At 40.9% G+C, this 271,675-nt stretch overlaps 1 protein-coding gene across 1 annotated transcript; it reads right to left on the bottom strand.

The window, feature by feature from the left end:
- Nucleotides 1–40,829: 40,829 nt before the first annotated feature.
- itga1 (integrin, alpha 1) lies at nt 40,830–260,144 on the bottom strand. The gene is given in 32 exon segments (XM_072252495.1): nt 40,830–41,227; nt 52,449–52,562; nt 58,154–58,258; nt 67,107–67,214; nt 68,214–68,324; nt 72,979–73,092; nt 78,742–78,844; nt 82,389–82,478; nt 85,440–85,516; nt 92,413–92,493; nt 97,290–97,425; nt 103,456–103,541; nt 111,383–111,493; nt 115,994–116,130; nt 119,959–120,122; nt 121,148–121,278; nt 124,734–124,937; nt 130,102–130,194; nt 130,947–131,090; nt 133,559–133,701; nt 134,848–134,992; nt 136,548–136,621; nt 140,524–140,689; nt 141,897–142,047; nt 177,398–177,546; nt 187,146–187,273; nt 211,002–211,116; nt 212,191–212,279; nt 215,106–215,218; nt 233,267–233,387; nt 259,701–259,940; nt 259,943–260,144. Coding segments are annotated over 32 exon segments (3,885 nt in total). The 5' UTR covers nt 260,046–260,144; the 3' UTR covers nt 40,830–41,188.
- Between the last annotated feature and the right edge of the window lie 11,531 nt (nt 260,145–271,675).

Genomic DNA, 271,675 nt, shown 5'->3' with positions numbered 1-271,675 from the left:
AGTAAAGAAGCTGGCCCTTCAGCCCATCTCATGTATGCCAACTAATTGCCTCTCTGAACTAGTCGACATTTGTTTTCATTTGCACACCTCTCTCTAAAGCTGTCCTATCCTCTCACCTTCTGACTAGTCCCCTTCCCCTCACCCCACCTTTTTATTCTGGTGTCTTCCTTCTTCACTTCCAGTCCTGAAGACAGGTCTTGGCCCGAAACATGGACTGCTTATTCATTTCCATTGATGCTGCCTGACCTACTGAGGTCCTCCAGCATTTTGTGTGTGTTGCTCTGGATTTCCAGCATCTACAGAACCTCTTGTATCTATGTACTTGTTCAAATGTCTTTTAACCATTTTAATTCTTCCTGCCACTACCAGTTCCTTTGGCATTTTCTTCCATATACCAATAACCTGTGTGAGAAACCTGCCCTTCAAGTTCCCTTTAAATTTTTCTCCTATCACCTTAAACCTGTGCCCTCCAGTTTTCGACTCCACTACCTGATGAGAAAGACTCAGACCATATGACACAGGAGCAGAATAAGGCCACTCAGCCCATCATGTCTGATCTGCCATTCCATCATGGCAGATTTATTATCCCTCTCAACCCCATTTGCCTGCCTTCTCCCCATAACTTTGAAACCCTTACTAATCAAGAAGCTACCAACCTCCGCTTTAAAAATACTCCATGATTTGCCCTTCACAGTCTTCTTTGGCAATGAATTCCACAGATACGCCACCTTCTGGCTAAAGAAATTCCTCCTTATCTCCGTTTCAAACAGATGTCCTCTATTCTGAGGTTGTACCCTCTGGTCCTAGACTCCCCCTCTACAGGAAATATCATTTCCACATCCACTCTATCTAGGTCTTTCAGTATTTGATAGGTTTCAATGAGACCCCTGCCCCCACCCCATTCTTCCAAACTTTAGTGAATACATGCACTGAATCATCAAACACACCTCATACATTAACCTTGTCTGTAGAATCTGCGGAATGCTCTGCCACAGTCTGCGGTGGAGGCCAAGTCCATGGGTTAATTTAAAGTGGAAGTTGATAGTTTTCTGATTGGTCAGGGCATCAAAGGATATGGTGAGAAGACAGGTGTATGGATTCGAGTGGGATCAGCCATGATGGAATGGTGGAGCAGACTTGATGGGCTGAATGGCCTAAGTCTGCTCCTATGTCTTGTGGCCTTACGGTCTTTAATTTTTGGAATTAATCTCGTGAACCTCTTCAGGGACCCTTCTCCAATGCCAGTACATCTTTTCTTAGATAAGGGGCCCATAACTGCTCACAATACTCCAAGTGCAGTCTGACCAAATCTTATAGATCTTCAGCGTTGCCTCCTTGCTTTTAAATTCTTGTTCTCTTTAAATGAATGCTGACATCACATTATCCTTCCTTCCCACCAACTAAACTTGCAAGTTAACCTTCAGGGAATCCTGCTTGATGACCCCCAAGTCCCTTTGCTCCTCTGACTTTTGAATTTTCTCTCCATTTAACTCTTGGCTCACACAATTGTATAAACCACTATAACTGTACCCTTCAGGGGCTCCTTAGTTTCAATTAGATTAAATCCAGCCTATTCAATCTATCCTTTTAAGTAAAACCCTCCATTCCAGGCAACATCTTGGTGAATCTTATCTGCACTCTTTTTTAACTACATCTGTCTTGTAGCATGGCAACCAGTACTGTACACAATACTCAAGTGTGGCCTGACCATTGTTTTATACAATTGCAATATGACATCCGAACTCTTCTGCTCAAAGAATTGGTCTATGAAGGCAAGCACACTGAGTACCTTCTTGACTCCTCTATGCATGTGTGCCATTATGAACACCATACACTTGAGACTCCTTATGTATGGTTGTTGCTTCCAAAGGTTTCCTCCACCGATACTTTCACTACTTACCCATCCTCATGTAAGATGGAGATTAATTATTTGTGAGCAGTTTAATATGAGGAGGGTATTTCACAGTCCCTCATAATTGCTGGAGTCTTGAGCTTAATTGAGTTTAAGAATGTAACAGCACTGATAGCCCTTCAGCCCATCAAATCTGGTCAGCTTGGACTTGATGTGCAAAGTGACCTGCTTCCATATAGTATGACTTAATAACCTCTATGATGAAGGAACTAATATTGCTCCTTTCATGGATAACTCAGGGTTCTGCTGTTCCCTATCCAGTAAGCAGATGATGAGCTTGACTCCATTTGAGCAGAACCTCCATAATCTCCTAAATGCAGCAGAAGAAAGCAAATTTCAACATGTTGGTTAAGTCTCTAACCTGCCTGGAAAGAGCCAGAGGCAAAATATTTCGGTGTAATTGGTGCTTTGATGATAATGGCTTCACTGTTGTAGGTGTGTTAGATATCTGTGAGAACCTGCTTGATTAGGTGGAATCTTGTGAAAAATATCTTCCGTCTTGTTTAATCGTGGCCTGACAAAAAGCTGAGAACATTTTGCACTCAAACAACAGGAATTCTGCAGATGCTGGAAATTCAAGCAACACACATAAAAGTTGCTGGTGAACGCAGCAGGCCAGGCAGCATCTCTAGGAAGAGGTGCAGTCGACATTTCAGGCCAAGACCCTTCGTCAGGACTAACTGAAGGAAGAGTGAGTAAGGGATTTGAAAGTTGGAGGGGGAGGGGGAGATCCAAAATGATAGGAGAAGACAGGAGGGGGAGGGATGGAGCCAAGAGCTGGACAGGTGATAGGCGAAAGGGGATACGAGAGGATCATGGGACAGGAGGTCCGGGAAGAAAGACAAGGAGGGGGGAGGGGACCCAGAGGATGGGCAAGATGTATATTCAGAGGGACAGAGGGAGAAAAAGGAGAGTGAGAGAAAGAATGTGTGCATAAAAATAAGTAACAGATGGGGTACGAGGGGGATAAAAATAAGTAACAGCCTCCAACTTTCATCCTGCCCTCAAGTTTACCTGGTCCATTTCTGACACCTCCCTCCCCTTTCTAGATCTTTCTGTCTCTTTCTCTGGAGACAGCTTATCCACTGATGTCTACTATAAGCCTACTGACTCTCACAGCTATCTGGACTATTCCTCTTCTCACCCTGTCTCTTGCAAAAACGCCATCCCCTTCTCGCAATTCCTCCATCTCCACCGCATCTGCTCTCAGGATGAGGCTTTTCATTCTAGGACAAGGGAGATGTCTTCCTTTTTTTAAAGAAAGGGGCTTCCCTTCCTCCACTATCAACTCTGCTCTTAAACGCATCTCCCCCATTTCACATACATCTGCTCTCACTCCATCCTCCCGCCACCCCACTAGGAATAGGATTCCCCTGGTCCTCACCTACCTCCCCACCAGCCTCCGGGTCCAACATATTATTCTCCGTAACTTCCGCCACCTCCAACGGGATCCCACCACTAAGCACATCTTTCCCTCCCCCCCCCCTGCATTCCGCAGGGATCGCTCCCTACGCAACTCCCTTGTCCATTCGTCCCCCCCATCCCTCCCCACTGATCTCCCTCCTGGCACTTAACCGTGTAAGCGGAACAAGTGCTACACATGCCCTTACACTTCCTCCCTTACCACCATTCAGGGCCCCAGACAGTCCTTCCAGGTGAGGCAACACTTCACCTGTGAGTTGGCTGGGGTGATATACTGCGTCCGGTGCTCCCGATGTGGCCTTTTATATATTGGCGAGACCCGACGCAGACTGGGAGACCACTTTGCTGAACACCTACGCTCTGTCCGCCAGAGAAAGCAGGATCTCCCAGTGGCCACACATTTTAATTCCACATCCCATTCCCATTCTGACATGTCTATCCACGGCCTCCTCTACTGTAAAGATAAAGCCACACTCAGGTTGGAGGAACAACACCTTATATTCTATCTGGGTAGCCTCCAACCTGATAGCATGAACATCGACTTCTCTAACTTCCGCTAATGCCCCACCTCCCCCTCGTACCCCATCTGTTACTTATTTTTATACACACATTCTTTCTCTCACTCTCCTTTTTCTCCCTCTGAATATACCCCTTGCCCATCCTCTAGGTCCTTCCCCCCCCCCCCTGTCTTTCTTCCCAGACCTCCTGTCCCATGATCCTCTCGTATCCCTTTTGCCAATCACCTGTCCAGCTCTTGGCTCCATCCCTCCCCCTCCTGTCTTCTCCTATCATTTTGGATCTCCCCCTCCCCCTCCAACTTTCAAATCCCTTACTCACTCTTCCTTCAGTTAGTCCTGACGAAGGGTCTCGGCCTGAAACGTTGACTACACCTCTTCCTAGAGATGCTGCCTGGCCTGCTGTGGTCACCAGCAACTTTGATGTGTGTTGCAACATTTTGCACTGGTCCTTTCTCACCTTTCCCACCTTTCCAAGCGTGGTATCCAGATGTTATAGCTGGGACTTGCTGCCTCAAAAAAAAACTTGTGGAAATAGAACAGAATCAATCATGACTTTAAAAAGGAAGTGGATCTGTAGTTGAGGTAACAGAGTCATATACCACAGAAACAGACCCTTCAGCCCAGCTCATCTCTGCTGACCCAGATGCCTATATAAACTAATCCCTTTTTGTTGCTACAAAGGAAGAGACATGGCTACAAGGAAGGAGTGTGGGAAGTGGAATGGGGCTGATTAGATTGATACATAAGGAGTTCTCATAGACTTGATCTAAATGGCCTCCTTAACCTTTTTATGATCATCTGCTATTCTTCTTTCTGTCTTTCTTGCCCTTGAATGGCCCAAGGCACATTCACCAAAATCACAATAACAAGCCTGGTATAGCTAATGTAGGCTCATGTGGAATTCTACTGTAAGTCATGGCACTCTCTCACATTTTCAAAGTTTTCTATGATAAACAAATTTACAAAAAATATCATTCCAATCAATCACAAATAAACCTGCATGATATTGACTAAACAGTGCTGGTCAATAGATAGGTGTAAGATAGATTTTTTTCCTTTCTTTAATTGAGAGATACTCATCCATAGGCATAGTCATACTTTATTGATCCATGCTGACTAGATTGACCCCAAATATATCCAATACCAAGAAAGACTCTCATACCCTCCCATATGAAGGAATCTTATATTGCTTGTAGTCTAAAAGGTATTTATACTGCCTGTTTCTCTGATTTCATGAACATCCAATTTTTATATCAGGGATTATAGGGCCCTTGATTAAAGGAGTAACATAGAATGGACAAGACCTTCTCACCCAACTCATGTATCCTGACTATGGGGCCCACCAAGTTAATCCCATTTATCTATGGCCCATATCCCTCTAGGTCCCTCCTATCAAAATTTTAAAAAATGTTATTGACATACTTGCCTCTACCACTTCTTCCAGCAACTCATTCCACATAGAAAGGTTATATGGCAAGTAGTGAAGGTCTTGTTTCTGATAAGGCTTCAAGGTAAATCTGTACTCCTAGAATTGGATGTTTTAATCACCTTTCATGAACAATGAAGCCTGACTGGGAGGATAAAGAGAAGATTTTTTGTGCACCTTTATTCTGGCAAGAAATCAATCAGCAACAATGGATTCTGGGTGTGACCTTATTAATTAACAAACAACATTCATTGAAAGCACTATACTGTACATAGGGTAATCATGCATCATTATCCCATTCTCTAAGTTTATTGAGTTTTCATTTCAGTTTATTTTAGCTCAGATACCCTGTACATATACATTCAGTGGCCAGTTTATTAGGTACACCTGCTCATTAAAGCAAATATCTAATCAGCCAATCGTGTGGCAGCAACTCAATGCATACAGACATGGTCAAGAGGTTCAGTCGTTGTTCAGAACAAACATTAGAAGGGGGAAGAAATGTGATCTAGGTGATTTGACTGTGGAATGATTGTATTGTTGGTGCCTGACAGGTGGTTTGAGTTTCTCAGAAACAACTGATCTTCTGGGATTTTCATGCACAATAGTCTCTAGAGTTTACAGCCAATGGTGCAATAAATAAATCCAATGAGTGGCAGTTCTATGGGCAAAAACACCTGGTCAGCGGAGAATGGCTATACTGGTTCAGGCTGATAGGTAGGCAACAGTAACTCCAATAACCATGCATTATAACAGTGGTGTGCAGAAGAGCATCCCTGAACACACAACATGTCCAACCTTGAAGTGGATTGGCCACAGCAGGAGAAGATCACAAACATACACTCAGTGGCCACTTTATTAGGTACTGTCTTCTTAAAAATTCCACTGAAGTGCCAAATAATTTACAAGAAAGTATCAGAAAGACTTATTAAGGATATCTTTGGTCTTAAAGCTTCTTGATTTATGGTGTTTCTATGTCTATCCCTGCTCCCTCGACTTCTGCAATTTCCTTCATTTCTTTCTCATAACCAAATGGATTGCTCAGTACTAACACTGACAAGTAAAAGTAGATATAATGGTCTGGTTTCCATGAATTTAGAATTTCCACAGCAAGCTCTTAGACCTTTGTCTTTTCTATTAATGTGATCTTCAAAATTTTCTTTATGATGAGGATTGACCTAACATTTTGTCTGTCTTTGCCTCAGTTTTAATTATCCCTCTTTATGGGGCCATTCATCTGCTCTGATTTATGGAATCAGGATTGGAATTGAAACTACAACTGATTTATTATTATCATGTATACTGAGATACAGTGAAAAGCTTGTCTTGCATAATGTTCGTACAGATCAAATCATTGCACAGTGCATTGAGGTGTATTGTAAAGGAATAACAATATGGAATAAAGTGTTTGGCTCAGAGAAAATGCAGTGCAGGTAAACAATTTGGTACAAGAACATGACATAGAAACATAGAAAACCTACAGCACCACACAGGCCCTTTGGCCCTCAAAGTTGTGCTGAACATGTCTCTACCTTAGAAATTACTAGGCTTACCCATAGCCCTCTATTTTTCTAAGCTTCATATACCTATCCAAAAGTCTCTTAAAAGACCGCCTCCACCACTGTTACCAGCAGCCCATTCCACGCCCTCACCACTGTCTGAGTAAAAGTCTTACCCCTGACATCTCCTCTGTACCTACTCCCCAGCTCCTTAAACCTGTGTCCTCTTATGGCAACCATTTCAGCCCTGGGAAAAAGCCTCTGACTATCCACACGATCAATTCCTCTCATCATATTATACACCTCTATCAGGTCACTTCTCATCCTCTGTCACTCCAAGGAGAAAAGGCTGAGTTCACTCAACCTGTTTTCATAAGGCATGCTCCCCAATCCAGGCAACATCCTTGTACATCTCCTCTGCACTCTTTCTATGGTTTCCACATCCTTCCTGTAGTGAGACAACCAGAACTGAGCACAGTACTCCAAGTGGGGTCTGACCAGTGTCCTATATAGCTGCAACATTAACTCTCGGCTCCTAAATTCAATTCCATGATTAATGAAGGCCAATACACCATATGCCTTCTTAACCACAGAGTCAACCTGCACAGCTGCTTTGAGCGTCCTAGAACTTGGACCCCAAGATCCCTCTGATCCTCCACACTGCCAAGAGTCTTACCATTTATGCTATATTCTGCCATCATATTTGACCTACCAAAATGAACCACCTCACACTTATCTGGGTTGAACTCCATCTGCCACTTCTCAGCCCAGTTTTGCATCCTATCAATGTCCCGCTGTAAATTCTGACAGCCTTCCACACTATCCACAACACCTCCAACCTTTGTGTCATCAGCAAGCTTACTAACCCATCCCTCCACTTCCTCATCCAGGTCATTTATACAAATCACGAAGAGTAAGGGTCCCAGAACAGATCCCTGAGGCACACCACTGGTCACTGACCTCCATGCAGAATATGATCCGTCTGCAACCACTCTTTGCCTTCTGTGGGCAAGTCATTTCTGGATCCACAAAGCAATGTTCCCTTGGATCCCATGCCTCCTTACTTTCTCAATAAGCCTTGCATGGGGTACCTTATCAAATGCCTTGCTGAGATCCATATACACTACATCTACTGCTCTTCCTTCATCAATGTGTTTAGTCACATCCTCAAAAAATTCAATCAGGCTCGTAAGGCACAACCTGCCCTTGACAAAGCCATGCTGACTATTCCTAATCATATTATACCTCTCCAAATGTTCATAAATCCTGCCTCTCAGGATCTTCTCTATCAACTTACCTACCACTGAAGTAAGACTCACTGGTCTATAATTTCCTGGGCTATCTCTACTCCCTTTCTTGAATAAAGGAACAACATCTGCAACCCTCCAGTCCTCCGGAACCTCTCCCATCCCTATTGATGATTCAAAGATCATCGCCAGAGGCTCAGCAATCTCCTCTCTTGCTTCCCACAGTAGCTTGGGATACATTTCGTCCAGTCCCGGCGACTTATCCAACTTGATGCTTTCCAAAAAGCTCCAGTACATGCTCAAGCTTTTCAGTCTGCTGAAAGTCATCACTACAATCACAAAGATCCTTTTCCTAGTGAATACTGAAGTAAAGTATTTATTCTGCTATTTCCTCTAGTTCCATACACACTTTCCCACTGGCACACCTGATAGGTCCTATTCTTTCACGTCTTATCCTCATGCTCTTCACATGCTTGTAGAATGTCTTGGGGTTTTCCTTAATCCCGCCCACAAAGGCCTTCTCATGGACCCCTCTGGCTCTCCTAATTTCCTTTTTAAGCTCCTTCCTGTCAGCCTTATAATCTTCTAGATCTATAACATTACCTAGCTCTTTGAACCTTTTGTAAGCTTTTCCTTTTTTCTTGACTAGATTTATTATAGCCTTTGTACACCATGGTTCCTGTACTGTACCTTAATTTCCCTGTCTCATTGGAACATACCTATTCAGAACTCCACACAAATATCCCCTGAACATTTGCCACATTTCTTCCGTACTTTTCCCTAAGAACATCTGTTCCCAATTTAAGCTTCCAATTTCCTGCCTGATAGCCTCATCATTCCCTTTACTCCAATTAAACACTTTTCTAACTTGTCTGTTCCTATCTTCCTCTATGCTATTATAAAGGGGATAGAATTATGTTTACTATCTCCAAAATGCGCTCCCACTGAGAGATCTGACACCTGACCAGGTTCATTTCCCAATACCAAATCAAGTACAGCCTCTCCTCTTGTAGGCTTAACTGCATATTGTGTCAAGAAACCTTCCTGAACATACCTAACAAACTCCACCCCATCTAAACCCCTGGCTCTAGGAAGATACCGATTGATATTTGGGAAATTAAAAACTCCCTTCACAACAACTCTGTTACTGTTACACCTTTCCAGGATCTGTTTCCCTATCTGCTCCTTGATATCCCTGTTACTATTGGGTGGCCTATAAAAAACAACCAGTAAAGTCATTGACCCCTCCTTTTTCTAACCTCCACCCACAGAGACTCCGTAGACAATCCATCCATGACATCCACCTTTTCTGCAGCCGTGACACTATCTCTGATCAACAGTGACACGCCCCCACCTCTTTTGCCTCCCTCCCTATCCTTTCTGAAACATCTAAAACCCAGCACTTGAAGTAACCATTCCTGTCCCTGAGCCATCCAAGTCTGCTTCTACCTTAGGCCACAAACTTATCAATCACCTCTGGTGAGTTAATACCTGATGAGTTACTAACCTCAAACTTTCTGCATAATCACTCAACGAGTTGAACTGCATGTGCATGTAACGAGAGCTGTGTAACTCATCTCCTTCTACCCTAGGCCACGAACTTAACAATCACCCCTTGCGGACTCAAGCATGCACTCTTTCATCACACCTCCACAATTTGTGTCTCATCTGAGTATTTATGTAGTTCTCTTTTGAAAGCTATTACTAAAATTCATTTCCATTTCCCACTTCTGCTTAATACTGATTTGGAGAAAAGTTGCACGAAATCAGGTCTAGTTTGTGTTTTATTTTAATTGGTACAGAAAATGCTGGAGAGCAAAAGAAAATTAAGGTTTCAGGTCTGAGACTTTTTCTCAGACTAGGAAAAAAGTAAATCCATCTCTGGAGACAAACTGTCAACCAACATCTTTTATAAAGCTACTGACTCCCATGGTTACCTTGATCATAATTCTTCCCACCTGATCTCCTACTAATCCCTTTTCTCAGTTCCTTTGCCTCCGCTGCATGTGCTACCAGGATGTGGCTTTCTCCTTCTTTAAAGAACGAACTTTCCTTCCTTCTACTATTGACGTTGCTCTTAGCCGCAACTCCTCCATTTCCAATACATCCTCACTCACCCCATCTTCCTGCTGCCATAATAATGATAGAGTCCCTCTTCTCCTTTCCTGCCACCCATCAGCCTCTCCATTCAACAGATTATCCTCTGTAACTCCACCATCTCCAAAGGGATCCTACCACTCATCATATCTTTACATCTGCCACCCCCCCGCCCCCTCCCCCCCCCGGCTTTCAGCAGGGATCACTCCCTCTGGGATTCCCTTGCCAATTCATCTCTACCCACTAATCTCCCTCCAGGGCACTTAGTCGACATTTTGTGCTGAGACCCTTCTTCAGGACTGAAAAGGAAGGACGGAGTGCAAGGTGTTGCTCTTCCATCCTGAGCATGTCCTCATCGTGGCACAAGAGGAGGCCACGGATCAATACGTCCGAACAGGAATGAGAACTGGAATTAAGATTTTGGCCAAAGGGAAGTCCTGCTTGTGGCCTATGGTGTGGAAGTGCTCGATGAAGCAGTCCTCCAATTTACGACGGGTCTCACCAATGTAGAAGCAGCTGCATCAGGAGCACCAGCCACAATAGACGACCCCAGCAGATTCACAGGTGAAGTGTTGCCTCAACCAAAAGGACTGTTTGGGACACTGAATGGAGCTGAGGGAGGAGGTGTATGGACAGGTGTAGCACTTTGTTAGGGCGAGACCAAGAATAGATGTGGTTGTTATGACTTTTAGCATTGTATTGCTAATAGCAGGGCTATGGAAGCTAAACTCTCCCTGTAGAGAGATCAATTATAGATGGATGGCAGCCAAAGTCGACAGTTCTAATTAATATAGAAAAGCAAATTGGAGTATTTGCTATTAAGTCTCTATGTGGCCAGGCAAAATTCTTGTTTCCCAACTTCATCTTGGAGCTGTTGCATTAGCGAAATAAGACACTAGCAAATAGGTCAAAGTGGGACTGGGGTCAAGCAATAATGTGGCAAAACAATCAATCTATCTGAGTCTGGTTTCTGCAGTACAGAGGAGGTCACATTGTGAACATCAGTACACTAGATTAGAAAAACCACAGGTGAATCATTGTTTGAACTGGAAAGAATATTTAGGTCCTGGATGTTGGGTAGGGAAGCATATTGACATTATGAAGGAAGATGTGTTTAGTGGTCTTGAAGCACATAAAGGTGGATAAATCTCCAGGGTCTGTCTAGGAGTCTCCAAAGACGTTGTGGAAAGAAAGAAAGGAGATTGCTAGGGTGTTAGCGGAGATTTTTGTGTCTTTTTTAACCATGAATAAGTATCAGAAGACTGGAGAGTGGATAATTCTGTGCCTTTATTGACAAAGGGTATCAAGGACAAGCTGGGAAACTACTGTATATCAGTGAGCCATACATGAGTGGTGGGAAGGTTTCTGGAAGGGACTCTGAGCAATAGGATTTATTTGAATTTGAAAATCAAGGCTGAATAAAAGCAGTGAACATATCTTTGTGGGAGGTTGTGTCTCATGAATTTGATTGTGTTTTTTGAGGAGGCAACTGAGAAGATTGATGAGGGCATAGCAGTGGATGTTATAAACATGGACTTTAATAAGGCTTCTGATAAGGTCCCACATAGTAGAATGCTCTGGAAGGATAAAATATGTGGGATCCAGGATAAGATAGCAATTTGCATACCAGATTGGTCTTGTGGAAGGTGGCAGACATTGGTACTGAAGGTTTGTTTTTCAGATTGGTGACTTGTATCCTGTGGTGTGGCACAGGAGTTAATGGTGTGTCCTTTATTGTTCGTCATATACATTGATGATCTGGAAGAGAAAGAAAGGTGGCAGGTTTAGTAAGTTTGTTGATTTGATAGTTTAGAGCACAGTGAAGTAAATTTTCTAAGATTATAACAGGATCTAAATCAACTGGGCAGGGAATGCTGATGGAATTTAACACTGACATGCAGAAGCTAAATCAGGCCAGGACACACACAGCAAATGGTATGGCCTGGAGAGTGTTATTGAACAGCAAGACCTTGAGATTCCATGAACAGGCAGACAGAGTAATTCAAAAGAAGCATTGTCAACCCAAAATATTGAAGTAAATGACTTCATTTTAACTATTGAAATTATGTTGAATCACTTACTGTTACCTTTGATCATAAGGGTATAAAAATGTCTGTATATATGAGTTTGTGGGACTCTTATCAAGAGGGTCTCCAAGAGAATGTCTGTTTGTCTTGATGAATAAAGGCTTTCATATCCATAACTTCCTCAGTTCTTCTGGTGACTTACAGTCACAACAATATACAGTATGTCATCACATACTACCTTGAGATTAATTTTCTGGCAGGATTTTACGGGGAAAGAAAGGAATACAATAGAATTTTATGAAAAACTATATATGAACAGAGAAAGGCTGACAAACACCAATATGCAAAAGAGGTCACAATGTACAAATAAAAATAATACTGTGAACATGAGCTGTAAAGAGTCCTAGAGTGTGAGACTGGAGTTTGTAGAATCTGTTCAGAGTAGTGGTGAATGAGCTGGTTCAAGAGCCTGATGGTTGTTGGGTAATAATTGTTCCAGGACCTTGGGGTGTGGGACCTTAGGCTTCAGTACCTCCTGCTCGTTGGTAGTAGTGAGAAGAGGGCATGGTGAGTGTCTTTGATGATGGATTCTGCTTTCTTGTGGCAACACTCCATTTAAATGTACTCATTTGTGGGTAGGGTGTTGCCCGTGATGCACTGGGCTGTGTCCACCAATTTCTGTAGCCTTTATGCATTGCTGGACATTTGTGTTCCCATATCAGGCTGTGGTGCAACAAGTTGTGCAACTATTGAAGTTAATCAACTCTTTTGGTAACGTGCCAAACCTACACAAACTCCAAAGAAAGTAGAGGTGCTGTCATACCTTCCTTGTAGTGACACTTATGTGCTGGTCCCAGGAATGATCCTCTAATATGTTAACGTCAAGGAATTTAAAGCCCTGTCCCCTAATGAGGACTGAATCATGGACCTCTGGCTTCTTCCTCCTGTAGACTTTAATCAACACTTTGGTTTTGCTGATGTTGAGTGAGAGAATGTTGTGGTACCACTCATCCAGATTTTCAACCACCTTCCAATATGACAATTCATCACCATCTTTGATTTGACCAACAACAGTGGTATCATCAGCAAACTTAAATACAGCACTGAAGCTGTACTTAGCCACAGAATCATAAGTATAAGTGTGTAGAGCAGGGGGTAAGAACACAGCCCTGTGATGCACCTGTGTTGATGGTAAATGTGGAGGGAATGTTGTTACATACCCTTACTAACTGGGGTCTGTCAGTGAAGAGTTTTGTGATCCAAAGGGGAACTTTCTCTTGGCCACCTTTCTCAAGATTTTCCCTCAGTTTTTCCAGCATCCAATTGGTGTCAATACTATCATTATCTTATGCCTTATATTCTCAATGACTTTTTTTGACAATCTATCTCACTGCTCAGTTCCCTGGTGTATTTTCTCTAGCATATCATCATCATTCAGTTTTAACAGGACTTGTTTGACCTTTTGAGTAAAGATCCTCTGTCTGCTATCTAGATTTCCCAAATCAAGGGCATTGACAGTGAATATTCCAAGGCTATATACTGAGCATAAGTCATTAATTATAATTTTTCTCCTACAGGTCTTAGTGCTGAGTCTCCCTTTCACACTGTTCCTGACTGTTCAGCTAGTATTTGGGTCAATCAAACATACGTATTTTGAATCTTCATTGTACACCTTTCTATCAATATATACCAATAATGTCTGTCATGATGTGCACCATATTACCTCCACACAACTCATTTCCTGGCATCTGAACATACCCAACATGGTGAAGCTTGAAGTATCTTGAAACAGGCCCACTATATTCTTCAGATTATCTTGATCCATAGTTAGAACAGGGATTACAGCCTTCCACCACCCAGTAGGACCCAATTTGGGATTCTCTACACATAGCATTTTATCTTCATCAATGCAAATACCACAGAGTGCGTCCTATCTAGAATTGTCCCATCTTCGATGCACAACACCTCAGTTAGGTTGTGCATCAACCAACTTCTTGAAATGATCCGACTCCAATCAGTATCCTGTGTATAATAAACACACCAATAACTTCACTCTGTAGACAATCATTTATTTATAAAGCAGAAATAATTTCTGCTCTGATTTACAGTTCTACTGTATGTTATAGCAAATTAGGTGGTAGCCTGATATTGCTTAAGTTTCTTTTCTGCCTGCTTCTTGGAGGTAGGGTTTGTGATGGGGTCGCCTGGTCTCTTTCACTGGCTTGTTTTACTTGGGGTACTTTGATGGTGGTGGATGGACAGGATTTGAAGACAATCTCTCATGTGGCTGATGGCTTTCTGTTCGCTGAATAATTTTAATTGATTTACATGATACCATCCCACTTATCCAGACTCCAGCAACACTTCTACACTGAGGGGCGTGCTTTATCCGCTATTAAGTGCTGTTCAGGATATTTGGGGGACAAAAAGGCAACTAGCTGATAAACTCTGAAATTAACTTTCTGCCCTATTTCATATTCAACAGATTTCATGTTGCCATTGAAACCACTTTACTACACTTGTTAAACACAAGATTCTGCAGATGTTGAAAATCCAGAGAAACAGACAAATGCTGGATGAACTCAATAGATGAGGCAGAATCTATGGAGGGGAATAAACAGTCAAAATTTAGCCTAAAGCCCTTCATCTGGAGTCATGAAGGGTCTTGGCTCAAAATGTTGACTGTTTATTCCATATTCCATCGATGCTACCTGACCTGAGTTCCTCCAACGTTTTGTGTGTCACTACACTTCTTCTTCTGTTCTGTCTTTATCCACAGTCACCATGAGCTCCTGCAACATTTGAGTGTGCGTTGACAGGATATTGTTCTATTGCTGACTGATATATACAGTCCTCTCATGACCAAGAGCCACAAACTCAGATTCTGTGAAGTCAAGTTCCAGGAGGTAATAGACAATAGGTGCAGGAGTAGGCCATTCAGCCCTTCGAGCCAGCACTGCCATTCACTGTGATCATGGCTGATCATCCACAATCAGTACCCCGCTCCTGCCTTTTCCCCATATCCATTGACTCCACTATCTTTAAGAGCTCTATCTAACTCGCGCGCGTCCACTTCGGTGGTGATGTCTGTTATCTGTCAAGTAGGGGTCCGTGCACAATTCTGATTTGATGGAGACAGACGTGAGAGCACGGAGGAACATCTGGAAAACTTCTGAAATACCCGCTTCGCTGCCGCTGCTACTGTGTGGTAACCAGAATCTCCGGAGCTGAAGGCCCCGAAATCCTCGGCTTTGCGTGTTTCAGCGGCCGGGGAGAGGTCGAAGGCGCTCGGCAGAAGATGGCGCTCGGGAGGCTGTATCGGAGAGGCTGGTTGGAAGCTCGAAGCTTTCAGATGGATGGACTTAGTGTCGGCTGTGGTCAGCTGCTTCCAAGGTATCGCCAAGTTGACGGTGCCTGGAGGTTTATGGCAGGGAGCTTCTCTCTTTTGCCTCCTGCTATCGGGGACTTGGGAGTCGATGGACTCGGGACTTTGAGGCTTTTTTTTACTGTGCCCATAGTCTGTTCTTCATCAAATTATGGTATTGCTTTGCACTGCTGTAACTATATGTTATAATTATGTGGTTCTGTCAGTGTTAGTCTTTGGTTTATCCTGTTTTGGACTATAAGACCATAAGACAAAGGAGCAGAAGTTGGCCATTCGGCCCATCGAGTCTGCTCCGCCATTTTATCATGGGCTGATCCATTTTCTTCTATTTAGTCCCGCTCCCCTGCCTTCTCACCATAACCTTTGATGCCCTGGCTACTCAGATACCTATCAATCTCTGCCTTAAATGCACTCAATGACTTGGCCTCCACTGCTGCCCGTGGCAACAAATTCCATAGATTCACCACCCTCTGACTAAAAAAATTTCTTCACATTTCTGTTCTGAAAGGGCGCCCTTCAATCCTTAAGTCATGCCCTCTCATACTAGACTCCCCCATCATGGGAAACAACTTTGCCACATCCACTCTGTCCATGCCTTTTAACATTCGAAATGTTTCTATGAGGTCTCCCCTCATTCTTCTAAACTCCAAGGAATACAGTCCAAGAGCGGACAAATGTTCCTCATATGTTAACCCTCTCATTCCCGGAATCATTCTAGTGAATCTTCTCTATACCCTCTCCAATGTCAGCACATCCTTTCTTAAATAAGGAGACCAAAACTGCCCACAGTACTCCAAGTGAGGTCTCACCAGCGCCTTATAGAGCCTCAACATCACATCCCTGCTCCTATACTTTATTCCTCTAGAAATGAATGCCAACATTGCATTTGCCTTCTTCACTACTGACTCAACCTGGAGGTTAACTTTAAGGGTATCCTGTACGACGACTCCCAAGTAATTCTGTGATATCACTCCGGAGAAGCATTGTATCATTTCTTAATGCATGTATGCATTTCTAAATGACAATAAAAGAGGACTGAGTGTTCTCATAATCTAATCTAACTCTTTCTTGAAAGCATCCAGAGAATTGGCCTCCACGGCCTTCTGAGGCAGAGCATTCCACAGATCCACAACTCTCTGGGTGAAAAAGTTTTTCTTCAACTCCGTTCTAAATGACCTACCCCTTATTCTTAAACTGTGGCCTCTGGTTCTGGACTCCCTTCAATTCAGATCTTCAATTCAGCTCATTGGCTGTCCCATCATCAAAAATGAGTGGTGAATACAGTCAGACTTGATAGCATATTTCTTACCAGCATACAGACAAAAGGTATGATGGTATTCCACGTGGAACTTTTCTGTTGGATAGTTTCCCAAATCATGCTCTTCAGGGTTTCATTAATTCTTTCAACTGTGCCATTTGACTGCAGATAATACATCATGTGGAATTTTTGGTTTATTCTCAATAAATTCATTATATTCTGCATGACATTGGCAGTGAAATAGGCACCTTGTATTGGACCCAGTACTGTGTGGAAGCCCCATTGGTATCTACCTGTTATATATCTGACAAGAGGTGTGTGGTTATGGCCCAAGTGCTGAGGAAGAGAGACACACAGTAAGAACTGTCCAGAATAAAGGGAAAACAATGAACTCTAGGCCAACAGGGCTGTTAATTAGAACTTTTAAACTAAGCTAATGCCAATACAGCAGCTCAGTAGTAGTAGATTAATGCTAAATAACTATCATTAACAGCATCAATCTAAACAGTAGTCTTCTCTCCCAGAATTAGGACAACAGTAAGCACGAAGCATTGACTTTGCTGTGCTATTGCTCAAGTTTCCACAGGATTGTAACAAGAAGAAGGGAGTTAAATACCATCACAATGAAACACTAATTGGCTGGAATGTGCATACTCACGAACGTGATTGCCATCCCCGTTCCACACCCGCCTGCGAGTGCGTGCAGAGTCCAGGGTTGTGACAATATCAGCCATGATTTTAGCTGTGTCAGTCTTAGTAGGAGCTCATCATGACCAATTTACCAAAGATATATTTACTTGTATTTCCATTAGCATGGTGGCAGAAAGCCAATGTAATCTATTTGTAAATCTGCCCTAAGTCTGTTTATTAGGATGATGTGCCTACATTCTGCTTTATTAACAAAATAATCTGGATTGTTTTGAGCACACGCCAAACTATTATCCACATCATGTTTTTTCTCCTTACCCATACAGGAACACCAACACAAGCTTTTAATTCAATCAGTGGTTGCTTTAACCCGTCCGTATCACTGAACATCATGGCATTGATGTTTTATTGATTGTGATCTTAAGGGGATACCGTATCTCGCCTGTCCTTAACGACACATTCATCCTCCACTTGTTTGTTATTCTCCCATTTATCATTTGAGAGGGGGCATGTTTCATACTGGATTTGTTTTAACTTATTGTTCATAGTTTGGCCCTGCATCAGGTCCTCAATCTCCGTCTGATTGACAGGAACGACATCCACCTGATCCCCTCTTGGGGTTTGCCATGATTCCTCTTCCTGGACACTAAATGTTGCCAATACATCTGCTGGTATGTTCACTGCATGGGAAAATTAATCTAATGGTTTTATATTAATTATGTCATATTCATCCTTGGGTTTCTGAGTGATATATTTAAGAAGGGGTACAGTTTGATCATGTGGGGTTGAGTGATGATTGAATGGTGGAACAGATTCAATGGGCCAAATGGCCTAATTCTGCTCCTACATCTTAGGGTCTATGGTCTCATAGAAAGCACCCTATCTTGATGGGAACTGCTCACCCTGTGACCACAAGAAATGGGAAAGAGATGTGTATGGCCTGTTATGGAAACCAGCCTGCCCTGTGAGGGCTCCTTCTGCACCACTCTGCCTTTCAGAAGGCAGAACAAATAATCAAAGACTCCTTCGACCACAGCCATTCTCTCTCGTTCCTCCCTTTTCATCGAGCAGAAGATACAAAAGCTTGAAAACATGCATCACCAGGCCCAAGGACAGCTTTTATCCCACTGTTATAAGACTGTTAAACGGACCTCCTGTACAATAATAATAAACCCTTGACATGATCTACATTGTCATGCTTTTGCACCTTATTGTCTACCTGAGCTGTACTTTATCTGTAACTGAAACGGTTACACTCTTCTCTGCATTCTATTACTGCTTTTCCCTTGTATCACTTTAATTTGATTGTATCTTGAAATGATCTCTATGGATGGCACACAAAACGAAGTTTTTCACTGTAACTCGGTACATGTGACTATAATGAACCAATTAACTGGCTAAAAAACCAAATCCCAATAAAAGCTTACCCTTTGCTGATAAGAAACCCATTGATTCCCATAGGGGCAAGAGGTTGGTTAGGCTCTTCCATACGTACATGCTTTCTGAGTATATGTTACTCATGGGTGGGTGGGGGAGGAGAATAGGGGGACTTGTTCGGGTGACTCAGCACATATGGTCCTGTTGCTGAATCAGCATTCTGAGCACTCAGCTGGCTAGATAGTCCTGCTTGTGGATCTTGTGTAGAAAGTAGATGTGTTATGTGTGGGGCAAAATTAGAAGCTGTGGTGGGAAGATCGCTGAGGAACTGAGATCCATGGATGTGTGGGAGAAAATGGCCTAATCTGCAATGATAGGGTCATGATCCACTATGAAGTTTGACTATGTGTTTGAGAGCTGATGTTTGGCCTCCATGAGTACAGAGGTTTCTTCACCAGACACACCAGTGCCATTCTTGAAGGCACGCTTGAAGAGGACCAGAATTTGTTCTTAATGAGCAGAACATTACAAGTTGAGGAGCTGGAAAGTTAGAGTGAGAAAGTGGAGTGGAAAAATTAAGCCATCAAGTGCCCCATTGGTTGTTAACAATAAATAGGTCCAGAGGGGCTAAGAGGCCAAAGAGAGCAGTCCAGGCAAACTGGGAATCCTGGAGATGGAAGAAAAGGTGTGGAAAGAATAAATGGGGCAAAGAAATGAGCACAGAGGTGAGGGGGCAGGCAGGCAAAGTCCATCATGTTAAATGTTCATAATGTTGTTTCCTCTACATTAGAGAAACTAAAGACAGATTGGGTGATCACTTTGCAGTGACCCTGAGCTTTCAGTTGCTTACACCTTGAGTTCTCCATTAGTCTGTGACCATCTAACTGTTACACCAAGGCTCAATGCAAACTTGTGGAAGAACAACCTCATCTTTCATTTGGACACATTACTGCCTTCTCAACTCATTACTGAACTGTAGGTAACTTGTCTTTCTGAACTGACCATTTCTGCTTGTTATACGCCGTTATTTTGACTTAATTCTTATCTGAATCTGTATAATCAGGTCTGATGAACATCTCCCAAGGCCATGCCAAATGCAATATGACAAAAATGTATAACTTCCCTCCAAATGTTACATTAACTAAGTTGGATTCAACCTATCAAAGATGTTTCCATTGTTCTACCATCACTCCTCCACCTTTCTACCTCTGAAGATTGCTTTTTTCTCTCTCTTTCCAGTTCTGGCAAAGGGTCTTGGACCTGAAATGTTATCTCTGTTTCTCTTTCTACAGATGCTGCCTGACCTGTTGAATGCTTCCAGCATTTTCTGTCATAGGCCGAATCAAAGATGGTGATGAATCAGCATGTAAAAAGGAGATTGAAAATCTGGGTGACTGATGCCACAAAATAACCTCTTTCTCAATGTCAGCAAGACCAAGGAGATGATTATTGAAACCAGAGGTCCATAAGCCAGTCCTCATCAGATGATCAGAGTTGGATATGGTCAGCAAATTTAAATTCCTTGGTGTTATCATTTCAGGGAATCGGTCCAGGGCCCAGAATGTAAGTGCAATTATGAAGAAAGGTCAGCATTACCTCTACTTCCATAGGAATTGGCGAAGACTGGGCTTGCCATCTACAACTTTGACCAACTTCCATAGATGTGTAGTGGAGAGTATATTGACTGACTGCATCACAACCTGGAATGGAAACACCAATGTCCTTGAAAATCTTACAAAAAGGAGTTGATATGGTCCTGTACATCACGTCTGAACACATCTACACTGAGCATTGTCTCAGGAATGTAGCATCCATCATCAGGGATCCCGCCACCCAGCTCATGCTCTCTGCTTGCTGCTGCCATCAGGAAGAAGGTACAGGAGCCTCAGGACTCATACCGCAAGGTTCAGGAACATTTATTACCCTTCAACCATTGGGGTCTTAAACCACAGGGGTAACTTCACTCAATTTCACTTGTCCCATCACTGAAATGTTCCCACAACCTAAGGGCTCACTTTCAAGGACTCTTCATCTCATGTTCTCAGTTGGTGTTGTCTTTTATTGATTCTATTATGGCTATTGTGCAATTATTCTATTGTGGGCACGTGGCCAAGTGGTTAAGGCATTCGACTAGCGATCTGAAGGTCGTGAGTTTGAGCCCCAGCCGAGGCAGCATGTTGTGTCCTTGAGCAAGGTACTTAATCACACAGTGCTTTGCGACGACACTGGTGCCAAGCTGTATCGGCTCTTGCCCTTCCCTTGGATAACATCGATGTCGTGGAGTGGGAGACTTGCAGCATGGGCAACTGCTGGTCTTCCATACAACCTTGCCCAGGCCTGCGCCCTGGAGAGTGAAGACTTTCCAGGCGCAGATCCATGGTCTCGCAAGACTAACGGATGTCTTTATTTATTATGGCTATTATTCTTTAATGGATTTATTGAATCTGCCCACAAGAAAATGAATCTCAGTGTTGAAAATGGTGACATATATATATACTTTGATAATAAATTTATTTTACCATATTTTCTGTTTTTTTCAGATTCACATCATCTGCATCTTTTTAATGTTCACCTTCTTTTAATTCAGTGATCTACAAGGGGTGATTGATAAGTTTGTGGCCTAAGATAGAAGGAGATGAGGTATACAGCTCTCGTTACATGCACATGCAGGTCAACTCTTTGAGTGATTATGCAGAAAGTTTGAAGTTAATAACTCATCTCCTATGTTGAAAAATAAATGTGCTAGGTTTTCTAAAATTAACACCTTCTACCTTAGGCCACGAACTTATCAATCACCCCTCGTATTTTATCTCGAGGTTCCAATGGCTCCTTTCCCAGATTATGAGGAATTAAAACTAGAGTTAAGATTCAATGTTTGATCTTTGTTAATGATTATTTAAAACAAAGAGCACGTGAATGATTGGGGTGGCTGTATTTGGCATCTCAGAACCACACAAAATAAACTGCTTATTGATAATGAACGGTTAGAGCCACATCCGGTGTTAATTATAAGCAGCAGGTATACAGCTCCTGCTACAGCCAAATATGGCATAAGAATACACAGAGATGGCAAGCAGGTTTATGAGATTAGCTGTGAATTTAGAAAAAAAGACTGAAAGAGTGAAGAATAAAGTTCAAATTCTCTGGTTTATATTCCAGTATGATTACAGCTCTCAATTTAATTGACTAATTTCCTGAGAAGTAATTTGTAAACTTTCCCATGAATTAAATCATTAATATACCTGAAGGCTTTTTAAGGAGTCAAAAAGGTGGAGGCACTTTTAACTTTATTCTCTCATGGATTGCCACAATGGGATCATCCTTCTATGGCTGGATTCTCAAAATGCTTGAGTACACGTTTTTTTTTGTAATTTTATTGTTATGTTATAAATTTTTGAGGATAACAGATAGCTATTATTTTTGTTTAGAAGAATCTTAATGACATATCTATCAGTTTTGAATGGGAATAAGTACTGACAATAAACTGAGGTACTCTTACATTCCTAACAACAAACTACTCTGTCAAAGTTTTCTTTTCAATTTCCGATCAGCTTTGAAGATATAACTGGGGAATAGATTGCTATATGTCAATTGACTGAGTGACTATTTATGCACTGATTTTAATACTGGTACATTGCAACCATGGGCAGCATAATGAGCACCTCTGATATAATTGGGTACTGTTATCCTCATCTGAATGCCCAAACATACTTACAGCTAAATAATATGACTTTGATCCTTGTTTTAGAGTAAGAAGTCACATGTTACTTATTGTCCCAGTCCATCTAGTATTTGACTTTTACAATTTTGGATATTCAGTAGACAGGCAAACACAACACCCAATTCAGTTCAGGACCTACATTTTCTATTAGCCTTCATGAAATTCAGATGTTCTTTGTGCATTTCACAATTTGCCCAGAGATATTGCATAGCTGAACTTAATGATTTAATAAATGATCTGAATAATTTATTATTAGGCTAGCAGGAGTTACATGAATTGTTTTTCACACCTCAGAATCATTGCTCCTACTGCCAGTCTCTTTACCTCAACAGCTCCAATTCAACACTTAGAATAATTATTGCTTAATGGAGAACCTGTATTTTGTCTGCAGAGCGTAATCCTAAACTTCCCATTGCTGGTAAACAAGTAACTGAATTAATTAATAAATACTGTAAATATGTTTACCTTTTCGGTCTGTTATTTTTTTTGCTTATTATCTACCTATCTATTTATTGATACAGCATGGTAACAAACTCTCTACCTTACACACTATCATCTACTTCATAGAAACATAGAAACATAGAAAACCTACAGCACAATGCAGGCCCTTTGGCCCACAAAGCTGTGCTGAACATGTCCTTAACTTAGAAATTACCTAGGGTTACCCATAGGCCTCTATTTTTTGAAGCTCCATGTACCTATCCTGGAGTCTCTTTAAAGACCCTATCGTATCCGCCTCCACCTCTGTCGCCGGCAGCCCATTCCACGCACTCACCACTCTCTGCGTAAAAAAAACTTACCCCTGACATCTCCTCTGTACCTGCTTCCAAGCACCTTAAAACTGTGCCCTCTCGTGTTAGCCATCTCAGCCCTGGGAAAAAGATTCTGACTATCCACACGATCAATGCCTCTCATCATCTTATCCTCCTCTATCAGGGCACCTCTCATCCTCTGTCACTCCAAGGAGAAAAGGCCAAGTTCACTCAACCTGTTCTCATAAGGCATGCTCCCCAATCCAGGCAACATCCTTGTAAATCTCCTCTGCACCCTTTCTATGGTTTCCACATCTTTCCTATAGTGACGCGACCAGAACTGAGCACAGTACTCCAAGTGGGGTCCAACCAGGGTCCTATACAGCTGCAACATTATCTCTCGGCTCTTAAACTCAATCCTACGATTAATGAAGGCCAATGCACTGTATGCTTTCTTAATCACAGAGTCAACCTGTGCAGCAGCTTTGACTGTCCTATGGACTCAGACCCCAAGATCCCTCTGATCCTCCACACTGCTAGAGTCTTACCATTAATACTATATTCTGCCATCATATTTGACCTACCAAAATGAACCACCTCCCACTTATCTGGGTTGAACTTCATCTGCCACTCCTCAGCCCAGTTTTGCACCCTATCAATGTCCCACTGTAACTTCTGACAGCCCTCCACATTACCCACAACAGCCCCAACCTTTGTGTCATTAGCAAATTTACTGACCCATCCCTCCACTCTTCATCCAGGTCATTTATAAAAGTCACGAAGAACAGGGGTCCCAGAACAGATCCCTGAGGCACACCACTGGTCACTGACCTCCATGCAGAATATGACCCGTCTACAACTGCTCTTTGCTTTCTGTGGGCAAGCCATTTCTGGATCCACAAAGCAAGGTCCCCTTGGATCCCATGACTCCTTACTTTTTCAATAAGCCTTGCATGGGGTACCTTGTCAAATGCCTTGCTGGAATCCATATACACTACATCTGCTGCTCTACCTTCATCAATGTCACATCCTCAAAAAATTCAATCAGGCTCGTAAGGCACGACCTGCCCTTGACAAAGCCATGCTGACTATTCCTAATGATATTATACCTCTCCAAATGATCATAAATCCTGCCTCTCAGGATCTTCTCCATCAACTTACCAACCACTGAAGTAACACTCATTGGTCTATAATGTCTTGGGCTATCTCTACTCCCTTTCTTGAATAATGGAACAACATCCACATCCCTCTAATCCTCCGGAACTTCTCCCGTCCCCATTGATGATGCAAAGATCATTGCCAGAGGCTTAGCAATCTCCTCCTTCACTTCCCACAGTAGCCTGGGGTACAGCTTGTCAGGTCTTGGTGATTTATCTAACTTGATGCTTTTCAAAACCTCCAGCACATCCTCTTTCATTCAATGGATCACCCCCAAAATTTTCACCATCCAAGAAGAGATTTCACCATTGAACACCCTTTCAGCATATTTCAGTTTCCTTCGTAACTTCCTGATACATTTTTTTATTCCCACCAATGACTACCTTTCTGATGACATTTCTTCTTGTAATTGGATGGTATGAACAACTACACGTGATGCAGCATTTTTCCTTTCATCTCTTCCCTTCCCACCATCCAGAGACCCAAACAATCTCTCTGTGAGAAGCAGCAGTTCACTGGCACTTCTTCAAATTTCTTGCACTCCATTCTGTGTTCACAATGTAGTTGCCTCTGCATTGGAGAAAATAAATGCATATTGGATGATTGCTCTGTGCAGTTGTGACCCTGAGCATCCTATTCTCCATCCCACTCCCGCTCTAACCATTCGATCTGTGGCCCTCGGCACTGTTACATTAATAACCAATGCATGCTTGAAGAATAATATCTCATATTCCTTTTGGGCATATTGTTGTCTCCCTGATTTAATAATGAATTCTAGATTTTCAGGTAACTTAATTCTTCTGTATGTATCATTCACCCATCATTGATATTGGCTCATCTTGTTCATTTTTATTCCTTTGGGAATGAAGGACATGGGCATGTCTTCCTGCTCTTCATTTCACAAGTTCTACATTTTTCGTCCTTGACTCTCAAATTGTGCAATAGAAAATGCTAGAAGGAATGATAACTGCAGGGCCGATTGGCAGTATTGAGGTCTGAGGTGCCTTCACAATGACAGTCTTTTTCATGTTTTTGACATACTGGTATCTTCTGAAATGATAATGCCAAGGAATTTAAATTTATTGACCACTTCTGATCTGGTGAGGACTTGCTCAAGGACCTCTGGATCCTCCTCTTGTAGTCAGTAGTCAGCTCCTTGGTCTGGATGACATTATTGTTGAAGTACCACTCAGCCAGAGTTTCAATCTTTCTCCTATATGCTGATTCATCGCCATCTTTGATTTGGCCAATGACAGCGGTGTCGTCAGCAAACTTAAACATGGCATTGGAGCTGTGGTTAGCCTCACAGTCATAAGTGTAAATTAAATATAGCAGGGGGCTAAGCACACAGCCATGTGGTGTACCTATGCTGATGGAGATCACGGAGGACATGTTATTGCCAATCCAATCTGACTGGGGTCTGTAAGTGAGGAAATCAAAGATGCAATTACACAAGATGATTCTAAGGTCTGAGTCTTCGAGGGTGAAGCACACAGTCTTTTTCCTTGCAGTAGGAAACAAAAATAAAGAGGGTATAGGTTTAAGGTGGGACGGGAAAGATTTAAATGGGACCTGAGTGACAACTTTTCACACAGAGGGTGGTGCGAACGTGGAGTGAGCTGTCAGAGAAAGCAGTTGCGGCAGATGCAATAGTAACATTAAAAGGATATTTGGATTACATGAATAGGGACGGTTTATAGGGATATAGGCTAAATAAATAGGGCAGCATCGTGGGACAGCATGAGTGATCACGGATTGGGTCTTGATTTCCGTCACCACCTGTAGGCTGTTACTATGTTCTCCCAGAGACTGTGTGAGTTTCTGGATGTCTGGGTTCCTTCCACATGTGAAAGACATAGGGATTGGGTTAGTGTTAGTAAGTTGTGGGCATGCTACGTTGCTGCCAGAAGCACGGCAACACTTGCGGGCTATCGCCTGGTCAATCTTTGGACTATGTTTGTCATTAACATAAACAATACATTTCGCCCTCAGCATTGTGTACCTGTGACAAATAAAACTAATCTTTATCTTTATCTCATAAATGCGACTTACTTGGTTGGGCCAAAGGGCGTGATTTTGTATTGTATTGTGTTCTTTGACTCTGTGAACAGAAACAAAACATCCTACAACTGGTTTTGGAGCCAATTGTAGTTCTCCACCTTCTGCTTGTCTTGAGCTTGAATCTGAAGGTTAGCTGAGATCAAGTCATGCATTCTAACTATGTACATGTTCCAAATTGCCTTCTGCTGTGAAGTTCCTTACCCCAAAGCATGAAAAGTTCTATCCTGTAATCCTGATGAAATTTAATGTGTGCAGGTCAGGGAATGAGATGTCTTTGGATCTTTGTGTTTTAGGAGCAGGTGACAAACAAGACTATTGTGTAAAATGTCATATTCTGGTGTGGCCGTGAAAGATTGAGGGAAGGAAGCCTATTAACATTAATTGTTCCTGTGTGATAGAGATAAAATTATTTCTCTGATCTTGATCTGGATGCTTTTTATAAATGTTGCAGCCACATATCAATTTTTACTTGTGTTAAGTCTGTCAGCTATCTCAGTGAATATTTGACAGTTTTGGATTGAAGCCAACCCTGCCTTTGTACTATTTCCTGTGACAGGATCTGTTAGCTGCCATTATTGAACCAGGAGTCCTTCATTTCTCTTCCAGATTAAAGGCACGCTACACAAAAGATATTCACAAAAAAGCAACATCACAAACATCGTCACTACAAATTCTACAATGACTTAAGGAGAATGCTCATCAAAGAAAGAGGGGCAGATAATCACAGAGGTTACAGACACCCTCAAATCACCTGTTTACTGGATAAAACACCCACTAATTCAGAATTTTGAACCACTGAGCTGGCAATTAGGTAATCCACAAAATAAATTACATTGCCTTTTTTCTCAAGTCAGAGGCTGTTTTATAACTATTTATAAATCTTTCCAGCTGTCTTCTTTCAGGTGGGATGTAATCATTTCAGTACTCTTGATGAGTATGATAACTATTACTCTGCAATTTGATTGAAGAGACATTACTCTTTTTGGCTGACTAAGATAATAGTGTTTTGCCTTCTTAATACCAAACATTCTCTGGAAAAGTATTGCAGACATTTAGAATTAGATAGGTCTGGTATCTCAAAGGAATGCCACTTTTTGACATGTAGATTCTTGTCTTGTCTCTACTCACCTTAAAAATATTGCAAAATCGCTGCCAGAACACATACAAGGGTAAAGCTGAAATGACGGCGTCATTATGCACTCAAATCTTGTGGTCAAGGGTTAGATTGTAATGACTGCCCTCAGAGGGGGTTGGGCAATTTGAATTTGTGTGATGACATAGAACCAGTAATGATGAATTGAGAGCTTTCCACTGAAGAAAATAGAACTGAAAATACATGGCTGCAGTGAATTCAGTGCAATTGTGACCGAGCTTTTGACAAATTATTTCGAGGAATAGCTCTGCACGTGACTGCAAGAAACTACAGAGATTTGTGTAGATTTTGCAGATCTTTGTATGGAATGATGACCTCTTTATTCTTATTGTTTTCTAGACTCCCCAGTCAGGGGAAATGACATTCCTACAGCTTTCCTGTCAAGCCCTGTTAAAAAAAGACTGTACATTTCAATGATAACACCCTTAATCTTTCCTCCATGCTGAGTTGTGGAAACAGCTCGGCTCATCACGGAAACCAGCCTCCCTTCTGTGGATTCTTTCTCTAATTCTTGCTGCCTCAGTAAAGCAGCCAGCATAATCAATTCCCACCACGGAATTCTCTCATTTTCCTCTCCCACTGGGAAGAAGATAAAAAAAAACCTGAAAGCATGTGCCGCTAAGATCAAGGACAGCTTCAATCTCATTGTTATAAAACTAATAAATAGTCTCCTAGTATTAGAAATTGGACTCTTGATCTCTTTTACCTTGTTATGAGCTTGCACCTTACTGTTTACCTGCATACTGCACTTCTACTGTGGCTGTTTACGGTACAGTATTCTTTATTGTTAACGTTTTCCTTTGTTCTTCCTCAATGCACTGAGTAATGATCTGATCTGTATGAACAATATGCAAAACAAGCTTTTCACTGTATCTTAGTACATGTGACAACACTAAAACCAATTCCAATTTCCAAGAGTTTTCTCATAGTCTTTATATTGTCAAAGAACAAAGCAAATTTATTGAGGTGGATATAGGGGAGTTCAATTGGTCTGCTTCACTGGGAGGAGATCTTATTTGAATTTGGACTAACTGAATACTGTGAAAAGGAGCCATTGCTCATTTGTAGAAATAAGAGGGCTTTTATTTTGGCAAATGACACTGAATACTGACTTGACACAACTGGTTTCAAAACAATGATCACTCCATAGATTTTTAAAAACAATTCTGCTTATAACCTAGGCACTTGGTGAAAGCAAATACTTAGACAATGAAGCATGTCCTTAGTTATCCAGTTATTATGTTTTGTGGTTAAGTTGTCAGCCTGTACCAATTCAACTCATGCATGCTCCATTTCAATCTATCCCAAAATAAACTGAGATCATAGGTTGTATGCCTATTATGAGTCAGTTGTTCGTAGTTGAGGCATCACTGCAATGAAGCTCAATACCTATCAAATTGAAATGCTCTCTTTGATAAATGTTAGGGAATCTATTGCCATATGAATATTGAGTGTGGAAAGGTTTTTGTTTTTGGAGAAACAATAAAACCCTGTAGAACCCTATAGAAGCAACCCTGAAGTGATAAATGGAGTCCAAGTTTCAGGTGAATAACTCTGCCAGAACAGTTATTGTGAGAAAACGAAGTTGTAGAAAAGGGGAAGAACAGTGGGAGTGTTTGGAAGAGAAGAATCCACCCATTTTCCAAATTACTAGTTGCTCATAAAAGTTTAGTTTTCCCTTCAGTGATGGTTAACAGTCTTATTCAGCACGTTGAGAATGAATGCATTCTTATTCCTCAGTCCCAGTATTTCCCAGTTTGCTACTGCAGGTGGTGATTGGGCATAAAAGGTTCAAAGTAAAATTTATTGTCAGAGTACGTACATGTCACCAAATACCAACCTTGAGATTCTTTTTCCTGCAGGCATTCTCAGCAAATCTATAGAACAGGGTCAATAAAAGATCAAGTCAACAAACTGTGCAAATGCAAATATAACTGAACGGCAATAAATAACGAGGGCATGAAATGACAAGATAAAGAGTCCTTACAGTGAGATCATTGGTGTGGCAACATCTCGATGGATGAGTGTAGTTATCCTCTTTTATTCAAGAGCCTGATGGTTGAGAGGTAGTAACTGCTCTTGAACCTGGTGGTATGAGCCCTGAGGTGATGAGGACCTTTAATGATGGATGCTGCTTTTTTCACGGCAACGTTTCATGTAGATATGTTCAATGGCTGTGAGGGCTTTACCCGTGATGTACTGGGCCAAATCCATTACCTTTTGCAGGACTTTCTATTCAAAGACATTGGTGTTCCCATACCAGGCTGTAATGCAGCCAGACAAGTTAAAGCAAAAGCAGGAAATTTATTGTGCTCTGTACATTGTATTGGTCAAACAGCATAGAAGCCCAGAGATGTGTGCTTGGTTATTTGCACTGTGGTTAGAATTGTGAGTATACAGTGCTGTGTATCAGCTGTGAGGAAGTGACTGACTGATGGTTATCAGATAAGGGTACAGTAGTGCATAGAGACATAGGCATCCTGTGCACATCACTTCTGCTGCTAAAACATGATATTGGTCATGCCTTCCTCACCATTAACATTAACATGATAATGGCTGATCTTTTAAAGTAATATGTTCCTGCTCCAATCATACCTACCATAATTGTATTCATCTTAAACACTCAATTTATGTCTTGAATTTTTTGTGTACGTGATCATCCACTACCCTCTGTGATCTATGTTCTATTCCAAAGAACCTCGGCAACATTGTTAGCTTTATTTTGAGACCATGTCTTTCAGTTATGGAGGTTGGATAGGCTGAGGTGTTTTCCTTTGGAGTGGTGACCGGATAGAAGTTTATATATTTTTGAGAGGCATAGGTATTTAGCCGGTATCTTTTTCCCAAGCTTGAAATGTCTAATACTAGAAGGCATGTATGTAAGAAGAAAAAGAGATGCTCAGAGCAAGTTTATTTTTATGTACACAGAGAGTGGTGGATCCAGGGGTGAGTGAGGAGGCAGATACAATAGAGATTTTTAAAAGGTTCTTAAGTAGGCACATGAATGTGAAGAGAATGGAGGGATATGGACCTTGTGCATGCATAAGGGATTAGCTTAATTATGTGTCATTAGCTTGATTAGCTGAAGGACCTGTTCCTGTACTGTACTATGCTGTGCTCTACATGCAAGTGAGGTGGTATTAACTTTACATCTGGCTACTTAGGCCCCATCAGAATTTTGTTTGCTTCTGATTGAGATTAGTCACTGACCTCAAGTATGACCTCTTTCTATTGGCATTACATGAATGACGTACTATATATGCCCTGGTGGATCACCATACAGGTGACATATCTACTCCTCTCCACTCATTTTAGCAAAGCACCTGAAGTTACTTCAAAAAAAAAATCAGGATGCCTATTACAACACACAAAGTGCTGGAGAAACTCAGCAGATCAGGCAGTATCTATGGAAATGTTGCTGATGTTTCACGACAAGACCCTTCATCAGGACTGGAAGGGAAGAGAGGAGATGCCGGAATCAAAAGGTGGGGGAAGGGGAAGAATGACAAGCTAGAATGTACGAGAAGGCAGGTGCATGTGGAAGTGGGGGGGGAGTTGGATGAAGAAAGAGCTGGGGGGTGATAGGTGAAAATGGCGAAGGGTTGGAGAAGAAGGAATCTGATTGGAGAGGAGAGTGGACCGTGGGAGAAAGGGAGGGAAGGAAGAGGGGCACAGGGGGAGGTGATAGGCAGGGGAAGAGAAGAGGTAAGAGGCCAGAGTGGGGAATAGAAGAAGAGGGAAGGGGGAATTACCTCAAATTGGAGAAATTGATATTTATACCATCGGGGGGAGGCTACCTAGACGGAATATGAGGTGTTGCTCTCCAACCTGAGAGTGGCTTCATTGTGGCAGAAGAGGCGGCCATGGACTGACATGTGTGGGAATGGGGATAGGAATTAAAATGGTTAACAACCATGAAATTCTGCTTTTTGCATATGGAGCGCAGGTGGTCAACAAAGTGCTGTCTTGAACCCTTTGGACCAGCAAGGGGCGTTGGGTGGTGGCAGGTCTCAACACACCTGAAAGTCATTTTTTTTTGAGATTATTAGAGTTGTTTAATGATTACTTTTATTATTAATCTGTCACTGTGTTTTTTCATGACACTTGTTATGTTAATACGGTTTCCTTATGCTTTTTGTTTTTTAAGAGACTAGTTTTTGTTTTCGACCCGCATGGCTTTCCTGTGTTTTATGTTCTACTTAAGGTTGTTCTGGACCAGTGCTCATCGCTGAGTCCTGGATTCGAGTTCTGTGTGAACTACCGTTCTGTGAATTCAAGTCCTGAGTAAGTGAGCTCTTAGCTTGATTATTCCCTGTATTATTCTCCAAATAGACCTTCATTGCTAATTTCTACTGTCGAGTCCTGAGTTTACTCTGCACCTGGGCTTGCTTGTCTGAAGACTGCTACAAGGAGTCCCCCAATTTATGTTGGGTATGATTGATGTAGAGGAGGCCATATCGGGAGCTCTGGATACAATAGACGATCTCAAAGGACTTACATGAAGCATTTACTCACCTGGAAGGACTGTTTGGGGTCCTGAATGGAGGTTGAAGCAGGAGGTGAATGGGCAGGTGGCACATTTCTGGCACTTACAGGGATACGTGCCAGGAGGGAGATTAGTGGGGAAGGACGAATGGACAAGGGAAACACAGAGGGTGATCTCTGCAGATGGAGAATTGTGGGCTGGGGAGGAGGTAAATATGTGTTTGGTGGTAGGGTCCCATGGAAGATAACAGAAGTTATGGAGAATGATGTGTTGGATGTGGAGACTCATGGATGGTAGGTAAGGACAAGAGAAAGTCTATCTCTGTTTAGGATGTGGGAAGATGCGATCAGGAGCTCTATCCCTGTTAAGGCGGCCCATTTTCTGGCTTGTTTCATAAAGACTTCCAGCAAGCTTTTCAAGATGAGACCTGAAAATGCTGGAATCTGGAGCAAAAGAAAGGCAAGATGCTGGAGAAAATCAGTGGGCTCTTTTAATTCCCTTCCCCTTTCCCACAGCAATATGTCTTTCCCCACACCCACTGACTCCACCTGCCCACCACCACAAACTCCACCCATCAGCTCCTCTCCTCTGTTCTCAACTGCCCTCCCCATTGCTCCCACTTGATTCTATGTTCCACCTTCTTCTCCCACCAGCCCCTTTTCATCTCCTATTTGTACCACTATTTCAACTCTTGTCTCCTCCATCTGCCTATCACCCCTCCTCACCTAGATCCTCCTATTACTTGCCAGATCTTGCTGTATTCCTTCCCTTCGTTATATACTTGCGATCTCATCTTTTAGTCCAGATGGAGGGGCTGGACCTCAGCTGTTCACTGTTCATTTCCCTCCACAGGTGCTGCCTGACCAGCGAGTTACTCTGGCATCTTATTCTTTCTTTGTTTCAAATCTTTGACATCACTATGCACCACAGTTCACAGGAGTGAACTCTACCTCTTCAGCCTGAGCCTGCTTGGTTATTAGTGCAGGTGGATCACAAAAGTGGATCAATGTGCAGAACGCAATGAACAGTATAATTAGCACCAGCTGGGCACTATAGTTGTGTACTTATGTATGATTTGCATTGTGTTATTTCCAAATTATGATTCTATCACTGGGTTGCCAAACCTATCCATTTTCTCCAGCCTTAGGCACAGCTTTTAGCTTAAACGTGCACCAGACGAGAAGCTACCCGATCAACATTTAGTTACATCTAACAGGTTAATGTTGAACTGGCTGGGAGTTCTATGATTAGATTCATTTAATGAAAGGTGTTGCTTTCCAGATTCATTTTCCATTTGGGATTAAAATTATTTTTTGCTGTTGATAAAGTAGCGATAAACTTCAAGTGCTTATTTCAGGCATGCAAAATAAGAAAATGGTTAGTAACAGAATGAGATAATACTTCACCTTTTTCCATCTTCTCTGTTTTCACATGGGATCAGATTCCTAATTTAATTCAAGTTCAAGTAGGAGTTACTGATTGTTTTATCCCAGACCTCTCCCTTTATAAAGTGCAGGAACTGTCTTCAGTTTGCATGATGTTGACTTCCACTCAGTTCATATACAAAGCAGCATAACTGGAACTGATTGATCGCTGTCCTTCAAATTGGCCGATTGCTGCTCTCCATAATTTTAAATCAGCTTAATCTATAACATTATTTTAGTAGAAGTTTTTGAGCTCAATATTCTAAGTTAATTTATTCAGAATATAATTATTAAAGACCAAATTGATAACAATGATCTTATTGCTTCTTTTGGTACTGATATGTTTTAGATAAACTCATTTTTTAAACAAAGCAAAAAAATCATTCACATAATTGTTTTTGTTTTTATCAACAAATCTCACATCGTACATTATTTAGTATCATATTCAACTACTGCACAGAGTCTTGTCATCTTCAGAAGATTTCGGATGACTCTGCCATAGTTGGATACATCAGCAAGAGAGATGAGGCTGAGTACAGGGCTACAGTAGGAAACTTTGTCACATGGTGTGAGCAGAATTATCTGCAGCTTAATGTGAAAAAGACTAAGGAGCTGGTGGTAGACCTGAGGAGAGCTAAGGTACCGGTGACCCCTGTTTCCATCCAGGGGGTCAGTGTGGACATGGTGGAGGATTACAAATACCTGGGGATATGAATTGACAATAAACTGGACTGGTCAAAGAACACTGAGGCTGTCTACAAGAAGGGTCAGAGCCGTCTCTATTTCCTGAGGTGACTGAGGTCCTTTAACATCTGCCGGACGATGCTGAGGATGTTCTACGAGTCTGTGGTGGCCAGTGCTATCATGTTTGCTGTTGTGTGCTGGGGCAGCAGGCTGAGGGTGGCAGACACCAACAGAATCAACAAACTCATTCGTAAGGCCAGTGATGTTGTAGGGATGGAACTGGACTCTCTCACGGTGGTGTCTGAAAAGAGGATGCTGTCTAAGTTGCATGCCATCTTGGTCAATGTCTTCCATCCACTACATAATGTACTGGGTGGGCACAGGAGTACATTCAGCCAGAGACTCATTCCACTGAGATGCAACACAGAGCGTCATAGGAAGTCATTCCTGCCTGTGGCCATCAAACTTTACAACTCCTCCCTTGGAGGGTCAGACACCCTGAGCCAATAGGTTGGTCCTGGACTTATTTCATAATTTACTGGCATAATTTACATATTACTATTTGACTATTTATGGTTCTATTACTATTTATTATTTATGGTGCAACTGTAACGAAAACCAATTTCCCCCGGGATCAATAAAGTATGACTATGACTATTCTTAAACACAGGATAAATTTGGCCTTGTCTATTCACGACAAGCAGTTGAAATGTCATAAATACAGCTTCTAAGAGCAGAAAGATTTTCAGATGACTTTGAGGTTGAAACCAATAATTTTTGATCATCCTGTGACAATTCCTTGAACATGACTAAAGATAATCTTCACAAAGTGATTGTAAAAACTCAGCAATCTTCTGTATAATATTAATCATCCATACTACAAAAACATTTCTGATTTTTTGTGCAAATGTAGCAATTCATGAACAGATAAAAAACTAAAGAATATAAAAAGAAACAAAATAATTTATTTTGCATATTTAAGTGTAGATTATTGGATTCCCTAATACGTTAATCATCAAATAAACTACAAAACCATATATAAGAATACATAATTTATTTTGTATGCTTGCCATTTATTTCAATTTACAGCAAGTAACAACAATTTTTTATTCAGTGCTTCTCTCAGTAAATGAAGTGAAAAACTGTGAGTTAATCTGTTTATATTCTTTAACTTCTTTGCATGAAATTCAAAATAACACAGGTCTTACTTTTTACCAGAGCACAGAAATAAGGTATTAGATGTCTTATGTACAGTGTTTTATTTTTTCTCATTTCAGCCTTCTTTTCCCAATGTGAGATGGATTAAAAAAAAATTGTCACGCTGGATGATACAATATGCTATAGTCCTATATCCAATTTCCTAAGAGATATTCTAGGGAACAGTTGGAAAAGTTTGATGGCTAGACCATTACAATCTCAGGAAGGTGCATAAGGGCCTCAATGATTTGCAAAGGTGGAATTTCAATCGTTCCCTTTTTCAAAAGCTGGTTGGATAAGTGCAGAAGAATGTCCCACATTTTGGAATTTCTTCTCATGTCCCAGTGAACTGCATTTGTGCGTGCTTAGTGAGGTGAAGATTATCAGTGTCTATAAAGGCATTTGCGGAGACACCAAAAAAATCCAGGAGAATAAAAATGTAATCTTTGGAAAGTATACTCATAGATATTGGAAAACAGACTGGATTATTGATAGTTCTGGACTGTTCATCCTTTCAACTTCCAACAAGATTAATGGCACAAGGCCATCAATTGAAGAGCTATAGTTGAGGTGGAATCTACCTTGTGCTGATAGGTTTCTCACCTGAGGGGCCAAAGGTCAAAGCTGAAGCATTATCATGTTATCACAGCCAGTTTAGGATCAAATAGCTTCACAGCCAACGGACATCACACCAAACTGACAACATATTTATGCCAACATTCAGATGTTAGTGCAATTATGGTATTCCAGCAGGGATGATGATACTTCAAAACAAGTATGCCTAAACTATCCTGGGAAAATAATTCATGTTGATTATTTGATTAAAATGTTGGCATAACACAATTGAAATTATTCTGGCTAGTGTCACTGGAAGTATTGTTAAGCTGATTTTTTGGAAGCTATAGGAAGCATTTCACTCCTCTATAGAATCAACTGTATCATTCCCTTCTAAGTTCTCAAATCCAATAATGAACTTTGATCTCAGAGCTGGTCCCACTCCATCCCACTCTGCCAGAAATGCAAGGTTTGTTTATGCAAATTAACAGATGTTTCCATTACTCCTAAGGAGAAGTGGGAGTCATTCTGAAGAAATTCATAGCCTTAGTTTCAGAACCTAATGGTGCCTTTGGCAATCAAAGTGAAATGTTTCTTACAAACTTAAATTTTCATATTTGGTATAAATATATTCAAGAAGGTTACAACAGGACATTGATAGAATGCTGATCTGAGAAGTGGCAGATGGAGTGCAATTTTGTGAAGTGATTCATTTTTGTAAGTTAAAATTTGAAGGCAGAATACAGGGTTAATGGCAGACTCTTAGTAGTGTGGAGGAACAGAGCGATCCTGAGGTCACATCCATAGATCCCACAATGTTGCCACATCTGTTGCTAGGTATTTAAGATAATATATGATGAGTTGGCCTTCATTAATGTTGCAGCTGTATCAATCTCTGGTTAAACCACATTTGGAGTATTGTGCTCGATTCTGGTTGCCTCACTATAGGAAGGGTGCAGAAGCCTTCGAGAGGGTGCAGAGGAGATTTACTAGGATGCTGCTCTGATTAGAGAGCACGTCTTATGAGGAAAGGTTGAGTGAACAACGGCTTTTCTGTTTGGAGTGAAGGAGGATGAGTGGTGACTTGATAGAGTTGTATAAGATAAGAGGCATAGATAGATTGAACATCCATAGACTTTTCCCCCCAGAGTGACAATAACTCAAATGAGGGGCCATATTTTTAAGGTAATTAGAGGAAAGAATAGGTGGGTATATCAGAGGTAGTTTTATTTTAAATACTCACAAAGAGTGGTAAGTGCATGGAATGCACAGTTGGGGTTGGTGATAGAGGCTTATCCATGAGGGACATTTCAAATACTCTTAGACGGACATATAGAAGGAAAAAAAACTGGAGGGATGTGTGGGAATGAAGAATTAGATTGGTTGAAGTAGGTTAAAAGATCATCCCAACATAATAGCTGTAGGGCTGTACTGTACTGTACTTTGCTAAGATTGGTTTGATTTGATAGATGTGAGGGGCAGTGTAGGACTCTATAAGCTCTTCTGTAAAAGAGAACTATTTGACTTGCTGAGCCTTCGCTCTAAATAGAATACTGGTTTTAAAGATGCAAATGAAATTGATCATGTTTGACACACTGGGTATGCCACAGCATTAGTTAGACGTTTTATACACTTTGATGACGGTGTTCAAAGAGTTTGCTTCGCATAATCATAAAGCAGATTATACAAGAACATAGAAATAATTTTGTCACACTATAAGTTGATCACACTTTATATTAAAGCTGCAATGTGCATTAACTCAATGGTTCAGTTGTACAAACCGAACATCAGCGTGGGGAAGAAATGTAAGCTAATTGACTTTGACTGTGGAATGATTGTTGGTGCCTGACAGGGTGGTTTTATTATCTCAGAAACTGCTGATCTCCTGGGATTTTCATGCACAACAGTCTCTAGAGTTTATAGAGAATGATGCTAGAAACAAAAGAAAATTTCCAGTGAGTGGCAGTTTTGTGGACAAAAACGCCTTGTCAGAGGAGAATGGCCAAACTGGTTCAAGCTGATAAGAAAGCAACTGTAACTTAAGTAACCACGTGTTATAACAGTGGTGTGCAGAAGTTCATCTCTGAATGCACAACATGTTGAACCTCGAAGTGGATAGGCTACAACAGCAGAAGACCACAAACATAAATATGCCTAAAGTGTCCACTGTGTGTATCAGTGTTGTACATATGTATTACTGTACAATGAGGTGATGGGATATTCCATGAGTGCACTTTGTGAAAGAATATTGTCTCAAGCATGATTTTGTGGGCAGTGGTTACATTATTAGAATCAACGTTTCCTCAAGGATTTCGAAATAGGGTTGAAGTAGAAACATTATTCTTCCAATACCTCTAATAATCCAGCTACACAAAATGAAAGGAAAAGAAACAAATATGAGTAATTAGTCGATAAAGTGCTGCTTTGGTTCACTGATTACAATAAAAATAGGAAATCACAAGTGGCACTTTAGGAATGACTGAATACTGGTTGTTTTGCCACTGGTCTATAAATAATTTCCTTACTATTCTCTGTCACATCTGAGTGAACAGAAGTCAAAGCCAAAATAATTTCACAGATCATGCTGCAGAACCAATGACCCAGGGACACATCAGTTGTTTCTGAGTTCCATCTAAAGCACATACTTTTGAAAGCAGTGGACCTTCTTGTCTTGTGACTTGCCATTAGGGTTTAGTTCTGCAGCTGCTTCGCTAACATCATAGACTGGATCTTCTGTATGTAATGAAGACCACCTGTGAGCCAAGAGATTGGAAAATGAGGCCAGAGATTTGGAATGTCCCCCTTCACTTCCCAAAATGCTGCATCTGCACCATTCTCTCTGTCTATATGACAAATGAAAACATCCGCTTTTGCCACCTGTTAAAATATTTCTTTTATGACTTTGATGTCAATTTTTGTCTGATTGTGCTTCTGTCTGCCTGTCCCAGGGAGTTTTGGAAAACACTGAGGGGCCATTAACAGCAATTCAAAGCCCTCTCTCCTTTTGATCTTATTCATCCAAAGCCTCAAGCATTCCCCACTGGGAGGAACCAGACAACTTGGCTCTACCTTTGCAAAGGAGATGTGCTTGAAAGGAGGATAGCTCATGGAGCAATTGATTTGCATTATTAATTGCAATTTTGCAGAGAGAATAAAACCAAAACTGTGAGTCCACCATTATTAAAGAATAAATAATAGAGCAGCTTCTGGCATGCAGGTAACCATGGAGATGATGAAGTTGCTGCATGGGTTGGCTTACTCCTATGAGTCAAATGTACTATTCACATTTTTTGCAGAGAACTACATTGTTTTGACTGTCTATTAGGTACTACATACGTCAGTGCAACAGTCCAGGGAGAGTCTGTTGTAAGAGTAATAATTGGGAGGGGTGATTTGTTGATCACTGACTGTAAAATTTACCACTTCCCCCCAGGATCTCCCAGATCAGAATAATAATTTAAAAGGAAACTGCATTAGATCATTTATTTCTTTTTTCTTCTCTTGAAAATGGCCTTTATATTCCCCACTTCAAGTATCACACAGTTTTTAAAAGAATTATTAAATAAAAGGCTGCTGATTCTGCATCTGGCCTTAAAGTACACACTGATTCAACAGTGGAAGACATGAGTTGAAGGCATCTGTTTTATTCACCGTAAGACAAAGAAAAAATTGCCAGGGTAACTCACAGGTCAGACAGCATTTATGGCAAAAATAAAGAGCCAATCTTCCAGGCTGAGAAGGGTCTTAGCCCAAAACATCAACTCTCTATTTCATTCCATAGATGCTGCCTGACCTGTTGAGTTTCTCCAACATTTTGTGTGTTACTCTGGATTTCCAGCATCTGAAGAATCTCTTGTGTTTATGTTTTATTCACCTTACCTTCAGTAAAGATCTCTGGCTGCAAATTGTGTTCTAAAATAATTAAATTCCAATGTCCCCAGTGCATTTTTTCCATCATACACTTCCCCTCAACCCTTTTTCCCCTCATCTGGAGATCCCAGTCAATTTCTGCCCTAGTATATAGCACAGTTTTTGGTTCTGAAATCCATTCACTAGACTCACAGAATCTCCAGTCATAAATTACTTTTGGAGTGCTGGGAACACATCTGATTTTTTTTTAATCTTCCCACTTCCAATGCCCCAGAGATTTTCACCCCTCGACACCATTTCTCAATGAATAGGGTGGAAGTTCAGTGAAGGATAACTGAGCCAGAAGTGGGGTATGAAAGAAAAGTCAGATCATTTAAAATATTTAATTGTGGTCAAATCACAGTCATCCATACCAGACTGGATGATAAGTAGAACTTTTGATCTTCTTGTGGACAGTGCGGAAGGCCGAAACTAACTTGACCGACCTGATATCAAGTCACTTCAGTTTACTTTGATAGATTTGCAAAGGGGTGATTTGTGACTTACACAAAGGACCAAAGCTAAGTTTTCCTGGTAGATTACTGCTGAAAAATAACATGCCACATTTTTGTTGGATAAACTTCCCTCTTCATGTCTGCTTTTTCACACTCTCCTCTGAGATTCATCATTTTCACACAACTGATGCCTCAAGATTCCTTTCCTTTCCAATCAAATGTCTTTAAGGTTCAATGCACATTGCTTTTATTGCAAGTCCATTCCTTTAGGAACCTGCGTGCTTGATTACATAGAGCTTGAAAAATTCTAAATATGTACATGCCATATTCCACTGTTATAAATTCAAAAGAAATCTGTTTGAATGTTTCCTCACAACACTGCATGTAATGTGAAAATAATTTTAAATCTATAAATTCAAATGCATCTGCCAACATACGCAAGTACACTGTGACATCTATGAAATGAACAGGGACTTTAAAATTAACTACGTCAATAAATATACACGTTCACTGGGCAGCATATGCATACCATAGGGTCATTTTTCAGAAGATCAAAGAAAAGCTGGTAAATCTCTGGTACTGTATATAAAATCATTGATTTGAAAGCTGAATTTTGTGCAATAATGCATTTTTTCAGTAAATACAATAAAAAGATAAATATGTACATGGTATTAACAAATGAGACTCCAATTAACAATACATGAAAGGCATTGTAAATTATTTTCACTATGAACAGAATTTTACAACTGGAGTTGAAAGATAGCTATCTACAAACCCTTTACTTTCCATTGTACTGTTAATAGGTTCTTGCGACTTTTCACATTTTTTCTTTTAACGGCCTTCTGAAAAATCCAGCCTGTAATTAGAGGAATCATTAATCATAAAAAAATTGTTTCAGCAGCTTGAACCTACTATGAAAAATATTTCAAATGTAACATGCCAGCAGATTAGTTGCATAAGGCAGTATCAATGCTTGGATAAATGTCTCGCTTTTTAAAATTGGAAACCTTAGGTTTAAAAATAAAGTAATTCAAAAATTGAATGTTGTAATACAGGGCCTATTACTCCCTGGGTACTTCCCATTGCTTGTCCAAGATGTCCGTCCATCCTTCTGCGGCTGATGAGTAGCAGGTAATACTGGGATTAGTGGAAACAGTTATAAACAAGAAAATAGGGTAATTTTTGGGGCATTGTTACCCTAGCAATACCTAAATGTTTTGTTGCAGGGGCAGAGCGTGAAGGAGGAGATTTCATGGGATGAAATATTGCTGTGAATCTCGGACCAGATCTTTGAATGTGAGGATTACAGAATGGAGACGGGCCCTTTGGCTCAACTTGTCCATGCTGACCATGATGCTAGTGTCAAGATCAGAATCAGAATCAGGTTTAGTATCACCGGCGTGTGACATGAAATTTGTTAACTTAGCAGCAGCAGTTCAATGCAATACATAATCTAGCAGAGAGAGAGAAATAATAATAAATAAAATATATCGCTGGATTCTGGATTTCTTGACAGACAGACCACAGTCAGTCCGTGTTGGCAGGAACATCTCTGACTCCATCACACTGAGCACTGGATCCCCACAAGATTGTGTGCTTAGCCCATTGCTGTTTACACTGCTAACACATGACTGTGCAGCCAGATTCAAGGAGAACCTGATCATTAAATTTGCTGATGATACCATAGTGGTGGGGCTCATCAGCAAAAATGATGAAACTATGTCCAGGGAGGAGGTCAAACACCTAGAGAGCTGGTGCGGTGATAACAACTTGATGCTTAATGTCACCAAAACCAAGGAGATGATCGCCAATTTCAGACAGTCTCAGACTGAGCACACACCCCTCAGCATCAGCGGCTCCACAGTGGAGAGAGTGGAAAACATCAAGTTCCTTGGGGTGCAGATCTTGGACAATCTCACCTGGTCCAGGAGCACCACTGGGATTGTGAAATGGGCCCAGCAGAGATTGCACTTTCTGAGGAAGCTTAAACAAGCATCACTCCCCATTAACATCTTAACTACATCCAACAGAGGCGTGGTTGAGAGTGTGCTGACCTTTTGCATCACAACCTGGTACTCCAGCTGCAGTGCTGTCAACAAAAAAGCCTTGCAGAGGGTGGTTAGGGGAACAGAGAAGGTTATTGGGGTCTCCTTACCTTCTGTCCAAGACCTCTTTCAGAGTCGATGCCTCCAGAAGACATGGTACATCATTAAAGACCCCTCACACCCCCTCCATGAACTGTTTGTTCTTCTGCCAAACGTTACAGGAGCATCAAAACTAAAACCACAAGGCTACTAAACAGCTTCCTCCCACAGGCAGTTAGACCGCTAAATAGCTGCTCTACCTGACTCTGCTTTGGACACTTTTAACTTGCACTGGACACTTATAACTGATTTTAACTGACATGTGGCTGTTGTGTTTTACTATTTATTGTTATGTTTATTATTTAGTGTTGCGTTTATGTTGTGATTGCACTGCTTCTGGGAAATGCTGTCTCATTCTGCCCTGCAGAGCTGATGTACGGTTAGAATGACAATAAAGTTTTTTGAATCTTTGAATCTTGAAAACAATAATAATAAACAAACAAGTAAATCAATTACGTATATTGAATAGATTTTTTAAAAATGTGCAAAAACTGAAACACTGTATATTAAAAAAAATGTGAGGTAGTGCCTCATCTGCTCGCGTTGGACCCATATCCACATAAACCTTTCCTGTCCAGCTACCTGTCAAGATGTCTTATAAGCATTGTAATTGTAAATGTTGGTGGGGGGGGGGGGGGGGAGGATATTCAAATGAAACTTATTTTAAAAAATCACAATGTAAATACAATTGTGCAGCGTTTCTAGCATAATATACAGTATGTATAATAAACCAGGAGATAAATTGGCAATTATTGTCACATGCACTGAAGTACAGTGAAAAACTTTTGTTTAGAACATAGAATAGTACAGCACATTACAGGCCCTTCGGCCCACAATGTTGTGCTGACCCTCAAACACTGCATGCCATCCATTCAGATAATTTTATTATGACAATGCAGTTAAGCAAGACAGGGGAAAACAACACTACAATACAGAGTAGAGTGCTACAGTTACAGATGAAGAGCAGCGCAGGTAGAAATTAAAATACAAGACAAATTGAGGTAGATTGTATGTTCAACAGACTATTTTATCATAAAATTGGACCATTTAATGGTTCTTTAACAGCAGATTGAGCCTGGTAGCACGTGCTTTCAGACTTTTGTCCCTTAGTATTGTAATGGAATGTGGTTTAACAGATTAGACCATGTATCATTTATAGACCTCAGATGGTTATCTGTTTATAGAATGACATAAAATTTACAACACAGAAGGAGGCTGTTTGCTCAACACTGCCTGTACTAGTAAAAAAATAGCTTCCCAACCTACCTTTAACTTCCAGTCCCAGCTCGACCCTCTTACAGATCATGTACACACCTTATGACTGTTTAAGTATGATCAAAGGTTTCTACATCCATCACTTTTGACAAGGTCACGCATGGGAGGTTAGTTTGGAAACCTTTGACAAGGTCCTGCTTGGGAGGTTAGTTAGGAAAATTCAGTCGCTAGGTATACATGGAGAGGTGGTAAATTGGATTAGACATTGGCTCAATGGAAGAAGCCAAAGAGTGGTAGTAGGAGAATTGCTTCTCAGAGTGGAGGCCTGTGACTAGTGGTGTGCCACAGGGATCAGTGCTGGGTCCATTGTTATTTGTCACCTATATCACTGATCTGGATGATAATGTGGTAAATTGGATCAGCAAATTTGCTGATGATACAAAGTTTGGAGGTGTAGTGGACAGTGAGGAAGTTTTTCAGAGCCTGCAGAGGAACTTGGACCAGCTGGAAAAATGGGCTGAAAAATGGCAGATGGAGCTTAATACAGACAAGTGTGAGGTATTGCACTTTGGAAGAACAAACCAAGGTAGAACATATAGGTTAAATGGTAAGGCACAGAGGAGTGCAGTAGAACAGAGGGATCTGGGAATACAGATACAAAATTCCCTAAAAGTGGCGTCACAGGTAGATAGGGTCATAAAGAGAGCTTTTGGTACATTGGCCTTTATTAATCAAAGTATTGAGAATAAGAGCTGGAATGTTATGATGAGGTTGTATAAGGCATTGGTGAGGCTGAATCTGGCGTATTGTGTTCAGTTTTGGTCACCAAATTACAGGAAGGATATTAATAAGGTTGAAAGTGTGCAGAGAAGGTTTACAAGGATTTTGCTGGGACTTGAGAAACTCAGTTACAGAGAAAGGTTGAATAGGTTAGGACTTTATTCCCTGGAGCATAGAAGAATGAGGGGAGATTTGATAGAGGTATATAAAATTATGATGGGTATAGATAGAGTGAATGCAAGCAGGCTTTTTCCCACTGAGGCAAGGGGAGAAAAAAAACCAGAGGACATGAGTTAAGGGTGAGGGGGGAAAAGTTTAAAGGGAACATTAGTGGGGGCTTCTTCACACAAAGAGTGGTGGGAGTATGGAATGAGCTGCCAGACGAGGTGGTAAATGCGGGTTCTTTTTTAACATTTAAGAATAAATTGGACAGATACATGGATGGGAGGTGTATGGAGGGATATGGTCCGTGTGCAGGTCAGTGGGACTAGGCGGAAAATAGTTCAGCACAGCCAAGGAGGGCAAAAGGCCTGTTTCTGTGCTGTAGTTTTTCTGTGGTTTCTATAGTTTTTCAAATTCCAGAGGTCCAAATTCCTATCATTCTGGATTAACTATTTTTCCCACCTCCCCCTAACCCTTCTACTATCTACAGTGTACCATCTGATTTATAACATCTATACAAAGAGAAATAAGTTCTTCCTATTTTCTCTATCTAGTTTTATGTACGTTATTTTTAATTTTTTTTTACTCTGGGTTTTCTGGTGTAATGCATCATGTCATCGTTTATGCAACAATGTTATAAGTCATCCTTGAAATGGAGTGTTTCATATTTGTACTCATAGCATTAGTGCCAGACTAATGCTGGACTCCTCTTTAGGACAGGACAGAGGTGTGTAACATCATTTACACTGTCATAGCCAGATTACAAACCCAGCACCCGAGTGCTCTCATTACCATCTCGGGTGACTTCAACCAGGTTACCGTGGCTAGAACACTGCCCAACCAGAGCTGTACAACCAGAGGGGAGAGGACTCTGGATTTGATGTACACTAACGTTAGGGATGCATACAGCTCCTCTCCCCTCCCCCCACTGGGAAGGTCAGATCACAACCTGGTGCATCTAAAACCCTGCTACGTGCCTCTGGTGAAGAGTAAACCTGCAACTTCGAGGACAGTGAGGAAATGGTCGGAGGAGGCTTATGAGGTGCTCCAGGGTTGTTTTGAGGTGACAAACTGTCAGGCACTCTGTGAGCCACATGGAGAGGATATTGATGGGCTCACAGAATGCATCACTGATTACTAACTTCTGTGTGGACTGCAATGTTCCGACAAGAACTGTCCTTTGTTATTCAAATAACAAGCCATGGGTGACAATGGACATTAAGGACATCCTGAATGCTAAAAAGAGGATGTTTAGGGATGGAAATAGGGAGGAGCTGAGGGCAATACAGAGGGACCGATCAGGGAGGCTAAAGACAGGTACAGGAGGAAGCTTGAGTGGAAACTCTAGCAGAACAACATGAGGGAGGTCTGAAGGGGGATGAGGACCATCACTGGGTTTCGGCAAACTAGCAACAGAGGAGCTGAGGGCAGTGTGGGCAGGGCCAACGAACTTAACCTGTTCTTTAACAGATTTGACATTGTGACCCCTGCCCATCCCCCACATGAGCCATCTGTTGTTGGCCCCCAACCAACACATATTCCACTCTCCCCTCCTACCCCTCCTCACAGTCCCCCACCCTGCTCTCATGACTATACCCCTCCCCCACACGAAACCACCACGGTGGGCTTCACAGCTGAACAGGTGAGAAGACAGCTGAAACGTCTCAACCCAAGCAAGGCTGCAGGACCGGATGGTGTCAGTACCGGGGTGCTCAAAGCCTGTGCCCCTCAGCTATGTGGAGTACTTCGCCATGTATTCAACCTGAGCCTGAGGCTCCGGAGGGTTCCTGTATTGTGGAAGATGTCCTGCCTCGTCCCTGTGCTGAAGACGCCACGCCCCAGCGGCCTCAATGACTACAGACCGGTGGCATTGACCTTCCACATCATGAAGACCCTGGAGAGACTTGTTCTGAAGCTGCTCCGGCCTATTGTCAGGCCACACTTAGATCCCCTCCAGTTCGCCTACCAGCCACGACTAGCAGTTGAGGATGCCATCGTCTACCTGCTGAACCATGTCTACGCCCACCTGGACAAGCCAGCGAGCACTGTGAGGGTCATGTTTTTTGACTTCTCCAGTGCGTTCAACACCATCCGCCCTGCTCTGCTGGAGGAGAAGCTGACAGCGATGCAGGTGGATGCTTCCCTGGTATCATGGATTCTTGATTACCTGACTGGCAGACCACAGTACGTGTGCTTGCAACACTGTGTGTCTGACAGAGTGATCAGCAGCACTGGGGCTCCACAGGGGACTGTCTTGTCTCCCTTTCTCTTCACCATTTATACCTCGGACTTCAACTACTGCACAGAGTCTTGTCATCTTCAGAAGTTTTCGGATGACTCTGCCATAGTTGGATACATCAGCAAGGGAGATGAGGTTGAGTACAGGGCTGCGGTAGGAAACTTTGTCACATGGTGTGAGCAGAATTATCTGCAGCTTAATGTGAAAAAGACTAAGGAGCTGGTGGTAGACCTGAGGAGAGCTAAGGTACCGGTGACCCCTGTTTCCATCCAGGGGGTCAGTGTGGACATGGTGGAGGATTAAAATACCTGGGGATACGAATTGACAATAAACTGGACTGGTCTAAGAACACTGAGGCTGTCTATAAGAAGGGTCAGAGCCGTCTCTATTTCCTGAGGAGACTGAGGTCCTTTAACATCTGCCAGACGATGCTGAGGATGTTTAACAAGTCTGTGTTGGCCAGTGCTATCATATTTGCTGTTGTGTGCTGGGGCAGCAGGCTGAGGGTAGCAGACACCAACAGAATCAACAAACTCATTCGTAAGGCCAATGATGTTGTGGGGATGGAACTGGACTCTCTCATGGTGGTGTTTGAAAAGAGGATGCTGTCCAAGTTGCATGCCATCTTGGTCAATGTCTCCCATCCACTACATAATGTACTGGGTGGGCACAGGAGTACATTCAGCCAGAGACTCATTCCTCCAAGATGCAACACAGAGCGTAATAGGAAGTCATTCCTGCCTGTGGCCATCAATCTTTACAACTCCTCCCTTGGAGAGTCAGACACCCTGAGCCAATAGGCTGGTCCTGGATTTATTTCATAATTTACTGGCATAACTTACATATTACTATTTGACTATTTATTACTATTTTTCTATTACTATTTATTATTTCCATGACTATTACTATTTACTAATAGTAATATTACTATTACTATTTCTATTACTATTTATTATTTATGGTGCAACTGTAACGAAAACCAATTTCCCCCAGGATCAATAAAGTATGACTATGACTATGATTAGGAACTGGATAATCCTGACGTCGTTTGCATGAGATACAACTGCAGCTTCTCCAAATCCACGTGAAAGTAGTAAAAGGAACTGGAGCTGGAGCTGAATGCACTCAGGACCATCGGGGAGGCTGAAAACTCCAAAGGTGAGACTTTTACTGAGGTGGCCACACCCAGAGTGCAGGCTTTGGAAAGTAGGTGGACGACCAGCAGGAGAAGTAAGGAGAATAAGCAGTCAGTGAAGGGTTCTCCTCAGCAACAAGTATACCCTCTTTGGATACTGCTGGGGGGGTATGGTGGGTGTTGAATTATTAGGCGCAGCAGCAGCAGGCAGGGAAGTGGTAATGTGGCTAGCTCTGAGGCTCAGCAGGGAAGGGTAAAACAAGGCAGAGCGATAGTGACAGGAGACTCGGTGGTGAAGGGGATGGACAACAGATTCTGTGGCCACAAAAGAGAAACCAGGATGGCGTGTTGCCTCCCAGGTGCTAGCGTCCAGGATGTCTCAGAGTGACTGCAGAAGATTCTCAAGAGGGAGGGTGAGCAGCCAGCAGTTGTGGTGCACGTTGGCAGCAATGGCATCGGTACAAAGGGGGAAAGAGGTCATGGGCAGTCTGTATTGGGAGTTAGGGAAGAGGCTGAAGAGTGTGAATCCGAGACACTAAGATAAGTCAACTGGACCAGACTGACTACACCCCAGGGTTCTGAACGACGTAGCTGAAGAGACTGTGGAGACGTTAGTAATGACCTTTCAAGAATCAGTTGATTCTGGAAAATTGCCTTCGTTACCCTACTCCTTAAGATGGGTGGAAAGCAAAAGAAAGGACTGACTTCAGTGGTTTGGGAAGATTTTAGATTCTTATTAAGGATGATGTTTTGGGGTACTTTGAGGTGCATGATAACATAGGCCAAAGTCAGTATAGTTCCCTTAAGGGGAAATCTTGTCTGACAAATCTGTTGGAATCCTTTGAGGAAATAAAAGGCAGGACAGACAATCAGTAAATGTTGTTTGTTTGGACTTTCAGAAGGCCTTTAACAAGGTCCTGTACATGAGGCTGCTTAACAAAATAAGACCATAAGATAGAGGAGCAGAATTAGGCCATTTGGCCCATCAAGTCTGCTCTGCCATTTCATCATGGCTGATCATTTTCCCCTCTCAGCCCCAGTCTCCTGCCTTCCCCCCATATCCCTTCATGCCCTGACCAATCAAGAATCTGCCTTAAATATACATTAAGACTTGGCCTCCACAGCTGCAGTGGCAATGAATTCCACAGATTCACTGCTCTCTGGATAAAGAAATTCCTCCTCATCTCCTTTCTAAAAGGACGCCCCTCTATTCTGAGGCAGGGGGCCTCTGGTCTTAGAACAATAATAAATAGCTATGTTGGAATGAAGGGCTCGATAGGTCGAGTGGCCTAATCCGGCTCCTATATCTTATGATGCAAGACATGAAGTATATGCCTTGGTTGTCAGCCTTTACGTAGCAGCTGGCTTGGCTCCTCCTTGTCAGAGTAAGCATGCAATAGGGAGGCCTAAAAACAATTGAGGAATCTCTTATATGCAAAAGTACTACTCTTAATGATTTTAAGTTCCAACAATCATTTAAGATAAGTATTTTACAAACTGCACACCACTGCTATTTTAAAAATGTTTTAACAAGGGGGCAGTTTCAACTTGACATCTCAGTATTACAGCTGATATTTTTCCAACACTCATTTTGTGATATTATTAATGTGATCATCGCTGCCTTACTGACAGAAATTTAGGTTAAAAAAAAAGCAATGAATGAACTGTTTTATTTATCAGAAAACAAAAAGAAAACCATTCTACAAATTAGTAAGGAGATATAAATCAACAGTTTGCACATGGATGTTGATATGTAGATGTTTGCCTTCTTGAGGTTTTAATGTTTTGCATATTTCACACATCACTGCTATTTGTGATTTAGGATTCAATGTACCCGCTGACTACAGCTATGGCCGTACATTATGATGGCCCTTATCTCTCTCACACTTCTGTACTTTTCTTACCTCTGTAGCAGTGTTTTTTTTTCCAAAAATACTTTATTCAGAAATATTACAAAATAAAAATAATTACATACAAGAAAAGAAAACCATTCGTTGACTGTGAGTCCTTATTCAATACAGTTATTAACAATAAAATTTTGCGTTGACTCTCTGTTCATTTACAAATGAAAGATGTTTACAGTAAATCATGCGTTTACTCTCAACCCTTGGTCAAGAGTTAAGACTTATTAACAATCAAAATTTTCAACAATAAAGGCAGGCAATGGCTCTAATACTTTCCCAAATTAACAATTCCACCTACTCCTTGGGCACCATGTTGGTTATATGTCCACACCGCTGATGAGGGTAGGTCTCCTCCCCACCCAACCTCTCCCCCTCCTACGGGTGATGAACGTTAAACTGTGGTCCTTCCCCACCGGGCCTTCGCGGTGGCTGCACCAAGTTTGAGTGCATCCCTCAGAACGTACTCCTGCAGACGAGAGTGTGCCAGTCGGCAGCATTCAGTCACGGACATCTCCGTCAGCTGGCAGACCATCAAGTTTCGGGCCGTTTTTTGGCATTATACCATGGCTGTCATGCAGAGAGTTCTTTGAGGCAGGAACTTGCTTCCTATGACTCCTTGTGGCACATGTACAACCATTTCAGTTGCAGCAAGTGGCTATTACAGGATGTGTTTTAATGCAGTGATCAACTTGAAAACCACCTAAAGGTAAATTTTCTTAGTTTTGCATTTTTGGGTCCCATTGATCAATTTCTTGCACTAAATATAGCATCTATTAAGCACACCGTTTAAGGAAAGTCCACTTTCTAGCCAATGGAGTACTGTCCACTACAGGAACAGACTGAATAAACATATTCGAAATGCCATACTGACATCGCAGCAGAATCCCCATCTACTCCTCTGGCAATACAATGGATTGGCCACCAATTTTATAAAATCTGTTTTTATATTTGAAACTGTCACTTAGAGATCCATTGGCAGTGCTATAATCCCACTGTTGATTCCTTAAGGCTATAATAGCCACTGGGGGTTAGTGTGGATAAATTCCTACTACCTATTAAGTGCTTCTCTTGGCAAGCATCTCAAATAGCCTCTGACAACCAAGTCCATCTCCTGGCTCTTGTGTTTTGCTTAGTTACTAAGCCCAGCAGAACTATTTCTAATGACAGAAGAAGGGGCAAGGGTGGGTCACTGGCACCCTAAAATCAGTCGCTTTGGGCAGATGGGGTTCATCACCCGTGGTTGGCAGCACATCAAGGAGAAGGAAAACTCTGATTTCAAACCTCCGCTGCCTTGTGGCAATACCCACTCATGGAGAAAGCTTCAGGAGAAAACCTCAAGGAAAGTTCCAGAGCTGGTGTTCCTAAGGCAGCTCTACATTGAGCTCAACACTAACTGGTTACTCCTGTGATACCACTGGTGCCAAACTGTATCGGTTTCTGCTGTTCCTTTAGATTCATCTGCTGCCCGCTGCATGGAGAGGGGAAAACTGCTGCTTGCTCTCCATATCGTACTGCCCTGACCTGCACACTGGCTTATGTATCAACTTTGACAGCTAAGGTGTAACATCCATGGTCGACGCAGACCAATGGAGGGCCACAAATGCCACTGCTATGAATTTTTTATCACTTCTACCACTGAAGACTGGGGTGGCACCGTGACACAGCCAGTACAGCTGCTGCCTCACAGTTCTACTTCAATTCTGACTTCTCGCTGATACTGTCTGGGTTTCCTGGGTGCACTCTGGCTCCTCCCCCCCCAATCCAAAGTCGTGCAGGTTGTTCAGTTAATTGGCCACTGTAAGTTACCCCCTAGTGTGTGGGTGAGTGATAGAATCTCAGGGAAGTGAACAGAAATGGTGGCAGGGGAGGATTTAAAAAAATGACTCAAGTAGGATTTGTGTAATTATGGATTACACAAGTTAGACGGAGCAGACTCGATGGACTGAGGGCACGTTTCCATGTTTCATTTCTCAAAGAATGCAACTTTTATGTAGCCATCTTCAACAATATGATTCTCCTCTGACATTTTTTGCTGAGGATTAAATGCCTGGTAATTAGTGTCAATTCTGGACAGTGATTTTCTTTTAAACTGAACAACAGATTTTTGTCTAGCTACAGTTTTTTTTTTATCTTGTGAAGAACTCCCTGCCACTACATTGATATCTTCAGTCGCAATGTGGATGGCTTCTCACTTAACTCAGATCAGCCGGTATTATCACTAAGTCGACATGAAAAACCAAACCACTGGCTGGCACTCTTCTCAAAGTTCACTTGGTTGAAATCACCGGCTGAAATTTAAATTTTACTGCTAAGCATCCTATACCTGTCTAGCCTTGCTTATATTTTGCTGGCTAATATTTCATTTTGCATTTTGCCAAGCCATTAAAAAATTAAGTGTCTAAACAATTGCTAAAGAGAAGGAATTTGTTCTTGCTCAAGTTTGGAGATCTGAAAGAGGAGGAGGCAAGTAATTTGAATAGGAGAGCAGAGACACTAACCTTCCACAGTGCCAGTATCACAAGAGCTAGGAGCAGCAGGCCAGCAAGAATACTCAGGACAATCACCCAGATTGGAACTCCTCCATGGAATTCTTTCGATATGGCTACAGTAACCTGTGAGTTGAAATGAATTCATCATTATTTACATAATTCAGGATAAATGCTCCAAAAGTCATTATTATTTGGTTGTATTTATTTCGTTTTTAATTTAAATAACCATGAAAATGAAAAGGGCTATTTTTTAAATAGAAGAAATCAGGTGACAAGCTCCAAAATTATCATATTGCACTCTTTCTTATGCCCATTATCATGTACACTGGCTGGGGATGAAACCTTTAACTTTTTCCACTTTAGCAAAATCTGGTTATATATTTGAAGGGGAAGATTTTCTTATTCATTCAAGGGATGAGCGTTTTTAATGTTCACCTTAAAAGCTAGCATTTAAATACTTATCCCTAACTGCCCTTTAAGAAGGTGAGCTGCCTTCTTGAATCACAGCAGTCTTTGAGGCATGGGTACCCACATGTTGCTATTAGGGAGGCAGAGGTAAGGTTTTGACTCAGTGACCGTGAAGGAACAATGATGTACAATCAAGATGCTGGTGTTTTTATGCTTTTGCTGCCCTCCTCCTTATTGTGACAAGAAAGCAGCATCCATTGTCCAGGACCCCTACTATCCAGGCCATGCTGTCCTCTTGCTGATACTTTCAGGAAGGAGGTACAGGAGTCCCAGGTCCCATACCACCAGTTTCAGGTATAGCTGTTACTCTTCACCCATCAGACTCCTGAACCAGTGTGAGAATTTTCACTCACCACAACACTGAATCAGAATCAGCTTTATTATCACTGGCATGTGACGTGAAATTTGTTCACTTAGCAGCAGCATTTCAATGCAATACATAATATAGAAAAAAATGAAATAAAAATAATAATATCAATTACAGTATATGTATATTGAATAGATTAAAAACATGCAAAAACAGAAATACTGTATATTCAAAAAAAAGTGAGGTAGTGTCGAAGGGTTCAACGTCCATTTAGGAATTGGATGACAGAGGGGAAGAAGTTGTTCCTGAATCACTGAGTGTGTGCCTTCATGCTTCTGTACCTCCTACCTGATGGTAACAGTGAGAAAAGGGCATGCCCTGGGTGCTAGAGGTCTTTAATAATGGCGCTGCCTTTCTGAGACGCAGCTCCCTAAAGATGTCCTGGGTATGTTGTAGGCTAGTGCCCAAGATGGAGCCGACTAGATTTACAACCTCCTGCAGCTTCTTTCGGTCCTGTGCAGTAGCCCCTTCATACCAGACAGTGATGCAGCCTGTCAGAATGCTCTCCACAGTACAACTATAGAAGTTTTTGAGTGTATTTGATGACCTGCGAAATCGCTTCAAACTCCTAATAAAGTATAGCCGCTGTCTTGCCTTCTTTATGACTACATCAGTGTGTTGGGACCAGGTTAGATCCTCAGAGATCTTGACACCCAGGAACTTGAAGCTGCTCAATCTCTCCACTTCTGATCCCTCTCTGAGGATTGGTATGTGTTCCTTCGTCTTACCCTTCCTGAAGTCCACAATCAGCTCTTTCGCCTTACTGACGTTGAGTGCCAGGTTGTTGCTGCAGCACCATTCCACTAGTTGGCACATCTCACTCCTGTATACCCTCTTGTCACCACCTGAGATACTACCAACAATCGTTGTATCATCAGCAAATTTATAGATGGTATTTGAGCTATGCCTAGCCACACAATCATGTGTATATAAAAAGTAGAGCAGTGGGCTAAGCACATACCCCTGAGGTGCGCCAATGTTGATTGTCAGTGAGAAGGAGATGTTATCGCCAATCCGCGCAGATTGTGGTCTTCCAGTTGGGAAGTCAAGGATCCAATTGCAGAGGGAGGTACAGAGGCCCAGGTTCTGCAACTTCTCAATCAGGATTGTGGGAATGATGGTATTAAATTCTGAGCTATAATTGGTGAACAGCATCCTGACGTAGGTGTTTGTATTGTCCAGGTGGTCTAAAGCCATGTGGAGAGCCATTGAGATTGTGTCTGCCGTTGACCTATTGTGGCAATAGGCGTATTGCAATGGGTCCAGGTCCTTGCTGAGGCAGGAGTTCAGTCTAGTATTCAGGCCAACCTCTCAAAGTATTTCATCACTGTCGATGTGAATGCTACCAGGTGATAGTCATCAAGGCAGATCACATTATCCTTCTTAAGCACCGGAATAATTGTTGCCTTTATGAAGCAAGTGGGAACTTCTGCCTGTAGCAGTGAGAGGTTGAAAGTGTCCCTGAATATCCCACTAGTTGGTTGGCACAGGTTTTCAGAGCCTTGCCAGGTATTCCATTGGGACCTTCCGCCTTGCGAGGGTTCACTTTCTTTGTGAGATAGTGATCACAGGGTCACCGGGTGCAGCAGGGATCTTCACAGCTGTAGCTGTGTCCTCCCTTTCAAAGCGGGCATAGAAGGCGTTGATTTCATCTGGTAGTGAAACATCGCTGCCATTCATGCTATTGGGTTTCGTTTTGTAAGAAGTAATGTCTTGCAAAGCCTGCCAGAGTTGCCGTGCATCTGATGTCGCCTCCAACCTCATTCGAAATTGTCCCTTGAAGACAACCTTTGGACTCACTTTCAAGGGTTCTGCAACCCTTGTCCTCATTATTATTTGTTTGGTAATATATTTTAAGTATTACTACGCATTTTTGTTCTGCACAATTTGAGAGATTTTGTTTGTATGTCGTTTTTCATTGATTCTGTTGTATTTCTTTGTTCTACTGTGAATGCCTGTAAGAAAATGAATCTCACAGTAGTATTCGGTGACATATAAAATAATAAAATTTACCTTGAACTTTCTAGTTGGTAGAGACTGTGGGTCTGGAAAGAGTTGGCTAAGGAGTCTTGGTGAGTTGCAGCAATGTATCCGATAGTCTTACAACCTGTAGCTACTATGTGGTAGAGTGAGTGAATGGTTGTGGATGGGTTTCCTACCAGGCAGATTGCTATGTCTTGTAAGGTGTTGAATCTCTCATTGTTGAACCTGCACTCATCCAGGCAAGTATTAAGTATTCCATCACTCCCTTGACTTTAGCTTTGTACTTAAGGTCAGAATTTGAGGAGATATGAAATCAGATATGAAATTGTGTATGTGGTTACACCAGTTCATTTTCTAGTCAATGCAATCTCCAGGATAATGAGATTGGGGGATTTGGTGATGGTAATGGTTTTTCTCTTGTTTGTCACTGCCTGACACTTATAGCATGCAAGTTAATTGCCACCTCAATTGAGGCCTGGATATTGCCAGGTCTTGCTGAATTTTAATGTTGACTAATTCATGATCTCTGGAGTTATGAATGGCATTGAATGTTGTGCAACTATCAACAAACATCCCTACTTCTGACCTTATGATTGAAGAAGCAGTTGAAGATGGTCAGGCCTAGGAAGCTTCACCTCAGGAACTCCTGCAGAGATGTCCTGTGGCTATGATGATTGACCTCCAACCATGCAGTTATCTTCCTATCTGCTAGGTATGATTCCAACCAGTGGAGGGAGGGCTTTCCTTCTGATTCCCATTACCTCCAGTTTAACCAGGGCTCCTTGATGCCACACTCAAATGTTGCCTTAATGTTAAGGGCAGATACTCTCAGTTCATTGCAGGAGCTCTGTTTATTTGTCCATGTTTGGACTAACTGCAATGAGCTCAGAAGCTTACTGACTTTGTTGGAGCCCAGACGGAGCTTTTGTCAGGAGGTTGTTGCTAACCACATGCTGCTTGACTGCACGGTTGATTGCCTTTTCTTGTCCTTTCCATTATTATGTTGATAACTCAAAGTTGACTACATGAGGTGGTAATAGAGCTGGTAGAATTAGTCCTGTTTCTTGTGGCATGACATACCCAGTCAATTTTTTTGCATTGGTGGGTAGATGCCAGTGTTGTAGCTGTGCTGATACAGTTTAGCTAAAATGCAACAAGTTCTGGAGTACATCACAACAAAGGGCAAACACTTGACTTGGTTGTTTGCATAATTTAGGAGGATGCTTCTGGCTGTAATTGAAAGTCCAAAGTAAATTTATTATCCAAGTACGCACATGTTACTTCATACTAGAGATTCATTTTCTTGCAGGAACTTACAGGGAAACAGAAGAAATACAATAGAATTTATGAAAAACTATACATAAACAGAAAAATTCTGACAAACAACCGATGTGCAAAAGAAGGCAAAATGTACAAATCAAAAAAAAAAACCCAGCACTTCCTTGGAAGTGAATCTGTAGGTCATAAAATCAGTTTAGAGTATTGGTGATTGAAGTTATCCACACCGGTTCATTGGCCTGATGGTTGTGGCATAACTGTTCCTGAACCTGGTGGTGTGGGATCTAAGGCTTCTTGCTACTAACATTGGGTAGGGGGTACAGAAGTGGGCATGGTCTGTATGGTGAGGGTCTTTGATGATGGATGGTGCTTTCTTGTGGCAGCACTCCATGTAAACGCACTCAGCGGTGGAGACGGGTGGAAGACACAGAACATCAGCAATAGCAGTCAGAGTCAGCCTTGATTAACTCCATATAAGTAAAGATGCTGAGGTCAAATGTGGACATGTATCAAAGTGTTTGGATGGAGAAATACTGATTCAGAAACATGAGTGAATGTAACAGTGTAGGAGTGAGCTGGACCTGAATCTATGACCAAATATATTTCAGCAATTATCCATTATATGCTTTCATTAGATCAACTTTATAATGCCAGTAGGCGTACAGAAGAGCAGTGCCTCATATCCTGTCTCTGCTCATTGGCCGGCTGCCACATCCTGCCAATATTTAGACAGACCTTGTTGAGGCACTGTCTCTTGGGTGATATGTGGTCAAGGTCAAAACACTCTGCTGGTGGCCTTGACCCCATCTGCTTAGCTTTTATCCCAACCTATGAAGAAATGTATGTGACTGATATCTCCTTGAAGGACGTAAAAGAAATGTGCACTTATTCAACTACACTCTTGTCCTCAGAATGTACCAAAAACCAATAGACAATGAAGTGCTTTGAATTGTAATTTTTTTTTACAGTAATATGGGAAAGGTGCTAATTTGTGCTGCACAGGATCCTCCAAACAGAAATATGATATGGGGAGCTTTTCACAACATCATCCACTGTGATTTAAATGGAAGGAACCCAGGAAAATGAAGTTAAGAGTAACATACACAAAATGCGAGAGAAATTCATAAACACAAGAGATTCTGTAGATGCTGGAAATCCAGAGAAGCATACACAAAATGCTGGAAGAACTCAGCAGGTCAGGCAGCATCTATGGAAAGGAATGAACAGTCCACATTTTGGACTGAGACTCTTTAATCAGGACTGGAACGGAAGAAGCCAGAACAAGAAAGTGGGGGGAGGGGAAGAAGTACAAGCCAAGATGGTAGGATAAAGTGAGACGCTGGGCGGTGATAGATGGAAAATGACTGAAGGTAAAGGTTTGAAGACAGAGGAATCTGATAGGGAGAGGAGAGGGGGCCATGGGGAAAAGGAAGGACGAGGTGTTAGGCAGGTGAGCAAAAGAGAAGAAGTAAGAAGGAAGCCAGCGCGGGGAATGAAAGAAGAGAAAAGGCAGAGGTGGAAATATTACTGGAAGTTAGAGAAGTTTAGTCAGAACTGACCTGGGTCAACACTGAGGGCCATTGATAAAGGTTATTGTCGATAGAAAATAACTACTTACAGCCCTCAGATCGCTTTTTTCCTTTGCTTTGTTCAGCACCACAAATGGAGAATCTTCAATCGTTAGTGTAGCTGATACAATTAAACTTATTGACTTAAAATCTGCCTGTAACAACAAAAGACACTGGTCATATTTCAAAATAGCCAACTTATTCCAACTATAGATTAGCTGTTTCGTTTTTCTTTTCTTTTACATAAAATCCATTAGACAACTAATTTTGTTGCATGAAACAAACAATTTGTTAGATAGCTTACAGAGGTACAAATGGGTTTGGATTTTAGCATCATATCAATTTTTGTAACACAGATATAAAACAGGGCTTTGTAATTGGAATACAAGACATGCAGGGTTCAAGGGATTGTAGAATGCAGAAGAGGTTGGCATTGTAGAAATGGGGAGTTATTATTTGGTTGTGGAAGCAGAATGTAGACAGGAGTCATAGAGGGGACTTAAGATGAGAAAGAGTATTTTAAATTGGAGGTGTTGTGTAAGAGTGAGCTGCCCTTAGCATATTCATGGTTATGGAGAGCAAAATTTTGTATGAGTTAGTTTATGGAAAATTGAAGGTCAGCCAAGGGGGTCATTAGAATACAGGAATCCAGGATGTAAAAAGTCATTGAAGATATTTTGATAGCAAACAAGCTAAGGCAGGGACAATGATATAACATGAACTCAGACAGATTATTTTAATAGCAAGGAAATAGTAGAAGAAACTGAGTTTACCATGCAAGTTGAGGCATATCTGAATATTTTGCTGATTACCTTGATTTTTTGCAGTTCAGTTTACTTTGTGAAGGGATCTGATTACAAGAACAGCCAATAGAATTTAAGATTAAAAGTTAGCTTGGGAAAAAAGCTGGGGAACAGTAGTCTTGCCTCAAAGAAATAAACCTCTAATCAGTTAAATAGTAAGTCACAAAGATGCTGGAAGAACTCCGTGGGCTAGCACCTATGGAGGGAAATGGACAGTTGAAGTATCAGGTTTAGACCCTTTATCTGGGCAGAACCAATCCAAATGAAAGGACTCGTCCCATTTCTCAGGTACCACAGGAATCCGTGCTTGGGCCCCAGCAATTCTCAATCTACATCAATAATTTAGCTCGGGTGTCATGCTTCTTTGTTTGCTGTTGATACTAACCTTGGAGGACTGTGAATTTGAGACAATGCAAGGACCCTTTAAGGGATTATAGACCAGCCGAGTGAATGGATAAGAACATTACTGGTGGAATATGTCAAAATGGGAGGTCATCCACTATGGTAACATAACAGAAACACAGAATATTTGTGAAAGTCTGGGTACTGTTGATTTTTAAAGGAACTTCATTGTTTTTGCTGAGAAGTTATCAGAGAAATTAGCATGTTAGCATTTATTATGACAGGATTTTAATATATAAGTACTCCAATTGTAAAGAGAGCATTCTGAAGTATTGGGTAAAGTTTTGTTGTCTTCATTTCAGCAAGGATATACCTGCCAAAGTGAGAAGTGTGAAGATACACAAAACTGGCAGATTTACTGGAACTTATTTTAGAAGAATGCAAGATCTTATTAAGTCAAACAACATCTTTAAAGGGTGTGACAGATTTAATGTAAAAAAAACTTGTATTTCTTGGTTGAGTTAAGGACCATTCCAGGAATCACTGATGCAGATCTTTACACTCCAGTACTTATGCTTACTTCCTGCAGTGAGGTAACCAGAACTGAACCCAATATGTCAGTGATTTTTAAAGGATCAGCATTCCTTGCTCTAATACTTCATGTCTCCTCTGATAACACCTGGAATTACTTTCTCACTCTATCTGCTGCGGTGGAAATTGCAGCCAAGCAAGAGCCAAAATGGTAAAATGGTGTGCAGGGTGTAGGCTCTTTGTACAGCCTTTCTGGTGTGTTGAAGTTCACTAAAGCAGCAATCAAGACGATAAGCTGAGAGACACAGTGTGCAGACATAGTGCCAGGCTGAACATGGCCCTTGAAAGCTTAACTCTTGTAACAGCCTTTCTGTTCAAGCCTGCGAATCAAGGTCCCCAAGCATACCAAGAGAAGATAAAGAAGCAGCACTTACCATTCCTAAATACTTTATCAGCAATTCAAGTATTTAACTTATGTTCAATTATTATTGGCCTTTAACACATAGATGTAATTGCTTATTAACACATGAAATATGTTTTAAGGATACTTAAATATGCAAATGATGGGATTCAGAAGTGCACTGTTTCTGTTGGGTCAATATCTGTACAACTAGTCAATTTCTGTATAAAAATGACATTTTTTTGGCCAGACTTCAGAACATGACACCCCTAAAGCAACATACAGAAAATACTGGAGAAGCTCAGTTGCGTTCCTTGTGCACACGTAAATAAAGTGTGATTGAGGAATGAGTTTAAGCTGTCAGAGTCCAGTCAATCAGTGGCGACAGTTAGTGGAGGTTCCACTGAAATGGCTAACCCTTGAATTCATTATTTGGCAGAATGGAATTGTGTCCTGGCGGCTGATCAGTTCCAAATCCTAGATAGCACCCCCCCTCCGCCCCTTCCCTCTCCTTCCCCTTCGCCCTTTGCTACCAAGATTGGAACGTCCCGAAGAAGGGTCTCAGCCTGAAACATCTATTCATTTCCATAGATGCTGCCTGTCTTTCTCAGTTTCTCAAGCATTTTGTGTGTGTTGCTTTGGGGTGTAGTGGACAGCGAGGAAGACTATGAAAGCTTGCAGTGAGATCTGGATCACTTGGAAAGATGGGCTGAGGAATGGTAGAAGGAATTTAATGCAGACAAGGCCGAGGACCTCAAGAGGGCAAACTAGGGTAGGACTTATATTGTGAGCAATAGGGCACTGAGGAGTATGGTCGAAGAGGGAGCTGGGAACACAGATCCATAATTCCTTGAAAGTGGCATCACAAGTAGGTAGGGTCATAAAGCTTTTGGCACATTGGCCTTCATATATTTAAGTACTGAGTACAGGAGATGGGATGTTATGTTGAAGTTGTGTAAGATGTTGGTAAGGCTTAATTTGGTGCATTGTATGCAGCTTTGGTGACCTACAGGAAAGAAGTCAATAAGATTGAAAGAGTCAATAAGAGAGACAAAACTTAGAAGTATGTTGCCACAACTTGATGATCTGACTTGTAAGGAAAGGCTGAAAAAATTAGGACTTTATTCCCTAGAATGTAGAAGAGAGAGGGGAGATATGACAAAGGTATTTAAAAAGGAGCTTAGGAGGATTAATGGCACCTAATGGCGACTCCTTTGCCTGCATCTTTGGAAGCAGCCCTGGGGTTACTCGCTGACTATGGTTCATTGTGGGAATGGGACCTGCACTCATGGTTTCACAAATGGCCGTTGTTCGGCACGCCAAGGGCTCAACCTAAGAGCTTCACTCATCTTTGGAGGACCGAGATTTTGTGGCTCTGGAAATGGAGGGGGGGAGGTGGGGGGAGAAAATCAAAGGTCGGTGCCTCTGCAGAAGATCGGTGTGTCATTGGAGACGGAAGATCTCTGGCTGGGTGCCCAGCGACCCAAGATCTTTGGACACGGAGCTCGGAAAAAGTGACACAACTGACTTTTAACATCATAAACCAGCAAATTGTTTGTTATGTCTCCCCTCTCACTGTGAAACGGACACCTCTTTCTCCCTTATTAAGAAGAGAGAGCGCCTGTGGTATGTTGAATACTGGGTGAACAAGTAGTCTTTGGGGTACTGCTGTTGCTTGCTCACGCTTGAGTGCTCACTAACTTTGAGTAGCAAGTCCTGAGCCTTTCCCAGACACAGAATGATGATAACAGAATGCTTACTTGCTTAAGTACCAGAAATGCTTCGGGCAAAATGAGGTAATGATGTCTGATGTTGAAGCGTAATGAGATCTTACAAAAACACTTCCAAGCTGGTTCAGTATGTGGATAATTTGGTTCTATGTTTCCCCAAACCTCTGGACAAGACTCTGTAGTCCTTTTACATGCTCAGGCTGACAAAGGTCACAGGTGTTGAGGGAGAAACTGCAGCTTTGGTCAAAACACAGTACATTAATTCAGACACATCCTGTTTGGTCTTATTGTCTGCTGAACTTCTTGCCTTAAGAAGAACTTACGTCCTTGCAGCTGGTGTTGCTGTAAACATCTATACTGACTCATTATGCCTTTGGAGCAGCACATGATTATGGACAGTTAGGGAAACTACAGGACTTCCTCACCTCTTCAAGAAACTTGATTCTGCAATTACTATTATAAAATGTGTAGCTCACACTAATAGAAATGATGAATTAACTAAAGATAACAAATTGGCTGAATCCACTGCCAAGACAGCAACAGGAGACCCTAATGGCCTGATGATGCCTTAGTATATTCAGACTCTGACCTCTTTCACAAATTCTATTAATGAACTTATACAATTATATCAGTAATGCATCAGTGGCCAAAAAGATTTATTGGACTAAAGCCCACTATGTGCATAACCAAAAATGAATGGTATGCACCAGGATTCCCAACTACAGCAGGAAAGTGACAGCAAACTATCATTTGCCAGAGATATAATCCTAGGAAAACACTATCAGTATCTGCCACTGCTGGTCCCTCCCCTTGGAGGCCATTTGTACATCTCCAAATGGACATTATACAGTTACCTAAATGCTTTGGTTATAACTGTGTACTTGTTATTGTGTGCTAGTTTTCTAGATGGGTAGAAAGCCTGTGACAAGGTGCCACACATGAGGCTACTTAACAAGATAAGAGCCCATGGTATCATAGGAAAGATACTGGTATAAATAGAAGACTGGATGACTGGCAGAAGGCAAATAGTGGGAATAAAGGAGGCCTTTTCTGATTAGCTGCCGGTAACTCGTGGTGTTCCATAAGGGTCGTGGTTGGGACTGCTCCTTTTCACGTTACATGTGAATGAATTGGAAGATGGAATTGATGGCTTTGTGGCCAAGCTTGCGCATGATATGAAGATAGGGGCAAGCAGTGCTGAGGAAGCAGGGCGTATGCAGAAGGACTCAGACAGATTGGGAGAATGGGCAAAGTATTGTAGATGGAATATAGTGTAGGGAAGTCTATGGCCATGCACTTTGGTAGAAGGAATAAAGGTGCAGACCATTTTCTAAACAGGGAGAAAATTCAAAAATCAGAAATGCAAAGGGACTTGGGCATTCTTGCGCAGGATTCCCTAAAGGTTAATTTGCAGGTGGAGTTGGTGTAAGGAAGGCAAATGCAATGATAGCATTCATTTTGAGAGGACTAGGATATAAGAGCAAGGATATAATGCTGAAGCTTTATAAGGCATTGATCAGACTGCACTTTTAGTACTGTGCAACACACATAAAAGTTGCTGGTGAACTCAGCAGGCCAGGCAGCATCTCCCGGAAGAGGTACAGTCGATGTTCCGGACCGAGACCCTTCGTCAGGACTAACTGAAATAAAAGCTAATAAGAGATTTGAAAGTGGGAGGGGGAGGGGAGATCCAAAATGATAGGAGAAGACAGGAGGGGGAGGGATGGAGCCAAGAGCTGGACAGGTGATAGGCAAAAGGGATATGAGAGGATCATGGGACAGGAGGCCTAGGGAGAAAGAAAAGGGGAAGGGGGGGGAAAACCCAGAGGATGGGCAAGGAATATAGTGAGAGGGACAGAGGAAGAAAAAGGAGAGAGGGAGAAAAAGAATGTGTGTATATAAATAAATAATAGATGGGGTACGAGGGGGAGGTGGGGCATTAGCGGAAGTTAGAGAAGTCAATGTTCATGCCATCAGGTTGGAGGCTACCCAGACAGAATACAAGGTGTTGTTCTTCCAACCTGAGTGTGGCTTCATCTTTACAGTAGAGGAAGCCGTGGATAGACGTATCAGAATGGGAGTGGGACGTGGAATTAAAATGTGTGGCCACTGGGAGATCCTGCTTTCTCTGGCGGACAGAACGTAGGTGTTCAGCGAAATAACCTCCCAGTCTGTGTCGGGTCTCGCCAATATATAGAAGGCCACATCGGGAGCACTGGACGCAGTATATTACCCCAGCCGACTCACAGGTGAAGCGTTGCCTCACCTGGAAGGACTGTCTGGGGCCCTGAATGGTGGTAAGGGAGGAAGTGTAAGGGCATGTGTAGCACTTGTTCCACTTACAAGGATAAGTGCCAGGAGGGAGATCGGTGGGGAGGGATGGGGGGGACGAATGGACAAGGGAGCCGCGCAGGGAGCGATCCTTGTAGAAAGCGGGGTGGGGGAGGGAAAGATGTGCTTAGTGGTGGGATCCCGTTGGAGGTGGCGGAAGTTACGGAGAATTATATGTTGGACCTGGAGGCTGGTGGGGTGGTAGGTGAGGACCAGGGGAACCCTATTCCTAGTGGGGTGGCAGGAGGATGGGGTGAGAGCAGATGTGCGTGAAATGGGAGAGATGCGTTTGAGAGCAGCATTGATGGTGGAGGAAGGGAAGCCCCTTTCTTTAAAAAAAGGAGGACATCTCCTTCGTCCTGAAATGAAAGGCCTCATCCTGAGAGCAGATGCGGCGGAGACGGAGGAATTGCGAGAAGGGGATGGCATTTTTGCAAGAGACAGGGTGAGAAGAGGAATAGTCCAGGTAGCTGTGAGAGTCAGTAGGCTTATAGTAGACATCAGTAGATAAGCTGTCTCCAGAGACAGAGACAGAAAGATCAAGAAAGGGGAGGGAGATGTCGGAAGTGGACCAGGTATACTTGAGGGCAGGGTGAAAGTTGGAGGCAAAGTTAATGAAGTCAACGAGCTCAGCATGCGTGCAGGAAGCAGCGCCAATGCAGTCGTCGATGTAGTGAAGGAAAAGTGGGGGACAGGTACCACAATAGGTTTGGAACATAGATTGTTCCACAAAGCCAACAAAAAGGCAGGCATAGCTAGGACCCATATGGGTGCCCATAGCCACACCTTTAGTTTGGAGGAAGTGGGAGGAGTCAAAGGAGAAATTATTAAGAGTAATGACTAATTCCACTAGATGGAGCAGAGTGGTGGTAGAAGGGAACTGGTTAGGTCTAGAATCCAAAAAGAAGCTGAGAGCTTTGAGACCTTCCTGATGGGGGATGCAAGTATATAGGGACTGGATATCCATGGTGAAAATAAAGCGGTTGGGGGCCCAGGGAACTTAAAATCATCAAAAAGTTTCAGAGAGTGAGGAGTGTCATGAACATAGGTAGGAAGGGATTGAACAAGGGGGATAAAACCATGTCGAGGTATGCAGAAATGAGTTCAGTGGGGCAGGAGCAAGCGGAGACAATAGGTCTACCAGGACAGGCAGGTTTATGGATCTTGGGTAGGAGGTAGAAATGGGAAGTGCAGGGTGTGGGAACTATAAGGTTGGTAGCAGTGGATGGGAGATCTCCTGAGTGGATAAAACTATTCTCTCCCTCCTTTTTCTCCCTCTGTCCCTCTCACTATATCCCTTGCCCATCCTCTGGGCTTTTAACCCCCCCCCTCCCCCTTTTCTTTCTCCCCAGGCCTCCTGTCCCATGATCCTCTCATATCCTTTTTGCCAATCAACTGTCCAGCTCTCCATTCCTCCCCCTCCTGTCTTCTCCTGTCATTTCGGATCTCCCCCTCCCCCTCCCCCTTTCAAATCTCTTACTAGCTCTTCTTTCAGTTAGTCTTGTCGAAGGGTCTCGGCCCGAAACGTCGACTGTACCTCTTCTGAGAGATGCTGCCTGGCCTGCTGCGTTCACGAGCAACTTTCATGTGTGTTGCTTGAAATTTCAGCATCTGCAGATTTCCTCGTGTTTGCGTTTTAGTACTGTGAGCAATTTTGAACCCCTTATCCAAGAAAAAAAATGAGCTAGCATCGGAGAGGGTCCAATGGAGGTTTATGTAAATAATACTGGGAATGAAAAGGTTAACATGTGAGGAGCATTCGATGGCTCTGGGCCTGTACTCACGGGAGTTTAGACAAATAAAGGGGGGTCTCATTGAATCCTATTGAATATTGAGATTTCTGGATAGAGTGGATGTTTCCCATAGTGAGTGAGTCTAGGACCAGAGAGCACAGCCTCAGACTAGAGGGATGGTCATTTTAAGCAGAAATGAGCAGTAATTTCTTTAGCCAGAGGATAGTGGAATTCATTGTCACAGGTAGCTGTGGAGTCTGGGTCATTGAGTATAATTTTGCTGAGGCTGATGGGCGCTTCATTAATCTGGGCATCAAAGATTGAAAGGAATTATAAATTAGCAATGATGGAGTGGCAGAGCAGACTCTTACTGAATGGCCTAATTCTGTTCCTATTGTTCTGAGAGAGAAGATCAGCAAGAATGCTGATGGATGGTGGTGTAGGATCAGAAGTCTGGTTTGTCTACTCGGACTCCTGCTTCCAATGTTCCCAAGCTCTCACGACCATTAGTGACGAATGTCTTGTCCTTGCTGCTGATCTACATGTGGATCTGCCAATATTGAATTACTCTTGACAGATATTCTGACGCTAATGAGTAATGCACAGTATTTTGCCAGATCTTTGTCGCCATACAGATTGCCTGATCAAGACCCACCCATAAGTCTACTTTAAAACGTTAACAAAAATTAAAATGACTGAAAATTCAAAGCATGAAAATAAGCTCAATTAATTCAAATGCTGTAATTTATCTGTCACTTACCTTTGTCCCTCACATCTGCTTCACTGCATTGAAATGAACTTACCCTAGGAAGTGTGCCCACTGAGTCTGTATCGGATAAATCTGATCCTGGAATAGGTTCAGTGGCTGGATTTTTAAGCAATCAGTATTTTGGAATTACTACAAGTCCATGCTCTGTGACCGAAGCCCACAAGAAGCAAGCATCATAGCCTGGTTGGCAAAACATTAATGAACAGGGCCATAAATATGCTCTGGTGATAATGCAAAATTTGGTGGTATTTGCTTGGAAGAAATGTTTTCCATCTAGGATGGAATTACTGGAATTTCCTAACAGGTACCAGCCCATCATAACTGCTTTGTTCTGCAGTACACACACGCATTTCATTTCACTTACTTTAATAAGTGAAGGCTTCCATATTCTTAGCGACATATTAAATTGGACATAACTTGATGGATGTATAGTACAGGAGAAGGAGGCACATCCAGCATTATTTTCACACATCTGCAAAGAAATGTTGGACCATTACCCAATTGCTTGTTGAACTTCCAAGAAATATCTTTGATTGTGTTTTCAGAAAATAGAGTCATGGTTTACGATTCTTAATAATATAAGGTTACCTGACATTTAAATGATGTCAATATTACATTCTGTAAATATATTTTCCCCTTCAGATTTATATTATCAAGGAAGTGTCAGTTTCCCTGATTACCTTCCCCAGTATGTGTTTTTAATCAGCTGAATTTCCATCGAGGCTATCTTAACAGATATTAAGAATCAATGATATAACAGCATTGTGATAACCTGTTCTGGGATTTTTCACTGCCATTTTGGTGGCAGCAGGGAATGGATAATTAAATCAGTATGCCTTTAAGAAAACAAAGGCCATAAGATTCAGAAGCAAGAGTAAGGCATTTAGCCTCCTTGTGCCTGGTCTGACATTCAGATTACTGTTGATCTTTTACTTTAGCACTACTTTTCTCTAGTCACTCTTTAATCCTTGATTCCCTTAATAGTTATCTCAAGAACGGAAAAATGCATGAATATTTGGGAGTATGATTATAAGAGGAGGGTCACCAAGTTCATTTCCTAAAATGACAGTAACAAACCATTTAGCTTGACTAAAGCCTGTATTTTTAGTTAATTTATTTCCTGCTTTCAATCCACATAGTAGACGATTTTAAAGCTAACATAATGTATCAGACTTTGAACTTACAATTGCTGTTGATAGCATAGTACAATGATTAATCTTGGTTTTCTATCATCAAAATTCTCTTCATTTACATCCATTAAGCAACACATGAATTCAGATGTGTTGTATTGTGGAACAGAATGCGATGTTTACATACTTTTTTAAATTAGTCGTTTTTTTCAGATGCATAACCATAATAAGGCACCACCTTGAACTTCTGAAGGACTACATGGGCCTTCAGCATAATCAACCAAAGCAAAATTTTTGTCCCTGCACAGATGTATGGTAAAGTTTATCAGATTTATGATTACCCCATTGATATTCGAGAGACGCTCCTTTTCTGGGGCTGGCTTGTGAGGGTTTTTTGGGTGTATCTTCAGAGGATCCACAAACCGTGAGTCATGACACTTGCCTAAATCATTCTGTCGTATGAAATAAAATACATTGAAACAAGTTCAGAAAAAAAACAAAGACAAAAAAAAAATAAATTAATACAGACATACTTAGAACTGGTAAAAGTCCCGCCTGGGAGCCATGATAGTGAATTTACCATAGTTCATGTAACATTGCAATCACACACATAAGTTATGATGTCCAGTGTAATGGTAAAAGAAAGTCAAAGTTAAGTTTATGGTTGTATGCACTGGGACATAGAGTCATAGGACATGACAGCACAGAAACAGGCTCTTCGCCTCATCTAGTTCATACTGAACTATTATTCTGCATCGTCTCATCGACCTGCACCCAGACCATCGCCCTCCATACCCCCTGCAATCCATGTACCTATCCAAATTCCGCCTAAATATTGAAATTGAACACACAACTACTATTTACGCTGGCAGTTTGTTTCAGACTCTCACCACCCTCTGAGGAACAAATTTCCCCTTCATGTTCACCTGAAGCATTTCAACTGTCACCCTTAACCCATGACCTCTCATTACACCAGTCTCACCCAACCTCAGTGCAAAAAGTCTGCTTGCATTAATTCAATGTATAACTCTCATAATTTTGTATACCTCTATCAAATCTCCCTCATTCTTCTATGTTCCAGGAAATAACTCCTAACCTATTCAACCTTTCCCTACAACTCAGGTCATCAAGTCCTACAAACATCCTTGTAAATTTTCTCTGCACTCTTTCAATCTTATTGACATCTTTCCTGGTAGGTAGATGACCAAAACTGCACACAATACTCCAAATTAGGCCTCCCCAATGACTTGTAAAAGTTCAACTCCAGTACTAAGTACTTTGACTTATGAAGCCCAATGTGCTAAAAAATTTCTTTATGATGCTAGGTACTTGTGACACCACTTTCAAGGAATTCTAGATCTGTATTCCCAGATACCTCTGTTCTGCCAAACTTCTCAATGCCCTACCACTCACTGTGCAAGTCCTATACTGAACTACCTCACATTTGTCTGCACTAAGTTCCATCTGCCACTTTTCTGCCCATTTTTCAAGGTGGTCTCGATCCCATTGCAAGCTTTAGTAGTCTTCCTCGCCAGCCACTGCGCCCCCAGTTTTGGTGTAATCCAGAAATTTTCTGATCAATTTATCATTATCATTCAGGTTGATGATATAGATGACAAACAACAATGGACCTAGCACCGATCCCTGTGGCACACCAATAGTCACAGGTCTCCAGTCAGAGAAGCAAAACATTCATGATTGCTCTCTGGCTTCTCCCGTGAAGGTAATGTCTAATCTAATTTAGTACCTCATCTTGAATGCCAAGTGACTGTACCTTCTTGACTAACTTTCCATGTGGAACCATATCAGCAGCCTTGCTAAAGTCCGTGTAGACAACATCTACTGCCTTGCCTTCATCCACTATCCTGGTAACATCCACAAAAACTCTATAAGACTGGTTAGACACAACCTAACATGCACAAAGCCATGTTGACTATTCCTAATTAGTCCCCGTCCATCCAAATACTTATATATCCAGTCTCTTAGGATATCTTCCAATAACTTTCCCACTATCGATGTCCGACTCACCAGTCTATAATCTCCTGGTTTAGTTTTAGAGCCTATCATAAACAGTGGAACAACATTAACTATCCTCCAATCCTCCATACCTCACCTGTCACTATGACTTAAATATCTTCGGTAGGGCCTCTGCAATTTCTGCACTTGCCTCCCCAGGGGCCTGAGGGAACATCTTGTCAGGCCCTGTGGGCTTATCCACTCTAATTTGCCTGACACAGTAAAAACCTCCTCCTCTGTAATCTGTATAGGGTTTATAGCCTCAGTGTTGCTTTGTCTCGCTTCTATAGACTCTGTGCCTGTCTCCTGAGTAAATTTAAGATATCCCCTATCCCTTTCGGCTCCATGCATAGAATACCACCATTCTGATCTTGCAGAGGACAAGTTTTGTCCCTTTTATTTTTAGTATATCTGTAGAAGCCCCGAGGATTCTCCTTCAACTTGTCTGCTAAAGCAGTCTCATAACTTCTTTTAGACTTCCTGATTTCATTCTGAAGTGTTTCCTTACATTTCTCATACTGCTCAAATACTTCATTTACTCCTTCCTGCCTGCACCTACTTGGCACTTCCTTCTCTCTCTTAACTTGGGCCTCAATACCTCTCAAAAACCAAGGTTACCTAAACTTGTTATCTTTGCCTGTTATTCTAACAAAAACATGCAAACTCCATATTCGCAAAATTTCACCTTTGAAGGCCTCCCACTTACCAAGCATACTTTTGCCAGAAAACAGCCTGTCCCAATCCACCCTTGCCCGATCCTTTCTGATACCATCAATATTGGCCTTTTTCCAATTTTGAATCTCAACCCAAGGACCAGACCTATCTTTCTCCATAATTATCTTGTAACTAATAACATTATGATGACCAGGTGTGAAGTGTTGCCCTACATGAACTTTGGTCACCTGCCCAAATGTATTCCCTAATAGGAGATCTCTCTAGTTGGGACCTCAATGTACTGACTAAGGAAACTCTGTTGAACACATTTGACAGACTCTATCACATCAAGCCCTTTTAGAGTCCCAGTCAATATGTGGAAAGTTATAGGCATCCGTTAGTCTAATGAGACCATGGATTTGCGCCTTGGACTGTTTCCAGGGCAAGGTTGTATGGAAGACCAGCAGTTGCCCATTCTGCAAGTCTCCCCTCTCCACGCCACCGATGTTGTCCAAGGGCATTAGGACCCATACAGCTTGGCACTGGTGTCGTCGCAGAGCAATGTGTGGTTAAGTGCCTTGCTCAAGGACACACACGTTGCCTCAGCCAAGGCTTGAACTAGCGACCTTCAAATCACTAGACGAATGCCTTAACCACTTGGCCACGTGCCAGCACGTGGAAGATTAAAGTCATCTATTATCACAACCTTTTTATTTCTTGCAAAAGTCTAATCTCTTTACAGATTTCCTCCTCTAAATCTCACAGACTGTTGCGTAGCATCAGTAGACAAGCTCACCAGTCTGTCCTATTTGTGCACTACTGTGACATTTTCCCTTAGAAGCAATGCCACCCTCCCTCTTTAACTCCTCCCAGTCTATCCTGTCTAAGACAACAGAGCCCTGCTAGACTTGCCCATCTTGCAACCAAGTCTCACTAACCATGTCATAATTCCATGTGCTGATCCATGCCCCAATGTCATCTGCCTTTCCCACAATGCTCCTTGCCTTGAAATATACACAACTCAGAATTGTGGTCCCACATGCTCAACCTTTCCATTCCTGACTTTGTATGTAGGCTTATCTACCTCTTCTCACACAACCACACCACTATCTGCTCTAGCACTTTGGTTCTCATTCCCCTGCAACTCTAGTTTAACCCCTCCCCCCAACCCAACAGTAGCAAACCTTCCAGTAAGGATATTAGTTCAAGTGCAAACCATCCCTTCTGTTCAGGTCCCACCTTCCCTGGAAGGGAGCCCAGTGATCCAAAAATTTGAAGCCCTCTTCCTGCACCATCTCCTTAACCATATATTAAAATGTATCATCTTCCTATTTCTGGCCTTACAAGCACATGGCACGGGTAGCAATCCTGAGATCGCAAGCCTGGATATCCTGTCCTTTAACTTAGTTCCTAACTCCATGAGCTTACTTTGCAGGACCTAGTCAACCTTCCTACTCATGTCATTGGTACTTATGTGGACCACAACCTCTGTCTGCTCACACTCTCACTTAAGAATGCTGTGGACTCAAACCAAGATGTCTCTGTCCCTGGCAAATGGGAAGCAACATACCAGGAATCTTATTATTGTCCACAGAACCTCCTGTCTGTTCCCCTAACCGATGAATCCGCTTTCACTACAGCTCGTTCTCACCCCTTTGTATTCCGAGACACAGAGCCAGAATCAGTGCCAGAGACCTGGCCACTGTGGATTTCCTCTGCTAGGTTGAGGGGAATGGCCACAGGTGTACTCTGCAGGGGCTGCCTATCACCTTTCCCTCCCACTGAGCACACATTAGAGGTATTTTTTTCCCAGATCCTTTTCAATGGGGAAAATAGGCACAAAGAAACAACTTTTATGGATCTTCTGCTTTTCCTCTTCTAATTAGACTCCCAGTTTCTGTGAAAGTGGGGACATTATGACATTTCATCAGATGATGAAGTTAAGGCATTTTTGTGTGGTTATCACATCAATGATGAGATTATCCATTAGTAGCAAGCCACTTCTCTTCATTTTTTTTCATTTCATTAAAGACTACTGAAATGTACTGGTAATTAAGGCAGCTTTTGAATGGCTCATGAAGACTATAGAAAAGGTGAATCTCGATTTAAAAAAAATCTGAACTCCGAATATAAACTGTGTATGAATGGCAATTCTCTAATGCAGACCAAAATAAATTACTGTAATGCTTAAGTTCTGTGGCTCTGATTTCCTCGTGTTATTTAATACCTGTCTGATCAAATACTATTTCATATTTTAGTATCAAGTTAAATACTGTTCAGGCATCTTATTTACTCTGCTCACTTTACCAACTGGAAACAAATTAATTCTCAGATATAAAATGGTAACTACCATCGAACAGTACAACAAAGGAACAGGTCTCCAGGCCATGATATTGACTCTGAACACAATGCTAAATTAAAAATAATTAAACTTACGGAAGAAAATGTCATTCCTGTCAAATATAGTAGAGTATTATTTGCTGGAGATAGGTACGGGAAGGTTACACTCAGTGTAAGGTGTGAAATTGGAAAATCTCCTTCTTTATCAATCTGTGTACAAACAAGAATAAATATTTTAGGGAACCTTAATTGTTTTGAATTTCCTATAAGTATTAACAAAACATAAATAACATCGGTTCAAGCAGAAATGGTTAGAGTTGCAATATTAGAGACAAGCTCCAGAACTCCCTCCTATTTACCATCAAATTTCAGGCAATGCCGCTCAGGGCTTGGGCTGTAATTTTTTGTGACTATGTTTTTCTGTTATCATAACTATATGTGCTATGGACTATGTGTTGTGTGCTGTGTGTGACTGTTGGTACTCTGTTTTGCACCTCGGCCCCAGAGGAACAATGATTTATTTGGCTGTATACATTTATATGATTGAATGATAATTAAACTTGACCTGAAATTCTCCTTCATGCTATTACTATAAAAATAAAACAACTACTGTAAAAATCTCAGTTTTATGTATTAGTATACATTATACTAGTCTTTATCTAGTTACTTATTTGTCACGTATATTGAAACATTAAAACGTACAGTGAAATGCACTTTTTGCATCAAATCAGTGAGGATTGTGCTGTGTAGCCTGCAAGGTTGCCATGCAAGTATAGCCTGCCCACAGCTGACTACCCCTAACTGCATGTCTGTGGTATGTGGGAGGAAACTGGGGCACACTGAGTAAGGGGAGAACATACAACCTCCTTATAGGCAGCGATGGGAATTGAAACTCGACCGGTTATCACCGGTGCTACAAAGCAATCCACTAACCGGTACAGTACCATGCCAACCATTCTGGTCAATTGTGGCTCTTAGACCAGGACAATTTTGATGCTGTCAGCTTTGTTCTGAATTGTGAAGAGGATGCCAAGTGGTATAGAGAGAGGTTAAGTGAATAGGAAAGGGTATGACAGCTTTAATATCATATGGAAAATTGCGAGGTCATATACTTAGCTAGAAAAAATGGAAACAGAGTATATATTAGTGAACACTTGCATGGGTTTGTTTGTCAAAATGACCAAGGTGTGTTTATATATGAACTATTATAAGTTCATATTTAGATACACTAAGCAATGAGAAGGCAAGTATGACGTTTTTTTTGCACTAGAAGATTCAGAATTGTTTCATGTCATTTCCTGTACACAAGTGTAAATCAGAACAGAATAATTGACCTCTGGATCTGATGCAGCGCAAAAATAACACAAGAAATAAAGAACACAATAACAATAAAAAGACAATAAATATAAAAAAGATAAAATAGCTTATATACATAGATTAATTATAGGTCCACACAGTGACATGAGGATGTATATAAGGGGACCGACAGGAAATAATAAAGTATTGGGCGAGTTAGTGGGTGGAGGTGTTGATCAGATGTACTGCCTGAGGAAAGTAACTGTTTTTGAGTCTGCTGGTCCGGGAGTGGATGTTACATAGCCTCCTCCCTGATGGGAGTGGGACAAACAGTCCATGAGCAAGATAGGACGAAACATTCATGCTGTTACTGGCCCTTTTCCGGCACCCTTCTGTATACGTGTCCTCGACAGTGGATAGGCTGGTGCCAGTGATGTGTTGGGTAGTTTTGACTTCCTCTCTGCTGCAGTGCAGTTTTTATACCAAGCAGTGAGGCAGCTTTTCAGAATGCTCTCTACTGCGCATCTACCTATAGAATAACTCGAGTCCAGCTCCCTTCAGCCTCCTCAGAAAGTAGAGGCATTGATGAGCTATATTGACTGTGTAGGATGTGTTCTGTGACCATGAGAGGTTGCGTGTGATGTGCAGGTCATGCAGCATCTGCGGAGGCAAGAGGTGCAAGTTGAAGTTTCAGGTCGAAATCTGGTTGCTGGCTAGCATATAGGAGTACACAGGCACACTGGGGGAAGGGAGTGATGAGATCTCACCCCTCCCCCCCCCTACACACACACACACACACACACACACACACATATTGCTATATCATTATGGCAATACACACAAAGTGCTGAAGGAACTCAGCAGATCAGGCAGCTTCAAATGAATAGATAGTCAAAGTTTCAGGGCAAGACTTGTCTTCAGGACTGAGAAAGGGGAAAATTCAGCATAAGTGGGTGGGAGGAGAGGAAAGAGGCTAGCTGGATGAAGCCAGGTGGGTAGGAAAGGTCAAGGGCTGGAGAAGGAGGAATCTGATAGGAGAGGAGAGTGGACCATGGGAGAAAGGGAAGGTAGAGGGGACCCAGCAGAAGTAATAGGCAGGTGAGAAGTCAACAAGACAGAATTGGGTGCATAACAGCTCTGACAGGGTTTGCAGGCCATTAATCCTACAAAGCAAAACCTAACATCATGAATGGCTGTGATGCTTCACTCCCAGATGAACTCAACGCTTTTTATGCACACTTTGAAAGGGAGAATAAAACCACATTTGTACGAATTCCTGCAGCGTTCGGTGACCCTGTGATCTCTGTCAATAGTTTTCAAGACGGTGAATCTTCACAAAGCATCAGACTCTGATGGAGTATCTGGTAAGGCTCTGAAAACCTGTGCCAACCAACTAGTGGGAGTTTCAGGAACATCCTCAATCTCTCACTGCTACAGTGGGAGTCTCCCACCTGCTTTAAAAGGGCAACAATCATACCAGTGCCCAAGAAGAGCAAGGTGAGCTGCCTTAATGACCATCACCTAGTGGCATCTGTGATGAAGTACTTTGAGAGTTTGGTCATGGCTAGGATCAACTCCTGCTTAAGCAAGGACCTGGATCCACTGCAATCTGTAACTACAATAGATTTGTTGTGGAAGCAATCTCACTGGCTCTCCACTCGGCTTTGGATCAGCTGGACAACAGTAATACCTGTGGCAGGTTACTGTTTACTGATTACTGCTTAATATTCAGCACAATCATACCCTTAGTTCAAATCAACAACCTCCAAAACCTAGACTTCTGTATCTCCCTCTGCAACTGGATCCTTTTCTTCCCTCACCGGAAGATCACAGTCTGTGCAAATCTCCTCCTTTCTGACATTCACCACTGTTGCACCTCAAGGGTGCACGCCCAGCCCTCTGCTTGACTCCCTTTACACCTACGATTGTGCGACAATGCACAGCTCAAATGTCATCTATAAATTTGCTGACAACACAACTATTGTTGGCAGAATTTCTGATGGTGATGAGGAGCTGTACAGGAGTGAGATAGATTGCCTGGTTGAGTTGTTTCATAACAACAACTTTGCACTCAACTAAGGAATTGATTGTGGGTTTCAGGGAACAGCCATGGAAATGGCGACCAGTTTAAATTCCTGGGTATCAACATCTCTAAAGATCTATCCCAACATTTTGTTGCAATTATGAAGACGGCTATATTTCATTAGGAAGTTGAGGAAATTTAATGTGTCACCAAAGTCTCTAACAAATTTCTATAGATATACCGTGAAGAGCATCCTAACTGGTTTGGAGGCGCCAGTGCAAAGGATCATAAAACACTGCAGGGGCTGGTAAAAACAACCAGCTCCTTTATAGGCACTGGTCTTTCCACCATCAAGGATATCTTCAAAAGCTGATACCTCATCATGAAGAACAATCACCATTCAGGACATGCCCTCTTCTCATTTCTACCATCAAGAAGGAGCTACAGGAGCCTGAAAATGTTCATTTGAAGTTTTAGAAATAGCTTCCGCCCTTCCCCCAGATTTCTCAATAGTCCACAAACACTACCTCAACATTTTGTTCTTTTTTCAGTACTTATTTATTCTTATTGTAATTTATATTAATTTTTATGGATTGCACTGTACTGCTGCCCCAAAGCAACAAGTTTCACAACATACGTCAGTGATAGTAAAACTGATTTTCTTGATTCTGATCAGCATTCTGATTTTGATATCGGCCATCTCGTGCCTTTTGCCTCTACAGGTGCTGCTTGACAGGTTTGGTAAGATGGCGACGCGTTCGGATGCAGCTGCCAATCTAGATCTAATCAAAGGTGTATTTGCTTGTCTTCTACATCTTTTTTATGAACGTAAATCACTGCTGGATACTAAGAACATCAACTACTGCAAGACTATCCCATCAGCGAATTGCTTGATAGCCATGGAGCTGGATTTATTGTGGACTATTTTTGTGCTGTTGCCTGGACTTGTTGTGTACTGTTGGACTGTGTGCGATCCAAATAAAGGTGTGAGTGATTGTTTTGGACATTTTTATTGTGATCACAAGAACCTGTTGGACAGTGATAATGTAGAACACAGCAAGTCTGGCTCACTGGTGAGACCAATGGCAGTGAGCTGAGTTGCCTCAGTTGAGGCAAAGATTAGGGCCAGGCTGGTGCTGCCCTCCAGTGCTCCCTCAGTGCTGCCATTCAGTGTTCTTTGGTGGAAGAACAAGCAGGACTTTGGACTTGCGCTATAATTTTTTCTTTGTGACTTTTTTTCTGAGATCGTCACCAAATGAGCAATGTGCTACTGTATGTGTAATCTGCAGTGTGCTGTTGGTAATGTGGTCTGCACCTTTGATCCAGAAGAACACGGTATCATTTGTCCATATTCATGTTTGGTTGAATGATAATTGAACTTGAACGTGAAACAACTGAATTCTTCCATCATTTTGTTTTTGTTCTATATTGGAGTTGCCTTTCCTTCTGGGTCAATAATTTCTTGAACCTCGAGGAATAAGAGATCATCTTACTGAAGTATAACAAGTTCTTCCAGGGCTTGACAGAGTTGATGCAGTGATGATTTTCCCCTAGTTTGGGGTGCTGAGAACTAGGTGCCACAAGCCCTAAATTTGGGGTTGGCCACTCAGGTCACACAGGGAAAAATAATCCTGTGTGACCTGAAGGTGAAGGTGCTGAATCTTCAACCCAAGAGTACTGCTAAACCTACTCACAGGTTATATTCAAGAGAAAGATTGACAGATGCTTAGTTAGTATGTAAAAGAATCAAGGGATTTAGAGTTGCTGCTGGAAAGCAGAACTGAGGAAAAAGATCAGCCAAGATCTTAACCAAAGGCAGAGCAGGAATGAGATCTATTCTTGCTGTTCTCCCATATTTATGTTTTAATGATCAGAGGTGCTGAAATTTGAAGGAGATGCAAATTAAGCATAGTAACAATCCCAGATTGGAGGGTTAAGCTAACACATGTGCAAATTTTTGTCACATTACTTTAAAGCAGACAAGCATAGTTATATGTGTGTGTGTAATATACACACACACACATATATATATATACATACATATACATACATACATATACATACATACATATACATACATATCACCAGATAAACACCAACCTGTTGTACTATTGAAAATAATCCCGAGGAAGCTGCAGGAATGGGGAATGAGAAGGAGGGAAACTGAGAAGAGCAATTTCACACAAAATCAAATTGTGACTGTGGTCATAAAATGCAGTATTTTTGCATTGCATATCTTGTTCATACTCATTAACAAGCATCCTGAATTTCATATTTACTTTCTTTCTATTAGTATTTGCAGGAAACAGTATGGGAAATGGCAACATTATCATTTCCTCAGCTCCCTGAAAACTATTTTGTATAATGTCATCATGTACTCATTTGATATGTAATACTCCCTACCAGTCCGTATGTGACCAAAAAGATGGCAAGGCAGACATTAATTTTCAAATTGACATGTCATGAATTGTAAATTGGGTTTAATTCGTCCAAGTTAACATAAAAATCTCTAGTTGAATGAAAATATTGACTTTACTTACTATGTAATTGATGTCCACTGCTTCGCCGATCTCCTCAGTGCTTTTAATAACATCAGGGAATGTATCATTGATTGCTATCTTAAAACGGTACTCTTTAAAATGACTAAGAAGGAAAAGAAAGAAACAGGTGTTCCATCTTTGTGTTTCCTTTCAGGTAGTCTCTGACTGCAGAACAAGCTTCATGAGAACATTTGAATCATCTTTTGCATAACAATGGCCAGTAATAATTTGACTAACTCATTTAATGAATCCTAATATTAAATCATGTTGTCAGCACTCTAGATTTTAGTTTCATATAAAGCCCTTGTTAAGGATTGCTGCTAGCATCACAGCAGCCTAGCATTCATATGCTCTTATTTAGTGATGTGCCGGGGAAGGCCAATAAGGGCGGCATAATTGCGAGGTGGTTATCATATCGCTATTACAGCACCAGTGACCCAAGTTCACTATCACTACTGTCTGGAAGGAGTTTGAAAGTTTTCCTCATAACCCTGTCTTGATACATACACCTGTTAGGGTGCATTCTCCAGTTACCTTATAAGGTAACTGTAGCCTTCAGCCAGAAGCAGATGTCATCAGGTGGTTCCCAACCTTCACCGAGTGCTTCGACCCTTAACCACGACACTCTCCAGTTGGTGGGCCAGCAGTGGCGGCCAAATCACTGCCCATCTGCTCCTGGCTTCCAGCTCCCCTCCTCTCGCCTACTCCAAATCCAACAAGAGGATCGTTCTGCCTCTTCCCCATCCTACGAGCTGCTTGTTTTTTGCTCCTTTCATCCAGGGCCAGATCTGACAACAACCGCCATGCTGATTTGGCTGGGAAACCTCTGCAGCCGATCTCCACAGGGAGCAACCATGCCTGTCATCCCTCGTCTTTACACTCCTGCACTAAGGGCTGGTACTTCAAGGCCTTTCTCTCGTGGGCCTCTTCCCATCCCTCCTCTCATGGCACAGTCAGCTCAACCAGAATTATTTTCTTGTCTTCGGTTGACCACAGTACAATGCCCAGGTGTAGGGTTGTGTGCACCACATCCGGGAACTGCAACCTCCTTCCCACATCGACCACCATCTCCCAGGACCTGCATTGGAGTTGTCTTCTTTCAGGTCGAAACTCTATATCAGGAACTGATGCAGGATTTTGAACTGAAACATCAACAGTTCCTTTCCCCTCACAGAAGATGCTTGACATGCTGAGTTTTTTCCTGCAGATTGTTTCTGCTCTATATTTAGCATTATTTCTTGGTTCACAATTTTTGCTAGTTTTTACTGTTTCAGATAAACAGTATTATACAATCACATTTTACGTTGCATGTTTTATGATGTGAATTATTGACCAAACTCGCCCAGTCCTTTGCAACACTCTTCTCCTAAATGAATAGGTGACTGGACAACTTCATAAAATTACACTGAGGCAGATGCAACAAATAGTAGAAAAGGACTAAAAAGAAGACATTTAACTTGATTTTCTCCTCCTTATCTTTTTCACCTTTGGCGTGTCTATATTGCACAGTACCTCACCAGTTTAATCTAACTCACCATACATCATGAGGGTTAGTCATTTGGGACTTACAGACACTATGTCATCATGTTGAAATGGACCTGATTCAGCCTGGTTTGCTTGACTTCATTTGCACAATAAGTACAAATAGGGACTTATGTTAGTTAGTAAGTGCTAATGCCAGGTGATAATTTTGAACACAACTCTGATGATGCAACTTCACACTTCTGTTTCAGTCGGAAATTTCTCAGAATACTGCACTATAACTGGGAGCATCTGAACAACATAAGATGCAAAATAGGGATTGAAAATTTGTTCTACTTAAAAATATAAATGCATAAATTTGCTTTTCACAATCCGCCTACCAACACAACTGATTGACAGATGACACTATAGCCTCAGCTCTACACACTGTCCTTACACATCTGGAGAAGAAGGATGCTAATGTGAGAATGCTGTTCTTGGACTACAGTTCAGCATTCAACATGATAATTCCTTCCAGGCTTGACAAGAAGCTCAGAGACCTCGGCCTTCATCCTGCCTTGTGCAGCTGGATCCTGGACTTCCTGTCAGATCGCCAGCAGGTGGTAACAGTGGGCTCCCTTACCTCTGCCCCTCAACACAGGTGTCCCTCAGGGCTGTGTCCTAAGCCCCCTCCTTTACTCTCTGTATACCCATGACTGTGTCGCCACCCACAGCTCCAATCTGCTAATTACATTTTCTGACAATACTACAGTGATTGGTCTAATCTCAACTAATAACAAGTTAGCCTACAGAGAAGAAGGCATCACCCTGACACAGTGGTGTCAAGAAAACAACCTCTCTCTCAATGTCACAAAAAAAAGGAGCTGGTTGTGGACCTTTGGAGGAATGGAGACAGGATAACTCCCTACTGACATTCGTAGTTCTGGGGTTGAGAGGATGAAGTTACTCAGTATACACATCACCAAGGATCTCACATGGTCTGTACATACTGGCTGTGTGGTAAAAAAAAGCACAACAGTTCCTCTTTCACCTCAGATGGTTGAAGAAGTTTGGTATGGGTCCCTAAATCCTAAGGACTTTCTACAGGGGTACAATTGAGAGCATCCTGACTGGCTGCATCACTGCCTGGTATGGGAACTGTACTTCCCTCAATCGCAGGGCTCTGCAGAGAGTGGTGCGGACAGCCCAGCGCATCTGTAGATGTGAACTTCCCAATATTCAGGACTTTTACAGAGACAGGTGTGTAAAAAGGGCCCGAAGAATCATTGGGGACCCATGTCACCCAAACCACAGCATAAAAGTCAGGACCAACAGGCTCCTGGACAGCTTCTTCCACCAGGCCATCAGACTGATTAATTCATGCTGATACAATTGTATTTCTATGCTATATTGACTATCCTGTTTTACATACTATTTATTACAAATGACTATAAATTGCACATTGCACATTTAGACTGAGACGTAACGTAAAGATTTTTACTCCTCATGTATGTGAAGGATGTAAGTAATAAAGTCAATTCAATTCAATTCACTCTGAGGGTACATGTGACTGATTTTGGATTAATTTGTACTGTTGCAGTCTTCAGTTTCCCAGAAGCTAGCTAACTGAAATAAACTCATCCTGAAAAAAATCTGCATTCCTACATATATTTCCAAAGTAAATTCAGGTGTGGTTCTTGCCTGGGAAGCTAGGTTTCTGAGGTGTACAAAGTGTGGGATGGGATTTCACAGTGACATTACCAGTGCACTGATGAATAGGAACTGGCACAAAATTTGCCACGGCTTAAACCTGCCACCCATAGCCAAGTAGCACATGTCATGGCTGTGATGACTAAATGGAAAAAGGGCATCTCCTAGAACAATCCAGCCCATTATATACAATTCCATAGAACAGTTACATGGAGGTAACATGCGATTTCAACATATAATACTAACTTAATGGAGGACCAAGTAATTTTAGATATATCATAGTATCCCTGAGTATCAAACACTAACCATCAAACATGGCTGGTGCTCCATTATTGGCATGGAGCTGTATTGACATAACAGACAGTAAGCAGACAGCAAATTCAACTCCGTTTATTGTAATGTGTACCTATACTAAAGTAGCCTCATAAGATGCAGTGTATACTATAGCTTGTTTTGTTTTTGAGTAAGAAAGTTACCTTAAAAAGTGCAGCCCAGCTTCATATAAGACTGTAATGGAGACGGTGAGTTCATTGTCACTCATTGTTTCATTTGACTCACTGCTGTCACTGAAATGTTAATAATAGAAGTGATATTTCATGGAGACTTTTCTCAGCAGAATTACTTTCAGCAGAAAATCAAACCAACTGTTAATCATTTCAATGAAATGCAATGTATTAGGTCAAGAGACAAAGAATATTCGTTCTACTTTACTAAAAGGATAGGTTAAAATGAAAGAAAGACCAGAATTTAAGTTCTGTCACTTAAATTAGAATCAATATATAACTTAACAGAATTCATTTTATTTCAATAGATTTAAATTTTTAATAAGTAGCAATACACTGTTACAACATATTAACTCAGAATGAATTTAGTGAAAGAGAAACAGACATACAGAGAGACAAACACAGACAGATTACTGACAGTGCCAGTATGCAGCAATCTCGTGCAGATCCCTGCACACCCCACAGATCTACACTGCTGTGCAAAGTTCCTGATTGAGGATTCAGCTTTTTGCTGGCACTTCAGCAATTAATTGATTAAATTGGTCCTATCACACTGATGTATTATGCAGAGCCCACTGCGATGATTGGTGTTAAGTGGGTTAGGGCAAGCAGTTCAGCTCTCCTAGTGACAGTTCAGCTCTCCACAGTGCTGGAGGAACTTAGCTGGCTATGCAGCATCTATGGAAAAAGAGTACAGTCGATGTTTCAGGCTGAGACCCTTCAGCAGGACTTCTTTCCTCCAGTCCTGCTGAAGGATCTTGGCCTGAAACATCGACTGTACTTTTTTCCCCATTGATGCTGCCTGGCCTGCTGAGTTCCTCTGGCATTTTGTGTGTGTTGCTTGGATTTCCAGCATCTCTCGTTTCAGCACTCCTGGTGAATGTTTTGGAAGCGGCTGTCCTCTCCTTTTTTTGTCTGGGTGCACAGCTCTCTCCAGTCCAGAGGTTTCTCAGTGGTAACAAACTCAACAGTGGTGACCATGTCAGAGAAGCGGCAGGAAGCAGGCAATCTGTTAAACACATTGCGCAGTCGCTGCCAGTCCCTAGAAACGGACAGAGAGCTGCCTCAACTCTACACCTTAATGTTGACTGGCCTCACACTGTTATCCTAGGCCTCCCAACACTAGCCCTCAGAAACTGCCCCTAAGCATTGCCTCAGTGGCTCACTCGACACTGGGCTGTGCAATTGTGAGATCACAGTTTCACTGGCGGGCGCGAGCCAGTCGATAGCAGTGAGTTACGCAGCACTCTGGGACAGCAGCAAGCAGCTGAGTGGAAGCTATTTTTAGAGAACAGGTGGGGTTGTACATGTGCATTTGGAACCCAGGTACAAGTGTGCTACAATGAGTCATTGTTCTTTAAAGCTGTGCCAAGTGCAGCACCCTTGTTTCTTCACAGGATTCAAACTTACATTTGAAACTATAGTTTTGTACATTCCGCTTACTGTCCTGAAAGGGCTTATAAGTGTTCATCCACTCGATTAACCCTTTCTCTTATTTACTCATTAATCGGTTGTATACATCATTAAAAATGCTCATTTAGTATCCAACCTTAATTGCATCTGATCTGAGGAGCAGGCAGTTAGGCATTGGTGCATCTGGAATCATTAATAGACCGAAGAGGAGGAGTATAGCAGACCTACTTCAAAGGATATTAGTGAACCAGAAATAAAATCCATTACTTTTCTGGTCACCATTTTAGACACCACAAATACTTAATTAATTGGATTTAAATAGGTAGCTTCCACATTATGACTCGGTTTCTCTGGACCAATGGTCCAAGTCTCTAGATCCTTATCCATTTATTTTGCAATAATTTCCCTGAAGCCATAGTTCTAAAATCCCAATGCTCAGAGGAGATGGTTTCAAATCAAGGTACAACAGTGAAACAAATAGGCTTATTCAAATTTGCATTGGTGCAATAGAAAAATAAAGCAAAATAGAAAAAAAATCTAGTAGTGGCCCAATGGAACAACAAGTACTGCTGCTGCCTGTGTAGTGTTACCACATTCTCTCTTTGGGATGTGAATTTCCTTCTGAGAGATTTACCTTTCTTTGGATTCCTCTTATTTCTAAAAGATGTGCACTGATAAGAAAATTCGCCACTGTAAATCGCAACAAACACAAAATGCTGGAGGAACTCAGCAGGCCAGGCAGCATCAATGGAAAAGAGTAAACAGTTGGTGTTTCGGGTTGAGAACTGTCTTGGTGAAGGGTCTCAGCCTGAAACGTCGACTGGTTACTCTTTTTCATAGATGCTGCTTGGCCTGCTGAGATCGTCCAGCATTTTGTGCGTGTTGCTTGGATTGCCAGCAACTGCCGATTTCTTGTGTTTGCATCACTGTAATTTGCACCTTGTGAGTAGGTGAATGGTAGAATCTGAAGGCAACTGAAGGACATGTGAAGAGAATAAGATGGCATTAGTGTACTGGCCCTTGATGGTTGGCATGGGCTCAAATAACATTTTTCCAGGATACTGGCAACACTCAAATTGATCTGCAGAGTATTGCCAACACTCTCTGTTTTTATCTTATGACCTTTTTTATACTTTACACAAAAATATGACTGTTGTGAATTAAATATTGAGGGGAAAGGTGAAGTAATTGAATAATACTATCATATTTGATTGGAACAGGATAAATTTCTACTTTTATGTTACTGTACTGTAAGCCTAGTTTTGAATCTTTGTCGTGCAGACTTGGCTTTGTTATGTCACTTGGAAGACAGCTAAACAGGTAGAGCACAGAGGGATACAGTCCTAAAGCAGGCAAATAGAATTAGTATAGGTGGGCAAATAGGTCAGCGTGGTCATAGTGCTCTGAATGGCCTTTTCTGTACTGTAAGACTCTATGGCTCTACGACATGTGTGATTGCTGTATTGAACAGGTAGCTCACTAAATCAACCTCGCTTATATAGGGGATGTAATGTACAAATTTCTACCCCCACTTCTGCATAATTCACGTTGTAGTAGTGTACCATACAGTAAAGTTTAGTCTTTTCAAAACTATGAAGTACTCTTCTTTACCTTGTTGCCTCCAGGTGTATGAAAACCTCACCAAGGAGATGAGTGGTATTGAATTCAAATTTCATCTTAAAGGAAATCTGAGAGAGAAACACATAATAAGAGTATTATAGAATCATAAAAGAGTTAATATTCAATAAGATACTGCATTAATTCTGGCAGTCTGCACAACAATACAAGCTCATCTGTCAATTCACAATCTCTTCTTTATAATTCAGTGCAAGTATGTTTCTGCTACCAGTCTTTGCTTTTAATGTGTTCTACAATTATGTTTTGCCTCAGGAGCTGTTCCAATTACCACCCCTCTTTGCTTCCAGTTTCCTAACTCCAGCTTCATGATAAGCCAAGTTTATTGTCATGGTCACAAGTACTGTGAGGTACAGGTACAATGAAAAACTTATTTGCATCAGTATCACAGACACAGAGATTCAGACAGCACTCAGAATATAAATTACACAAGTTCTACCAGATAGTGAAGAAAAATACGTCTTGTATCCATTAGTATCAAACAGGAATCTATTAATTGATACAATGCAAAGTTATAATAATTTGTTATCAATTTTCTACATTCAAGAAAGTGATGAAGCCTTCTGATGCTTTAAATCTGAAGAAAGAACAAAAGAATGGAATTACTAAATAGGTCAGGCAGCATCAGTGGGGAAAAGTAGTGGATACGGCCCGGTCCATCACGGGTAAAGCACTCCCCACTATCTACGTGGAGCGCTGTCACCGGAAGGCAGCGTCCAACATCAAAGATCCCCACCCTTTAGGATATGCTGTCTTCTCACTGCTGCCATCAGGAAGGTGGTACAGGAGCCTGAGGTCTCACGGCACCAGGTTCAGGAACAGCTATTACCCCTCAACCATCAGGCTCTTGAACCAGAGGTGATAGCTTCACTTGCCCCATTACTGAACTGTACCCACTTTCAAGGACTCTTCCCCTCATGTTCTTGATATTTATTTTTTTTTGCTTGCTTATTTGTTTTTGTCTGTTTGCTATTTCTTTTTTTCTCCTTTTTATATTTGCAGTTTGTTGTCTCTTGCATATTGATTGTTTGGCCATCCTGTTGGGGGCAGTTTTTTTTTATTGATTCTGTTGTGTTTCTTGTATTACTGTGAATGTCCGCGAGAAAATGAATCTCTGGGTTGTATATGGTGACATACATGTACTTTTATTATACATTTTCTTTGAACTTTGAAAGAGGATTAAACTTTCTCATCAAAGTCTTTGGAACAGAAATAGCAGTTTGAAGCTGTAGAGATGGTAGGAAATGTGTGGAGAAACAAAGGGGGAATAAGTCTGCGATGGGAGAGACCAGGAGAGACTGGATAACACAAGTGGCAGACTTGTGATGATGATAACAAAAGCTTTTTTGTCAACTCTACATGACGTGTAACTCCACCAGTCCCCCGCAGGTCATTTATGACAGCAAACCTCACTCTCCATGACAGATTTTCAGTTTTCCCTTGGAAAATCTCCCCAACTCTAGGTCTCCAGTTTCACAACATCCAATAATCCCATACATCCCAGCTCCATACATTCCAGCCGTACTCCATAAAATACTGGGCAGTACTTTATCTCTTGGGTCCCCCTGAAAACCTACTCCAACAAAATTGACAATCTCAGCACCTCTTCTTCCGACACCTTCCCCCATGCACCATCCCAAAGCACTTCTCACTCGTCAATTTCCCCAGACTTACATATAACCTCCATTAAGATGACAATGACCTGGATCCCTCCTCCATGTTCCACAGCTAGATAAACTGATTTGGCAGTGGGATGGGAACTGGTGTGATAGGGCTGAGGATGAAACAGTTGGTATACAGATAGATGCAGTGTGTAATGAGCCTGTGAGGAAGGACAGGCAGATGGCAGGAAACATTTCAGTCAGTGGGATGAGTTGAAGCATAACATGGGGGCAAAACCAAAAAGAATGATGAATACAGGGCTGAAGGTGTTATATTTGAATGTACACAGTATACAGAATAAGGTAGATAATCTTTCTTTCTTTTTAAATCTTTTTATTGAATAAGTATACAAAAGGTAAGCCATATAGGCACTAATACACTGTTAGAATATAATAAAATTACAGGAGATATTAAAACAGAAAAGAAATGATACAATGTAATTTAAATATAAAATAATAAGGTAACATAATAGTATACTAATTTATATATATATCTCAATAGAAAAAGGGAACCCCCCCCCCAAAAAAAACCCACTGTGCAACTAAGCTAAAAGCAAAGCAAAGCAATGGGCTAACTTGGAAACAAGTAGAGTTAAAAGACTTAAAATCACGTCCTCAAACCCGACCTCCATTAAAAACAGTAGAAAAAAAACAAGAAGGGAATATAAATATGGAGCAAAAAGGGGAAGAAAAAAAATTACATTAAATGAAAATATTGAATAAAAGATCTCCAGGTCTGTTCAAATTTAAGTGAGGAATCATAAAGATTGCTTCTAATTTTCTCCAAATTCAAGCATAATATCGTCTGAGAAAACCAAAAAAAGGTAGATGGAGCATTAAGCTCTTTCCAATGTTGTAAGATACATCTTTTCGCCATTAAAGTAAGAAATGCAATCATTCTACGGGCTGAAGGAGAAAGATTACTGGAAATTTTAGGTAATCCAAAGATAGCAGTAATAGGGTGAGGAGAGATATTATCTCAAAGGTATATTCAATACCTTTGAGATAATATTAAAAATGTCTCTCCAAAAAGTTTCCAGAGTAGGAGAAGACCAAAACATGAGTTAAAGAGGCTATCTGCCCCGGACATCTATCACAAAAAGGATTAATATGAGAATAAAAATGAGCTAATTTATCTTTGGACATATGTGCTCTATGAACAACTTTAAATTGAATTAGGGAATGTTTAGCACAGATAGAGGAAGTATTGACTAATTGTAAAATCTGCCCCCAGTCATCCACGGAAATGATAGAGCCCAATTCCTGTTCCCAATCTACCCTAATCTTATCAAATGGAGCTTTCCTAAGTTTCATAATAATATTATAAATCATAGCCGATGCACCTTTCTGACATGGATTAAGGTTAATTATAGTATCTAAGATATATGTAGGAGGAAGCATTGGAAAGGAAGAAAGTATCGTACTTAGGAAATTTCTAACTTGTAGATATCTAAAAAAATGTATTCTTGATAAATTATATTTATTAGATAATTGTTCAAAAGACATAAGGGAACCATCTAAAAATAAATCCAAAAACCGTGAAATACCCTTAGTCTTCCAAATTTGAAAAGCACGATCCATGAAAGAGGGAGGGTAGATAATCTTGTAGCACAGTTAGAAATTGGCAAGTGTGACATTGCAGGGATCACTGAGTCGTGGCTGAAAGAAGATCATAGCATCTAAGGAGATTTATTGCATGAAAAGGGCAGGCAGATAGGCAGAGAGGTGGGTGGCTCTGCTGGTAAAAATTGAAATCAAGTCATTAGGAAGAGATGGCATAAGATCAGAAGATACAGAATCCTTGTGGGTGGAGTTAAAAACTTGCAAGGGTAAATAGACACTGATGGAAGTTATATACAGGCCTCTGAACAGTAGCCGGAATGTGGGATACAAATTACAGTGGGAGATAGAAAAGGCATGCAAAAAGAACAATGTTACAATGGGGGATTTCAATATGCAGGTTGATTGGAAAAAGCAGATTAGTATTGGATCCCAAGAAATGTAATTTTTAGAATGCCTACAAAATGGCTTTTTAAGAGCAGCTTGTGGTTGAGCCCACTAGTAGAATGGCAATTCTGGATTGAGTATTGTGTAAATAACCGGATTTGATTAGGGAGATAAAAGTGAAGGAACATGACAGAATTCACCCTGCAATTTGAAAGGGAGAAGATAAAGTCAGATGTATCAGTATTACAGTGGAGTAAAGGGAATTACAGAAGTATGAGAGAGGAGTTGGTCAAAGTTGATTAGAAGGGACACTGTCAAGGATGTCAACAGAATAGGTATGGCTGGAATTACAGGCACAATTCAGAAGGTCAGGATAGATACATCCCAAAGATGAGGAAGTATTCTAAAGGGAGGATGAAACAACTATTGCTGCCAAAGGAAGTCAAAGACAGCATAAAAGCAAAAGACAGGGTACATAATACAGAAAAAATTAATGAGAAGTTAGAGGATTGGGAGGCTTTTAAAAATCAACAGAAGGAAACTAAAATGCATAAGGAGAAAAAAGATGAAATATTAAGGTAAACTATCCAGTATTATCAAAGTGGATGCCAGAAGTTTTTCAAATATATAAAGAGTAAAAGAGAGGCGAGAATGGATATTGGATCACTGGAAAATGATATTGGAGAGTTAGTATGGGGGGGGGTGTCAAAGAAATGTTAGATGAGCATAATAGGTATTTTGCATCAGTCTTCACTGTGCAATACACTAGTAGTACACTAGAAATTCAGGATTATCAGGAGGTAGACGTGAGTGTAGTTTTTAGTACTAAGGAGATGGTACTTGGGAAGCTGAAAAGTCTGAATGTAGATAAGTTACCTGGATCAGATGGACTACACTCCAGAGTTCTCCAAGAGGTGGGTGAAGAGTTTGTGGAGGCACTAAGTAATGACCTATCATGAATCACTAGATTTGGGAATAGCTATAGAGGACAGGAAAACTGCTCATGCGCACCACTCTTTAAGAAGGCATGAAGGCAGAAGAAAGGAAATCATAGGCCATTTGGCCTGACTTTAGTGGTTATGAAGCTGTTGGAGTCCATTACTAAGGATGAAAGTTTTGGGGTACTTGGAGGCACATGATAAAATAGGCCAAAGTCAGCATGGTTTTCTTAAGGGAAAATCTTGCCTGACAAATCTGTTGGAATTCTTTGAGGAAATAACAGGTAGGATAGAACAAGGGAGAGTCTGTGCATGTTGTTTACGTGGGTTTTCAGAAGACCTTTGTGAAGCACATGGGGCTGCTTAACAAGTTAAGAGCCCATGGAATGAAGATTGTCTAACTAGTAGGAGCCAAGAGTGGGATAAAGGGGGCCCTTTGTGGTCGGCTGCTGGAAAAGTAGTGGTGTTCCGCAGGGCTCAGTGTTGGGACCAGCTCTTTTCTTGTTTCACTAATGATTTCAATGACTGAATTGATGGCTTTGTGTCCACGTTTACAGACAAGATGAAGATAGGTGGGTGGAAAGGTAGAGTTGAGGAAGCAGAGAGTTTGCAGAAGGACTTTGATAGATTGGGAGAATGGGCAAAGAAGTGGCAGATGGAATATAGAGTAGGAAACTGTAAGGTCATGCACTTTGGTAGAAGAAATGAATTTGTAGACTATTTTCTAAATGGGGAGAAAATTCAAAAAAAAACAGAGGTACAAGAGGATGTAGGAGTCCCTTAATGTTACCTTGCAGATTGAGTTGGTGTTACAGAATGCAAATATGATGTCAGTATTCATTTCGAGAGAACTAGAATATAAAAGCAAGAGTGTCCACTGAGGATTTATAAGCATTAGTTAGACTGCCCTTAAAGTGTTGTATGCAGTTTTGGTTCTCTTATCTAAAAAAAATGTGCTGGCATTGGAGAGGGTTCAGAGGAAGTTCACCAAACTCCTAGACCTAGGACGTGACACCACCCAGCCAACAACTCAATCCTTGACTTTCTGGCCAAAAGAGGCCAATCAGCAATACCTCCTCCATGATTATCAACAAATTTGTGTCTTTAGCACATTAGTTTAAACTCAATAGTTCCAAGGCCAAATTCTACTCTATCTCCATTTACAAGTTCACAGAGACATCAGCTTTTTGGGCCAGATCTCAAACAATGATGAGACAGAGAACTGGAAAGAGAAAGAGACCTTAGTGCTATGGTGTCATTCACAACCTCTCCCACAACGTCAACAAAACAAAAAGGCTGGGTTTTGTCTTCAGAATTGGGAATGAGTACACATCCCCATCTATATCAATAGTGCTGAGGTGGAGAAGGTAGAGATTCTCAAGTTCCTAGGCGTAAATATCACTGACAATTTGACCTGGTTTAGCTATTTGGATGCAACAGCAAAGAAAGCACACTAATGTCTATGCTTCCTCCGAAGGCTAAGGAAATTTGGCAAGTCCTCAGTGACCCTCAGTATTTCTGTTTTTCTGTGGCTATCAAAAGCTATCCTGATGCTTCATAGCTTGGCACAGCAACTGCACTGGTTAAGACGACAAGAGATTGCAGAGAGCTGTGAATATAGCCCAATCTGTCTTGGAAACCAGCCAACAGTTAAGAGGTAAAAGAGCCTCAGGACTCGCACCATCAGCTTCAAGGACAATTACTACCTCTCAAATTCAAGAACTTGATGTAAGAGGGGATAACTACCCTCACTTGCCTCATCACTGAAATGTTCCTACAACCGATGATTTCTCTTTAAGGACTTGTTATCTTCTTATTATTTATTGCTATTTATTTATATTTGCATTTGCACAGTTTGTTGCCTTCTGCACATTGGTTGGTCTTTCATGGATCCTGTTATAGTTACTTTTCTGTAGGTTTGCTGACTACGCCCACAGGAAAATGAATCTCAGGGTTGTATATGCATTTTGATAATAAAAATCTACTTTGTACTTTCAACATAATAAAGATCCCTCCCACCTTGGTTATTCTCTTTTCTCCCCCCCCCACCCCAGTCAGGTAGAAAATACAAAAGCTTGGGAATATATACCAATAGGACTAGGGACAGCTTCTATCTCAATTCTAAGACTCTTGAATGGACCTGTTGTACTACAAGGATAAATTCTTGATTTCTTGGTCTATGTCACCGTGTCCTTGAACATGTTTTGTCTACTGCATGGTATTTTTACTGTAACTGCAACACTACCCTGCATTCTAATTTACTTCTCTTTTGGTACTTACGCATGGAATGGTCTGTCTGGATGGCATGAAAACAAAAGGTTTCCCTGCATCTCGGTACATAATAAAATAATAAATCAGTTATTGGTAATTGTTTTCTAGATACCAAAAATACATACTTCTTACCTCTGCTTCCGGTGCAAGAAAAGGATATCCCACTTTGCATGTCACATTGCTTGGTCCTAATGGCATGCAATCATCATTTTGCTACAAGACAAAATATATAAATGGAATAATTCTATTAGTTATTTTGAGATACTTTCTTACAATATAATTGCCTTTATTTTCCCCTCAATTTGATAAATTCATTTTGTTTTGTCTTCAGTGTATGACAGTTTGCTCCTTAGTAAGGAATGTTGTCTGCCTAATGTTTCTCAGTCTGGTGTCTGTTTTTACTGCAGTGTATATTGCATGTAAGCACTTGCCTTCCATGTGTCACCAAGACTGGTTTATGGACATAATCAATGTGGAAGTGGTGCATGGAACATGATGAAGTATTGATGAATATGTCTTCCAGTTAGCTCACTCTTTTTCTCCGGGGAACTAACTTGTCTCTCCCTAGCTTAACTCTCAGACACACAACTAAATTAACATAAAGGCACAAGCACCCAGAAACAATTTTAGTTCATTGAAGTCGGAAAATTGGGTGTGAATTTCATTATTTGTGTATACATATTGTATACTAACTTGAAAAAAATATAGAATTAAAGTTCCTTATTTGAATCTCTTAGTAAGGGCAAAAGAGCTAATTCATTACTTCAAATTATCGGCCTGTATTTGTGAAAAAACATTCTCTTGATTTCTGCAACTGTGGAATAAAAGCAGCATCAACTCAGCTCCTGCCATTAAGAACCAAACATCAGAATATTGCAGGTTGAATACTACAGTGTAGAAATACAGAGGCACATGATGTTTCTGATCCATTATGTAGTAGAAAATTAACTTCTGTCAAATTCCCCTTGAAATCTGGTGAGGCATTTCTCACATGAGTCATACCTGCATTCCTGACCTGATCTCTGAGTGCGAAGGATGACATCATTCCTCATGCTGAATATCTTTTGGAATGTTATAGTAGTCCTTAAACTTGCTACACTGGAAGCAACTACTACCTCCATTCCCAGTGGATTTTCAATTTTTGGAACAGAGTGCTGAATTGGAATTTATCCTTTTGGCCTTTCTCTCCTCACTTCCCATTACACCACATACACAATATCAACACCACAGCAACTTCTAATCCCCATTAATGGTATCACAAGTTCTGGCCTCATCCCCCTGCTCTCAGAACATCAACTGGTCCCAGGTCCTCCGGTTCCCTACCCCTGAGCAACTGACCAGTCAGTCAGTCAGTGGGTGCTGTCCCGAATCCGGGTTTGGCAGCTATGCGTCTCCATCTTGCGACAGCACCGAGTACAGCTTCTCCTCCAGTTTGCTCTCGCTGGCCGCTTTGGCACCGCCCGCCGCCGCCCTGCTGAACTCGAGTCCGAGGCCGTGTCGGCCTCCAGTCATGGCCGCTTCTTCGACCTCGGCCCTTCCTTAGGAGGCGGTCCTGGGCAGGTCCAGGCACACGGTGCAGCGCCTAAGTTCATCATGTCTCTTCTAACTAGGTGCATAGCAAACGATTCGTAGATACGTGGTGAGGCTTTAATCTCTTCCACGGAAGATGGCCGTTGGCTCACAAGGAGTTCATCTGCCCTTTGTCAGGTCTTGATTTTTAGTCCTGCTGGGTGTCCTCGCACCCTCCTCACCAGACTAAGTCCGGTGGGGGAGCCGGCCCAAGTCACCGACCACTCGACCACGGGCCCCGGCAACTGGCCACTGATGGTCTTAATCCATTATCCCCAGTCGCTGGTAGTGACTGCTCCTCATATCTCTGTTCTCCTGATCACATGATACCAAGATTCTGACCCAACAACCTCCTGAACCCCAGAAGTATCTGAACCCCCCCTCCCCAGTTCCATTGATGATTCCAAGCCCCAATTCTTCAAACTACTTGATAATCCCAAACTCTGACTCTGAATACCCTGATGATCTGAGCACCCAGCCTCTCAAACCCTTAATAATTCTGACGACCTGCCCCTCTGCCTGCCTGATGGGTTCTAACCCTCCCTTGATCCCAGCTGGTTCCTTGCCCTGACCCTTGATCCTCTGTGACACACTGATACTCTAACCTTCTGATAGTGCAGATGCTCTTGCCTCCCAAGAACTTGATGCCTATTCTCTGGATAGTCATGACCCCTCACTGACTCTGTGCTCAGGATAACCCTGAGCCTGCGATTCCTTGATGGTACTGATTCCTAATCCCCTAATAGTGTGGCTCTTTAATCTCCTGATTGCCTCAAAACAAGACACCCTGATTTCCCCTAACTTTGATAATCCTGAGCATTGTTGGATCCAACTATTTAATTCTTAGTTTAGACTGTTTAATTGTTATTTTCTTTGCAGTTTAACAATTTATTATTTGCTTGCATTTAGGTATTTCTTATATGCTTATATCAGTCTAATATGCCTCTAGCGGCTATACAAAGTATAATTCTGGAATGCTTATTTGTTCTGCATTACTTGAATAAGTGCTTTTTGATTGGTTGAGAGTACTGCAGTATCTGAATGAGAACTTTCTCATTAGTTAACCCTTATCTACAAATTTGAATGGAATTCTTCCTTATCTCTGCGGTATAAAATAGCTAAACACAAAGCAGTGCCATCTTATTCTTCTTAGCCTCTCTTCGAGCCTTTTGCTACTGTTTTCTTTGTTTTTTTAAACACTTATAAAATGATTATGAAGTATTAAGTTTTGCGCCTTTTCCCTGACTTCTGAAAGAATCTTGGATTTAAACATCAGAATCCAACAAGTGGTGTAGTCGATGAAGTTTTTGGAGATTTAGAACAATCAGACAAAGTGGAATTTTTGACACCTAAACCAAACTTCTCTGTTCCTCCTGTTGTTTGTGAGAAAATGGGTTCTGGATTCAAATATCAGATAGGAGTTAAGAGTGAAAAACTGCTGCGTTGCTATTTTAAAAAAAACAGATCTGTAAACAAAAAAAAACACAAACCAGTAGAGCCACGTGCAAAACTGCTAGAGTGTGGATTAAATATGCAAACCGGTAGAGTGTCAAAAATTAAATTCGTAGAAAGACAATAGGTTTGTGCAAGCCAGTAGAGTGTGTGAGAAAATGTAAATACATGCAAACTGGAGGAGCATGGGTTAAAAAAACTAATTTTGGATTGCAGAACAACCTATTAAAATGTCGACTCCCAGCTATTAATATTTTGACACCCCAGTCAGAGAAATAAAAAGTATATAGGAATTAAAATTGATTTAATTCAATATATATTGTACATGTATTTGAAAAAAATAGAATTAAAATTCCTTATCTGAATCTTTGATGGTGGCTATTCTTGAATCTCTAACCCCATGATGGTTTCAGTCTCCCTATTTTTCTGTTCTTTTTGGTCCAGTCTCCTCTGATCCTTTAATGCTCCAAAGCCCCTCCAACTGTCAACCCTAAAAGCCTCTGATGCCCTCATCTTTACCCATCCATTCTAGCCACTTATTTGATTGCTACCCCAATCTGTCCCCCCCCCCTTTTCCTTAATGAACATCACCCCCAGCTCCTATTTCTCCTCCATAAACCCCTCAGCTTGGCTTCAGCCTCAAATGGTAAATTTGCCATTGGAAGGTAAATGCAATGTCCAAGGAATTAACATTACTTAAATTTGCAGTGGGAATTCCATGTTTAATGGCATAAGTGCCTTGCAGAAATCGCCATCCAGTACACCAATCTAGGTTCACTAGGATTTCTAGATCAATGAACTTAAAATGTAGAGACTGAAAACTGAACAGAATTCAATGGAAATCATGAGGAAAAGAGCAAGGTGTCTTTGGCTTCATAATGAAAGGATTATCATAAGAGGAATGTTTGATTGGTCTGGGTCTGTGCTTTCTGGAATTCAGAAGGATGAGGTGGGGGGGAGATCTCATTGAAACCTTTTGAATGTTGAAAGGCCTAGGCAGAGTAGATGTGGAAAGGATGTTTCCCATGGTGGGAGAGTCTAGGACAAGAGGGCACAGCCTCAGAATAGAGGGACGCCATTTCAAAACAGAGTTGCGGAGAAATTTCTTTAGCCAAAGGGTGGTGAATTTGTGGCATTTGTTGCCACATGCAGCTGTGGAGGCCAGGTCGTTGGGTGTATTTAAGGCAGAGATTGATAGGTTCTTGATTGCACATGATATCAAAGGTATGGGGAGAAGGCTGGGAACTGGGTGGAGGAGGAGATAGAAAGAAAGGATCAGCCATGATTGAATGGCAGAGCAGACTCAATGGGCCAGATGGCCTAATTCTGCTGCTATGTCTTATGGTCTTATAATCAAATTTGAAGTACTTAATTCCTTTGTTCCAAGTTCTTGAAAAGAATGCTTCAATTTATTCATCACAATGTTCTGCAAGAATTTTGTTATCCTTCTGTAACAGCTGGATTCTGTTGCAGAAGCAACGACACAGCAAAATTATAATTAAACTTGAGGAAGTTAGAATCCTATATTTTGTTAACTCCTGAAGCATATTTGAAAAGTGCCATACGGCATTCAGATCCTATGAAAAATTTTCCAGAGAGGCAGTTATTTCTCTCTTTCCTTGTTTGAAGTGGAATGGTTGCAATGCATTCGCTAGTAGTTATGGTTTTACTCTCCTGTCTATGTTTTGCTTGGCTTGCCAGCTCACTGTCCCTCAAGTACATGTCTGGGTGTCACACAGTGTAATGCCACCTAAGTGAATTTTTACATAGAAACAGTTAGCCAATAATTAAGTATTATTTTGGAATATTGTCAGAGAATTTACCAGTGGCATATCAAAACTGGATGAGGAGCCCTGCCAATGAGATTTCGCTCATTTGGTCTTTACTTAGAGTTTACAGAAAATAGCAGACTGCTGCCGTGAATCAATAAAACTGCAAGCAGGACTCTATTACTTTAGACTCAGAATTTAATAATATATATATTTTACCTCAACTCCAGCAAAATAGATATTCTTCGAGAAGGTCACTGCTATTCTTGAGTTGTAGGCATTTTCCTTTTGGTTTATTAGTTTAATCACCAGATTGAATTTCTTCTGATTGGTTTGCACAACATAAGGATCTGAGCTGAAAGCATAAAGAGTTGATTCGCATTTAAGTTCATGAAATGCTACTTTTCATTGAGAAATTGAAAAAATGGTTGAGACAAAGTTCTTCAAAATAATGTTTTATTATCTATATAACGAAAAGAAATGTGGCTGTTGGCATAATGTGAGAAACCTTTTCTTCTGGACTCATAAGATGGATGGGTAAAAGAAAACAGAAACTTTGCACCTTGGGAAATAATTGCAACAATAAATGAACGTGCATTGAACCTTCATGACCCCAAATTGTCTGGAGAACGTGGATATCAATTAGCTCAGCAAAGTAGAAGTTTAGGAACAACAATAAATTTCAGAGAAGTAGTAACTACAAACACACTGTTAAAACAAAGATACAATAGTACTTGGACAGCAAAATGAAACTGAAGGCCAGAGAAGAGCAAGAAAATATCTATTAAATTACAAGGATTTACTTTTATCTTGTCTATAAATTAAGCAGAGCTTCTCAAGGTAAGGTTTTTTTCCCTTCAAAAACTTGGCAAGGGTTGGATCCTACAGGGAGCTGAGAGCATTGAACAAAAAAAACAACAATTAGGCACCAATCAAGAATCTGAGGGTTTTAAGGCAGTTTCTTTGGAAAAGGAAGGCCAGAGATTTTTAGATTAGAAGGTACTGAAATTAAAAGTGACATTATGTGAAGGAGAACTAAAAGTGAAGCAATCAAACGATCAGTGTTAGTTATACTTGAACATATACCTTCTCAAAATTTACAGAGGTGATCAAGAGAAGCAGCAGCAAACAAGGCACATTTTTGTAAACAAATTGAATTTCAAGTTTTACGACAAAAGCCTAATGCTGATGATGGGAATCTGAAATAAAACAAAATACTGGAAATGTTTATCAAAGGAGGGAGGAGAAGATAGCGGCGCAACGCAGTGTGCATGGCCGTTCCGAATGAATATCGATATGTGAAACTAGGGGTGCCGTGCACAATCTGGATTTGATGGAGACAGCTGTGAGAAGCGCAGAAGAACATCTGGAGTAACTTCTGAAATGCCCTCTTCGCTGCCGCTGCTACTGTGCAATCGAGAATCTCTGGAGGGGAAGGCCTCAAATCCTCGGCTTTGCCTATTGCCTGTTGCCGGGGCCGGAGTTGAAGCACTCGGCAGAGATGGTGCTCGGTGCTCGGCGTCAGGAGGTGGTCTGAGGCTCGGAGTTTTTCGGACGGACCTGGAGTCGGACTGTGGTTGGTCGCTTCCAGGATGCTGCATCAGCAAGTTGGCGGCGCTGGAGGTTTACCGACTGCGTAAGATGATGGGACTTTCGAGAGACTTTGAGACTTTTACTGTGCCATGGTCTGTTCTTATCAAATTACAGTATTGCTTTGCACTGTTGTAACTATATGTTATAATTATGTGGTTTTTGTTAGTTTTTAAGTCGGTTTGACATGTGTTTTCGTGATATCATTCCGGAAAAACACTATTATTTCTTAATGCATGCATAACTAAAATGACAATAAAAGGGGACTGCGTGTCCTCATAATCATAAATCAGACAGCATCTCTGGATAGAGCAACAGAGTAATCAATTCAGCTATTAAACAGAACCAGCAGTTGTTACATATCCTCTGAACTTTTGTTTCTTAAACTATACTCCCTTTTGTCATTGAATCTCCTGCTTTCCTTTCCTTCTGTTTGCACTGATCTCTGTACTTCTGCACTGAGCTGTTCTCTGCATCGTGAAATAGGCTCTTCGGTAACTATTCCCGGGAGTGGTGGAACAAAGGATATGGACCATGAATGGGCAAAGGCAAGGTACGTTAAATGTCAAAAGAAGTGCTACTGTAGGTAACAGAAATCCAGAAGACATGGGACAATTCCTAATGGCCTACATGTTTCTCGACACTGTGGGAGACAAGGGAATATATTACTGAAATTGAGGAGCTCCTGAGCTCAATGGGGACCAATATTCTCGTGGGCAGATTTGTTAGAGCTGTTGGGGAGGGTTTCAACTAATTTGACAGGGGGGTGGGAACTGGAGTGAAGGCACTCAGAATAGGATGGATGGTGGAAAAATAACGATAGCGAACAGTCAGACTGTCAGGAAGGACAGGCAGGTGATGGGACTTAGTTGCAGCCAGCAGGCTGAGTATCAAATCATTAGGGACGCAGGATAAGAAAGGATAGCAAATACGGTACTCAAAGTTTTGTATCTAAATGCTTGTAGTATAAGAAACAAGATGGATGATCTTGTTGCACTATTACAGATTGCCTGGTATGATGCTGGTGGCTGGTAAAAAGACCCTTACCAGGAAATGGTTATCACAGGAGAGCCCAACGTTAAACGCATGGATGGAAATTACAATGGATATTTACAAAATGGAGAAGATAACAGCATCTGTTATTCATAAGCTGGAACAATTTGATTCATACTAGGAAAGGTGGTTTAACTACATAACACATCATAGGCCTGATTTTATTTTCACAAATCAATGAATATGTTGTAAAAAAAAGATTACTCCCTCCTTGTACATAGTTTTCTCCTTTCGCTTATTCTATCTTTCCTTTCTTTTCTATAAGTGTATACCTCAGAGAAATATTATGTGGAGATTTGTGACAAATATGAATATATGATATATAGGTACAGTGTCTGAAATACATCTTGTGGAAATGTTTGTTTGATGAAGAACTTCAATAAAAAATAAATTACGAAAAAAAAGAAAATAAGGTAGGAGAAATAATAATGGGGGACAAGGAGGTGGCTGATGAACTAAATGAGTACTGTATTTTGCATCAGCCTTCACTGTGGAGGACACTAGCTGTATGCCTGATGTTGTAGTGTGCGAAGGAAGCGAAGTGGGTACAGTTACAATTACAGGAGAGAAGGTGCTCAAAAAGCTGAAAGACCTGAAAGTACTTAAGTCACCCGGACCAGATGAACTTCACCCTAGGGTTCTGAAAGAGGTAGCGTTAGAGATTATGGTGGCATTAGCAATGATCTTTCAAAAATCATTGGACTCTGGCATGGTGCCAGAGGACTGGAAAATTGCAAATGTCACTCCACTCTTTAAGAAAGGTAGAGGGCAGCAGAAAGGAAATTATAGACCAGTTAGCCTGACCTCAGTGGTTGGGATGATGTTAGAGTCAATTGTTAAGGATGCGGTGATGGAGTACTTGGTGACACAGGACAAGATAGTACAAAGTCTGCATGGTTCCCTTCAGAGAAAATCCTGCCTGACGAACCTGTTGGAATTCTTTGAGGAGATTACAAGTAGGATAGATAAAAGGGATGTATTGGATGTTGTATATTTGGACTTTCAGAAGGCCTTTGACAAGGTGCCACACATGAGGCTGCTTACCAAGTTAAGGGACAGTGGTATTACAAGTAAGTTACTGACGTGGTTAGAGCATTGGTTGATTGGAAGAAGGCTGCGAGTAGGAATAAAAGGATCCTTTTCTGGTTGGCTGCCAGTGACTAGTGGTGTTCCACAAGGGTTGGTGTTAGGACCACTTCTTTTGATGCTGTGTATAAAAGATTTAGATGATGGCTTTGTTGGAAAGTTTGCAGATGATACAAAGATTAGTGGAGGGGCAGCTAGTGTTGAGGAAACTGGTAGGATTCAGAAGGACTTAGACAGATTAAGAGAATGGGCAAGAAAATGGCAAATAAAATACAATGTTGGAAAATGCATAGTCATGCCCTTTGGTATTAGTCCACAAATTTATTTCTATTTTTTTTAAAACGGGGAGAAAAATCCAAAAATCTGAGATGCAAAGGGAGTTGGGAGTCCTTGTGCAGAACACCCTAAAAGTTAACTCGCAGGTCGAGTCAGTGGAAAGGAAGCCAAATGCCATGTTAGCGTTCATTTCAAGAGGTCTACAATACAAGAGCAAGGATGTGATGCTGAGGCTTTATAAGGCACTGGTGAGGCTTCACCTTGAATATTGTGAACAATTTTGGGCCTCTCATCTTAGAAAAGATGTGCTGGCATTGGAGAGGGTCCAGAGGAGGTTCACAAGGATGATTCCAGGAATGAAAGGGTTATCATACGAGGAATGTTTGATGCCTATGGGTCTGTACTCGCTGGAATTCAGAAGGATGTGGGGGAATCTCATTGAAACCTTTTAGAAGTGGAAAGGATGTTTCCCATGGTGGGAGAGTCTAGGACAAGAGGGCACAGCCTCAGGATTGAGAGGCGTCCTTTCTAAACAGAGATGCGGAGAAACTTCTTTCAGCAAATGGCGGTGAATTTGTGGAACTTGTTGCCACATGCAGTTGTGGAGACCTGGGTGTTGGATGTATTTAAGGCAGAGATTAATTGGTTCTTGATTGGATATGGCATCAAAGGTTATGGGGAGAAGGCCGGGAACTAGGGTTGAGCAGGAGAAAAAAGAATGATCAGCCACGATTGAATCGTGGAGTAGACTTGATGGGCCAGATAGTCTAATTTTGCTCCTATGTCTTATGGTCTACTGGGTATCAAGCTGGTATTTCTGAATCTTTGCTGGAGAAGTATACATAATTGTTCTCTTTCAGAAAGGAACCCAGGAAAAGCCTGGTAACTATAGATCAATGAGCCTGATATTTCTGGTAGGGAAGAGACAAGAGAAAAATTCTGAGTGAGAGAATTAATGATCACTTGGAAAGGCAGGGACTAATCAGAGATAGCCAACATGGATTTGCCAAGGACAGACCCTGTACGGATAATTTTATTGAATTACTGTATTTAAACTGAGGGAGGTGTCGTAGATGTGAATTCATTAGATTTTAGAAAGCCTTTGATAAGGTCATACACAGCAAACCAGTTTAAAATGTTTCGGGCTGATGGGATGCAGGGCAGTTTTGCAATCTGGATCTTAAACTAATTTGTCAATAAGAAACAGAGGACATTTGTAGAGGGTTGTTGGTAAAATTAGATACCTATGTTTAGCGTTGTCTACAACGACTTGTGCTGGGACCCTTTTTATTTAAAATATACATGAATGACTTGGATGTGAATGTTGGAGGCAAGATCAGTATGTGTGTGGAGTGACACAAAGTTTACTAAGTTGTTAATACTGTGACAGATACTCTTAGATTGCAGAGAGGTATCAATGTGTTAGTGAAATGAGCTGAAAATGTCATATGGAATTTAATCCAGTCAAGTGAGAGGTGAACAAAGTGCTGGAGGAACTCAACAAAGTTAGGTAGCATCTATAGAAATGAATAAGCAGTTGATGATTTGGACCAACACCGTTTATCAGATGTGAGGTGATACATTTTAGGAGAACTATGACATACATCATAAATGGTAGGAATAATAAGGAACAGAAGGAACTTGGACTACATGCATATACCCTTGAGATTGCATTGCAGGTAGACAGTATGGTTAAGAAGGCACTTGGCATATTGGCAGTCATTAGTTGGGGAACTGGAACAGAAGTAGGTGGGTTATGCTCTAAGTACTGTACTACATGCAATTCTGATCACCAAGGTCTGGGATGAAAGTACGGTGTTGGAGAAGGTACAGAGGAGAATCACAGGGACACTGCCTGTGATAGGGCAAGTCAGTTATTAGGAAAGACCGGAGACGCCAAAGCACAGCAGGCTGGCATGGGTGAATGGGATGGAGACACGATTAAGGTATTTTAAATTACAAGGGACTGCAGGTAGACTGCAGGAAATGTTGTTCCATTCCAGAGGTAGATAAAACTCGAGAACCTAGGTTTATGATAAGAAATTAGGGGGCACATCAGTGAGACCTTCTTACCTTCTTCACCCAGAGAGTGAATGGACTATCTGAGAGTGTGTTTGAAAATGGGTTGTTGACAGCTTTCAAGTAGTAACAATATGAACACTTAGTCACTGTGCACTCAGGGCCAAGTGCTGTGTAGGGGATTGAAACGGAAGGTTGTCAACTGGCTGGTGTGGATGGTTTGGACTGGTTGGTCTGTTTCATACTAGATGATTCTATGAAAATTCATCAATCTGAAAAGTTAGTTTTGATTCTGCACAGACATGGTTGACCAGCTGAGTATTTCCAGCACCTTTAGATTTGATGTTACAATTGTTATTACCTGTCACCCATTATGTCTGCCTCGGCACTAAGCTTCAGGTCATTGATGCATTCCCCATCATCTCCACAATCTTTTGTAAAAGGCACCTGATGGATCGCGGAACAAAATAAAACGCTTCATTATGTCGTGAAGAAAATTGCTTCATGAAGAAATCATGTGAGACTTGCATATTATCCAGTTCATGCACTGGCGTTTGTAAATATAAAAAATATAAATATAACAAACACAGATAAATATGAAGGTGCATTCTTTGTAATAAGATCATTGAAATGGATCATAAGCTCCATTAATCTAAAAAAATGTCCACAAATATTTATAATATCTAGATATAAAACACAGTTGGTCATTATTATTTGAGCTTACACCAAACTTTCTTTTTCTAGTATGGGACAGAATTCACACTTTTTTAAATGTACATTGAGAAACCGCACTGTGGGAAACCACATACACAAGTGGCATGTCTACCATAAGTTTAAATGGGTCTAGCAGGCACGAAAATGTTCATACCACTGGTCTGTAAATAGTAAGTAATTAGTGCAGACTGAGTGAGCTTTCCCTTGAATACTCTGGAGCTAAAGCCTTGCAGCTTATTTTTGATGATTGCATCACTGTTCTATGTTCAGATGCAGATATGACTTAGTAGTTAAATTAAGACATTAGAAATACAAAGGTTTCCCTGTGGAAAAATGCTACTGAGACATGAATTTTCATTTCCACTATCAGAGTTGTGAAAATTAAATGTAGCTAATCATCTCAAATTAAAAACAAAAATCAAGCCAATTATTAGTGAAGACAATCACAAACTATTAAATTGTCAGAAAAAAAAAACATCTGATGCCCTTCTGGGGAGGAAATCTGTCACCCTTAACAAAAAGCAGAACAAACCCAATCTACTGAATCATTGCCAGATCCATATATTCTTAGTCAGCAGAAAAGGGATGGAAGACACTGTTAACAATGCTATCAATCAAAGCTAATCTCCTCTACACTCTCTCCAACACAACCACATCCTCCTTCCAAAGTGGAAACCAGAACTACACACAATAGTTCAAGTGCAGTCTAACTAGTATTTTGTGACGTTGCAATATAATATTCTACTTTCTACATGCTATGCCCTGACCTGAGATCAAGTATGCCATATTGCTTCATCTGCCTTCTTCAGAGAGAGGATGTTTGCTAATGATTTTTATTTCTATGCACAAATTCTCAGCCAATGAGAATTTGTGCATGGAATTCAAAAGGTCTATGCCTGCATGCAGCAAGACTTAAGACAAAATCCTGGCATGGCTTGATAGAAAGTGAAATAACATTCACACCACTACAGTTGCAGGCACTGACAGTCTTGAACCATTTACTCTTGCTATTTAATGGTGTACCATCACCAGTTTGCGCTGTCAACAAGCTATGGGTCACCATTGACCAAAAACTCAACAGGAGTGGCTACATAAATACTGTAGCTGCAAAAGTTGGTTAAAGCTGCACATCCTGCAGTGACTGATTCACTGCTGACACGTCAGTTTTTCTGCTATCAATAAGCCACAACTAAAGAGGGTATTTTCGACAATATTCAAAAAAATCTTTCCCATCCAGCTCACTACATTGTGCCTCAACCAAGGTCCTAAATAATTAAATCCACGTCCATTGCACAGTGGGTTACACTTACAAAGTGCTCTGAATTGATTGTCTAAGTTACTTCCACAGCCACAACCTTGACCACCAGGGTTTCAGGCATAATGGAACACCCCCAGCCCCTGACTTGTAAATATATTCACCATTAGTACATCTAAATCTTGAAATCCCTTCCATGACAGTTCTGTGGGAATATATTCAACAGAAGGGCTGCATTGGTTCAAGGAGCTAGTCCACCACCACTTCCTTAAGGACAGTTAGGGATGTGTAAGAAACATTGATCTTGACGTTACTGCTCAGAACCGCGAAACCGTATAAATTAATAAAAACTGGATATTGAGTTCTGAGCTTATTCCAGAGATTCTATCTGCCTTTTTAAGAGGCCTGTTTCTCATATTCTTAAGAATTCTATAGGCACCAGCAAGGAACAGATCCCTATATTCTCACCTCACAGGATCCCTTTGTCTCATTGATAGTAGTATGCTTGCTCATTGGGCTACACAGTAGTAATTTTCTGTTAGGTATTATTTCCATAATATGTCGGTAACCCAGTGACATTTAAGGAGCGTTTCATTTGTTTGTGTGTGCTTTGGTTGCACACAAGGCAATTTAAATAAACCACTAGATGGCAGTAGCAACCATTCAGACCAAGTTAATATTTTCGCCAGCCTTAAAGAAAGGAAGATTTGTATATTTTATTATGTCTACTTCACATGCAAAACAGACCTTACAAAATGTTGTAATGTGGAAAGCCCTGACTAGAAAGTACATTGTCTGCTTCCCATGCAAAAGATAATATAGTTAACTAATAAAATATCAGAAAAATAGTCCTGACGAAGGGTCTTGGCCCGAAATGTCGACGGTACTTCTTCCTATAGATGCTGCCTGGCCTGCTGCGTTCTACCAGCATTTTGTGTGTGTTCTCAACTTTAAGATTGTTTAATGTCATTTCAAGTATAAAATTGCAAAGGAGAACAAAATAATTGTTACTCTGGAGCCAAAGTAGCCCAAAAAGGAAAATTTTAGACCAGTTAGCCTGACATTAGTGGTTGGGAAGGTGCTGGAGTCCATTATTAAGAATGAGGTTTCAGGGTACTTAGAGGCACGTGATAAAATAAGCTAAAATCAGCATGCTTTTGCTAAGGGGAACTTTTGCCTGACGAATCTGTTGGAATTCTTTGAGGAAATAATGGGGAAGATAGACAATGAAGAGTAAGTGGGTGTTGTTTACATGATTTTCAGAAGGCCTTTGACAAGTTGCTGCACGTGAGGCTGCTTAACACGATAAGAGCCCATGGTATTACAGGAAAGACAGAATAGACAGAGTATATGGATGGGGCATGGATAGAGGATTAGCTGACTGGCAGGAGGTAAAGAGTGGGAATAAAGGGGACATTTCCTGTTTGGCAGCTGGTGACTAGAGGTGTTCCACAGGGGTCAGTGTTGGGACTGCTTCTCCTCACATTATGGATGGCTCTGGGCCTATACTCACTGCAATTTAGAAGATTGAAGGGGTATCCCATTCAAACCTACTAATATTGAAAGGCCTAGATAGACTGGATGTGGAGAGGATGTTTCCTATTTTCGGGGAGACTAGGACCAGAGGACATGGCCTCAGAACAGAGAGACGTCCATTCAGAACAAAGATGAGGAGGAATTTCTTTAGCCAGAGGACAGTGAATCTGCGGAATTCACTCCCACAAACACCTGTGGAAGCCAAGTCATTGGGTATATTTAAAGTGGAGGTTTTATAGATTCTTAGTTGGACAGGTGTCTAAGTTATGGGGAGAAGGCAGAGAAAGGAGTTGAGAGAAATAATAAATCAACCATGACTGGTAAGGCAGAGCAGACTCTATGGGCAAATGGCCTAATTCTGCTGCTCTGTCTAATGGCCTTATTCCATTGCCAGAAAGTAAGACTAGTTACTTTTTGTATCTTAAAGTGTGCCACATCTGCGCCAGGTGCATCGAGCTGCAGCTCCTTAGGGACCGCATTAGGGAACTGGAGATGCAGCTCGATGACCTTTGTCTGGTCAGAGAGAGTGAGGAGGTGATAAATAGGAGCTATAGGCAGGTAGTCACACTGGGGCCTGGGGAGACAGATAAGTGTGTAACAGTCAGGAGAGGGAAGAGCAAGAGTCAGAAGATAGAGAGTACCCCTGTGGCTGTTCCCCTTAACAATAAGTACTCCTGCTTGAGTACTGTTGGGGGGACACCCTACCTGGGGGAAGCAACAGTGGCCGTGCCTCTGGCACAGAGTCTGGCCTTGTGGCTCAGAAGGGTAGGGAAAGGAAGAGGATAGCAGTAGTGATAGGGGACCCTATAGTTAGGGGGTCAGACAGGCAATTCCCTGGATGTAGGAAAGGAGCACGGATGGTAGCTTGCCTCCCAGGTGCCAGGGTCTGGGATGTTTCTGAATGCGTCCATAATATCCTGAAGTGGGAAGGAGAACAGCCAGAGGTCGTGGTACATATTGGTACCAACGACAAAGGTAGGAGGTCCTGAAAGCAGACTACAGGGAGTTAGGAAGGAAGTTGAGAAGCAGGACCACAAAGTTAGTAATCTTGGGAATACTGTTTGTGCCACGTGACAGTGAGTATAGGAATAGAGTGAGGTGGAGGATAAATGCGTGGCTGAGGGATTGGAGCAGGGGACAGAGATTCAGACTTCTGGATCATTGGGACCTCTTTTGGGGCAGGAGTGACCTGTACAAAAAGGGCGGGTTGCACTTGAATACCAGGAGGATCAATATCCTGGTGGGGAGGTTTGCTAAGGATATTGGGGAGAGTTTAAACGAGGATTGCTGGGTATGGGAACCAAACTGAAGAGACGGAGGAAGAGGCGGTTGGCTCACAAATAGAGAAAGCTTGGAGTCAGTGTGAGAGAGATGATAGGCTGGTGACGGAGAAGAGACGTGCTCAGACTGATGGATTGAGATGTGTCTATTTTAATGCAAGGAGTATTATGAACAAGGTGGATGAACTTAGAGCGTGGATCAGTGCTTGGAACTATAATATTGTAGCTATTACAGAGACTTGGATGGCTAAGGGGCAGGAATGGTTACTTGGAATGCCAGGCTTTAGATGTTTCAGAAGGGACAGAGAGGGAGGCAAAAGAGGTGGGGGCATGGCACTGTTGATCAGAGATAGTGTCACAGCTGTAGAAAAAAAGGAAGACATGGAGGGATTGTCTACAGAGTCTCTGTGTGTGGATGTTAGGAAAAGGAAGGGGTCAATAACTCTACTGAGTGTTTCTTTATCGACCACCCAATAGTAACAGGGACATTGAGGAGCAGATAGGGAGACAGATTCTGGAAACGTGTAATAATAACAGGGTTGTCATGGTGGGAGATTTTAATTTTCCAAACATCGATTGGCATCTCCTGAGAACAAGGGGTTTAGATGGGATGGAGTTTGTTAGGTGTGTTCAGGAAGGTTTCCTGACACAATATGTAGATAAGCCTACAAGAGGAGAGGCTGTACTTGACCCGCTATTGGGAAATGAACCTGGTCAGGTGTCAGGTCTCTCAGTGGGAGAGCATTTTGGAGATAGTGATCAGCATTCTATCTCCTTTACTATAGCATTGGAGAGGGATAGGAACAGACAAGTAAGGAAAGCGTTTAATTGGTGTAAGGGGAAATATGAGGCTATCAGGCAGGAACTTGGAGGCATAACTTGGGAACAAATGTTCTCAGGGAAACGTACAGAAGGAATGTGGTAAATGTTTAGGAGATATTTGCATGGAATTTTGCATAGGTACGTTCCAAGGAGACAGGGAAAGGATGATAAGGTACAGAAACCTTGGTGTACAAAGGCTGTTGTAAATCTAGTCAAGAAGAAACTAAGAGCTTACGAGAGGTTCAAAAAACAAGGTAATGATAGAGATCTAGAAGATTATAAGGCTAGCAGGAAGGAGCTTAAGAAAGAAATTAGGAGAGCCAGAAGGGGCCATGAGAAGGCCTTGGTGGACAGGATTAAGGAAAACCCCAAGGTATTCTACAAGTATTTGAAGAGCAGGAGGATAAGACATGAGAGAATAGGACCAATCAAGTGTGACAGTGGAAAAGCGTGTATGGAGCACGAGGAGAGAGCATAGGTACTTAATGAGTACTTTGCTTCAGTATTCACTACAGAAAAGGATCTTGGTGATTGTAGGGATGACTTGCAGTGGATTGAAAAGCTTGAGCATGTAGATAATAAGAAAGAGTATGTGCTGGAGCTTTTGGAAAGCATCAAGTTGGATAAATCACCAGGACCGGACAAGATGTACCCCAGGCTACTGTGGGAAGTGAGGGAAGAGATTGCTGAGCCTCTGGCGATGATCTTTGCATCATAAATGGGGATGGGAGAGGTTCTGAGGATTGGAGGGTTGTGGATGCTGTTCCTTTATTCAAGAAAAGGAGTAGAGATAGCCCAGGAAATTATAGACCAGTGAGTCTTACTTCAGTGGTTGGTAAGTTGATGGAGAAGATCCTGAGAGGCAGGATTTATGAACATTTGGAGAGGCATAATATGATTAGGAATAGTCAGCATGGCTTTGTGAAAGGCAGGTCATGCCTTACGAGCCTGATTGAATTTTTTGTGGATGTGAGTAAACACATTGATGATGGTAGAGCAGTAGATATAGCGTATATGGATTTCAGCAAGTCATTTAACAAGGTACCCCATGCAAGGCTTATTGAGAAAGTAAGGAGGCATGGGATCCAAGGAGACATTGACTTGTGGATCCAGAACTAGCTTGCCCACAGAAGGCAGAGAGTGGTTGTAGATGGGTCATATTCTGCATGGAGGTCGGTGTGACTCAGGGATCTGTTCAGGAACCCCTACTCTTCGTGATTTTTATAAATGACCTGGATGAGGGAGTGGAGGGATGGGTTAGTAAATTTGCTGATAATACAAAGGTTGGCAGTGTTGTGGATATTGTGGAGGGCTGTCAGAGGTTACAACGGGACATTGGTAGGATGCAAAACTGGGCTGAGAATTGGCAGATGGAGTTCAACCCAGATAAGTGTGAGGTGGTTCATTTTGGCAGGTCAAATATGATGGCAGAATATAGTATTAAAGGTAATATTCTTGGCAGCGTGGAGGGATTTTGGGGTCTGAGTCCATAGGACGCTCAAAGCTGCTGCGCAGGTTGACTCTGTGGTTAAGAAGGCATACGGTGTATTGGCCTTCATCAATCGTGGGACTGAGTTTAAGAGCCGAGAGGTAATGTTACTGCATTATAGGACCGTGGTCAGACCCCACTAGGAGTACTGTGCTCAGTTCGGGTTGCCTCACTACAGGAAGGATGTGGAAACCATAGAAATAGTGTAGAGGAGATTTACAAGGATGTTGCCTGGATTTGGGAGCATGCCTTATGAGAATAGGTTGAGTGAACTGAGCCTTTTTTCCTTGGAGCAACGGAGTATGAGAGGCGACCTGACAGAGGTGTATAAGATGATGAGAGGCATTGATCATGTGGATAGTCAGAGGCTTTTCCCCACAGTTGAAGTGGCTAGCATGAGAGGGCATAGCTTTAAGGTGCTTGGAAGTAGGTACAGAGGGGGTGTCAGAATTAAGTTCTTTTACTCAGACAGTGGTGAGTGCATGGAACTGGCTGCCAACAACGGTGGTGGAGGTGGATATGACAGCGTCTTTTAAGAGACTCCTGGATAGGTACATGGAGCTCAGAAAAATAGAGGGCTATTGGTAACCCTAGGTAAGAACATGCTCAGCACAGCTTTGTGGGCCGAAGGGCCTGTATTGTGCTGTGGATTTTTCTTTCTATGTTTAAATGGGCACTGCACATATACTGCTTATGTCAATGGTGAAATCATCAAAAAAAATTTAAAGTTGGTATTGCCTTGCTTTAGGGAATTGTTATGCTGGCTTACGGTGGCCTGCTTTAACAAGACATTCATTTCTATTTATAATTGGGCCATTCCATTGCCAGAAATTTGACTAGACACTTCTCAGATCTTAAATGGAGACTGCAAATAAAGCTTATGCCAGCACTGAAATTATCAAAAAATTTGTAAAGTTCGTACTTCCTTGCTTTAGGAAACTGTTATGCAGGCTTGCTTTGCTTTAACTGTTACAACCTGGTTACATTTTACAGGCAATCTTTCAGTTGTTGCTTCCTCGATAGCAGAAATCAGTGCAAACACTTCAAAACAGCTTCCTACCTGTGATTTTACGCATTAGATGCAATTTTTAGGCAATAACTTATTTAGTAAGGACTCTTCGGAATAACAAATTCTTGTCACTGTTAAACATAGATATGAAATAGATTATACAATTGTAAATTGTTAAATTACCAAAGCTTTCTTTGAATTTGGCAGGTCAACATCCAACACCGGTCCTTTCTCTGGATTTGATAAATTGAACTCCACTAGGATTTCAACAGGACTGAGAAAATCTGGAGCGTCCTAAAATTTGGTCAGAAATGAACAGACAGTTTGAACAAATGAATATTTCAGATTGCTCAGTCACACAAAATGCACATTTTCATACAAAGTAAAAAACAACAATGATAACCTGTGACAGTTACACTTATCAATCCTCAACAAGAAGGGGCTAACATACAAATGGTAACCCATCAGTTAGAAAGTCTTATCATATTATTAACACCAAGTTAATGAATGAGACAAACAGTTCTTATCAATGTTTGATAATCTGAAGCATTGGTGGTAATATGTGTTTAGTCTGGGGGAGATCCAATTTTTTTGAGTATCTTAACTTGGCAGTGACAGGCTTTATTACAGTTTTGATTGAGGCAGACAAAGAGAAAGAGGTCTAAGAGGTATGTTCTCTGTTTAATACTATGATGAACCAATGTACCCTTGATCAATTCTAGTTTCTAAGCTTAAGACTAGTATCCCTGTTAAACATGGGAAATCTGATATAGAATGAAAGGATAGAAATTGAGTATGGAAGAGTTATGGGCATTTACATCAATGTATAAAGTGGGAATACTATTGACATTCTTGCACTACCACACCCACATTTATCTGCTTCCCTCTCATTGATCCCTTAGGGACTCTAGGAACAGAGATTTCACATCACTCCTTATAATGGGATTCCTACAAGAAGACTACAACTTAGATGTGGTTTGGAGACTTGCATGCATCAATGGACCAGAGTGCAATGCTGGTTGGAATCATGGCTTTATGCTTTGGCTCCTGGTAGGGTCAGCCATGCCAAACAGGTCAAAGGGCAGAGGCCAGACAGAATGGCTCACCAGTCCTCCAAGTTCAAGGGTTCAGCTCAGGGCTAACAACCCTGACTGGTCAAGCAAGACGTTGTAATGGAAACAGCAATGAAGACTCTTTCTACAACTGTTAGCGATGATATTCCTAAATCTCCACTTGGTGTATGCATGGCTGGCAGTAATAAAATCTGAGAGGAAGCTACTGGCATGATGAAGGAAGGGCTGATCATCGCCAAGACCAAGATAAAATTGTTTTCTGGAACGTACAAATCATGTACAACACTGGAAAGCTAGCACAAATAACTGCAGAAATGCGCCATTACAGCCTACATATATTGGGCATCAGCGAAAGCCCTATAGTCCTGATGAAGATTCTCAGCCCAAAACAATGACCTCTTACTCTTTCCCATAGGTGGTGCCTGGCCTACTGAGCTCCTCCAGCATTTTGTGTGTGTTGCTTGGATTTTCAGCATCTGCAGATTTTCTCTTGTTTGCGATCAGTGAAAGCAGATGAACGGGGTCTGGCAGACTAATGCCAGCAACTGGTGAAACACTGTTACACTCAGAAAGGGAAGGTGGTCAGTGTCATGCAGTTGTGGCTGTCAATTTGAAGAAAAGCATCGGGAAGAGCTTGCTGGAGTGGAAATCAATCAAGAGTAGTCTGATGAGAGTCAGACTGAAAGGGGCAACATATGGGGATTTTGTTTGGGTAAGATTGCTGGTGCATGACAGAGAACAACTTGCCAAGCTCTTGTCTTTTCACACCAGGAGCCTCTGGAAGATCCTCCCCATCTTCTGGCCAAGAAAGATCTGCAACCATGCCCTGTTCCTTCAGTGTCTCCAAGAGGATATGGCCACAATCATCATGAGGAAACATTGGAGATGGATTGGGCACATGTTGAAAAGAGAAGTCAACTCCATTATCAAGACAGCACTTCATCAGACCCCTGAAGGGCAGAGGAAAGGCAGGAGATCACAGACAACTTGACGCTGTACCACAGAGGCAGAAATAAGGACCCTGAACCACACCTGGGGCACAATAGAGAAGGCGGCCAAGAATAGACAGAGATTGAGGACCTTCATTGCTGTTCTAAATGCCAGCAGTGTAATGGGCCTTAAGTATTGTATGTTAGTTATAATGGGATTAGAGATTATTTCCCCAAATGAAGCTCAAGTCTTTTCCAACCTATACACCCTACTTGCTCCTAGGTTATGTGTTCTTCTTCCAGATCATACCCTGTTTTAAAGGGGCAGCATGGTCACCTAGTGGTTAGCATAATGACTTACAGTGCCAGCTGTAAGACCAGGGTTCAACTCTCACTGCTGTCTGTAAGGAGTTTGTACGTTCTCCCCATGACATGTGGATTTCCTCCAGGTGCTCCTGTTTCTTCCGACACACCAAAGGTGTACGAGTTGGGCTCAGTACGTTGTTGGCATGCTATGTTGGTGCCTGAAGCACGGTGACTCTTGCAGGCTGTGCCCATTACATGTTGGAGTCTGTTAGACTTTGAGACTAAACAATGCATCTCTCTCTGTTTTGATGCTTCAATGTACTTGTGACAAATGGAAGCTAATACTTATAATCTTTAAGATTATTAGTCAATCTAGATTCCAAACCTGTTTAACAATATACCTAAACACACACACAAAACAAACACCTTCCTTCTCCTGCTTACATAAACAGTTCCAGCAAAAATTGAAGTCAGTAATTTGATTTGTCTCCTCCAAATTTTACCTGATTTGCTGTGTTGCTGTTTTTCAATTAACTTAGTAACTATAGATTCCATTTTTTTTTGCATGGAATGAAATTTGCAAAATAGAAAGAAGTGGTCATTTATCCAATATCAATTACAACTGTTGATGAATCTTCAGAGGACTGGGTAATTGATATAATCATGTTCAACGAAGAGATGATGAGCATAAGGAAAGCTTTCACTTTAGTGATGAATGGTAATAGAGATAGATACCCTAACTCGTCACAATCATTGTCTATTATTTTAAAGAGTATTTTTAACATGAACAAGGATTAAAACCACTACACTTAAAGTTAAAATTTTGCTTTTGATTCTTTAATTATGTCTCTACATGCAATCATGTCAATGTTTCTTTCCTGAGCATATAATTGCCCTATGTTACATGCTCAGTTCTAGCCTAAAATATATCTGAAGTCAGGGCAGGGGGTTGAAAGAGAAATTGATATCTCTTCAAGGAGAGATAAGTCGGCATTGGAGACAGTACACTTTTCTATACTTGGAGACTGCTCTCAGGTGTTTATCTCCCAAAGCTTATTCTTGTAATTAGAGATTGACTCTGAACGCAGAACTGCAACCCTGGTTATAAATCATCATGAATTTTACAATCATTACAAATGAATTTAATAATCATTTTTATAAACATTACAAATCATTATCACTTCCTGACCTTGTATCTAGATGACCATCTAGGGTGAGAATTGTATCAATTAAGACCATTATGACCAGAATAGGATTTGTACTGGACATCATCAATCTAAATATTTGGGCTATATTCGAATACCAGAGGGAAAATAACAACATGTTAAGTTGCTCAAAATTCTGTATCCTTAAACAGTATCCAGAGATACAATGAATCATTTCTGAAAATAAGTCTTGCCATTCCAAGGTAAAAATGAATGATTTGTAAGAAAATTTGCCTTCCAGAGTTAGAAGCAAGAAAACTATAAGGAGTAGAATTTAAACTTTCTTTCTCATTTATTAATTCTTTATTGTAGTCAGAGGTTAGTTGTCTGGTCAATCTCTAGAGCATTAATTGCATGTAATAGAACATAGAACAGTACTGCATAATCCAGGCCCTTCAGCCCACAATGTTGTGCTGATCTTTTAACCTACTCCAAGATCAATTTAACACTTCCCTGACAAACAGCCCTCCAATTTTCTTTCATAGATGTTCTGCCAGTTGGAGAATATAGGGCTATTACAGACAAGTCCAATGCTATCCCTGCCTGCTGTTCAAATATCCATTTGCATGAGGGCTTGATAGTGCTTCTGATTTTGGTTCACATTTAGGAATGGCTGCCCCATTGAATCACTATGTAATCTATCATAAAGTCACAGAGCACTACGCAACAGAAAGAGGCCTTCCAACCCATCTAGTCAGGGTTGAACCGTTATTTTGCCTAGTCCCATTGACCTGTACTTCAACCACTGCCCTCCATACCCCTGCCATCCACCTACTTACCCAAATTTCTCTTAAATGTTGCACTTGAACTTGTATCCCCCTTTTCTACTGGCAACTTGCATCAACCTCTCAATGAGGAAGCTCCCCCTCAGGCTCCCCTTAATTATTTCAGCTTTCACCCGTAAACTATGATCTTTAGTTCCAGGCTCAGCCACCGTCAGTGGAAAAAGACTGGTTACGTTAACTCTATCTATACCCTCAATTTTACACACCTCTCTCAAACCTCCCCTCATTCTTCTACACTCCAGGGAATAAAGTCTGAACCTATTCAATCTTTCCCTATAACTCAGGTCCTCAAGACCCAGCAACGTCCTTTTAAATCTTCTCTGTACTCTTTCAATCTTATTGATACCTTTCCTATAGTAGGTGACTAGATACTCCAAATTTGACATCACCAACTTTTCATACAACTTCAACATTACATCCCAACTCCTGTACTCAATACTTTGATTTATGAAGGCCAAAGCAAAGGTTTATAAAAAGCAATGTATAGTTTACTTGCCAACATGTAGAAGGTGTGTTCAGTGCAGTTATGGAAGGGTAATATAATGCTTCCTTTGATATTTCTCTCATGTGTTTCATTAAAGAGCCCTCTGGAGACACGCCGTGCAGAGTCTAGTCTGACACTGTAGTCAAGAACTGCAATAAAAAATTATGCATTCAGTTCTCAATGTAACTGTTGATTTACTGTCTACAGAGCCACACACGGGTGGCACCATTTTGAATTTTATTCTAGCAAGCACATCCATGTACATGCACACACTGAGGAACCAATTATTGCATCAAAATGGCGATTAGCTACATCACTTACGTCCAGGTGGTCTCTGCTGCACTGTGTTCTGATAGAGCCCTTTGTTTACACAGCTACAATTAACCTTTTGAAACAGCTAACTGCTTGCAAGCTTCAATGGAAATGGTTAACAATTTATTTGATAGACATCAAAAATTATGAGGGGTATAGATAGGGTAAATGCAAGCAGGCATTTTCCACTACGGTTGGGTGAGACTGGAACTAAAGGTCATGGGTCAAGGGTGAAAGGTGACATATTTAAGGGGCACATGAGGGGGAATTTCTTCACTCAGAAGGTGGTGAGAGCTTGGAATGAGCTGGCAGCATAAGTGGTAGATGCCAGTTTGATTTCAACCTTTAAGAGATATTTGGATAGGTACCTGAATGGGAGGGATATCAAGGGCTATGGTCCTGGTGCAGGTCAATGGGATAAGCCAGCTAGTGAGCATGGACTAGACAGGCTGAAAGGCCTGTTTCTGTGCTGTCGTGTTCTGTGACTCCATAATATCACTTTAATTTGTTCTTAAAAAATAATGTTTTTATTAGTGCATTTGACAGTAAAGGGCAAATATATAAACATCTTTGGATGTATTGAGCTGAAAGAAGAGAGCCTTCATGGTATTCATTCATTTTTGATGCCTGTACTCTTATCCTTCACAAGAAATGCAAGTATAATTATTGTCCGGTCCAACCCATGTCTTAGGTAAATGAGAGCGAAGTGGAGCTCACAGGGTAAAACCACATAGCTAAAAAGAGCCTGTGAAACTCCACACGGATCAGTACTGGACATACACGTAGGTTGCTGGATCCGTGAGGCAGCAGCTCCACCAGCCGTGCCACTGTGTTTCCTGAAACTGAATTACTTGTTCAGCAATACTTAGTCCTGGAATTCTCTTCAAATCATGGTGTTGATGTTTAGAAAGTATTTAAACCAGACTGGAACTTCCCTAACTGGCTAAAAGTTTAATGTTGACTTAAACTTTTTAATACTCACTGGAGTCCTCTAGCAATAAATGCTTCAGAGTTAACAACGTTCTTAAGGATAGCATTGTTTTGCTGATAAACCTCCTCCTTTCATGCTTAGTCAGCTTGAATAAGCACACAATCTAGAGCTTATGCAAACCAAGTAGTTATTTAAAATAAATTGATTATATTTAGAATAATATAGACTGCCTCATATAATCCACAAACATGATTTTGTGGTATTTATTGAGAAACCTCAGATGTTAAACTAAAATTCTGAAATTTCCTAACATCTGGCCACCAAGGCAAGCATGGGAAAGATCTGAGAATCATTAAAAACCAACAGCTCATCGGCACGATAGATAGTTTTGGAGGACAAATCCTTCATCAGATAATTTTTGACTATCTTTCAAAGTTTATCGTTAAATGGTAGTACTATTAATAAAAAATAATATTCAGACAATAAATCTGTTATTGCATTGATCGATATCAGGAGCTGACTCATCAAAATGCTAAAAACAGTTACAGTAACAGGCTTAATAGCAGCAGCTTCTATGCTAATTACATCTAGATATGTTGTCATAAAGCAGCACCACGTTCATCTTCAATGCATTTAAACACATCAGCACATGGCATTAACATGCAATCCAGACCACCACAAAACATCATGAAATGAGAAATTTAGTTTAACAGGTTGACAAAGTTTACATCAGAAAAAAAAACATGAAAATGAGAGGTGCTCAGTTTCCGAATGCACCTCATGTGACCTTACACATCTCCCAACACTTTGCCATGCAACAGGCAGAGAAACACAACAGTCCTTAAAGGCACATTCCCCACCGGCAGTCAAATACCAGCAGCGCAAAGTTCAGCTCTTTGTATAATTCTGCTTGGTGGGGAAGGGTTAAGAGATTTGGCCACAGTAATTCTGTAGGGACGAGAAAACTGTACTACAGCATAATCCTGAAGGAATTGCCAAGGTTTTTTTTGTCACATTTGCCAAAGGTCTACTGGTTCTAATTCTCTGCACATTTCCTCTTAACAGAATATCTGTCTAAATCTGGTGAGTATAAGATATCACAGAACATATTTATTATGCAAAGCTGCATTCTTTAAGTGACCTGCCATCCATCAGGAGATACAGAAATTCTGTGGCAAGCTATTAAAATAATAGGAGTGGGCATTTGTTATATACGAATACCAGTAGATCTGCACGGTAAGGGATTTTAAGCATTATCGGTGCTTTCTACCTGATTATTGCTATATTATGTTGCCGTTAAGTTTGTGATATACAGAGATCCAATTGATTTATATTTGGGAATTATATATTGTGGAATAATTTTGAAAATTGTTGATAGCTGCCACCACCTGGGAGTTAGGCTGTGGAATATTGAGCAGGCAGTCCTTCCCCTCACCACTTTCCCTCCACAATAACCGTTTTCTTCCTCCTGTTTCTGCTGCTATCTGAGCCTCATGCTTCATCCAAATCTCCAATTTTCGCCTCCTCCTCCTCTGATAGCAAGTGTTGTCTTTGATTGGTACGGCTGCCGCCGCTATATTGCAGACAGCGATGATGCTTGGCATGAACGTCAAGGTCCCTCAGCCTGATTCAGTCTTTAGGGGACAAATGCCACTTAGAACCTGATCACTGTAGGGGTGTGACTCTCCTATCTGCACGCAATAACAGTAGTTGGAAAGCTACTGTAATGAATAACCAAGGAAACAGAAGGAACCTCTTTCTCCCCACCAAGGATCAATACACTGGAATGTTCCAGTCACTCACAAAGTCTGGTAGTATGGATTCTCTCATGGAGCACACTCCAAATGCAAAACCCTCCTTTTCATTATATAAACTCTATCACCTTAAAATAAAAAGATCTGCATTAAATTTGTGGTATTTGTTTTTTTTTGAACCAAGCACACTTGTCCCAGTGTTTATTTTGCTTCCTGTAAAATCCTGATTTGCCATCTGCGAGAACACTTAACTCTATTTGCCAACTCAGCAGCTTGACTGTTTTGCTGTTCTTGGAGGGCCCACATTCTCCGCAGTTGGAGGGCCACAATAGAACGGAGAACATTGACAGTTGGAGCCTGCTAATTTTTATTCTGTTTTTGTTCTTGATGAACAGCAAATCTGGGTCAATATTTTAAACCAGGGCCAATATTTTATAAGCATTAAACATGATTTATTTATTTAGACATACCACACCGAGCCGTACCATCAGTAACCCTAATTTAACCCTAGCCTAATCACAGGACAATTTATGGAGACCAATTAACCTACTAACCGGTACATCTTTAGACAGTGTGAGGAAACAGGAGAGCATCCCAAAGAAATCCATGCATTCCATGGGGAAGAAGTACAAATTCTTTACAGAGGTTACTAGGTTTGACCTCTGAACTCTGACATACCAAGCTGTAATAGCATTGCGCTATCTACTAAGCTACCGTGACACCTTTTGATTATTTAGAAGCTAAGAACATAATAAGTAGGAACAGAACTCATGACGCATCAATCCTGCTCTGCATTCAATAAGATCGCAGTTCATCTGATCTTGACCTTAGCTCCACTTTCCTGCCTGTTCCCCATAATCTTTGACTCCCATGAAAACCAAACTTGGCCTTGACTAAATTTATCATGCTATTTTTCTAAACTTTGTGGCATTTCAACCTTTATGGAAGAGAAGTTATGCCAGCCATGCCAGAAAACATACCAACTGGTTCAGGTTTATTGGACTTCAGCCGGAGATTGAAGCAGATGTTTGCCAAAATGCACACTGCTGGCTTCTCATCAATGACACAGTTCTTGTTTTGAACATTAATTTTTTGGGGCTGAAATTGCAGTTTGCTAATCATCACTTGAGCTATGTTCCGGGACCTAATAATGAATTAAAAAAAACACAATCAATATATTATATACCATTTTACAGCAATGTTTTAAGTACTTTGTTGAAACTCTCCGAAAAAACTAATCAAACTCAATGAGTTAGAATTGCATTCTATACATAAAAATAATGTAAATAGTTTAAAAGACAAGGCTTTGAACCCATTCTTTCTGACAGAAATGTAAGTCTCCTTTACCTCAAAATCAGGTCATTGATATAATTTTGTAGCGTTGATCGATTTTGCATGTTATTGTGAGAAAGCATGGGAAAGATCTCATGGCCAAAAAGTATGGAATAGATTTTGAAATGATGGGAATCCCGTAAATTTCATAAATGAAAACAGTGAGGATAAAAGGGCAACTAGAAATTGAAACACAAAGGAAAGGCATATTAAACTAATAAATAGTATGTGATGAGAACATTCTTCGGGAGGGACCTGCTTCTATATAATTGGATTGTGTACAAGGCCTGAAGGGAGCTCAAGGGTCGGGTCATTCAAAATAGTGGGGTGACATAGACTGGCTGCTGGAGTAGAGAGGTGGGATGTAACTGGAGTCAATCTGTGATCTCTGTGGGGCAGGTTAATGCTGAGGTTTAGTGGGGGTGCAAGGGCTTTCAGTTGGGGAGGAGTTACAAACAGAACAACGTAGGGCAGAAAAGGGCTCAATAGAAATCTATGGCGAGAGCTAACTTCTGTGCTTAAAGGGGACCTACCTTTATCTAGTTCAAAGCACTGGAGTTCTGGAATAATACTGAAGCAAACCTCAGATGCATGGTCCACTAAGGACAAAGGCTATGCAGAAGCATGCAAGTATACATTGCAACCTGTTTGATGTTCAGGTCCCTTTGCACGTTAGTGCAACAGATGCTCAGAGGACTTGACAGGAAATTTGTGAATTTCAGACCAAAGGATTGCAAATACTGATAATTTTTCTTATTAAATTATACTGTATTTGTATGTACTCCTTGTGCAATGTAGTAGATATTCCACTAATAATAATGCAAAACCACTACAAACCAGAAGAGGGCGGCACCACCTACTGCTCCAATAGTAAGGTCCACTAGCCCATCATCATTTAAATCCATCTGACCATCGATCGATTGTCCAAAATACATAAAAGATTCATTTGATGAAGATGCAGAGATGCGCTGTTTAAAAATAAACACCTTTCATTAACTAACATAGAATGATTAATATTGAAAAAAATCCTGATTTTTTTTTCATGACTGGCCGTGACTTAAGAAAAACAGCTTGTTTGTGACAATTCTGGATTGACGGTTTTCAATTGCATTCACTGTTTTACACAGAAAATAATGATGACAACTGAATGATGTTTATTTTTACATTGGGTATGAGCTAAATACTGTCATGCTCATCATAACAGTGAAGTTAAAGTTAGCAGTGCATCTTAATTGTTTTATTACTGAAGCAATTTCATCTTTCTAAAAATAATCGAAATATTTATTAATATCCTTTTCCTTTTGCAATGGTAGAAATATTCAAGGCAAGATGAAATTCTTATCAATGGGGGGGGGGGGGGGGTGACCGGAAGATTATTATTATAAGAGGAATTGAATACCAAAGTAGGGAGGCTTAGTTGAAGTATAGCAATTCCAATATTACCAACATGACAGGCAATGTGAAGTAGCCGATGAACCTACAATCTGCACATCATTAGCATGTGGGTAAAAACTGGAATAGCAGGGGGATCCCTCATAGTCACAGGCAGAACATGTAAACCTCATGTAGACCACATCCATGGTCAGGACTGAACTTAGGTCTCGGTTACTGTGAGACGGTGGCTCTGCTACAGTGCTGTTCTGTGCCGACTGGGCTGATCAGGCCTGGGAAGTGTTGAGCATTGCAAGTGGGGGAGACAATTGGATTTTGGTTGCTGGTAGGGAGCAAACAGATTGTAGATTGGAGGTTAACGGAAGGAGACAAACATTAGAGGTCAAAAAAATGGACGGCTAATGAAAAATAGAGATCAAGGACAGTGCTGGATGTTGGAGTCAGGGGAGGAGTTGGAGGTAGGACTTTGGAAGAAAGACTTTAATGCTGAAAGCTTGGGGGAGAGTGTCAGGAATTTGGAGTCAGGGGAAGGTCAGTAGGAGATTTTGTTGAATCTTATGGCATGAGTCACCAATGGTAGGAGTGAGAACTAAATTAAAAATGCAAGCTTGTACTCATATAGCTCCTTCCCCACGTTCAGTGCTGGAAGAGCAGAAATTGGTCCTGATCTTTAACATTCAAGTTTCTCAGCACCCAGGAACCCTGACCACCAAATATTAAAAAGAATTAGTGTTAGCAGCCCATTGTGTCACTAAAACATTTAAATGTTGGAAAGAATATTAGCTGCCCATTACCTCCCTGAACTCTCAGGCTGTTATAAATGCCCCTACAGATCTAGTTTGCACGTAACCACTTAATGAAGTCACAACACATTAAAAAATATTCCTTGAGATATGACCAATTAGAAATGAGCTCTGTCAACTGCAAAATACTTACATACAAAGAAAAAGAAATTTCAGAATGTATATTGTATACATTTCTCTGATATTAAATGTACCTGTTGAAACCTATTGAATATTAAGAAATCAACTCTTATTAAATGATGATTAATAGAAGCGTTTGAATGTATTTAGAATTAGCTGTGTATTCAGCCACAAAAGAGACTGCCCTCAGTTATTGATTTTATGATGCAGTCTCTTTCTTCAAATATTTCCCTCTTATGGTCTAAACCAGGGGTTCCCCACCTGAGCTCCACAGACTCCTTGCTTAATGATATTGGTCCATGACATAACAAGGTTGGGAAATCCTGGCCTAAACCATAGTTTCTCCATGTTCAAAAATTGTGTGAAAGTCAATTACAGTTGACTTTAATCAGAACTGTTCTCAAACAAGACTGCTTTCCACTTAATTCCTTTACTTACGCCAAAGTTTTATTTGAGCAAAATGTGAAGAGGATAATACTGCCATTGTAGTCTCGGGCTGAAACGTTGACTGTACTCTTTTCCAGAGATGCTGCCTGGCCTGCTGATTTCCTTCAGCATTTTGTGTGTTGATGCCATTGTAGTAAGCAGAACTTAAGACTGTTTTACCCCACTTGACTCTCAATGACAGACATCTTAAAGCCATCTAAAAATATCTAACCCAAGATTGCACCGATCTTTTGTGCCCATAAAGCTTTCTTTCATATACCAAATGAGGGTCAAAAGCCATTACACTTTAACTTTAAGAACCTGGATGGTTACCTGTGGCCAAGTGTCTGTTAAAACCACTCAGAATTCTAGGTTAGAGTAACCTAGTGTTATTTTTCTCAAGTGCTAACAGCCAGAGTGGTCCACTCCATGGCACAAGTGGAGCATTGCCACTCATCCTGTCCCTGCCACAGCCTCACAATCCAGGATTATTATTGCATAAGACCATAAATCACAGGAAGAGAATTAAGCCATTTGAGCTCCCAAGTCTGCTCCACCATTGCATCATGGCTGATTTATTATCCCTCTCAACCCCATTCTTCTGCCTTCTCCCCGCAACCTTTGACACCCTTATGAATTAAGAACCTATCAACCACCACTTTAAATATACCCAATGACTTGGCCTGTTTGTAGCAATCGATTCCACAGATTCACCATCCTCTGCCTAAAGAAATTCCTTCTCATCTCTGTTTTAAAGGTGCATCCTTCTATTCTGAGGCTGTGGTCCTAGACACCCCAACTACAGGAAACATCCTCTCCATGTCCACTGTATCTAGGCCTTTCAATATTTGACAGTTTCAATGAGATCCCCATCATTCTTCTAAACTCCAGCGAGTACAGGCCCTGAGCCATCAAATGCTGTTCATACGTTAACCCTGCCATTCCTGGGATCATTATTGTGAACGACCGCTAGACTCTCTCTAATGCCAGCACATCTTTTCTTCAATAAAATTACTCACAGTACTACGTGTGGTCTCAATAATGCCTTATAAAGCATTACGTACTTGCTTTTATATTCTAATCCTCTTGAATAGAGTGCTAACATTGCATTAGCCTTCCTCACTACCAACTCAACCTGCACATTAACTTTTAGGGCATCCCAAGTCCTGTTGCACCCCTGATTTCTGAATTTTCTCCCCACTTAGAAGATAGTCTGCACCTTTATTTCTTCTAGCGAACTGTATAACCATATACACTCTACACTGTATTCCATCTTCCTTGTTCATTCTCCTAATCTGTCTAACTCCTTATGCAGACTCCTTGCTTCCTCAACACCACCTGTCCCTCCACCTATGTTTATATCGTCTGCAAACTTGGCCTCTAAGCCATCATGACCTGCCTCCCTGGCAGCAATTTGAAGGTCTATGGTACAAAAGAAATTTCAATTGTATATTAATAGTCTGAAATGTTGATTGTTTATTTTCTTCCACAAATGCTGCATGGTCTTCTGGATATTTCCAGTATTCTTTGTTTAAATTATAAAAGCTTTATACTGTTTAAAATGCTCAAAATATTTATGAAGTCTACACAGGCAACATATTACCTTAACATATGAACAATGAAAATACTGCCTGATCTGTATAATAAATGTTTAATAAAATCAAACTAAATAAACAACAAACCTGTGAATACTTTTTGTTAATAGTTGTGCCGGATCCATGGAAGAGGTAGACTGCCCCTTGGTGGTTCCCTTCCAGAGGGGCTCCAATTGCAACATCATTGTAGCCATCGAGGTTTAGGTCTGAAACTGCAATTATGGATGTTCCAAAGCGGGAACCACATGGTTGCCGGAGGGGCTCAGAGCACTTGTGATCTTCACTTATGGCCTACGAAAAGCACCAAAGATAAAATATGTGCGACTAATATTCACGATAAGCATGAAAGCACTTCTATTATTTTCTATCCTTCTTTATATTTTTGACAGAGAGTTCAGTCATAATTTACATAGGCATCCGTTAGTCTCGTGAGACCATGGATTTGCGCCTTGGAAGGTTTCCAGGGCGCAGGCCTGGCCAAGGTTGTATGGAAGACCGGCAGTTGCCCATGCTGCAAGTCTCCCCTCTCCACGCCACCGATGCTGTCCAAGGGAAGGGCACTAGGACCCATAGAGCTTGGCACCAGTGTCGTCGCAGAGCACTGTGTGGTTAAGTGCCTTGCTCAAGGACACAACACGCTGCCTCAGCTGAGGCTCGAACTAGCGACCTTCAGGTCACTAGACTGACGCCTTAACCACTTGGCCACACTCCAGTCATAATTTATTGACGTTATTAAAGTGTATCAATGATATCACTTACTATATACATCCCTACAAAACTGAATGATTACATTGTAGCCAAGAGTATATTGTATATATGCACTTGTAAGTTATTAAAGCCGAGGTTAAATGTCTTGAGATTCATCTGTCATATACAGTACCGGTTTTAACCGGTGTTTTGATGACAAACTCAGCCATCGTCATCAAGGATGATGCCTGGGCATGTAAAATTAAATTGTCAAACATGAAGCTGTCCTATGTGTACTGGTAGTACACATTGGAAATATTTTGTGTTCTCTATGCAAATAATCTACATGTCACCAGTTATATCATGTCTGTTGTCTTGGGCCTATGCGATAAAACTTGTGTGCTGAGGGGAACCTACACATTTTGGCATCACCAACCTCAGCAGAAATACTTTAACATGTCCCTTGAGGCTACTATTTTCCAGAAGAGATTTTAAAAAGAACGTTTCTGGGCACACAATTAAATTTTAATTCTTTTTCAAAATTAAACAATGTACCTAATCTAAAAATACTTTAAAAAAAAATCAACATGTAATCAATTTCTAATTCAGTTTGTTCCTTAGTGTTTCCTTTAAGTAAATGTGATAGGTCTTTACAGATTAGATTCAGTTTAAAGGTAACATGAAGCCTACAAATCACTTTAAGCAATTTTGAAGATGAAGTAAAAAACTTAGCTGGTTTGCGATGTTTTTCAAAATCCTGGCTTGAACAAGAATATTCTTTGATGACAAAGTAGCTAACTTAAGCACCTATTTTCCAGTGTTTCAGCCAATTTTGCTTTACCCAATTCATATAATTATCCTTTTAAATCTGGCAGTAAGAAGGGTGTATGTGCATTGTCAATGCATCAATTTTAATCAGTGCAGATGAAAGTACTTATCCTGGAATCTGGCAGGGAAATTCCCATAGCTTTATTATTCCACATGATGTAAACAGTTTGAATGTTATCAGTGCAATCCAATCTCATTAAAATCAATTTTCCTGTATCTCAATTTACATCGTCTGACTGTTTATTGCATTCGGATTTCATTCAAATTCCCATAATTAAAGATGTATTACTTGTCCCAATGAATAAACAATAAGAATCTTTGAATATGCTGCCACTTTCAATATCAAATGTTCCCACAATAGACATCCACATCCCCTTATATTAATAAGATTGTTTTCAGAACACACATATTTTCCTTATGTGCTTAAATCTACCAAAGGTAGAGGCATAAAAAACATATGTATTCCACTGCTTAATGGAATGTATGTCCTGTCCTCTAGTCCCCTCATTCCCTGAGTTTCTGATATACCGAGGATGGTATTGGTGCTGCTTTTGCTATTGTTCAGAACTTGAAAGCATCATCACTTTTGCTACTCGCTTTCTCCTTGCTCACAATTTTACATCACTCACCTCTGTTCCTTCTCTTCCCCAATTCTATTTTTCTAGCTCCATTTCAGGGAAAGGTCAGTGACCCATAACCAATGCTAAACTAAGAGTCACACATTAGTCCTCACTTTTGCCCACGTATACTCTTAGTTTTTCCATGCGTATCTCAACTACTCTGATGACTGCTATAGTAGTGCTTCTGGTTGTAATTCCTTTTTGCACAACTATTCTACCATAGTTGACAGGGTTCTTAACCATGTCTGTTCCATTTCCTACACTTCTGCTCTCACTCCCTTCTATACCCTCCCAGAGGAAAGTGAGGATTCCCTTTGCCCTCTGCTCCCAGTCCACTAGCCTCCATATTCAATAGATCATCCTTTGAAAGGTCTTCCAGCTACAAAAAAAATTCCACCAGGAGATGCGACTCCCCCTCCCCATTCTCCGGGGACTGTTCTTCCCCCCATTACTCCTTTGTCATTCTTCCATCTTCTCCAAATACTCCCCTTCTCAGTACTTTTTAATGCAAATTCAGGAGATATAATGCCTCACTTTTTAGCATCCCCAATATTCAAGAACAAATATTACTTAATTTGGAGACTGAGAATCGAAGAGGTGCATAAAATTATGAGGCACATAGGTAGAGTAAATAGGAAGAAATTTAAAGCAGTGGTAGAAATATTCAAGGCAAGATGAAATTCTTATCAATTGGGGGGAGGTGGTGACTGGAAAATCATTATAAGAGGAATGAATACCAAAGTAGGGAGGCTTAGTTGAAGTATAGCATAGTTAAGTTGTGTTTGGAACATTGCACCAAATTGTATTCTTCATTGAAGAAATGATATCAAGGTTTTAGAAATAATCCAATGCAGATTTACTACACAAAGACTAATGTTTTGGTTACTTTATGTTGAAAGTTTGGACAGGCTACGCCAGTATCTGTTAAAATATAGAACAGTGATAGGATTTTATTGAAACCTACAAGATCCTGAGAGGATTAATGTTGAAATGATCATTCCTCTTCTGGGTGAAACCAGAATTCAAGATCACTGATTAAAAATAAGGGTGTACCAATTTAAAGAGAGATTGATTATTTTTTTCTCTCAAATAATTGATAGACTTTGTTTCTCATAGGGATGTGGAAGGAGAGTTTTCTTATATACTTAAGGCAGATGTAGATTGATTCGCAGAATACAAAGAGGTTAAAGAATATATGGGACTGCAGACCTGAGGTGCCAATGAAATCAAATGGCAGAGAAGGCTTGATGGTCTGAATGAAGTATTCCTGTTATTGATTTGGAAGTTGGGTTCATTCAATTTATTTGCTCTTTCATGACTGAATGGACACAAGGAGCAGAACTAGGCCCCACTCGACCTTTCAAGTCTGCTCCACAACAGACAATGATGTACAAAATTGCCAAAGTCCGTGGGCAGGCACTTAACCTGCTTTGATGATCTTCTGAGAAAATGGCAGTAGCACCGAGAGTTTCTGCCAGCAATGCCCTCAAGGATTTGTCCCAGTGAGTTCAAAATGCAACTCATTTATTCAAGTGGTTTAATTGATTTCAGATTCTTGTAATTTTAAATTATTAGAATCTATTTTAGGAATTTGAAGTGGCACGAATTTGCATATCAGACACAACTGGAAACATAAATTTTGACTCAATATTATTAGACTTCTTCCTCAAATAATTATAATTGTACATTAGTGTTTATGACAGTCTTGCTGCCACTTTGTGAAAAAAATGGCCATGTAATTAGGGGCTAAATATGCTTTTGCTCTACCTCCTAGTAAGGTGCTGATGGCTACTTGGCCACTCTCTTGTTTGCAGCCATTTCTGATTAGAAAATCTGCAAGATTTGAAGCAATGCTCAGTCCCATTTTAGGTTAAGCCACCAATCTTGCTATGCAGGAAAAAAATTCAGCAATTACTTCTAATCAATTTAACATCCAAGGACATTTTCCAGTATGATGCACAATATTTATTTATCGCAACAAATATTTTTTTCTTTTCTATTTCTACCTCCCCCAAGGTCTATGGAATCAGTACAGGAATGATTCTCTGGTCTCCTGGTCCCAAAGGAAAATACATCTCACAGTTAATGAAAGCTTCAAAATCAGGATTGCCAGGTATTTTGTTAACTCTGACTCTTATTAAATGTATTCACACATTACCCATTAGGGTTTATGATGAAAAAAAAAAATCACTTCTTAACTGTGTTTGTGTAGGTAAATGTCTCAGGGTTTCTGTAGGTGCGTAAAGATGCGTTGGTTGCATATTGGATACTTGACAGTCTTTTTTCATTGTATTTCTTTGTTCTACTATGAATGCAGGCAAGAGAATAAACCTTAGAATAGCATATTGTGTCATACATAATAACTTTATTTTGAACTTTGGAAATATACATGGTGGACTAAAAATTCAGCCAGTGGGGAAACATAATCAGTGTTGTGGATTCAACATAACTTCATCAGGCTGTCTTCTTTCAAAATTTATTTCAAGGGCAAAATATATTACTCTGATGTTACTATATAAAGCAGTTGGGCTACCTGACAGGAATGAATTTCTTGGCAATTGTGTCCACATCTGGTAAACAAAGCAATGGACAGAAATCCCCTTGAGCCCATTTTCAAGCCTGAAAGGAGTATACTGCACTGATACCATTCTTCATTCAGGAAGATGGAAATTGAGGCAGATTAGATTTAGATCTCATTAACAAAATTTGGGCCAGCTGTTTTCATGAAAACAGAAACGCTCACCCGACTTATTAGTAGCCATTGCTACCCTTGCCTTCGTACTCTTGCACCTTTGGACTCCTCAGTCAATTCCATAAGAGACACTAATAACCATTTTGGGCAGTTGCTGGAGACCCCTGATACATGGAATGATCCAGCATCCTTCAGGTTCTGTATGGTTATGAAATTTTATTTCCCAAATTTGTTTGGTGTGCTGCTGTATTTTGAAAATGGGAATACAAATCCAGTTTCCAAGCAGTTGGTCTCACTTGATCATAACCGAAGTCCAAAAATAACTTAAAAACACATGTACAAGAGATTCCGCAGATGCTGGAAATCCAGAGCAACACACACGAAATGGTGGAAGAACTCAGCAGATCAGACAGCATCTATGGAGAGGAATAAAAGTCAACATTTCAGGCCAAGACCTTCATTCTGAGGAAGGGGCTCAGCCTGAAATGTCAACTGTTTGTTCCTCTCTATAGATGTGGCCTGATCTGCTGAGTTCCTCAGCATTTTGTGTGTGTAATTAAAGTTATAAGATTTGGTTTAATGCTATTGGGAAAATAATTTCAACAGAGAACAAAACCTTGATGTTTACCTCATTAAAACTGTTAGTGTGGAGACCTATGGTGGAAAGGCAACTGCACTGTTGTTTTAAGGGCTCAAGTTCCATCTGGCTTTGAAACAAATTCTGAAACAAGATAAAAAGAAGAAACAAAGCATTAATACATGCATTAGGGACTTCCGCCACCTAGAATATCCTCTTTTCTCATTGCTGCCATCAGGAAGGTGGTACAGGATCCTCAGGATTCACACTACCAGGTTCAGGAACAGTTATTACCCCTCAACCTTCAGCCTATCGGACCAAAGGGGATAACCACTCGCCCCATCACTGTAATGTTCCCACTACCTATGGACTCACTTTCAAGGACACTTCGTCTCATGTTCTCCATAGTTGTTGTTTATTTATTTATTATTATTTCTTTCTCTTGGTATTTCTCTTAGTTTGTTATCTTTTGCACAATGGTTGAACACCCAAGTTGGTGCAGTCTTTCATTGATTCTATTACGGTTAATATTCTATTATGGACAATATTCTATTATGGACATATTGGGTATGGCCACAATAAAATGAATCTCAGAGTTGTATGTGGTGACATACATGTACTTTTATAATAAAGTTACTTTGAACAATGTCTTTAACTTGCTTTTATGCATATGCAACTTAAACAAATTCTGTACCCCATCTGCATTATTCCCTTTGCAGAATATCTAGCTTGTAGTATGCTAGACTACAATAAGATCAAATGACATACACAAGGTATGTCATGTAATCATTTTGCAGTTTTAATTTGCAAGTACTGAAGAATCAAGGACTTAATTCGATATTAGAAAGGGTTTACAATTATGCTTCCTTGAGAACTCGACTGTGCAAATTTATTACCTCTTTTAAAGTGTATACATAAACTCTGCCTTGTTCCTCTTTTTCCATTCCCATGTACATTGGAGCTCCAATTAAAAGGATATCAGTTAGAGAATCTTTATTGATATCAACAGCACACACAGTGCTCCCAAAGTAGGATCCAATCTGAAAAAAAAAATCAACAGCGTTACTATCATAAAATACACATATCAGCTGATTCTGTCAACATGCTGGAAGGATATTTTGGATATTACTTAACTTTACAAAGCTGTGTTTGGTACTTCTCAATTGGAAAAGACAGTAGGTTTTACTCTAGGATAAGAATACAAGTGTTTTAAATAATTTTAAGCTCACAAATGATGGAGAATGGAGGATAGTCAGAAGAGGACTGGAAGAATTGAGTCCGGGTGATAAAGAAATGTTTGAAAAGAAATGGAGCAGAAAAGCTGAACGAGGTGGAGTTGCAAGTTTCCACCCCACATAATTGAAAGGATCTGCTGTTGGGAAGATTGATTAGGTTGAATAAGATGTCAAAATTGTGAACAAGTTGGTTTAGCACGAGTGTGTGGCTGGTGACTGATTCCTGTGTTATTGTGATGACAAATAGTGTGCATTCCTCTGATAAAATTGCTATGAGATGGATGAAAGCATCCCAGTTCATCAGCCTGTTTCCCCAGCTCACCCTGTAATCAATCATTTGGCCTTCACTATTGTGAAAAAGTAAAACCTATTGACTGATGATGTTGTAGGTTACAGCTCCTTAATGTTTAAACTAAATGAACCATGGCAGGCAAAGTCAGAACCCAGAGAAAGATATCCTTTTCTGAGATATGCATCGAGGTCTAGCGTTCTGACTGAAAAAAACAACACTGGAAATGTTATCTGCAAATTTTCCTCAAAGTTTTATACACTATCCTGATATGGGGTTATCTCCAATGCCATACTTAAGTTTGCTGTTGACACCACTGTCACTGGCCGAATCAAAGATGGTGATGAATCAGCATATAGGAAGGAGATTGAAGCTCTGGTTGAATGGTGCCACAACAACAACCTCTTACTCAATATCAGCAAGACCAAGGAGCTGATTATTAGCTTCAGAAGGAGAAAACCCAGAGGTCCATGAGCCAGTCCTCACAGGGGATCAGAGGTGGAGAGGGTCAGCAACTTTAAGTTCCTTGGTGTTATCATTTAGAGGATCTTTACTGGGCCCGGCATGCAAGTGCAATTACGAAGAAAGCACAGAAACGCCTTTACTTCCTAAGAAGTTTTCTAAGATTTGGCAACAGGACATCTAAAACTTTGACAAACTTCTATAGATGTGTGGTGGAGAGTATATTGACAGGTTGCATCACAGCTTGGTACAGAAACACCAAAGCACTTATACAGAAAATCCGACAAAAAGGTATGGATATGGCCCAGTCCATTACCGACAAAGCCCCGCACCACAGAGCATATCTACATGGAGCACTGTCGCATCCATTATCAAGGATCCATATCACCCAGGTCAAGCTCTCTTCTCACTGCTGCTATCAGGAAGAAGGTACAGGAGCCTCAGGATTCACACCTCCCAGTTCAGGAATAGTTATTACCCTCAACCATCGGCTCTTGAACCAAAGGGAATAACTTCACTCAACTTCACCTGCCCTATCTCTGAACTACTCCCACAAGCTATGGACTCACTTTGAAGGACTCATGTTCTCAATATATATTGCTTATTTATTTGTTATTATTATTTTGTTCTTTTAATTTTCACCATTTTGTCTATTGCACACTATTTGTTGTCTGACTGTAGGGTGCAGTCTTTCACTGATTCTAATATCTTTCCTGGATTACTGAGTATGCCTGCAAGAAATCGAATCTCAGGGTTGTATATGGTGACATATATGTACTCTGATAATAAATTTACTACGAGTTTTGTCCCCTCATCACCTCAGGGTTAATATCTAAGAATTCCCAATCGATTGTCTGCACGGAAACAAAAGGAGCTTCAAGGCTAAAGCCAGTGAAGGAGTGAACAGGTACCCTTTCCCAGACCAACCAAGGATGTGAGGAAACAGCTATTCCATCATTGGCTACGGCACAACACAATTTTTTTTTAAACAAATGAAGTCGGGAGTTTTGAGGAACAATTTTAATTTTGAGGTAATTTAACAAAATTGGAAGCCAGTAACAAAACTGCTTTTGGTACTTTTACATTTGCAATAAATGCAAACTATATTTAACTGAAGGTGCCAAAAAATCCAAGTGCCCTACTTCTTTTAGATGTAGAGAGCTTTTATTGGGTACTGTGTTAATAAATGTACAAAAGGCTTTCATTCCCAGACATTCTGTGCCACCCTCCATAAAAGATATTGAATAAAATCACAGGAATAACTTTCTTTTTAGAACCAGAATTTGGGGAACGAGCTACATGTATAACTACTTAAATTAAACACTCAAACATATTTTATCATACAGTATAACATTTGATTAAAATAAGCAAGAAGAAAAAAGATTTAAATGCTCATGTTTAATTATGTAGAAATGCAACCTTCAAATGTGTGTGTTCGACATTTGCCTTATTATCAAAGATACTATGGGATAGAGCATAGCCTAGTGGTAAAATATATTACACGATCATAACAGAGAAATACCTGTTCTCCTTTCAGGGTCTGTATAATGCTTGTTTGCTTTCCCTTATAATTATAAATTATAACTTGTCCTGTGTGATTATACCGAGGTTGTCCAGCAACATACCACACATCTCCAACAACTGAGACAGAGCTGACAGAGTAACCTAAATATTGAAATTGATAAGGTTGTAAAGGTTGCTCAGGCAGAACAAAAAATATTTCAAAGCAACCAAATTGCATCAATATATTAAGTCAACATCAATCAGTTTATCTGATTTAAAACTACAGATATCTGATGTATTGCTGAGTTCATCAAGTAGAAGTACAATGGGTTTTGTTGAGTAGATATGCCCCTAATATTATTACCAGATACATAACTTATAAATTCAGTTATGGTGTCCTGTATCAAACATGGGAAATAAGGAAATAAATCTTTTAATCCAGAATTAACTACAATTTTCCATTTTTGCTTAATGGAAGTCTGTAAAAGTGGGAAATGTGCAACAACTGAAATTGTTATGAAGCTCACTCAACAATAAGCTAGCCACATTTCTAAAATGAAGGTTCCCAAAAGTAAGAACTGTTATCCAAATAACGTAACAATGAGAATACAACATAGTAAAGCTATCATTGTAATAAATACAGTGGAAGGGTTTCCTAAAGATTGCCAATTACTTCTGTACCTTTAAATTATTGTGTGAAAAACTAATTCTTTCATAGCATGAGATGATTATTTATTGCCCAGCCTTAATTTCTCTTGAAGTGATTAGCTTGCCAAGTTCTTTCACAGGGTATTTAAAAATATCAAGCACATTGATGTTTTGGAGTCATACACAGGCCAGACAGAGTGGGAAAACAGATTTTCTTCCCTAAAGAACATTAGAAAATCAGATAGATTTTGTGACAATACAGTACAGTTTGTGGTTTTTGTCAGAATAGCTTTTATTTGATGACTTAAATTTAAAAGCCATATTGAGTGGCAAGACTTTGAATCAATAATTCAGGCCCTTGATTATTAGTATGGATAAGCTCATTCACACCACACAGATACTTTTTTGAATGTCAATCTAGAATCCTATTGACATTCTCCAACTAGCTGGCTTCAAACCCTGCAGATCCAAACTCGAAGATTGGAATGGTACCAAAAATCCAAAAAGGTACTTTCCAGTAATTAACGCTGCACCATGACAAGAAACAGTGACTCTTGCGATTGCTTTATCTTATGTTGTCACATTGTTCAACCAGCAAATACTCATAGAAAAAGGTTTAATTTGTACTTGCAGCTTTAGTCAGCTCAATGACTTGCTTACCAAGATATCCAGCAAGGGGTTCATTGCTTTCTACTGATTTGTTGAAAAATGTCTCATTTTCAGGGATGACCGTTCCATTGTTGTTCACCAGAAGAACTGTTCCATTCCAATCATAGGCTCCAACAGCCCCCAATATGATGCTATCCTAAGGTGAAAACCACACAGCAAAATTAAATACTGTAATTTAATTTCCATGTGGTAAAAACATGATGGCGACATGCCTCACCTTTCAACCAATATTCAGATGTCCATACCCACCTGGGCTGGATCACACTTCCCCGCTGTAACAGCAGAGAGCTCTCTAGGTCTACGAGGAGTTGACAGGAGGCAAGTCTATCACTGGTTCATCAGATTTTAAATATCTCTTTACATTCAAAAGCACACAAGTATTAACTTTAAAGACAATAATTATAAAGCAATTAAATGATAAGAAAGTGAATTAAGATACAAAAATACACACAGGAATAGTTAAAAATATCAAAGCAGAGTGAAATAACTTCTTACAAAAGATACTTAAGATTCCCCTTTACCTCATCACATGTAGTCTTCGAATCCCCACTGAAACCAGTTGGGATTCCTGCAGTAGGTGTGGAGAGGTAAAACTGCAGTGCAATGGTGGGGAAGCCGAGAAAGTCTGTGCATTACCGCTGGGGACCAGAGGTGGAATGTATTGGCGGATATGGCAATTAGTCGCATGGTATGTGTGGGAGTTTTATACTCAGCAGCACAATGCCTGGGAGACCTACTGAACTACTCTGATTGAACCATTGGCTCCAGCCTTGTAAGACTGTTCCCAGTAATGTGCAATCTAAGTTTACGCAGTTTGGCTAATTGAGTTTATAAATAGAATATTAAAATCTCAGTTGATACTAACAGAAGATGGTTTCCAATCAGTATCCAGATGCTGTTACGAAGAATTGCCATTATACTTAACATCACATAGCGAACTTCCACTGATAGTTTGTTTCAGATAACTTTGCTTAAATTAAAAAAAAGATGCCTGCAAGATGTGAACTACTTTTGAGCAATTGTACATATTCAAATCTTACACTGTGGCTCACAACAGCAAATTACAATCTGGATTCGCTATTACCTGCAGCTAGGTAATTATTAACCCTCACACACAACACACTGGAGGAACTCAGCAGGTCGGGCAGCATCTGTGGAAACGAACAGTCAACGTTTCGGGCTGAGACCCTTCGTCAGGATTGAAGAGGGAGGGGGAAGGGGCCCTATAAAGAAGATGGGGGAGGGTGGGAAGGAGAATGCTTCTTTATAGGGCCCCTGACCCCTCCCTCTTCAGTCCTGACGAAGGGTCTCGGCCCGTAACGTTGACTGTTCGTTTCCACAGATGCTGCCCGACCTGCTGATTTCCTCCAGCGTGTTGTGCGTGTTGCTTTGACCCCCGCATCTGCAGAGTATTTTGTATTAATTATTAACCCTTTCTGACTATAATAAACAAATCAAGGTTGCCATCAAGAACAAGTGGCAAAAGGAAGAAAGCACCCAGGGTGAACACGTTTTATAAAATCAGACTCTTGGTGCGGACCTTTCCCATTGGGATCATATATTTGGAATACAGGATGTAATCCCCAAGGAATTACTGTTTGTTGTGCAGTGGTTATTAAAAATAACCCCACACTGAACTTTGATCAAAACTGAGAAATAAATGTGCTCTTATGGATTACTCAGTAACTTACCTCTGTACTGTGTGTACTGAACCCCACTTGTGACATTTCCATTTCAAAAGAGGCAGCTTGTTTGTCACTGGTTGCTAATAAATGGAAAGTTATCATTAGAAAACAGAGCAGACTCAACTCACAGAAGCTTAAAAAAGTTAGTGCAAAATTAGATAGAGTAACAGAAGAGAAGTAATAATGTAATTTACTATGACACCATTGATTTGTGTGGTTTTTTTTTTATACACACACCATCTCAGACCTATATTCTCTTCCTCTCAGTCCATGTCCTCTCAATGTTAATTCTAAATCCCTGCTGTTTCCGTACTGCTTCACTTATGGTTTTTCTACATTTCATTTCTATTGGCCAAGACCCCTCACTTCAGCCAAATCCCATTGCTGGCTTCTTGGCTTCAAAATCTCTTTCCCTCTGTTACTTCCTCCAGCTCTCTTTTCAATATATTCTTAGTTCCCACAAATTTCCCATTACCAATTTCCTTCAGCTTGGGTTGTCAGCAATCACACACAAGGTTCCAAGTCCATAAATAAGAGTGAGAAAGAAGAGACTACGGATGCTGTCGACCTGGTGCATAAAGCAAACATTGGTTCAGGCAGCTTCTGTGGTGACAGAACGATGGTTGATACTTGGCTTGAGACCTGACATCTGGACACGTGTTTCTTTCTGCATGTAAATAAGGAATTTGCTGGACCATACAACATCAGTATTGATGCCCATTTTATCCTCTATTCTACTTACAAGTGCTCAGTCTCAGTCCAAAGGTGATCAAAATCATGTCAGCTTGTCACTGACCTCCACAATAAATTCAAACTTCCCTTGGAGCAATCTTCTCTGTGAGAACTTCTATGAGATGATATATGGAATCCTACCAAAGAAGGCAGAAGAAGCAACACTACACTATCCCTCACCACCCGCCAAAAAAAATACAATGTACATTTTAGCCACACCGTCAGCCTAGACCAAAGAGCAATACAGGGAACTCTCTTATACCCCCAACTCTTGCTCATAGTCTATCCTCCTTTAAGCAAAAACAAAATGATATCGAAGCAGGGTTAAGGGAACTTCCTATAAAGCTGCGGTGCACTGGCATGGAAAGTAATTTTTGTAGTTAAGGCAAGTTTTTAAAGGAGAGTCGTTATTAATTTTCTCTAAACACCACAGACTTATTACAGCTTATGTAGGGACTCCAAAAAAAATTTATAGGACAAGGATATTTCCTGAAGAATTGAAAAGCAGAGTCGGGAAATAATACACGTATTCAAAAAAAATGTTGCGCAGAGGTAAATAGCTTACTTTTCAACAAGTAACCCCCTGGAACCAATAAATATTTGCAGTGGAGGCCTGAGAGAGCTTTAATGACTTCTATAGAGCCTCTTCACAGACAAAACAAATATCTCATACTCCAATCTACAATTGCTTTTCAGATTGACTGGGAGAAAGCTTGGAATTTGCAAGTATGGGCTCGGGGCCAGCCTCCAGCTCCAGTTTAAATGCTGCTCCTGGGATGCCTGAGTTGCGTCAGTGGACGTCCTGTGTGAGTGAAGACTTCCTCCGGCGTCTTTGCACCTAATTTGCCTACTGAGGCAGAACTAGTGCAACCTTGCATAGACCCAGCAGATAATTTGATATCAGTAGAAAGAAATGGCTACTGACAAAAACAATAGGTGGAAGTTCATTTTCCAAAGCAAACATTCTTTTATTGTTTTAAGTGTCTGTATCTGTCTTTTTTTAAAACAGAGTAACAAATAATCTACTGGACAAACTCAGCGGATAGAGCAGCATTTGTGGGAGGAAAGGAAGTGTCAATGTTTTGGGTTGAAAACATACATCGGAACTGAGTGTGGGGAGGTGAGATGGCCAGTATAAAGAGTGGTGAGAAAGGAAGCTGAGGAGATTGGTGGAGTGAGTTGGGGGGCTGGAGGTTGTAAAATGACAGGCAGGCTACGCCAGGTAGGGTGGTGTAGGGAAGGGGTGGAAATGGGAGACAGCGGTAGATGAATGGGTGGGAGTGAGCAGGGGAAACAGTACTATTAAGGGAGTAGACAGCTGCTGGAGTGAGATAAGCAGGAACACAAAGGGTCATAAGTGCTGGATTCTGATGGGGAAAGGAGATGAAAATAGATGTAGATTTGACAGTTGAAGAATGTTCTTGAATGATAGAGACATTTACAAGCATATGATGAAATAACAGGTTTGGAAGTTTTAAGCCTAGGCAATGGGCCTCCCTTGTTGAAGCAAACACTCCAGAAGCAGAGGTGGAGTTCTTACTCTACCCTGGGGCTTTCCAATCAACCGGTACCTCCTGCCAGGAAGTTACGGCCACTGGAGAAAAGAATGCACTCCAAGGCAGGAAATAGGCATGCTCAGTGACCTGCTGGCCACTGGACGCTTCCTTGACTCAGTCTGTTAGTAATGAGTAAATATTAACTTCCTCTTGTCACTTGCTAAACCTTTATTTTCTCTGACCCTTCCACTCATCCTCTACTTTAGGAACTTCTGCACTGAACAATAGCTTTGCCATAACTAACTGGATTTGCTTGTGGAGATCCCATCATGTGCACTTCCATCAACCATCTCACTCTCACACGCTTGTCTCTGGTTTCTCAACATGGCCATTCCTACTCAATCATTTTTCATATCAAATGGGAAATGAATAGATATCTCCTTATCCAATTGGATAAATTATTGACTGCTAGTCAAGCAACATTTTACCACATCTAAGATGCTCAAAGAAAACTATATATTAATATTGTATCGCTTCTATTATTTTTTTCATACGAGTTGCCTACAATAGTGCTCTAGAAATCTGTTTTGTTATCCTGGTGACTATAGGAAGCTCTGGCGTACTGACAACATCAGTATACTATCAAATGACAGACATTTAAAAAGCTGAAACACATGACTTCAGCCATTCATCTCGGTATATCATATCGACCAGCTTTTTAGGTAGTCGATATGAAATAATGAGATGAATGGCTTGTGATATATTTTATTTCCATTAAATCAGCATTGCTTTTATACCATCTGGAGTAAACTATACGATACTCTTGCTTTGAAATCTTGAATTCCAATCTATTTTGTACAAATATCGTATACAATTAGATTATCACGTCATCCACCGAAGTTCTCTGATGACTCAGAAGGAGGACGGGAGGATGAATGCAGGGCCTTGGTGGATGACTTTGTCAAATGTTGCAAGCTAAATCATCTGCAGCTCAACATTAGTAAGACAAAGGAGATGGTGATGGACTTTAGGAAGACTAAGCTTACGATACTCCCTGTCACTATTGATGGTGAGGACATGGATGGACCTACAAGTACCTGGGGGTGCACCTGGATTACAGACTTGAGTGGAGCTCCAACACAGAGGTTGTGTACAAGAAGGGCCAGAGTCACCTCTACTTCCCGAGGAGACTGAGGTCCTTTGAAGTATGTAGGCTTTTCCTTCACATGTTCTACCAGTCTATTGCCACCAGTACAATCCTCTATGTGGTGGCGCACTGGGACAATGACATCAACATGGGTGATGCCAACAGGCTCAATAAACTGATTAGAAAGGCTGGCTCTGTTATAGGAGTCAAACGGGACACACTAGGGGCTGTGGTAGAACAATGGACTCTCTGGAAAATCCTGGCAATTCTAGACAATGTTTCTCACCCTCTGCATGCTACGTTGGCTGAACAGAAGAGCACTTTTAGTCATAGCCTAAGACAACTGAGTTGCTCCAAAGAGCGCTATATGAGGTCATTCTTACCCTCGGCCATTAGGTTCTATAATGGGTCAACCTATAGCCAGGGAAGTAATGATCCCCCTCCTGTTAGACTGTTTGTGGTATCTTATTTTTTATTCTTTCTTTCTTCTCTTCTAATATTTCTATATCTGCTGTGGCACTGTAATTTCCTTTGGGATTAATAAAGTATCTATATACCTAATAAACCTTAGCTCAATTTATAACATTCATGAGAAAACATATCCTACCTTCCAAAGCAAAGATTTGTTCTCCCAGGGCCTCAGCTATCGTTACCAATGCTTTTTCATCGGATACATTGAAAAAATGCTTATCTTTAGGTAAGCTTGCAATAGACTCTATTTCTTTCAGAAACTTTTCAGTACTTTGATTTCCTCTGTTGTAACTGCCAAGCACCTAAAATAAAATCAGACAGTAATTAAAACTAATTAAGTTTAATTCAATATTTTCTCAAACATTTTTCAATCATCATCAACATTTTGGAGTAGGTCAGGAGATGCAAGCTGGATACAAAGTGACACTTAAACCAAACTAAATGCCTTTCACAGCAGCCAAAGACTGTATGACATAGTATTACACGGTCAGAAATATTAAACTTGAGAACATGTCTTAAGTTAATTAAATTCAGTAAATAAGCTTTAAATCCAGTTGTTAAAGCTATCATGTATCAGGAGTATCCAGGATATTATATAATTGCCTTTGGAATGCATTTGAACTTGTGCTGGGTAAAGGAGAGGTGAAAATAATTGATTCAGACAATACAATACCAAGCAATGAACAGAAGTGAGGTGAAGTTCAAGAAAGGATATCTGGGTTCTATCAGTCTTCCACATCACTACCAGGTGCAAAGCATTGCTATCCAACTCTGAATTGGACGCACCTGTTTCATTCACAGAATTGTTTGCTTTCATCTTTGAGGACATTAATTGGGCAAGGCAAGTTGAGTTGAAGGCTGAAATTATAGCATATGAGCAGAGCAGAGGCAGAAAGTGAAGCAGATTAAGGACAAGTAACTCTGGGTGGAGTAGGCAGAGTATGGTAGGAAATCAGAGCAATAAAGAACAACAGGAAGCAGAGGAAAATACTAAATATTCAAATACAACAGAATAAACCCTAAAAATAGTCATCTTGTTTATCTCTGTTCAAATGTACAGGGGAAAGAGAGGAACAATTTGACCTAAAATTAGAATATTATTGTAATCATGATTAATATATTGATAAAGTATTTATTTGTGCACTATTTTATTGGCAGTATTAATTTTATAACAAAATTATTAATTACATTAAGATGGTGATGACTGGATCTTGAATAAATATAATGCAGTGTAGTGCCAGAAATCATATGTACAAATGTGGAATCTTGTTTTAGAAGGCAGTTATTATTTCAACCAAGGCTAATTATTTAATTTTATCAAGAAATAGTACTTTCAAACAGTGTAACTTAACAAACAGCAAATCTGTAACTCCCGAACGCAGCGGAAATTAGATAATGCAGGATGCAATTTCCTGATCAGTGGTGCCAGTGAGTGCTATTTCTCACTGGGAAAACCTGACCTGGTATATAACTAAGTAGCTGAAATATACAGATATATTAGTCACTTACTGCAATAGCAAACCTCCTAATGTTATCCTTTTCACAATTTTTGATCACATGTGGTAGATTGTAGCTATCATGTGATTCACCATCTGTTACCACAACCATCACCTTCGAAACTCCTGCACGCATACCTTTCTCCACCGTGAATTCCTTCGTCCTGGAAAGCACAGAGAGCGTTATTGGTGTTCATTTTCATGTTACAAGCTGAAACAATAGATATTCCTAAAGCTGAACATTGACTGGGTTTTGTGTATTTATGCCAAAATTCACACAAGCACCATGAACTCATGAACTTCCACAGAATGATGGAACTGAACTTGAATTTCATAATCTTTGGACCTGAAAACTGAAGTGGCACAGGCACTGAAAGATATTCTGATCTTGATATCATAAGAATGAATCAAATGCATCAAATTTAACTAAGTTCTTATAGGATTTTTTTTATCTGATATTTGAAAACAGGAACCTGCCTTTTATGTTTGGAAGCAAGAGGCTTCCTAGTCTGTCAACAATAACATAGGATAACTTATTGATTGTTTGCAACTTTCAAAATAGTATCCAATTTTAATTACTTGATAACAAAAATATAAAGAGCGGTAATTAGAGAAGAGGTAGAGATCAGCCACGGTCTAATATAACTTGCCAATTGGTGAATTTCTTCCTCGTATTCCAGTGATTGACTAGTGATAAGTACTGTATGCTCTTTATAGTGACAAATATTTCTTTTGGGTTTGATGGAAATGAAGGGATTTTAAAAAGAATTGTGTACTGCTGCTATGTTGGATACTGCTTGATTCTTGTCATCTCCATTACAAGTATTGTATGTAGTCATTGAGCTAACTTTTGACAGCATGCTTTTCTGAGAATGTAAATTTTACTAGGCAAATAAATACTGATATACAGTATATTGTGATCAGGTTTTAGACATTTTCTTCAGAGGAACATGCAAGAATTGCTATCCTCTGTACCATTATGCAATTCCAATGCTATTTCTGCATTAATTTATCAAATGATTATTGATTACATCTACATTATTGAGCACATCTACATAAACATTGCCATAGGAAAGCAGCATCCATCATCAAAGATCTTCACCACCCAAGCCATGCTCTTTTCTCGCTGCTGCCATCAGGTAGAAAGTACAGGTGCCTCAGGACTTGTACCACCAGGTTCAGGAACAGTTACTACCCCTCAACCACCAGGCTGTTGAACAAAAAGTGATAACTACACTCGTTTAAGGACTCTTTAATCTTGTTATTTCATGCTTGTTATTTATTGCAATTTATTTACGTCTGCATTTGCCCAGTTTAAGTATTAAGTATTACATTTGTTTACAGTTTACAGATCCTGTTTACAGTTACTATTCTATAGACTTGTTAAGTATGCCTGGAGAAAAAGAATCTCAGGGTTGTATGTATTCTGATAATAAATGTTACTTTGAACTTTGATTATGTTCAAAACCTTGAGTAATGGCTCAAATTGATCACCAAGCATAATTTCCCATTCCTCTTGACCAGGACATAGAAATAAAACTTTCACTTTCTGTAAAGGACCATCTTTTTTATATTCTTCACAATCAAACTTTCTCTCTTTTTGCCACGTTTGTTACCATCCAATTAAGCTTTGTGATATAGTTTATTGCAAGGTTTTCCTTAACTGTACATAAAGCCAGAAACAGGTCCATGTTAGGTGCACAAAAAAAACTAATTGATTTAAAAAATTCTATTGATATATTGCAAAATATTTTCCAATTTATCCAATGAAAATCTGCACTCTGTAAATTCATCCACGGGACCTTGGTAACAACAAATTTGTTTAAGACCTTTTAATCTCCGAAGACTGGTCACTTTTGTCAAGCAGGCAGCTGCTATGATCAGAGGTTAAATAACATATATGGAAATAAAATTAAGCGAAAATACATTTTCCCGGTTTGCATGATGTATGGTTGGGAATGTTCTACAATGACATGTCTGTCTAATGGGAAAATGAGAGAGATGCAAGCAGTCACAAGACTTAGTATATCCCCAAGTGTGCAGACCTGTGAAAGATTGACCCGAGAGTTAAGCTTTTGGAACACTGTTTATAATACCATTTGACAAATGCTTGCATTTTAAGTCCCTGTATAATGTACTGCTTTTTTTAGAAACGTTGGCTGCCTTATGTTCCCACAGTTCTCCTTGAATGATATGCTTACCACCTCAGGTGTCTTATCCTCCAGCCACAAAGGTCCCTACCATATGGGACTTATCTAAAGAACTTGCCAACAACAATGATTTTCATGATCTTCCACAGTACCATGTCAGGCAGAAACTTAAATAAAATGATTCTTCTCTCATGGCAAGATTATTTCCTTTGAGCCGTATTTAATTTACACCTAACAGGAAACTGTAACCACTTCAGTTAGTTTCCGATAAATTTATGATCTCACCATCAACACATTTGTGTTAACTATAGAAGGAATTTTGGAAATGAAGCCCATATTAAATGCTTTAAAGTAGATTTTCTGGTACAATTGATCTGTTACATACCAACCTTTTATTGATATTTATTTTAGCTCCTTGTATGTTTTCATAAAAGGACTTTAACTTGCTGCTCGTTTTCGAAAGGAAACGACAGCATATTTGCTGTTGTCACAATCTATCAACTCTGATGTAATTATACATATTCCCATTTGTCACGCTGTGAAAGTGTTTACTGTAAATGTAGATTTGGCCAGGAAATAGCCACTAAGGACCCTGGACTATCACCAAAACCCATGTTGGTTACTCCCACATTCAGCAAGTGGAATCTATTACGACTACCTGCCTTTGCTCACCAATTTCAGACATACGCTTTGACAGGTTCATGTTTGACTCACAGAATCAGGGAAACATGGAAACTAGGATCCTGATCTGCCATTCAATATGATCATAGCAGATTATCTCAATGTTCTATTCCTGCTAATGCCCCACACTCCTTGATGCCTTTTGTGCCTAGAGATTTACCTATATCCTCCTCGCACAGATTCAGTGACAGCATCTACTGCCTTGCATGGTGGTAAATATCAGTGAAAAACATTCTCCTCATCTCAGTCCTCAATCTCCTGCCCTGTAAAACAGATTTTGTACCCCTGACCCTGCCTGTGTCTCAAATCCAGTCTTGCACCATCCCTGAGGCTCTGCTTCCCTTCTATGGTTCTTTCGACTTTACTGGCGAAGTTCCACCTTGCAGAGGTCAGTCGCAAGAGACCAGCTGATGTTTCAGGCTGAGATCCTACATCAGAATGGAGAAGGGAAAGGGGAGATAGCCAATATGAAGAGGTGAGAGGGAGGGGCGAGGCTGGAGCTGAGAGACAATAAGTGGAGCCACAAGAACTGGTAAATGATGGGATATCAATAAAAAAGGAAGGTGATAAGTAAGCTAAATAAGGAGAGGATGATGGGCAAATGGGACGCATTGGGGGAAGGGATAGGAATCCGGAAGATAATTAAAAATAACAGTATTAGTTAAAAAATAGGGCAGAAAATCACTTACTCATTCAAGTTCGATAATTCAGCCATATGAATGGAGCGAACATACATGGATACAGCTGAGATACAAGGCACATTAAATCCCATGTAACTGAGCTCCACCTTTGAACTCAGTCATAGAAAACTACAGCACAGGAACTTGTAGTCTGTGCTGAACTATTTAAACTGCCTAGTCCCAACAATCTGTACCCGAACCATAATCCACCATATTGCTCCCACCTATGTAACTATCCAAACTTCTCTTAAGGATTGGAATTGAAATCTTATCCACCACTTGTGCTGGCAGCTCGTTCCACACTCTCACCACCCACTGAGTGAAGACGTTTCCCTCCATGTTCCTCTTAAACATTTCACCTTAAACCCCCGACCTCTAGTTGTAGTCTCACCCAACCTCAGTGGAAAAAGCCTGCTTGTAGTCAAATCTCCACTTATTCTTCTACATTCTAGGGAATAAAGTTCTAACCTATTCAATCTTTCCTTATAACTAAGGTCCTCTAGCCCTAGCAAAATCCTTGGGAATTTTCTCTGTATTCTTTCAATCTTATTTATATCGTTCTCGTAGGTAGGTGAACAGAACTGCCGACAAGACTCCAAATAAAGCCTCACCAAAGTCTTATACAACTTCAACATAACATCCCAATTCCTATGCTCAATATTTTGATCTATGAAATCCAATGTGACAGGAGTTTTCTTTATGGCCCTATGGTGCACTTTCAATGAATTATGAACCTGTATTCCCAGATCCCTTTGTTCTACAGCTTTCCTCAGTACCTTACTTGCTCACTGTGCAAGACCTACCCTGGCTGGTCCTCCCAAAGTGCAATATCTCACCCTTGTCTGCATTAAATTCCATCTGCCATTTGTCAGCCCATACTTCCAGCTGGTCCAGATCCCAATAGTTTTCCTACCAAGCTCCGATAGTCTTCCTTGCTGTCGACTATGCCCCCAGATTTGGTGTCATTCACAAATCTGCTGATTCAGTTAACCACATTATTGTCCCAGTCATTGATATAGATGACAACAAACAACAGACACAGCATTGATCCCTGCAGCACTTCATTAGTCACAGGCCTCAAGTTAAAGAGGCAACCATCTACTACAACCCTCTGGCTTCTCCCACAGAGCCAATGTTTAATCCAATTTACTACCTCATTTTGAACCTTCTTGACCAACTTTGATGCGGGACCCTGTTAATTGCCTTGCTGAAGACCATGTAGACATCATCCACTGCCTTGCCTTCATAAACCTTCCTGGTAACACACGTGAAAAAATATAAGACTAGACATGACCTACCACACAAAAAGCCATGCCAACTGTCTGTAGTCAGTCTGTCTACCCAAGTACTCGTATAGCAGTTTCTTGGAATACCTTTCAATATCTTTCTACAGCTGATGTCAGGCTTACTGGCCTATAATTTCCTGGTTTATTTGTGGAGTCTTTCTTAAACAGCAGAAAGATACAGATGCATGGAGTCTGAGGAAGTGTACTGGCATGGATAGTGGATTGGTTAACCGATAGAAGGCGGAGAGTTTGTACAAATGAGTGTTTCTCCAGTTGTCAGTCAGTGGTGAAGGGGGTGCCACAGGGGTCGGTGCTGGGCTCGCAGCTGTTTAACATTTACATTGATGATTTGGAAGAGGGGACTGAGTGTAACGTAGCAAAATTTGCTGATGACACTAAACTGAATGGAAAAGCAAGTTGTACAGAGGATGTGGAGAGTCTGCAGGGGGATATAGATAGGTTAAGTGAGTGGGCCAAGGTCTGGCAGATGGAAGACAATGTTGGTAAATGCAAGACCATCTACATTGGAAGGAATAATAGAAGAGCAGATTATTATTTAAATGGTGAAAGATTGCAGCATTCTGTTGTGCAGAGGGACTTGGGAGTGCTTGTGCATGAATCTCAAAAAGTTGGCTTGCAAGTACAACAGGTTATTAAGAAGGCAAACGGAATGTTGGCCTTCATTGCTGGAGGGATTGAATTCAAGAGCAGGGAGGTCATGCTGCAACTATACAGAGTACCAGTGAGGCCGCACCTGGAGTACTGTGTGCAGGTCTGGTCTCCGTACTCGAGGAAGGATATACTGGCTTTGGAGGCAGTGCAGAGGAGGTTCACCAGGTTGATTCCAGGGATGAAGAGGTTAACCTATGAGGAGAGATTGAGTCATCTGGGACTATACTCTCTGGAGTTTAGAAGAATGAGAGAGGATCTTATAGAAACATACAAAATTTTGAAAGGGATAGATAAGATAGAAGTAGGAAAGTTGTTTCCATTTTGTAGGTGAGACTAGAACTAGGGGACATAGCCTCAAGATTCCGGGGAAAAGATTTAGGATGGAAATGAGGAGAAACTGTTTTTCGCAGAGAGTGGTGAATCTGTGGAATTCTCTGCCCAGGGAAGCATTTGAGGTTTCTTCACTAAATATATTTAAGAAACAGTTAGATAGGTTTTTACATAGAAAGGGAATTAAGGGTTATGGAGAAAAGGCAGGTAGATGGAGCTGAGTTTATGGACAGATCAGCCATGATCTTATGGAATGGTGGGGTGGGCTCGATGGGCCGGATGGCCTACTCCTGCTCCTATTTCTTATGTTCTTATGTAACAATACTATCTATCCTCCAATCCTCTGGTACCTCACCTGCTGCTAAGGATGATTTAAATATCTTTGCAAGTGCCCCAGCAATTTCTGCACTTGCCAAGGGAACATCTTGTCAGGCTCTGGGGATTTATCCACCCTAGTTTTCCTGAAGACAGCAAACATCCTTTCCTTTGTAATCTGTGTAGGGTCCAAGACCTTGCTACTGCTTTGCCCTTCTTCTACTGACTCAGTGTCCATCTTAATGCTACATAGAACTTTGCAGTGGAAAGTTGGATGTGCCATCACTTTCCTGAATTTTACATTATAATGCAGGTCATATCATTTAGAAACCAGCTGAACTATATAATGGAAATAGAGACAGTTCATTCCATTGGACAGCAGTGCGATCAACTGCTTGTTTAGAGTAAATTGGCTTAAATCTTGGACCCTTTTTGCTTTGTTTTAACTTCTGCTTTTGTTGTGTAAAGTCAATTGATTACTTTGTCTTTGCAAGGCTGGAGAAAAATACATGCTTTGAGATTTATCTGTCAAACAAGTGAAATACTCTTTCTTAAAAAAGAACTAGTAGGAGAAAAATAGCGTAAGTTATGATCTTGGTGTAACTTATAGAATCATAGAGTAATACACCATGAAAACAGGCCCTTCAGCCTATCTTGACCTTGCTGGCCATGGTGCACATCGAGCTAGTTCTGTTTCCCCACAATTGGCTCATATTAGATATCGTTATTGATAACCAATTAACTTCTCTGTCCAGAGTATTAACATCATGTCTCATTCCTTTGTGAAGTGCTTTAAGAGATATAAAAAATATTTTTTCTCTTCCTTTCTGTCCTTATCTCTTCCTCTCTTAACCTATTAACAGTTTGTACTTCCAGTATCTTTCTGATGTCTTTTTAAAATAAAAACAAATCATGTGCTTGCAATCCTAATTAAAAGACTAGATGATGAAATGTCCCACTCAGCAAATCTTAAACGATCATTTCTGTAATCAAAATTGGTTCCTATGCTTTTATATACAGCAAAGAATTAGATGATGCAATAGTGTATATTTTGCTTTCATGACATTATTTTTGCATGCTTTCATGTTGATTCACAGACCCATTAACTGACCTTCTTCAGTCTTTTTGGCAACAATGATCTCTGGAGATTCGTTTCTGTGAGTGTATGGTCGTTTCATCATTTTGCAATCTGTCTCCAAAATTCAATACCATTAACTTCAAAGGAATGATTTTCAGAGCAGAATATCTATGTTGTTGGTGCTTGGGATGGATTTTCTTTTATAATGTTGACTACTATGTCTGGCGATACTCAGGTACAGAACAACAATAATCTGCTATCTAACATCTAGAAATCCCAATTGTTCTGCATCAAGCTTCCCATCCACCACCTAGGGTTACAGATGAACAACTTTAACTGAACACCTTAACTACAGGGTGTTTGGGGTAAGTATAGGGGGGGATGTCAGAGGTAGGTTTTTGTGCAGAGAGTGGTAGGTGCATTGAATGCACTGCCGAGGTGGTAGAGACAGATACATTAGGGTCATTTAAGAAACCCTTAGAGAGGCACATGAATGAAAAAGAAATGGAGGGCTACGTGGGAGGGAAGGATTAGACTAATCTTAGAGTAGGTTAAATGGTTGGCTCAACATTGTGGGCTAAAGGGCCTTCACTGTGCTGTACTGATCTATGGTCAGTGTTCTACAGGTGTCCCCCGCTTTTCAAACGTTCGCTTTATGAAACCTCACTGTTAGGAAAGACCTACATTAATTCCCTGTTTTCGCTAACAGAAGGTGTTTTCACTGTTACAAAGAAAGGCAACGCACGAAAAAAAATCAGCGCGCGATAAAAAAAGCAGCAGCCGCTCTCCCCCGGATTCGGAATGGCATTCTCACTCGCATTGCTTAAACACGTGCCTGTGAGCAGCCATTTGCAAGGTGAGTTCGAAGGTATTGGAAAAGCCTAAAAGAGCTCGTAAGAGTGTCACACTTAGCGTAAAACTAGACGTAATTAAGCGTTTTGATCGTGGTGAACAAAGTAAGGACAAAGTGAGTTTGGCTTGTGGAAGCTGACAAAGATGATGTTGAAGAGGTTTTGGCATCCCATGACCAAGAGCTGATAGATGAAGAGCTGATGCAATTGGAAGAGGAAAGGATAACAATCAAAACCGAATTCAGTAGCGAAAGTGAAGTCGTCCAGGAACTGAGTGTGAAGCAACCACGTGAGATTTTCATTGCAATGAAAAAGTACGACTTTAATTTTGAAAGGATAGGTCGGTTTAGGGCATATTTGCAAGATGGTTTGAGTGCTTACAAAGAACTGTATGATAGAAAAATGCGCAAGTCTCAGCAGTCAAGCAAGCCTTCCATATCAGCCACAGCAGACAACGAACCTCAACCTTTGACATCGAGGCAGGCAGACATAGAAGAAGATGACCTGCCTGCCCTAATGGAAATAGACGACGATGAGATGACACCTCAGTGTCCCACCACCCCAATCCCCAGGCCACAGACAGGTACCAATTCGTGGAAAATGCAGCGGTAGCCAGGAGGCACACAGCACATCGTTAAGAAAAAAGATGAAATAAACATGCTAATTAATTAGGTGCTGCCTGGCACGTAAATGTTGGCCCAGATCAGAGATGATTGCTGATTGCGTCGCCTCTGATCTGGGCCGACAATTACATGCTGGGCGGCACCTAATTAATTAGCATGTTTATTTCAACTTTTTTCTTAAAGATGTGCTGTGTGCCTCATGGTTACCACTGTACCCCTGTATGCTTCGCGGATCGGCATCAGTTGGCAGCCCGGAGGGTGGGGGCCACTGCACCACCCCAACCTCTGACGACTCAGCCTAACATACCATCATCAGTGTGCTCAATGTCTTCTCAATTCCCGTAAGTGATACTACACTGTACAGACATTATTTCTACTTTATATCAGCTGTGTATTTTTACGTGTTATTTGGTATGATTTGGCAGATCCATAGCTTAAAGGTTACTGGAGAGAGTATTTTTGCCAACAGCGCTTGCGTGAGATTTTCTGCCGAGAGCGGTTACGTGAGATTTTTGCTACGGAGAACAGTGCCGGCAATGATTGTGGAAAAGTATTTCTACTTTATACAGGCTGTGTATTTATCATATCATTCCTGCTTTTACTATATGTTATTGTTATTTTAGGTTTTATGTGTTATTTCGTATGATTTGGTAGGTTATTTTTGGGTCTGCGAATGCTCACAAAATTTTCCCATATAAATAAATGGTAATTGCTTCTTCGCTTTACGACATTTTGGCTTACGAACCATTTCATAGGAACGCTCTACCTTTGGATGGCGGGGGAAACCTGTATTTACTATGTTTCCTATACTCCCATTGGCACGTGGGCAAGTGGTTATAGTGTCGGTCTAGTGATCTGAAGGTCGCTAGTTCGAGCCTCAGCTGAGGCAGCATGTTGTGTCCTTGAGCAAGACACCTAACCACACATTGCTCTGCGACAACACTGGTGCCAAGCTGTATTGGCCCTAATATCCTTCCCTTGGACAACATTGGTGGCGTGGAGGAGGAGACTTGCAGCATGGGCAACTGCTGGTCTACTATACAACCTTGCCCAGGCCTGCACCCTGGAAACCTTCCAAGGTCCAAATCCATGGTCTCACGAGACTAACAGATGCCTATATACTCCCTTTATTGAGGGTTACTGACTTGTTACTGGGTAATAATGAAAAAAGAATACAAAGTAAAGGTGCATTAGACTTTTAATAAAATAGCTTCTGATAATCTGGGGAATCTGTTAGTTTGGCACCCCAAATTTCTGAGTTTGCAGGATTAATGAAGTTTTGCTGTATATTTTAATTAATATCAGAAAGTATTAGAAATATTAAGCAAGTCAGGAAACAATATTTAGACAGATAGTTAATATTTCAAGTTTACAACTGATTGTCCCACTCCCATCAGGGAAGAGGCTATGTAGCATCAACACTAGGACCATCAGACTTAAAAACAGTTACTTTCATCAAGCAATAAGGCTGATCAAAACCTCCACCCACTAACCCACCCCACGACACCCCCAACCACTACTACTTTATCATTTCCTGTCAAGTCACTTTATGCACAGACACTCCTATGCCTAGTGTCACTCTATGTATATAAGCTATCTCATGTATTTATATTTACTGTGATTTATTATTATTAATATTATTGTGTTCTTTATCTTATTGTGTTTTTATGTGCTGTATCAGAGCTGGAGTACAATTATTTTGCTCTCATTTACACTTCTGTAAAAGTAATGACATTAAATAATCTTAATTTATAATGTTTAATGTATTTTTTGTTCCTTTTTGCTGGTTGTACAATTTGTTCTTTTTTTTCCGCATGTCTGATGGTCTTGTTATGTGGGGGTTTTCTTTATATGAGTTCTATGGTTTTTCTTTGTTTATGTTGTCTGCAGTAAGACAAATCTCAAGGTTGTATACTGTAAACATACTTCAATAGTAAATGTACTTTTAACTTTGAACTTTAATTTTTTTTCAGAATTGATAAGCTAGTGTACATCTCTATATTGTCATTAAAATACCTATTATTATAAAAATGATGATGCCAAGCCAACATTTTGTGATACTATTGTAGTGACAAAAAACTGCTGGTAGGTTTCTTTGTTCACACTGATATAGCAATGAGTGAATCTCTTTCTATATTCTGAGGATCACACAAGGAATAATTTTGTTATTGGCATTCACTTAATAAATTCCAAGTTCTGTTTTTAAAAGTCATGCAGTAAATTGCAAAACTGCACAAATCAGCAAACTGCAATTGGTGGTGTTCTGAGAGGAAATCAGAAAATGCTGGAAGTATCCACCAGATCAGGCAGCTTTTTGAGTTTGAGGGTGGAACACCACTGCAGCTAATCGAACCATGGCTATACATTACCGCAGCCCTGGGATTGATCCTGATCTAAGTTGTTGGCATATTCTCCCTGTGACCACATGGATTTCTTCTGGGCTCTTCAGTTTCCTCCCACGTGTCAAAGAAGTGCAGTGGCGTAGAGATTAGTACAATGCTTTACGGTACCAGCAATCTGGGATCAATTCCCGCCACATTTGCACGTTCTCCCCGTGACCTCGTGAGTTTCCTCTGGGTGCTCTGTTTTCCTTCCACTGTTCAAGGATGTCCCATTTGGTAAGTTAATTGGGCATTGTAAATTGTCCCGTGATTAGGCTAGGAGTAAACTGGGGGATTGCTGGGTAGCATGGCTCGAAGGGCCGGAATTGCCTATTCTGCACTGTATCTCAATATATAAAAGTATGGGTTGATGGGTTAATTGGCCATTGTATGTTGCACTTAACGTGTAGGAGTGTTTGAATCTGGGAGTTGATGAAAACGCAGGGAGAATAAAAAAAGGAGTTAATACTGGGTTTGTGTATATCAGTACTTAATGTTTGGTGCAGACTTGCTGGGCCAAAGGACCGATTTCCTTGCTGTATCTCTCTGAAGCAAGTTACTGATTCAAGTCAATAGATTTAGAAGTACAGGTGCAAAGAAAAGAAATAAAAGAAGGAAAGAGAGATTACAAAGGGACATCTGTGATAGAGTGGACAGAAGAAGAGATTGAATGTCAATAGGAGTGATGGTGCATGGTGAAAGTCTTCAGTAATCAGAATCAGATTTAATATCAAATGTCTAGAAGAGGGAGTTGTATGATGTGTATAGGAAGCAGGGAGTAAATGAGGTGCTTGAGGAGTATAAGAAGTGCAAGAAAATACTTAAGAAAGAAATCAGGAGGGCTAAAAGAAGACATGAGGTTGCCTTGGCAGTCAAAGTGAAGGATAATCCAAAAAGCTTTTACAGGTATATTAAGAGCAAAAGGATTGTAAGGGATAAAATTGGTCCTCTTGAAGATCAGAGTGGTCGGCTATGTGCAGAACCAAAGGAAATGGGGGAGATCTTAAATAGGTTTTTTGCATCTGTGTTTACTAAGGAAACTGGCATGAAGCCTATGGAATTAAGGGAAACAAGTAGTGAGATCACGGAAACTGTACAGATCGAAAAGGAGGAGGTCCTTGCTGTCTTGAGGAAAATTAAAGTGGATAAATCCCCGGGACCTGACAGGGTGTTCCCTCGGACCTTGAAGGAGACTAGTGTTGAAATTGCAGGGGCCCTGGCTGAAATATTTAAAATGTCGCTGTCTACAGGTGAGGTGCCAGAGGATTGGAGAGTGGCTCATGTTGTTCCGTTGTTTAAAAAAGGATTGAAAAGTAATCCGGGAAATTATAGGCCAGTAAGTTTAACGTCGGTAGTAGGTAAGTTATTGGAGGGAGTACTAAGAGACAGAATCTACAAGCATTTGGATAGACTGGAACTTATTAGGGAGAGTCAACATGGCTTTGTGCGTGGTAGGTCATGTTTGACCAATCTATTGGAGTTCTTCGAGGAGGTTACCAGGAAAGTGGATGAAGGGAAGGCAGTGGATACTGTCTACATGGACTTCAGTAAGGCCTTTGACAAGGTCCCACATGGGAGGTTAGTTAGGAAAATTCAGTCGCTAGGTATACATGGAGAGGTGGTAAATTGGATTAGACATTGGCTCGATGGAAGAAGCCAGAGAGTGGTGGTAGAGAATTGCTTCTCTGAGTGGAGGCCTGTGACTAGTGGTGTGCCACAGGGATCAGTGCTGGGTCCATTGTTATTTGTCATCTATATCAACGATCTGGATGATAATGTGGTAAATTGGATCAGCAAGTTTGCTGATGATACAAAGATTGGAGGTGTAGTAGACAGTGAGGAAGGTTTTCAGAGCCTGCAGAGGGACTTGGACCAGCTGGAAAAATGGGCTAAAAAATGGCAGATGGAGATTAATACTGACAAGTGTGAGGTATTGCACGTTGGAAGGACAAACCAAGGTAGAACATACAGGGTTAATGGTAAGGCACTGAGGAGTGCAGTGGAACAGAGGGATCTGGGAATACAGATACAAAATTCCCTAAAAGTGGCATCACAGGTAGATAAGGTCGTAAAGAAAGCTTTTGGTACATTGGCCTTTATTAATCAAAGTATTGAGTATAAGAGCTGGAATGTTATGATGAGTTTGTATAAGGCATTGGTGAGGCCGAATCTGGAGTATTGTGTTCAGTTTTGGTCACCAAATTATAGGAAGGATATTAATAAGGTTGAAAGAGTGCAGAGAAGGTTTACAAGGATGTTGCCGGGACTTGAGAAACTCAGTTACAGAGAAAGGTTGAATAGGTTGGGACTTTATTCCCTGGAGCGTAGAAGAATGAGGGGAGATTTGATAGAGGTATATAAAATTATGATGGGTATAGATGGAGTGAATGCAAGTAGGCTTTTCCACTGAGGCAAGGAGAGAAAAAAACCAGAGGACATGGGTTTAGGGTGAGGGGGGAAAAGTTTAAAGGGAACATTAGTGGGGGCTTCTTCACACAGAGAGTGGTGGGAGTATGGAATGAGCTGCCAGACAAGGTGGTAAATGCGGGTTCTTTTTTAACATTTAAGAATAAATTGGACAGATACAGGGATGGGAGGTGTATGGAGGAATATGGTCCATGTGCAGGTCAGTAGGACTAGGCAGAAAATGGTTCGGCACAGCCAAGAAGTGCCAAAAGGCCTGCTTCTGTGCTGTAGTTTCTATGGTCTAATTTCCATATGGTATGACTCAGACGCCTCAAAGTCTCATTTAGAGTCATACATTCAGTCTGTCATGTCAGTGCTGGCTATCAAGTCCCCACCATTACCAATCCCAGTTCCTATCAACTGCCCCTGGTACTCAACTACTTGAGATCAAGGGGTAGAGTTGTAGAGGTTTTTGAGTGTTTTCGTTGACAATCCAAAATAAGACATGCGAAGCCAAAAGTCAGTCTGCTTGAGGCGTAGTGCAGAATTATGAAATAAGTTTATGGGGAAAAATGTAATGAGAATCCTGGATAACAAATAAAAATATTGCAAATACAGATTGTGTTAAATTGGATCTTGGGAATTGCAGAGCTCTGCCCTCTATGCGACGATCATATGGCATCTGTTATGGTGCACACGACCTACAGGTAGTATCTGCAGGAACCAATTCCCTCATGGGCTTCCACTAACATAACATTCCGAAGTTTTCTTTGGCTGCTGAAACCTTACTTCAAACGGATCCTGAACTAATGGGGTGAAATGTACATAGCTGAAAGAAAACAATGAAAAATACACTATTTGAAAATCAAAGAATGCATAACTTGAAAATCTGAAACAGAAGCAGAAAATGCTAGAAACTCAGCAGATCAGATGACATCTCAGAGTCCTTTTTAGAGTCATACAATGCAGAAACTGGCCATTCAGTCCATCATATCAGTGCCAGCGATACCAAACCTAGTTCCTATCAACTGTTCCTGCTACTCAACAACTCGAGATCGAGGGGCAATTTACTGTAGCCAATTAACCCACCAGCAGATCTTTGGGATGTAGGAGGAAACTAGAGCACCATGGGGGAAATCCACACAGTCACAAGGAGAAACAGTTCAAACTCCAGCCAGCAGCACAGTCTGCTACACCAATGTGTGTGACCATTTACGGAAAGAGAAATTGGGTTACTTTTTCAGGTCAAAGAGTCTTCATGAAAATACACATGCTGGAATGAGCTCCAAGCACACGGCACAATTTCCAGGTCTCATTAAGAACAGCTGAATAAAGAGGAATGAAAAGTATGAACTGTGTGAATGCACTTTAATAAGGCACTCTATAAGGAGTTAAATTGTACACCTTCTTATGGAAAGATTGATGGGGCACCATTTGCACACTATCGGTTCACAGCAATAAACAGCCTTCCCCATGATAAACAGAAGAGCAGCATGTGCACCCACATAAACATATACATTCTTGTCACTAATAAATGCAGGGATTAGTTGTCTGTGAGATGTTATTTCAGATGGCCATTTGCAGAAACCTATTGTGGCTCCCTCGTTTTTACATAGCAAATAATTGGTTTAAAATCTAATCAGTGGTTTCAGTGGCAGCGCGCACTGTGTTTCATCTCTATCATACATTTTGAAAAATACCACCAATGCTGTTTCAATAAAATTTTCCAAATTAGGAAAAGTGAACCATTATTGAGCCCTATCCAACATTCCCAACATTAAGCCTTTTATTACTGTTAGTCATCTACATTCATCAGGCCATGTTGGTTGGATTCCTGAACCAAATTCCAAAAGCAAACACTATTCCAAGATCTGTCGAAGAAGGAGATTACCATCGTAGATAAGCAAATTAATTAGGCTGCGTGGTCAAGGCTTTGTTGAAGAAGTACAACTTCTCCACCACCTCTTGTGTACCTCTGGCTCATAACTGCTTGAGGTGCGGAAGGAGCATTCTAGATGGAATTGAAAACTCAGAGGCTGTGCACTCAAATATGCCATACAAGTGGCACAAGGTGTAGGTCACCTTGCAGGTTACCTACATTACGTATCTGGCCCCAGCAGCCATCTTCTGCCCCTTCTGCATTTTTCACAATTTAGGTACTCACAAATCTAGAACCAAATTATGTTCTGTTCAAAGGGATTGCCAAAGAGGAAGAAGAATGCCCAGAAAATAGTTTTCACCTTCTTTTTTGGTATGCTGGGCATGTGTTGCATACAGCTCAACTCTCATTTACAACATTTTATGAATTTTTCAAAAAATAATCTGGTGGAGGCAGTACTTCAGTTGTTTGTACACAGCATCATGTGCTACAGGTGGAACTGGATAGATCCCACCATGGGCTGCATGAAGACCTCACCAATTCCATAGCACTACTTTCCTGGTTGCTGGGGAATGGGCCTGAGTTTAAAGACATCTCCTCATACAATCATATGGGAGGAGGTAAGGGATAATTTGGAAGAGGATGAATGTCCTGTAACCCAAGTAAAGTGAATTGCTCATGGGAATGTGTGCAAATGGGTCCAATATCAAGTTTTAAGAGTGTAAAACAGAAGCCATGAGTAGATCACACTAGCTAAGATTTGCAAGATCCTTACCCTTAATTCCATCGTAAAAATTTTAGGAAAGCTCCAAGAATCTGATATCTTTGGTATTTTATTTTGCTGGATGAGCATTTTATAGTGTATTACCACTGTTACTGCCCCAACTAAATTCACCTTTCTGTGTCTGTTTTATAAGTAAATTTTTCATCAACCAAATGAATTTAAGTGCATTATGGGAATGATTGTAAGAATCACGGCCCTAACAAATTTAAAGGAAGTTGGAGATCTGTACTCCAGTAAATTTAAAGGTGACATGGGAAAGTGTATCCTGGTGAGTTTAAAGGATATGTGGGAAATGAGACCCCAGAGACTTTAAAGGCAACATCAGAGACAGAACCAGATGAGTCAGGTACCAAATCATTTGGATTTTTAAGACAGGTAACACTGTAAGACAGGTATTCATAATTTTACTGCTGTTAGTATTTTTTGCAACAATATGGCGTGCTTCTTGCTCATTTGCTCCCTTTGTGACGACATAAATTTGCAGATTTCCTCTCATGATGGACTGAATTGATCACCCTGTGCTTTAGTTTGTTACCGTATTTTTCCAAACCCATTTTGACAGAGTTAGAATCCTAAGAGGCATAACATCTATACTTGAAACAACACCAAAACTCAAAACATAACGTTTATTAATCTTCAAAAAGAAGTTTCTTGCATATAATAAGCCACTTAATTCCATAATTTTAACATGATGAATGTGATGTCTGAGAGTTAGGAGCCTTGGATAATAGACAATAGACAATAGGCGCAGGAGTAGGCCATTCGGCCCCTTGAGTCAGCACCGCCATTCACTGTGATCATGGCTAATCATCCACAATCAGTATCCAGTTTCTGCCTTATCCCTGTAACCTTTGATTCCGCTATCTTTAAGAGCTCTATCCATCTCTTTCTTGAAAGCATCCAGAGACTTGGCCCCCACAGCCTTCTGAGGCAGAGCATTCCATATATCCACCACTCTCTGGGTGAAAAAGTTTTTCCTCAACTCCGTTCTAAATGGTCTACCCCTTATTCTTAAACTGTGGCCTCTTCCTGCCTCCTGCCTCCAGCGTGTCCAATCCCTTACTAATCTTATATGTTTCAATAAGATCCTCTCTCAGCCTTCTAAATTCCAGAGTATACAAGCACAGTCGCTCCAATCCTTCGACATATGAGAGTCCCGCCATCCCGGGAATTAACCTTGTGAACCTGCGCTGCACTCCCTCAATAGCAAGAATGTCCTTCCTCAAATTTGGAGACCAAAACTGCACACAGTGCAGGTGTGGTCTCACCAGGGCCCTGTACAGCTGCAGAAGGACCTCTTTGCTCTTATACTCAATTCCCCTTGTTATGAAGGCCAGCATGCCATTAGCTTTCTTCACTGCCTGCTGTACTTGCATGCTTGCTTTCAGTGATTGATGTACAAGAACACCTAGATCTCGTTGTACTTCCCCTTTTCCTAACTTGACTCCATTTCTGCCTTCATAATCTGCCTTCCCATTCTTACCACCAAAGTGGATAACCTCACATTTATCCACATTAAACTGCATCTGCCATGCATCTGCCCACTCACCCAGTCTGTCCAAGTCACCCTGCATTCTCATAACATCCTCCTCACATTTCACACTGCCACCCAGCTTTGTGTCATCGGCAAATTTCCTTATGTTACTTCTAATTCCCTCATCTAAATCATTAATATATATTGTAAACAGCTGCGGTCCCAGCACTGAACCCTGCGGTACCCCGCTGGTCACCGCCTGCCATTCCGAAAGGGACCCATTAATCGCTACTCTTTGTTTTCTGTCAGCCAGCCAATTTTCAATCCATGTCAGTACTCTGCTCCCAATACCATGTGCCCTAATTTTGCCCATTAATCTCCTATGTGGGACCTTATCAAAGGCTTTCTGAAAGTCTAGGTACACTACATCCACTGGCTCTCCCTTGTCCATTTTCATAGTTACATCCTCAAAAAAATTCCAGAAGATTAGTCAAGCACGATTTCCCCTTCATAAATCCATGCTAACTTGGACAGATCCTGTTACTGCTATCCAGATGAGTCATAATTTCATCTTTTATAATTGACTCCAGCATCTTTCCCACCACCGACGTCAGGCTAACTGGTCTATAATTCCCTGTTCTTTCTCTTCTTCCCTTCTTGAAGAGAGGGACAACGTTAGCCACCCTCCAATCCACAGGAACTGATCCTGAATCTATAGAACATTGGAAAATGATTACCAATGCGTCCACGATTTCTAAAGCCACCTCCTTAAGTACCCTGGGATGCAGACCATCAGGTCCCGGGGACTTATCAGCCTTCAGACCCAACAGCCTATCCAACACCATTTCCTGCCTAATATAAATTTCCTTCAATTCATCCATTACCCTAGATCCTTTGGCCACTATTACATCTGGGAGATTGTTTGTGTCTTCCCCAGTGAAGACAGATCCAAAGTACCTGTTCAACTTGTCTGCCATTTCCTTGTTCCCCATAATAAATTCACCCGCTTCTTGGACTGGAGTCCTGGAGATGGAGGTGGTCTATCCACAGATTAGAAGCCTGTCTGTGTGTGTAAGGGAGTAAGGCAGAAAAGAGGCTTGTTTTTCTGTTAATATCTTGTTTTATTTCTCTGGTTGCTGCTGCTTGTGTTGTTCCCCTGAACATTATGAGTATATTAGAATGGTGCTGGAATGTGTGGCAACACTTGTGGGCTGCCCCCAACACATCCAAAACAAAATTCACTGTATGTTTCAATGTATATGTGAAAAATAAATCTCAACCTGAACGATTACAATAGCATTTTACATTCTTCCTTATTTCTGTTCCAGTGACAGCCCAACTACGAAATGAGCTTTCAACTTTCCATTACCTATTCTGCAACACTGCTGAAACCAGAACCCTGACTAGATCTGACTAGATTTGTGGATTTCAAAGGATTATTTTGAATATACAAATGTAAAATACACAATTATTATCTAATAGTTTTAAAAAAAGAAATGATTCGTTTATTTATCAAGATAACCATTTAGTTCAGAACTTTAATGGATTTGGCAATGAAGAAAGTACATTGGCATTCAACAACATGGAGTAGAAAATGACAGGACGAGAGGAGCAGATGGAACCTCTGTCCTTAAGGTTACACCATAAATTTAGTCTGGGCTCCTTCACCTTTCTCATGATGAAAGATGTATTAAAGTGGAAATTCATGGAAATACTCAGAAAGTTAGACAGCAAATGTGGAAGGAGAAACATTGATTGCTTCACGTTTCAGAAACTGGTTATTTCAGAAATGGAGGAAGTTAAATATAAACAACTGCACGGAAAGTGTAGAGTGGGTGGTGGCTAGTAGAATGGAAAGAGTGGACAAAAATGAAGTTCTTTAATGATTAGGAGTAATTAAATGATAAAAACAAAATACAGTGAAAGATGAAAAAGCAAAATCTTCAGCCTTCTGCCTTGTTATCTGCTGATGGAAGAAAATGGTAGTAAGTGAACAACGCAACCAAGGGTGATATCCTTCAAACGGTTCATGAAACAGTTCTTTCACTTCGTCTACTTCATCGTTTTCTTTCAAATATGTTTTATCTACTGTTGGAGCCTGTGGTCTCCATTTTGATGGTGTATTTTCGGGCCGACTGAGCAATCTGGAGCTCCGCTCTCTCTGAGGGAATTTGGCGAGGTTTCTAGCGAAGCATGCGGCCTGGAAGCCAAGAAGCCTGATTCGATCACCCTTCTGCCAATTAAAGTGGCAAGGAAGATTGAAATCATTGAGGCAAGAGCGGAAGGCAGGCGGTTGTTCAGTGCCGTCTACCTGCATGTGAACTCTCCCTCTCTCCCTCTCACTCACTGCTCCCAGAGGAAGGTGCCCACGTATGAATTGGTTCTCTCTCCATCTCACTTGATGCTGCCGGAGGAGGTGTGCTGCAGTCCATGGGTCTTGGGCAAGGTTTAATTGACACAGTGTGTGGATTGGACTCTGTAGTTCACATTTGATGTATTTCTGGTTTCTTGTCACACCGTTTTTTTTTGCAGCTGTCGTGTGCGATTTTGATTTTGGCCTGCTGTGGTCTGCAGATAGTAAGGAACTGAATTGAATATGCCTGGATTCTTTCGATGTCTGTGTGATTTGGTGTTTTGTACTCAGTGTTTTTGTGCGTTTTTCTTGCTCTTTGTGTCATTTGTTCTTTTTACACATGGGGTAGCGGAGGGGGGGGGTGGTTTGATATTTTTTTCAACCAATTCCCATGGTTTTTCCTTGTTTTGTGGCTGTCTCTGGGAAGACGAAACTCGGGGTTGTGTAGTGCATACATACTTTGATAATAAATGTACCTTAAGTTTTTGATCTTTGATGATCAATGTCAACATTATTTTTGGGATATGTTGCTACATTGAGGGGAACTTCCATTGTGTTTTGTGGCATTACATGGGTACAAAATGTTATACACTCAAAGCAGAGCTGACAGCTCAAACGTGGACTGTGGACTAAGTGGTGTAACAGCAGAAATATAAAGCACTAGACTCATATCCCTCACACTATCCTCACTATCAACCAAGGGGATCGCCTGTTTCAAAAAGGACTGTAGAAGGGCTTACTGGGACAAGCACAAGCCATATTAAAAAAAGATGCCAATTGATGAAGCGACATTATTTGTGCTAAACAACAAAAGGACCATGTCACAGACAGTGCTAAGTGATTTCACAACCAATGGATCAGATCAATGTTCCATAGTTCTGCCACATCTTTGCAAAATACTGGTAGACAAGCAAGTAATCAGTGGGTTTTTGAGGCTCCAAGAATGTAGTATTCAAACAAACAATCAGCCATGATCAGCAGACACAAGGGGGGGTGCATAAACTCCTCTTGTTATCACTTTTGTGGTAACTTCTACTTCGAAAAAAGGCACACTCGACAACTTCATGCCAAAGAAACAACTTTATCTCGAACGTCAAAACCGTTATGTGTATACAGAGGCTTCTCAACCCGTACGGCATGGCAGGAACACTACATACAAAGCACACCGGAAGTAAAAAGAACGGAAGTAAACCCCCCATTATCCTAATTAGTATTAATTTACTTTTAATAATGCTCACATTACAACACTTCTCCCCCTTTAAAATCCAACATTCCCCAAATGTAAATACTAGGAAATAAAAACAGTGGTGTAGCCTCAGGGTCGACATGGAGTTTCACTGTCACACCTTCAGTGTCCCCAGCTCGTCCCTGAAAACGTCACTGTACCACTGCAGAATGTTCTCCGTCATGTGTGCATACTTAATTTCATGTCAGTTTAGCCGGATTTTGCGAAGCCAATTGCGACCCAAAAGACTGGGCCCCCAGCCCTTAGCTATCACTAGCCTGGCTTCAGGCTTCTGACCCCTGGCTGAAATGTCCACATATAACACCCCTAATTGAGGTATGGGCTGCCCCGTATAGGTCCTGAGTTTGATCTTTGGCAGTCTAATGGGAGGCAGGTTGGACCCCCATGTCCTCCTGTAGGTCTCCTCACTAATGACCGATGCAGTAGCCCCTGAATCAATCTCAAACTTCATGTCCTTTCTCCTGACAGTGACTGTGGCATTATATGGTTCAGGTGGTTCCTCATCTGCTTCCACTCCAAACATGTTGTAGGCACACGCGGCCTCTTCATCTGCTTCTTCTAGATGGTGTGTGGCTGCCTGAGCCTGTTGAGCTTTCCCCTGTCCAGGCTTAATCTTACCCTTTGAACTTCTGCACTTTTTAACTAAATGTCCCTTTTCGCTACAAGCATGGCAGACAGTGTCTTTGAATTTGCAATCATTTGCATAGTGCATCCCTCCACACCGGAAACATTCCACCCACTTTGCCTGTTTACCGATCTCTCTCCTGACTTGGTGCACTGCCGCCGACTGTGACCCCCCCATGTCCTTTCTGGATATCCTTGACGTTATTAGCAGCCATCTCCACGCCTTGGGCAATCTCTAAGGCTTTCTTGAAAGTCAACAGTGGGGTTTCCCCTAACAGGCAGTGTTGTATGCCATCATTATTAATGCCACATACCAATCTATCACGGAGCATATCTTCCAACACCGCTCCGAAATCACAATGCTCTGACAGCTGCCGAAGCTCGACCATGAAATTGGCCACAGACTGACCTGGCTTCCTGAAATGGCTGTGAAACTTGCACTGTTGGACTATCACAGAAGGTTTCGGATTGTAGTGGTTCCCCACGAGCTTGACAAGTTCATCATATGGAATGTTTCCTGGTTTCCACGGTGTTGCTAAATTCCTTATTAGCTTGTAAGTCTTTGCCCCACATACACTCAGGAGAATAGAGTGCTTCTTAGCTTCCTCCGTAATTCCATTAGCACAGAAAAAGTGTCCCAACCTTTCCTCATACTCCGGCCAGTCCTCTGTTACGTCCACTAATTCACCGATAGTCCCAAATGTAGCTATCTGAACGTGAGGCCCCTTATCGGCGCTGCTGCTCCCGTTCGAAGCGTGCCGACACGTCCACAAAACCAGTTTACCTCGTCGCCAAAAATATGTGGTAACTTCTACTTTGAAAAAGACACACTCGACAACTTCATGCCAAAGAAACAACTTTATCTCGAACATCAAAACCATTATGTATATACAGAGGCCTTCACAACCCATACGGCATGGCAGGAACACTACATACAAAGCACACTGGAAGTAAAAAGAACGGAAGTAAAACCCCCCATTATCCTAATTACTATTAACTTACTTTTAATAATGCTCACATTACAACAATTTTCTATGTTTCTAACAACATCTATAACCTCAGTGATCCTTTGGCTCAGCATTTGAGTGAAGAACACCAAGGGATGTATGCATGTTTAGCCAGAAGGATGATCTATCTTGATTTCTTTCTGATCTTCTCACCAGCACAAAGCTCAGTTCCCAAACAATTTGCTTCACTCCACATATCAAGAATGGTCCAGAGGACTGGATACAGTAAAAGTTATGGGATATGAAAAAACAATCTCCTCTGTAGCATTTAAGACTCATGCTCCAGATCTAGTTATCTCTCTAGCCATACTCTACCTGTACAAATGCAACTCTGGTATCTCACTAATTATGTAGAAAATTGCCCAGGTGTGTCTTATACTTTTCTTCAAAAGGCATGAACAATTGAATCAGGCTGATCACCATCTATCAGTCTACTCTCAGTCATCAGCACAGTGTGAACCAAATCATGGGCAATGCTATCAAATGATTCTTACTCACCAATAACCTTCCCAGTATGAATAGCTCCACCAGGCTCACTGACCTCCAGCCCTCATCACAGTCATGGAGATAAAATGAGTTCCATGGAGCGCTTGACCAAGTGTGGTATCAAGGAGCTTTGGTGAAACTGAAGGCAATGGCCTTCAAAGGAAAAATGTGCCAGTGGTTGGAACCAACCCTTACACAAAAGAAGATGAATGTGATTGTCAGAGGTCAGTCATTCCTGCATGAGGACATCAGTGCAAGAGTTTCTAAAGCCCATTAACCTTCAATAATGGTCTTTCATTATACACAGCAGAATGGGCATCTTTGCTGGTGATTGTGAAATGTTCCTTTCTATAGACAACTTCACAATAAATGAAATAGCCCATGACTTAATGCAAGAAGACCTACACAACATCTGTACATGGGCTAATGGGCTGACACATGACATCGTAACATCTCTAACAATGGACATCCAACAACCTATTCTTGAGATTCAATGGCATCACCATCTCTGAGTCCTCCACCATCAACACCCTGGTGCTCACCATTAACTACATTTTCAGTAGGACCAACTGCATTAATATATAACTACAATAGCAGGTCAGAGGCTTGGTATCCTGCAGAAGCCGACACACTCAACCATCCACATGGCCCAAGTCAGGAGTGTGGTGGAAAAATCTCCACATGCCTGGCTGAGGCAGTCCAAATGACACCCAAGAAATTTAGCATCATTCAGTACAAAGCAGCCCACACAATCTGCTATCTATTTCACCACCATCAGTCATTATTTCCTCCGTTGGCACCAGTACTGGTATACTGAGATTGGAAGGATTTAATGGAACATCCTGATGAGGTTCAGCATTACACTTTGACAATACAAAATGTGCTGTTACTCACCTAGGTTGTTCCAACAACGCTTTCTAAACCTGTGAGCTTGGGAAACCTAGAGCTCTTCAGACATGCATTATGGATGTACCCTTATTAGACGGCCTGCAGTGGCTCAAAACGGCAGTTAACCACCATCTCCTCAAGAGCAATCAGGACTGGGTAATGAATGATGGGGTTGCCAGTGACACCCACTGTTTCAAAAAACAGATAAAAATACTCCACGTAGACTGTTAAATTATAATGGCAATAGACATCATGAAGCTGTTTTAATTTGTTACTTTATACAGAAATAGCATTGTTTGATTTTAGTGAAATGTAGAAAAATGTCAAAGGATTATTTGCAAAGTCACATAAAATAAAGCAATAAGTGAAATGTTTTATACATTCTAATGTTGGGAGATACAATGATATAAAGGCACAATAATGTCACTGAAAGACTGGCCCTGATGTTAAATTGTTAGTTTCATTAAGTTAGTATACTAAGGAATAATGTACTCCATTTATTATTCTCTCACACACACACTACGTTTCACTCTTGACATTTCAATATGTTTTACAAGAACTTTTTCCACTGCTGCTACTGAACCTTCAGATGTAATTTTTTTTTCAGTATGAGTGCTGAAACTTCTTTTTCCTAGTTTTCAACAGAACGTAAACAGCAATCATTTCCAGTATGCTTGGAATTTTCTGGTCAAATCATAGAATTACAATATGTTGGATCATTTATTAAAAAAGAAAGGAACATTTCAAATCATTGTACTGTTTTCAAGTGATCAAGTTCATTTCAGATACTAACAGTTTGCTCTAACTGTAGACCCTCTGCTGCGTATCTTTATCTGCTTGCTACTAGCTAAAGAAAAGACATACCATGGAAGCAGAATTACTAATTAATACTTATTTTTCAGTGCTTACTGGGAGGAAAATAAAGTACTACCTTGCATTTTTCAGCATGCCTCTATACTATAGCAAGATCCACATACTAGGATCTACCCTGCTGAAGTCCTTAACTAAGATGATTTGTTAAATAATAACAGAACTCAGAAATCACTAAAGCTCTAAGTCTTTACTTTCATATTCTTAATCGATAATCTATTAACCCTCTAAATTACATTGTGTGCAAACAAAAAACTTCATTGCAACTCATTCAATGCATTTTTGTAGAAAAACAATGATTGTTACATACGATAAATGCTCACAATGTAGTTCTGTGTATTCTAAGACCACTGACTAAGGAACGGGAGTTTTGGATTCCCTCCATATTGTTTCTGTTGAGAATTGTATGGTTTTCAGTGCATTCAATTTAATCAGCAGCAACTATTTTATAAATGGCTTGGAAATATATAAAAAAATACAACTTTTGCCCAGATGCTGTTTTGTAAATGGCCTTTAACTCTATTTTATAACTGCAATTCAAGATGTTTGAGTGGTCAAGAAATTTGAGAGGCACTTTGTACACTCTGGGATAAGTTTGTAAATTCCAACTGATTTTCATGCTGGGAAAATGAAACTATGTGTACATTTGTAGACTCTGGAGGTTAGGATAAAAAAACATCTGGAAAAATAACACTTATCTGCTGAATCAAAGCTGAGGTTTAAAAGCAGGAAGTTCAAAACCTTCTGCATGAGACTACACAGAGGCTACATTTTGGAATACGGGAAATTTGGTTATTAGGCATCTGGAAGAAATGCATGTAGTAATGGGGTCAAAGGACATAGTCCATTTTAAGACAAAATGCATGTGCATTTCCATAAAAATCAATGTAGAGAATGTTAATAATGAATCGAGAATTAAGAATGTCATTCTTCATATACTTAAGTTATTTCCTATGCTATGCTGCTGTATGTGCACTATTTCTACCGTTCAGTAGATTACAAACAGTTAAGAAAATAATACAGAAGTTTTGCTGTGATTGCTATATGTCATTTTTTTGAATTTATGGACTGCACAATAAATGGAGTACATTATTCTTCATTATTGGCTGAGTGAGAAAACGACAAAAGAGAAGCAGTAAGAGGAATCAATGGAATCCTCTAATTCTGTTTCAATGCTGTTCATATTGGCAACATTAAAGTTCTCCCAGCCAACAATGCCACTTGACCTTTCCTTCTTCCAGTTTTAAGTTCTTCATTCAATATTCTAAATTGATTGGATGCATTTTCTTTTAGTTTGTATGCCAATTATTCACAAACGTACATTGATTTGTCCTTTTATGAACTTTAATGTTTTATATGAGACACTTATTTTATTAATGCCTGCTTAATTGTAAAGCACAGTGGGATGACTTAAGGCTGGGAATGATGGTATGTAACTGTAAACCTTTGCTTCTGGAATGGCAAAGCCACTATTTGTACACACAATAGATCCTGCAGGTGCAAGAAATCTTAGGTAACACGCACAAAATACTGGATGAAATCTGCAGGTCAGGCATCATCTATGGAGGGGAATAAACAACTGACATTTTGGCCAATACCCTCCAACAGAACTCATTAAGACTGTTTATTCCCCTCCATAGATGCTGCCTGACCTGCAGAATTCCTCCGGCATTTTGTGCATGTTCCTTTATTTTTACAGGTATTTTTAGTTTTGTTCAATATTTTTTCTTATGCAGGTTGACCACTGATTTTCCGGACACTGATGGTTCGGCACCTCTTTTAATTCAGAAGAAATTATGAGACGTAGTTTAATGGGCGACCACCAAATGGCACTGTGTGTAGCGCACGCAGCGTCATTTGTGGCGAGACTCATTTTGATAAAAGCATGCTATTTTTATTATTTACATTGCACTTGTTGTTGATAGCCCCAATATCTTGTGCTAATTTTTGCTTATTTTATGTAAGCTATGGCTTCTAAGATAAGTGCAAGTACTGGGGGTGGTGTCAAACGTAAACATCAGTCCATATTGATCCAAGAGAAGGTTGAAATGTTGAAAAAACTGAACCAGAGTGTTTCTGTGCGTAAGCTGTTTGGCTTATACTGTATGATATTGAAACATAGAAACATAGAAAATAGGTGCAGGAGTAGGCCAATCGACCCTTCGAGCCTGCACCGCCATTCAGTATGATCATGGCTGATCATCCAACTCAGAACCCCGCCCCAGCCTTCCCTCCATACCCCCTGATCCCTTTAGCCACAAGGGCCATATCTAACTCCCTCTTAAATATAGCCAATGAACTGGCCTCAACTGTTTCCTGTGGCAGAGAATTCCATGGATTCATCAACTGTGTGTGATATAAAGCACAAAGAGAAAAAAAATTGCAATTCAATGTAAACAGTGATTTGCTAAAGCACATGAGCATTAGAAAAACTATGAAATTTGGTAAGAGCACTGAGCATGATTGAGTGACGGTTGATTGGTTTCACCAGCATCGGAGTGATGGACTTGTCGAGCAGTATGACAATGAACCAAGCCAAGTTGTTCCATAAAGGACTTAAATTTGAACATGCATGTGACTCTAGTGAAGGATAGCTTCAAAGATTTAAGAAATGCCATGAAATTTCCATGTGTAAAGTGTGTGGAGAAAAATGGTGTGCAAACCACGAAGGAGCTACCGAGTACGTGGATAAACTTGTGAAGCTCATAGCTAGTGAAAACTTCAGTCTTGAGCAGGTGTATAATGCTGATGAAACTGCACTATACTGGTGATGCATACCTAGGAAAAATTAGCAACAGAAGATGAAGAAGATCCCGCAGAATGCAAACAATCGAAGGGCAGAGTTAGTATTTTAGGGTGCTCCAACGCAGCAGGTACTCACAGATGTAAACCACTGGGGATCGGAAAAAGTAAATGCCCGAGGACCTTGAAAGGTGTTAAATTTTACCCAGTAACAAATTGTGCAAATGAAAATGGCTGGATTACTACTGATTTATGTGTGGTTTGAAAAATATTTTGTGCCAGAAGCTAGAGCACATTGCACATCTGTAGCGCTACCTGAAGAATGCAAAATTCTCCTTATTTTGGATAACTGTTCAGCTCACCCCAAAGCTGAACTCCTCTGTAAGGATAATGTTTTACAGTGTACTTACCACCAAACTGTACATTGCTTATTCAACCCCAAGACCAAGGAATACTGTGCTCTCTAAAGGCCAAGTATTGCTCACTTTTCATGAAATATCTGTTAGCTGAGGTGAATACTGGCAATTCTGCACAGACATCTATTAAAGAATTTAACGTGAAGAGCGTTCTTTGGTTCATTGCTCAAGGGTGGGAGAAGGTAGAACCTTCAACACTAAAGAATGGCTGGCATAGGTTGTGGCCTGCCTTGATGATTGATAATGTGCCTGAAGAAACAAGTGACAATGATTTTACAGGATTTTGTGTACCAAGGGAGAAAGTAGTTGTTCATGGTTTGCTTGCGAATGCCAAAAGTGTTACAGGACTTGCTTTCAAAGATATGGCAAGTAGTCTTAATGAAGAAAATCTATGTGCGTGGATGATTGCTGACATGAAACACCTGTTATGCATCACCTTATGGACTCAGAACTTATAGACAGTGTTGATAAAAAACACTGCAAGTAGTGAAGATGGCAGCGGTGATAATGAAAAGGATGAAACTTTACTGTTGACAAGTTAATTGAGTTGGGTGATTTTATCAAAGGGTTAGAGAAACATACTTTCATGATGGAGCAAGAGCTAACGAATTTTTATTTGATGCAAGAAAAATTACACAGGGAGAGAACAAAACACATGAAACAACTTTGCTTGGATGAAACCTTTAAAAAAATATGCTTATACAGTCCATTTTTGCTATTATTATTGTGTGACCTTTTTCAATCCAGTAAAAAGGTTAATCCGGCAAGACTCAGTAACTGAGGGTGCCAGAAAATTGGTGGTCAACCTGTATATATGAGCCAAAAGCAAATTGTTGTTTTACTAGATATCCCTTTCTTAAAAAGCATTAACAACTGCAGCAGCATTTTTGCAATGAGCTGAGGAGCTCATAAGAAACAAACACTATAAAAGGGAAATGGAAGAAAGCCTAGAATAAGTAACAGAAGACGTGCCTAAAATGATTCTGTAGAGAAAAATACTTTAAGCAGGGAAGTTAGGAAACCATATGTAAGTAATTAAATCACAAAATCACAGAATGATAAGAAGGAAAAGGAAGTCCTTTAATTCTTTAAGAGCCCAGCTGCCCTTTCTCCCGTCTTTTCACCCATCTTATCATTTTTCTCTCCTAAGTATTTCTCTAACAAATTTTTGAATGATACTTTTGAATCCAATCCCACCATACTTTCAGAAGGTACAGACTGATCAGTTTATCAGGCTATATTTAAGAGGGAGTTAGACATGGCCCTTGTGGCTAAAGGGATCAGGGGGTATGGAGAGAAGGCAGGTACAGGGTTCTGAGTTGGATGATCAGCCATGATCACACTGAATGGTGGTGCAGGCTCGAAGGGCCGAATGGCCTACTCCTGCACCTATTTTCTATGTTTCTATCATTTTTCTATCATCTGAGACTGAACTTACAAAAGCAATTGACTGTATCTTTTGATTAAATACAGCCATTTTCTCTCGGAGATGTCAACTTTTACCTGCGATGTGCAGGTTAAAATCTCTCGAGCAGATGTGTAAAACTTGAACTTCCACACTGCAGAATTTCTTTAAGAACACGATCAAAATAATTGAGAGATAAGGGAAATCTACCATTATCTTTCTGAAGTAACATACTGTTAGGTGGGGCATAGAAGGTACAAAAAGAAATGGGAAAATGTTTAAATATTATGCTGAGGGAAAATAAATGGAAATCTCTTGAGGATATGGTAGGAGCAATCTGAAAAATGGGACAGCAGTGGTATTTTGAATAATGAAGAGATTTGTAGATTGATATTTGTTAAGCAATGAGGTAAATGTTACTATGGATTGATGAAAATGTAGAACTAACATTATTGACATAGAACAGGTGTGAATGGATGAGTGGCCTTCTCCTTCCCCTATTTCAGACGTTCCTATAGTTGTCATTGGTAGCACCGAAAGAGCCTGTTCATTAAAATGGTTTGCAGAAGGCATATAAGAAAGTCCTCTGCAATGAAGTGTTAGCTGTAGAGAAAAAATATCTTGGAGAAACACAGTGGGTCAGGCATCTATACAGGGATGTGGGCAGTTGATGTTCTGGGTCGCTTGAGTTTCTTCAGTATTTTGTGTGTTGCTCTAGACCCCGCATTTGCCAGTCTCTTGCGCCTCAAGAAAAATTATCTTCTTTATTTTGCCAAATGACAATCTAGTTTGAGCTATTTTACAGAAACGCATGGTCTGCAGTGAAAACACAAAGTAATGCAAAAATAAACCTCCATGTGAAATCGAAGGTCTCAACCTGGAAATGCATCTATGGAATCACTATGTTCAACTTCTTTCAGTATATCACCAAATGGAGGCACACGATGATTATATAGCCATTATCATTAATGTGCAAGTGGTTTCACTGTAAACATGTACAGGAAGCTTGTGGGGACTGGTTGAAAGGAACTGAAGAAAAAAGATAACTGCTTCCCACTGAGCAGCAGAATGTTACCCAACCAAATCAACTTTCCTCAATATCTTGTCTCATTGCTGCAGCTGGTAGCAATAAACAGTGTTGATTTTTTTCATAATCTTATTCATACCTTTCATCCTCTTGTTCATTTACACCTTCTTTCTTTGCTAAGTACAAGACCTGGCCTGGTGATGTAGCAGGTAGCAACCTGAAGACTTTCTCCAGAGGTCCAGCTAACTGATCTGGCCATGTCTGACAGAGGAAATCTCAAACTTGTTTAAGGCTTTTTTTCACACGGGTCGTCATCATCCTTGCCTGAGATTCTTACAGAGGTCAGTTTTAGAGGGCACAATACTTTCTGCAGGGAGACCCTTGACTGTTCCTGCTCTGGATTGAGTACACAGTGCTCGCCAGGCATCAGAACCACAATTGGGATACTGCATACAGAAACACGAGAACGTCTATAGATGATGGAAGTCCAAAGTAACAAACACAGAATGGAGGAGAAACTCAGCAGGTCAGGCAGCATCTATGGAAAATAGTAAAGAGTCGACATTTCAGGCCAAGACCCCTCTTCAGGACTGAGAAGGAAGGAGGAAGATACTAGAGTAAAGAAGTTTGGGTGGGGTGGGGTGGAAGAGGCTAGCTCGAGATGATAGGTGGATGGGAAAGGTCAAGGGCTGGAGAACAAAGAATCTGATTGGAGAGGAGCGTGGACAATAGGAGAAAGGGAAGGAGGAGGGGACCAAGGGGATGTAATAGGCAGGTGAGAAGCAGTGAAAGGTCAGGGTGGGTAATAGAAGAAGTAGGGGAGAGAATTAGTTCAACAGAAGGAGAAATCGAGATTCGTGCCGTCAGGTTGGAGGGTACCCATACGAAATATAAGGAGTGGCTTCTTCACCCTGAGGGTAGCCTCATCTTGGTATAAGAGGAGGCCATGGATTGACATGTCAGAATAGGAATGGGAATGGGAAGTAAAATGTTTGGCCTCTGGAAAGTCCCACTTGTGGCAGATGGTGTGGAGGCGCTTGACAAAGCCATCCTCCAGTGTCCAACGGGTCTCTCCGATGTAGAGGATGCCACATTCAAAGCACTGTACACTTTAGATGATCCCAGCAGATCTGCAGGTGAATTTGTTGCCTCACCTGTAAGGACTGTTAGGGGCCTGGAATGGAGGTGAGGGAGATGGAATATGGGCAGGTGTAACACTCTTTCCACTTGCAGGGATTGTGTACAGACCTGGCTCGGTTTACTGAGGAGAATTAGGTCAATAACAGTGGAGTCACCTGTGGCAAAAAGCATTAGACATCCCCTTTAGATATTCTCATGTTCTTCAAAGAGCTTTGTCCCTGGTAATTTAGATTGATAATTTAAATAGTCTGTGTTTTGAATATTGATGTTAAAACATTAGTTAGAACATAAAACATAGAAATCTACAGCATATTTCAGACCCTGTGGCCCACATTGTTGTGCCAACCATGTAACATAGTCTAGAGACTGCCTAGAATTTCCATACTGCATAGCCCTCTATTTCTCTAAGTTCCGTACCTATCTAAGAGTCTCTTAAACATAGAAATATAGAAACATAGAAAATAGGTGCAGGAGTAGGCCACCCTGCATCCTCTTAGCATCCTCCTCACAGCTAACACTGCCGCCCAGCTTCGTGTGATCCGCAAACTTGGAGATGCTGCATTTAATTCCCTCATCCAAGTCATTAATATATATTGTAAACAACTGGGGTCCCAGCACTGAGCCTTGCGATACCCCACTAGTCACTGCCTGCCATTCTGAAAAGGTCCCATTTATTCCCACTCTTTGCTTCCTGTCTGCTAACCAATTCTCTATCCACATCAATACCTTACCCCCAATACCGTGTGCTTTAAGTTTGCACACTAATCTCCTGTGTGGGACCTTATCAAAAGCCTTTTGAAAATCCAAATATACCACAACCACTGGTTCTCTCCTATCCATTCTACTAGTTACATCCTCAAAAAATTCTATGAGATTCCTCAGACATGATTTTCCTTTCACAAATCCATGCTGACTTTGTCCGATGATTTCACCGCTTTCCAAATGCGCTGTTATCACATCTTTGATAACTGACTCTAGCAGTTTCCCCATCACCAATGTTAGGCTAACCAGTCTATATTTCCTGGTTTCTCTCTCCCTCCTTTTTTGAAAAGTGGGGTTACATTAGCCACCCTCCAATCCTCAGGAACTAGTCCAGAATCTAAAGAGTTTTGAAAAATTATCACTAATACATCCACTATTTCTTGGGCTACTTTCTTAAGCACTCTGGGATGCAGACCATCTGGCCCTGGGGATTTATCTGCCTTTAATCCCTTCAATTTACCTAACACCACTTCCCTACTAACATGTATTTCGCTCAGTTCCTCCATCTCACTGGACCCTCCGTCCCCTACTATTTCCGGAAGATTATTTATGTCCTCCTTAGTGAAGACAGAACCAAAGTAATTATTCAATTGGTCTGCCATGTCCTTGCTCCCCATAATCAATTCACCTGTTTCTGTCTGTAGGGGACCTACATTTGTCTTAACCAATCTTTTTCTTTTCACATATCTATAAAAACTTTTACAGTCAGTTTTTATGTTCCATGCCAGTTTTCTCTCATAATCTTTTTTCCCCTTCCTAATTAAGCCCTTTGTGCTCCTCTGCTGAATTCTGAATTTCTCCCAGTCCTCAGGTGAGCCACTTTTTCTGTCTAATTTGTATGCTTCTTCTTTGGAATTGATACTATCCCTAATTTCCCTTGTCAGCCACGGGTGTACTACCTTCCTTGATTTATTCTTTTGCCAAACTGGGAGGGACAATTGTTGTAGTTCATCCATGCGATCTTTAAATGCTTGCCATTGCATATCCATCGTCAATCCTTTAAGTGTCATTTGCCAGTCTATCTTAGCTAATTCAAGTCTCATACCTTCAAAGTTACCCTTCTTTAAGTTCAGAACCTTTGTTTCTGAATTAACTATGTCACGCTCCATCTTAAGAAGAATTCCACCATATTATGGTCACTCTTGCCCAAGGGGCCTCTCACGACAAGATTGCTAATTAACCCTTCCTCATTGCTCAATACCCAGTCTAGAATAGCCTGCTCTCTAGTTGGGTTCCTCGACATGTTGGTTCAAAAAACCATCCCGCATACATTCCAAGAAATTCTCTTCCTCAGCACCCTTACCAATTTGGTTCACCCAATCTACATGTAGATTGAAGTCACCCATTATAATTGCCATTCCTTTATTGCACACATTTCTAATTTCCCGTTTAATACCATCCCCAACCTCACTACTACTGTTAGGTGGCCTGTACACAACTCCCACCAGCGTTTTCTGCCCCTTAGTGTTATGCAGCTCTACCCCTATCGATTCCACATCCTCCCGGCTTATGTCCTTCCTTTCTATTGCGTTAATCTCCTCTCTAACCAGCAACGCCATCCCACCTCCTTTTCTTTCATGTCTAGCCCTCCTGAATATTGAATATCCCTGAATGTTGAGCTCCCATCCTTGGTCACCCTGGAGCCATGTCTCTGTGATCCCAACTATATCATATTCATTAATAACAATCTGCACTTTTAATTCATCCACCTTGTTACGAATGCTCCTTGCATTGACACACAAAGCCTTCAGGCGCGCTTTTACAACTCTCTTAGCCCTTATACAATTACGTTGAAAAGTGGCCCTTTTTGATGCTTGCCCTGGATTTGTCGGCCTGCCACTTTTACTTTTCACCTTACTACTTTTTGCTTCTACCCTCATTTTACACCCCTCTGTCTCTCTGCACTGGTTCCCATCCCCCTGTTGTGAACTAACCTCCTCTCGCCTAGCCTCTTTAATTTGATTCCCACCCCCCCAACCATTCTAGTTTAAAGTCACTTCAGTAGCCCTCGCTAATCTCCCTGCCAGGATATTGGTCCCCCTAGGATTCAAGTTTAATCCGTCCTTTTTGTACAGGTCACGCCTGCGCCAAAAGAGGTCCCAATGATCCAAAAACTTGAATCCCTGCCCCCGCTCCAATCCCTCAGCCATGCATTTATCCTCCACCTCATTGCATTCCTACTCTCACTGTCGCGTTGCACAGGCAGTAATCCCGAGATTACTACCTTTGCGGTCCTTTTTCTCAACTCCCTTCCTAGCTCCCTATATTCTCCTTTCAGGACCTCATCCCTTTTCCTACCTATGTCAGTGGTACCTATATGTACCACGACCTCTGGCTCCTCACCCTCCCACTTCAGGATATCTTGGACACGATCAGAAATATCCCAGACTCTGGCACCAGGGAGGCAAACTACCATCCGGGTCTCTTAAAAGACCCTCTACCACCGTTTTCAAGACAACAATGTAGATGCAGCTGCCATTCCATTACCAGGATGCCACCACATGCCCAGATATTTGGAAGGAGGTCACAACAAATAAATCCAATCCTTTTCTCTTAAAGTGGATATGAAGACTTTCATACATAAAAAAAAATCAACAGCCATGCATATCATGGACTTAAATTCTAGAAGATGGATTACTAAGTATTTTAATCTGCTTCATACATAGCAAGTGGAAAATACATTCATTGCAGCCATTTGCCAACTCCAATAGCATGTTATCATTCACTGAAGACAAAGTCTGGACACAGTCATTTAAATTACATTTCTTGTGGTACACTGTAATTTGTAGGCCTCTAATCTTTTGACTATAAGTGGCATGCCAGAGAAATTAGAACATTATAGCATAAAAAAGATTACAACCCAAAATCAAAACATTTGTTTTCAAATAGATCAACACATTGTATTTACAAGCATACATACTGAAATGCAGGTAATAGTTTTGCATTTGGAGTACTAACCTGGCATACTCAATTCCAAGAGCTGTTTTTGTTTCATTTCCACCCCATTGCTTTATCTTCTTAGCAACTTCTAGGAGATCCTCAGTTGTGCTAAATTGATTAAGACTGACTTCATGTGTGACTTTGAAGCCATACTGTATAATTGCAACCTAAATTAACAACAAATAAAAGAAGTTACTTCACTGAAATCACAAGCACTGATCTTTCATTTCTTCTAAATACAAATGAACCTTAAGAAGCAGTTTAATTGTTTTCTTATGCCAGAAAAATGGCTGTAGTCTCAGTTGCTGTCAATGTGGCAGTAGTTAATATAGTAATGAATACCATGATTTCTTAACTAAGTTTTCAACTTCAGTTCTGGGGTTCAATTTATATGAACTTTTTTCTTACACTTTAAGACCCATATTGCTTTGATAATTTTCTGCACCAAACCCCTACTATTTAATGCAATAGGGCTAAAGAAATGTCTACTATCCTCCTGCTCTAACTTGGATATACAACAAATTGATCACTATTTAAGCTAAAGAGCATAATAGAATTTTAGCATGGTCCCGTAATAAAGGGAGATGTCACCAAGTGATTTAAAATGACAGTGGAAAGATGGGACTGAGGAAGATAATTTAGAATATTGGAGTTGCTATACCTTCAACCTTTTTACGTGGTAGGTAGGATTGGTGAGACCAGTAGACCTAGGTTATCAAACTGCAACTGGCTATCTGGGATCTAGTCCAAGGTCAAAGAAAAATCTTTTATTTTCATCTTGAACGAATGGAGCAGAATGGAGACAGGATGAAATTATCATTGAAAATATAGCAAAGAAGCATGCAGAAATAAAGCATTCCAGAACCATAAACAGAAAAAGAATGCTGAAACAGATTAGTTCTTGTAGAAGTACAAACCATGTTGAAATGTTAAATAATTCCTTCACATTTGGCTCCTCAATCGAAGAGAATGCTTATAATATTACGAAGAAGAAAAACGAGAAAAATATGATGAAATAAAAAATAGGTAGGGTCCTTCAAAGATAATGAGTAAAGTCAGGTCAGTTTGTATCAGATCTCTGGCATGATAAGTCTGAACCATATGTATAACTTCAGCAGGTGTTTGTCTTGACACTGGAGGAAAATATACTATATAACAGGAGGGCCCATAGTCAGGGGTAGGTATTGGAATTTGAAGTTAATGGCTCTTGGTGGAACCTACAACTTCACCTTTAATATTAGGGTACGAATATATGCATGAATTTTACAAAGTGGTGCCCTTGCTTTGTGACTCCGAATGGAAGTCCTTGCATGTAGAATTAATTCTTCAGTTCAAGCTTCCAGAAATAATTAACATCTGAAAGCATGCCTTGGAGAAATCTGGAGTTTCAATGTCACGGCTGTTCAACAGTAAGAGTTGTTGAAATGCATCCAGAAAACAATTGGCAAACTCACAACATGTTCCAGGATGTTGTAAAAAAATAAAATGAAGCTGTCATTTTGTTGTTAAATTTAAAAAGACAAAAAAATTGGTACACTCTTTATTGGTAGTCGTGAAGTATAATGTCACAATTAACAGAATTTAACAATTCAAAATAAGTGATATTAATATATTAGGTGTTTTCAATATAAGTAATTTTTCATGAAGATGAAAAGCTTCTTTAAAATATTAGCATTACTGGGCTATTTTAATACACACACAGATCACCATACTTAAATGTTTAACTTTTTCCTTGCAAGACAAATGCTGGAATCTCTTTTTAAGTATTATATTCCTGCCAAATGTTTACAACATCGAGGTATGCAGACGGGGATTAGATTTCAAGAGGATGCAATGATAAATTAATCAAAATTACAGAGGAAGGCGATGGAAGTTTGCCATAGCATAGTCAGATAGGAGATTGTTGTAGTAGGTCCCTTTTGAAACAAGCTGCCTTGTTCAGTTTCCTAAATAAGGAAAGGCAGCTGATCAAGACCAAATGTACAAGAACAGCATTTATATAAAACAGAGAGACTCTAACATGTAAGTCGGAGATGTTCCTGCTGCTGACTTTACTTTCAGTGTTCATACAGAATAAGTATTGTAATAGTGCCACTATTAGCAACAAACAGAATTCACATTTTTTGCAGTAAGTGAACTTCATGAAAACCGATGATTTTTACATTTTTTTTTTACAAATACAGGGGGAAACATATAGAGGTATAAACAAGCTGAAACCCATGATTCTAGCCTAAAGAAGACTGCAGGAATAAATTTACTTGGTAGTTGTATCACTTAGATAATTTTGGAGGGGCTACAGTACATGAGAGAACTGATACTTAACACAATGAGGCAATGAGATACTTTAACTGAAGGCTAGGAGCAACTGCTTGAGGCTGGCTTGTTTGTATGAGTGAACCTGGACTGTGGATGCGAGCTGGGTTTAAATAGGTTGCAGGTTATGGGTTGGAAATGAGTGACAGGTGATTCCTGTTAGCTGGGTGGAGACTGGGAAGTGCCTTCCTGTGCAGGCTTGACACAAATGGAAATCCCACCTATCTGTGGCAGAGATGACTTATTCCAGTGATCTTAACACAGTGTGATCAAACAAACCTTGTGCATTAGATTTCCAAAAAAGAATAACTTAATGTCAGTAGACACATGTAGAAAACAAGCACTATGCAATGAGATCATTGTTTGTAATAATAGTGTTCAATCTTCCTTTACTCAAATTTGTCTAGAGTCTGCTACCACCTTAAAATGAGGCACAAATGCTCGATGAACAGTTCTTCGTCATGATGTTAACCTATCTGAAATGAATTAATTTCTCATGACTGCTTGCAATGTACAGGCATAGTAATTTAGTAATATCATAACCCAAAGGATGAACTAACATTCTCTATATATCCCACCAGTTTGTGCACTTGAATTCAATAAAACTGAAAAATAGGAACATGTTCACAAACTTAAAACAGAAACTATTTGTTGGGTTATAATACATGGGTTTAGAAAGAAACAGAGTTAACAATTTGGATCATATGCCAATAAAATGAATGTTAGATGTTAGCTTTTGTTTTCTCCTACTGAATATTTTCTATTTTTACTTCAGATTTTCAGCAGTAACAGTATTATGCTTTCCTAACCAGTTTATGTAACCTCATGGTCGAATGAAGCACACCATGCTGGTTTATGATTTCAAACTCATAATTTTGTATTATTGTTAGCAACAGTGGCCAAGCAAAACACTTTTGCATCTGGGATTTGGGATAGGCCAAACTTGTCTATCCTAATGCCAAACTTGCAGGCAATATATATGACATGAGAATGAGTCCTTGTAGAGATCACAGTGTAAATAAGGACAACCAATACCTTTTTTTTAACAAGTGCACATTTCTTCCTTCAGTTATCGGTCTCGCCCTTGGAGCTTTAATGAGGCACTGTGTTGGCCATTTATCTCTAACAGGAATGATTATAACAGGCTACGTTCATAAATTCACTGAGGCAGATATATAACAAATACTGTAAAAATAGTCCCAAACTGAAAAAGAAACTGAATAGAAGTCCTTTAACTGTTGTCAACAGGAGAGAGAATTTTGATGTCAGATATAACACAGAAATTGCATCAGAAGTAATTGCAACATCTGTTTGATGGGATAAAAGATTCTGGCAATTTATTCCCCTAAACTGGCCTGGTTGACAACTGCTTGGACCCTTGTCAGGAGGTGGGTCTGCAGTTCTCCTAATGCTTTAGTGGCAGGGATGGAAGAAACAGAAGCTTGCAATCAGGTGGCTACTGACACTGTTAACGGATTAAATAACACTTTCGGGATAAGCTTTAATAACTTACAGCAGTCAGATGTCTTGAAAACTTGGCACTCTATAGATCAGTCAATACTAACAGTCACACTTCCCTGGAGTTGCAAGACTAAAAAGCTGAAATTAACTTTAACAATAACCAAGTTTTCAACAGAAGGCACTTATAAACTCTCATTATTCATTAACCAGAGCAAGAGTAGACAAGGAAGAGAACAGCAAGATTGTTTCTTCTGAAAGGACAGTATGGGTGCAGGCCAGATTGGTGGAAGGCTGTTGTGTCTGTCTGGGAAGGATAATTAAACAGTACAAGTTTTGTACTGGATCCAAAACTGTAACATTCATTATTTTGTAATTTTGCTTGATGAATATCAGTCAGGAATGGACTCTTGCGGAATGTTGTCAGCTGGAAAAAAGGCATGTTTATAGTTCACCGATACCTGCTTACCCTCGTCAAGTAAAATATACTAAATTGAAACAATATGGCAGTAAGTGATATGAACAAAACTGACTTGAAGTCATTTCTAGAACTTGACCACATTTTTCTTCAAAAGAAATATAATTCTGTTACACAATGTACTACACCATTTCTATATTATTTCTCTCAGTGCTTTTGCTGCATATTTGACATTTAAGATTTACTGTTGGTTTATGGGGGAGAAAAATCAGTTTCAATGGTTTAATCAAGATGCTACACTTTTTTTATGGAATTGCAGAGCACTGAAAGTGGGCATGATCTCAGTTTATTACAGTCACATGAAAAGATCATGGCTTTTACAGAACAGAACTAAATATAACTTGCAACTACAGCTGGCGATTCAAGACATGCTTAAGAAAATGAATGCTTTCTATTACGAGAAGAAAAGACCACTTAATGGATGCATGCCTGCAGCATGTTCTTTTTTGAACTTGGCCATGTCACACACTGCAAAAACAATAAGGCAGTATTGTACATTACAAATCAGATTCCAGATGGCAAGGGTGTAACTTCTTGTTTCTTGGCAGTTCTTCTTCATTTCACCTTCTGTTTTTTTTTCCCCAGTTAGAATGCAGGGTTCAATCTTTAATCGCATTTTGGGTTGTGAGTAAGGAAATGAAAGAATCATACTCCAGTGATTATCATTTGGGACCACGAATGACAGAAAACTGGTATAACCTTTTGTAGCATGTCTAGCCATGTACAGTCATATTCAACTTAACCACAGTTCATTCACAGCAACTAAACAAATGAACTAGAAGGTTATACATTCAAGTTCCGCTCCAGATATCAGAACAGTTAATCACAGATGCCACATCAGTCTAGTACTGAGACTAGTACTAATATTCTAAATATTAGAGTATACTCTATTTCAGATGAGATATTAAAATAATGTTCCGTATATCCTCGCAAGATGATGTAAAAGTCTCCACATTCCTATCCAATGAAGAGCAGGCAGGTTCATTCTTGCTTTCTCATTAATAATATAATCGTCAACCAATACTTTTGAAGCAGGTTGCCTGATCAATAATTCATTTCTACTTTTGAGATCTTATGAAATGAAACTTGTCTGATTCACTTCCTGAGTGACATTAATGATTTAATTTCCACCCCTGAATATATTAATTGTTTGTGGAGCTTTAGAATGTACTATAAAGCATCAAGCTCTTCCTTTCTTGCCAAAGCAGGATGGATGTATTGAAACTGTAATTATTTTATTTCATGTCCCAGCCAATGAAACAAATCTCCAGTACTGCTGATGGAATCATATGGTACACAAATAGGTTCAAATTGCTCATGAAAAGCAAAATACATCCAAGATGCCTAATTCCTTTCTAATCCCTACATCATTAACAAAGTGATAGAAAGTGCCATTTACTGTGCACAATGTGGCACTTGCTAATAATCTACTCCCTAATGTCCAGTTGCAATATCACCAAGACCACTCAGATCAAGAAATCATCTAGTACGGAATTGAATACCATATGTGAGATAGCATTGCCTGACAAGGCAACATTTGAACCAGAATCAATATCTGAATCAGAATCTGGATTAAGTGTAGTACTATTAACATACAATATGTTGTGAAATGTGTTTTTGTGGCAGCAGTACATTATATAAGAGCATAAAAAATAGGAGCAGGAGTAGGCCATCTCCATAGAGCCTGCTCCACCATTCAATTTGATCATGGCTCATCTCCACTTACCTGCCTTTTCCCCATAACCTTTAATTCTCCTACTATGCAAACATCTATCCAACCTTGTCTTAAATATATTTACTGAAGTAGCCTCCACTGTTTCACTGGGCAAAGAATTCCATAGATTCACCACTTTCTGGGAAAAGCAGTTCCTCCTCACCTTGGTCCTAAATCTACTCCCTTGAATCTTGAGACTATGTCCCCTAGTACTAATCTCACCTACCAGTGGAAACAACTTTCCTGCCTCTATCTATGTCCCTTTCATAATTTTATATGCTTCTATAAGATATTTTCTCTTTCTTCTGAATTCCAGCAAATACAGTCCCAGGCGACTTAATCTATCCTCATAGTCTAACCCCCTCATCTCTGGAATCAACCTGGTTGATTGCAGGACATAAAAATTATTATTAGTAACAATAAAAGATAAAAGTAATAAATAGAGCAAAAGAGGAATACTGAGGTAGTGTTCATGGGTTCATGAACCATACAGCAATCTGATAGATGAAGGGAAGAAGCTGTTCCTAAAATGTAGAGTGTTGGTCTTCAGGCTTCTGTACCTTGTCCCTGATAGTAGTAATGAGAAGAGCACATGTCCCAGATGTAGGTTCCTTAATGACGGATGCCACCTTCTTGAAACACCGTTGTTTAAAGCTGTCCTCGGTGGTGGGGATGTTTTTGCCAGTGCTGGAGGTGGCTGAGTCTACAGCCCTCTGCAGCCTCTTTCAATCCCGTGCAGTGGAGCTTCCAGACCAGGTGGTGATGCAGTCAGCTAGAATATTCTCTATGGTACATCGACAGAAGTTTGCTAGAGTCATACCATATCTTCTCAAGCTCGTAATGAAATATAGTCAGTCAAGATGGCACCAGCCGACAACGATTCCATGGGTGACATATTCCAGATAGCAAAACTTTTCAATAATTTCACTTTTTCTACACCTTCTACTTGTTCTTTTTTGTCTTGTTTATGTTATGGAAATGGTTGGCGCCTGTGACGTACAGCTTGAATTCGATTGAAGGATCCAGCGCTGTGCAGCATCTGGAGCCCTGCCTCCTGGAGATTAGAGAAGGGAGAGGGGTGTCGAAAAGGTCACAGACCACCAGCTGACTCATGGAAAAGCCCAGAGTAGAGGCATGGGGTCATGAATGACTCCATCTTGAAGGGGCGACGAAGATCGAAGCATCGAGGTAAATGTGGAGGGGGTCAGCGATGCCTTGGCGTGAGACAGTTGGCAGCCAGATCGGTGTGACCGGCCCTGGATCGGTGGTGTTCAGGTACGGGTAGGCGACGTTCAGCTCTGGATCGGCAGCATTAGGACCCGAGTTGGCGGTCACTCTTTACAGAAGGACTGAGTTCGTGCGGCTGCACTCCTTGTATGCGGGAAAAGACGTTTCCATATTCTGAGATTTATGTGATTATTGGACTGTACTTTATGTTGCTTTCCTTCAGTTTTACTGTGTTTTCTTTCTTGTGGTCGATTGGCGGGTGGGTGACTTATTAATTTTTTGTGCATAAGGGGCGATTGGGATTTGGTGCTGCTGTCGCTGTGTCCTTTCTGCGAGTGAAGGTTTGGGGATTGTTATATGTCAAGGATTATTGATTGTTTTTGTGTCTTCTTTTTGCTGTGGGCATCGGGGAGGTGGGGTTGGGGTGGTTTGGGGTCTGCAAGTTTTGTTTCTTTTCTTTTCACGCTGGTTGGAAGGAACATTGATTCCTTGAACTTCCAGTAATGCCTCCCCTCCCTTCCTTCACCATTCCTTATTCCCTTTTACCCCTCTCATCCTATCTCCTTACCTGTCCATCACCTCCCTCTGGTGCTCCTCACCCTTCCCTTTGTTCCATAGGCTTTCTGTCCCCTCCTATCAGATTCTCCCTTCTCCAGCCCTATATTTATTTCACCAATCAACCTCCCAGCTCTTTACTTCACCCTCCCTCCCAGTTTCACCTACTACCCTGTATTCCTCCCCCTCCCACCTTCTTACTCTGACTTATCATCTTTTTTTTCTAGTCCTGATGAAGAGTAAACTAATTGTTTACTCTTTTCCATAGATGCTGCTCGGCCTGATGTGCTCTCCCAAATTCCCCTTCCTGAAGTCCAGAGGCAATTCTTTAACCTTCCTGACACTAAGTTCGAGGTTTTTGTTGCAACACCACTAAATCAGCTGATCCAGCTCACCCCTGTATGGCACAAAGGAGCTCTGGTAAACGTGAACTCAGGAAGGAAACACCATAATGATTGGATTACTACCTCCACAAAGGAAGACGGCTGTAGTTTTTGGAGGTTAATCATCCTTGCCAAGGATGTCACTACAATAATTCCTCAGAGCAGGGTTTCCCAACCTATGGTCCATGCAACTCTTGCTTTATGGTATTGGTCCATGGCATAAGGATGGTTGCAAACCCCTGCCTCAGAGCACTGCCCTCTTCAATTGCATTATCAATGACATTCCTTTCATCTTAGATCAGAAGTAAGGATGTTTGCTGATGATTGTGCATTGTGCAATGTTCATTTCCCTTCACAGTTCATTCTGCATGCAGGCGACCAAGATATCATTCAGGCACGGGCTGATGAATTCCAAGTGACATTTATGCATGTGGCAAACAAGGACTGCCTCCTCTAAGAGCCTTGATATTGAAAAGCATTATAACTGCCTAATCTCCGCATATCTATGACAAACAAGAGAAAATCTGCAGATGCTGGAAATCCGAGCAACACAGACAAGATGTTGGCGGTATTCAGCAGGCCAGGCAGCATCTATGGAAAAGAATACAGTTGACATTTTGGGCCGCGACACTTCATCAGGACTGGAAAATAAAGATGAGTAGTCAGAGTTTGAAGGTGGGGGGAGGGGAGGAAAAATCATAAGATAATAGGTGAAACCGGGAGGGGGAAGGGGTGAAGTAAAGAGCTGGGAAGTTGATTGGTGAAAAGGATACATGGCTGGGGAAGGGGGAATCTGATAGGAGAGAGCAGAAGGCCATGGAAGAAAGAAAAGAGGGAGGAGCACCAGAGGGAGGAATAAAGTGAGAGAGGGAAATGGGAATGGGGAGTGGTGAAGTGGGGGTGGGGCATTATTGGAAATTTGAGAAATAGATGTTCATGCCATCAGGCTGGAGGTTACCCAGACAGAATATAAGGTGCCCCTCCTCCAACCTGAATGTGGCCTCATCACAACAGTAGAGGAGGCCATGGACTGACATGTCGGAAGGGAATGGGAAGTGGAATTAAAATGGGTGGCCACTGGGAGACCCTGCTTTTTCTGGTGAACATTTTTTATTTTAATTCACTGAGCACCTATGCTCCGTCTGCATACCAATGCCCCGGATGTCACCATTAAACGGAACTGAAATTAACCATCAAAAAAATGCCCTGCAGACAGAAACAGGTTTGAGGCTCACATCCTTTCACTCGAAAGCCTCTCCACCATCTCCAAGGCACCAGTCAAAAATGCGATGGAATTTTCTCCAACTGTCTAAAAGAATGTACCTTCAAAGTGCAATACTCAGAAACTCAGCACCATTCAGAACAAAGACAATCCACTTGATCGGTAATCAATCCGCTCAACTTCCAGCAAAGACAGCCAGTGGCTGTAGTGTACCATCTACAAAATGCACTGCTGTTCCTCCTTCTGTCTTGGTGGCAGAAATCGAAATCTCAACCTTAAATGATTTTAATCACATGCAAATGATAATTCACTTTCCTTGCACTACCGAAAGAATATTTGTTGTTGACCCTCAATAGATTTATGCACATATTAAATGAGCAAAACCTTTTGAAATACAGTGCAAGCATTTGACTAACCTGAGTTTGCTGTGGTCCAATTTCAATTTTTTCCAGTAACTTGATGAGGAAATTGTTAACACTAGACCAAGGGTAAATGCTGTTGGAACCATCAAGTACAATCACAATGTCAAGTCGAGACTTGCAAGCTGCAAACACAGAAGATTGTATTTTTTGTAAATCGAGGTTAAAACCGAATAATACTTAAACACCAATGTTATATCAATATGCATATAGTTGGCAATGAAAAGTGTACTTCACTACACTACAACTAACATCAATGCACAAAGACAGCCTTAGAAACAAGTGCTCCCAGTTGATAATCTCATCTACCAGCAATGTGTTTTTAGAAATAATATTTGTGGATTGATACTGCATTAATTTTAACTGTGTTGATGACAACAAAGAGTTTCCATGGAAGTTGGAAATACAAAACTATCTCCATTTTACTTAGTTCAATTTGTATGATGTACAATAGAGTAAATCTATTATCTGTATTACACAAAATAATAAGCATCTTCATCCAGTAGTGTCTGCTACTTTGTAAATGGCATCCTCTATCTTGAAGGTGGTTTGACTAACTGAGCCAGAGTAGTTTTTTAAATCAACTTTTGTTCTCTACTTCCCTAAGAAGCAATTTAGATTTTCCAGTGTGTTGTTCCTTGACAAGATGGTAAATCAGAAATTACCTCTGCATGTTGGTATCCAGTGTCCAACCACCAGCTATTTCATTAATATGCCAACAGACATCTCCAATGTGTGGGCATATTAACACACTAGTGCAGAGCAAGCTGTGAAAGGTGACTAGATAAAATCACATTTTATTGAAAGAATTAGGCTAAAATGTGATGAACAATGGCTGTAATTTCCTGAAAGCAAATGAACCTAAGAGTGCGATTGATAAGTGGATAGCTCTTGAGAAACATTGTTGCAGATTAGCATATATTCAGTGTTGAAAGGCATTAGAGTGAAGAGAAGGCTAGGAAAAAGTGAATGGTTGCTTCTCATAATTAATGATGCTCTTAAGTCAAGAGAATGGATGGCCAACATCCAAGAAACCAGAGTGTAGAAGATACTTGGATGGAGATGAAAGAAAAAATAAAGGTGAGAAGTTACTCGTGAGAATAGCATAAAAAAGAAAAATAATTGGAGCTTATCAGAAAGATATGACAATAATCATGACAGATTTTAAACTGCATTGAAACTAAGGAAAAATCAGATGGTTAAAGAAGTCTGTTTGGAGACTGTTTTCAGGATAGTTTCTTAGACTAGCATGTTTGGAGCCAAACAGACAGCATATTCTTTTAGCCCTATTACTGTGTAATGCTTAGTACGGTAAACTACAAATAGTAGATTACAGGTATAGTTAACTAAAGATGTTAAATAGATTATCTAACTCAAAGAAAAAGCAAAAAGTTCAATAAAAACAACTCTTATTCAACTTTTCAGAATATTGGATAAAATATAATTAACAACAAATAATGACATAAAATCAATATGGAAAGAAAATTACAATGCGAGACACAACTAGCCAGAATTATTAAAATAGATAGCAAAGTTTTCCAGAGATTTCTTTTTAATAAATAGAAGGGTTAACAAAGTGATTGTCAATGCTATAGAATTGAAAGGGGTTAGTTAGTGTCACATGTACCGAGAAGCCTGTCTTCCATACCGTTCCTACAGATAAAATCATTACATAGTGCAGGTAAGGTGCAAGATCATAACAACAGAGATTATGAAGTCAAGTCTATTTTATTGTACTAAAGGATCATTAAAAGTCTTGAAACACAGGGGTAGAAGTGGTACTTGACCCTGTTGGAAGATGTTTTCAGGCTTTTCTGTTTTCTGCTAGATGGAAGAGGAGAAATGTGAGGAGGTCCCAGGTGGGTGGAGTCTTTGGTTCTGTTGTCTGCTTTACCTGAGGTAGTGAAAAGTGTAGACTTAGTCCATTGAGAGGAAGCTGGGAAGATGAATCTCAGGGCTGTATACTGCATATGTACTTTAATAATAAATGTACTTTGAATCTTTAGTTTCCATGATGTGCCAAGCTGTGACAATAACACTGCTGTTTATTATGATCATGTGCAGGGTGGGGTAGGGGGCAAATACGCCTCTTTGTCCCTCTCTTCCATCAGCCTGCTCTCCCTTCTCACACTAGATTCAACTATCACCTGCTAGCTCTTGTTCTTCCCCCTCCTCCTATCCCTTCTTTCTGGCTTCTCTCCCCTTCCTGTCCAGTTCTGATGAAGTATCATGCCATGAAATGGTGATCATTTTCCTCGGTAAATGCTGTCTGACTCAGGGTGGTGAGTTCCTCCACCACCCTGCATGAGGTTATCGTTTCAGATTCGAAGATCTTTGAGCACAAGGAAGCATTCTCCCTGTGACCATATGGGTTTCCTCCCACAGTCAAAAACCATACCCGTTGGTAGGTTAACTGGTCATTGCAAGTGTCCAATGCTATGATGTTGTGGTCATTACAGAGACTTGGATGGCTCAGGGGCAGGAATGGTTACTTAGAGTGCCAGGCTTTAGATGTTTCAGAAATGACAGGGAGGGAGGCAAAAGAGATGGGGGCGTGGCACTGCTGATCAGAGATAGTGCCAAAGCTGCAGAAAAAAGCAGTGAGGGATTGTATACTGAGTCTCTGTGGGTGGAAGTTAGAAACAGGAAGGGGTCAATAACTCTACTGGGTGTTTTTTATAGACCACCCAATAGTAACAGGGACATCAAGAAGCATTAAGGAAACAGATTCTGGAAAGGTGCAATAATAACAGCGAGAGATTTTAATTTCCCCAATATTGATTGGCATCTCCCTAGAGCAAGGGGTTTAGATGGGGTGGAGTTTGTTAGGTGTATTCAGGAAGGCTTCCTGACACAATATGTAGATAAGCCTTCAAGAGGAGAGGTTGTAATTGATCTGGTATTGGGAAACGAACCTGGTCAGGTGTCAGGTCTCTCAGTGGAGAGCATTTTGGAGATAGTGATCACAATTCTATCTCCTTTACCATAGCATTAGAGTGGAATAGAAACAGACAAGTTGGGAAAGCATTTAATTGGAGTAAGGGGAAATATGCTGGAAGGAAGAAACTTGGAAGCATAAATTGGGAACAGATGTTCTCAGGGAAATGTACGGCAGAAATGTAGCAAATGTTCAGGGGATATTTGAGTGGCGTTCTGCATAGGTACGTTCCAATGAGACAGGGAAAGGATGGTAGGGTGCAGGAACTGTGGTGTATATAGGCTGTTGAAAATCTAGTCAAGAAGAAAAGAAAAGCTTACAAAAGGTCCAAAAAACTAGATAATGATAGAGATCTAGAAAATTTTAAGGCTAGCAGGAGGAACTTAAGAATGAAGTCAGGAGAGCCAGAGGAGCCATGAGAAGGCCTTGGTGAGCAGGATTGAAGAAAACCCCAAGGCATTCCTCAAGGATGTGAAGAGCATGAGCATAAAACGTGGGAGTATTCGACCAATCAAGTGTGACAGTGGAAGATTGTGTATGGAACTGGTGGAGTTAGCTGAGGTAATTAATGAGTAGTCTACTTCAGTATTCACTACGGAAAAGGATCTTGGCGATTGTAGGGATGATTTACAGTGGGTTGAAAAGCTTGAGCATATAGACATTAAGAAAGAGGATGTGCTGAAGGTTTTGGAAAGCATCAAATTGGATAAGCTCTGGGACCGGACAAAATGTATGCCAGACTACTGTGGAAGGTGAGGGAGGAGATTGCTGAGCCTCTGGCGATGATCTTTGCATCACCAATGGGGATGGGAGAGGTTCCAGAGGATTGGAGGGTTGCGGATGTTGGTTCCTTATTCAGGAAAAGGAGTAGAGATAGCCAAGGAAATTATAGACCAGTGAGTTTTACTTCAGCGGTTGGTAAGTTGATGGAAAAGATCCTGAGAGGCAGGAGAGGCATAATATGATTAGGAGTAGTCAGCATGGCTTTGTGAAAGGCAGGTCATGCCTTACGAGCCTGATTGAATTTTTTGAGGATGTGACTAAACACATTGATGAAGGTACAGCAGTAGATCTAGTGTATATGGATTTCAGCAAAGCCTTTGATAAGGTACCCCATGCAAGGCTTATTGAGAAAGTAAGGAGGCATGGAATACAAGGAGACTTTGCTTTGGGGATCCAGAACTGGCTTGCCCACAGAAGGCAAAGATTGGTTTTAGACAGGTCATATTCTGCATGGAGGTCGGTGACCAGTGGTGTGCCTCAGGGAACTGTTCTGGCACCCCTTCTCTTCATGATTTTTATAAATGACCTGGATGAGGAAGTGGAGGGATGGTTTAGTAAATTTGCTGATGACACAAAGGTTGGGGGTGTTGTGGATAGTATGGAGGCCTGTCAGAGGTTATAGCAGGCCATCGATAGGATTCAAAACTGGGCTGATAAGTGGCAAATGGAGTTCAACCCAGATAAGTGTGAGGTAGTTCATTTTGGTAGGTCAAATATGATGACAGAATATAGTATTAATGGAAAGTCTCTTGGTAGTGTGGAGGATGAGAGGGATTTTGGGGTCCGAGTCCATAGGACACTCAAAACTGCTGCGCAGGTTGACTTTGTGGTTAAGAAGGCATACGGTGCATTGGCCTTCATCAACCATGGGATTGAGTTTAAGAGCTGAGAGGTAATGTTATAGCTATATAGGACCCTGGTCAGACTCCACTTGGAGTACTGTGCTCAGTTCTGGTCGCCTCACTACGGGAAGGATGTGGAAAACATAAAAAGGGTGCAGAGGAGATTTACAAGGATGTTGCCTGGATTGGGGAGCATGCTTTATCAGAATAGGTTGAGTGAACTCGGCTTTTTTCCTTGGAGCGATGGAGGATGAGAGGTGACCTGATAGAGGTGTATAAGATGCTGAGAGGCACTGATCGTGTGGATAGTCAGAGGCGTTTTCCCAGGGCTGAAATCGCTAACGCTAGAGGGCACAGTTTTAAGGTGCTTGGAAGGAGGTACAGAGGAGAAGTCAGGGGTAAGTTTTTTTTACGCAGAGAGTGGTGAGCGTGTGGAATAGGCTGCTGGCGATGGTCGTGGAAGCGGATGCGATAGGGTCTTTTAAGAGACTCCTGGATGTAGAAAAAATAGAGGTCCATGGGCAACCCTAGGTAATTTCAAAAGTAAGCACATGTTCGGCACAGCATTGTGGGTCAAAGGGCCTGTGTTGTGCTGTAGGGTTTCTACGTTTCTTTGTTTCTAAATTGTCCCATGATTAGTCTAGGGTTAACTCAGGGGTTGCTGGGCAGAGCCACTCGAGGGGCCGGAAGGGCCAATTCCACGCTGTTAAGACTATGAAATACTGGGTGATTTGATTAAACTTCCAAAACAGCATCTATGTTATCCTCTGCAGAGTTAACAATTGAACTTTCACCAGGCAATTCTGCTTATTTTCCTCTTCATCTGCATTTCTCCTTGTATTGTGAAATGAGTCACCTTCTTTAATGCAAAGAGGTGGAGGCTGTGTTTACCTCTTGTCTGGTGCAATTTATCCAATAATAGAAAAGCTGGTGTTGAAGTTATCTTTGTAATCAATTTGAATTTGCAAATTGATTACATTGTGATGGAGATCAATGCATTGGCTTAGTAACTAAGAATGCTTATTTTTGTGATTAGGCTACCTCACTTGCATTAATCAATTCACAGTTAGTCGATACTCCAAAATTTCAAGGATGATTTAAAACTATTGTAAATTTAAAACAAAATTCAAACAAATTGTTTCGAACTAACTTGTTGAATTAGGTAAATATTTGTCTTTGATGAGACCATAGAAATGTTACTTAGATTGTTCAATGTGGCCAAAGCAAAACCCATAAATTACTCACCCTCACTTTTGTCGATAATTCACTAGAAAACTGAGTCCCCTGCAGCTGCAAACTGTTAGAGATAATTGAGGAGCTCTGGAGTTATGTGGATAGCAGTTATTAATTGAATCAAGTACCAATGTTCAAAAAGAAAGCTGTTCACAATCTAACTTCCACTGATACTTAAAGATCATTGAAACCAGTCATCAGTGGAACCGTTCTGAATCTGTACCAAAAAGGCCATGCAGAAAAATAAATGGTCATGTCAAGCAATGTTTAGATAAGGGATGAGATAAGGGAAGCCATTAAGTGGCTATTTCCTATTTTTTAGGCATCCGTTAGTCTCATGAGACCATGGATTTGTGCCATGGAAGGTTTCCAGGGTGCAGGCCTAGGCAAGGTTGTATGGAAGACCAGCAGTTGCCCATGCTGCAAGTCTCCCCTCTCCACACCACCTAGGTTGTCCAAGGGAAGGGCATTGGGACCCATACAGCTTGGCACTGGTGTCGTCGCAGAGCAATGTGTGGTTAAGTGCCTTGCTCAAGTACACAGACACCGCCTCAGAATAGGCTCGAACTAGTGACCTTCAAATCACTAGATGAACGCCTTAACCACTTGGCCACATGCCAGTATTTTGTAAATTAACACATTAATGGCATATCGCTGTCACTTAATAGACAGTTCAGGACATCTCTGTTTTCTCATTTAATCTTCACTACGTTTGTACTTCCAAGGAACCATGCCTCGAAATCAGCAAAAACAGTACATTTGGGTATTTTGTGCTTAGAACCAGTGACTGGTATTTGATATTTGAATATTAATAGGTGTTTTGCCAGTTGGGATGTTCTTCCAATGTAAATACGTAAATCTACAAAGTTAAGTGTCTGCGCTTAAAATGTTAAGGCCAAGTAGGTAGTTTGCCATTGAAATTGTAGTTAATTGTTGATAGTTCTTTCATGTTTAAAAACTGTAAAACATCATGAATAGTTGCGTGTGGTGGAGAATGAATAAATTCTTCTTAGGACTGCTAATGTGAATAAAGACCTTTCATATCTACTACCTTTAGTCTCCGGTGATTCAAAGTCACAACACAAACAATACTGCAAATGCTCTCTTAATTTCAGATGAATTAGAACCATAGAACTATAGAACACTACAGCACAGAAAGCAGGCCATTTGGCCCTTCTAGTCTGTGCGGAAACTTTATTCTGCTAGTTCTATTGACCCACACCCAGTCCATAACCCTCCAGGCCTCCCCCATCCATGTATTTATTCAATTTGTTCTTAACACTTAAGAGTGAGCCCGCATTTACCACGTCAGAGGGTAGCTCGTTCCACACTTCCACCACTCTCTGAGTGAAGAAGTTCCCCCTAATGTTCCCCCTAAATCTTTCCCCTTTCACCCTAAAGCTATGTCCTCCCGTGTTTATCTCTCCTAATCTAAGTGGAAAGAGCCTACTCGCATTTATTTTGCCTATACTCCTCATTATTTTGTGAACCTCTATCAAATCTCCCCTCATTCTTCTACACTCCAAGGAATAAAGTCCTAACCTGTTCAATCTTTCCCTGTAACTCAACTCCTGAAGACCCAGCACCATCCTAGTAAATCTTCTCCACGCACTTTCAATCTTACTGATATCCTTCCTATAGTTAGGTGACCAGAACTGCACACAATATTCCAAATTTGGCTCCACCAATGTCTTATACAACCTCACCATAACATCCCAACTCCTATACTCAATACTTTGATTTATGAATGCCAGGATGCCAAAAGCCTTCCTTACCACCCTATCTACCTGTAACACCACTTTCAGGAAATTACGTATCTGAACTCCCAGATCCCTTTGTTCCTCCGCACTCCTCAGTGCCCTACCATTTACAGTGTATGTCCTACCTTGATTTGTCCTTCCAAAATGCAACACCTCACACTTGCCTGCATTAAATGCCATCTGCCATTTTCTAGCCCATTTTTCCAGCTGGTCCAGATCACTCAGCAAGCTTTGAAAGCCTTCCTCACTGTCCACAACGCTTCCAATCTTAGTGTCATCAGAAAACTTGCTGATCCAATTTTCCACATTTTCATCTAGATCATTGATATAGACAACAAACAATAATGGTCCCAGCACAGATCCTTGAGGCACACCACTAGTCACAGGTCTCCACTCTGATAAGCAATCATCCACTACCACTCTCTGTCTTCTCCCACACAGCCAGTTTTGAATCCAGTTTACAATCTCTCCATGGATACCTAGTGTCTGAGCCTTCTGAACTAATCTCCCATGTGGGACCTAGTCAAAGGCCTTATTAAAGTTCATGTAGACAACATCCACAGCCTTTCCCTCATCTACTTTCTTTGTAACCTCCTCAAAAAACTCTACAAGATTCGTTAAACATGATCGACCACACACAAAGCCATGCTGACTATCCTTAATCAGCCCTTGGCTGTCCAAATACTTGTATATGCGATCTCTCAGAACACCTTCCAATAATATACCTACTACTGATGTCAGGCTAACCAGCCTGTAATTACCTGGTTTACTTTTGGAACCTTTTTTAAACAACGGAACATGAGCTACCCTCCAATTCTCCAGCACCATACCCGTGGCTAAGGACATTTAAAGTATTTCTGCCGGGGTGTATGGGGTGTCAGGGAGGGGTAGCACATTTGGTGGGGGAACATGTCGCGTCTTTTCAAGGCGGTTTGTCCACCTTTGGTCCCCACCTGGCACTCAGCTCTCACCTGTGGCTCCTTGTAGCTGTTTATATACGACAGCGGCCATAACCCAGGCAATGGCTTCGACAAGCTGGCTAAACCAGGTGAGGGTAGCCGATGGGTCTCAAACCCTCAGTGAGATGGGGAGTTGTCTATCCCAGCATGTGAAGACAGACTCTGGCAGATTGAGCGGACGAGACCAATGGAAGGTCCAATGGTCAAGAAGGCGGTCTCTGCAAGCGTCGTGGAATGTGTAGAGCAGGACCTGCTACCAATTTACCTATTACTGATGTTAGGCTCACCGGTCTGTATTTGCCTGGTTTACTTTTATATCTTTTTTTTTAACAATGTAACAACATGAGCCACCCTCCAGTCCTCTGGCACCACACTGGTGGCTAAGGACATTTTAAATATTTCTTCCAGAGCCCCTGCAATTTCTACACTAGTCTCCCTCAATGTCCGAGGAAATATCTTGTCAGGCCCGGGGGATATATCTACCTTTATTCGCTGTAAGGCAGTAAGCACTTCCTCCTCTTTAATCTCTATACGTTCCATGACACTGCTGCTTGTTTCCCTTCCTTTCATATACGCTACGCCAGTTTCCTGCGTAAATACCGATGCAAAAAAAAATTGTTTAAGGTTTCCCCCATCTCGTGAGACTCCAGACATAGACAACCACTTTGATCTTTCTAGGAGACCAATTTTGTCCCTTACTGTCCTTTTACTCTTAATATACTTGTCGAAACCCTTCAGGCTTACCTTCACATTATCTGCCAAAGCAACCTCATATCTTCTTTTTGCTGTCCTGATTTCTTTCTTTAGTATTTTCTTACATTTTCTATACTCTTAAAGTACCTCATTTGTTCCTAGTTGCCTATACCTGCTATACACCTCTCTCTGTTTCTTAACCAGATTGCCAACATCACTTGAAAACCAAGGTTCCCTGTGCCTGTTAACTTTCCCTTTAATCCTGGCAGGAACATACAAACTCTTCACTCTCAAAATTTTGCCTTTGAAGGCCTTCCACTTACTGAACACATCCTTGCCAGAAAACAACTTATCCCAATCCACCCTTCCTAGATCCTTTCCCATCTCTACAAAATTGGCCTTTCTTCAATTTAGAACCTCATCTCGAGGACCAGATCTATCTTTATCCCTAATTGACTTGAAACTAATGACATTATGGTCACTGGACCCAAAATGTTCGCCTACACATACTTCTGACACCTGACCTGTCTGGTTCCCTAACAGGAGATCAAGTGTTGCATCCTCTCTCGTTGGTACCTCTATATATTGATTTAGAAAATTTTCCAGAACATATTTGACAAACTCCAAGCCATCCAGCCCTTTAACAGTGTGGGAGTCCCAGTCAATATGTGGAAAGTTAAAATCCCCTACTATTACAACTTTCTGTTTCTTACATCGGTCTGCTATCTCTCTACAGATTTGCTCCTCCAATTCTCTCTGACTATTGGGTGGTCTATAATCCAAGTAAGGTAACAACAATTAGTTACCCTACTGTTCTCTGGTTCAATGAAATGACAGTTTCACAGTTTTGAACTCCAAATCAAAATTTTCTTTATTTTCTTTTAAAGTAACACTACAATTCTACTTGGAAAGGAGTGAGAATGTTCTCGGCTACTGTTATCTTTGTAATTCGGGATTCATGCAATTGCCCATTAAATACATGTACAGCAATTTATTAGCACAAATACACAATGTTACTGATAATGTTTAAATTATTTTCCCATGTTCCTTACAGTAGACTATTCCTAATAGAAAAAGTGAAGATGTCAGCACACACTTGTTGACCATAATTCAGCAGACACTATCTTAATGATTAGCTGTGAGTGATTTTAATTCCGTCTCCTTAATAGGAGTAGAACAAATGAACTCTTAAAATTACCTTGCTTTACTTTTCACTCCTTCCTGCTTTGTTGCTGTTTGATTCCCACCAGCTACAATTATGATTGGGGCTTTAGAATATGTAAATTGTAGTCTTGTTAGTACAGTGTTATTGTCATAATTTTGAAACACCGATAGGCCAGAGTGGCATAATTCTGAACCAGCAATCCTTGAAATGTCGATTTAGTATTTCACTGAGAATCCAAGAAATGTTGCACTTGCCCCAATAAAAATGCAGTTCACACTGTCAGCAATGTTAATAATATCTCTGCCCCTACTTCTATGATTCCCCTCACCCATCTCAGAATAAATCACGACTCACTTTGACACTGAAGATACAGGAATTCATCCTTCCATGCCTCTGCTGTCTCTATCTCCAATGAATAAGCAGGAACAATACTTGTAGGTGATGAAATGGCCCGTGCCTTGTGTCTGGATCACTGGTAGAGCCGCAAGATCATATCTGCCCCTCCACCTTCTGCTGTTTGTCTGGAGTTAATTTTTTATGCTTATGTAATGCCCTGGTTAAGATTTTTACGCTATGCTGTAGGAATTTCATTATTAGCAGTTTTCTGTAAAAACTGTGTGCCATTACGGAAAGTATGCTTTGGCTTTGGCTAAGATAAGAACACATGTTGTCTAACTCAGGAATGTAAGTTAGCCAATCAGGATTGTGGGGGAGAGTTTTCTGAAGGACAGTAATGTGGTTCGGGGGTCCTTTTCGGTGGGAGCTGTGGAGAGGACAGGAGGAAAGATGGCTGAGGATGCCATCTCTGTAGCCCAAAGTACTTCTTGCAGATGAATGGCTCCAAGGAGGAAGGACCAATACTTCCGAGAGACTGCCTATTTGTTTGAGATACATTTCAAACGAAGCTTGGAATATGGTGTGTGCTTTCATGCAGACTGTGGATCCAGTGCACGACTTAAAGAGGACTCCAGTGTGAGCTCCAACTTTATGTGCACATTTGGACTGCGTTAACTGAAATGGGCCGTTTCATATTTTTTTCTTTTCTATTTCCTACTAACTGTTTGATAAAGCTGAAATCTGTAAATATGCTTTCTTTATAATTTTATGTGGTGTACAATTTGTTATTTCTTCTTGACTGACAATTGTGTAAAGGCAGTGTTTACGCAGTATTCGCTCAAATCGAGGTTTCTTTAATCAGAACATCACAACACTCCTGTTTGGTTGAACCTATAAGACCATAAGACATAGGAGCAGAATTAGGCCATTTAGCCCATTGTGTTTGCACCATCATTCCATCATGGCTGATCCCGGATCCCACTCTACACCATACATCTACCTTCTCGTCATATCCTTTGATGCCCTGACTGCAGGAAACGGTCAACTTCCTCACTAAGTATACCCATGGACTTGGCCTCCACTGTAGTCTGTGCCAGAGCATTCCACAGATTCGCTACTCTCTGACTAAAAAAAATTCCTCCTTACCTCTGATCTAAAATGTCACCCCTCAAATTTGAGGCTGTGCTCTCTAGTTCTGGATGCTCCCACCAAAGGAAATATTTTCTCCACATCCACCCTATCTAGTCCTTTCAAAATTTGGTAGTTTTCAATGAGATCCCCCCACATTCTTTTAATTTCCAGTGAGTACAGAGCCAAAGCTGCCAAACGCTCTTCATATGTTAACCCCTTCATTCCCGGAATCATTTCGTGAATCTCCTCTGGACTCTCTCCAATGGCAACATATCCTTTCTGAGATATGGAGCCCAAAAACTGTTGACAGTACTCAAAATGAGGCCTGACTAGTGTCTTATAAAGGCTCAGCATTATCTCCTTGCTTTTATATTCTATTCCCCTTGAAATAAACACCAACATTTCATTTACATACTTTACCACAGCTTCAACCTGTAAAATAACCTTCTGGGAGTTTTACTCGAGAACTCCTAACTCCCTCTGCATCTCTGATGTTTGAACTTTCTCTCCATTTAGATTGTTCCTTTTACCAAAATGAATTATTCATCTATTTCCCAACACTGTATTCTAAATGCCACTTTTTTGTCCATTCTTCCAATTTGTCTAAGTCTGACTGCAGATGCTTTCTTTCGTCAGCACCATCTACCCCTCCACTTATTTTTGTATCATCTGAAAACTTTGCCACAAAGCTAACAATTCCATTATCTAAATCATTGACAAACAAAGTGAAAAGTAGCTGTCCCAATACTGTCCCCTGAAGAACACCACTGGTTACTGGCTGCCAATCAGAAAAGGCCCCTTTTATTCCCACTCGCTGCTTCCTGCCTGTCATCCATTCCTCTATCCATGCCAGTATCTTTCCTGTAACATCCACTGCCTTTTTGTTCACTCTGCTTCTTACTTCCTCAAAGAACTCTAACAGATTTGTCAGGCAAGATTTCCCTTGAGAGACACCACACTAACTTTGACTTTTTTTTATCATTAGTCTCCAAATACCCCAAAATCACATCCTTAATAGACTCCAACACTTTCCCAATTACTGAGGTTAGGCTAACTGGCCTATAATTTCCTTTCTTTTCCCTTCCTCCCTTCTTAAAGAGTGGAGTGACATTTGCAATCTTCTAGTGCTCCGTGACTATGCCAGAATCAAGTGATTAGAAACATAGAAATATAGAAGAACTACAGCACAATACAGGCCCTTCGGCCCACAATGCTGTGCTGATCATATACTTACTTTAGAAATTACCTAGGGTTACCCAAAGCCCTCTATTTTTCTAAGCTTCATGTACCTATCCAGGAGTCTCTTAAAAGACCCTATCGTATCCGTCTCCACCACCATCGCCGGCAGCCCATTCCACGATTTTTGAAAGATCATGACCAATGCATCCGTTATCTCTTCAGCAACCTCTTTCAGGACTCTGTGTTGTAGTCCATCTGGTCCAGGTGACTTATCCACCTTAAGAACTTTCAGTTTGCCCTGCATTTTTTTAACCCAAGTCACACTGACCCTAGATGCATTTTTTTGACCCCAAATCACACTGACCCATATTAATGAAGGGTGGCCTTCTCACCATCGAGTCCTGTAGCTGTTTGCAGGGCCAGCAATGAGCCAAGTTTCTCAATGAGCCTGGTTGGGGGTGGGGGGAACTTCACTTACTGCTTATTTTACAACATTAGTCACTTTGCCTATGAACTATGGGCTCACTTCCAACTAACACACAAAATGCTGGAAGAACTCAGTAGGTCAGGCAACATCTATGGAAAGGAATAAAGATTTGAAGTTTCGGGCCGAGATCAGTTCCTCTAGATTTTGTGTGTAATGTTCTAGATTTCCAGCATCTGCAGAATCTCTTGTGCTCATTTCCAGCGGCCTCTTTTCCTCTACTTGAGACAATTATATCAAGCTCCTTTACGGTATTTACAGGTATTTTAAATTACAGATATAAATTCATTGAAGTTTATTGCATTGAAGAAATATATAGAACAGATTAGCACGAGCATACAAAGGACCTTTACAGGAAGAGTGCATAGAAATTTCAAATCTCTAAATTTAAGACTGAAATAATTTTAATAGATACAATGCCAACATTTAGTCTAATCTTGATGTGCAAGGCAACTGGAATCTGTTAATAAAAGATATAAAATTACTGTGTGACTGGATCTTTATAAAGTGTACAATAGAGAACTTAACTGCTATCAAGCCTTTGAATGCATTAAAAGCAGTAAGTTGCCAAAAGTTTACATATACTTTTCTTAGTTTAAGTGTTTAATACAGAATAAATAATTCATTGGTCACTATCTGTAAGAACATGAGAAATGTGTCTGTGATGATAGATTCAAATAAAAACAGGAATGTAAGTTTACAAGGATGCAACAGCGACATCAGAAAGATTTGATAAACCAACAGCTTGAAAGCATTATGTTTATGGAAACCACAAGCCAGTGACATGTTGTATGCAGGACTCCCTTCAGCTCATGAACTATATTCTGGAGAAAGATGGCTCAACTTTTCTCAAGAAAGAATAAGTATTATATATAGCCCAATCAGCAGCTGTAACCATTCCATTTTCCTTTGAATGAATGGAGTTTAAAACTGTTACATTTACATCAGAAACACAGTATAAAAAGGGTTTGTACAGAGAACAAACCTTAACACACTACATTCAGTAGCCACTTTATTAGGTATACTTGCATACCTTCTCATTAATGCAAATATTTAATCAGCCAATCATATAGCAGCAACTAAATGCATGAAAGCCTACCAACATGGTCAAGTGGTTCAGTAGTTCAGTCCAAACATCAAAATGAGGAAGAAATGGGATCTAATTGACTTTAACTGTAGAATGATTGCCAGACTGGATGGTTTGAGTATCTCAGAAAGTGCTTGTGGTGATATCACGTGTCATGTGTAAGAACGTGATTGGACAGAGTTCAGAGCATGCGCAGAAATGACAGAATGATCTAGAAACTGTATGGTGAAAATGTGGTTGCTGTTTGCTGTTGCAAATAAAAGTTCTAGTTCTTATTCTTCCAAAATATAGTTTGTTCTTAGCAACCAACGGTGTCAGAAGTCATTCTGGAAGAATAATATGGAAATGAGTGAATCGAAGATAATTGAAAAAAAAAGTGTGAACTTTTTCTTTGTTTGCTAATAGCTTTAAAAATGGAAGTTTTGCAACCTCCATCAATGCTTCAACTGACTGGAAACATAGCTGAAAACTGGAAAAGATTTAAACAGCATTTTGAAATTAATTTATTGGTGATCGGAATAGATAACAAAAGGGAAAAAATGAAAGCTGCAATTCTACTCCATGTAATAGGGGATGACGCAATTGAGGTATATAACCATTTTACTTTTGAGAATGGAGATAATTTGAATCTAAAAGAGATAATGGACAAATTTGACTCATTTTGTATACCAAAGCGCAATGTGACGTATGAAAGGTACAAATTTTTCAAATGTCAGCAGAGACCTGGTCAAACGATTGATCAATTCATTACGGAATTGAGACACCACAGTAAAACATGCGAGTTTAAAGAGCTCACAGACTCTCTCATTAAAGACGGAATTGTTTATGGCATTTTGGATAATGGTCTGAGAGAAAGACTATTAAAAGAACAAGACATCAACCTGGAAAAAGCATTGAGGCTCTGCAAAGCTTCAGAAACTGTTATGTCACAGAAAAAAGAGCTTTTCTTTGAGAGGAATGTAGACATTGTAAAGTGCAAACATACTAGAAAAAATAATGAAGCGACAATGAAACCAACAGAGAGCTAGACGTCACCTAAAAGAAAAAACTTTGTGATCGCTGTGGGTGGCAGCACCGACCAAAAAAGTGTCCAGCATATCCAAAAATGTGCAATAACTGTGCTAAGAGTAATTATTTTTCACACTGTTGCAGAAGTAGAAAGGAAATAAAACACGTAAATGCAGTGCTTGAAAATTAATGTGAGGAGTGTTATATAGATGTGCTTTGTGAAAACAAACAAAGTAAGAATGACTGGACTATTCCATTGCAAGTGAACCGAAACAATATTCTGTTCAAACTTGATACTGGATCACAAGTAAATGTTCTTGCAGAATCTGAGTTTAATGCATTAAAGCCAAGACCAAAGTTACATACGAAAAATATAAAAGTGACTGGGTATTCAGGTGCAGACATTCCAGTTAAAGGAGCATGTGTGGCAAAAGTATCACACAAAAATATTGTGCACATGCTTTCATTTGTGATGGTGCCAAAGAATGCCTTAGTCCTGGGCAGTGATACAGAGTCAGAATACAATGGACAGAAGCCAAACTTGCCGGTACAGTACAATACGGATCTGAAGCCAAAGAGTGACAAGAATCAGGATCCAATTGAAGAAGTGAAAGCACAAGTGAAGGAATTGAGAAGTTTTATTGAAATGATGAAGTCTCAGCATAAAAAAAAAAGATTACACAGTTAATGAATGAATTGTAATTTCTTCTCAAAGACCTTAAGAAAGAGCCAACTTCAGAGTTTCAGTTAACTGATGCAGACCAGACAAAACCTGGAAATAACAACGAAACACAAGAACTGTGTCTACTCGTGTTCATAAACCTCTACAGAGACTCATAGAGACATGTTAAATTATGTATTTGCCCTGATCAATGTTGCTAATTGTTTTACTTTTTAAGGAAAGGAAGATGTGGTGATATCATGTGTCACATGTAAGAACGTGATTGGACAGAGTTTGGAGCATGCGCAGAAATGAGAGGATGATCGAGAAACTTGTATGGTGAAAACGTGGTTGCAGTTTGCTGTGGTAAAGAAAAGTTCTAGTTCTTATTCTTCCAGAATATGGTTTGTTCTTAGTAACCTACGGTACGTATAAAGAACACAACAGTGCTGATCTCCAGGGATTTTCAACAAAAATAGTTGCTAGAGTGTACTGAAAGTGGTGTGAATGGTTGGGGGGTGGGAATCAAATTAAAGAGGCTAGGCGTGAGGAGGTTAGTTCACAACAGGGGGATGGGAACCAGTGCAGAGAGACAGAGGGGTGTAAGGTGAGGGTAGAAGCAAAAAGTACTATGGAGAAAAGTAAAAGTGGCAGGCCGACAAATCCAGGGCAAGCATTAAAAAGGGCCACTTTTCAGCATAATTGTATAAGGGCTAAGAGAGTTGTAAAAGAGCGCCTGAAGGCTTTGTGTGTCAATGCAAGGAGCATTCGTAACAAGGTGGATGAATTGAAAGTGCAGATTCTTATTAATAATTATGATATAGTTGGGATCAAGAGACATGGCTCCAGGGTGACCAGGGATGGGAGCTCAACGTTCAGGGATATTCAATATTCAGGAGGGATAGACATGAAGGAAGGGGAGGTGGGATGGCGTTGCTGGTTAAAGAAGAGATTAACGCAATAGAAAGGAAGGACATAAGCCGGGAAGATGTGGAATCGATATGGGTAGAGCTGTGTAACACTAAGGGGCAGAAGACGCTGGTGGGAGTTGTGTACCTAACAGTAGTAGTGAGGTCGGAGATGGTATTAAACAGGAAATTAGAAATGTGCGCGATAAAGGAACAGCAGTTATAATGGGTGACTTCAATCTGCATGTAGATTGGGTGAACCAAATTGGTAAAGGTGCTGAGGAAGAGGATTTCTTAGAATGTATGCGGGATGATTTTTTGAACCAACATGTCGAGGAACCAACTAGAGAGCAGGCTATTCTGGACTGGGTTTTGAGCAATGAGGAAGGGTTAATTAGCAATCTTGTCGTGAGAGGCCCCTTAGGTAAGAGTGACCATAATATGGTGGAATTCTTCATTAAGATGGAGAGTGACATAGTTAATTCAGAAACAAAGGTTCTGAACTTAAAGAGGGGTAACTTTGAAGGTATGAGACTTGAATTAGCTAAGATAGACTGGCAAATGACACTTAAAGGATTGACGGTGGATATGCAATGGCAAGCATTTAAAGGTTGCATGGATGAACTACAACAATTGTTCCTCCCAGTTTGGCAAAAGAATAAATCAAGGAAGGTAGTGCACCCGTGGCTGACAAGAGAAATTAGGGATAGTATCAATTCCAAAGAAGAAGCATACAAATTACCCAGAGAAAGTGGCTCACCTGAGGACTGGGAGAAATTCAGAGTTCAGCAGAGGAGGACAAAGGGTTTAATTAGGAAGGGGAAAAAAGATTATGAGAGAAAACTGGCAGGGAACATAAAAACGGACTGTAAAAGCTTTTATAGATATGTAAAAAGGAAAAGACTGGTAAAGACAAATGTAGGTCCCCTGCAGACAGAAACAGGTGAATTGATTATGGGGAGCAAGGACATGGCAGACCAATTGAATAATTACTTTGGTTCTGTCTTCACTAAGGAGGACATGAATAATCTTCCAGAAATAGTAGCGGACAGAGGGTCCAGTGAGATGGAGGAACTGAGCGAAATACATGTTAGTAGGGAAGTGGTGTTAGGAAAATTGAAGGGATTGAAGGCAGATAAATCCCCAGGGCCAGATGGTCTGCATCCCAGAGTGCTTAAGTAAGTAGCCCAAGAAATAGTGGATGCATTAGTGATAATTTTTCAAAACTCTTTAGATTCTGGACTAGTTCCTGAGGATTGGAGGGTGGCTAATGTAACTCCACTTTTTAAAAAAGGAGGGAGAGAGAAACCGGGGAATTATAGACCAGTTAGCCTAACGTCGGTGGTGGGGAAACTGCTGGAGTCAGTTATCAAGGATGTGATAACAGCACATTTGGAAAGCGATGAAATGATCGGACAAAGTCAGCATGGATTTGTGAAAGGAAAATCATGTCTGACGAATCTCATAGAATTTTTTGAGGATGTAACTAGTAGAGTGGATAGGGGAGAACCTGTGGATGAGGTATATTTGGATTTTCAGAAGGCTTTTGACAAGGTCCCACACAGGAGATTAGTGTGCAAACTTAAAGCACACGGTATTGGGGGTAAGGTATTGGTGTGGGTGGAGAGTTGGTTAGCAGACAGGAAGCAAAGAGTGGGAATAAACGGGACCTTTTCAGAATGGCAGGCGGTGACTAGTGGGGTACTGCAAGGCTCAGTGCTGGGACCCCAGTTGTTTACAATATATATTAATGACTTGGATGAGGGAATTAAATGCAGCATCTCCAATTTTGCGGATGACACGAAGTTGGGGGGCAGTGTTAGCTGTGAGGAGGATGCTAAGAGGATGCAGGGTGACTTGGATAGGTTGGGTGAGTGGGCAAATTCATGGCAGATGCAATTTAATGTGGATAAATGTGAAGTTATCCACTTTGGTGGCAAAAATAGGAAAACAGATTATTATCTGAATGGTGGCCGATTAGGAAAAGGGGAGGCGCAACGTGACCTGGGTGTCATTATACACCAGTCATTGAAAGTGGGCATGCAGGTACAGCAGGCGGTGAAAAAGGCGAATGGTATGCTGGCATTTATAGCGAGAGGATTCGAGTACAGGAGCAGGGAGGTACTACTGCAGTTGTACAAGGCCTTGGTGAGACCACACCTGGAGTATTGTGTGCAGTTTTGGTCCCCTAATCTGAGGAAAGACATCCTTGCCATAGAGGGAGTACAAAGGAGGTTCACCAGATTGATTCCTGGGATGGCAGGACTTTCATATGAAGAAAGACTGGATGAACTGGGCTTGTACTCGTTGGAATTTAGAAGATTGAGGGGGGATCTGATTGAAACGTATAAGATCCTAAAGGGATTGGACAGGCTAGATGCAGGAAGATTGTTCCCGATGTTGGGGAAGTCCAGAACGAGGGGCCACGGTTTGAGGATAGAGGGGAAGCCTTTTAGGACCGTGATTAGGAAAAACTTCTTCACACAGAGAGTGGTGAATCTGTGGAATTCTCTGCCACAGGAAACAGTTGAGGCCAGTTCATTGGCTATATTTAAGAGGGAGTTAGATATGGCCCTTGTGGCTACGGGGGTCAGGGGGTATGGAGGGAAGGCTGGGGCGGGGTTCTGAGTTGGATGATCAGCCATGATCATAATAAATGGCGGTGCAGGCTCGAAGGGCCGAATGGCCTACTCCTGCACCTATTTTCTATGTTTCTATGTTTCTATGTGAAAAACAAAAAATAACCAGTGAGCAGTAGTTCTGTGGGTGAAAACACCATGTTAATGAGAGAGGCTAGAGGAAAATAACCAGACCGGCTCAAGCTGCTGGGAAGCAGGCAGTAACTCAAATAAACATGTATCACAACAGTGGTGTGCAGAAGGGCATCTCTGAATGCACAGTGCATTGAACTTTGAAGTGGGTGGGCTACAGAAGCAGAAGGTGACAAACATAAACTCAGTGGCTATTTTATTAGGTATGGGTGGTACCTGATAAAGTGGCCACTGAGGGTATGTGCAAATCAGAATCAGACTATTATCAACTTGGGAACAAAAATATGGGTGAAGATGTTTCCATACACATTGACCTTGTCACAGGTTTGGGGAAACTAGGCAGGTCACTGTAATCCTTCCTTAGATGGTGCATGCCGCAGTGACACTGGATGAATGGATGCTGAACAAGTGGATACTTTATTTTCAAAACAATCAGCAGGTCAGATCACACATGTGAGAAGAGAAAATAAGCCAAAGTTTTAGGCTGAGAATTATTCATCAGAAATGGGAAGGAAATAACACAGGGAGTAAAATTGGGCCATTCAGCTCATTCAGCCTGCTCTGCCATTCAGTCATGGCTGATTATCTTTTTCAACCTAATTCTTCTACCTTCTAGTAACTCCTAATTCACTTCTCAATTCAGAACTTCTCAATCTCTGCCTGAAAATACATCCAACAGCCCACTATGGCAATGAATTCCACAGATTTACCAGCCTCTGGCTGACTCCTCAGCTCAGTGTTAAAGGGACTAGATTCTTGACTCTCCTATTAATGGGACAATCCTCTCCACATCCATTATATCTGGATCTTTCACCATTTGGAAGGTTTCAATGAGATTCCCATTCCTCCTGATGACCTCCATTTGCCCAGAGCCTTCAAATACTCCTCATATGTTAAGCCTCAGATCATTTTTGTGAATATGCTCCAGACATTCTCTAGACACTCACAATACTTCAAATGTTGAGTGGTGTTGCAACAACCTTGGACTTAATGTCAGTAAGAACAGAAAGGGGAAGTCAAGGGAACATACACCTGTTGGCCAGAAAGAACTACAGTCTGCAAATCAGTGAATTTGAATGACTCAAGGACAGTGGAAGCAGATGGACCAATTGTCTCTGTTCCTGCCATGTGCTTGGAGATAGAAGCCGCCATTTTGTGGAACTGTTTTACATCATCCATTTTGTGTGTTAGTTGTTGGCTTGGTCAGTTTTTTTAAAGAAGACGCAATAATGCCTCAAGTAATCTGCTGAACTAGGGATCACTTCCAAATAAGAAATTATTTGTGAGGTGTTCTTTAGTTGGATATAACATGCAGGTTTGTGAATGTTGGTCTGTGTTTGGACTGTGTGATTCAAGCTGACTGAGAATAAAGAGCTATAAGTTACCGACTGTCACTTGCTGGGAAGAGAGCAATAAGTGGATGCTGGCCTGGAGCAGAGCCCATGAAAGGGTGCTCAGGGTCAGACACATGACCTACAAAAAATGATACTGGAATGCAATATTTGAATTGGTAAGAAATGGAAATAAAAGCAGACACCTCATCTGCTGTCAGTGGTAACTCTGTATGAGAACAACAATCATGGATATGAGCTGCGCCACGGACACATGGAGATTTGAAGCGGGGCTATGAGGAACACGTAGCCAGCAGCAGAAGCTCCTTTTTAACTGGTAATATCTTTACTGTTCTTTGACTGTTCATAGGAGGTTAGGAAATCTCAGTTGGTGAGCACACAGCTATTGGTTGTGTAAGTTCCTGTCTTCTTCCATTGGCCCTTGTGGCTAAAGGGATCAGGGGGTATGGAGGGAAGGCTGGTACAGGGTTCTGAGTTGGATGATCAGCCATGATCATACTGAATGGCGGTGCAGGCTCAAAGGGCCGAATGGCCTACTCCTGCACCTATTTTCTATGTTTCTATGTTCCTATGAGACAGTATAAGTACTTAAAGGTAATTACAGATCTCTCTGTACCTCGCTGGTCATTATTATGAGGGGTAATTCTTGTAACACACTCATGTCCCTTCCGCCTTCTGAATTCTCTTCTCATTTAAAAAAATACTCCACACCCTTACTCTTTCTACCAAAGTGCACAAGCTCACACTTTGCTATTCTGTATTCCATCTGCTACTTCCTTACCCACTCTCCAAACATGTCCAAGTCCATTAGCATACTCTTTGCCTCCTCAATACTACCTGTCCCTCCACTTATCCTGGTATCACCCGCAAACTTGCGCTACAATTCCATCAGTTCCTTCATCCAGATCACTAATATATAAATTGAAAAGATGCAGTCCCAACACTGGCCCTTGCCTAGATACGGTAGGAATTGAGAGGATGTTTCCAGTTGTGGGAGAGTTTCGGGCCAGAGGGCACAGCCTCTGAATACAATGATAGGTCTTTGGAACTGAGATGAGGAGGAGGAATTTCTTTAGTAAGATAGTAGTGAATTTGTTGGGTAGCGAGGCCGAGATACGCCTCTATCAAAGGAGGGGTTAGGTGTTATTTCCCTCCGCTAGCCTACAGGTTACCCTTGGGAAAGGTGTAGCACCTGCTTAGCCCCCCAATCAGGGTCATGTGAAGCCATGGGAGCAGGTGGTGGATGGTCGTATGAACAGCTGGTGCATTTTACAAGTCCTGACGCCAGGCAGACAGTCTCTGAAGAGTAATAATAAAGGCTGGGGTCACCCAGCTTGTAAAGACACTATCCGGAAGAAGGCAATAACAAGCCAAGAGCAATCATGGACATATAAAGACCATGATTGTCCAGGTCATAGGACACAGCACATAGAAAGAAAGGTGAATCTGTAGAATTCATTGTCATAGACAGGTGTGGAGGTCAGGTCAATGGGTGTATTTAAAGCTGAAGTTGATAGGTTCTTGATTAGTAAGGACATGAAAGGTTATGGGGAAAAGGCAGGGGAATGGTGTTGTGAGGTTCAATAAAGCACGGATGATTGAATGGTGAAGCAGACAATGGGCTGAATGACCCAATTCTGTTCCTGTATCTTATTGTCCAATTTGTCTTCACAAGACTGAAGGAAGTCATTTGACCCATTGATTTCATTTTGACTTAGACATTCCTATTCATCCTGTTCCCTCGTCAATTTTCGTTTAACCTATTAGTCATTCCATTCCTATCAATAACCCCTGAGTTTTCTGCTACCCATCTACTTTAGGTGCAGTTCATAGCAACCATGTTTCTGCAATATGAGAGGTAATCAAGTGACCTTGCAAGTCCTTGCAAGAGGAGGATACATAAGCCCTTTGTAAATGCAGAAGGAGAGCACTGCCCATCAACTAGCCACCTGCCCATCCTGTCAAGGCTCCTGCCCCATCTGGTAATGGTAATGGTCTCTGTTTTATAAATAAGTGATATTGGCCTTATTAGCCACCACAGAACCGATAAAACTGTATGGAAACAAATCATCCTCAATCCTATAGGGCTGTTCACGGCATGTGAAAGTGAACACTATCTTAATAAGTAAAATATAAAACTCGAGGACTAATATTGCTAAGCATAACTTGAAATCTCTGCTTTTACTAGTTTGGTCATCATCCTCCAGTTTGAAAAGTCAAAAGGCTAACATCTTTTAACACACTCAAATGGCTATATAAATATTTTTATTGCCACAACATTTTCTCTTGGGAACTTCCAGCATTTTCTGAAATCAACCTTTCTTCTAAGAAAAGTGCTTTTTTCACATCAGAACTAATTTTTAACAAGACCCATTCTGGCAATGTTTAATGAAAATTATCAATAAGTCTGGGGCTTTGCTTTGTTTCCAAACCTTCGTACTGCTTTTTCCCTAAATAGCAATACTGTTTAAAGAATCTTCCATATATGCTCATTTTAACGTTAACTCTGTTTAAACTTGATTACTTGTGAAACCATGTACAACTGTAATGCTTTGCTGCATACCTTTTACTGTAGGAGCTATGGTGTTTACAACTTGAAAAGTGGAGCTTACATTCGAACAGGCACCAACTGTATAGTACAGGCCTCCACACTTGTAGGCATAAAGTGGTCCACATGCCTGAAATAAAGAGTATGGAATAAGCATACTTTAAAACGTTTGTAAAACACTAATCATCTCCCTCTTCTATTGTTTTTCCCTTTCTCCTTCTCTTCTACTGATAGTTACACAGACAAGGAAAATAGCTATTCATTGTGGTCACCCCAAAGAAAGAATCTAGACAACATCTACTGTTTAAGGAAGCATGGAGATATCCAGACAGGTTGCTTTCTATGGTGCATTGAGAAAATTTGGTGAGGGTCAATGGGGCCAGACCAAATTTCTTTAGCCTCTTGAGGAAATAGGGACCTTGGTGAGCCTTCCTGACCATTGCATCCATGTAGTTGGACCAGGACTGGCTATTGGTGATGCTCACTCCTACGAACTTGAACCTCGTAACCCTCTCAACTTCAACATCGTTGATGTAGAGAGGAGCCCTAAATGATGCTTGAAGGAGAGGCTGCATGGCAAAACAGTAGAGGAAACTTTGCTGCTATTTATTTCGCTTCATGAGATTTTTTAGTGATGCGTTGCTTGAATTGTAGGCTTTTATAGAAACAACCAAGTAAACTTGAACTCACTGCAAAAGTTCTGCAATATTATCATGGATGTTTACAGAATACAGTCCTGTCAGCTGCCTCTTGCCATCACTGTATTTTCATCATGCTTCAGGATCTTTGTTAACAGGCCAGACAATAACCAAAGCCTGCACCACTCCTAAGGCATCTTTAGTGTGACAACATGTAAAATGTAGAATTGCTTCAAAGGAGTTTATAAGCCAAATTCATGGTTAAATCACACAGATATTGAAACAAATGACCAAAAATTTGCTCATGGCATGCCTTTAGGGGGTAATCTGAGATACATGAAGTGACCTCCAGAGAGAAGGGCTTTGCATTTGAAGGTCTGAATATAGTCAAGAATCCAGAATTGGAGAAGACTTGATTACAAAGATATAGAGGTGTAAGGATATGGAGGGAAAAAGTCCAATCCAGATAGGACGCTTTCTATGGTGCATTGAGAAATCATAGAAAGTATGATATATGATCTCTATGTACACAACACAATTAAAGTTTTAGGATTTAGGACTCTTACCAGAAAGCCTCCATTAGGATTTGCTGCCAGTGACAGTCCTAGTGTCATGTTTTCCTTCACTTCAGTGATATTAGGTACTGTTAAGTATTCTGTAACAAGAAAGAAGCATCAAATCACCAAACCCTTATTTTCTGTCATCTTGTCCTGAAGACAACTCATCCCCGAAGAGCCTGGTTTGTTTGGTCCAGTCTCCTGGCACTAATGTGAGCAAGGGAACATGGAACAGTTTTAGAAGTTGTCATCTAGAGAGACAGTGGAGCAGGATGGAGATGCTAGACCCAGTACCAGTGCTGATTACTGGAAATGACAGCTTACAGATAAGCAGGAAATGGAGCCTAATTGTATCCCGCAAGATTCAAAACACTTCAAGGCTTGGTGTCAATCGTCCACAGGTCTGAAGATCTCTGTCAGTATTTGGTTAGAAGTAGCTAATCATGGAAATGGCACCGGTTCCAATATTTGGTTGAATCTGTCTTGGGAATGGACACTATGGATTTTCCATTTGTCACAGGTGATCCAAGACCATACTTGATATTAGAATGCTAGTACAGAAGCCACCCAGAAAACCTGTTTACATAATCCTTACAAATCGGTTAGTGAGCTCCCAGTCCAGTGAAGACTCTCTTATATTATATAATGTAAAAAAAACATGGCAGATGCTGGAAATTGGTAGCAAATAAAAACAGAAAATATTGGAATCACCTACTAAGGCAGATAGCATTGGTGGAAAGAGAAAATGAATTAAAGTTTGGGTCTGGATCTGAAGGTTAACTGTGTCTTTCTTCCCTCAGTTCTTGCCTAATCTGCTGAGTGTTTGCAGCATTTTCAGTTGTCATTTAATCTCTTTTGCCTTATACCCTATAATATTGGTGTGGACAGTGAGGACAATATGAGTGAGGGTGATGTTCTGGAGCATGTTGATATTAAGAGAGAGGAGGTATTGGATTTGTTAAAATACATTAGGACGGATAAGTCCCTGGGGCCGGACAGAATATTCCCCAGGCTGCTTCGTGAGGTGAGGGAAGAGATTGCTGAGCCTCTGGCTAGGATCTTTATGTCCTCGTTGTCCACGGGAATGGTACCAGAGGATTGGAGGGAGGCGAATGTTGTCCCCTTGTTCAAAAAAGGTAGTAGGGATAGTCCGGGTAATTATAGACCAGTGAGCCTTACGTCTGTGGTGGGAAAGCTGTTGGAAAAGATTCTTAGAGATAGGATCTATGGGCATTTAGAGAATTATGGTCTGATCAGGGACAGTCAGCATGGCTTTGTGAAGGGCAGATCATGTCTAACAAGCCTGATAGAGTTCTTTGAGGAGGTGACCAGGCATATAGATGAGAGTAGTGCAGTGGATGTGATCTATATGGATTTTAGTAAGGCATTTGACAAGGTTCCACACGGTAGGCTTATTCAGAAAGTCAGAAGGCATGGGATCCAGGGAAGTTTGGCCAGGGGGATTCAGAATTGGCTTGCCTGCAGAAGGCTGAGGGTTGTGGTGGAGGGAGTGCATTCGGATTGGAGGGTTGTGACCTGTGGTGTCCCACAAGGATCGGTTCTGGGACCTCTACTTTTCGTGATTTTTATTAATGACCTGGATGTGGGGGTAGAAGGGTGGGTTGGCAAGTTTGCAGACGACACAAAGGTTGGTGGTGTTGTAGGTAGTGTAGAGGATTGTCGAAGATTGCAGAGAGACATTGGTAGGTTGCAGAAGTGGGCTGAGAAGTGGCAGATGGAGTTCAACCCAGAGAAGTGTGAGGTGGTACACTTTGGAAGGACAAACTCCAAGGCAGAGTACAAAGTAAATGGCAGGATACTTGGTAGTGTGGCGGAGCAGAGGGATCTGGGGGCACATGTTCACAGATCCCTGAAAGTTGCCTCACAGGTAGATAGGGTAGTTAAGAAAGCTTATGTGGTGTTAGCTTTCATAAGTCGAGGGATAGAGTTTAAGAGTCGCGAGGTAATGATGCAGCTCTATAAAACTCTGGTTAGGCCACACTTGGAGTACTGTGTCCAGTTCTGGTCGCCTCACTATAGGAAGGATGTGGAAGCATTGGAAAGGGTACAGAGGAGATTTACCAGGATGCTGCCTGGTTTAGAGAGTATGGATTATGATCAGAGATTAAGGGAGCTAGGGCTTTACTCTTTGGAGAGAAGGAGGATGAGAGGAGACATGATAGAGGTGTACAAGATATTAAGAGGAATAGATAGAGTGGATAGCCAGCGTCTCTTCCCCAGGGCACCACTGCTCAATACAAGAGGACATGGCTTTAAGGTAAGGGGTAGGAAGTTCAAGGGGGATATTAGAGGGAGGTTTTTTACTCAGAGAGTGGTTGGTGCGTGGAATGCACTGCCTGAGTCAGTGGTGGAAGCAGATACACTAGTTAAGTTTAAGAGACTACTATACAGGTATATGGAGGAATTTAAGGTGGGGGCTGGGTTATATGATGGGAGGCAGGGTTTGAGGGTCGGCACAACATTGTGGGCCAAAGGGCCTGTACTGTGCTGTACTATTCTATGTTCTATCTATAGTATCAGTGCCTGAGATATCTTATTAAGAGTGTACATGTGCATGTGTGCATTCTGAAAAGAAGCTGAAGCTGGAATAAAACATATACACGTTTCAAATCCCTTCATATTTCTCCTAGATTAGCCCTTAATAACCAGGAGTTTAGCAACGTTGTCAGAGAATGCCTCTAATTTTAACTTTACATTGAAGGAGGCACAAGTAACTGGTTTAAACTCCTTTACCAGTGGTGATTTCTAGCATAAATTGAACAGTTTAAATCACCTGGTTTTCTTTTCTCTTACTTACGCATTACACTCTTTTGTGAGATGATACAATAGTCTGATGAAAGTTAACACATTTATTTTATTCTTGCTCCATAATTTTCATGCCAGAAAATATATTTTAATTTTACCAGTCAAGTTTAGTTTCACACATTCTGGATGGCTGGTCTTGAACGTTGGGCATTTGTAGATATCACCAGTTCTATGTTTGGGCTGTCCTTCCCAAGGAGAACCAATCAGAAGCCTAAATGTAAAGAAAGAAACACTATGATGTTGTGATATTACCATAATATTGATAGGAGAATGAGGGGTCTAGTCAACCATAGAGTTTCCAATTCTGGTGGAAGATAACTACCAGTTCTGGATGACCTTCAGCAACTCACCGTTTGTCAGCACAGTTTTCAGCTACCATTTACAGTATATTCAGGATCTATTTCCCAGAGCTTTGTGGTAGTATACCATATGGTGGAGAGGGCCTTTGATGCAATGATGGAACTTAGTCTCTTAAACCACCAGTAGTGTCTTGTACAGCTGCGTCCGTGATAGGTAGAGTTAAAGACACATAGGTTTATCTCATGTGTTCATTCTGACCTTCAGAAGACATCTGACTCAATAGGCTTTGACAATTTTTGGCATTTTTTCAAGCCCTAAAGTTCTGGGAATAGTGCTACAAATGATTTAGTGATGTGTGCTCAAAATAATGAACATATCAGCAAATCTCCACTTACATCCACTACACCAGAAGTCCCAAATATTGCACAATGCATGACTAGCACATCATTCTCCTACCAACCATCTTTAGTAATCAGCATGGAGAACTAATATCCACGTGCACCATCATACCTGCAGATTCAGACATCGACCGCGACCCTGAACTGCATATCCACTGCCAGCTATTGAGGCATGGAAGGTACATTATCCAAGCACATTACGCATCACTCACTAATGGATTTGAAGGGCATAATCTGTGCTAGCAACAAACTTGGACTGGGGTGGCTGTAACTTCTTGCATCCCTCGAAAAAAAAGAGTGCCCAGCAAAATTATATTGGGACTGATAATTCTGATATCACATAGTTTCCCATCTGCCTTACATACCATTTCCCATCTCATATTCCAATCTCTTCTAATGCACAAACTGCCAATGATACAAACTTGCCTCTCTTGGTCTCACACTTGCCATCTCCAGCAAGGCCATGGTCCTATGGCTTTCTCATTTCAGAAGAGCAGCCAGGGAAGAAATGGTAAGAAAAGAGGTGCATCAAGATGAAAGTACTACTCGGACTCAGTTATTTGTTTGTGTCCATCAGACATGGATTGGGCTCAAACACATACGTCAGAGTTGGCTGCCACAGAATGAAGACATCATCACTCCTGCCATCATGCGTGACACTACCTGAATGATGTACTTTATAGACCAAATGGGCATCGAAGGAATGGAGGATCCTCTGGTTCAATGTATCTCTAAGTTCAGATTTAGTACAAACATATTAACATGAACAGTCTCTGGCAGCTAGCTCAGTGGCAAGGCCACAGTCTTTGCAAGGCTATCTACTTGGTGACCTCCATCTTGCTGGCAAGCAGAATGATCTGTTTCAACTCTTTCATAATAAAGAAAAAACATTAACCTTCCTAATAACAATAATAACAAATACTTTATGTGACAATGTGAGGCAAAATGCAATATATTTTGTAACTTCAGATTAGACCAAGCCACATCCATAGAAATGAATGGCCCTTGTAAACTTCATAGCTGTGAGCTATAAAGTTTTAGCCATGCTTTGTGACTGAGTTGAGCATGGAAATAAATCTAGTTCTTCTAACATGAGTAGTCAGTGTGATGCACCATATCACTTAAATACATGCAAGTGAACTTGTCCCTGAAAACCTTTAGTGGATATGACTCTTAACGAGGGTCATTCTAACTCTCCTCTTGCTTTTCCTTCCTTTTCTAACTGCTTAGCCCAACTCTTCATACCCCTTCATTATTCATTTCAGGTGCACTTGCAGAAGGTGGCCAGTAAACATCCATGCCTGAAAGGTACGGTCATTGTAAGCATCTTGGACAAATGGAAGTTTTGGGAATGAAAGGGTTAATGTATGAGGAGCGATTGGTGGCTCTGGACCTGTACTTGCTGGAGCTTAGAAGAATGAAGGTGGATTCCATTGAAACTATTGCAGACGTCCCACCCTGCAAAAACTCATTTCAGGGCGGTAGCACCCCTGCCCCCTGCAACCCCATATGCTCCCCACCCCCCTCCCCCATCCGTCGACCTCCAAGGGTGTATGTAATACTTTGTTTAGAGATTTTGTCTAATCTGTAAACAAAGTTGGGTATATGCAGCAAACGTGACATTAAAATATGTACTTATATTATCATGTTTATTCTATTACAACTTTAAGCAAGTCTACAGGGAGTTTGGCCTCATCACGTAGGACATCAATAGCGTAGCTTCTTGGCAGCTAGCCAGCTAGTTTAAATCAGGGGTCTCCAATGTTTTTTGCACCGCGGACCGGTTTAATATTGGCAATATTCTTGCGGACCGGCCGACCCCGGCGGCGGGGGAGGGGGGGTGGTGGGTGTTAAACAGCCCTGGAATATAGGTGAAAAGTCAACTATAAGTCACTTGTAAGTGGCTAATACACTCAATTTCGTTTCTAAAGGGGTTTATCTAACAAATTTAATATTAAACACACAGCGCGTATTTTCCTCGCATGAATGTAGTGATAAGTAAATTATAACAGTGGTCCCAAACCTCCGAGCCGCGAAGAATGCAGTGGTACAGTGGTAGCCAGAACACACCCAGCACATCTTTAAGAAAAAAGCCGAGGCGGGAGGAGAGAGTGCAGCGCGCCACGTGTGCGCAGCCCTCCAGTGAAAATGATATCATATCCGTTAAATAGGGGCCGTGGACAATTGTGATTTGATGGAGACAGACGTGAAAGCATAGAGGAACATCTGGAGAAATTTCTGAAATGCAGGTTCGCTGCTGTTTTTACTGTGTGATCCAGAATCTTCTGGAGAGAAGGCCTCAAAATCCCTGGCTTTGCCTGCTGTTGGCCACCGAGATTGAGGTCGAATCGTTCGGACAGAGATGGTGCTCGGTACTCGGTGTCGGAGAGCTGATTGGAGGCTCAAAGTTTTCGGACGACTCAGAGTCGGACTGTGGTCGAGCATGGCAGGGAGAATTTTTCTTCCTTCTCCCGTCTGCATGAGATGTGGGACATTTGAGAGACTTTGAACTTTTTACCGTGCTCATGGCCTGTTCTTCATCAAGTTATGGTATTGTTGCACTGTTGTAACTATATGTTATTATTATGTGGTTTTGTTAGTTTTTTCAGTCTTGGTCTGTCTTGTGCTTTGTGATATCACACCGGAGGAAATATTGTATCATTTCTTAATGCATGCATTACTAAACGACAAAGAGGACTGTGTGTCTTCATAATCTAAAAAAAATAAACAAGCTAATTGATTAGGTGCCGCCCGCCATGTAAATATCGGCCCAGATCAGAGACGACGCAATCGGCAATCGCCTCTGATCTGGGCTGACATTTACGTGCCGGGCGGCACCTAATTAATTAGCTTGTTTATTTCTGCTTTTTGCTTAAAGATGTGCTGGGTGCGTTCCAACCTCTGCTGTATTCTCCACGGCCCGGAGGATGGGGACCTCTGAATTATAAGTCACTTATAAGTCAATAGCATCATAACATTTTACGTAACGTTTGGATATTAAACACAGCGCATATTTTCCTCGTATGAACATAAAATCATTGCAACACACCAATATCGCTGAATCAGTGTGAGCCCTGGGCTTGTTTCCCTATCGAGGGGTGATGGGAGACAGCGATACTCGAAGGGGGTTCCTTATGTCCAGTCTATTCCGCAATTATTTTTCGTTGCATTCATTGCAGAAAACACCACTTCACAGAAATATGTTGGAAATGGAAGCAACGTTTTCAGTGCTTTCGTGGCTACCTCAGGATACTCAGCCTTGACTTTGATCCGGAATGCCGGTAGAGATGTTATGTCAAACATACTTTTCAGCCCATCGTCATTTGTAAGCTTGAGGAGTTGATCTTTTTCCCACACTGACATGGATGATTCACCGGGGACATTCACTAATGGGCCACGGACCCATTCCTTTGTAGGTCACTGATGACCTCGCGTGCGTTAAAATTCAACATTGTGTGTCAGGGAATGAGGAAAGGTGCAGCTGACTCATATCGTTTCATATCGCCAAATCATATCGTTTCCTCACGGCCCGGTGGTTGGGGACCACTCTTAGTACAAAGAGAGACCAATCGGGATGCTCGCCCTCCCTCTAAAAAAAAAATCTGTTTCTGGGATATTGTATATAATTTCCGGGCATCAGAGAGCCACTATCAATATGCAGGAGACTCCCGAAACTTCCGGGAGAGGTGGAATGTCTGCTACTGAATATTGAAAGGCCTAGATAGAGTGGATGTGGAGAAGAAATTTCTTATAGTGGGGGAGTCTAGGACTGGAGAGCACAGCCTCAGAAAGGAAGGATGTCCATTTGGACCAGTAATGTGGAGGAATTCTTTAGCCAGAGGGTGGGGAATATCTGGAATTCATTGTCTGGGAGTATATTTAAGGCAGAGGTTGATAGGCTCTTAATTAATAAGGGTGTCAAAGATTACGAGGAGAAAGCAGGTGATGGGGTTGAGAGGGAAAATAATTCATCTGCGATGGAAAGACAGAGCATACCACATGGGCCGAATAGCTTAATTCTGCTCCTATGACTTCTGTTCTTATGGTCTAAAGCTTATCTGCTGTGAATCAACATTTATACGCTTTACAAATTCCAAAGAAGTTAAAAATAACAATCATTCAGTTAGAGTCAATCAGCATCTAATAAGCAAGCTCCTGATAACACTTTTACTGAGCAAAGTTTGGGAGTGGGGTTATTGATGCTGCCAAATATTTGATTCTCCCATTTATTTCTAACGTAAGGTACTGTCTAATTCCAGTTCTGTAGTACTTTCATTAACTCAGTTTTGATTGCTTAACCTGTATATTTCTGGTGCCTGTGAGTGTCACATATGCTGGCAACTTTTCCCAAATACGGTAAGTATACAAGCATGGGTGTGGGACAAACTGGAAACAAATCAGCAACCACAGCAGTGCAGCAACATCCTGCAATCCCTTAAAGTTTTTTTTTCATGCAATAAGGAATTTATTTATACAGACCAATCATTGATACATAAATAATTAACTTTTAAGCCTCTATGTAACCCCTACTGATACTGTTCTGATCATGGAAGAAAAATAGGATTGGCTTCACTTTTTGTTAACTGCAACATCTCTAAGTCTTCTCCAAGTCTACGACTGCTAATGATAAACTGCAAACCGTAATTTTTCTCCTGAAAGATAACACAAATTATTTTGAAAGCAATTTGCTTCATTCATGCCACAACTACTTCACATTCAAGTTCAGCAATGATTGTTTCATTTCATTATGTTATTTAATCATGATACATCCGCTACCATTAAAGCATAGCAGCCTATTTAAAGTCTTTGCAATCATTTTCAAAATAAGAAGGTCAGGTTAATTTGGTCTAATAAATCCTTTAAATCCTAACAATTGTATTGAATTCTTTCCACACAGTACCTGAGTTATAAATAAGTCTGCCAAATTGCATTTACATTCTGGATGCTATCAGAAATCTAACCGCAAAATGAAGACAAACAGGAAAAAGCAACTTTGAAATTATTACATATTGCAAACATTGACATGTAGCCAGCAAAATACTTCCATCAAGTGGATAATTATCTGTGTTGCCTTCACTGCTACACACCCTGAGCAAGCTACACGAAAACTTAACTAGTGTCAAAATGAATGAAACAAAGTTTTGCTCAGGATATGGGAACTATTTTAGACAACTGTAAGTTCTGGTGACATGAATTTGTGTTCTGTTGTTTAATATAAAACATACAAATAACTAAATTATCAGATAATAATTTACACAACAGTGTGTTGATTGTTAAGCGTTGAAGAAATCACAGAAACACTAATCATATGTTTCAAGACATCATTTCTGTCAGAAAAAATAGCTGAGTGAAATTATAAGCCTTATGAGTCTTGGTATTGGTTACCCAATTAAAATAAAAACTGTTTTATATCTAAGAACCATTTATAACTTCTGTATACTTAAAGTATAACCTACGGGATTAGCAGGGATTGCGGTGGACATACAGGTTTTTTTGCAACCTGAATGGCCCACTTGTGTAAATTAACTTGAGTGGGCCTCAGTTCCTGGCTCTTGACTTCTATTTGCAGAAATATCCTGTACTCCATCAAAAGCAAACTCTCTTTCAACAGTTCTATTTCCACTTCTGAAAGTTCTTTTACAATTCCCACTTCCTTCTTTCTTTCAGAATCTCTATCAAACCTTTGGTTGGGACTTTGCAATCAGTGATGATTGCTGAACTTGGCACTAATCCAGAAATGTTTTGTGGACCCTCTTGTGCCATTTAATGCCACGATTGCTTTTACTGCCTAGTTCTATTGACAAGACACACAATTCATTTTAATATTTTCGTTTTTAGGATCTAAGAAACATTGGCAAGGGCGATAGATGCCCTTGAGAAAGTGATGGTGAGGTGTCTTCTCAACCTATTGCAGTACTTCTGGTAAAGGTATTCCCACAATCCTTTTGGCTAGAGAGTTTGACTAAGTGAAGATGAAGGGATTGCTGTAGGTATGCATGTCAGGATGCTGCATCATTTGGAAGTGAGCATGTAAATTGGTGGTGTTTCCATAAATCTGAAGCTCTTGCTCTTCTCAACTGTGGAGGTTGTATGCTTGGTAATAAGACTGTCAAAATAGCTTGGGTGAGCAAACAGAGTATTTTGTGGTCGGTGTCCACTGCAGTGACTGTGTGCTAGTGACAGAACGTATGAATGTTTACAATAGTATGGAGTATACCAATCGAACAGGCTGTTTTGCCTTCAATAGCGTGAGTTTCTTATATGTTTTCGGAACTGCACTGGGGAGTTTTCCACACATTCCTGAGTTGTGCATGGTGGTGCTGGACAAGCTTTAGAGTTCCTCTGAAATGTTACAGCCACAGCACATACGAGGGTGCAACACACATCAAAGTTGCTGGTGAACGCAGCAGGCCAGGCAGCATCTCTAGGAAGAGGTACAGTCGATGTTTCGGGCCGAGACCCTTTGTCAGGACTAACTGAAGGAAGAGCTAGTAAGAAATTTGAAAGTGGGAGAGGGAGGGGGAGATCCAAAATGATAGCAGAAGACAGGAGGGGGAGGGATGTAGCCAAGAGCTGGACAGGTGATTGGCAAAAGGGATATGAGTGGATCATGGGACAGGAGGCCCAGGGAGAAGGAAAGGGGAGAGGGGGGGAAAACCCAGAGGATGGGCAAGGGGTATAGTCAGAGGGACAGAGGGAGAAAAAGGAGAGAGAGAGAAAGAATGTGTGTATATAAATAAATAACGGATGGGGTACGAGGGGGAGGTGGGGCATTAGCGGAAGTTAGAGAAGTCACTGTTCATGCCATCAGTTTGGAGGTTACCCAGACGGAATATAAGGTACTATAAGCCTACTGACTCTCACAGCTATCTGGACTATTCCTCTTCTTACCCTGTCTCTTGCAAAAATGCCATCCCCTTCTCTCAATTCCTCCGTCTCCGCCGCATCTGCTCTCAGGATGAGGCTTTTCATTCCAGAACGAGGAAGATGTCCTTTTTTAAAGAAAGAGGCTTCCCTTCCTCCACCATCAACTCTGCTCTCAAACACATCTCCCCCACTTCACGCACATCTGCTCTCACTCCATCCTTCCATCACCACACTAGGAATAGGGTTCCCCTGGTCCTCGCCTACCACCCCACCAGCCTCCGGGTCCAACATATTATTCTCCGTAACTTCCGCCACCTCCAATGGGATCCCACCACTAAGCACATCTTTCCCTCCCCCCCCTCTGCTTTCCGCAGGGATTGCTCCCTACGCGATTCCCTTGTCCATTCGTCCCCCTCATCCCTCCCCACTGATCTCCCTCCTGGCACTTATCCTTGTAAGCAGAACAAGTGCTACACCTGCCCTTACACTTCCTCCCTTACCACCATTCAGGGCCCCAGACAGTCCTTCCAGGTGAGATCACACTTCACCTGTGAGTCGGCTGGTGTGATATACTGTGCCTGGTGCTCCCGATGTGGCCTTCTATATATTGGCGAGACCCCACGCAGACTGGGAGACCATTTTGCTGAACACCTACGCTCTGTCCACCAGAGAAAGCAGGATCTCCCAGTGATGATGCCCCACCCAGAGGATGGGGCATTAGCGGAAGTTAGAGAAGTCAATGTTCATGCCATCAGGTTGGAGGCTACCCAGACGGGATATAAGGTGTTGTACCTCCAACCTGAGTGTGGCTTCATTTAATTCCATGTCCCATTCCCATTCTGATATGTCTATCAATGGCCTCCTCTACTGTAAAGATGAAGTCACACTCAGGTTGGAAGAACAACACCTTGTATTCTGTCTGGGTAGCCTCCAACCTGATGGCATGAACATTGACTTCTCTAACTTCCGCTAATGCCCCATCGTCTGGGTTCCCCCCCCACCCTTTCCTTCTCCCTGGGCCTCCTGTCCCATGATCCTATCATATCCCTTTTGCCAATCACCTGTCCAGCTCTTGGCTCCATCCCTCCCCCTCCTGTCTTCTCCTATCATTTTGGATCTCCCCCTCTCTCTCCCACTTTTGAATCTCTTACTCACTCTTCCTTCAGTTAGTCCTGACGAAGGGTCTCGGCCCGAAACGTCGACTGTCCCTCTTCCTAGAGATGCTGCCTGGCCTGCTGCATTCACCAGCAACTTTGATGTGTGTTGCTTGAATTTCCAGCATCTGCAGAATTCCTTGTGTCGTCGTATATATGAGGGTGGCCCAGATGAGTTTCTGATCAGTGGTGATCTTAGGATGTTGGTGCTGTGGGACTCAGTGAAGATAATGCTACTGAATGTCAAAATAGGTGGATAGACTTTTTTTTAAGGAAATCTTCATCTGTGACAAGACACATGCTTCCTTTGCTGAAAAGTAGCGGCTGAACATTATGTACTTCTGACCTTTCTGATGGAAGGAAATTCATTGAAGAAGTAGGTGAAGTTGTTTGGGTCCAAATCATTGCCCTGAAGGATGCCTACAGTGATATCCTGGAACTAAGATAATTGATCTCCCATAAACATTTTCCTTTGTGCAAGGCAAGGCTCTGACCACTGAAGTCTGTTCCTCTTGATTTTCATTGCCTTGCAATGTGTACTGAGGCTGTAACCTCTTAGTCAATGTCAATATGACCAAGAAACTGATTGCAGACATCAGGAAAGGGAAACCAGAGGCCCATGATCCAGTACTCATTGGAAATTCTCAAAGGACCAGTCCAGGACCCATCAAATAAATATAATTGCAAAGAAAGCACAACAGCGCCTCTACTTCCTTAGGAGTCTGCGGAGATTCGACATGACATCAAAAATCTTGGCAAACTTCTATAGGTGTGTGGTGGAAAGTGTACAGTCTGGGTGCATTACAGCCTGTATGGGAACACCAATGCTTTTGAGCATAATGTCCTATAAAAGGAAGTGGAGTTTGGCCGAATACATCACAGGTAAAACCCTCCCAAACACTGAGCATGAAATGTCATAGAAGAGCAGCATCCATCATCAAAGATATTCACCACCAAGGCCACACACATCAAAGTTGCTGGTGAACGCAGCAGGCCAGGCAGCATCTCTAGGAAGAGGTACAGTCGACGTTTCAGGCTGAGACCCTTCGTCAGGACAGGCCATGCTCTTTTCTTGCTGCTACTGAATGACCACCAAGGCCATGCTCTTTTCTTGCTGCTGCCATCAGGTGCAGGTGGCTCAGGACTTGTACCACAGATTTAAGAACAGTTACTACTCCTCAAACATTAGGCTTTTGGACAAAAAGGAATAGCTACACTCATTCCATTTCTGGTGTTTCCACAACTGATAGTCTCACTTTAAAGACTCTGTCCTGTTATTTCATTCTCTCACATTTCATGTTACTTCATACTTGTTATTTATTGCTATTTACTTACATTTCCATTTGCACAGTTTGTCGTTCATTGATCCTGTTTACAGTTACTGTTCCATAGGTTTGCTAAGTATGCTGGGACGAAAAAAAATTCTTGTTGTTGTATGTGGTGACATGTATGTACTCTGATGTTTCCTAATGTTGATAGTCAGTGTGATAGATGTATAAACGTTTGTAAAACTGAGACAGCTATACTGACACATATGTTTTGGCCGTGTTCTGTATTGAAACATTTTTGGAAATCTATTTTTTCTACAATGTCTAAAGTTTTAAAAATTAATTTACAACTTAATAAATTGACAGTTTTGTTTGGTATAATCCCTCAATATAATCATGGTATTTCTCTATCAGACCAACATGTAATTGCATTCATTACATTATTGGCCAGAAGGGCTATTTTGTTGAAATGGAAAGATGTTTCTGCTCCTACTTTGATACAATGGTTCTCTCAGGTGATGCTATGTCTTAGTTTGGAGAAAATCAGAAGTCGAACTTTTGATCCTCGACTTGATTTCGAGAAAAGGTGGGGTTCATTTGTCCACTACTATCATCTGATTTGAGTTATTTAATATAGTTTCCTTCTGATTTTTGTTTAAATGGATTTGAGTTGGCTGATTGATGTTTTTCTTTTATGGAAGCTTGTGTGACGTATAGCTTCGGGGTTGTGCTCCCAATGGGTTTTTTCCCATTTTTGTTTTAGTTAGTAGGGTTTTCTTTTACTTAGTTAGTAGGGGTTCTTTTTTGTTCTTTCTTTTTTTCTTTCAAAAAATATATTCTTAACACTTTATTTTTTCTTATTATTATTGATATATTGCTTAGCTCTGTTAATCAGTTATTTGCTAATTTAATTCTTCATTGTACATATTGAAATATTGACTTGATTACCTTAATGTATTTTTGTTGATCTTGAACAATAATTAATAAAAAGATTTAAAAAATGGAAATGAAATGTATTCTGATAATAAAATTTTTATTTGAACTTTCTGAACTTTGATGAGATCCAGATGAAACACAACCAGCACATTGGTATTTATACACATTGGTGATCAAGTTATTGGTGAGTAAATGCCAGTTTTGATGACACCTTCAATCACCCTGCTGATGACTGACTGAGATCAGATTTACAGAGATGTAATAGGTCTGATTGGATTGTTTTTGTGAACAGTGCTTTCCACTAGGTTTTCTACATGTCATTAATCTTTGAAGACAGTCACTAAAGTTGATGGTAGGTCGTAAACAGGAGATTTTCTTGTTCAAGTTTAACCTGATACTATGAAGATGCCAAGGCTTATTCCCACTGTTCCACTCCCTCTGGTCCATTTGTCTTGCAAATTAATTAAGAACATACCCAGTTGATAGAGAAATCTCCCATGCTCTCTGTGTGGACAACATTGTCAGGTCATTGCTTGACTAGTATAAGGATATCCTTCCCAATTTAGACACTTGACCACATATATTTGTGCAGAGGATTGTGCAAGGTCACCTGAGTTTGGATAATTTTGCCATGCTTAGTGTCACGTGCTGCACACTTTTATTTCCCTCTTTCAATCCAGCAGTACTGTACTTGCTTGTTTTTGCATGGGTCATTTCAGAGGGAATTTTCAAGTTGGTCACCTATAGACCAGACCTGGTAAGAATAGCATGTTCTCACCATGGGCTAGCATTAGATAAATCAAGAGATTTTTGTGCAAAACAATAACTTTTATATATGGTGATCATTACTAATGATTAGTTTATTAAAAAAACAGCTAGGTCTTAATTTCAAGTCTACATCTGCTTTGGTGGAATCTGAATGTGGAAATCTGGATTGTTAGTCTCAGCCACCTTGGACTGCATTATGACAAATACTTCAGTACTAGGCACAATGATCATCCTATTAGCGCAAAGATCAAAGAGAGTTGGAATTGTAAATCTACAGAAGTCTAGTAGTTAAGAACAAAGAACAGAGAGACCAAAGTTGGCGGAGCAATGTGTTCTGCCTTTCCCATGGCCCATAGACAAGAAATACTCTACTCAAAATCATAGGCAAGAGTTAACCAATCAGGATACTGAATTTGTCAGACTGCTTAGAAAATGAGGAGGAGTAGGATAATTCTGAGCAAATGCGAGTGTTGTGTGTGTGTGTGTGTGTGTGCGTGTGTGTGCATGTGTGTGTGCATGCGTGCGCGTGCGTGTGGTGGGCTGGTGGGGTTTAACCTTCTCCACTATATGTCATGTGATTTTTAAAAAACTCATTCCATGGCTTTGCAGACTGTGCCAGCTCATCCTGAATTGCTCCAGAGAAAATGCTGGTGGACTGTCTTCTTAAACAGTTGCAGTCCTTGAGGTACAGGCATACCCCCTACCCTGTGCTGCAAGGCGAAAGTTTCCAGGACTTTGAACCGGTGACAGTGAAGGAACAGTGATACATTTCCAAGTCAGCATGGTATGTAGCTTGCAGGGCAACTTCCAGGAGTTGGTGTTCCCATATTTTTGCTGCCTTGTCTTTTTTGTTGGTAAAGATTGCAAGCTAGGAAGATGCTGCCCAAGGAGCGTTGGTGAATTGTTGCAGTGCTTTCTGAAGAGATTACAAACTGCTGCTACTGTGAGTTGGTGTTGAGGTGAGTGAATGTACATGGATGGGTCCCTATAAAGCAGGATACCAAGTCATTACTCACTGTAGGATTCTTGGTCTGCTCTTGTAGCCACATTATTTATGTGGCTACGCAACTTCAGTTTCTGGTCAATAGCAGCTCCCAGGATATTGAAAGTGAGGAATTCATTGATAGAAATGTCATTGAATGTTAAGGAGTGACATGATACCATCCATTGATTGTTGCATTGGTCTATGGATGGATTCATTATCTGAGGAGTCATGAATGGGACTGAACATTGTACATCATTGATATTATTATCCTTTATATGAAATTCAAGTCACCCTGCAACTGTACACTCCTTATTTATCTTTACTATTTACCTTCCTAACATTCTATGAAGTGTCGTCTTGATGAAGTGTTTCGGAGATCTTGTTTGCTAATTACCACATAAGCTGTATACTATAATGAAAGAACTTGAAGCTGAATTAAACATTCAGTCTTCTCATTGAGATGTAGTAATTCCCATGATAGGGTATTCCATGCTAAGTAATTACTTATAATGTGCAATTTTTTATTATTAAAATATGCCTCATTTATTATTTGTTCCAGGGATATAATAATTTTGCCTACTTCTCTGTCAATCAGAGAACAACACTTATTAATCACAACATGCTGGAGGAACTCAGCAGGTCGGGCAGCATCCGTGGAAACGATCAGTCAACGTTTCGGGCCGGAACCCTTCGTCAGGACTGAAGAGGGAAGGGGCAGACACCCTATAAGGAAGGTGGGGGGAGGGTGGGAAGGAGAAGGCTGATAGGTCCAGGTGAAAAACCAGTAAGGGGAAAGATAAAGGGGTGGAGGAGGGGAAGCAGGGAGGTGATAGGCAGGAAAGGTGAAGAAGGAAAAGGGGAAAGCACAATGGGTGGTAGAAGGAGGCAGACCATGAGGGAGGTGATAGGCAGCTGGGGGAGGGGGCAGAGTGAAACTGGGATTGGGGACAGAAGGGGGAGGGAATTACCGGAAGTTGGAGAATTCAATGTTCATACTAAGGGGCTGGAGACTACCCAGATGGTGTATGAGGTGTTGCTCTTCTAACCTGAGTTTAGTCTCATCGTGGCGGTAGAGGAGGCCATGTATGGACATATCTGAATGGGAATGTGGAGCAGAGTGGAAGTGGGTGGCAACCGGGAGATCCTGTCTGTTGTGGCAGACAGAGCGGAGGTGCTCGACGAAGTGGTCCCCAATCTGCGTCGGGTTTCACCGATGTAGAGGAGGCCACACCGGGAGCACCGGATGCAATAGATGACCCCAACAGACTCACAAGTGAAGTGTTGCCTCACCTGGAAGGACTGTTTGGGGCCCTGAATGGTGGCAAGAAAGGAAGTGTAGGGACATGTGTAGCACTTACGCTTACAGGGATAAGTGCCGGGTGGGAGATCCATGGGGAGGGACGTGTGGACCAGGGAGTCGCGTAAGGATCGATCCCTGCGGAAAGCGGAGAGGGGTGGAGAGGGAAAGGTGTGCTTAGTGGTGGGGTCCTGTTGAAGGTGGCGGAAGCTGCGGAGGATAATGTGCTTGATCCGGAGACTGGTGGGGTGGTAGGTGACGACAAGGGGAACTCTGTCCCTGTTGTGGTGGCGGGAGGATGGGGTGAGAGCCGAAGTGCGGGAAATGGAGGAGATGCAGGTGAGGGCATCATTGATGACGGCAGAAGGGAAACCACGATCCTTAAAGAAAGAGGATATTTGAGATGTCCTGGAACGGAAAGCCTCATCCTGGGAGCAGATGCGGCGGAGACAAAGGAACTGGGAATAGGGAATAGCATTTTTGCATGTGGCAGGGTGGGAAGGGGTATAGTCGAGGTAGTTATGAGAGTCAGTGGGCTTATAAAAGATGTCAGTGGACAGTCTATCTCCAGAGATAGAGACCGAGAGATCGAGAAAGGGGAGAGAAGTGTCCGAGATGGACCAAGTGAATTTGAAGGCTGGGTGGAAGTTTGAAGTAAAGTTGATGAAATTGACAAGCTCAGCATGGGTGAGCTCTCTCGGTTTCTGGAGACAGACTGTCCACTGACATCTTCTACAAGCCCACTGACTCTCATAACTACCTCAACTATACCTCTTCCTACCCTGCAAAATGCAAAAATGCCATTCCCTATTCTCAGTTCCTCCATCTCTGCCGCATCTGCTCCCAGGATGAGGCTTTCCATTCCAGGACATCTCAAATGTCCTCTTTCTTTAAGGATTGTGGTTTCCCTCCTGCCGTCATCAATGATGCCCTCACCCACATCTCCTCCATTTCCCGCACTTCGGCCCTCACCCCATTCTTCTGTCACCACAACTGGGACAGATTTCCCCTTGCCCTCACCTATCACCCCACCACCCTCCGGATCCAGCACATTATCCTCTGCAACTTCCGCCACCTTCAACAGGACCCCACCACTAAGCACATCTTTCCCTCTCCACCCCTCTCTGCTTTCTGCAGGGATCGTTCCCTCCGTGACTCCCTGGTCCACACGTCCCTCCCCACAGATCTCCCACCCGGCACTTACCACTATAAGCATAAGTGCTACACCTGTCCCTACACCTCTCTTGCCACCATTTAGTGCCCCAAACAATCCTTCCATGTGAGGCAACACTTCACTTGTGAGTCTGTTGGGGTCATCTATTGCATATGGTGCTCCCGGTGCGGCCTCCTCTACATCGGTGAAACCCGACGCAGGATGGGGGACCGCTTCGTCGAGCACCTCCACTCCATCCGCCACAACAGACAGCATCTCCCGGTTGCCACCCACTTCAACTCTGCTTCACATTCCCATTCGGATATGTCCATACAGGGCCTCCTCTACTTCCATGATGAGGCTAAACTCAGGCTGGAGGAGCAACACCTCATATACCATTTGGGTAGTCTCCAGCCCCTTGGTATGAACATCGAATTCTCCAACTTCTGATAATTCCCTCCCCCTCCCTTCCCCCATACCAGTTTCACTCTGCCCCTCCCCCAGCTGTCTATCACCTCCTTCATGGTTCCGCCTCCTTCTACTACCCATTGTGTTTTCCCTTATTCTTTCTTCACCTTTCCTGCCTATAACCCTCCCTGCTTCCCCTTCCCCACCCTTTTATCTTTCCCCTTACTGGTTTTTCACCTGGCATCTACCAGCCTCTTCCTTCCCACCCTCCCTCCACCTTCTTTATAGGGCCTCTGCCCCTTCCCTCTTCAATCCTGACGAAGGCTTCCGGCCCGAAATGTTGACTGAACGTTTCCACAGATGCTGCCCGACCTGCTGAGTTCCTCCAGTGTGTTGTGAGTGTTGCTTTGACCCCAGCATCTGCAGATTATTTTATGTTTAAGACTTATTAATCATTACTTATAATCTCACTTTATTTTTTTTCCCAAACAGGGAGGAGAAAACTAGTTGACAAATCAAACAGAAAGAAAGATTGTACACCCTCAAATATATTCTCTTATGGCAATTTGATCAACTCTTAATGTAGTTGGATTATAGAACAGTACAGCACAGGACTGGCTAATTGGCAAACAAAGTTATGCTGAACTAATTAAACCAATAGTATCAAATTAATTTCATCCTCTCCCAGCACTTTGACCATATCGCTCCCTTCTCTGCATGTTCATGTGTCTATCTCAGAGTCTTATAAATGCTCTTGTGCTATCTGCCTCCACTGCTACCCCTGGCGGGGCATTCCACCTTGCTCTGTGTAAAAATACTTGCCTGCACATTTCCTTTGTACTTTCTCCCCTTCATCTTAAATGCATATCCCCTAGTACCAGACACTTAATCCTGGGAATTAGATACTTGCTGTTTACTCTTTTAATCCTTGCATTATTTTATAAATTACTATCAAATCTCCCTTCAGTCTCCGGTACGCTAGAAAAAGTAGTACAGCTTGTTCGACCTCTCCTCATAGTACATGCCCTTCAAACCATGCAGCATCCTGGTAAACCTCCTCTGCATCCTCTCCAAAGCCTCCACTTCCACATCTTTCCTATAATGAAACAAACTGAATTGAATAAATGTGGCCTAACCAGACTTTTATAGAGCTGTAACATAATTTCCTGGCTCTTGATATCAGTGCCTTGACTAATGAAGACAAGCATGCTACGCACCTTCTTTTCCATCTGATTAACCTGTATGACCACTTCAGGGAGCCATGTACCTAAGTCCCAAGGTTTCTACATTGTTGCGGATCCTGCTTACTTTACATTTGTGTTGGATATCCCAAAGTGGCAGCTCCTCACACTAGTTTAAATTAAACTCTATCTGTAATTTCTCTGACCAGATCTGTAACTCATCTATGTCTTGTTGTCTACTTTTGGCAATCTTTCCTGCAATCCACAAAGCCACCAATGTTTGTGTCTGTAAACTTACTCACCCACACTATCACATCTCCATCTAAATCATTCATATATATGACAAACAACAGAGCTCTCAGTAAAGATCCCTGCCGAAAAATACTCATCACAGACTTCCATCCAGAATGAGACCCATCCGCTGTTACCACTTGTTTTCTATGGGCAAGGCAATCTTGGATCCATTCAATTAAGTTACTGGGGATCCCATGCATTCTAATTTTCTGGATCAGCCTACCACCAGGATCATGTCAAACATCTTACTAAAATCCATGTATACAACATCCACCACTCAATTTTCTTCAATCACTGCTTCAAGAAACCTCTTGGGCACAACTAGCAAATTCTGCCCCATCTCAACCTTTTGCATTAAAGAGCTGCCAGTCTATTTTGGGGAATTTGAATTCACCAACAATGATAACTTTTTTTTTGTTCCTTTCCATAATCTGTCTGTATATCTGCTGTTCACTGTCCACATGACTATTAGGAGGTCTATTGTAAAATCCAATAGAGTCATGGCATCTGTCTTATTTTTAAGTTCTCCCCATATAGACTCAGTTGAAGAGCCCTCCATTTCGTACACTCTGAGTCCATATTTAATATTGTCCCTGAGTAGCAATGTAAACCCTCTCCCTCTTTTACCACCCTGCCTATCACTTCCAAAACATCAAACGTTTAGCAGCCTGTCCTATCACTTTCTCAAACATATGTAATCATATGTTTATATCATATCTATATATATGCAACACAAACAATAATTTTATTTGCTCTGCAGGATTCCCGACAGTCAGAGCAAGGAACCTGATTAAATTTCCTTAATCATTAATGAAACAGTTGATACCCGACACACTGAAAAGAGTTATGTACTTATTTCCCATAATGGTCACAAAAGCTTGTACTCCTTACTAGAATCATGTTCTATCACTCCTGGAGAGCAGCGAACATCTCTGGAGCAAAAATTACGAATGAGATAATCTTATATTATTTAGAAATGTCAGTACAGTTGTGCCACACCAGTACCCGTAAAACCAGCCTCGTTTTTCAAATATAATTAATATCAAAGACACAGCAAACATTTATTTTTGCTAACTGTGCATATGCAGAAGCAACTGTGATGCTCTCCTTTGGGAATTTGGCTTCTTAAACATCATGTAACCAAATTTCATAAGCAGCACGGAGACAGAGCATTTAGCCCAAGTGGCTAGATCAAATTTCTACCACTTTAAAATCAGAATCAATTCTAAAAACATTAAAAAAATACTTGCCATTTCCCTTCTTCATTTTCAAATTGTTTAACGGTATATCCAAACATATCTTTTTGTGAGCCAGTAAATATCATAGGGCTTTTCATATCAACATTGAATGAATTGGCTGTCTGTAGAATACCTGAATGTGAAGCAAATAATAAAATAAGTGAATCTTGTACATTTGTGTTAGACAACATTTATACTTAAAGCATCATGGAAAGTTTAAATATGTATATATCAAGCTACAGATAAAAATGGGACAAGTGTGTCTGTTCAAACCAAGTGATGGAGGCGTTTTTCTAAACCCTTGGGGTGAAATCTGTTATATCATTTTACCCCTCAGCCTGGATCGGCAGCATATGCCCTCAGCCAAGAGTGGAAAGCAAAATAGCCCAGAGCCACACCATGACAGGTTGCTGTATCATTTCACAAATTGAAGAGTTTCAGTAACAAAAGAGATTCTGTAAATGTTGGAAATCCAGATTAATACACACAAAATGCTAGAGGAACTCAGCAGGTCAGGCAGCATCTATGGAGAGGAATAAAGAATCAACGCTTTGGGCTGAGACCCTTCATCAAGAATACCAGTAGCTTTTCAAACATTATCACGAAAGACCCAGCGGTATTATAATTACCTGTACAATCAACTTAGCTGTAGTACATTCACGAGCTAAATAAGCCAAAACTATCTGTTGCCAGCTGACAGGTGAGCGCCTGAGTGCCCTCAAATAACTGATTAGGTTCCTCATTTTCTCGTCATTTCTAGTGCTAATGAAAAGTTGAACTCTGGGCAGACAGAGACTGTATTCAGCAGGTCTTTTTATTTCCTGTAAAGTTTCCTGTCCCTGAGGATGTTAATAATTCTATGATTATAATGACATCTGATGTTACTTTCACGACATCATCTTAAGAAGCACAGGATACAGGAACTGCATACTCAGCTCTGCATTCCACTGTTTGCAAAGGCAATTCTGGAGACTTAACAATTAACTAACCTATTCAAGAAAACAGAAGGTCTATTTAGAAGCAATTGTAATATTGCCTCCCTTGCAATGCAGCTGAATTAAACCAATAGTTTTCTTGAGGTGTGCCAACTATTTCCTTGTAAGCAGTGCTATGTGCATGTTAATCATAACGGAATGGATGATGATCCACACCAGATAAATTTCTAAAAATCTGTGGATCTCCTATATCTATTTCAATCAATTACAGAAATAAATATCAAAAGTGTATAAGTAAATGTTCTGTTGACAATCATCATTTCTAAATTCCAAAGATGCAGAAAATTACATTTAACTATATAAAGTAAAAACAGAAAATGCTGTAAACACTCAGATCAGTCAACATCTGTGAAAAGTGAAAGAGCCTCAGTGTTTCAGGTCTGAAGCCCTTTGGACCTGAAATCTTCACCATTTGCAGCAATCTTCCACTTTATATTAAGTTGACGTCTGCTTTGAAAATAATAGGAAAGGTCACCTTAAAATCAGGTGGCAATTGCAGAATGAAACTCAGAAATACTGAAGTTGTTACTTGCATTATCCTGCTCCTCTAAACTTCTTGATGATTTCATTTCATCATTCAAATACATAGAATAACATTGTGCTCCTATACCCATTTCATTCATAAAAGGGTACTTGCCAAGTAAAGTTTGCAGTTGTCTGTTCCAGCCAAAGTACCATTTTAATAGCTCATTAAATCTTAACTACCTGGCTATCAACTGACATTAAATATTAACTATTATAAGTCTAGATTTTCATTTCACCAGATCGGGGAAATAAAAAAATTAATATATTTCTTTGTATCTTTTTCTCTCTCCTTTCACTCTTATTTCATTGCTTCCTATAGCCAATTTTACATTGAATTAAGTATTCTGATCATCTCTACCTAGTTCAGGGTTTGTATTGCTCTTCAGTTTTACACAGTTTTACAGTGAGAAAGGAGGGCTTATAAGTTGGGGAGTGAGATCTGAAAAGCAGTATTTACAGGCTTCTGGCATTTTCTGGCGGCCCAATAAAATTGTGATTCATTAGCCAGGCAAATAAGAATAAAGCAGGAACAAGCAGAGTGACCATTATTGGAGCAGGTATTGTGTGATCGAAGCAGTGTTAAGAGTAGGGAGGTTTCTGACTCATCAGGGCATGAAAAGTTATGGGGAGAAGACAGTAGAATGAGGCTGAAATGCAAATAGGTTAGCTATGATGAAATGGCGGAGCAGACTCAATGGGCCAAATGGCTTAATTCTGCTCCTATGTCTTACAGTCTAAGCTGTAAGACTGCATACAAACTCTCTGTGGGTAAGAAGAATACTAATGAATGAACAGTCAGTACTGTTTGTTTGCCTCGAGAACTGTGCCAAGTCAGAGCAGGATCCTACTCCTCCTTATATGTCTAGTGTTCTATGCTAATGTTGTTATTGCTTTTCAATTGTGTGCATTGGTTTTATTTTTGTGTGTAATGCAGACTGGAAACCAATTGCAACTTCTGAACAATACATTCACAAGAATATGAGGAAAACTACCGTAAAAGGATTTTCCTCATTATTTGCGAGAGACCTCCAACACTGATGGAACGGTTGACACTAAAGTACATTGGCTTTTCAGATTTCTTTGAACTCTCATATACAGTTCCAGAACAAAGCATTAGCGTAATGTAAGCATATCCAATGAAATGGATAGTGTAGATGGTTGTTGTAGGTTACAACAGAACATTGATAGGATGCAGATGGAGTTTTGTAATCCCAATAAAATATGAAGTGATACGCTTTGAAAGGTTGAAATTGATGGCAGAATACAGGATTTAAGATTCAAGATTCAAGTTTATTTATTACGTGTACTTTGAAACCTACAGTAAAATGTGTTGTTTGTGTTAACAACCAACATACCTAAAGGGTGTGCCGGTGCCAATATAGCATGCCCACAATGACAAAGTATGCACACAACATTCTTGACAAAACCCTCAGCAGTGCGGAGAAACAGAAGGATCTTTGGGTGCATATCCATAGATTCTTCAAAGGGTGCAGAGGAGATTTACCAGGATGCTGCCTGTGTTAGAAAACGGGTCTTATGTGGAAAGGTTGAGGAAGCTTGGTCTTTTCTCCTTGGAGTGAAGAAGGATGAGGGGTGCTTTGATAGAATTGTATAAGATGATAGAAGGCACAAATGGAGAAACCAGCCAGAGACTTTCTCATGGGGCAGAAATGGCTGATACGAAAGGGCATAATTTTAAGGTGATTGGATGAGTGTGTGGGGGGGTGGTCAGAGGCAGGTTTTTTACAGAGAGAGTGGTAAATGTGTGAAACATACTGCCATGGGTGGTGGTAGAGGCAGATATATTAGGGACATTTAATTGACTCTTAATAAGAAACATGGATGCAAGAAGAATGGAGGGCTATGTGCGAATGAAGAATTAGATTAGCTACAAGTAGGTTATGAGGTTGGCACAATATTGTGGGGCAAAGGGCCTGTAGTGTGCTGTACTATTCTATGTTCTATATTCTAAACGTCTTTTCCTAATGAAACACCATAAATAGGAGTGAGCTGAACACCTTTTATGCATATCTGTGCATTGGCAAACCATAAGATCATAAGACCATAAGACAAAGGAGCAGAAGCAGGCCATTCGGCCCATCCAGTCTGCTCCGCCATTTTATCATGAGCTGATCCATTTTATCCTATTTAGTCCCACTGCCCCGCCTTCTCACCATAATCTTTGATGCCCTGGCTACTCAGATACCTATCAATCTCTGCCTTAAATACGCCCAATGACTTGGCCTCCACTGCTGCCCGTGGCAACAAATTCCATAGATTCACCACCCTCTGACTAAAAAAATTTCTTCGCATTTCTGTTCTGAAAGGGCGCCCTTCAATCCTGAAGTCATGCCCTCTTGTACTAGACTCCCTGTGATATTTGTCTTGAAGGCTAATGTCGAAACATTCTTCAAGAGGGTGAACCCTTGCAAGGGGTCAGGCCCCAACAGTGTGCTGAAAAGCTGTGCTGATGAACTGGCTGGAGTGTTTAAGGACATCAGTCTCTTACTGTTCGATTCTGAGGTTCCCACCTGTTTCAAAAGGGGCAGCAACTGTACTGGTGCTGAAGATCAGCAGGGTGGGCTGCCTCAGTATCACTCATATCTACCATAATGACATGCTATGGCTGCGAGTAACTCCTGCCTGAGCAAGTACATGAACGCTACAATCCACATAGTGTCAAAGCAGGTCTACAGAAGACGCAATCCCACTGCATACCGCTCTACTTTCGAGCACCAAGGTAAAAGCAAAACAGACATAGGCTGCTGTTTATCTGCATTCAGAGCATTATTCCCTCAGTACCAATCACCAAGCTTCTAAACCTGGGCCTCCGCACTTCCCTCTACAACAGGATCCTTGCCTTCCTCAGCAGGAGGCCAACAGTCACTGATAACGTCTTCTCCTCACTTCCAATCAACACAGGAACACCTCAAGGACATGTGCTGAGCCCACATCTCTACTGTCTCTACACTCATGTCAGCTCAAACACCGTCTATAAATAGGCTAATGGCACCACTGTTGTTGGCAGAATCTCAGGTGGTGAGGCAGACTGATCAGCTGGTTCGGTGTTATTGGAACAACAACCTCACAGTCAATGTCAGCAAAAGCAAGGAATTGAGAAGTCTGTAAGACCATAAGACACAGCAGCATAATTAGGCTATGTGGCCATTCGAGTCTGCCCCACTATCCTATCTTGGCTGATTTGTTATCTCTCCATTCTCCTACCTTCTCCCTGTATCCTTTGACGCTGTCATCAATCAAGAACCTATTAACTTCTGCTTTAAAGATAACCAATAACTTGGCCTCCACAGTAATCTGTGGTAATGAATTCCATAGATTCACTACCTCTGGCTAAAAAATTCATCTTCATCTCTCTTTTAATGGGTTTTCTTCTATTCTGACATTGTGCCCCGCTCCTAGAGTCCTCCACTACAGGAAACATCCTCATGTTCTCTCTATCTAAGCCTCAGAATATTTGATAGGTTTCAATGAGATCCCTCCGCATTGCTCTACACCCCAGTGAGAATAGGCCCAGAGCCCTCAAATGCCCCTTATACATTAACCCTTTCATTCCCAGGATCATTCTTGTGAACCTCCTTGGGACCTACTCCAATTCCAGTACATCGCTTCTCAGAAAAGAACCCAAAACTGCTCACAATACTGCAAGTGCAGCCTAACCAATGCCTTATAAAGCCTCAGCATAACATCCTTACTTTTATATTCCAGTCCACTCAAACTGGACCAGTTCATTCCATTTGCCGTCCTCACAACTGAGTCAACCTGCAAGTTAACTTTCAGGGAATCTTGCACAAGGACTGCCAAGTCCCTTTGCACCTCGGATTACTGAACTTTCTCCCCATTTAGAAAATAGTTGCATGACAATAAATTGCCCTACACTGTATCACATCTGCCACTTCTTTGCTCATTATCCTAATCTGTCTAACTCTTTCTGAAGACTCCCTGCTTCCTCAAGACTATTTGCCCCTCCACCTACCTTTGTAACATCCACAAACTTGGCCACAAAGCCCTCAATTCTGTCATCCAAATCATTGATATTTAACGTAATAGCTTGTCAAAGGCCTTCTGGAAATCCAAGTAAACAACATCCATTGATTGTGAACTTCAGGAAGAGGAGGGCAAGAGAATACCTACCAGTCCTCATTGAGGAGTCAGAAGGAGAAAGGGTGAGCAGCTTTAAAATCAACATCTTGAAGCTCCAGTATCCTGGGCCCAACACATTGATGCAATGATGAAGAACTGCCTTGTTAAGAAAATATGGAGATTTATATTTACCAATGACTCTTATGAATTTCCGTAAATGTATGATGCACAGTACTATGGTCGTATCACAACCTGGTGTGGAGCCTCCAATCCATAGGATCGCAAAAGGCTTCACTGGTTTATGCCAGTTCCTTCATGCGATCGAGGACATTTTCAAGGGTTGATGCCTCAGGAAAGTGGCATTTATCACTAAGAATCCTCACCATCTTAGGTATGTCCTCTTCTTGTTATTTACATTGGGGAGCAGTACAGGAGCCCGAAGATGCACATTCAATGATTCAGAGACAGCTTAAGGCCAATTTATACTTGTGCGTCAAATCAACGTCGTAGGTACGGCGTAGCCGTGTACCTTACACCGTACCCTACGCCGTAACCTGATGCGCAACTCCCCAAAAATGTAACTACGCGTCGCGGCGACGCAGACCACACAATTGTGATTGGTCCGCTTGGTAGCAGCTCCTACACTGCAGTAGTATTCCATTGGCTGACTGAAGGGCAGGGAAAGAACTCTGGCTGCAATGCTTTCCATAAAGCTTTACAGACCTCCGAAATTATGGACGCCAGTTTGTAGCTAGCTGCTACAGCCTGTTGACTTCCACCTGAAGCTAAAACTCGAATGGTGATTACCAGTCTCTGAGTATACTGTGTGTATACTGATGCGAAATAAATGGTTGGAGACGATGAAGCAAATTGTCAAATCTACCTGCTGACATCCGAAAATATTTGAAATGCATTTCCTCGTCCATGTCTCTCAGTAGCTGGATAACCACAGAAAATTCACCCGCCTTCAGTTTCAGTCGCCATTGTTTGAAGTTTGAGTTTCTTCATGTTGAGTTTCAACACAAAGAAACTCAACACAGTGGCATAGAAACTCCACCGCCAACTAACGTTTTGGCGGTGAATTGCAGAGCAACGCAGACACACCAACACACAAGTATAAATGCTCATAACGGCGTAGCCCACTTGCATAGGCTACGGCGTAAGCTACAGTTTGTAGTACGCACAAGTATAAATTAGCCTTTATTCTCCTCCACCATCAGATTTCTGAACAATTCATGAACAAATGAACGTTACCTTGTTATAGCTTCTTGTTTGCACTATTTCAGTAATTTTTGGTAAGTTTATGACTTGGCACTGCACTGCTGCTGCAAAGGAAGTTTTGTTATCTAAGTCACTGATAATAAATCTAATTCTGATTCTAAAATTTTTCATTAGGCAAAAAATAAATTGCATTATAAAGCTTAAAACTTTAATGAATTCAAATTGTGATGCATGTTCTGTTGTCCTTCAAGGTTTTCTGTTTTTAACGAGTAAGTACATTTAGTGGATTGTTATTAAGGCCCGGGACAGGCCTTTTGGCCCACAGAGTCTGTGCAAATCATCAAGTAAGCATTGACACTAATCTCATTTTACTCCTTCCATTAAATTTCCTCACATTCTGCCAGTGCACCCATGCTAGGAGCTATTTAATCTACCAATCTTTGGCATGTGGGAAGAAACAGGAATGGTCAGGGAAAACCCATGGAGTCAGAATGGGAACAATCCCACACTGGCAGCACTGGAGATCAGCACTGAACCCAGATTACTGGAATATAAAGCAGCAACTCTACCCGCTGCAACATGATCTCTGATGTGCTTAAAGCTCTATTGAATTTACCTTCTGTTTAACAATGCCAAAGAGCAAGAACAATTTGTGGAAATAATATCCACATATTTATAAAATAATGTTCAAGATATGATTGATCTCCTTAGGACAAATGTTGTTATGATTAGATAGACAACATGTTTCATTTTTTAAAGAAAATTTTACTTTGAACTAAAAAAAATGTTTGAATCAAGGAACAAATATGTACAGATAACTACCATAGACTTTGTCCAATAGAACAATTTGACCATGATTACTGACATGTATTGAGTCTTGGGCGTGAGTAAGAATAGTACTTTGTAATATTATGTTCTAAATTCTAAAATCATTAGAACAAATGCAAGTTTCAGCCAACAATCTAATACAATGTTATGACAGCTTTGAACTCTGTTCTGAGACTGCTTTCCAGACATATGAGCCATGCTCTAGGGAAATAACAGTGTTGCTGGCAAGAAAAACATGAAAAAAACAAATCAGAATGTTCTGCCTCAGTCAGTAGCACATTTGCCATGGCGATCAAAGAACATACTCAAACCCTACATTAAGGATTAAAAAAACAGGGCCTTTAAGTAGGTTAATCTCATTGCTGTATCCACTGTTCCCTTTAACCTTCACTTCATTCACATGTGTAGCCAGGTGACCACTGAATATAATTTTTTATTGTTAAATTGCTCTCCTTGGTAATGCTAAAATAGCTGCCTGTGCCTTTAAGAGAAAATGGTGACATCATCTTGCACGGATGGAGTAGAACGAAGAGTTGCCATGTCCCAGAGAGTACGATGTTCAAGTGCTTTTCCCAGGCTTGGTGAGGAAAGGTGATTAATATTTGATAGTATCCATGTAAATCCATTTATATTTATTTTACAATCTAGAATATCAGTAACTTGACATGTTTTACATGTGGATGCTTTAGATTTTCGCGAGTAAGTTGATCAGTGCTGGAATAGCATGGTTGTGCGAAGTTCCTTATTGGCCTAGTAGATTAGTCTTTTTGGTAATTTAAATTATAAGGCAATATATTGTAAAAGTTTATTTTTGTCTTTCTTTATTGTTTCATGACCTAATGTGAATATAACAGAGTAATGTGAATGTGTTAATCTCTGTTTACGTAGCGTGAGCAAGGAGAATTTGTTTCAAGGACTAGCCTATATGTGTTTGGAAGTTAAGCACGTGTATGCCAAAGTGAGTACATCTCTTAGTTAAGACGAGATGTACTTATTTATATTTTTGATGTTGTATACAAGGTACAAGGTTGGTGGGATTCTAATGTTTGTAATGTTTTTTTTAGAATTGCCATGACCATATTGGTTTTGTATATTTTGTTTTATTTATTTTCATACTGCGTATGTTACAAAGGTGTGGTCCAAAATTAATCTGAGGTGTTACAGCAAAAACTATGATTTTTAAAAAATTAATTTCATTGTTTTTATCTTGATACCCTCTTTCTGCATTAAAACATCTAATACAGATAAAGAAATTAAAGACGAAATAAAGTATTTGTTGTCCTGCATGGGTAATTTTCCCCAGGCTACAAAACAAGTCTAGGGCATCAGGAAGTTTTATAAAATGGGTCACTCTTCCGTTTTCATGGATGTCTGCGAGGAGCAAGAATTTCAGGTTGTATGTTACATACGTTCTCCGATATTCAGCGAAACTACTGAACTAATTTCCATTGTCATTTGCTGTGCACCCAAGAAAGAAAACGGGAGAGGGAGTTACAGGTAGTTATCATGCAATAACTACCTCTTAAAATCTGAACGTCTGATTGTTTCACTTTACAAATCAACTGTTAGTCTTGAGGCACCTGGCTGATCACTTAGTCTTCAAAATTAGAGCAGCTCCACATACCTGAGGCCAATACTTTCATATCATTAAATAGTCTCTGAATGAAGCAGGATGATATTTTTACATCACCTAAAGTCTTCCACTAAGTGATCAAAATATCAACAAAAAATAATTCACCATGAATCCTAATCTATTAGCTCCCCATATCCACAAGTTATCCATAGTTATTGGCAATAAGGTGGGCTCAAATGGCCCGCTTTGAAATTAGTAACTAGTAGTTCTCTGAAGGGTTGCCATGTAGATGCCAAGCAGATATCGGCAGTCGTTGCAATTGTCCAATAATGCTTTTGATTAAATAAGTTAAAGTAATTGGGATTAAGTGACATAATTCCTACAGTCAGTCCTATCTCAAGATCTTTACCATTGAGGGAAACAATTGCAAGACATGCTCACTACCCTACTATTGCTAATCATGCAGATGCCAGTAGAACTGTATCCCTTGATTTTATCATAAATGTAGAGGAGGCCAAAGACCAACATGCCAGAATGGGAATGGGAAGTGGAATTAAATGATTGGCCACTGGGAAATCCTGCTTGTTGTGGAAAGAAAAATTATAAGGTCAGCTTTTTTTCATTCATTCTTGATTCTGTTGTTTGTGAACTTGCAACTATACTATCCCATCAAACTGCAGAAAGAACTTATTGCCTCATAAAACATAAAATGTGCTTGTGAAATCAAGTTGTTTTCTTTCTTACTCTTTAAATTTCAACTAAATTATATTACAGACATCCCACCCTGCAAAAACTCATTTCAGGGAGATAGCACCACCATTTCAGGGAGGTAGCACACCCGCCCCCCGCAACCCCATATCCCTCCCACCCCGCCATCGACCTCCAAGGTTGTATGTAATACTTGGTTTAGTGATTTTGTCTAATTTGTAAACCAAGTTGGGTATATGCAGAAAAAGTGACATTAAAGTATGCACTTATATTATCATATTTATTCTATTACAACTTTAAGCAAGTCAGCAGGGAGTTTGGCCTCATCACATAGGACCTCAATAGTGTAGCTCCTTAGCAGCCAGCCAGCTAGTTTAAATAACATTAGCTATGCTAATAAACAAATGACACCTGTTAAACTCACCTCAGCATGTCTTTTACATTTTAACCCACCATGGGCAATAGAAAAGTCACTGTTGCAAACAGTGCAGCGAGCAACATTGTCATTATTTTTGTGGTCGACTGTAAAGCCCGCCCACAGAGAAAACTGATACGTCTACTTAGCAGGGGTCCCCAACATTTTTTGCACCGTGGACCGGTTTAATATTGACAATATTCTTGCGAACCAGCTGACCGACTGGGGGGTGGTAATCACAACCGGAATATAGGTGATAAGTCAACTATAAGTCAGTTATAAGTGGCTAATACACTCAATTTTGTTTCTAAAAGTGTTTATCTAATGAATTTAATAGTAAACACACAGCACATATTTTCCTCACATGAATATAGTGATAAGTCAATTATAAGTCAATAGCATCATAACATTTTAAGTAACGATTGGATATTAAACACACAGCGCATATTTTCCTCGTATGAACATATAAAATCGTTGCAATACACCAATATTGCTGAATCAGTGGGAGCCCTGGGCTTGTTTTCCTGCAACAAGACGGTCCTATCGAGGGGTGATGGGAGACAGTGATACTCGAAGGGGGTTCCTTGTGTCCAGTCTATTCTGCAATTTAGTTTTTGTTGCATTCATTGCAGAAAACTCCACTTCGCAGAGATATGTTGGAAATGGAAGCAACGTTTTCAGTGCTTCCGTGGCTATCTCAGGATATCCAGCCTTGATTTTGATCCAGAATGCCGGCAGAGATGTTATGTCATACATACTTTTCAGCCTGTCGTCATTTGCAAGCTCGAGGAGTTGATCTTCCTGCGCTGACATGGATGACGCGTGCGTTCAAGTTCAACAGTGGGCGTGACAGGGAATGAGGAAAGGAGCAGCTGACTCATATCATTTCATATTGCCAAATCATATCGTTTCCTCGGGGCCCGGTGGTTGGAGACCACTCTTAGCATGAAGAGAGACCAATCAGGATGCTTGCTCTCCCTCTCCCTCTCCCTGTCAAAAAAATCAATTTCCGGGATATTGTATATAATTTTCGGGCATCAGGGAGCCAATATCAATATGTGGGAGACTCCTAGAACTTCCGGGAGAGGTGGGATGTCTGCTATTATTTAGTTATTTACAGAAAAAACAGTATATGATCATCAGAGTTAAATGTTTGCATAACTCTGTCTGAGACAGGCAATGTAAACTTGAGGTTGGAGTATAATTTAGGGCCACACTGCATTTATGATAACACTACTCCATTTTCTTATTAGTGATCCCTAGTTTGGGAATTTTTGTCATTTTTTAGAAATGTCAATGGCCAGAAACTCAGTTATTTTCTAATGACATCCAGTTCATATTATCAGCTCTCCATATGGTATATGGGGATTATCGATGTATATATATCAAAATAGAAATTGTAATGGAAAGCATTGATTTTCTGTGATGTCCAAGCATTCTTATATCTCTCTTAAGGATCTTATATTAAAGTTTACCACCCGGCCAATTTCCATGTTGTTACTATATCATTGAAGCTTGTGATGCATTTCTCCGCCGGCACTTCAAACCTCATTTTGACATGGAACAATTATTTATTCCACATAAAGTGGAAGTGAAACTGGTGTATATAAACATTGAAACAGACCACACATGAAACTATAACATTATTCAGTTATCACTACATCTTTATCCATGGCAAAATTCAGAAGAGCCTAGTGGAAATCTGAAAAGTCTTCCGCTCAAGACAGTATCTGTTGTGTATTTAATATTTTGGTAATATTATAAAAATATATTGTTTGATGAAGCATAGTTTTCTGTTTAAATTTTCGGGTTATATGTTAGTATTTAAATAGAATATGTCAACATACCACATCACATACGCGTCTGTTTTGCTTAAAGTAAAAATGAAACTAAAAAATTATTCCTGGCTCCATGTTCTTATTATGATGAGATTTATGGTTTAGCATCTACTGTAGTTTTTAAGTGATTCTAATACTTTTGCGCCTTTGCCCATCTTCAAATCCATGTGTTGGCAATCCATCATATAAAATGCGGATGTCTTCCTAATTTTCCCTTTTGACTGTTCAATTCTATTTTCTATTGGTTTACCATTAATTTGAAACAGTACCTCAGATTTAACATTACCTTAGAGTTTGGGGATCCGGGGCGGGGGTGGAGGGGTTGGTGGTGGTTATATCTTCACAGAGGGCAGCTGATTCTGGAATTTGCTAGAGGAAGTGGATGGACGCAGATGCAGTCCCTATGTTTGAAAGGCAGGACAGGACAGGAACTTGAATAGACAAAGCATAGAATGCTTAGTTCAGAATGTGGACAAATGGATTTATTGTGGATGGGCAAAACGTTCAGCTTGGATGTGGCAAGTGATTGGCCCATTTCTGTTTTTTTTTGTAATATAATTTTTATTAAATTTTCAAAAAGAATACATGAAAAAATAGAATCTACCCTCCTCCCTCCCCTTAACCTTCCCCCAGCCCATATATAGTCCTACCTAAAAAGAAAGAAAGAAGAAAAAAGAAAGAAAGAAAAGAACCGCCTGGGTATTGGAAGGTTTCCACATGCTCCATGGGATTCAAAATAAATTTGGTATAATTATTCGTTACTTTCTCCAAGTGACCAAAGTCTTTATCGGAGCACTTAAATATGCCATCCTATCTTTTGTAAATAAGGGCGCCAAATATTCAAAAATGTTACATATTTATCTTTTAAATTATAAGTAATTTTTTCGAGTGGAATGGAACTAGCCATTTCATTATTCCAACGATCCATACTTAAATACGAATCAGTTTTCCAAGTAACTGCTATAGTCTTCTTAGCTACTGCCAATGCAATTTTTATAAATTCTTTCTGATATTTATTCAATTTAAGTTTCGGTTTTATCCCTTCAATATCACCTAATAGAAATAATACAGGGTTATGTGGAAGTTGAGTTCCAGTAATTTGTTCCAATAAGATTCTTAAATTTATCCAAAAGAGTTGAATTTTAAAACAAGACCAAGTAGAATGTAAAAAAGTACCAATTTCTTGATTACACCGAAAACATTTATCAGATAGATTTGAATTTAATCTATTTATTTTTTGCGGTGTAATATATAATTGGTGTAAAAAATTATATTGTACTAATCTAAGTCGAACATTTATTGTATTTGTCATACTGTCAAGACAAAGTCTTGACCAATTTGTTTCATCAATATTAATATTCAGATCTGTTTCCCATTTTTGCTTTGACTTATGGGTTCCTTGTTTAATTGTCTGTTCTTGAATCAAATTATACATACAAGAAATAAATTTTTTAATTTTCCCTTTTTGTATTAAAATTTCAATTTCATTAGGTTTTGGCAAAAACATTGTTTGACCCAGCTTACCTTTTAAGTAAGCCCATTGGCCCATTTCTGAACTGTATGATTCTATGACTCTCTTGCCTTGTTTCAAATAAATGTGATAACGTTATTCTTTCAGTGTAGATCAGTCTAGTGGAAGTGCACATTTGGAACTTGAATACATTGGCCAGTGGCTCTACAGGAGCCATTTAAGAGTAAACCCCTCTAAGGAATCTGAAATAAAAGCGATTCAAACATACTGTTGCAAATGACTATTTTGCCCTTTTTTTCTTTATTTTTTTCATGTTTATTATTTTAAGACACTGTCACTTAGCTATTATGGAATGTTACAGGGTGGTAACAGGCCATGCCAGACATCATGTGAATCTGTTTAAACTTTCTCGTGAAGTAAAATATATGACGGATTCTGGTTCTGACTGAAAAAAACAAGACCAAAGTGCCTTCTCAAAGCGAATCTCTCATCTTTGGTGGTATGGAAGCCAACTTACATTGGGCCTTTCTTATGGTTAAGTGCAAAAAACTATTACTTGGAACTTGAATCTTGCATAATTTTGGCACTGTCTTATTGCTATTGCCTTCATTGAATAAGTTTCTCACATTTCACTGAATCTTCGGCTCCATGTTTCCTACATACTGTACCTGGCTCATTACTGATGGTGGACAAGCTCTCAGCTCTATCTCATGAGGGGGTTCATCAATGTTTTTTGTTACAGTAATACCTGAGCATTCCTTATGGCAACAGAAGAGAGAATCTGGCGTGAAGAAGTCAAAAGAGCTCTGCAGTTGAATTAAAAGTGAAATAAAGCATAAAATAGCAGGGCTTTCGACCTGGAGCTGCCAAATCTTGCACCTCTTCCTATGAAAGAAAGATCTTTTAGCTGGACAAGCAGCACAGGCACATCTAAATAAAAACAGGAAATGCTGGAAATACACAGCATATTAAGCAGCAGCTGTGGAAAGAGAAACACAGCTAAATGCCTCAGGTCAATGACCTTTCATTAATGGTGGGAAGAGTCATGAATCAAAATGTTTCAAAACATCAAAGAAGGCCGAGGCGTGCATAGAACAAATAGAATGCATGTGATGGGGTGAAAACCAAGAATGACGGAGTGATATGAGATGTGGTGCTAAATGAGAGAGGGTGGTGAAGGATTGTTAATTAGAGCTCATCTGTCTGCATGGTGTAAAGGGAATGAATTTAAAAATGCTAGTATGATACCACACAGAGCACTGCAGTTTTTGGAAATCTGAAATAAAGCAGAGGTTGCTGGAAATTCTCATCAGGGCACACTGCACCTGTGGAGAGAGAAAGCAAGCTAATGTGTTGAGTGGACAGGATTGCCAATTTTGATAAAACTGGAAGGTTGTCTCTATAAAACAGTTGAATTCAAGTTTATGTCAAGCGCTGTAATATGCCTAGCTAGAAATCAGACGCTGCTCCTCAAGCCTACTTTGTTCTTCAATGTAACAGTTTAAGAAGCCAAAACCTGAAAGGATGGAGTATAGGACAAAGAGTTAAAGTGGGAGTCATCTATAAGCCCCGGATTACTTTTATGGACTTCTTGAAGGTGCTTTGTAAAGCAGACACCCTATATGCATTTGGTTTCTTTGGTATAAGGGGAACCACATTGTGAGCATTAAGTGGAGAACACTATCACAGATGGGCTCTTCAATGGTGGGAAGGGATGGACAAATGTGGTTTATAGAAAGGTGCTACGTGAATGGGGTGAATGGCTGGTGGAGATGGAAGATCAAGCAGGTTGTCAGAGAAGAGGTCATTTCTTTAGACGAAAGAACAGCAAGGGAGAACATATCTGATGGTGGCGTCAAGTTGAAAGTGAATGAATTATCAGGGATAATTTATTGAATTTGAAGGTGGATGAGGTAGATCGTGAGGGCATCCCCTGTTCTTCTTCAGCTTGTAAGAGAGCTGAGAGCAAAAATACAGGAAATGGAATAGAAGTGTCTGAGGACATTGGCAATCATGATTGAGGGTCAGTAAAGGGGAGGAGGCTGGGAGTGGAAGGGGGCAGTCATAGTTACATAGTTAAGCGAATAAAAAGACAACTCTAATATACTAGCTTAGAAGATGTCACTAGAAAGGACAAAACTGAGCCAGAAAAACTGTGGGGTAGAATAGAATTCTCTCTGGAAGCAGGTTAGTGACTCATCTTCCTAGAAATGGAAAGGAATGGTCACATGTGCTTTTTGAGGCATAGAGACCATATGACTACTAGGTCCTGCATCCAGGTCCTTGCTTCCTGTCATGTCTCCTTCAAGGCATCCCAAAGTAATGTAATCCTTTTTTTTGTCCTCTAAAATTTCAGTGTTGGCGTGTGACCAAGTGGTTAAGACGTTTGTCTAGTGATTTGAAGGTCGCGAGTTTGAGCCTTGGCTGAGGCAGCGTGTGTGTCCTTGAGCAAGGCACTTAACCACACATTGCTCCGCGACAACACCGGTGCCAAGCCGTATGGGTCCTAATGCCCTTCCCTTGGACAATATTGGTGGCGTGGAGAGGGGAGACTTGCCGCATGGGCAACTGCTGGTCTTCCACACCACTTTGCCCAGGCCTGCACCCTGGAAACTTTCCAAGGCGCAAATCCATGGTCTCATGAAACTAACGGATGCCTAGAAGAAAATTTTTCAACAAGGGGAGGAATTGGCAGACTTTGATGACTCTGGCTAGCAAAGTTTATTCTTCTTTTCTGGGAATTGCTTGTTTTTGCTATCTCACTTGATTCTACAGTATCTAAAACCCTCTTGGTACACTGATCCTTGCAGCATTCTTCCAAGTAGTTCCCTTGGATGACGGGGTCACGAAACGTAAGCTGCTCAGAGGTTAGTGGATACTCTGTGCAATTCACTGCTCACTGTAGGTTCTTAAATCCTTCCTAAACAAGTTTTAAACATATCGAAAATTGCAGTTTCATATCAAAAATATTTTCCCTACTGCTGTCTGTTTTGGATAATTATAGTCTCCTAAGTTATCAGTATTGTGGCAGATTTTATCAATTTCCTTTTAAATTTTAAATAGGCTGTGCAATCAGAGCTATTTGTCTTATTCTTTGTTATTCTTTCACTCAAATCATTTGGATCACGATCAAAAAACTAACTGCTGGAGGAATTTACTTCAGCCCAGATGAAGAGTTCTTGATCCAAGCCACTTACAGTTCATTTCACTCCATAGACACTGCCTGACCAACTTAGTTTCTCCAGCAATTTGGTTTTTTTTTGCTGCAGATTTCAACATCTGCAGTCTATCTCTTCGTTGAGATTCATTTTCAATTACGTCTCTATTTAAGATTACAGTGGTATTTTATTTGTTAGATTCTTCTCTGTGGTCATTGGAAGGGATACAAAAGTTTTATTCAGGGTGTTCCAATTTTATAAAGTGCCTCAGATTTCGTTCAATATCGATCTTTATCAATGCCAACTCATACGTGTTGTCTATGCCAAGTGGGTTGAGATGATGATAGTGCATTCACTGAACTTGCTTTGGAACAAGCAGAATCCATGAAAAATTTGAGTAAATTTAAAATTTCTTTCTTAATTGTTTGTCTATAATATCCTATCTAGTTGAATAGTTTCCTTGCAATCTCTTTCATGTAGTTAGCTTTTCTGAGTTACTTTTTCTCTACTGCATCTTTTTCCAGGATGAGTCTTTCCTTTCCAGGACTTCAGAAATGTACTCCTTTGTGAAAGAACAGGGTTTCCCTTCCTTCATTATTGATCCTGCCTTCACCGGCATCTCCTCCATTTCCTGGGCATCCATGCTCACCTGATCTTCCTTCTGCCTTATCAGTGATAGTTGTTCTTGCCCTTACCTAACACCCTGTGAGCCTCTGCATTCAACACATCATTCTAAACAAATTCCGGCACCTCCAAAGGGATCCTACCACCGTACACGTCTTTTCCTTCCCCCACTCTCTGCTTTCTTCAAGGATCACTTCCTCCGTAATTCCCTTGTACATTCACCCCTCCCGACTAAACTCCCTCCTGGTACTTATCCCTGCAGGCAGCCAAAGTTCTACACCTGCCCATTCACCTCCTCCCTCACCCTCCTTCAGGGTCCCAAGCAGTCCTTCTAGGTGAGGCAACAGTTCACCTGTGAATCTGCTAGTTACTTATTGCATCTGGTGCTCCCGATGTGGCCTCCTCTACAATGATGAGACCCATCGTAAATTAGGGAACTGCTTCAGTGAGCAACTCTGCTCCATCTGTCAAAAGCAAAACCTCCTGGTGGCCCAACATTTCCATTTCTGTTCTAACATGTCAGTCCAAAGACTCCTCTTGTGCCACAATAAGGCCACCATCAGGGTGGAGGAGCAACATTTTATATTCCATCTGGGTGGCCTCCAACCTGCTGGTATGAATATTGATCTTTCCTTCTAGTAAGAAAATAATTTTCCTCCCCTTCCCCTCTTCTATTCCCCCCTCTAGCCTCATTGCTCTTCTCACCTGCCTATCATCTGCCCTGGTGCCCATTCTTTCCTTTCTCCTATAGTCCACTCTTCTGTCCTATCAGATTCCTTCTCTCTAGCCCTTCCCCTTTACCTATTTCATACATTTGACTTCAGAATCAGGTTTATTATCACTGGCATTTGTCATGAAATTTGTTAACTTAGCAGCAGCAGTTCAATGCAAAACATGATGATATAGAAAGAAAAAAAAGTAAATCCATTACAGTATATATATATGTATATTACATAGATTAAAAATAGTGCAAAACAGAAATAATATAAAAAATGTGAGGTAGTGATGATGGGTTCAATGGCCATTTGATGGCTTTTTAGAACAGCTTGTTGTTGAGCCCAGTAGGGAATCGGCTGTACTGGATTGGGTATTGTGTAATGAACCGGAGGTGATTAGAGAGATTGAGGTGAAGGAACCCTTAGGAGGCAGTAATCATAACATGATTGAGTTCACTGTGAAATTTGAAAAACAGAAGCCGAAATCTGATGTGTCGGTATATCAGTGGAGTAAAGGAAATTACAGTGGCATGAGAGAGGAACTGGCCAAAGTTGACTGGAAAGGGACACTGGCGGGAAAGACAGCAGAGCAGCAGTGGCTGGAGTTTATGCGAGAAGTGAAGAAGGTGAAAGACAGGTATATTCCAAAAAAGAAGAAATTTTCGAGTGGAAAAAGGATGCAACCGTGGTTGACAAGAGAAGTCAAAGCCAAAGTTAAAGCAAAAGAGAGGGCATACAAGGAAGCAAAAATTAGTGGGAAGACAGAAGATTTGGAAGTTTTTAAAACCTTACAAAAGGAAACCAAGAAGGTCATTAAGAGGGAAAAGATTAACTATGAAAGGAAGCTAGCAAATAATAATATCAAAGAGGATACTAAAAGCTTTTTCAAGTATATAAAGAGTAAAAGACAGGTGAGAGTAGATATAGGATCGATAGAAAATGATGCTGGAGAAATCGTAATGGGAGATAAGGAGATGGCAGAGGAACTGAACGAGTATTTTGCATCAGTCTTCACTAAGGAAGACATCAGCAGTATACCGGACACTCAAGGGTGGCAGGGAAGAAAAGTGTGCGCAGTCACAATTACGACAGAGAAAGTACCCAGGAAGCTGAATAGTCTAAAGGTAGATAAATCTCCTGGACCAGATGGAATGCACCCGCGTGTTCTGAAGGAAGTAGCTGTGGAGATTGCGGAGGCATTAGCGATGATCCTTCAAAAGTCGATAGATTCTGGCATGGTTCCGGAGGACTGGAAGATTGCAAATGTCACTCCACTATTTGAGAAGGGGGCAAGGAAGCAAAAAGGAAATCATAGACCTGTTAGCTTGACATCGGTGGTTGGGAATTTGTTGGAGTTGATTGTTAAGGATGAGGTTACAGAGTACCTGGAGGCATATGACAAGATAGGCAGAACTCAGCATGGATTCCTTAAAGGAAAATCCTGCCTGACAAACCCATTACAATTTTTTGAGGAAATTACCAGTAGGCTAGACAAGGGAGATGCAGTGGATGTTGTATATTTGGATTTTCAGAAGGCCTTTGACAAGGTGCCACACATGAGGCTACTTAACAAGATAAGAGCCCATGGAATTACGGGAAAGTTACATATGTGGATAGAGCGTTGGCTGATTGGCAGGAAACAGAGAGTGGGAATAAAGGGAGCCTAATCTGGTTGGCTGCTGGTTACCAGTGGTGTTCTACAGGGGTCCATGTTGGGCCTCTTCTTTGTACATTGTACATCAACGATTTGGACTATGGAATAGATAGCTTTGTGGCTAAGTTTGCTGACGATACGAAGACAGGTGGAGGGGCCGGTAGTGCTGAGGAGTGGAAAGTCTGCAGAGCGACTTGGATAGATTGGAAGAATGGGTAGAGAAGAGGCAAATGAAGTACAATGTTGGAAAGTGTATGGTTATGCACTTTGGCAGAAAAAAAATGGGCAGACTATTATTTAAATGGGAAAAGAATTCAAAGTTCGGAGATGCAACAGGACTTGGGGGTCCTCGTACAGGATACCCTTAAAGTTAACCTCCAGGTTGAGTCAGTAGTGAAGAAGGCAAATGCAATGTTGGCATTCATTTCTAGAGGAATAGAGTGTAGCAGCAGGGATGTGATGTTGAGGCTCTATAAGGCGCTGGTGAGACCTCAGTTGGAGTCCTTATTTAAGAATGGATGTGCTGACGTTGGAGAGGGTACAGAGAAGAATCACTAGAATGATTCCGGGAATGAGAGGGTTAACATATGAGGAACGTTTGTCTGCTCTTGGACTGTATTCCTTGGAGTTTAGAAGAATGAGGGGAGACCTCATAGAAACATTTCGAATTTTGAAAGGCATGGACAGAGTGGATGTGGCAAAGTTGTTTCCCATGATGGGGGAGTCTAGTACAAGGGGGCATGACTTAAGGATTGAAGGGCGCCCATTCAGAACAAAAATGCAAAGAAAATTTTTTAGTCAGAGGGTGGTGAATCTATGGAATTTGTTGCCACAGGCAGCAGTGGAGGCCAAGTCATTGGGTGTATTTAAGGCAGAGATTGATAGGTATCTGAGTAGCCAGGGCATCAAAGGTTATGGTGAGAAGGTGGGGGAGTGGGACTAAATGGGAGAATGGATCAGATGATAAAATGGCAGAGCAGACTTGATGGGCCGAATAGCCAACTTCTGCTCCCTTGTCTTATGGTCTTATGGTCTATTTAGGAATCGGATGGCAGCGGGTACGTAGCTGTTCCAGAATCACTTAGTGTGTGCCTTCAGGCTTCTATACCTCCTTCCTGACCTTCCAGCTAGCCTTCTTCCGCTCCCCCAACTTTTCATTCTGGCATCTTTCCCCTTCCTTTGCAATCCCAAAGAAGGGTCTCGGCCTGAAACGCCAACTGTGTTCATTTCCATGGATATTGTCTGACCTACTGTGTTCCTCCAGCATTTTGTGCATGTTAATAATATGGTGTGATAAACAATTTAGGTTGGTAATCCAGTAGGACACCCCTACACAGCCAAAATAAATACTTGAATCAAAAAATCTATGGAATCATTTGGCTTTTCTGAGTTGTTTGGATTAGGTTTTTTAGAGCTACTTGATTTTCCTTGTTTCTTACTTATCATTCCTAAATACTTAATATCTTTCAATATTTACTTGTTGTCCCATTGTTTTTGTAGCTATATTTTAATCATAACCACCATATTCAAATTCTCACAACAAAACATTTTCTCCAGTTTTTGAATATAATGTACAATATTGTGCGTAGTTTAGATATTTCTAATGTTAGCTCCCCCGCTTCCTTTAAAGCAATTATTTATGCTTTTACCATCTGATTTATATCATCTTTTGTCATTTTAATTTTCCATATTCTGTCTTTTATTTATTCTTTGGTTAGATATTTCAAAGCATTCTTTCATCTACATCAGTATAACATTTTCATTTTATCTTGGTTTAGGTGCAATTCATTCTAATGCCACAATGGTAAAGTCCAATGAAACTAAATCTTTCCATCTCATAGTCAGGCTTTATCCAATGAGTGACTTTCCTAATCTGTTTGTCCCATGCTAATTTGTAGAAAGTCTGCATAATGATCTTTGGGTTATTAATTGTGATATTCTGCTTTTCAATATAGCCATTAGTATTTCATATTTCCTCAACAAAAATGCTTCTTTGAATTTTCCTTCATAGTTGGTTCTTGCATGGATTACAACAAATTGATCTTACACTGAGTCCCAGATCCTTTATCAATTATAACAAGATTTCTCTAACCCCAGTAAAAGAGAGGAAACATACAATTTGGAATGATTTTTATTTTAAAGACTACCTCATATATCTTCTGAATTATATTATTTTCTATAATTACAGTATTTCCATTTTGAAAATACTGCCAAACACCACGGTGCTTTGATTAACAGTCTGGCTATTCTTCACATAGCCTTTCCATTATCCTCACAGCTAATGAGCCCTTTGTATCTTTTGGACAGTAGCAATGTCTGCTAGATCATGTTGACTCCCTCTGGACGTTGAATTTAGCTAGCTATTAGTTTTCTTTTCCTCTACCTGTGGTGGATGGCGGAACTCTTGGAATTCCTTCTATTTCCTTCTGCTGGGTGGTATCCAACTTATTCTAATGGCTTCCAACCTCAGGATTTTGAACGAGAGCAAAGAAACACAGATGGATACTACCAAAATGCCTGTAAAGAACAGTTTTAAAATCTATAAGCTCTCATATACAACACACACATACAAATACCTGCTCTGCAATACTTTAATTGTATAAGTGCGAGATAGGGATTTTATATCAATGCCTTGCTATCGTTGGTCAAGAATGCAAAGTTCTTACTTTCCTAACCTCAGTTAATCTCCTTGAAACCGCGAGTATTTTTTGCCTTATTTTGATCTGTTTCATTGTGACATTTTTTTAATGTCTTGCACTGTACTGCTGCTGCAAAACAACAAATTCCATGGCATAGGTCAGTGAGAATAAAACTGACACAGATTCTGTCATACTTTGCTGTGTGGGTAAATGTGCTGGGAATAGCAGAATATTTTGGTGACATCTCCTCAGAAAATACAAATCCAATGAATCGCATTTCCAATGAAAACATGGGTGGTGACTCAGTATAACTAAGTCCCACAAAAAATTCCCCTAACCCTTTCACCTATCAGTAAAATTAGTCTCTTTCTATTCATGTTATCACTCCTGTGAGCCCAGCAATAAGCTATAGATAATATAACAATATTAGAAAGAGAAGCAGGAATGGACCAACTGATTATGAATCCTGCTCTGCCAATAAGTAATATTGTTGATGATCTAACTTTGGCCTTACCGCTATCCTGCTCGTTCTCCATACCCCCACTCCTTTTCTTGTTTGACTATATCTATTGTTCTCTGCCTTGAATGTATTCAGTGACACTCTCCCTGCAGACCATATATTCATGGTCAATGATGGTCCAACAATTTCTGACCAATGCTCTTCACGGGAGAGAATCTATGTGGTTTGCTCCACAGGTGACTCCTGTTTTGACTCTGTAATAGCAAAGCAATCCACCCAGCTTCAAGAAAGAGGATGATCACCACCTTTTGCAGAATAATGAGAGAGGAGTAGTAACTAGGATCTGAGAAATAAGTTGAAAAAAAACCTTCAGAATTCATCCAATATAATATGTAAAATAAATGAGGCGTACAAGATATTATGTGGCATTTATCAAGCAGATAGCTGGAGACATTTTTCCCTGGGTACAATTGGCTAAAATGAGAGGGTATAATTTTAAGGTGATTGGAGTAAAGTTTAGGAGGGATGTCAGAGGTAAATTTTTTACACAGAGAGTGGTGGGACATTAAAGAGACTGTTAGATAGGCATATGGATGATAAGAAAATGGAGGGCTATGTAGAAGGAAAAGGCTAGATTGATTTTAAGAGTTGGTTAAAAGGTCAGCACAGCACTGAAGACCAAAGGGTCTGGACTGTACTGTGGTACTCAATGTTCCATGTTTAAATCATAGTCTTTTGTCAAAAATTGCTGGTCTTTCCCTTCTAAATAGAGGATTTATGGAAATAAACTACAATGAGTTGAGACATAATGAAATGTTCATACGACAAAACCAGTCATGCAGCTGTATTTCAAGTCGTTTTGGAGGAGAGACTTCCTCGATGTGCTCCTGAGGCTCTGCCGTACAGGATCATACTGCTGCATTTTGGGATGCTTCAAGCTACCCTATCCAGACATGAACTTACAAAATCCACGGGGCACAATTTGGAGCAGGGTGGGGCAGGGGAGGATCAAAAATGTAGTGACATTGGATAGACCATGAAAGAGCAGTAGCAGTGTACATTACAGAAACGCATATGGTTGCTGCCTATTAAGTATTCCAGTGACTGATAATTTAATGACAGATGTTTATTTTTCAGACAGGCAAGGGGGGTGCTGTTATATTATTCTATGTGAGAAACTCAAATATTGCAATTTCATATCAATTTCATAACAGCCCATTATAAAGTAAGACATGATGATGCAATGCAGAGGTCTGTGTAAGATTATAGCTTTCAGGACTGTAGGGAAGGGGAGTGTGATGGAAGTTATAATATACCGGCTATTGAAAGCATTTGATGCCAGTTCACTTAAGGAAATATTTACAAACAGCAGGTTCCAGGAATGTAATATGAACTACTTAAAATGAATGGAAATATGTTCATGCCATGAACATTGATGAAAGAAAAATTTCAAGGAAATGGAAGGGAGATCTTACACAACTTGAAAATGCTCAGCACCTTAAACATTCACTTGCTTAGTCACAGTTACATTGTGACTGCAGTGTGGACCATCTACAAGAATGTCCAGCCTCCAAAGAAAAAGGAACTGAGATGAGGAGGAATTTCTTCAGCCGAAGGGTGGTGATTCTGCTGTGTTCATTGCCACAGAGAGCTACGGGCGCCAAGTGATTGGATGTCTTTAAGGTGAAGATTGATATGTTCTTGACTTGTAAGGGAATTAAGGATTAAAGGAGAAGGTGGGAGAATGAGGTTGAGAAAAGAAAAAAAAATCAGCCATAATTGAATAGCAGAGCAGAGCCAGTGAGACAAATTACCAAATTTTTCTCCTATACCTTATGGTCCTGTTGTCTTATCCTACGTTCCCTCTGATGTCTTCTACTGTTGTGCGGACTAACCATTGTTCTGAGGTGGAAATTTTGCATTGCCTGAAATCTGCACGGTACTTTACTATTAACATTATATAAGAGAAAATTCCAGCTGCACGACAACAAAGGCAACGTGCATGGGAACGTTTCAGTTACTGTGTGGCTGCACGGCCTGGCAGCTTAGAGGAACAGTGGTCAGATCTATCAGATGCTTCAAAACATGCTCAGCAGCAATTCAGGAAGTCAGTTTACTACTCCTTGTGAATGCAGTGTAAATGCTCGCCTTTCCTACAACTCTCACATGAATTAAAAGGTGATAAATGTGATTTATCAGAACAAGCTTGTCCACTGATAACACACTTCATAGAAAAGATGACTTTGAAAAAGAGGACCACATTAATTAAAAGTGCACATTGTTGAAAGCTTCCAAGTGCCTTAGCTAAACCACCAAACTCAGTGCAAAGCAAAGATTTCCTATTTAGCTTCGTACCACATAAAAAGATTTACTAAAAGCACCAGGAGGAATGCTTATAATATTCACCACAATAATTATACTTAGAATGATTAAAATCTCAGATTTAAATATACAATTCTGACATGCTCTATACTTGAGTTTAGAGCAGAAGTTAAGTGGCGATTTGGGCTTTTTACGTGGAAGTATACTTACAATGATGCTCCCTTACTTTGTCCCACTCTCTAGACTGTAAACTGAGATAACACTTGGATCGTGGTCATTGCTGTCTGACTTTACAGACAAACACGGAAGCAACCAATACCAATACTTATTAGGAGCGAGCAGTAGCCATGACACCCCTAGAGACAGCACAGCCCCTTAATATGATTATGCCTGACCTGACTGTAATCGCAAGTCCATATTCCCATTCACCAGCAACCTCTCACCCTTCCAAGACCCCTCAAGACCCAATACATTTCAATCAAACCACCACTTAGAGGATAATACCCCAAAATACTAAACTTTCAACACATGGAAATGATTAAAACAAAGCAGCCGTTTTCATTTATTTCTTGCTCTAATGAGGGGATGGACTCGTAAATCTATCTTCAATTCTTCTCAAAAATAGTAGCGTTGGATAAAATAATACCGTAAGATATTTTAAAGGATTGTACAAAGATAATTGACTTGCCAAGATTTCCTCATTCGAATCCATTAGAAACCATACTCCGGAAGATATCCAATACTCTATTTCAAAGTGTTGCAGTAATAAATTTCAATCCATTATTAAAATTCCTTCAGTGGGACCCGGAGCAGTAAACCTTCAAGAAATATAAATAGCTAGCTGGAAGCTTCACTGTAGAACTACTGAACTGCTGAGCAACCGGGAATAGAGGGATGCTGGTAGCAGTATCTTGTTCGGACAATATGTTTCTAATAAACTTCGCACCGTATTCCTTTCATTTGATCATCAAATCCGTTTCCCTCTCCGTCTTGTGTCTTACATTGTACAAGGCAATGAAGTTATTAAAAATTAAAGCAAATGCGGGAAAATGTTTATTCACTGCCAGATGTACAGTGTGTGGTAGTGCCCGAAAATAATATGAAGAAGTAAGTTTACCATTAAACCTTAATGATCGGCAGCACTGAGAAGTTCGGAGTAACTGTAGCTGTTAAATCAAAAAAAAACATGTTTTCTTACCGACAAGCAGGATCAGAGCCGTGCACTGCAGCTTCCGTGACATGGCTGATTGATTATTACTATTATCACAAATACTTCGGAAGAATTCTGTTTTGCCCAGAGAGAAATACAAAGAAACTGTCTGATCCGTTGGAATCCAACTTGCTCCAGTGACAAGTTCTGTAAGTTCTGTGGCACTCGGAGTAGGAGCTATGAGGAAATCTTCAGGCATTTCCTGTTTGCCCGAGATGACAGAGGATAAAATCCGACTCCACATTTTCTGCACTCAGATTGATGAGCGCGCTTTTGAACGTATATACATGGCTTGCGGCTGGCGGGAAGCAGCACATTCAACTTCGCCCACATGTTTGCATCAAGCGCTGGACTTGAATCAGCGGACGGGGCTTAGATTCTTTCTTGTAAATAACGGGGACGGGGGCTGTAAATCATGCGATAATCACACTGCGCAAGTTAAACTAGCTCCTCGCAGTAAACACGACGGTTTGCAGAGAATCCAGATAAATGGACAGGGAGCACTGGAAAACACGCGTTGTCCCTAAAGCATCGCAATGTTTGGCATGGGTTTGCCCCTTCCGAAGTCCGACCTAATATCGCAGTCCAGGATTGCAGACTCACTTATTAGTGATAAGTAGTAAACAGTGCAGAGTTTATTAGGCAAACGATTTCTTAGGTCTTATCTGGACTTCAGCAAATGGGATTTTATTTTCCCAATAGACTGGTTCCAGGGATGAAGAAGCAGCAGCTTTTGAAGAAGTTCATGAGCTAGTACAGAATTTACCTTTTTAAAATTAAATTTGTTCTTTCGTCTTACAGGAATAGATACACCCAGTAAAGCCAGTCATGCACCTTGGTCTGGTATGAAAATAAACACGGATTTTTTTGACAATATAACCAATTATATATTGCTACTGCTTGTATTTGCCAGGAGAGGAAGGCGTGCTGGGCGCAAGTTGGAAGGTAACTGCTTATGCTGGCGCTGCAAAATGGTTGGCACACGGCCTTTGGAACATCAGGGCCAAATCAGAACCGCTCTCATCTCGCTTTAGGCGGTCCGTCGGGTAGTCGATGATTTGCTCGCCCTCCAGTCCTGTGGGCTCTAAGGTGACTTCTAACTCCTAGGTGATATCCGTAAATTCTGCCGGAAGTGGCCGATAGGACAGTTGGGTTAGTTAGTTTATCGCCTGTCCCCTCCACTTGACCTCGACGTGCGCCACAAAAGGAATTTAAAATACGATGCCTTTCTGGATGCCTCTCCGGGCCATGGATTCCCAAGGGGCTGTGAGGATGCTTTGGAATATGCTTTCAGGGATGCCCTTGAAGTGTCTTCTCTTTCCTCTTGGAAGTCTCTTAATTTGACAGAGGTCAGAGGAAGGCGCTTTTCTCAGGAGTCGGGTGTCAGGTATGCAGATGCACTGGCTGCACAATTCCCTTCCTTCTCCTGACAGTCACCCAGTTACCTGCGTCCTACAATTTAGGGGTGACAACCTCCCTGTAGCTCCTATCACTCACTTCCTCAATATTGTGTATGAGCCTAAGGCAATCCAGCTGCAGCTCCAGTTCCTTAACACTTTCTCTGAGGAGCTGCAGCTCAGTGCACCTGGTGCAGATGTGATTATCCAGGAGGCTGGATGTCTCCCCAAATCCCCACGTCTCACACCCACAATGAAGCACAGCCCTGGAGCCATTCTTACTGCAGTAACGGTGCCCTAACAGATGAGGAGTGAAGAATAAAGAAGAAGAAGAAACTTACCATATACTTACCGCACCCAAGCCTGATCTCACCTAAGCCTGATGAACCAAGGCCACTTCAACACTGGCACATACACACAATGGCCTCTCCGCTTGCCCCGGAGTTATTTTTATTTGAGCTTTCAAATGAATGCCATTCAATGATTGGGCACTGTCCAACTCTGAAAACTGCCTGGAGGAGCTGCTTTCTTAAATCTTCAGCCGAGCATCAATGTGATATTGCTGCTGCTTCTCAAGCTTCCATTCACTGATTTTCTATCGATATGAAGCATACCACAGGTTCATTCCTCTTTGGTAAGCAATGTCCTCACTTTGGGATAAGTACTGTTAATCTCTATCCCATCTATGCTCCTTAACAGTTTATAAACCTTTATAAAGTCTCCCCTTAGTTCCTGCACTCCACTGAAAACAGTCCCATTATATGTAGTGTCTCCTTATATCATACTGTCTCCAGCCAAAGCAACATCCTTGTGAATCATTTCTGCACCCCTTATGGCTTAATCACATTCTTACTCTACTGTAGCAACCAAAACTGCACACAATACTCCAAGAGCAGTCCAGCCAGTGTTTTGTACAATGGTAATATTTTATCTAATAATTTTGAATCTTGAACAGGACATTCTAACTCTTGTACTCAACACCACTATGATTAAGTCAAGCATGCCATATGGCTTTTTCACTACCCTGTCTAACTGTGTTCTCGCTTTCAGTGAACAATGTACACTTACTCTGTTCTGCAACACTATCCAGAACCTAACTGTGCATGCCCTGGTCTGCTTTCCACAAGTGCAACTTTTTGAAGTTAAATCACATCCTCCATTCTTTTGTCCACTATTCCAGTTGATCAATATCCTCTTTTGTAACCTCAGGAAGCCTTCTTCATTGTCCATGATATCACTAATTTTGATGCCGTCTGCAAACTTACTAACCATGCAACCTACATTCTCGAACAAATTTTTAATATAGATGGCAAACAGCAGGAGGCCTCATATCAGCCCATCTAGGACACCTCAGTTTTCGTCCATCGTCAACATCGATGAGGACCTCGACACCATTATGATGGTGTGGAAACTAGCGATTTGGATTTAAGTGAAGGAGAGTTACGCAGCGTTGGCCTCACTCTCTCTTCTGAATTCCCATCTGGATCCAGTGGCAAGACAGAGTCAAGATGGCTGGAGATGGGACTAGGCGCAGTGGATAACCAGGATGTCTTCTGTGTCTTCTCAAGCTCTACACGTTCCACGACGCTTGCAGAGTCCACCTTCTTGACCGTTGGACCTTCCATTGGTCTCGTCCGCTCAATCCGCCAGAATCCGTCTTCACATGCTGGGATAGACAAACTCCCTGTCTCACTGAGGATTTGAGACCCATCGACTACCCTCACCTGGTTTAGCTGACTTGTCGAAGCCATTGCCCGGGGTACGGCCGCTGTCGCATGCAAACAGCTACTGGGAGCCACAGGTGAGAGCTGAGTACCAGATGGGGACCAAAGGTAGACTAACCGCCTTGACAGGACTGCGACATGTTCTCCACCAGAGGTGCGACCCCTCCCTGACACTCCATTCACCTATTGTCATAGTCAGTACCACCCTCTGACTCCTTTCATCAAGCCAAGTTTTTATACAATGGCTTGCTCACACTAACTGTGATCTTACCTTCTGACCCAATGTACTATGCAGAGTCCTGTCAAGGACAATGCTGAGTCCATATGCATGATGTCTACTGGTATGCATCCATCAATTGTCTCAGTCACCTCCTCAAAAAATATCAACTTTCCAGATGAAATGTAGATGGCGCTGCATTGTTTCCATCTCAGATTTTAATCTTTGCAGCCCTCTATCTATAAGACCATAAGATTTAGGAGCAGAAGTAGGCCATTTGGCCCATCGAATCTGCCCCACCATTCAATCATGGGCTGATCCACTTCATCCAGTCTTCCCCACTCCCCTGCTTTCACCCCATACCCTTTGATGCCCTGGCTAATCAAGAACCTATCTATCTCTGTCTTACATACACCCAATGACTTGGCCTTCACAGCCACTTGTGGCAACAAATTCCACAGATTTACCACCATCTGACTGAAGTAATTTCTCCGCATCTCAGTTCTAAATGGACGTCCTTCAATCCTGAAGTTGTGCCCTTCAGATATCACCTCTTTCTCCTATCCCTTTTATTGGGCATCTTTAAGCATAGCTTTTCTTGTTGTCAATCCACTAACATAACCTCTACAACTCTTTGCCAAGCCTTGCACCTATATCTCATCTTTGGGACAAAATGGCAGTTTGTCATGAGCCCTATGGGCCTGTGTGGTGAGCCGTAGAGCATTGGGCTCCTAAGAGTCTAGAGCACCTGTATTTATTAATTGTTGTTTTAACTAGAGTTGTTAAGCCCTTGTGCTTTCTGTTTAATCTTGTCAAGTTTATTTTGACTGGCGTGGGTTTTCTGCATACTGTAATTATTTAAAGCAGACTCCTGATTAGCGCTAATCGTGTGGTCCTTGTTCTGAGAATGATTTCTCTTGCGATGTCACTCAGTCAAGCCGCCTATGTTCTGTTGGAGTTCCTATGTTTCCGTTTCTACATGGGAGTCTGTTGTTCCTCCACACCTGGGTTCAGTCATTGCTAGTGCACACCATGGCATGGTCACTTAATTTTGGTTGATCTATGTCATGAAATTTGTTGATTTTTGGGCAGCAGCGTAGTGAAAGCCATAAGTAAAGATTACTGAGCCGCAATGAAAAATAAATAAATAAATAGTGCCAAAGAGGAATAGCGAAGTAGTGTTCATGAACCAAATTAGAAATCTGATGGCAGAGGGGGAGAAACTGTTCCAAAAACATTAAGTGAGAGTCTTCAGGCTCCTGTACCTCCTCCATGATGGCAGCAATGAACTGGAGTGCTTGCTGGCTTTTATAGAAATAACTATCACAGAACACACAGCCACCAGCATTGTAGTTACTTATATAGTCATACCTAATTATTTTGCTCGTAAGATGTAAGAGCAGAATTAGGTCATTCAGCCTATCAAGTCTGCTCTGCTATTTGGTCACATACCAGTCTCCTCTCAGTCAATAATCACTTTTAATTTATAAGTTGTGGAAGATATAAGACTGCACTTCTAACTTTTCCCACTTTTCTTTATTACAGCTGTAGCCTATGTAGTCTTCCTTTCAGATAGCCAGCATCTCCTGCTGACCAAGTGGTGACAATTAATCAGCATGAGAGTAATGAAGGAGGTTTGCAGCCACCAGTTCAGATAACCCAGCTCATGATGTGGAGTGATCACACTTGAGGTATGTTCAAAAGGACTCAGAAATGAGTATTAACAGCACAATTTTGAGATGAAGGCCCATGAATCTGTATAATAAAATATTTGCTGGATTACAAGAATTGTTGAACAATATGGTTGAATCCAGCAGCAAACTTTCACTTGGCTAGTCAGTGTCCAACTTCATTTCAACACCCTGGATCCAGCATGAAACAAAACCTTAGAGATAATCTCTCTGCTTATATTGCACCCCATGTCTAAGTACACAATGAAGCCATGCACCACTATTTTAGAAATCCAAAGTCACTATATTTGCTAATCCTGATTTATCCATGGTGTTTATTACATCCTCAAAGAGCACCAGCACATTTGTCAAGCAAATTGCCTCTACTTAATTCTCTTATGACTTTCTAAATGTATTTCTATTAACCCTGCAATAATCAATTCCAGCATTTTCCCAATGACAGCTATTAAGCTTATTGGCCTGTAGTCTTTCTTTAGTAGTGGCATCATATTTGTGGTTTCCAGTCTTCTGATGCTTCTCCAGGATTCAGGGAATTTTGTTCAATTACAAAAAACAAATCCATAATCTCTGCAGGCACTTCCTTTGTAAACCTAGGATGTAGGGTATCAGATTCAGTGCCTGAAGTCTTATTAGTTTGCCTTAAATTTTTGCCAATTAATGGAGGTTGTTCTAACTTCCTCCCTCCTTACAACCTTTTTAACATCTATCATATAGGATGCTTTTTGGCCCTGCAATGAAGAACAATCTGAAATTATTATTTAGAATTTCTGCTATTTCCCCATTTGTGATGGCTATCGGTTTGCACCCATTTATTTCAATTTTGTGCCTTAAACTCTATCTTCCAGTAGAGCACAGCTTGCATTCACTGCTTTCATTTTATTTCATTGTCTTTTTATTGTCTTTCTTTACTCTAATCTGTTAGTTGGTGTATTATTGTGCTTCTGTGGTCTTCCCCTTCTTGTACACTCTGGTTTTAATTCCCCGTGTCTTTGTCCTGCACTATTACTTCTATTTGCCCTCCTAATTACCACTTTGCTTGAACCCCTTTCTTTGATTTGCAATCGAGAATTTCAGCCATCTAATTCTACTCCTGCAAAGTAACTTAAACTTTCTACAGCGGCGTTAACAAACCTGAACTTCATGTGCTGTTGGTTTTAGTCTCATTAAGTGCAATATATCAGATTTAAAGAAGTTGCAACTTCACATTTTCTTCTCAAGTGTATTACCCTACGTCCTGCAACATTCCTTCAGCCATTCATTCATCTGTTCTATTTTCCTGTTCTTGTCTGTGACATTAATAGCAATCCAGATATTACAGCTTTTGAGTATAATGTGCTCAGCAAAGCATGTGTAACCATGCTACATAAAATCTATACAATTCCCATTCACCCACCTTATTCAGCTTTACTGACTTACTCTAATTCCTGCTCCTTCGGTCCCTTGACATGCAAGTCCTCATATTTAAAACATTTCTCAATCTTAGCATCTCAACATCTTGGCCTCTCTTATCTCCACAATAGTTCGACAACTCCCTTCCTCTTTGACAGTACATTCCATTAGTCCATATTTAGAGGCTTTAGTGCATTGGCCTTTAGCTCTCTTTTATAAACCATCCTCAATACTTAACCATCTTTGACTATGTTTCATCATGTGTTCATCTTTGGATACACACCCATTCTTTTAATCTTTGCCTCTGGACATTTTTGAGATTCCAGGAATTAATAAATAAATACTATTTTTGTTTTTATAGTGTTACGAAATTAACATTTTCCCTACTCCTTGCGGTATAAAATTAGACTAATATGTAAGTACAGTTTATTTAAATTCTGAAAATACATGTAAATATTTTATATGTGCGGCTTAAGAAAATTTCATCATACAACCAAAAGCAATACAAGAAAGCTTAACTTCAATTCAGGATTTGTGGAATGGGAGTTTCTTGAGAAGACAAAGGGAAGTATTCTTTAAGTTTTGTGGCAAAGCCAAATATATGCTGTGGTATGAACTGAGTTGGTTTAAAAAAACTATTTATACCACTACACCACTACTCTGGCTCTTCAGTGCTCCACTACTGAGGAGCAGCCAGGGGCAAATGACTAGTTAGCAGCTTTACAACTGGATTTGATCATTTTCTTCTAAGCTTGTGTGATCTGATTACTCAGTAAATTAGAATCTACACTAATATATTTATTTTCTTACATTATATGACAAATCCTAATTTTTAAGAAACAAAGATTGAAAGCATTTCAATCAAAATCAACTACTTTGCTCCAGACAGCTTTTAATTTAACAGATTTACTAGAATGTTACCTGTGTTTCATCTCCTAAGTTACAGAGAAAAGTTGAACAAGTTGGGTCTTTATTCTTTGGAGCAAAGAAGGTTGAGGGGGGACTTGATAGAAGTATTTAAAATTATGAGGGGGATAGATAGAGTTGATGTGGATAGGCTTCTTCCATTGAGAGTGGGGGAGATTCAAACAAGAGGAAATGAGTTGAGAGTTAGGGGGCAAAAGTTTAGGGGTAACACGAGGGGGAACTTCTTTACTCAGAGACTGGTAGCTGTGTGGAACGAGCTTCCAGCAGAAGTGGTTGGGGGAGGTTCGATGGTGTCATTCAAAGTTAAATTGGATAGCTATATGGACAGGAAAGGAATGGAGGGTTATGGGCTGAGTGCAGGTCGGTGGGACTAGGTGAGAGTAAGTGTTCGGCACGGACTAGAAGGGCCGAGATGGCCCGTTTTTGTGCTGTAATTGTTATATGGTTATTCATTAGACAATAAATCAGAGATGCACGTTAATGCAATGATCAATTGTGACTTTAACTTACGTTAAGCCTTTTGAACCTACTGTACAGAGGAAGAAGATGAAATATTGGAACGCAAACAAGATTCGCAACAACTGCTCATAAACTAGTGCTACACCTTCAATGCAGGAGCATTACAGGAGTGTTATTGAACAAAATAGTGGCAGCTCAGTAGAACTGCAGTTAGCATAACACTAATACAGTGCCAGCGACCCATGTTCGATTCCACCGCTATCTGTAAGGAGCTTGTACGTTCTCCCTGTGACTGCGTAAGTTTCCTCTGGGTGCTCCAGTTTCCTGCCTCGTTCCAAAGATGCATGGGTTAGTCGGTTAATTGGTGACATGCGTGTAGTTGGGCTTGTTGGGCGACAAGAGTCTGTAATGGTGCTGTATCTCTAAACAAGTAGCAAGATCAAGATGCTGTTCAATACGCTGAGGAAATATTTTGGCATCTTATTCTGTGTAATAATACTGATGAATCATGTCATCAAGGACCTCTGGAGAAGACTGGCCATATGTGATAGAATTCCTTCTGGTAAGGTGGCAGTGTGCACTGATGCTGTGGACTCTCTGGATCGAACCAAAGGTGTAATTGTTTGTCCGTTATGTCTTTTTCACGACTGCAGGACACTGCTAGTTATCAAGAACAGCAGGTACTACAGATCTACACCACGGGAGAGTGGCTGGCTAGCAGTTGAGCTGGTCTTGTTGCACGCCGTGTTGCAGCCTGCTTCAGCCACCCGGGGAAGAAGATGTTAGACGGGGTGCCCGGAGGTGGTGCGTGATCCAACAGACCATGTGGGTAGTTGCTTTGTGTGTCTTTGTTGTGATCACAAGAGCCTGTTAGACATTGGAAAATTGGTAGGATACTGCCTGTTGTGGTCACTGAGGAAGGAGACGTTGGAGCCGGATTCAACACTGAGTTAGTGGTTGGAACCTCCCGTTGGGACTGCCCTCCAGTGTTCGCTTGGTGGAAGACCAGCTGGGTTGCGTTCACTCTGCAGCCGCACTGAGCAACTGCTGTTGGCTGTTCTTGCAGAAGTGTGGCTTCAAGACAACATCCATGCACTATCGATCTACAGGCCATGACACTCAGGCACTTGGGCTATGTTATTACTTAAACATTTATTTATTTTGTAACTACATTTTTTTGCTGTCATAATTATATGTGCTATATGTGCTGTGTGTGACTGCTGTTTCTGTGTTTTGTACCTTGGCCCCAAAGGAATGCTGTTTCACTTAGCTGTATTGGTGTGTGTGGTTGAATGATAATTAAACTTCAACTTGAACTTGGTACCAAGGTTGCCAGTAATGCAGTTCAGTGCAAAATAAAGGTCTTCCATACAAACAAACCGCAGAGGAGACTGGCTCTGTTCATTGGGAGGAAGCATCAAAAGGTATGATGGTAGATTGACAGTGCTTAACACTGAATAAAATACATGTTGCAAAAAATTCTTTAATGTGCCAACATCTCAACAGGAAAGGTGATTCATATTTAGAAACCAAGAAGCATAGAAAACCTACAGCACAATACAGGCCCACAGAGCTGCCGAACATATCCTTACTTTAGAAATTACCTAGGATTACCCATAAGCCTCTGTTTTTCTGAGCTCCATGTACCTGAACAGGAGTCTCTTAAAAGACCCTATCGTATCCACCTCCACCACCATTGCTGGCAGACTATTCCATGCACTCACCACTCTCTGCATAAAAAATTTACCCCTGACATCTCCTCTGTACCTACTTCCAAGCACCTTAAAACTATGCCCTCTCATGTTAGCCATTTCAGCCCAGGGAAAAAGCCTCTGACTATCCACAGGATCAATGCCTCTCATCATCTTATACACCTCTATCAGGTCACCTCTCATCCTCCATCTCTCCAAGGAAAAAAGGGCATGTTCACTCAACCTATTCTCATACAGCATGCTCCCCAATCCAAGCAATATCTTTGTCAATCTCCTCTGTACCCTTTCTATGGTTTCCACATCCTTCCTGTAGTGAAGCGACCAGAACTGAGCACAGTACTCCAAGTGTGGTCTGACCATGGTCCAATATAGCTGCATCATTACCGCTCGGCTTCAAAATTCAATTCCACGATTGATGAAGGCCAATACACCATATGCCTTCGTAACCACAGAGTCAACTTGTGCAGCAGTTTTGAGTGTCCTATGGACTTGGACTCCAAGATCCCTCTGATCCTCCGCACTGCCAAGAGTCTTAACCTTAATACTATATTCTGCCATCATATTTGACCTACCAAAATGAAACATCTCACACTTATCTGGGTTGAACTCCATGCACCATTTCTCGGCCCAGTTTTGCATCCTATCAGTGTCCCGTTGTAACCTCTGACAACCCTCCACACTATCCACAACACCTCCAACATTTGTGTCATCAGCAGATTTACTAATCCATCCCTCCACTTCCTCATCCAGATCATTCATAAAAATCACGAAGAGTAGGTGTCCCAGAACAGATCCCTGAGGCACACCACTGGTAACTGACCTCCATGCAGAATATGACCCATCTACAGCCACTCTTTGCCTCTGTGGGGAACCAGTTCTGGATCCACAAAGCAATGTCCACTTGGATCCCATGCCTTCTTACTTTCTCAATAAGCCTTGCATGGGGTACCTTGTCAAATGCCTTGCTGAAATCCAAATACACTACATCTACTGCTCTACCTTCATCAATGTGTTTAGTCACATCCTCAAAAAATTCAATCAGGCTTGGAAGTCACGACCTGCATTTCACAAAGCCATGCTGACTATTCCTAATCATATTATGCCTCTCCAAATGTTCATAAATCCTACCTCTCAGGGTCTTCTCCATCAGCTTACCAACCACTGAGGTAAGACTCACGGGTCAATAATTTCCTAGGCTATCTCTACTCCCTTTGTCGAAGAATGGAACAACAACCGCAACCCTCCAATCCTCTGGAACCTCTCTCATCCTCATTGATGATGCAAAGATCATTGTCAGAGGCTCAGCGATCTCCCCTCTTGCCTCCCACAGTTGCCTGGGGTACATCTCTTCCGGTCCCGGTGACTTATGCAACTTGATGCTTTCCAAAAGCTCAGACGCACCCTCTTCCTTAATGCCTACATGCTCAAGCTTTTCAGTCCACTGTAAGTCATCCCTACAATCGCCAAGATCCTTTTCCGTAGTGAATACTGAAGCAAAGTACTCACTAAGTACCTCTGCTGTCTCCCCTGGTTCTATACACACTTTTCCACTGTCACACTTGATTGGTCCCTTTTTCTCATGTCTTATCCTCATGCTCTTCACATACTTGTAGAATGCCTTGGGGTTTTCCTTAATCCTGTCTGCCAAGGCCTTCTCATGGCCCCTTCTGGCTCTCCTAATTTCTTTCTTAAGCTCCTTCCTGCTAGCCTTATAATCTTCTAAATCTCTATCATTACCTAGTTTTTTGAACCTTTCGTAAGCTCTTCTTTTCTTCTTGACTAGACCTACAACAGCTTTTGTACACCACGGTTCCTGTACCCTACCATCCTTTCCTTGTCTCATTGGAATGTACCTGTGCAGAACTCCACACAAATATCCCCTGAACATTTGCCACAGTTCTTCTGTGCATTTCCCTGAGAACATCTGTTCCCAATTTATGCTTCCAAGCTCTTGCCTAATAGCTGCATATTTCCTCTTACGCCAAGTAAACACTTGTCTGTTCCCATCCGGCTCCAATGCTATGGTAAAGGAGATAGAATTGTGATTTCATGAGCAAAAGAATTAGACATTGTGTTAAAGGCAAGGAGGAGTCTATATATTTGTCAGTAATAACAGTGGGCCTGATGGTTGAGAGCATCTGGAACTCAGGCAAACAGGCCAAACAAATTAATAAAGAAAGGCACGTTAGAGCATGTAAGTAGACTGGCAGAAGCATGAAAATGGATTTTAAGGGGTTTCATAAATATTTGAAAAGGAAAAAGCTAGTGAGAGAAAGCATGGGACATTTACAGTCAGACATAAGATCATTTGTAATGAGGAATATGAAAATTTCAGAGGACTTAAAAATCTATCTTAACAATGCATTGTGGGAAGAAGATATACAGTACATATACATATCTAAACTCAGGTTGGAGGAGCAACACCTCATATACCGTCCAGGTAGTCT

This window comes from Mobula birostris, chromosome 3, assembly GCF_030028105.1.
Source record: "Mobula birostris isolate sMobBir1 chromosome 3, sMobBir1.hap1, whole genome shotgun sequence".
Taxonomy (NCBI): domain Eukaryota; kingdom Metazoa; phylum Chordata; class Chondrichthyes; order Myliobatiformes; family Myliobatidae; genus Mobula; species Mobula birostris.
The sequence above is the reverse complement of the archived record's forward strand: the minus strand, read 5'-3'. Positions and strand labels throughout refer to the sequence as shown.